General features: G+C 56.7%; 16 protein-coding genes, 3 long non-coding RNA genes and 1 pseudogene across 51 annotated transcripts; 6 read left to right on the top strand and 14 right to left on the bottom strand.

Annotated features, from left to right (window-relative positions):
* The first annotated feature begins 4,174 nt into the window (after window positions 1-4,174).
* AAAS (aladin WD repeat nucleoporin) lies at window positions 4,175-14,852 on the top strand. 5 transcript variants are annotated; one of them, XM_002711015.5, is made up of 16 exons: window positions 4,175-4,813; window positions 5,405-5,532; window positions 9,734-9,789; window positions 10,280-10,371; window positions 10,480-10,526; window positions 10,748-10,846; window positions 11,070-11,213; window positions 12,984-13,104; window positions 13,314-13,438; window positions 13,539-13,599; window positions 13,739-13,829; window positions 13,946-14,039; window positions 14,123-14,190; window positions 14,276-14,357; window positions 14,437-14,521; window positions 14,608-14,852. In XM_002711015.5, exons 1-16 carry the CDS (start codon window positions 4,691-4,693, stop codon window positions 14,830-14,832), a joined length of 1,641 nt encoding a protein of 546 aa, XP_002711061.1. In that variant the 5' UTR covers window positions 4,175-4,690; the 3' UTR covers window positions 14,833-14,852. The 5 variants fall into 5 exon arrangements, 4 of the variants coding, with proteins under 4 accessions (XP_002711061.1, XP_008254733.1, XP_051701510.1 ...); XR_016216765.1 differs by having other exon boundaries at window positions 4,533-4,813; window positions 13,006-13,104; XM_008256511.5 differs by lacking the exon at window positions 9,734-9,789 and having other exon boundaries at window positions 4,527-4,813.
* A 192-nt stretch (window positions 14,853-15,044) lies between these two features.
* Window positions 15,045-20,852, bottom strand: MYG1 (MYG1 exonuclease). Of its 2 annotated transcripts, XM_002711127.5 has the most exons (7): window positions 20,552-20,852; window positions 20,311-20,423; window positions 18,019-18,178; window positions 15,907-16,059; window positions 15,652-15,774; window positions 15,389-15,570; window positions 15,045-15,262 (listed from the first exon to the last, which is right to left on the bottom strand). In XM_002711127.5, exons 1-7 carry the CDS (start codon window positions 20,756-20,758, stop codon window positions 15,064-15,066), a joined length of 1,137 nt encoding a protein of 378 aa, XP_002711173.3. In that variant the 5' UTR covers window positions 20,759-20,852; the 3' UTR covers window positions 15,045-15,063. The 2 variants fall into 2 exon arrangements, with proteins under 2 accessions (XP_002711173.3, XP_089164541.1); XM_089308415.1 differs by lacking the exon at window positions 18,019-18,178 and having other exon boundaries at window positions 20,552-20,807.
* Window positions 20,853-21,003: 151 nt separating this feature from the next.
* On the bottom strand, window positions 21,004-24,717 carry PFDN5 (prefoldin subunit 5). The gene is made up of 6 exons (XM_002711014.6): window positions 24,638-24,717; window positions 24,357-24,459; window positions 24,164-24,195; window positions 21,875-21,949; window positions 21,688-21,793; window positions 21,004-21,194 (listed from the first exon to the last, which is right to left on the bottom strand). Exons 1-6 carry the CDS (start codon window positions 24,707-24,709, stop codon window positions 21,118-21,120), a joined length of 465 nt encoding a protein of 154 aa, XP_002711060.1. The 5' UTR covers window positions 24,710-24,717; the 3' UTR covers window positions 21,004-21,117.
* Window positions 24,718-26,306: 1,589 nt separating this feature from the next.
* Window positions 26,307-49,064, bottom strand: ESPL1 (extra spindle pole bodies like 1, separase). 2 transcript variants are annotated; one of them, XM_008256509.5, is made up of 31 exons: window positions 48,931-49,064; window positions 48,503-48,595; window positions 46,663-47,724; window positions 46,174-46,278; window positions 45,924-46,044; window positions 43,719-43,855; window positions 42,315-42,508; window positions 41,616-41,855; window positions 41,268-41,412; window positions 41,038-41,176; window positions 40,720-40,859; window positions 39,640-39,774; window positions 37,375-37,494; window positions 36,753-36,924; window positions 36,289-36,417; window positions 36,009-36,165; window positions 34,756-34,865; window positions 31,881-32,869; window positions 31,159-31,492; window positions 30,808-30,969; window positions 30,286-30,499; window positions 29,995-30,185; window positions 29,526-29,653; window positions 29,287-29,409; window positions 28,221-28,376; window positions 27,973-28,143; window positions 27,755-27,859; window positions 27,475-27,590; window positions 27,229-27,312; window positions 26,933-27,097; window positions 26,307-26,674 (listed from the first exon to the last, which is right to left on the bottom strand). In XM_008256509.5, exons 2-31 carry the CDS (start codon window positions 48,581-48,583, stop codon window positions 26,473-26,475), a joined length of 6,327 nt encoding a protein of 2,108 aa, XP_008254731.3. In that variant the 5' UTR covers window positions 48,584-48,595; window positions 48,931-49,064; the 3' UTR covers window positions 26,307-26,472. The 2 variants fall into 2 exon arrangements, with proteins under 2 accessions (XP_008254731.3, XP_089164540.1); XM_089308414.1 differs by having other exon boundaries at window positions 26,933-27,089.
* A 9,615-nt stretch (window positions 49,065-58,679) lies between these two features.
* On the bottom strand, window positions 58,680-60,884 carry SLC61A1 (solute carrier family 61 member 1). 2 transcript variants are annotated; one of them, XM_008256508.5, is made up of 2 exons: window positions 60,798-60,884; window positions 58,680-60,249 (listed from the first exon to the last, which is right to left on the bottom strand). In XM_008256508.5, the coding sequence occupies exon 2, from the start codon at window positions 60,229-60,231 to the stop codon at window positions 58,879-58,881; it is 1,353 nt and encodes a 450-aa protein (XP_008254730.1). In that variant the 5' UTR covers window positions 60,232-60,249; window positions 60,798-60,884; the 3' UTR covers window positions 58,680-58,878. The 2 variants fall into 2 exon arrangements, with proteins under 2 accessions (XP_008254730.1, XP_089164538.1); XM_089308412.1 differs by lacking the exon at window positions 60,798-60,884 and adding an exon at window positions 60,653-60,751.
* A 7,226-nt stretch (window positions 60,885-68,110) lies between these two features.
* On the bottom strand, window positions 68,111-68,575 carry LOC127491183 (uncharacterized). The gene has a single exon (XM_051846600.3). It carries the CDS (start codon window positions 68,573-68,575, stop codon window positions 68,111-68,113), a length of 465 nt encoding a protein of 154 aa, XP_051702560.2.
* Window positions 68,576-72,395: 3,820 nt separating this feature from the next.
* LOC138844355 (uncharacterized) lies at window positions 72,396-74,839 on the bottom strand. The gene is made up of 2 exons (XR_011380056.2): window positions 74,675-74,839; window positions 72,396-72,633 (listed from the first exon to the last, which is right to left on the bottom strand). It is a non-coding gene; the product is annotated as an uncharacterized LOC138844355 (long non-coding RNA).
* Window positions 74,840-78,017: 3,178 nt separating this feature from the next.
* On the top strand, window positions 78,018-98,936 carry RARG (retinoic acid receptor gamma). 6 transcript variants are annotated; one of them, XM_070052286.2, is made up of 10 exons: window positions 78,018-78,274; window positions 78,961-79,026; window positions 82,091-82,416; window positions 92,508-92,656; window positions 92,870-93,011; window positions 93,571-93,731; window positions 93,863-94,039; window positions 94,387-94,591; window positions 94,942-95,100; window positions 97,665-98,936. In XM_070052286.2, exons 3-10 carry the CDS (start codon window positions 82,233-82,235, stop codon window positions 97,862-97,864), a joined length of 1,377 nt encoding a protein of 458 aa, XP_069908387.1. In that variant the 5' UTR covers window positions 78,018-78,274; window positions 78,961-79,026; window positions 82,091-82,232; the 3' UTR covers window positions 97,865-98,936. The 6 variants fall into 6 exon arrangements, with proteins under 6 accessions (XP_069908387.1, XP_069908390.1, XP_069908388.1 ...); XM_070052289.2 differs by having other exon boundaries at window positions 78,035-78,274; window positions 78,964-79,026; XM_070052287.2 differs by having other exon boundaries at window positions 78,192-78,331.
* Window positions 98,937-101,074: 2,138 nt separating this feature from the next.
* On the top strand, window positions 101,075-118,647 carry ITGB7 (integrin subunit beta 7). Of its 3 annotated transcripts, none has more exons than XM_002711126.6 (15): window positions 101,075-101,158; window positions 108,496-108,699; window positions 109,971-110,172; window positions 110,262-110,432; window positions 111,666-111,907; window positions 112,135-112,293; window positions 112,576-112,671; window positions 112,804-112,893; window positions 115,508-115,654; window positions 115,939-116,132; window positions 116,402-116,625; window positions 116,793-117,012; window positions 117,126-117,334; window positions 117,583-117,743; window positions 117,911-118,647. In XM_002711126.6, the coding sequence occupies exons 2-15, from the start codon at window positions 108,499-108,501 to the stop codon at window positions 117,989-117,991; spliced, it is 2,397 nt and encodes a 798-aa protein (XP_002711172.3). In that variant the 5' UTR covers window positions 101,075-101,158; window positions 108,496-108,498; the 3' UTR covers window positions 117,992-118,647. The 3 variants fall into 3 exon arrangements, with proteins under 3 accessions (XP_002711172.3, XP_008254727.3, XP_089164535.1); XM_089308409.1 differs by lacking the exon at window positions 101,075-101,158 and adding an exon at window positions 104,711-104,728; XM_008256505.5 differs by lacking the exon at window positions 115,508-115,654.
* Window positions 118,648-118,828: 181 nt separating this feature from the next.
* On the bottom strand, window positions 118,829-126,344 carry ZNF740 (zinc finger protein 740). The gene is made up of 6 exons (XM_051845548.3): window positions 126,054-126,344; window positions 123,846-123,995; window positions 123,496-123,585; window positions 122,970-123,093; window positions 122,576-122,694; window positions 118,829-121,740 (listed from the first exon to the last, which is right to left on the bottom strand). Exons 1-6 carry the CDS (start codon window positions 126,060-126,062, stop codon window positions 121,651-121,653), a joined length of 582 nt encoding a protein of 193 aa, XP_051701508.2. The 5' UTR covers window positions 126,063-126,344; the 3' UTR covers window positions 118,829-121,650.
* A 286-nt stretch (window positions 126,345-126,630) lies between these two features.
* Window positions 126,631-154,344, top strand: CSAD (cysteine sulfinic acid decarboxylase). 5 transcript variants are annotated; one of them, XM_051845545.3, is made up of 15 exons: window positions 126,631-126,795; window positions 142,618-142,754; window positions 142,947-143,073; window positions 143,165-143,255; window positions 143,471-143,577; window positions 143,955-144,070; window positions 144,395-144,474; window positions 144,622-144,676; window positions 151,778-151,894; window positions 151,990-152,054; window positions 152,278-152,359; window positions 152,773-152,972; window positions 153,095-153,146; window positions 153,267-153,356; window positions 153,845-154,344. In XM_051845545.3, the coding sequence occupies exons 2-15, from the start codon at window positions 142,629-142,631 to the stop codon at window positions 154,016-154,018; spliced, it is 1,482 nt and encodes a 493-aa protein (XP_051701505.3). In that variant the 5' UTR covers window positions 126,631-126,795; window positions 142,618-142,628; the 3' UTR covers window positions 154,019-154,344. The 5 variants fall into 5 exon arrangements, 3 of the variants coding, with proteins under 3 accessions (XP_051701505.3, XP_017197373.4, XP_089164537.1); XM_017341884.4 differs by lacking the exon at window positions 126,631-126,795 and adding an exon at window positions 127,118-127,250; XR_016216763.1 differs by lacking the exon at window positions 152,278-152,359 and having other exon boundaries at window positions 126,658-126,795.
* LOC100349653 (multifunctional methyltransferase subunit TRM112-like protein) lies at window positions 139,595-149,264 on the bottom strand. The gene is made up of 3 exons (XM_051845549.3): window positions 149,235-149,264; window positions 142,514-142,727; window positions 139,595-140,003 (listed from the first exon to the last, which is right to left on the bottom strand). Exons 1-3 carry the CDS (start codon window positions 149,262-149,264, stop codon window positions 139,705-139,707), a joined length of 543 nt encoding a protein of 180 aa, XP_051701509.2. The 3' UTR covers window positions 139,595-139,704.
* A 5,703-nt stretch (window positions 154,345-160,047) lies between the features above and the next one.
* Window positions 160,048-160,678, bottom strand: LOC127491017 (small ribosomal subunit protein uS8 pseudogene; annotated as a pseudogene).
* Window positions 160,679-161,665: 987 nt separating this feature from the next.
* Window positions 161,666-173,107, bottom strand: SOAT2 (sterol O-acyltransferase 2). 2 transcript variants are annotated; one of them, XM_008256501.5, is made up of 15 exons: window positions 172,897-173,107; window positions 172,087-172,142; window positions 170,588-170,724; window positions 170,320-170,379; window positions 169,929-170,036; window positions 166,953-167,229; window positions 166,650-166,719; window positions 165,837-165,921; window positions 165,354-165,399; window positions 165,041-165,170; window positions 164,096-164,193; window positions 163,653-163,751; window positions 163,126-163,261; window positions 162,584-162,729; window positions 161,666-162,474 (listed from the first exon to the last, which is right to left on the bottom strand). In XM_008256501.5, exons 1-15 carry the CDS (start codon window positions 172,970-172,972, stop codon window positions 162,424-162,426), a joined length of 1,575 nt encoding a protein of 524 aa, XP_008254723.1. In that variant the 5' UTR covers window positions 172,973-173,107; the 3' UTR covers window positions 161,666-162,423. The 2 variants fall into 2 exon arrangements, with proteins under 2 accessions (XP_008254723.1, XP_051701503.2); XM_051845543.3 differs by lacking the exons at window positions 172,087-172,142; window positions 172,897-173,107 and adding an exon at window positions 170,891-171,046.
* An 831-nt stretch (window positions 173,108-173,938) lies between these two features.
* On the bottom strand, window positions 173,939-177,550 carry IGFBP6 (insulin like growth factor binding protein 6). The gene is made up of 4 exons (XM_002711012.6): window positions 177,138-177,550; window positions 175,011-175,111; window positions 174,672-174,791; window positions 173,939-174,253 (listed from the first exon to the last, which is right to left on the bottom strand). Exons 1-4 carry the CDS (start codon window positions 177,463-177,465, stop codon window positions 174,131-174,133), a joined length of 672 nt encoding a protein of 223 aa, XP_002711058.1. The 5' UTR covers window positions 177,466-177,550; the 3' UTR covers window positions 173,939-174,130.
* Window positions 177,551-177,789: 239 nt separating this feature from the next.
* On the top strand, window positions 177,790-189,115 carry LOC149123474 (uncharacterized). The gene is made up of 2 exons (XR_016216761.1): window positions 177,790-177,849; window positions 187,875-189,115. It is a non-coding gene; the product is annotated as an uncharacterized LOC149123474 (long non-coding RNA).
* Window positions 182,304-193,150, bottom strand: LOC108176645 (uncharacterized). 4 transcript variants are annotated; one of them, XR_016216759.1, is made up of 4 exons: window positions 193,030-193,150; window positions 188,983-189,047; window positions 182,484-182,499; window positions 182,304-182,440 (listed from the first exon to the last, which is right to left on the bottom strand). It is a non-coding gene; the product is annotated as an uncharacterized LOC108176645 (long non-coding RNA). The 4 variants fall into 4 exon arrangements; XR_016216758.1 differs by lacking the exon at window positions 193,030-193,150 and adding an exon at window positions 191,698-191,836; XR_016216760.1 differs by lacking the exons at window positions 182,304-182,440; window positions 182,484-182,499; window positions 193,030-193,150 and adding exons at window positions 188,533-188,672; window positions 191,933-192,070.
* SPRYD3 (SPRY domain containing 3) lies at window positions 192,108-206,662 on the top strand. Of its 3 annotated transcripts, none has more exons than XM_051845540.3 (12): window positions 192,108-192,179; window positions 193,589-193,735; window positions 194,900-194,975; window positions 195,388-195,512; window positions 195,811-195,946; window positions 197,761-197,946; window positions 203,755-203,904; window positions 204,263-204,320; window positions 204,802-204,921; window positions 205,009-205,181; window positions 205,438-205,545; window positions 206,129-206,662. In XM_051845540.3, exons 1-12 carry the CDS (start codon window positions 192,157-192,159, stop codon window positions 206,327-206,329), a joined length of 1,503 nt encoding a protein of 500 aa, XP_051701500.2. In that variant the 5' UTR covers window positions 192,108-192,156; the 3' UTR covers window positions 206,330-206,662. The 3 variants fall into 3 exon arrangements, with proteins under 3 accessions (XP_051701500.2, XP_002711055.1, XP_051701501.2); XM_051845541.3 differs by lacking the exon at window positions 192,108-192,179 and adding an exon at window positions 193,247-193,414; XM_002711009.6 differs by lacking the exon at window positions 206,129-206,662 and having other exon boundaries at window positions 205,438-205,786.
* Window positions 206,663-206,860: 198 nt separating this feature from the next.
* Window positions 206,861-223,946, bottom strand: TNS2 (tensin 2). Of its 4 annotated transcripts, XM_051845536.3 has the most exons (30): window positions 223,919-223,946; window positions 223,277-223,455; window positions 217,511-217,619; window positions 217,051-217,088; window positions 216,142-216,180; window positions 215,828-215,866; window positions 215,666-215,715; window positions 215,364-215,535; window positions 214,884-214,934; window positions 214,508-214,630; window positions 214,346-214,410; window positions 213,576-213,659; window positions 213,122-213,234; window positions 212,973-213,033; window positions 212,648-212,723; window positions 212,345-212,474; window positions 212,193-212,258; window positions 211,973-212,086; window positions 210,607-211,824; window positions 210,347-210,497; window positions 209,688-210,271; window positions 209,506-209,595; window positions 209,051-209,176; window positions 208,785-208,877; window positions 208,614-208,691; window positions 208,404-208,481; window positions 207,881-208,049; window positions 207,733-207,801; window positions 207,600-207,629; window positions 206,861-207,454 (listed from the first exon to the last, which is right to left on the bottom strand). In XM_051845536.3, the coding sequence occupies exons 2-30, from the start codon at window positions 223,355-223,357 to the stop codon at window positions 207,316-207,318; spliced, it is 4,236 nt and encodes a 1,411-aa protein (XP_051701496.2). In that variant the 5' UTR covers window positions 223,358-223,455; window positions 223,919-223,946; the 3' UTR covers window positions 206,861-207,315. The 4 variants fall into 4 exon arrangements, with proteins under 4 accessions (XP_051701496.2, XP_069908380.1, XP_051701497.2 ...); XM_070052279.2 differs by lacking the exons at window positions 223,277-223,455; window positions 223,919-223,946 and adding an exon at window positions 221,458-222,063; XM_051845537.3 differs by lacking the exons at window positions 223,277-223,455; window positions 223,919-223,946 and adding an exon at window positions 219,023-219,230.
* Window positions 223,947-224,601: 655 nt separating this feature from the next.
* Window positions 224,602-252,657, bottom strand: EIF4B (eukaryotic translation initiation factor 4B). Of its 6 annotated transcripts, none has more exons than XR_016216756.1 (15): window positions 246,190-246,343; window positions 244,783-244,920; window positions 243,441-243,649; window positions 242,966-243,082; window positions 241,433-241,487; window positions 239,844-239,978; window positions 237,050-237,187; window positions 236,784-236,957; window positions 232,837-233,065; window positions 230,393-230,654; window positions 228,915-229,128; window positions 228,342-228,397; window positions 227,814-227,901; window positions 226,818-226,890; window positions 224,602-226,543 (listed from the first exon to the last, which is right to left on the bottom strand). XR_016216756.1 is itself a non-coding variant. In XM_089308406.1 (15 exons), exons 1-15 carry the CDS (start codon window positions 252,326-252,328, stop codon window positions 226,463-226,465), a joined length of 1,836 nt encoding a protein of 611 aa, XP_089164532.1. In that variant the 5' UTR covers window positions 252,329-252,657; the 3' UTR covers window positions 224,602-226,462. The 6 variants fall into 6 exon arrangements, 5 of the variants coding, with proteins under 5 accessions (XP_089164532.1, XP_008254721.2, XP_089164533.1 ...); XM_089308406.1 differs by lacking the exon at window positions 246,190-246,343 and adding an exon at window positions 252,316-252,657 and having other exon boundaries at window positions 227,814-227,904; window positions 230,542-230,654; XM_008256499.5 differs by lacking the exon at window positions 246,190-246,343 and adding an exon at window positions 252,316-252,657 and having other exon boundaries at window positions 230,542-230,654.
* Window positions 252,658-266,804: the final 14,147 nt, after the last annotated feature.

Here is a 266,804-nt window from a genome sequence, read left to right as displayed (position 1 = left end):
GTAGCGGGTAACGCCGATGCCTGCAGTGCCGGCATCCCATATGGGTACCAGTTCGAGTCCTGGCTGCTCCTCTTCGGATCCAGCTTGCTGCCATGGACTGGGAAAGCAGTCTGAGAGCTGGTGGGCCAAGCCCTCCCGCGCAGTCTGGTTTTTCGATCGTCCAGCGCGGTTTCTTCCGGGGCCCTCTGCACCGGCCAGGACAGCGACGCAAGTCCTTGTGCCTCTGCACCCTGGAAGAAGCTCCTGGCTCCTGGCTATGGATAAACTCAGCTCTGGCCACCATAGCAGCCATCTGGGGAGTGAACCAGCAGATGGAAGACCTCTCTCTCTCTCTCTGTGCCTTTAAATATACATATATATACGATTTATTTATTTACTTGAAAAGGCAGAGTTACAGCGTGAGAGGGAGAGAGATCTTCCATCTGCTGGTCCACTCCCCAAATGGCCACAATGGCTGGGACTGGGTCAGGTTGAAGCCAGGAGCTCCATCTTGGTCTTCCACATAGGTGAAAGGACCCAGGCAGTGCTGTCTTCCCAGGTGCATTAGCAGGGAGTTGGATTGGAAGTGGAGCAGCTGGGACTTGAACTGGCAGAGTCTTATTTCTTAAAATGCAATCTATGCAGTATCAGGTGTTTTTTTTTTTTTTTTTTTTTTTTTTTTTTTTTTTAGATCTATGTATTTATTTGAAAGGCAGAGTTACAGGGAGGAAGGGAGGGAGGGAAAGAGGGAAGAAGAGTGACAGAGAGACAGAGAGAGAGAAGGCTTCCCTCTGATGGTTCACTCCCCAAATGGCCGCAACGGCTGGAGCTGGGCTGATCTGAAGCCAGGAGCAGGAGCTTCTTCCATGTCTCCCAGGGGCCCAAGGACTTGGGCCATCTTCTACTGCTTTCCCAGGCCATAGCAGAGAGCTGGATCAGAAGTGGAACATCCTGGATTTGAACTGGTGCCCATATGGGATGCCGGCACTGCAGGTGGCAGCTTTTACCTGCTACGCCACAGTGCTGACCCCAGTATCAGTTCTGAGTTCCTTGGAAATACATGCTCTGAACTCCATTGGAGAATCTGCACTTTTTTTTGGGAGGCAGAGGGAGCGCTCCCATCCACTGCTTCACTCCCCAAATGCCCAGAACAGCCAGGCCAGGGCTGGGCCAGCAGGAGCCAGAAACTCAATCCAGGTTTCCATATGGATGGCAGGAACCCAATTAGTTGAGCTATCACCACTGCCTTCTGGGGTCTGCATGGGTGAGCAGCTGGAGTCAGGAGCTGGGCACGTGTCTGAACTGGCTAACTGCTTGTTCCAGAATATGCAGTTTAACAAGAGCTCCAGTGGTTCAGATGTCCACTCTCCCAGGTGAGGTGCATTTTCTTTTCTTTTTAAGATTTATTTATTTGAGGCTGGCACCGCGGCTCACTTGGCTAATCCTGTGGCGCCGGCACCCCGAGTTCTAGTCCCTGTTGGGGTGTCGCATTCTGTCCCAGTTTCTCCTTTTCCAGTCCAGCTGCCTGGGAAGGCAGTGTACCTGCATGGGAGACCAGGAGGAAGCACCTGGCTCCTGGCTTCAGATTGGCACAGCGTGCTGGCCGTGGCGGCCATTTGGGGGGTGAACCAACAGAAAAGGAAGACCTTTCTCTCTGTCTCTCTCTCTCTCTCTCTCTCACTGTCTAACTCTGCCTGTCAAAAAAAAAAAAAAGATTTATTTATTTGAAAGTCAGAGTTAGAGAGAGAGAAAGAGAAATCAATCCACTGGCTCACTCCCTACATGGCAGCAAAAGCCAGAGCTGGGCCAAGCTGAAGCCAGGAGCTTCTTCTGGGTTTTCCACATGGGTGACAGAGGTCCAAACACTTGGGCCATCTTCTGCTGCTTTCTCAGGCCATTAGCAAGGAACTGGATCAGAAGTGGAGCAGCCAGGACACTGAACTGGCACCCATAGAGGGTGCTGGTGCTGCAGGTGGCAGCTTTGCACTCCCCCAGTGATGTGCAATTTTTTAAAAAAGATTTATTTATTTATATGAACGTCAGAGTTACACAGAGAGAGAAGGAGAGGCAGAGAGAGAGAGAGAGAGAGAGAGAGTTCTTTCATCCACTGGTTCACTCCCCAATTGACCTCAACAGCCAGAGCTTTGCCAATCCAAAGCCAGGAGCCAGGAGCATCTTCCGCGTCTCCTATGCAGGTGCGGGGGCCCAAGGACTTGGGCCATCTTCTATTGCTTTCCCAGGCCACAGCAGAGTGCTGGATTAGAAGTGGAGCAGCTGGGACTCGAACCTGTGCCTACATGGGATGACGGCACTGTAGGCGGTGGCTTTAACCGCTACGCCACAGTGCCAGTCCCAGTGAGGTGCCTTCTGCAGCACTTTGCTTTCTGACTGGGGCTGGCTCTTCTTGAGGGGAACTTGTCAGGAGGCCGGAGGGAGAGATCCAAAGTCCAAGAATGCTAGAACGAATGTGCCCTAGATTCTTCACTGAGATGGGCAGATCTTCTGAGTGGGGACTACACCTCACTTGAGGGGTCTCCACAATATTCACGGGATATGGATATTGTGAAAGAATTATGCATGGGTTTTTAAATGCTTTGCATAAAAATAAACATTTTTCATTCCCATTTTTCCTTGAACTTTTTGAAGTACCCTCATACATCCCCAAATAGCTTATTAACATTTATTACATGTATGAACCAGTGCTCAGTGGTCATTTGGTTGATGGCAGAGTTATGGCTAATAACCTCTGACATCCACTTGCATTGTATACTTTTTTTAAATACTGTTTTTCTCTTTTTAAAATATTTATTTATTTATTTGGAAGGCGGAGTTACAGAGAGGCAGAGGCAGAGAGAGAGAGCGAAAAGTCTTCTGTCCAGTCGGTTCACTCCCTAGAGGTTGCAATGGCTGGAGCTGTGCCAATCCAAAGTCAGGAGCCAGGAGCTTCTTCTGGGTCTCCCATGTGGGTGCAGGGGCCCAAGCACTTGGGCCATCTTCTGCTGCCTTCCCAGGCAAATTAGCAGGGAGCTGGATCAGAAGTGGACCAGCCAGGTCTCAAACCAGTGCCCATATGGGATGCCAGCACTGTGGGTGGCGGCTTTACCCACTACGTCACAGCACTGTATAACTTAAAAAATTCATTTTTATTCATATAAAAACAGATTTCACCTATTTCATTTACAATCCTAAGAATATAATAACCATACTTCCCTCCCTCCTACAATTTTTTAAAAATTTTATTTATTTACTTGAAAGGCAGAGTAACAGAGAAAGTGGGAGAGGGAGACAGAGAGAGATCTTCCATCTGCTGGTTCACTTTTCAAATGGCTTCAATGGCAAGGCAGAGGCCAAGAGCCTAAAACTTCATCCAGGTCTCCTACATGGGTGGCAGGGACCCAAGTACTTGAGCCATCCTCTGCTGCCTTCCCGAATGCAAATGAACTAGCAGCGAGCTGGACTGGAAGTGGAACAGCCCAGAACCTGAAGCTGCTTTGCCAAATGCCAGTCCTCCCAATCTCACCAAAAACAAAAAAGATGTGTTTAATCCATTTGACAGCAGAGTGACAGAAAGAGAGACAGAGACAGAGACTTTCCATTCACTGGTTTACTCCCCAGATGGCTGCAATGGGCCAGGCTGAAGCCAGGAGCCAAGACCTCCACCCAGGTTTCCTACTCCAGCGCTTGCGGCACTGCAGGGAGCTGGATTGGAAGCAGAGGAGCTGGGACTTGAACCAGGCCCTCCCACATGGGGTGTGGACATCCAAGCAGCAGCGTAATCCCGGGCTCCACAACCCTCACTTTTCTTCCTGAGTCAGATCGCTTGAGTTGAGTAATCCAGGAACAATCTGTGTGCCCGACGTCCCGAGGTTGCGGTAAATAAGCCCCTAAAAACGTTACTGCCTTCCACCTGTCTCCGAGACCCCTTCCAGGCCGCCTAGGTCCCCTAGGTCCCAGCGAGGGCAGCGCTGGCCTTCCCGAGGTCCCCCCTCTGACTTTCTTCCTCCTGGAGGCGTCTCCCGCGGCGTTCCAGCCTGCTCTCTCTGACACAGCCTGTGTTTTCCTTGGGTCCAGCCACAGCCCTGGGAGGGCTTAATTAGGTACTTTCCTGAACCTGGCTTATTTTGGGCTTTCCGAGCTCTGAGAAAGTGAGTGGGAGACGGTGTTGGGGAATTCGGAGTTGGAAAAAAACAGTAGTCTCAAAGCATTTAAAACACACACACACACACACACACACACACACACACACACACACACACACACACACACACACACACACACACACACACACACACACACACACACACACACACACACACACACACACACACACACACACACACACACACACACACACACACACACACACACACACACACACACACACACACACACACACACACACACACACACACACACACATCTATCCAGCCCTTAAGCCAGGGTTGGCCTTGCGGACGTGTCCGCGCTACTCCCCCTCCTGCCGCTAGGAGGCGCGCGAGGACCCTCCGGAAGTCCGTTCTGAGACCGCGCACGCGTCCTTCTTCCTCGTTGCTCTTCGCTTCACTTCCGTTTAGCTTCGCGGCGCCGTTTGTCCTGTCCTGCTACCCGTCCGCATACGAATCTAGCCCGGGAACTGAGTCAGAGAGCAGCGCGGTGTCCGCGGCCACCAGCCGGGCGCTTGCCCGCTGCACGCGTCCTCGGGATTGGCAAGATGTGCTCCTTGGGGTTATTCCCTCCGCCGCCGCCTATGGGCCAAGTCACCCTATATGAGCACAATAACGAGCTGGTGACGGGCAGCAGCTACGAGAGCCCGCCTCCCGACTTCCGGGGCCAGGTGGCTTGGGCGAGGAGGGAGGGGACCTGAGGCATGGGGGCGGGGTCAGTGAGAACTGGGGAAGGGTCGCCGCGTGGTGAGGGCGGGGTGGCAGAGACTGGGCTACTAGAAGCGCCTGGGAGGCTGGACGGGCTGGGATGTGTCTTAGGGTCGGGGTTAAGGGATGCTGAGTAGCAGGGGGCAGACCTGGAGGGGGTGGGGAGAGTGCAAGCGAATCTAGGGACTGAGATGGCTATTAAAAAGTTGGAAGTAAAAAAAAAAAAAAAAGTTGGAAGTAGTGTCCGGGAGAACTGGGAAGACCCAGCTTTGCCCTCCCGCCGTGTTCCTGGGGCGTTATTGACGTTAGGCCAGAGGCTGCGTCAGTGTGAACCGGTTGCATCGGAGCAACCGTGGGAAACGGTGTCCTGGTTCTACAGATCAAGGAGCTGTTTGCTTCCCGTTCTCTTAAGTGTTAAGATTGTGGAAGTGGGAGGCGGTTTGGAGCCTCTTAGCCGTAACCCACACCCCACCCCCCAGCTCGCATCCCCCCGTGGGCTGAGGATCTGGGGGTGCCTCTGACTCAGCCACACCCCTCACTTCTTTGGCCTGTAGTGGATCAATCTTCCCGTCCTACATCTGACCAAGGACCCCCTAAAGACTCCTGGGAGGCTAGACCATGGCACGAGGACTGCCTTCATCCATCACCGGGAGCAAGTGTGGAAAAGATGCATCAACGCGTGGTGAGGTCACGGCCGCGGGTCCGGGGGGCACCGTGGTCACCACACCCTGCCTCGGGCTGCTCTACAGGAGGCTGCTTTATTCAGGCCCTCTCCATCACACGGCACAGTGAGCAGTCAGGTCTCACTGTGGAACCCAAGCCTGTGGCACGTCAGTTCCATTTGCTCTCCAATGGCTCCCCTGGTTTTCTGGTTGGATCTTTTTTTTTTTTTTTTTTTTTTTTTTTTTAAGATTTATTTATCTATGTGAAAGCAGAGTTACAGAGAGACAGAGAGAGGTCTTCCATCCACTGGTTCACTCTCCAGATGGCCCCATCAGCTTTGCTGATTGGAAGCCAGGAGCTTCCTCTGGGTCACCCACGTGGATGCAGGGGCCCAAGGCCTTGGGCCATCTTCTGCTTTCCCAGGCCATAGCAGAGAGCTGGATCGGAAGTGGAGCAGCCGGGACTGGAACTGGTGCCCAGATGGGATGCCGGCACTGCAGGTGGTGGTTTTACCCGCTACGCCACAGCGCTGGCCCCTTCTGGTTGGATCTTGTGGACCAGCTCCCCTCCCCTACCTACCTGGTGCTGGTGCCACTTCTGAGCTGTTGTGTGAAGCCCTGCAGAGTTAGCTCTAAGGTGGCACTGAGTCATCTCACTCATTATGCACCTGCAGCAGTGGAGCCGCGCTGCCGAGTTGTCTTCTGGCTCTGCCACTTTGAGCTCTGTGACCTCGGGCAAGCCACTTAATTGCTGTGTCCCCCGGTTTCCTTGTCTGTGAAATGGAGCCTGGCTTCTTACTGCAATGATTGCTTGAATTGACAGGTGCAACACACTTAGTACCTAGGTTTGTGGGTTTGCTGTTGTTACTGTTACCTGGGAGATGAATTCCTAGGTATGATCACTTGTAATTTCATGAGCTAGTGCCAAATAGTCTTCTAACGAAGTTGTACACATGCGCATGTATGGGCCCACCAGCAACGTAAGACGGTGTTTCTCTGCTCACGTCCTATCGGCCTGTGATGCTCAGTGTCTCAGCACAGTTTAATTTGCGTGTCTCTTTGTGGGAGTGAGGCGGAACAGGAGGTCACTGGCTGCAGATTCCTCCCGTCTCACCTTTGACCTTTTTTTTTTGGTTTTTTTTTTTTTTTGACAGGCAGAGTTAGACAGTGAGAGAGAGAGACAGGTCTTCCTTCTGTTGGTTCAGCCCACAATGGCTGCTACGGCCGGCGCTGCGCCGATCCAAAGCCAGAAGCCAGGCGCCTTCCCCCCGGTTTCCAATGCGGGTGCAGGGCCCAACCACCTGGTCCATCCTCCACTGCCCTCCTGGGCCACAGCAGAGAGCTGGACTGGAAGAGGAGCAACCGGGACAGCACCGGCGCCCCAACCGGGAACCGGGACTAGACCCCGGGGTGCCGGCGCCGCAGGCGGAGGATTGGCCTAGTGAGCCGCGGCGCCGCCTCACCTTTCTAACTGCATCTTTGCAGCTTTCTCAATGGCTCCTCTTTCTGATGGCCCTGAAGTGTTAGCATTCCCAGGGTTGGATTTCCAGCTGATCACACCAAACCCGGGCGTGCACTCGTGCTTGGGCCCTCCTCCACTGCTTTCCCAGGTGCATTAGCAGGGAGCTGGATCGGAAGTGGAGCAGCCAAGACTCGAACCAGCGCCCATACGGGATACTGATGTCCCAGGTGGTGGCTTAACCCGCTGCGCTACAGCGCTGGTCCCCTTGGCGTTCACTTGTTTGCCACCGCTTGGCTGTTCCACTGACATCACACATTCTGCATGTTCCCACGTAGTCTTCATTTCTTTCTCCAAACCTGCTTCTTCCTGGGGGTTTTCAAGGAACAGTTGTATCACTCGCTGAGGAGCAAGTCTGAGTCCCGCAGACGAGTGACGCCTGCTGCTTGCTCTCTGGGACGCGCTCTCCACGCCTCTGTCCTCTCACCTGAAAACACTATGGTAACAACATGTCTAGAATAGGGTGGGGCTGTGCCTGAGTCAGGTCAGGGAAGCACCTAGCCCAGCGCCTGGCTGTAAGCTGTTCGATGATACAGTTCCTACCTGGGGTTTCTCTGCATGTTCGCATTCCCATGGTGACAGCTAATTAGTCTTCAGATCTTGTCCCTTCTGCTTCCTGAATCTCCAGCTGTCTCCCTGTTTCCATGCCCGCTGGTTCAGGACACTTGTGTGCATTTTTTTTCTGCATTCCTCAAGTAGCCTCTTCACTGATGCCTTTTTCTCTGTTCTTACCCTCTAACCTGTAGCCAGACTGATTTTTTTTAAAGATGTATTTATCTATTTGAAAGGCAGAGTTACAGAGAGGCAGAGGCAGAGGCAGAGAGAGGTCTTCCATCTGATGGTTCACTCCACACATGGCCACAACAGTCAGAGCTGTGCCAATCTGAAGCCAGGAGCCAGGAGCTTCCTCCGGGTCTGCCACACAGGTGCAGGGTCCCAAGGACTTGGGCCATCTTCTACTGCTTTCCCAGGCCATAGCAGAGAGCTGGATTGGATGTGGGGCAGCCAGGACTTGAACCAGCGCCCATATAGGATACCGGCACTGCAGGAGGCAGCTTTAGCCTCTGTGCCACGGCACCAGCCCCCAGACTGATTTTTCTGAAATGCTAATGTGACTACCTTATTCCTTTGCTTAAAACCCTTCCAAGAGAGTAGGCACTGTGCCTCAGAGGGCTAAGCCACAGCTTGGGATGCACGCGTCATCCCATATGGGTACTGGTTTGAGTCCTAGCTACGTTCTTCCAACCCAGCTCCCTGCCGATGCGCCTGGAAAGGCAGTAGAAGGTGACCCAAGAGCTTGGGTCCCTGCACCCCTGTGGGAGTCTTGGATGGAGTTCTGGGCTCTTGGCTTTCACCTGGCTATGGTGGGCATTTAGGGAGGGAACTAGTGGAGAGAATCTCTCTCTTTCTCTCTCTTTCTTTCAAGTAGATAAATATTAAAGAACTCTTAAAAAAACAGCAAGCCCTTCTGCAGCTGTCTGTTGGCTGCCGCAGAGCAAGTCCTGGCTTCCTGACCTGACCTGACCTGATCACAAAGCTCCCAAGGGCCTGTGAGCCTCACGCAGCTCGCCTGGGAGTGGGCAGGGTGCTCAGGAGATCAGCAAGACAAGTAAACGGAGTAGTAGTGTATAAGGCACCTAGTGTAACAGCTGGCTCGTGAAATGGGAACACCTTTTATTATTTGTTTTTAAAGATTTATTTATTTTGAAAGTCAGAATTAGAGAAACACACACACACACACACACACAGATCTTCTGTCCACTGGTTCCTTTTCCAGATGGCCACAATGGCCAGTGCTGGGACAGGCCAAAGCCAGGTGTTTGATCTGTGTTTCCCATGTGGGTAGCAGGGGCCCAAGCACTTGGGCCATCTTCTGCTTTTCCCAGGAGCATTAGCAGGGAGCTGGATCAGAAGTGGAGCAGCCGGGACCTGAACTGGTGCCCATATGGGATGCCGGCACTGCAGACAGTGGCTTAACCTGCTGCGCCATGATGCCAGGCATCATGATGAAAGGCAGAGTTAGAGAGAGAGCACAAGCGCTTCCATCTACTGGTTCACTCCCCAAATGGTTGCAAAGGCAGGGGCTGGGCCAGGCTGAACAAGGAGCCAGGAGCTTCTTCTCGGTCTCCCAAATGGGTGCAGGGGCCTAAGGACTTGAGCCAGCCTCTGCTGCTTTCTCAGGTGCACTAGCAGGAAGCTGGATTGGAAATGGAGCTCCTGGGACTCCAGCCAGCACCTGTATGGGATGCCAGCACTGCAGGTGGCAGCTGAACCCATTGCAACGCAGTGCTGGCCCCAGTACCTTTATATTTTTTTATTTTTTTAAAGATTTATTTATGCAGAGGCAGTTCACCCCCAAAATGCTGCAATGACTGGACCTGCATGGATCTGAAGCCAGGAGCCAGGAGCTTCTTCCAGTCTCCCACATGGGTGCAGGGGCCCAGGGACTTGGGCCATTTTCTACTGCTTTCCCAGGCCATAGCAGAGAGCTGGATCAGAAGTGGAGCAGTTGGGACTCAAACTGGTGCCCATATGAGATGCTGGTGGCGGCTGGTGGTGGCTTTACCTGCTACGCCACAGCACTGGCCCCAGCACCTTATTTCTAATGCATGTTTATGAATGAATGAATGAATGAATGGCAGTTGTAAAGAAGGGCTGACGGGACCGGGGTGATCTCACTCACAGCTCCCTCTCCCTGCCAGGCGCGACGTGGGCCTTTTTGGGGTGTTGAATGAAATTGCAAACTCAGAGGAAGAGGGTGAGGTTTTGTGTGGTGCTCCCTGGCTTTGCCCTTGTTTATTTCCTCTCTCCATTCTTGAACCTCACCCCGGCACCCCCGGCCCAGCCTTGAACCTCACCCCGGCACCCCCGGCTCAGTCCTAAACCTCACCCCGGCACCCCCGGCCCAGCCCTGAACCTCACCCCAGCACCCCCGGCCCAGCCTTGAACCTCACCCCAGCCCCCCCCTCCGGCCCAGCCTTGAACCTCATCCTGGCACCCCCGGCCCAGCCTTGAACCTCACCCCAGTCCCCCTCTCCGGCCCAGCCTTGAACCTCACCCCAGCACCCAGCGGCTTTCCCTTTAGCCCTGTTTTCCCCTCCTCCTCACCCAGGGCTCCCTGAGGGCGGAGTCCAGAGCACTTGCTGGGCAGGGGGCTGTGGGGGTGCTCGGCCGCGCTCCCACCTAAGGGGGTGCCCGCCGCTGGCGCTGTGAGTGGCGCGGTCACAGCTGCTTCCTCCCCCCCGCAGTGTTCGAGTGGGTGAAGACGGCATCCAGCTGGGCCCTGGCGCTCTGCCGCTGGGCCTCTTCCCTCCACGGGTCCCTGTTCCCCCACCTGTCTGTAAGTGCCCGCCCCGCCCTGCCCCGCCCACTCATCCCGGGCTTGGGTGGGAAGGTGGGGGAGGGTGGCAGCGGCCCAGCGCGTCCTCCGTCTGCTCTGTTCTTGCAGCTCAGGAGTGAAGATCTGATTGCCGAATTTGCCCAGGTCACAAACTGGTGAGTGCGCAGGCCCTTGGAACTTCTCGTGGGGAGAGGGAGGTCGGGGCACAGACTCCTCCTGCTGCATTCTGGCTGCTCCACGCGGTTCACTCCTGCCCCCCTCCCCCCAGAACGAATAAAAGTAGGAAAAACCCTGTCCCCTCATGTGAAGGGATCAGCTTTGGGGCTGGGGTGGGGGCGGGGCAAGTTCCGAGTCTTCACGCTCCCCCATGGCCCAGGTCCAGCTGCTGCTTGCGGGTTTTTGCGTGGCACCCACACACCAACAAGTTTGCCGTGGCCCTGCTGGACGACTCGATTCGTGTGTACAATGCCAACAGGTGTGTGCGGGGGGAGGGCGTGCACCTGCCCAGCTGTGGCCCCGGGGAGGGGGGCCTGCAGTCCCTGAGCCTGGTCCCCATGGCTGCTTCCAGAACGGGGGTCCAGGAAGCCCTGTAGGTGGATTTGTCCCCCTTCTAGCTCTCCAGCGGGGGGGGGGGTGTCGGTTTCTCTTCCATGACCATACTTGGGTCTCCTGAGCTGTAGCGTCCCTTTTTAACTCAGCACTATAGTCCCCTCCCTGAAGCACCGGCTGCAGCGGAACGTGGCAGCCCTCGCCTGGAAGCCCCTCAGTGCCTCTGTGCTGGCCGTGGCCTGCCAGAGCTGCATCCTCATCTGGACGCTGGACCCTACCTCCTTGTCTACCCGGTGAGCCCCGCCCACCCAGCACCGGGGCCTGAGGGTGCTAGCCTCGCCAGGGAGCAGTGGAGGGTGGTGAGGGTCCGGAAGGGTGTCCTTGGTCCTCACCGCTTGTCTCAGGGCTGTCAGGGAAGCAGATCTGAGGCCAGGCTGGGCTGCTGGGAGAGCTCCAGTGAGGGGGAAGGGATGGGCGGGGGCTCCTGGGACCCTGGTGTGGAAGGCAGACCGGGGCACGGAATGACACGGGTGAGGGCAGAGACCAGAGAACCGGGAGAATCCCCAGGAGAGACTGGAAGTGCAGTGGCCGTGTGGCCTCTGGGGACTGAGCCAGGGGATGCAGGAGCTCTCGCTTTGCGTCTTTTCTCTCTAACTGTGGCTTTCAAATGAAGAAAAAAAAAAAAAAAGACAGCCTTGGCAACTGCAGCTAGTTGCTTCCTTCCGTTGGTTCATCCCCGAAATGGTTGCTACGGCCAGGAGCCAGGTGCTTTTCCTGGTCTCCCATGGAGTGCAGGACCCAAGCACTTGGGCCATCCTCCACTGCCTTTTCAGGCCACAGCAGAGAGCTGGCCTGGAAGAGGGGCAACCGGGACAGAATCCGGCGCCCCAACCGGGACTAGAACCCAGGGTGCCGGGCGGAGGATTGGCCTAGTGAGCCATGGAGCCGGCCGACTTTTTTTCTTTTTAAAAGATTTATTTATTTATTTGAGTTGCAGAGAGGCAGAAGCAGAAAGAGAGGGGGTCTTCCATCCGCTGGTTCACTCCCTAAATGGCCACAATGACTGGAGCTGCACTGATCCAAAGCCAGGAGCCAGGAGCTTCTTCTGGCTCTTCCACATGGGTGCAGGGGCCCAAGGGCTTGGGCCATCTTCTGCTGCTTTCCCAGGCCATAGCAGAGAGCTGGATCGGAAGTGGAGCAACCAGGACTCGAACCAGTGCCCATATGGGATGCCGGCACTGTAGGCAGTGGCTTAACCTGCTATGTGACAGCCACGGCCCCAGTTTGTTGACATTTTACAGAACAATCTGTTCTATATACATAATGGCATACAGCTACGGGAAATTATTTTTATAGAATTAAAAATTTTATTATAATGTCCATTTGTGCAGGCATGACCAAATAAACTCCAGTTCATATACCCAGGGAAATACAGCGGAGCCACTGAAAAGGAGAGGGACCTCTGTGAACTGACCTGATGAAATTTGCTATAAAAGTGCCAGGCATTGTTGTCCGTTCAGCCGCCCAGGGCCTTGCAGGTGCCAGGGGCCATTACAGTTAGGTGGGAAGTGGAGGTGGTGTTCAACGATGTGGCTCTGGAAACCTAAAGCTAAGGAAGCTACAGTGGGCACCCATGGGTGGCCCCCAGCCCAGTGGGGGCAGGTCTGTCGCGTGTTCATCCTATGCTTAACACACAGGGTGGGCAGGGCAGAGAGGCTGAGCTGGGGACACCAGCTAACTGCTGAGAGAGGAGAGTGCAGGAGGCTGGGCCTGCCCGGCTGGGCAGAGGGCTGGCTGCTCCCCAGGGAGGCGCCTCTGAGCTCCGCTGCCCCCCGGGCCTGTGGCTGGTGCTGCACCTCAACCGGCCCCGGAGGACCCGCTGAGGGTGGCTATCTTTCCTGCTTTTTTGTTAACTTCTTATAACTTATTCCCATGATCCTTACTGCTCCTTGCTAACCTGGGTTTGCGCTCACTGGAGCCATGGGGTGGAGAGGCTTTAGGCTCCAGTGGAAGCTGCAGGCCTTTCCTGTCCTCTGATTCGACGTGTCCGTCGTCCCTGACAGACCGTCTTCCGGCTGCGCCCAGGTGCTGTCTCACCCCGGGCACACGCCTGTCACCAGCCTGGCCTGGGCCCCCAGCGGGGGGCGGCTGCTCTCTGCTTCCCCTGTGGACGCCGCCATCCTGGTGAGTCAGTCCCTGCTTCCTTTGCCTGCTGGAGGACGGTGTGGGGGAGGGGCGGGGTCCTTGTCCCTTCAGCTCTGAACCCATCCAGAGGCCGGCTGGGCACACACGCCCGTGTCCGCGCGTCTCCCAGCCCCTCCCGGTCCTGTGCACCCTAGAGCGCAGGCTCCCTGCTGAGGGTGCTGGTTTTCCCCACCCGCCGCCGCCCCCAGGTGTGGGATGTCTCCACAGAGACCTGCGTCCCCCTTCCCTGGTTTCGAGGCGGTGGGGTTACCTACCTGCTCTGGTCCCCCGACGGCAGCAAGGTCCTGGCAACCACGCCCTCAGCTGTCTTCCGGTGAGTGGGAGAAGGGCATCGGGGGAGCCTCAGCCCTGGGGTCAGGCCAGGCCTCGCAGTGCCGAGCCCCTGAGCTGTCCTTTGCCTCTCTCTGACTCAGAGTGTGGGAGGCCCAGATGTGGACTTGTGAGAGGTGGCCCACCCTCTCGGGGCGCTGTCAGGTAAGCAGGAGGGGGCTCAGGGGAGCCGGTCCGGTGGCGGGCTGGGGAGGGCAACACCACGGGGTCTGACTCCCCCTCCTGCCCCCCCCCCACCTCTACTGTTCCCCGGGCCTCCCCCTCTCCACCTCCCTGCCCCCAGACTGGTTGCTGGAGCCCCGACGGAAACCGCCTGCTGTTCACCGTCCTGGGGGAGCCGCTCATTTACTCCCTGTCCTTCCCAGAACACGGTGGTGAGTCAGGGCTGGGGGGCAGAGGGAGGCAGCCCCTGCTGGGAGGGCTAAAGGGAAAGGGAGACCTCCCAGGTGCCCATGCCAAGCCGGCGGGGGTGCTGTGCTCCTGCCCGCAGGCGAGGGAAAGGGCGGCGTCGGAGGTGCCAAATCCGCAGCCATAGTGGCAGATCTCTCTGAGACGACCATCCAGACCCCTGCGGGGGAGCAGAGGTGCGTGCGTGGCACGGGGACCAGCGGTGAGAGGAAGGCGGGCGGGAGCCCCGAGCTTCCCTAATGCCTGTCCTGGCCCGCAGGCTCGGCGGAGAGGCCCACTCCATGGTCTGGGACCCCAGCGGGGAGCGTCTGGCTGTGCTCATGAAAGGTAGGTGGCGAGGAGGCAGCTCGGGCCGCCCTCTGCGGGACTTGGCCTCCAGGGCTTCCCCTACCCCCGGCTCCATTTCCTTCAGGAAACCCTCGGGTGCAGGACGGCACACCAGTCATTCTCCTTTTTCGCACGCGAAACAGCCCCGTGTTTGAGCTGCTGCCCTGGTAAGTGCCAGCAGGCCCGCGGGTCCCAGCCTCCCTGGGACTCGCGGCCCATGCACGGCCCCTCTGCTTCCCTCCCCAGCGGCATCATCCAGGGGGAGCCGGGCGCCCAGGCGCAGCTCATCGCCTTCCACCCTTCCTTCAGCAAAGGGGCCCTGCTCAGCGTGGTGAGTGCCCTGGGTGGGCGGGCCACAGACGCGGGGCTGCAGCCGCCTTGTGGTGCCGGCTAAGGTTCCTTCTCAATACTCCGCAGTGCTGGTCCACAGGCCGGATCGCCCACATCCCCCTCTACTTCGTCAACGCTCAGTTCCCGCGCTTCAGCCCAGTGCTCGGCAGGGCCCAGGAGCCCCCCGCTGGAGGCGGACGCGCCGTTCACGACGTGGCCCTCTTTACGGAGACCTCCCCAACCTCTGCCCCTTGGGACCCTCTCCCGGGGCCGCCACCTGCTCGGACCCACTCCCCTCAACTCCACCTGTAACGATAAAACTTTTCCACTCAGTCGCCAGGCTGTCTTTCCCAGGGAGTTGCATGGGGTGGGGGGTGGGGCGTGGACTTTAAGAGCCTGCTGTCACTTGTGACTCTGGGCGAATTATTTAACCCCTGGAACTCGAGTCAGAAAGCAGAGCGGAGTGGTGGGCGTGAGGAAGACCTAGCATGCACAGTGTAGGGTAGTGATCGGTCAAGGCTGGGTCCATATGAGATTTAAGTTTTATTTGACTGGGGGACTCGTGGGAGGCACAGGTGCTGGGCGCTGGGCCAGGGTGGCACGGGCCATGCTCAAGGCGCCCTCTCGGGTGCGGTGCCCACCAATGAAGCCACTGGCGTGGACGAAGATGCAGCCAGGGATCCCGCTGACTTGGTCCAGGGTCTCGTCCCGAAGTCCCCGCCACGGCTCTGGCAGGGGCAGCCTGCGAGTGGGCAGAGAGAGGGAGCAGGTGAGAGCGCACGGAGGCCAGGGGGACCACAGGGGTGCATAGCAGAGGTCCAGGCTGGGACAGGCCTGACGGTCTGCCAGGGGTCCCCTGGGGCCTCACCGGCTTTGGAATGAGTGGGGCTCCTTGGGCACACACTGTACGCGCCACTGTCCCGCCTGGTCAGTGTAGATGACAAAGGCGATGGCTACTGGTGGGCACAGCGTGGACTCCAGGTGGTAGAGATGTTCCTTCCAGGGGCATCCGCCTTTGGCCAGTTCCACTATCTCCCCACTGGGGTCCACCTGCAAGGAAGCTGGGGCGTGGGCTCCTGCCGACCACAGCTGTGGGTCCGTGAGTCACGGTGTTTCTCCCCAGGCGTGTACCTGGAGTCGCTGGGCCAGGGCCTCTTCCACCAGGGCCCGGGCAGGCAGCCAGCTGTGCTGGTAGAAGTCCAGCCGCTGCAGGAACTCCTCCCGGACCAGATCCATGGCACGCTGGAACCCTGCCTGGAACGGTGGGAACCGCAGCGGAGGCGCCAGCCCCAGCTCCGAGCCTCGCGGGGGCTCAGGCGCCAGGGCTCCCATCCCACTCCAGGGCCTTGCCCGGCTCGGGCTCTCTGCCCTGGGGACCCTCCTTACCTCCGTGTCTTGGTTGGGCTGGTTCCAGGTGGGATTCAGCCGAGCCACCCGGGCACTCAGGGTAGTGGTCAGTGCGTATCGGGGCTCCCCCTCATCCCACTGCGCAATCCCATTGTCCACCGCGTCCACCTCCTCCACGAAGTTCTCATACATCTATGGCGGCAGCAGGGGAAGGGCTCGTGAAGATGACACAGGAAGCCTGTGTGAGGCCGCCTAGGTTTCCGGGGTGGCTACAGTGGGTCACGAAGCCTCCTGCTGGCATCTCCGGGGAGGAAGCTGCGGAGTCTGGGGCCAGAGAGCTCAAGGTGCTGGGACAGGAATCGAGACGGCCTAGTGTTCAGTCCACTGCACCACGCCCAGGCCGAGGGCGGCGGAGGAGGCAGGCAGTGGCTGCCGGCTCCCACAGGGCAGGTCACAAGTTCTGGAGGGGTTTGGTGGGCGCGGATCCCCGCGACTGAGGGAGGCAAGGTCACTACTTGGGGGGCCCTGCGAATGAAGTGCAGAAGGCTCTGGTCAAGACAAACTCTGGGCCAGCGCCGCAGCTCACTAGGCTAATCCTCCGCCTTGCGGCGCCAGCACACCGGATTCTAGTCCCGGCCGGGGCACTGGATTCTGTCCCAGTTGCCCCTCTTCCAGGCCAGCTCTCTGCTGTGGACTGGGAGTGCAGCGGAGGATGGCCCAAGTCCTTGGGCCCTGCACCCCATCGGAGACCAGGATAAGTACCTGGCTCCTGCCATCAGATCAGCGCGGTGCGCCGGCCGCAGCGGCCATTGGAGGGTGAACCAACGGCAAAGGAAGACCTTTCTCTCTCTCTCTCTCTCACTGTCCACTCTGCCTGTCCAAAAAAAAAAAACAAAAACAACAAAACTCTGCAGGAGAAAGGACGCTAGACTGGACGTCCAGAGCCGGGGGCACTGCTGTGGCTCCTGCTCTTACTTATGAACAGATCTTCCAATTACGGGCGTGTTCCCTAAATGGGCTGGGCCAGGTTGAAGCCAGGAGCCACAAACTCCATCCAGGTCTTCCATGTGGGTGACAGGGGCCCAAGCACTTGGGCCATCATCCACTGCCTTCCCAGGTGCGTTAGCAGGGAGCTGGATCAGAAGGGCACAGCCAGGACTCGAACCAGCACTCCGACATGGGATTCTGCCCTCGCAAGTGGCAGCTTAAGCTGCTGTGCTACAGTGCTGGCCCTGCTGCATTCCTGGGCCTTAAGAAAAGATAAATTATTCCAAGAGTTTTAGATGTGTTTTATGCACGCCTGCCCCACAAGATAGGCCTACGTCCACCCCACATAGTGTCCGCGGAGGGGGCGAGGAGCTCCTCCGGGCACGGCGCCTGTGTCCAGACCCCAGCCTGATGCTTGGCTAACACATGGCGCAAGGGTGTGGGCCTTGTGGCACTGCGGGTTACATCCTGCATCCCACAGTGGTGTGCCGGTTTTTCAGTCTTAGCTACCCTACACTTCCGATCCTGCTTCCTGCCCATGTGCCTGGGAGGTACCTGAGCCCCAGGAGATCTTGCTCCTGGCTTTGGCCTGGCCCAGCCCTGGCTGTTGTGAGCATTTCGGAAGTGAACCTGCAGACGGAAGATCTCTCTCTACCTTTCCAACAACCAAGTAAACCTTTTAAACACAAAACTTGACTCTGGTTGGCTAGAAGCCCCGTGGCAGTCTCCGGCACTGTGAACGCTGGGTAGCTGGAAACTAACTTCACCTGTTCCCGTGTCTTGGCTTTTGGAGCACACGAAGGCTGTGTCACACGAGGCAACAGGTGGGGAAGCGGAGGCCTGAGCAGGGTCAGGGAGCCCCACCTGCGGGCACACTGGTGGAACCTGAAGCTACTCTGGCAATCAAAGCCTTCAGGGCAGCCACAGCCTCTGGGTTGGATGTTTCCATCTTTTTCAGGTGTCAAGGAAGAAAAAAAAAAAAAACAACCCAGCAACAAAACCCCAGGAAGTGCTGCTTGCTGGCTTCCACAGCCTTTCTCTGTGTTATGCATCCACTCCCAGCCCCCAGGAAGCAGGTGGAGCCCGTCCCCTTCCCTGTGGCCAGTGAGGTGAGCCTGACTGCAGCGGGGCGAGTGCCGGGCCGCATCTGTCTCGGGTCCACACCTTGTCATAGAGGACGCCCACCACGTCGTTGTCCTCAGTGGTGCCCAGCAGCTGGGCCAGCAGCTTGTGCCCGAAGTGCAGGTAGACGAGGCCCGCGCTGCTCAGCTTGGTCTGCCAGGGCTTCCCGGGGCACAGGGAGCTCATGGTCTCCGTGAAAGACCTGAGGGGCACAGGGAGGCGGGCAGAAGTGGAGCAGATGCCCGCCAGGGGTGGGGACTGGTGCAGGAGCTGGGAGGAAGCCCGTCTGCGAAGGCTTGGGTCTCCTCAGGGGCCAGCTGGCTTCATCTCCAGTCACGCATTCATTCCACAGTGGTCTATTCGACACGAACTGCGTGCCAGGAGACAGTGAGGCTAAAAACCAAGACCCTGACCTGGCCTTCAGGGTCCCGAGCGAGTGAGCGAGCGAGCGAGCACTCTGGCTACAACTGAACAGGAGCAGGGAGGGGAGCGCCTGCGGGACAGTCCCCAAGGCTGGGTTAGCGGGTTTACTGGACAGAGGGGCGCAGGAACAAGCATTCCAGGTGAGGGAGTGACGTGGACGGTGGCTGAGAGACCAGTCCCTCGTGGCGCTTGGGGGTAGCGAGGAACTGGCCAGAGAGGAAGCCGGGCAGCGGGTCAGGCTGCGCTTGGGATGCAGCACACAGCACAAGCACTGAGTCCCTGCCTCCCACGCAGAGCTCCTGGCTCCTGGCTTCAGCCTGGCCCAGCCCAGGCAGCTGAAGGAATTTGGAGAGTGAACCAGCAGGTGGAAGATCTGTGTCTGTTGCTTTGCTTTTCAGATGAAAAACAAACAAGCATTAAAATAAAAAACCGCAGGAGGGCAGGTAGGGCCAGACCATGGCAGGCCTTGGGTGCAGTGTTCTGGACTTTTCCCGTGGACGCGGGGGAGCTGCTGGAGGGGCGGTAAGTGGGCAGGTGTGTGCCAGAGCTCGGCTGGTGTGGAGGTGACTGCAGTGACACGGGTGGGACCCAGGCAGCCACGACACGCACAGCAGTGGACAGGGAAAGGGTGCGACAGACGCTAGGGGAGAAGCCAGGCCAGGCATTTCTAAATACCAGTCCAGCTTCCAATCACCCGGGGAGCTCACTGATGCCTGTTTAATGAGTTCTGTTACTAAAGACTGAGTCAATGCAAAATAATATTCACCAGGTACAAAATACAAAACGGTACAACAACTGGTGAGACAAAGTTGGGAAAGAGGCAAAACCGCATGCCCCGTTGATGCACAGCTGTGTGAACCTACACGGCAGCACGGGTACGCAGGTGGGCAGCTGTGCGGACTAAGGGTGCTGCCTGGAATGCCCACACCCTGTATCGGAGACCCGGGGTTCAAGTCGGCTCCACTTCCCACCCAGCGTCCTGCTCACACGCACCCTGGAAGGCAGCAGGTGACGGGTGACGGCTTGCCTACTGGGTCCCTGCCAGCCACCTGGGAGACCCTGGCTTCAGCCTGACTCAGTCCTGGCTGCTGTGAGCACCTGAGGAGGGAACCTGTGGTTCCGGGAAGGCCTCTGTCTTTCAAAGAAAAATAAAACAACAAAACCCAAACAACCCCAAGGGTGTGACGAACACAAACTTCAGGCATCTCTTGCTGCTGGGGACAGGGAAGGCGGTCACAGGGATGGAGGTGGAGGTCACGGTAACGTCTCAGCTCTCAGGTTGTGAGGCCGGCTTGTGGGTGTTCATGTTCCGTTAGATATCCTAGGAGCGCTGTACAAACACCAGTGAACCTCTAACACACAAGCAAGACCACGTGCGGGAGACAAGCGGGCAGGACGGGCAGGGGCGACCCCGGGCCGCTCCCAGGTCGGGGCAGGTCCAGCGGCGGCTGGCAGAGTGGCCTGCAGGAGCAAGGGTGGGCCGAAGACGGGCTATTCTGAGCCGCAGCTAAGAAGTGGGCGCGCCTGAACAGCAAAGAGCAGAGACTTAGAATACCTTCACGGGCCCTCAGGGACAACCACTCTTTAATTCTTAGAAAGCTTTAATTAGCTTTTAACAGGTTCAATATGGTTCGCAGACACAATTTCAAGAATGTGATATTGCCTACCCCTACCCCGTTCGTTTTATTTCAAGACACAGACAGGGACAGACCGACCTCCCACACGGGTGGCAGGGACCCCGAGCACTCCCGGAATGGCCCGTGGGTGTCCAAGCAGCGCCGTGCCCGCCGCCAGCCCCCTGCCCCTGGACTCTCAGGACGGCGGCGGCGGCTCGGCTGAACCCGAGCTTTAGGCTGGAGCGAAGGAAAAAGAGACCGGAAAAAGTAACCGCAGGAACGCCCATGAGCCCACCTCTGGTGATGATCGTATCGGTGTCTCTGCGGGTCGTACTCGCCACCCACGTCCACCACGATGTCACACGAGGCCAGCTTTTCGGGGTCGCGCGTCCGCACGATCTCCGCATCCTGTGGAGAGCACAGCGGTGAGGGGGCGGCCGGGGGTCGCACGGGCACGGGGGGGCGCTGGGTCTCCGGCTCGGCTGCCTGGGCTCCTAGAAGGGGCGGGTCCCAGGGTCGGTGTCGCGGCCCCGCACCTGGTACTCCGGGAGCAGGCGAAGCAAGGCGCACGCCAGTGCCTCGTCGCAGTGGAAGGTGCCGTTGTGCGTTCCGATCCGGGGCGGCGCCATGAAGCTGCGACGCGGGCGCTTGGGGGCCGAGACGGACTCCGAGCTCAGCATGCGGCGCCCGGCTCGCAGGGGCGGCAGCAGCGGGAAGAAACCACGCAGAAGACGGCGGCTCATGCAGCTCCCCGCGCCGGCGGGGGGGGCGGGGACAGCCGACCCGGAAGAGGAAGCGCCCACGCGGTTCCGCTTCCGCTCGCCAGCTGTTCCCACGAGCCCGCAGCTCCCCGCCGCGCCTGGGGCGCAGCCTCGCAGGTGAACCGCTCGCGCCTACTCGACGGGCTCTGGGGAGCGGCCCACCTCACTACCGCCCCCTCCCATCGCACCACCGGCCCCTCGCTTAATGCAAGAACAGCTCAACATTCTGCCATGGCAGCACATTTATTAACATTAAACATAAACATAAGCCCCTCCCCCACCTCGCCCCCAGCCAGGCCCCAGAGTCCTGGGCCCCGAGGCACCGCTTGTGCAGGAAGCGCTCAGGCCTTGGCCGTGGCCTGGGCTGCCCCCAGAGCTGTGAGCTGCTGGATCTTCTGGCCCATCATTTCCATGACAGCTGTGGGGAGAAGGCGGGAGTCGGGTGCGGCTGGGGGACCGACTACGGTCGCAGTCATGCGACCTCGGACCCCGCGGCCGTTGTGGGGGCGCGCACTCAACATTTGAGTCCACCACGTGTGGGTCAGTGCGCCGGTCACTGGGGTGACAATGGACACTATCGATGCATGCGGATAACCAGAAAGTTCTCGTGTGGCAAGGCCGCCCCAGTCAGCACAGCTGTCAGTCCTGGCTGGGAGTGAGGAGACCCCGGTCCCAGGGACAAAGCCCTACCCCACTCCAGGGAGTTTGGTTGATCTGCAGTGGGTGACCCTGCTAGGCAGCCAGGGTTTCAGTTGCCTGCATCTGCTTCTTCGGGCTGTGTGTTCCTTTACCTACACCTCACTCCACCTCCCAGCAGTACCCAAGCCGCGACGGGACGGCCTTCCGACGCGGGGATCTGGGCAGAGGGGGCGCCGCGGCTGTCCACACCGCCAGGGCTGGGCGGGGCTTACCCTGCTTCATGGCGTGCTTCTCCTGCAGAGCCGGCTGGATCTTCTCCATCTGCTTGGTGAGGAAGTCTATCTTCCTCTTGAAGAAGTCTTTGGCGTCCTCAGCTGTCTGCAAGACCAGAGGGGAACGAGGGGCTAACCGGAGACCCTAGACCACATTCTGCATCTTCCCCAACCTCGCCCCACTCACCTTCTCCACGTAGTAGCCAGTGCCCACGTCGATGAGCACGTGCTCCACGTCGTGCAGCTTGCCAGGGACGTACATCTGCGAGGCAAGGGTTAAGGGGAACCAGCCCAGCATGAGCCCCGAGTCCCTGTGGGCCAGCTGCTTGGCCTCCTACGGCTTCTTTCTTTCTTTTTTAATTAATTTATTTGAAAGGCAGAGTTACAGAGAGATCTATTCACTCCTCAAGTGGCCGCAACTAGCTGGCTGGAGCTTCTTCTGGGTCTGCAGGGGCCCAAACACTTGGGCCATCTGCTGCTGCTTACCCAGGCGCATCAGCAGGGAGCTGGATCAGAAGTCGGCCAGGACTGGCGCTGTGGTGTAGTGGGGCTAAGCCTCCACCTGCAGAGCCAGCATCCATATGGGTGCTGGTTCAAGTCTCAGCTGCTCCTCTTCCAATCCAGCTCTCTACTGTGGTCTGGGAAAGCAGTAGAGGATGGCCCAAGTGCTTGGGCCCCTGTACCCACGTGGGAGACCTGGAAGAAGCTCCTGGCTTCAGGTTGGCGCTGCTCTGGCTGTTGCAGCCATTGTGGAGTGAACCAGTGGATGGAAGGGCTTTCCAGTCTCTGTCTCTCACTCCCTCTGTCTGTAACTCTGCCTCTCAAATAAATAAATGTCTTTTTTTTTTCTAAAGAAGTGGAGCAGCCAGGACTTGAACCAACAAAGGCGGGTGCTGCAGGCCGTGGGTTAATTTGTTGCACCACAGTGCTGGCCCTGACCGTCTTTTTTTTAAAACAAACCACAAGGGGTAAGGACTGAGTAATCTGGAGGCCTTAGAAATATGCCTGAAAGCCAGTGCTACGGCCCACTAAGCTAATCCTCCGCCTGCAGCGCCGGCACCCCAGGTTCTAGTCCCGGTTGGGGCACCGGATTCTGTCCCGGTTGCTCCTCTTCCAGGCCAGCTCTCTGCTGTGGCCCGGGAAGGCAGTGGAGGATGGCCCAAGTGATTGGGCCCTGCACCCACATGGGAGACCGGGAGGAAGTACCCAGCTCCTGGCTTCGGATCGGCGCAGTGTGCCGGCCATAGTGGCCATTTGGGGGATGACCCAACGGAAAAAGGAAGACCTTTGTCTCTCTAACTCTGTCAAAAAAAAAAAAAAAAAAAAAAAAAAAAAAAAAAAAGGAAAGAAAGAAAAGAAAAGAAAAGAGAAAAGAAAAGAAAAGAAAAGAAAAGAAAAGAAAAGAAAAGAAAAGAAAAGAAAAGAAAAGAAAAGAAAAGAAAAGAAAAGAAAAGAAAAGAAAAGAAAAGAAAAGAAAAGAAAAGAATGCCTGAAGCCCCCAAAAGGCAGCCGCAAAGATGCTGGCTCCTTTTGGAGAAAGCTGGCTTGTGCTGGAACTCTAGCCCCGACTCCATCTCCCGCCCTCCAAGCGATTGTTGTAACTCCTCCCAAGGACTCCTCGGCAAAGACTGGATTTGGTGATGGTCTCCCCCTGCCTGGAGTGGACCCCGTGAAGAGCCAGCCTCATGTCCCCTCATCGTCCCCCATCACGAAGTGGCTCATGCCCATTCACTGCTACACCGCCGTTCCTGTGCCCTTTCCCAAATGCCAGCTATGCACCGCAGGTTCGCCACTGCCAGAACCTGCTCATTCCAGGTCAACCCCCAGCAGGTGAGCCTAACCCAGGCTCCTTCCAGCAGCTGAGGAATGGGCCACGGGGAAAGTGAAATTTAGGGTTAATGAACAGAGCCAACCTCCCTGTTTAATACTAGCAAAAGAAGATCAGCTTTTTCTTCATATTCATGGCCTCTAACAGCATGGGGGGGGGGGGGGACCACAACTCTACATACCATATCCCTTGGCACTCAGAAGGCATGAGCTGGATGTCGACCTGAGGCTACGAAGTGTGTACAACAAGAGCCCTCTCAAAATCACTGGGGGGAGGGGGTAGCCAGTAAAGCCGCTGCCTGCAGTGCCGCTTCCCATGTGGGCGCAGGTTTGAGTCCCAGCTGCTCCACTTCCAATCCAGCTCTCTGCTGTGGCCTGGGAAAGCAGTGGAAGATGGCCAAAGTCCTTGGGCCCCTGCACCCGTGTGGGAGACCCGGAAGAAGCTCCTGGCTTCGGATCGGCACAGCACTGGCCATTGCGGCCAATTGGGCAATTAACCAACGGATGGAAGGCCACTCTCTCTCTGCCTCTCTGTAACTCTGCCTTTCAAATTAAAAAAAAAAAAAAAAAAAAAAATCAAGGGGGAGTTCTACGGTGTCCTCCCCGCCCCCGGGAGGCGGCGCGGTAGCAATCCCAGTGGAAAGGATACGGAACTTGTCAGTGGGACGAGCAGTTCTTTCCCTGTGAAAGCAATGAAGACAAACAGCGTGGGCAGGCTGGCAGCCGTAAAGGGAGTTCAGAGCCCGGCAGCATGCACAGGGCGCGTGCAGCGGCGCTCAGCGCGCAGCGCCCGGTCCTCTCGCCGCCGCGGTCCCCGCGTTGCCCGCTCCTACGCCGCATACCCTCGTTGCTCTTGTTCAGCACGTTCAGACAGTCCTTGGCTTCCACGTACTTGGTCTGTACCACCTTGAGCTGGGCGATGGACGTGGACAAGAACTCCACCTCCTACACGGGACGGGAAAGCAGGGCCGGCTGAGGACCCGGGGCCCGAGAGGGGCGGACCCTGGGAGCCGGGGAAGGGAAACGGCTCAAACTGGAAAGGAACGGGGTGGGGGGCGAGAGGCTGCGTGTGGCCGACGGGATGTGGAGCGCGCGAAAGGTACTGCTCGGGCTCCATCCCCACCTGATCCAGCTGGTTCTTGAGCATTTCTAGCTGCGGCAGGTTCAGCTCCGTGATGTTGATCGACTGCGCCATGTTGGGACGGAGGAGTAGCCGAGAGGAAGCCGGCCGCGTGAGCGACGCTCTAGCCGTCTCCTGCGCGTCTCTATGGCCGTGCCCGGCGGCCTCGCTGCGCCGGACGTCTCTATGACCCGCAAGGGAGGGAGGCGCTGGAGCCGCTCAGGTGCACCTTGTGTTGAGAGTCACGGGATAGTCTAAGCCTAGTGCAATAAAGTTGTAGCAAGCCATGACGCCTGTCCTCCAGGAAGTTGAAAATCCTGAAGTGCTCAGGACACAGCCACAATCCTGTAAGGCAGCGTGTAAATCTAGTGACCGACAGCTGTGTGCGTGGTGGGGGGCAGCTGGTCGGGCCCCTTGTCCCTTGTCACAGAGGAGCATCATGAAAATGCTGCTTGGAGCAGACGCAGGGGAGAGTCTGGAAGTGGAGAGGATTAAAAAGCCACAGTCTGAACGTCACACAATAAATGTTTTGTGAACTGTGAAAAAAAAAAAAAAAAAAAAAAGCCAGTCAGCCAACAAGCATAGCACAAGGTGTACTCCGTAGCATGTGTTACCTGCGCTAGCTAGATGGAGCCTGGAACGCCATCCTGGTCGGCCGCATTGGGTGCTGGGGCCCAGGTACTTCAGTTATCATCTGCTGCCTTCAGGAAGCTGCATTGGAAATGTAGAGTAGCTGGGACTCAAACCAGGTGCTGTGCTATGAACACATCTTGTTTCCTTGGAACCCAGAACCTACATGGGTTATTTCCTGGGGTTCTGGCTTACATGTGGGTGTGTGCCCTGGGAGGCCAAGGTCTATGTGTTGTTTCCTAGGATGCCCGGAATTCCTGATGGGAATTGAATCCAGGCACTCCAAGGTGGGATACACCCACCTGAGCTGCTAGGGCAAATGTGGCATAGCAGGTTAGGCAGCCGCCTACTATGACAGCATCCCAAATGGGTGCTAGTTTGAGTTCCGGCTGCTCCACTTCTGATCCAGCTCCCTGCTAATGTGCCTGGGAAAGCAGTGGGAGATGGGAAGATAGCCTGAGTCCTCAGGCCCTTGTGTGGGAGACCCAGATTAAGCTCCTAGCTTTGGCCTGGCCAGCCCTGGCCATTGTGGTCACTTGGGGAGCAAACCAGCAGATGAGATCTCTCGCTCTCCTCTTTCAAATAAATTAAAACATTTTTTTTTTTAAAGACCTATTTGAGAGGTAGAGACACAGAGAAAGGTCTTCCATCTGGTTCACTCCCAAAATGGCTGCAACAGCTGGAGCTGTGTCGATCCAAAGCCAGGAGCTTCTTCCAGGTTTTCCAATGGGTGCAGGGGCCCAAGGACTTGGGCCATCTTCTGCTTTCCCAGGCCATAGCAGACAGCTGGATCAGAAGTGGAGCAGCCGGGACTCGAACCGGTGCCCATATGGGATGCAGACACCACAGGCAGAGGCTTAACCTACTATACCACAATGATGGCCCCGAAATTAAAAAATCTTAAAAACCTGTCCCTCATGATAGCCCTTTTCTTCAGCTCTGAGGCCCAGCCAGGCCTTTCTTCCCAAGTTGTCCCATTTTACAGGGTGGGAAAAGGACAGCTGTCTTCTCTTTAGCTATTCTCGGATAAACGACACACAACTGAGTTTAAATAATATCTTTATTACACAAGGTTAAATTGAAGGGAAATAGTTCATATAAAACACTGGGGAAAATCACTGTAAAATATTTCTCTGGAAGGTTGAGCCTAAGTGCAGAGCTGGAACCGTCACAGACGGCTTCTCCCAGCGAGTCAGGGCTGCGAGCTGTTACCGTAGGGAGACAGGCAGGCCGTAGGCTACAGGCGCGGCCCCGATGAGATACTTGAGTCGGGGAGCCTGGCGGGCCTGGCTGACGTAGTAGAGTAGGGGGGCCCCGGGGCCTGCTCCCAGCCAGCCCTGCAACAGAGCCTCCGTGTAGCGGTCGATGTCGCGGTCTGTCACATCCCAGAGATTACCCAGGAACAAGGGGCTGGGAAAAAGAAGAAAGACAAAGTGAGGGCTCTCAGGCAACACACAGGGAAGCCTGACAGATGGTGATGGGTGGGCGGAGAGTGCTGAACCCTTGGCCTCCGTTCCAGGAGGGGGACAGCAGTGGGTAAGGGTTAAAGGCCCAGACATGCTGGGGAACTAGGAGGGGAGGAAGGCGGCACACCAAAGGGTTCAGGTTCGCCCTAGGAAAGAAGCAGGAGTCTCGGCGCCCTGGTGCGGCCTTGCCCCCGAGCCTCACCAGCCAGCCATGATGTACTTGAGCACGATGCCAGCCCCCTCCAGGTTTCCGTGCACAGCCAGGGCTGCGCTGCTGCAGCCGAACAGCAGGGCCACCGCCCGGCAGCTCAGCCGCAGGACAGCCTGCCCGTCCAGGAAGCGGGCCCCGGCCCCGTGACCTGCGTAGCTAAGGCAGAAGGAAGTGAGCTGAGCCCTGACCTGGCAGGACCAGGCCCCTGCCTGTGTTTCCAGAGGCTCTGAAGTCTCAAGGCGACCCCGTCCTTGGGGCCACCCTCCCCCTCCACGCCCAGCACTCACATGTACAGGTCATGCTCTGTCAGGGCTCTCTGCACCTGTTCGGGGCTCGGCACCTCCCCGACGACCCCTCTCCAGCCCACTTCACTGCAGAGAAAGGGCAGGAGTGAGGACGGGGAGCTGCACACAGCAGCCAGGTGGCGGAGGGGCAGGGGGCAGAGTGGACTGCGCCTTGGCTGCGTCAGGGGGGTGTGGAGAAGGCAGGTCACCCCTGTATGTCACCCCCCCTTCCTGCCCTCTCCCCCTGACCTGCTAAAATTGGCTCGAAACTGCTCCTCTGTGCTGGACAGGTTGTTGTGAGGGTTCAGGACATAGAAGGTGCTTCGAGGATCCACCCCATGGCTCAGCACGGATGAGGCCCCGGACTGGGGAGGAGACACTGGTGATTGGGACCTTGGTCTCACCAGGAAGCCCAGACCCCAACAAACCCACGCCCCTTTCCATGTCTGTCCCACTCCCGAGCCCCTCGGGTCTCCCGGTCTCCTCAGGTGCCCCCCGCCAAGCCCCCAGGGCCCGCCCTGAAGCCCACCTCTTTGATGATGGAGTAGCTCAGCAGGAAGCGGAAGGAGGGCAGCCGGGTGACCGGCAGGGCCCGGAGGCAGGGCATGCTCTCCCACGGCAGCTTCTGCAGGTCCTGCACAAAAAGCACTTGGAGGTTACCGTCCCCGGCCAGGCGCACCCAGCAGTAGGAGGGACACAGCGGGAGACGGCATAACCAGCAGACGCTGCCCCCTGCCCGGCTCCCACCTTGTCTAGCACCAACACAAGGTGCCTGCTGCTCGGGACAGTCTGGCCCTGTAGACGTCCTACGGCCGCACTCAGGAGCTCCCGGGCTCGCTCCGGCTGGGTTGGGCACAGCCCAGCGGCCAGAGCCTGAACGTCCTGTGGGGTGAGGGTGCCGGCCCCGCTGAGCAGGACCTGCAGGGGAACAGCGGTTAGCAGGCGCCGGATTCCCCTGTGTCCGCTGCTCCCTGTTCCCTGCTCTCTGCACTCACTTTCAGCAGAGTGGGGTCCGGGTATTTCCAGCCACACTCCTGCAGTGGCTCCAGCAGGAGGGCGGCCTCCTGGGCGAGGCTGGGCCCCTCCGCGACCGGCAGCAGCAGCCCCCTCCAGCAGCCCAGCACGGCCTTCTCGAGGGAAGCGATGAGAGCCTGCGTGGGGGAGGCATTTGGGAGATGAGGAGCCGGTTTCTCATGCTCATCTTTGTGCCATTTGCTGAGACTCCTGGAGAATCAAGGCTGTTTAGCGCACATAAATAAATAAATTTTGATATATACAACAGCCCCAAACTTGAAAGGGCTCTAGCCATGCAAAGTTTAGATACACACAAGGGGCCGGCCTGTGGCCCAGTGGCTGCAGCCACCACCCACAATCTTGGCTCCCAAGGTTGGGTGCCGTTTGCGTCCCAGCTGCTCCATTTCCAATCCAGCTCCCTGCTAGTGGCCTGAGGGGCAGCGGAGGATGGGCCAGGTGCTTGGGCCTTTGCTACCCACACTGGGGACCCCGATGGAGATCCTAGCTTCTGGCTTTGACCTGGCCTGGCCCTGCCTGGTGATTGCGGCCATCTGGGGAGTGAACCAGTGGATAGAAGATCTCTCTTTTGGTTTCTTCCCCTCTCTCTAGCTCTCATTTTTGAATAAATAAATAAATCTTTGGGCGGGGTGGGGGGAGATACACATAAGAAAAAGCTTAAGTGTCAGCTTCCTGGCTTTAGCCTTCACTGCCCACTGTTTGTGTCTTTGTCTGAAAGGCAGACAGCGATCTCCTATCCAGTGGTTCACTCCCCAAATCACCCTATGGCCAGGGCTAGGCCAGGCTGAAGCCAGGAGCCAGGCGCTTCATTCAGGACACCCAAGTAGGCGGCAGGGACTCAAGTACTTGAGCCATCGGCTGCTGTCTCCTAGGGTGCGCATAAGCAGGAAGCTGGCCTGGAAGTGGAGCTGGGACTAGAACCCAGGCACTGGAGCATGGGATGCGGGCATCTGAAAATGTGCCCCAGGACCTCCCCAGGAGGCCTGTGTTTGTGGAAGGACCTCTGTCCAGAAGTCCCAGGGCACATACCTCCATCCGCTGGTCCAGCTCCAGCCGCCCCGTCCACCACTCCCGCTTGTCCGTGCAGCTGCTGTTCTCTTTCTGCTCCTTCTGGATCGCGTCGAACTCTTTCAGGGCTGAACTCAGAGGAAGCTTTGGGAGGCGGGGCTGTGAGAGCTCCGCTTTGCCGCGGGACAGCCCCCTCTCCATCCCCAGGCCCGGCACACGAGCAGCGAGACGAGGGGCCTGGCCCGGCCCAGGAGTCCTACCTTGCAGTGGGCGGTGGGGATCTGCATGGTGACTGGGGGGATGTCCTTTTCCAACCGGGTCAGCAGGAGGGTATCGCCCACAGTTCCAGGCTGGAGTGTGGCCAGGGCCAACACACACACCGTCACCCCTGCCACAGAACACAGTCATTCCAGTCGTTCCAAGATAGCCCCTTCCCTGTCTGCTCCACTCAGCCCCGTCCCTCACTCAAGGCCACTCTGGAGCCTTCCCTGGCCACTGGGGTTCAAGGCGCTCTGCCTTGCCTGAACAGCTCTGTGTGCTCCTCACAGCAACCCCCACAGAGCCCCGCCCACAGAGGCGCTCAGATCGCCTGCTGACCCATTTCATGCTTGCGTGGGCAGCCCCCTGACAACACCACTCACACCTCAAGGCAGACACTGAACTGGCTGCTAACTCTATACAAAGTCAGAAGCCGAGAGACAGAGTGCGGCCAGCAGCTGGCCACCGTACCACTGGGGAGCAGTGCCAGGCGCTCCCGAAAGTGCTCCTTCTCCGGCTGAGGGAAGTGGCTGGAGCCTGAAGGCTTGAAGGAGAAGAGGCGCTGGACGCGGCCCAGGGGGGCGTCTCCAGGCCTCTCCTGGAGGCTCAGGCCCTGTAGCTGCTCCGCTACTTCCAGGGCTCCCCGATGCTTCTGGGCCTTGCTGCAGTAACACAGGTGAGGGTCAGCCCCCCTCCACCGTGTGGACCCCCTCCCCACCACAGGCTGCCCCAGCACGAGCCTTTGGGATGGCGGGCACTCACCTGAGCTGTCTGTGGAGGTGGGTGAGCAGCTGGTGGCGACAGGTGATGGAGACAGACTCAGCAACAAGGCAGGCAGTGGCATAGGGGTCCCGGTGCCCCAAGCACAAGGCCAGGAAGCGGCAGAGGTGGGCATAAAGCCCACTGGGAGGGCAGTGACTGATCCCACGGAATGCGACGCTCAGGGAGTCACACAGGGAGTCCAGGGCGGAGAGACCTAGAAGGTCAGGACACTGGCTGCAGGTGAATCCCCAGTCTCCTCTGCCACCACTCACGCACAGCAAGTGCCAGGTGGGCCGCACAGGCTGCAGCTCCCTGTACCTTCCCCGAAGCCCACTCTACTGGGAAGGAAACAGACTCTCAGAGCTCAAGTGACTTGCACACAGCTGGTAGACAGCGCCGGGATTCAAACCCAGGTTCAAGGGCTACCGGATCCAGGGGGGGAGCCAAAGCCGGAACCACAGGCAGGACAGACACAGGCTCAGGCCCTTCCATCCGAGCAAACCTCAACCGTCAGTCACTTACCAATGGCTACAGGGCCTGAGGGCTGTCGGATCCGGGGACCAAGTTCCTTTGCGCTCTCCTTGTCCGGGCACAGGACGGGCAGCTCCTCCTTGTTGGAGTCTCGCCTTAGCACCTCACATTCCCCGATGGCTGCATCAGGCCTTGGGGCCTGTGCCTTCTCACCTGGGGAGAATGTAAATATTCAGTCTCCACCTCCCGCCAGCCCCTGCTGTTCTCCCTTCTACAGCTGGGTCCCTCGGGGCCAACAAAGCACCTTCTCTCTGTACCCCTGGGTGCCAGTCACTCCTCGGCCTCGGCTCCAGGGCGAGCCCCGGAACACACACCTTCTGCCTCTGGCCCTCGCCGCCCTACCTGAGGCCGAGTCTTCCCCGTCGGAGCCCCGCAGGATCTCGAAGCTCAGTTCCAAGGTGTGGTCAGCCAGCTCCTCCTCAGGAATGGTCCTCATGACCTCGGGGCCCTGCTCCTCATGCGGTCTCAAGGCCGCTTTCTTGGCCCTCCGGGTCCTGCCACTCAGACCAGGGGCACTATCTGGGGCAAGCAGGGCATTCGTCTTCGAGCCCGGGCCCTTCCGAGCCTGGCCCCGGCCCCTGCCCCGGGAAGAGGTGCCCCGTCTCTTAGGCTCTTCTGCCAGCTGTGCCTCGGCAGAGACAGGGTCTTCCAAGTCACTGTCATCGCTGAAGTTCACCTGAGACGGCAGGGAGAGGGAGAGGGCGAGGGGCCTTCAGGGACAGGATGCCTTAGGACAGCAGGTGGTGCTGTAGGAGCACAGGCAGCGCTGGCCGTCACAGAGAACTGAACAATCAGCTCCCCGCTTTGCACCTGCCACTGTCCAGCAGGGCAGTGCCAGTGGGGTGGGAGGAGCGACAGGAGGTGGGGAGGCAGGGTGAAAGGAAGAGGGGCTGCAGAACTAAGGAAGCTGCCTTCCGTCTGAAACAGAGACGTGCACTTGTCTTGCTGTGGGAGACGTGAACATCCTGTGGATGGCAAGGACTGTGGCCCCCCGGGGCACCTGCTCTGCAGAGCCCTCTCTTCCAGAAACATCCCCCCCCCCCCCCAGCCAAGTCCCACCTCACCTTGAGGCGCGTCTGCACTCTCCGTTGTACCCTGGGGGCCTGGGGAACTTCGGGCTTGCTCTCTGTATGGTGGACTTCCTCAAACACAGTGAAAGGAACCCGGGGGCCAGCTGGCCGGACCCGGCCTGGAGGCTTAGGTGTACAGGGTGCTCCTCCACTTTCCAGGCCTTTCTGAGCGGCATTATGGAGGGGCACGGGAGCAGGGGCTGACTGCTGGCGCCCCCGTCCAGAATGTTTGTGGCTCTGAGTCTTAGAAGGCTCTGAGCCCGGGGGACTTTTAGCTAAGGGTGGCTGCCAGCCCCAGGAGTTTGCAAAAAGCTGGGTAGTGCAGCAGTTGAGACCGGCTAGCTTTGCAAGGGCCTGAATCAGGAGCAGGTTGGCTCGCCAGGGCTCCAGCTGGTGTATCCGCACTGCCACAAACTTCAGCCCCAACTCGAACACCTTCCCCAGACTTTTGCTCGACAGCTGCTTCAGGCCCTCCAGTGCCAGCTGTGTGTAGGCCTGAGCCAAGATCTCATCCGAGAGGCTGGGGACGGGGGACGGGGGCGCTTTCTGATTCAAGGCGGCTTGGAGCGCGCGGCTGAGGCGCTCGGAGGCCGCAGGGCAGCCCTTCAGTACCAGCTGCAGCAGATCCACACCCTGGGCCTGATGGCCCGCAGCCAGCCTCACCCCTGCTGTGACCAACACCCAGCGCAGACAGACCGCTGAGAGCACAGGGCTGGCGCAGAGCAGGCAGTCACAGGCAGCGCCGTGGGAGAGGAAGCCGGGGCTGGGCTGGGGCTTGGTCTTCAGAACCGGTGAGGAGTTGGCAGAAGGCGCAACGGGGCCCGGCTCCTTGGCGACCGTGGCCACCAGCTCGAGCGCAGGGCCTCTGAGGAAGAGCTCCTCCTCCAAGGGCACTGGAGCACGGGGTGCCCGGGCCTGCTGCTTCCCTTTCTGCAGGTGGATCTTCTTCGTGGGGTCTGGGTGCTGGGCCACCCCCCCAAACTCTGCGGAGAGAACAAGCAGTGCAGATGGTAGCAAGCGCTTCCTGGAGCCTTCAGCTACCTCAGGGGCTGACGCCACACACCCAAGCAGACGATGACAAGTTCATGGCTGGGGGGAGGGGTGCAGAGGGCAGCCCTTGGCCTGGTGGTTAAGACACCAGTTAGGATACCTGCAGCCCACACCAGAGTGCGGGGTCTGATACCTGGCTCCAGCTCCTGACTCCGTTTCTGGCTAATGCAGACCCTGGGAGGCAGCAGTGATGGCTCAAGTCATGGGGCTCCTGCCACCCACATGGGAGACCTGGACTGGTTTCCTGGCTCCTGCTTTAGCCTAGGCCAGTTCTGGATGTTGCAAGCATTTGGGGACTAAACCGGCACATGGAAGCTCTGTGTGTGTATGTGTGTGGGGTATCTTTCTCTCAAATAATTTTTTTAAAAGATTTATTTATTTGAAAGCCAGCGATACACAGAGAGAGGAGAGGCAGAGAGAGAGAGATGTCTTCTATCCTCTGGTTCACTCTCCAATTGGCTGCAACAGCCGGAGCTGCGCTGATCCGAAGCCAGGAGCCAGGAACTTCCTCCGGGTCTCCCACATAGGTACTGGGGCCCAAGGCCATCTTCTATTGCTTTCCCAGGCCTTAGCAGAGAGCTGGATCAAACCAGCACCCACATAGGATGCTGGCACTGCAGATGATGGCTTTATCTGCTGCGCCACAGCACTGGCCCCTCAAATAAATAATTTTTAAAAGCTTGTGGAAGGGCTGGTGTAGTGGGCTAAGCTGCCACCTATTGTGCCAGCATCCCATATGGGTGCCGGTTCTAGTCCCAGCTGCTCCTCTTCCAGATCCAGCTCTCTGCTATGGCCTGGGAAAACAGCAGAATGGCCCAAGTGCTTTGGCCCCTGCACCCACCTGAAAGAAGCTCCTGGCTCCTGGCTCCTGACTATGGACTAGCCCAGCTCTGGCTGTAGCAGCCAACTGGGGAGTGAACCAGCAGATGGAAGACCTCTCTTTCTCTTTCTGTCTGTAACTCTGCCTCTCAAATAAATAACTAAAAATCTTTAAAAAAAAAAAATGGATTTAAAAAGTAAGTTTACAGGCTGGCATTGTGGTACAGCAGCAGGTTAAGCTACTGCTTGTGATGCCAGTATTCCAAATCAGAGCACTGGTTCAAGTCCTGGCTGCTCCACTTCTGATTTAGCTCCCTGCTAATGCACCTGGGCAGGCAGTGGAAGATGGACCAAGTGTTTGTGCCCCTGCACCCATGTGGGAGACCCAGATCAAGTGTCAGGCTCCTAGCTTCAGAACTGGCAGTTGCAGCCATCTGGGGAGTGAACCAGGGGAAGGAATATCTCTCTCTCCCTGTCTCTATCGCTCTGCCTTTCAAATAAATAAATCAGTATTTTTAAAAAGAATTGTTTTGGTGCAAAAAAAAAATTGTCATTCATGCATTTATTTTCATAACATGCCTTTCCCAGGGATTTCTTAAGATTTTTATTTATTTGAAAGAGGAGCTGGCGCTGTGGCATAATGGGTAAAGCTGCCGCCTGTGATGCTGGCATCCCATATGGGCACTGGTTCAAGTCCCAGCTGCTCCTCTTTCAATCCAGCTCCGTGCTAATGTGCCTGGGAAAGCAATGGAAGATGGCCCAAGTCCTTGGGCCCCTGCATCAACATGGGAGACACAGAAGCAGCTTCTGGCTCCTGGCTTTGGCCTGTCCTAGCCTCAGCCACTGTGGCCATCTGGGGAGTGAACCAGCAGAGGGAAGGTCTGTCTCTATAACTGAGCGGATGGAAGATCTCTATCTCTGTAACTGTGCCTTTCAAATAAATAATTCATAAAAAAAAGGAGCCCCCACACAGCTGCATTGCCCTCACACTGCGGCTCACCTGTGCAGGACTCGAGCAGGAAGAGCACCTGCTGCAGGTCCGACTGACAGAGGTCGACGTCACTGCGGGCCAGCTCCAGCTCGGCCTTCAGCACCAGGAACAGGGCACACCTTGGCGGGAGAGAGCCATCAGTGGAGCCCTCTGCTTGCCTGCCCCTTCCCCAACCAGCCACCTCTTCCCTCGACTCCAAAAGGCCTTCACTCCCGAAACCAACGTAAAGGCTCCCTGGGATCCTCCGCACTTCTCTCAGCCCTGCACTTCAGGACAGGGTTTCCTGAACTGCGGAACTCAAGAGGATCCCTGGGGCCGGCCCGTGGCACAGTTGGTTAGGCCACCACTTGCCACTCGGGCAGCCCACATCAGAGCACTGGCAGGAGTCCTGGTTGCTCCACCTCCGATCTAGCTTCCTGCTAATGCTCCTGGGAAGGCAGTGGAAAATGGCCCAAGTCCTTGGGCCCTGCACCCATGAGGGAGACCAGAATGGAGTTCCAGGCTCTTGGCTTTGGCCTGGCCTAGCCCAACTCTGGTGTTTTTGGCGTTTGGAAAGTAAACCAGTGGATAGAAACATCTCTCTCAATTCTGTCTATCCCTCTCTCTCTGTTGCTGCGTCTTTCAAATAAGTGAATCTTGAAAAAAAGAAAGGAAGGGGCCAGCGCTGCAGCTCAATAGACTAATCCTCCACCTAGCGGCGCCGGCACACCGGGTTCTAGTCCCAGTCAGGGTGCCGGATTCTGTCCCGGTTGCCCCTCTTCCAGGCCAGCTCTCTGCTGTGGCCAGGGAGTGCAGTGGAGGATGGCCCAAGTACTTGGGCCCTGCACCCCATGGGAGACCAGGAGAAACACCTGGCTTCTGCCTTTGGATCAGCGCGGTACACCGGCCGTGGCGGCCATTGGAGGGTGAACCAACAGCAAAGGAAGACCTTTCTCTCTGTCTCTCTCTCTCACTATCCACTCTGCCTGTCAAAAAAAAAAAAAAAAAAAAAAAAAAAGAAGGAAGGAAGAAAAAGGACCCCATGGGCAAACAGGTTCAGGGAAACACACGGGTGCCCTGTTGGTTTACAATGCACACGAACACCCTGAGGAACAGAAGAATGCTACAGGAAGTGAAGACAGCTCGCCTGGATTGACTCTGCCCTTATTTAGCTACACGAGGCCTTCTCCCACCAGCCCCTCTTAATGAGCAATCTTCAGAATCATTTGGAAATCCGTGGCCAAGGACACCTGCTGCTCAGGGCCGGAATCCCCTGCACTCACTGGCGTGGTATCTGCAGCTTTGTGGTGAGTTTCAGGGCCTCCAGGCAGAAGGCCTTAGCTTCATTCACACTCCCCAGGCGGCCCAGGCGGCAGACCAGCTTCTCCGAGCAGCTTAGCACCTCCGCGAGGACCTGCCACTTCTGTACCAGATTCTCCCCTGCAGCAAGGTGGAAGGAGAAGACCACCGTCGCTCATCGCCCGCATCCTCTGGAGATGCGACTGTCGGCCCCTACCCCAGCTGCCCACTCCTGCAGGGCACCGCTGCCCTCCTCAGTCTCACCGTAGTCCAGGAACGCTGTCTCCACGGCTCCTTTCTGAACGGAGAGCACGTCGCTGCCCAGCAGCAGCAGGACAATGCTCCGGAGCAGTTTGTGGGAGTCCATGAGCGCCGTCTCGGGCGTCTGCCAGCCTGCAGTGGGCGGGGCGGAGCGGAGAGAGGATGATGCAGCTAGGACGCTGCCACCTTCAGCTACGGGGACAGGCAGAGCACGCTGCCGCTCTCTTCATTCTGCCCCGAGGCACAGAGCTGATCAACGGCAGCGCTCTCCCTCTGCGATGCCATGGGGTCGCAGGATCCTTTTCAGTCCAGTATTCCAAGCAGTCAGTAATTCACCCACCAATAGCAGGTGACCCCAGGCCTACTCCACGCAGGTGCAAGGGAGGCCAGTCCACACAGATGGCAGCAGCGGAGCAAGGCACACTACTCCCACAGCCTAAGGAGGGCGGTCCACCCTGTCCTCTCACCTTGGGCCCAGAGCTGCTCCCGCAGGGTGTCGGAGAGGCTGTTGGAGGAGAGGCTGAGGTAGACAGCCACCAGCTGCAGGGACTGGGCACGCAGCAAGTACCACGCCTTGGATGACTTCTGGAGGGCGGGATTCCCAAGGACGGACAGCAGCAGGGAGATGCCCTCAGTCACCTGGGAGAGCGAGCGAGAAAGCAAGCAAGTGAGCTGCAGAGTGCCAGGTGAGCCTTTCAGAGCCGCAGCAAGCTCGGGGGAGCATCTGGCCCAACCACCTGCTTGGGGATCGGTAACAATCACACGGGGGAGCTCAGGCCTGAGTGGCCAGGAGGCGCGGCCAGGGACACAGCTAGTTTAGAGAAAACACAGGCCTTTAGGATCCCACTGGGTTTCTAGCCTGGGTCTCCAATGCCTTCCCAGTTTCCGGTCACAGGGCAGACGTTCCCCCATGGCCCTGAGGAAACTGGAAAAGAATCTACTGCGGCCAGGCTGGGAAACATCACTGTCTCTCAGGGTATGGACATCCTGCCTGGAGCCATGGAAACCTCAGCAACCAGATGTGGTCCAGAAACTCCTGACACCTTTCTACCACCCAGGCCCTTCAGGGGTTAGGAAAGTGGGAGATACCTCCTGGCGAGCCCAGGAGAGCTGGCTGCGCAGCACAGCACAGGTCAGGGAGAGGAGCAGGTGCGTGTCGCTGCTTGGATCCAGGTGCTTCAGGCTTGACTCTGCCTCTTCCAGGTACAGCTAAGGAAGCAATCAGAGGCGCGGTGAGCAAACTGGGAGGAAAGGCAGCCAGACTCAGACATCCCCAAGTAAAGTACACAACTAACATCAAATTACTTCCAACACAAGGGTACTCCAAAAGTTTGCGGGAGAATGCAATGACAAGATAAGTTTTGGGGGGCTGGTTGGGGTCCTGGCTACTCCACTTTCTATCCAACTCCCTGCAGATGCACCAGGGAAAGCAGAAAATGGCCCAAGTGCTTGGGCCTCTGCCACCTACACAGGACACCTGGCCCCTGGCTTTGGCCTGGCCCAGCCCGGCTGCTGTGGCCATTTGGGTAGTGAACCAGCAGGTGGATGATCTCCGTCTGGGATCAAGTCTCGCCTCTGCTTCTGGTCCAGCTTCCTGCCAATGTGCCTGGAAAGGCAGCAAATGATGACCCAAGTACCTGGACCTCTGCCACCCACGTGGGAGACCCGGATTCCTGGCTCCTGGCTTCAGCCTGGCCCAGCCCTGGCTATTGTGGCCTCTTGGGGAGTGAGCCAACAGATGGGAAATCTCTCTGCCTACCTTTCTCTGTCACGTTGCTTTTCAAATAAATGTTTATTTTTTAAAAAGGTAAGTTTATTTTGGTGTAGAGTTTTAGAATCCATTCCAATTTTTCCACAATAAAAAGTTTCCATGGACTCTTTTTTTCTTTCTGAGAAGCAGAGATTACACACAGAGAAAGTGTACTCTCATCCACTGGTTCCCTCCTCAAGGCCCACAACAGCTAGGACTGCGCCAGGCCAAGACCAGGAGCCAACAACCCAATCCAGGTCTCTCACATGGGTGGCAGGGACCCAGTTACTTGAGCCATCACCATTGCTTCCTAGAGTCTGCATTGGCAGGGAGCTGAAGTGAGAAGCCAGAGTCCAGCATCAAACCCAGTTTGGGAGGTGGGCATGTCTCTTCCCCGAACTTTCTGAAGACTAGGAGCTACTCACTCACTCGCTGACATGTTCACCTATCACGAGGAAGACAAAGCGGAATAGAGCAGGCACGACCTCACATCCGGCAGCTTGCACGCGTGGGGACAGAGGACGTGAACGTACCAGTGACCCAATACCATGAGCGCTCTCCAGGGCCATGGGGACCCAACGCTGAGCAGAGGATTCTACGCTCGAAGAGGGAGCAGAAAATGAAGGAGGCGGCAACTGAGCTAAGCCTTGAAAACAAAGGTTTGCTAGAAGACAAACAGGGCGGAGGGGAACCAGGAAGCACACTGAGGATGGGGGACAAAGACCACCAGCAGATGCACACACAGGGAATTCCAAGTAACGGGTGGCACCAGTTCACGGGAGGAAAAGCAGGAAGGGTGCCCACCAGACCATGAAGGCTGTGCAACCCAGAGTCTGGACGGTGTTCTTTTCTTTCTTTCTTTTTTTTTTTTTTTTTTGATAGGCAGAGTGGACAGTGAGAGAGAGAGAAAGGTCTCCCTTTCCTGTTGGTTCACCCCCCAATGGCTGCTGCAGCCGGCGCACCACGCCAATCCGAAGCCAGGAGCCAGGTGCTTCTCCTGGTCTTCCATGTGGGTGCAGGGGCCAAGGACTTGGGCCATCCTCCACTGCACTCCCTGGCCACAGCAGAGAGCTGGCCTGGAAGAGGAGCAACCGGGACTGGAAGAGGAGAATCCAGCGCCCCAACCGGGACTAGAACCCGGTGTGCCGGCGCCGCAGGTGGAGGATTAGCCTAGTGAGCTGCAGCGCCAGCCAGGACGGAGTTCTTAGTGGGAAAGGGGTAAGATCAGACCTGCGCCTTCCGGGGAAGGTGGTCAAAACATGAGTCAGGAAAAGGAAGAAACAGGAGGCAAGAACAACTAGGAGATCCGCAACAGTCTACATGAGCCACAGCTTCCGCTGGCGGAGACAGTCAGCTGGGCCCCGGGACTTGCAGTACATTCTTGGGGCCGAATCTCTGAGACCTAAACAGCGCTTTTTGCAGGAAGGAGAAAGACACCTCCTCCTTCCGGTCCCCCCGCTGCTCCACACTTTGCAGTGCTGCAGTGGACGTGACGGCAGACGGCAGCCAAGCTGCTCTTCAGTCTCCCGCCTTCTCGGAGCAAAGAGGGGCTTCTAGAGCCATGTGCCCCTGCAAACCCCAGGCTCAGCCGACTGGGCACTCACCTGGGCATAGCTAGGGCAGCCGAGGGTCAGGAGGAGCTGGGCGAGGTGGCAGGAGGAGCCAGTCGCCTTCGCGTGGTCCCCCAGTGTCACACAGGCGATCCGCAGAAGCAGGAGGGCCTCGAGAGCCTGCAGGGGCTGCCCAGGCAGAAGCAACGTGTTCACCCGGCTCCTGCGAGAGCCTCCACTCCACCCCTGCTTCCCGGTGCTTCTGGAACCATGGACTGTGGTCCAACCTCAGGGTCTGGATGGGAGCACCCATCAGCCACCCTCAGGGAGCCTGCAAGCCACCATGCTGACTCCTGTCTTCAAGCCTACATGCCAGTCATTGGCAACAACTAAGATATCCCGAGTGATTACCACGAACCACACACCAAGTGAGGTTTACTGCAGCAACCCCACTCATCTTCATGCAACTCTAATCCCACTTTCATGGCACGAGAAACTAAGACCCATGGGGGTTACACTGTTGTGTGAATTCACACAACAGCCACATGACAGAGGCAAGATGCAAGTGGAGGCTAAGGAACCTTCCCAGGCCGCCTGGACTGGAAAGACGGCTTTGAGGCTCCCAGCTACAAAAGACCTTTATGTACGATTTGTTTTTTCAGTTTTCTCGTGTGGGGTCCACAGAAGAGTTTCTAGGAGTAATATCACATGTGAAAATGTAAAACTGGCATCTATGTGTTTCTGGGTACATAGGTTGCAAATGATTGGATAATTAGCATTTGTGTGGGCATAGCTAGGACAGCCGAGGGTCAGGAGGAGCTGGGCGAGGTGGCACAAAACATCTGCATCACGGCACAGAACACTAACCATGCCATGAGGAAGTATTACTCCTCCCTTTACTTGAGGTAAGGACACTTGGGCTCAGAAGGCTAAGAAGGAGCGTGCGGTCACACACTAGCAAATGGTGGCTTGGATTCAGGTTCAGGGAGACTGGAGACAGAGCTGACGCTCTGACGTCTGGTGTCTGGGCTGTGTGGCTTCTCTTCTGCAGGTTCACAGGCCAGAAGAGGTGAGGGAGCTGGGGGTGCGGGCTGGCCCTGTTTGCCTGGGCCTCCCTGAGCACCTGCCCCTTACCTTCGCCACCAGTTGATACAGGGCCACGAGGATGTGCAGCGAGGCCGCGGTCTGCTGGAGACACCGCACGGCGGGGGCCTGCCCCTTTGTGAGCACCTCCTTCCACAGGGCCAGGGCTTGGTCCAGGCACTTGGACTGCGCTATGAAGTTGGAAGAAAAGGACCACTTGCTCAGCTAGGGCTGTTTGGAGGGAACTCGGCTTTCTCCGTAACACCTTCTGCCCTCTCTGCCACCCTCCCACCCTAGAGGCCAGGCTGTCCCACACTGGGGAATCCCTGGAATCCCTGCTCTGCTCCCAGGAGGTCACACCACCCTCACCGGCATCTGCGACCAGGTTGAAGGCGATGTTACTGTAGAGAAAACGGTCTTCCTGGAGCTTCTCTTCGTAGTTCAGGTCGTTGACTTCGAATTCCTCCAGGTTGTTGGGGGCCTGGGCTCTCCGATCCCGCTCAATGCCCTGGGTGGGGAGAGCAGGGTGAAAAGCAGGGTTGGGAGCGACTTTCCAGAAGCCTGCGCTCAGCTGTGCTCGCCCACAGCACCACACTCACTTCCTGCATCTTGGCCTCCAGGGTACAAATGTAGAGCCACAGCAAGGCCTGCGCTTTATCGTCCAGGAGCCGAGCCTCGTCCTGGGCATCGGGCCGCACAGCCTCCAGGAGCTGCAGGGCTTCCTGGATGGCATCCAGGGCTGAACTGTAGGGAGAAGATGCACTCATGCCAGACCTGCTACTCAGACCAGGCCCCAGGAAGAGCCTGCATCCGGACAGCAGCGCCGGCCGCACCCTTTGACTGAGACCCCAGAATGAAAATGAAAGAGGTAGTCAGGGAAACTGGCTGCACAAAGGGTGGGGGTGGGGGCGAGGGAGAGGAGCCAGGGTCCCCCAACTGCTCCTCACCAGTTGGTCTGCTGGGCAAAGTCGTGGTAGCAGAGCACCTGAGCCAGCTCCACGAGGTGGGTGGCTCGTGCCCAGGCCCCAGCCGGCGTCTCATCGGGGCTCAGCTCCAGCAGGTCACAGATGATGTTGAAGCGCTCCTGCCCAGTGTCGGCCCGCACCGCCTTGTAAGCCTGCAGCTCCTCCCTCAGCAGGAGGGCCAGGGGCTCCGGGCCCCAGCCGCTCAGGCTGTCTCGCAGAGTCCTAAGAGAAGGCAGCTCAGCATCAGCAGGGAGCTCAGCGAGGTCTAGGTCACCCACGTGGTCCTGGGCTGGCCACTGCGAGCCGCCGCCCAGCTCCTGCCCCTGCCTGTGAGATGGGCCTCTGCTCCCAGCACCCTCCAGCTGCTGGCTTTCTCCAGCCCGCTCCTTAGCCTGTTCCCACCTCGGGCCTCGTATTTATTATTCCCTCTGCAAGGAATTCTCTCCCAGAGACCTTCACCACCCTTGGGCTCCCCTCACACATCATTTCTTCAGAAAGGCCTTCCCCTCTTAAGAACACTGCCTGTCGCCACCACACTCCCAATACCTGGCACGGTGGTTGGCAACAGCAAAGAGTGAAGGTATCACCGACCTCTCCAGATGTCAGGATGGAAAGAAGGACCACAGGTATCAAACCCCCCCATCCAGGGGAAATCCAGTCATGCTCCTCCCTGCAACTCACTTAAGCTGCAGCTCCTTGTCTCCGGCCCTGGCCGCGTCCATCTTGACCCGAACCCAGAAAGTGACTGGCTCAGTCATGTGTTCAGAGCTGCAGGGCTGCAGGGCTGCCAGCCACAAGGTCACCATCTTGCAGCCCTGGGCCTGTTTACCCAGTTTCTTCAAACTCTCCACATGCAGCCGGAAGCACCTGTGCAACTGACCACAGAAAGGGAATGGGACAAACCAGAGAGGAGGCAGTGAGTATGTGAGGTGAGAGGTCACGTGCATCACGGGTACCCACACCGCATGGTTGGGGCCAGCAAGTGGTCCCCTTGTCCCCATCCGTCCCCCAGCCCAAGGCAGAAGACACCTAGGAACTAAACACCTTGGGTGCCTCGATCTTGGAGGGCCTCTCCATCGCACACTCCCCTCCCGGTCACCATCCATGGCCTTGAGGACTCGCTCCTCCTCCGGTCATCCTCCTCTCAGCAGACGGCACTGCCTTTCCCTGGGACTGAGATGGGGGCCATCCCTGACACTCCTCTCTCCCTCCGTCCCAGCCAGTCGCTGACCAGGTCAGTCCTCGACTTCTCACACCACTGACCTCTCTCCAGCCCTCGAGCAAGTGTCCTGGCCCCGCCTACCCTTTCCTCTTGGGCCACTATGGCAGCCTCAGTACCAGGCTTGTCCCTGGCACCCTGCTCACCAGTAATGCCGGGGAAGTCCAAGATGCCCAGCTGAGGCCCATGTCACATCTCCCAGCCTTTCAGAGGCTCCTCCCTCCCTCACTCGGGATGAAACCCAAGGCCCTCTCAGGCTCATCTTGCTTGCCAACCCAGTTGGCCAGCGTTTCACAGGTAGCTTTGCTTAAGATGCTTGGTCTCACCCTAGTTGCACAAAGGATCCCCTGGGGCAGGTTTTAAAGTATTCAGATATGGGGCCAGCATTGTGGCACAGCACATAAGGCCACCAGCCTGCAATGCTGGCGTCCCCTATGGGTGCCAGTTTGCATTCCAGCTGCTCCACTTCTTATCCAGTTCCCCGCTGATGCGCCTGGGAAAGCCACGGAAGATGGCCCAAATCCTTGGGCCCCTGCCACCCAAGTGGGATACCCAGAAGAAGCTCCTGGCTCCTGGTTTCAGCCTGGCCCAGACCTAGCTTTGCAGGCATCTGGGGAGTGAACCACTGATGGAAGACCTCTCTCTCTCTCTCTCTACCTCTACCTCTATCTCTCCTCTCTAACTCTTTCAAATAAATCTTTAAAAAAAGTCAATCTAAAGAAAAATATTAAGTAACAGTACAGGTGACAGAAACGCTGGCCCAGGTACTGATGCCAACACAACTGCTAACACGCTACTCCAAGGTGGGGTCCCGGCCAGGTTCAAGCTCATTTCACCTCCCTGCTGCCCTCTGCATTCCCTCCTACCTTTTCAGGAGGCACGTTGGGATAAGTGCCTGGCTTTGCCAGGCCCAGGCGCTGACACAGTGGCTCCGAGATGGCACAGGCCTCAGAGTAGAGCTTGTGACAGTAGAAGCTGTAGGCCAGGTTACTGGTGTCTGAGGCTGCAGGGAACAAGAAGGAACCATAGGAACGGGTCCTCCCACCCTCTCTGGCTGAGCAGCACAGAGAAGCTCAACCTGTGGTCCACTCAGTGGATTACACGAGCTCTGAGTCAGCCAATTCCCTCCACTCCAGGGAGGCGAGCCCCCCCCCCCCCCCCGCCCCCAGGCACCTGTTTCATAAAGGCTGGCGCTGCACTCCCAGGTAGAGCCCATCTCTCCTCACATGCCAGTCTGTCTGCACAGTGCTGCACAGGTCGCCATTTGAGGCAAATGCTCTGACCTCTTTTCCTTAATGCCAGGGAACCCACATTAGCCTCCTGGATGTTTCTCCAACATTCCAGCCAGGGCCTGCATGCGCTGTTCTTTCCCCACTATCAACACGGCTAAGCTCCTCGTGTCACTCCCCTGACCACCCCACACAAAACGACACCTGGCTCTGCTCCCCCCACTTCCCAACATGCTGAGAACCCACCGATTCCGGAGTCTATTGTTTACCATCTTCCCCCCAGACCTGAATGTGGCTCTGGAACAGGACGGATCTGTGTTTATTGACACATCCAACACTCAAAACACCGCCCGGCACACAGCGGGTACTCGGCAGATATTTGTTAAATGAGTGAATTCCTTCCAATAACCCATTCACACAGCTTTCTGGCTAGCAATGCCGATGGCTGGGGAAAACAGTCGCTCTTCAGGACTCTGTGGCAAGAATTCTCATACTCATAATTTCTGTGACTCCTCATACTTTCATCTATGGCCTGGTTCAACCACTGAGAACATAAAAATTCTCCAGAGCCTTCGCATGACTAAACTCCTGGGGAGCATGTGATATAAATCAAAGGGCCATAGTTTTTGCACAAAAATAGGCAAAGCTATTAGGATAGTGGTTGCTGGAGGCAAAGGCACACAGGGAGGGGTTCTGGGATATAAGCGATGTGCACATGTTGGTTACAAAGTGTGTTCACTTTGTGAAACTCCATCAAGCTGTATGCTTAGGATCCATGCACTTTTTGCGTGTGTATCTCAACATAAAAGGGTGGGAAACGGTATTCACGGATGCTGGCTTATATAGACATGAAACATCTCTGGAGGACATTTAAGAAATGAACACTGGTTGCCTTGGGAGAAGGAATTTGGGTGACTAGGAGGAGGGGTGGAAGACTTTTCCCTGTGGGCTTTTTGCATAATTTAAATTTTGATTCACATAAATGCTTTTACCTGGCTTTTAAATTTTTAAGTTGTAAACATTCTTTCAAATTTAAATATATAAGGGGCTGTCGTTAGGGAAGCTGCCACCTGCAGTGCCAGCATCCACCCTGGAGTGCTGGTTTGAGTCCCAGCTGCCATTTGGGAAGTGAACCAGTGGATGGAAGATCTCTCTCCCCCTCTCACTGTCCGCTTCAAATGAATGTATGAGTCTTTTAAAAATACATAAATATATTGAAAAATCATGAAGCTGCGTGTTGGGTAGAAACATTTCCATGAAATAAATACCAATTCAGATTTCAAAGTCAATGAGAAGAATGTGCTTGGCACAGTGGTTAATATACCACTTGGGACACCTGCACCCCACACAGGAGCACCTGGGTTTGAGTTCCGGCTCCGCTTCTGATTCCAGCTTCCTGCTAACACACACCCTAGGAGGCGGCACACAATAGCCCAGATACTTGGTCCCTGATGCCCATGTGTGACATCTGGATTGAGGTAGCAGATTTGGCTTAGACTTGGCCCAGCACTGGCTGTTGTGGGAATCTGGGGAACAAACCAGCGTATACAAGATCTCTGTCTCTCTCAGCCTTCAATTAAATAAAAATTTTGAGAAATCAGTAGCATTAAAAAAAAACAAGTTAGTAGTGCCTGCTATTGTAAGTGAGCCTCATCACTTCTCAACTGCTGTGAAACACACAGTGAATGACACGGAGAAGCATCTCTTCCACTGCCTCCATAAGCCACCTGGAGCCCACAGCGTCAGAACCAGCCAGCAAGTGCTGAACACCTGCCTAGTGAGTGACGACCCCCCCCCCCCCCCCCCCGCCAAGAACCCTGCACCTGGGCCCCGGCCACTAACCAGTCATCCCCACGTAGTCAGACAGCTCTTGGCCTGACAGCCCCTCTAAGGCTTCCAGCATCCAGACGACGAGAGATCTGCAGCTCTCCACGAGCTGGGCCAGCTCAGCCAAGTCAGCCTCCTGGAGAGACAAGAGGGCCTTGAGGATGAAAGGAGGTGGTCGTGCTGGGTTGCAGCTTTCCTCCACCCCTCCCCATGCACAAAGCCAGAGCAACCCCAGAGCCCTGGGGGCAGGACCCCATCCTGGTACCTGACAGCCTTGGGCGAAGTCGTAGACCACCACAGTGTAGAGGTGAAGGCCCTGAAAGTGCGTCTGAAGCAAGGACTGCTGCTGCTTGGGGGAGTCCCTACACACCTGAGGGAGGGAGGAACGGGGAGGCTGCTCGGAGGCGCACAGAGTGAGCTCCAAGCGTAAGACTGGTCCCTGCCACCATGTGGATGGAATTCTTGGCTTCAGGCTTTGGCCTGGCCCAGACCTGGCTGTTGAAGCTGGGAGTGAACCACCAGATGGAAGAGGAATCCCACCCTCTATTCCTCTGTACTGTGTTTGAATAAATTAAAAAAAAAAAAAAAAGGACCTGCTGCTCTCAGGGTGAATTAGGGCGTTGCTGGCCGACCAGGCATGGTCTAGGAAGCAACTTACCAAGGAGAAGCCAGGCTCTGAGGCTGTGCCAAAGACCCCAGACCAAAGCTGAGTCCCTAGGACTACACCCAGCCCACCGCCAGGCCCGTAACTCACATCACCATCCCGCAGCTGCCGGATAAGGGAGCGGTACTCTCCAAGAAAAGCAAATAAGCTCAGAAGAGCATTGGCTCCGTAGCGCCTCTTGGTGCCTCGCTCCAGGCCCGACAGAAAGAACTGACAGCTCTCGTACAGGGCGCGCAGCGGGGGCGACGGGGTCTGCAGACTGTTCCTCAGGACGGCGGACGCGTTGGTCAGAAGCGCGGCCGCTGCCTGGGGCCCCTCCTCCCCAGCCCGCAGCAGCTGGATCCCCAGCTGGCACAGCTGGAGACTGGGAGCCAGACTGGTGCTCCTGAGGTAACCCTGAGCCTTCGCCACCGCACCGGCAGCCTTGTCATGGTGGCGGCTCCAGCAGAGGCGCCGGCAGTGTTCCAAGGTGAGCTCCAAGAGGCAGAGGGCCCTCTGGGGAGAGAGAGGACCAGGAGAGGCCTGTTGCTCACCCACCAAGGATCTGATCACATGCCTGGAGAGCAGCTCACCCAGGAACTCCGCATCCGCCTCGTTCAGACCATGTCCACTGGCATCAAAGAGCTGATGGGCAGCAACTACTCGGCAGGCTGTGGCCGAGGCGAAGTGAGGAACCTCACAAGGAGTACTTCCATCCTCCAAGAGCGCCAGGAAGCTCAAGGCTCTTAGCCGAGCGGAAACCGCAGCCTGCCGTGCCAGCAGGCCTTCCGCTCCCTTCCAAAGCAGAGAGAAGCTGCCTCGAGCCACGGCCTCATAGTCTTGGGGTGCAGCTTGGCGGGAACACTGCATCAAGCAGGCATGGAGGGGCTGGGAGAGACGGAGCGTGGCCTCCGGGTTTCCCTGTGCAGCAACGTTCCGCAGTAAGATGTAAAGAATTCGTTCCAGGTAGAGGGGAGGGCGCTGGGGGGTCGATGCCACGTAGCCATCACAAGCTAGCTCTGCCAGCGCCAGCAGGCTCTCCAGGTGCCCAGGGCAAGTCAGCTTGGCCGTCAGCTGCTGGTTGCAAGCCCTTAGGATGGCATCACAAACTTGTCTCCTCTCAGCATCTGATCGACAGCTTGGAAAACCAGCTGGAGGCTTGGACAGGAACTCCTAAAAGGAGAAACACGCATGGGGCTTGAGGAGAAGAGGCAAGGAAAGAAACCAGAAATAGAGTTGCTTTAGAGGGTCTCCTATGTATTTCTCTCTTCAAAATAAGGCAAAGCGTGGTGGTGTAGTGGGTTAAGCCACAGCCTGCACTACTGGCACCCCATACGGACACTGGTTTGGTTCTGGGTCAGTCCCAGCTGCTCCACTTCCCATCCAGCTCCCTACTAATGCGCTGGGGAAAGCAGCAGAGGATGGCCCAAGTGCTTGGGATCCTGCACCCATGTGGGAGACCCGGAAGAAGCTTCGGGTCTTGGCTTCAGCCTGGCCCAGCCCCAGCCGTTGTGGCCACTTGGGAGTGAACCGGTGGATGGAAAACCTCTGTCTCTCTCTGTCTCTCCCTCTCTCTCTCTAACTCTGCCTTTCAAAGAAATAAATCTTAGGAAAAAAAAAAAAAAAAGGCAAAGCGACAGGTGGGCATTGGTCCAGAGGCTGTGCCATTGGCTAAGACAGACACACATCAGAGAGCCTGGGCTCTCCAGCTTCCTGCTGATGGACACCCTGGGAGGTGGTGTGATGGCCTAGTCATAGAGTGCCTGCCACTCACGCAGGAGATCTGCAGTGTATTCCCAGTCGCCAGCGTCCCGCCACCCAGCCCAGTCTCTCCATCCACCCGCCTAACAACAACACAGTTCAGAAATAGCGATCAATAAAGGCAAAACACGAGTCTAACAGGCCGGCTCTGAAGGCCAGGCGTGTGTCTCGGGGCAGTCGGCTCGCGCACCTTCAAGTCAGGCAGCAACTCCGCAGCTCCCTTCTGGCTGCTCAGCAGGGCCCCGAAGTCGGCTCCTTTGAGGCTCCTCATGGCTCCGGAGAGCTAGGGAAAAGACGGCAGGTAACCAGAGAAGGCAGGAAGAGTCATGGTGGAGCGGGCGGCGAGGACCGGCGAGGCGCTCCGAGGCCCGTGGGACAAGGAGGCGGAGAATCTCATCAGAAGTCCTCTCGCGAAAAAACCCAGCCGGGACGCAGGGCGCTCGCCGCCAACTCTCGTCTCCGCTCTTCCCCCTCCACACCGATCCCGCTCCTCGCTAGCCCACCGGCCCACAGTCCCACCCGGACGCCTCCGCCAAGCTCTTCGGCGCTCCCTGCGCCGGCCTGAGGCCTCCCGACCCTCCGCCTCTGCCGCAGGCCAGCGCCGCGGACCCCACTCACCTCGGCCCGTACGCACAGCTCGCCAGTCTCCCCGGGCCCCACCGCCTCACAAGCCTCCCTCCGGCTCAGGCCAGGACTTAACGCGGCGGTCTGAGCGCTCCGCCAAGATCCAAAGGAAACCTTCGTTTTCCGCGCCAGCCCCTCCTTTCAAATATCGCCGGTGGCCAATCAGCAAGGGCTACGTAACGTCGCGGTCCGCGCGGGGCGCTGGGAGTTGTAGTCTCGGCCGCGCCGCTCGTCACGTGACGCCGCCGCCGTGTTGGTGGTGGGGGCGGTCTGCGCGCCAGGTGGTAGGGCCTCTTGGGGGCGCGGGTTCCCTCATTTTCCACCAGAGTTGAGTTCCTTAGTAACCCGTCGCTTAGTCGCTCTCGGGAAAGCCAGCCCCTTGCCTCCTCCCATCCGTCTTCTGGCCTCAGGCAAGAGTTGAAATTTAAGAGAAGAGGATTAGACTAGACAACAAAACGGACTTGGAAATTCATGCCGCGTTGGTTACTAGGGGGAAAAAAGGATGCCGCCTTCTGCGGGATTATTAAAGGCGCAGTTCTTCGGGGACCCTGAGAGCAGTACCAAGACAAGCTGCAGTTCTCCGCCTTCCAGCTTTGCCCTTTCCGTCCCTTGTAGTACGGGGAAGACAGGTCTAGTGCCCCGTGATGGGGGGTGAGGGGTCCCGGGGTGGGTTAGAGGTAGCGAGTAGCTAGACGAAATAAGAAAATGCACTTGCTAGGGTCTCTGGTACTCTTGCCCAGCGAGGACTGACCACTTCCCCAAACATACCCATTCAACTGGCTCTATTCTTTCCTTTCTCCACCAAAAAAAAAAAAAAAAAAAAAAAAAAACCAAAGGGGTCTCCCACTTAGCTTTGTCCTGATGAACCCTACTGGGTGACCCTCCATCATCATGGAGGTCTTAGGAGCTGAGGACCTAGCAGGGAAGACTAATGTTTAATGTCTGTGTTTTGAGAAGCAGAGAGACAGAGACAGCAAGATCCCATCTGCTAGTTCACTCCCCAAATGCTTGCAATGGATGGACCTGGGCTGGGCCAAAGTGGAGAGCCAGGAACTCAATCCAGGTCTCCCATGGGTGCAGGAGCCCAGCCACTTGAGCCATCACTGTGGCCTCCCCAATATCCTCATTAGCAGGAGCTGAAGTCAGGAATCCAAGTCAGGCTTTTTTATTTTTTATTTATTTATTTATTTTTGACAGGCAGAGTGGACAGTGAGAGAGAGACAAAGGTCTTCCTTTGCCGTTGGTTCACCCTCCAATGGCCGCCGCGGCCGGCACGCTGCAGCCGGCGCACCGCGCTGATCCGATGGCAGGAGCCAGGAGCCAGGTACTTATCCTGGTCTCCCATGGGGTGCAGGGGTTGGGCCATCCTCCACTGCACTCCCTGGCCACAGCAGAGAGCTGGCCTGGAAGAGGGGCAACCGGGACAGAATCCAGCGCCCCGACCGGGACTAGAACCCGGTGTGCCGGCACCGCAAGGTGGAGGATTAGCCTATTGAGCCGTGGCGCCGGCATCAGGCTTTCTTTAAAAAAAAAAAAAAAAATTATTTGAAAGGCAGAGTAACACAGACACATTGACACACACGCAGATAGAGAGAGAATCTTCCATCCACTGGTTCACTCCCTAGATGCCCACAACAGCCAGGGCTGGACTAGGCCAAAGCTAGGAGCCAGGAACTACATGTGGGTCTCCCTTTTAAGAGAGAAACAAAAGAGATAAAACAATGCTATCTCCAAAGAATCTCAAGAGGCTTGCACGCCAGTTCAATCCAGCTCCCTGCTAATGAGACTGGGAAAACAGTGAAAGATGCCCTGAGGGGGCACAGTAGTGTATTGGGTAAAGCCACTGCCTGAAGTGCAGGCCTTCTATATGGTCACCAGTGGTACGAGTCCCAGCTGCTCCTCTTCCGATCCAGCTCTCTGCTATGGCCTGGGAAAGCAGTAGAAAGTGGCCCAAGTCCTTGGGCCCCTGCACCCACGTGGGAGACCTGGAAGAAGCTCCTGATTTCGGATCAGCGCAGCTTCGGCCGTTGTGGCCATCTGGGGAGTGAACCACCAGATGGAAGACCTCTTTATTTCTCTCTGCCTCTCCTCTCTGTGTAACTCTGACTTTCAAATAAATAAATCTTAAAAAAAAAAAAAAAAAAAGACATGTCGTTAGAGCAGGTGTTGTGGCGCCGCTGGTTAGGCCACTGCCTCATCCTGCAGCGCCTGGTCCACGTCCCGGCTTCTCCAGGCTTCCCTTATGGCTTCCCGAGAATACACCTGGGTGGCAGCAGGTGACGGCCCAAGTACTTGGGTTCCTCCCACCCACATGGGAGACCCAGCTTCAGCCTGGCCCAGACACAGCTGTTGTGGCCATCTGGGGAGTGAATCGGTGGATGGAAGACCTCTCTCTCTGCTTCTCAAATAAATAAATATTAATAAGTAAAAACAAGTTGCAGAAAAGCATGAATAGTATGATACAATTTTTATTTTAAAAATTAAGTGTGGTGGACTAGATCCCAAACATTTACCTGTGGTAATCTAATGAGTGGGACTGTAGGGTCCTGTCATTTGTTTACATTTTATACAGCCACTTTGATCACTGGCACAATGCATATACAGTAAGTATTGGTCCCAGGAGATCATATTGCCCTGTTACAACATAGCTCCATCATGTTTACACAATGATGACATCACCGTCACATTTCTCAGAACTTGTCACTAAGGTACAGATGTATTTACATATAGTAATTTTATGTTAATATATGTATTTCAATATAACATAGTAACATATATGCACATTAAAATATGTATATCTGTACTTGCATTTGACTATTTTGCAATGAGATCATATAACTTTATTATAAAAAAAGAAACCTTGAAGCAAATGTGAAATTTTTTTTAAAAAAGATTTATTTATTTATTTGAAAGGCAGAGTTACACAGAGAGAGGAGAGGCAGAGAAAGAGAGGTCTTCCATCTGATGGTTCACTCCCCAGATGACTGCAACAGCCAGAGCTGTGCTGATCTGAAGCCAGGAGCCAGGAGCTCCTACCAGGTCTCCCACGTGGATGCAGGGGCCCAAGGACTTGGGCCATCTTCCACTGCTTACCCGGGCCACAGCAGAGAGCTGGACAGGAAGCAGAGCAGCCGAGTCTCGAACCGGCGCCCATATGGGATGCTGGCGCTTCAGGCCAGGGCGTTAACCCACTGCGCCACAGTGCTGGCCCCCAAATGTGAAATTTTTAAAAGCATTTTTATTTATCTGTTTTTGTAATTTGAAAAGCAGAAAGAGAAAAAGAAACAAAGAGGGAGCTTCCAGGCGCTCTTCATTCCCCAAATACCTGCAGTAGCCAGACTGGGCCACACTGAAGCCAGGAGCCAGGAACTCCATCTGGGTCTCCCGAATGAGTGGCAGGGATCCCACTGATTACATCATCACCTGCTACCTCCCAGGGTGCACGTTACAGGAAGCTGAATGGAGAGTGGACGATTCAAACCTAGCATTTCAATATGAGATATGGCTGTCCCAAGTGGCAGCTTAACATCTGTATCATATGTCCAACCCATGAATTTGTCTTTTTTAAAATAAATAAACTTTTTAAAAAGAGATTTTATTTATTTATTTGAGAGGTAGAGTTACAGACAGGGAGAGGGAAAGACAGAAAAGTCTTCCATCCACTTGGCTCACTCCCCAAATAGCCACAATGGCTGGAGCTGAGCTGATCTGAAGCCAGGAGCCAGGAGCTTCTTCCAGGTCTCCCATGTGGTGCAGGAGCCCAGACACTTGGGCCATCTTCTACTGCTTTCCCAGGCCATAGCAAAGAACTGGACTGGAATAGGAGCAGCCAGGACGCAAACTGGTGGCCATATGGGATGATGCCCTGCAGATGGAGGCTTAACCCTCTATGCCACAGCACTGGCCCCTGTCTCTTGTTATTTCAAAATTTTTATTCTTTTTTTATTTTTAAAGGTTTTCATTTTTAAAGGTTCATTTATTTACTTGAGAGGCAGAGTCACAGAGAGAGAGAGAGAAGTAGAGACAGAGAGAGAAATCCTCCAACCACTGGTTCATTCCCCAAATGGCTACAATGGCCAAAACTGAGCCCATCCAAAGCCAGGAGCCAGGAACTACCTCTGGGTCTCCCATGTGGGTGCAGGAGCCCAAGCCCTTGGGTCATCTTCCACTGCTTTCCCAGACCACAGCAGACAGCTGGATCGAAAGAGGAGCAGCCAGCACTCGAACTGACGGCCACATGGGCTGCCAACGCTACACTACAGTGCTGGCCCCTTATTTATTCTTTTGAGAGACAGAGATCTCCCATCCATGGGTTTCTTCTCCTATGCCCACAAGACTGAGCCAAGGCCAAAGGCAGAAACCAAGAATTCAATGCAGGTGGCAGGAATCCAATCACTTGAGCCATCACCACTGCATCTTCAGGGTGTGTATCAGCAGGAAGTTGGAGTCTGGGGCTGGAGGTAGGTATTGAACCCAGGCACTCTTTTTTTAATTTTTTTTTAAATTTTTTTTTCTGACAGGCAGAGTGGACAGTGAGAGAGAGAGACAGAGAGAAAGGTCTTCCTTTGCCGTTGGTTCACCCTCCAATGGCTGCCGCGGCTGGCGCGCTGCGGCCGGCGCACCGCGCTGATCCGATGGCAGGAGCCAGGAGCCAGGTGCTTTTCCTGGTCTCCCATGGGGTGCAGGGCCCAAGCACTTGGGCCATCCTCCACTGCACTCCCTGGCCACAGCAGAGAGCTGGCCTGGAAGAGGGGTAACCGGGACAGAATCCGGCGCCCCGACCGGGACTAGAACCCGGTGTGCCGGCACCGCTAGGCGGAGGATTAGCCTAGTGAGCCGCGGCGCCGGCCATGAACCCGGGCATTCTGATAAGGCAGAGGGGCCGTCTTAACTGGCATCTTTACTGCTAGGCTAAATGTCTGTCCCTGAAGGATTTTGGATCAGATTTGATCCAAGCCTGACAAACTTCTGTTCTATATTCCTGTCCTGTAGTTCTGTGGGGAAGTGGTGGGAAAGAATAAAAAGAGACAGGAGGACCACAGGATTGGGATTAGGGAAGCAGCAACAGGGAGTGGAACCTAGACCCAACTGCTATGGATCACATACTCCTGTTTCCAGCTGGATGGAAATGCAGACAGGCAGGAGGCTCCTAGTGAAAGATGGTGGTGTGTATCCAGGCTGACCCTAAGGTGACCTTCCCACTTGAGGAAGAGGAAATGAGTTCAAGTGGAACATACAACACCCAATTCAGCTGCTCACACATCCCAGAGTACAAGGGCTCTTGGATGGCTGCTGGAGCCGTCCATCTGGGTCAGGATCAAGGATAAACACTGCTGGGAATCCCCCAACCACTAGGATGTGTTGGAAACTTACCCACATCATGACAGCCGCGTCCACTCATTCTCACACCCAAGTCCAGATAGGCTCGGCTGCACTGGAAAAGTTTGATTCTGTGGGCCAAGGACTGTTCTGAGCACTTGATTACAGTTATGCATTTCAGTCTGGTGAGAGTTGTACGGCGAGAAACTGGATTGTCTTCCCCATTTTATGGATAAAGAGCCTGAGGCACAGAGCAGTGAAGCCACACTGGAACCAGGCAGCCAGGCCCCATCCGTGCTCGTAACTACATCACGGTGCTAGAAGAGCGTCAAGAGATGCATTCCACAGGCCATGTGCACCTGCTGAGCCAATCCTACATTTAATACCCTTATGTGGACCACGTGGCCAAGGCTAAATTGATCCCACTCTTGCCTTTCTCCAGAGAAACAGCTTGGGTGGGCAGGAGGGTAAAGGTCCATGGGACACAGACAGTGCACATCACAGAGAGATCCCATTTTCCCGCTTGGACACTCACTTCCTTTCTTTATGTGGATTTTCCTCTTTACACCAGTGGCTGGCATTAAACTGCCACCTGCAATGCTGGCATCCCCTAAGAGCACCAGTTCAAGTTCAGGCCACTCCAGTTCTGATCCAGCTCCCTGCTGATGTACCTGGGAAGGCAGCAGAGGACGGCCCAGTTGCTGGGACCCCTGCCACCCATAAGGGAGACCTGGATGGAATTCCAGACTCCTGGATTCAGCCTGGCCCAGCCCAGGCTGTTGCAGCCATTTGGGCAGTGAACCAGTGAATGGAAGATCTCTATTTCTCTCTGGAACTCTGCCTCTCAAATAAATAAATCTTTTTTAAAAATAAAACGTTTAAGGCTTTATAAACAATCCAGCTCTCAACTCACCGTGAGTCTGATAGGAAAGACCCCTCCTCACTCCACCATCTGCCACCAACCCCTTTGAAGGCAGCTCTTCAGAACAAAGTTAAAGGAACCTCATTAGTCCACCTCCTCTAACCACTACTTCCTTATCACTTAGGAATGGAAGGCCCCCTAAGGGTTCCAACAATAATCACTATCATCCAAAAGAACAAATCAGGGACCAGACTCTTGATTCTACTGGGAAGTCTAACAGACTTCCCAAAAGCAGCACATGCTCTCAATTATTTGAGAGCTTGACACACGTGTGCACGCACGCACACACACACACACACACACACACACACCACTACTATCCCACCCACTGGATCACTCCCTAAATGTGTGCAAAGGCCAGGGCTCAGCCAGGCAGATGCCTGGGAACTCCATCCAGGTCTCCCAAGTGGGTGGCAGGGACCCAACTACTTGAGCCACCACCTGCTGCTTCCTAGGTTCTGCATTAGTGGAAGGCTAGAATTTTTTTTTTTTTTTTTTTTTTTTGACAGGCAGAGTGGACAGTGAGAGAGAGAGACAGAGAGAAAGGTCTTCCTTTGCCGTTGGTTCACCCTCCAATGGCCGCCGCGGCCAGCGCGCTGCGGCCGGCGCACCGCGCTGATCTGATGGCAGGAGCCAGGAGCCAGGTGCTTTTTCCTGGTCTCCCATGGGGTGCAGGGCCCAAGCACCTGGGCCATCCTCCACTGCACTCCCTGGCCACAGCAGAGAGCTGGCCTGGAAGAGGGGCAACCGGGACAGAATCTGGTGCCCCGACCGGGACTAGAACCCGGTGTGCCGGCGCCGCTAGGCGGAGGATTAGCCTAGTGAGCCGCGGCGCCGGCCCGGAAGGCTAGAATTTTAGGAGCCAAGGCTACAATTCAAACCCGGGAACTCCAATAGAGGATGTGGGCACCAAAACTACTAGGCCAACTGCCCACCAAAATGAATGACTGGAAAAGCCAGGTGTGGGCTAGCCTATCTCCTTTCCAGATGTGTGCTGAGCACAGCCATGGACAAAGCACACTTATGTGTATAAAACAGACAACGGGGAGTATGACCGTTTCCTGCCCTTAAGAAGATCTCAGGATGATAGGAAGAGATGGAAAGTAAACAAATAACTATAAAGGGGCCAGTGTTGTGACATGGTGGGTCAGGCTGCCATTTATGACACTAGCATCTCATATCTGAGCACCAGATCTGGTCCCCGCTGCTCTGCTTCCGATCCAGCTCCCTGCTAATGTGCACCCTAGAAGACAGTAGACGATGGCCCAAGTACGTGGGCCCCTGCTACCCACATGGAGACTAGAATGGAATTTCTGGCTCCTGGCTTCAGCCTGGTTTTGCCCCGGCTGTTGCGGACATTAGGGGGAGTGAACCAGTGGATGGAAGATCTCTGTCTCTAGGTAACTCTCTCAAATAAATAAATCTTGAAACAAAAACCAACAAAGTTATAAAATGTATCTGAGAGGCCAGAATTGTGGTGCCGCAGGTTAAGCTGCTGCTTGAGACCCCAGCATCCCATACCAAAGCACCAGCTGGGAGTCCTGGCTACTCCGCTTCTGATCCAGCTCCCTGCTGATGCACCAGCAGAGGCAGCTGAAGATGGCCCAAGTGTGTGGGCCCCCACAACTCAAGCAGGAGATGCAGGTAAGAGTTCCAGACTCAGGGTGGTGCTGTGGTGTAGTGGGTGAGACCGCTGCCTTCAGTGCTGGCGTCCATGTGGGTGCTGGTTCAGGTCCCAGCGGCTCCACTTCCAATTCAGCTCTCTGCTGTGGCCTGGGAAAGCAGTGGAAGACAGCCCAAGTCTTGGGCCCCTGCACCCTTGTGGGAGACCCGGAAGCAGCTCCTGGCTCCTGGCTCTGGATTGGCCCAGCTCTGGCCATTACAGCCAACTGGGGAGTGAACCAGCAGATGGAAGACCTCTCTCTCTCTCTCTGTCTCTCTTTTTCTCTGTGTAACTCTTTCAAGTAAATAAATAAATAAATTAAAAAAAAAAAAAAAGGGTTCCAGACTCGTGGCTTTGGCCTGGTCCAGCCCTGGCTGTTGTAGCTATTCGAGAAATCAACCAGTGGATGGAAGATCTCTCTCTCTCTGCCTTTCAAATAAATAAGTAAATAAATCTTTACAATATTTATGAGTCCAGCTCAACAGGGCAGAAACAGGAAGTAGGGTTACTACAAAAGACTTTTTTTTTAATGTTTATTTTCATCTACATGAAAGGCAAAGTGAAAAAAGGGACAGAGGAAGATCTTCCATTCACGGGTTCACTCCCCAAATGCCCACCAGGGCTAGTTCAAGCTGGAGCCAGGAGCTCCATCCGGGTCTCCCGTCTGGGTGGCAAGGGCCCAAGCACTCAAGCCATCATCCGCAGCTTTAGCCAGCATGCATTAGCAGGAACAGAGGTGCCAGACTTGACCAGCACTCCAATGTGGGATACATGGCTTCCCAAGCAGCAGCTTAACCCGCTGAGCTGCACTTCAGTACCTGCCCCCAGACTCCTGTCTTTAGTCTTAAATAATGGGGGGGGGGGGGTGCTGGCAAGTAAGGGGAGAAGATACCGGTTTCCTGTACTTAGCCTCTACCTCTAGCCCCTGCAGCCTGGGTAGGAAACTGTGTTTGCTCTGCTCCGAGCAGGGACCCTCAGCCTCACCCCACATTCCTGGAGCACCAGCTGACGCTCTCTCTCCACACAGGTCAGGACCTGCCGGTCTTGGAACATCTTGCATCCTCCTGTCTGGGAAGCAGTCTGAGACCCAGGAAAAGCTCATCAGCCCCTTTCCAGAACAGGTGGGTCCCCTTGCCCATCTCAAGTGCATTCCAGGACACACCCTTGAGCCTATCCTCTCTCCATCCCCACCCTTCTCAGAGCTGGCTCTGCTTCCCCCTAGAAGCCTGGGGTTTTGGTGGGAGGAGCAAAGGCAGATACAATCAGAGGTGAGGCAGGGAGGAGCCCACAGAACTGGCATTCCCAGTGGTACTGTTTCCTGCCCTGATGGCTCCCTCACCCTCACTCAGCCTGGGTGGGGAAGTCAGGTGGAGACAAGGTGTCCTGGTCCCTTAGCCATTCACCTCTCTTTCCCCCTTAGCAGCCCTTCATTTGGGTTTCGCGCAGGGACACAGGACCTGGTGGGCCCTGGTGATGCTGAACAAGTGGGACAGAAGGCAGGCATGTGCTGGTGCTGAGTTGTAAGCCTGTTCCTCCAAGAAGGGACTCGGGGATTTGCCCCACGGGAGGGCACAGCAGCGGCCCAAGGCCCTGGAATGATTGCTCAGTGGCCTGGCACATAGGGCATCTACCAGTCCCTCCATTAGCCTGGACGTGGAAGACTAAAGCCGCAGGTCCTTCCCACACGGTTCTGCTGAGAAATTCCACAGCTCTCACTCTGGAGAGGGTCAGAGAGAGAAACTTTTTGCTGGTAGTCCTGTCTCTCAAAGCCTCCAGCTGCTCACTCACCAGAGACTACTGAAGTGGGTACAGGTGAGGGGAGGTGAATACGATCCGTGATCAGCTAAAAATGTTTATTTTAAATGGGAAGGGGAAAGGGAGCAACACAGAGGCAACTTGTGGCACCCTCTTTCCAGTCCACCACCCCCAGGTTCTCCCCAGCCCAAAGCACTGTCAGGAGTGAGTTTCAGCAAGATCGTGCAACCCTAGAGAGGCGGGGGTCAAGAGTCCACCCCAGGCCCCTCGTCGCGGACCAGGGCTAGAGTTCAGGGGCATAGGGCTCCCCAGAGGGTGAGGGCACTCGCAGCTCGGCGTCATGCCGTACCACGGTGAAGAGTCCCACCACGGCCAGCAGAGCCATCACCATGACGGCAGAGCAGATGCTGAACATGTTCCGGGTGCCTGTCTTCCGATCGCTGTCATGGAGGACGAGGAGCCCCAGGCAGGCCAGTAAGTGCAGGGGCACCCGGAACCAGTTGAGGACGCCAGCCTGCTCTGTTTCGGGGATCACCTTTCTCCGCAGGAAACTCATGCTGGGAAAGTAGAGCCCGCACGCCAACTCAATGAGCAGAAAGGCTATGAAGGACTCCACTGGACTCTCCTGGCCCGGGCTGGTGGAGAACGTTAACATGAAGAGAGAGAAGACGACGATGAGAACAGCAAGGGACAGCAGGTGCATGGGCTGCAGGTGGTACCTCTTGGAGGTGGCGATGCGGTACAGGGAAGAGCCAAGGAGGCTGGCTGCCATGAAGCTGGAGAAGACAATGCCCAGTGGGGCCCCGTGTGGGTCCAGCACGGGCGTCCAGAGGAAGACAAAGATGAAAATGACACTCTCAAACAGGGCTTGTATGGTGCCCAGCAGCAGCACGCGGCGGTCCGACAAGAGGCAGCGCAGGCCTCCAGCACAAGTCCTTGAGAAGGCTCGCTGCCGGTCATAGTTCTCTCCCCAGCTGCGGAGGGCCAAGGAGCCAGCCAGGGCCAGGAGAGGGATGGCAGCCACGAAGGGAGCCACGGGTCCCAGCCCCATCCAGCTAGCCACAGCCTCGGCTGCCACGCCTGCCGCTACAGCCAGCACGTGGTTCCAGAAGGCAGCTCGGGCAAAGGTGGCTGGGATCCACTCAGCGGGGAAGTCATGGTGCTCCACGTGCTCATGGATGTACCAGGCCTCGAAGGCCGAGAAGAGCAGGGCTGTGGAGAGCCCTCCGAGGGCTCGGCCCACCAACAGCACAAAGTAGTCCTGAGACAGTTTGGTTAAGCAGCACAGAGAGTAAGTGAGGGAGAAGAGCACACAAGACTTCTTGCGACCCAGCCAGTCCACGAGGGAGGAAGCCACCAGGCCAAAGAGGACTGTGGAGGCAAGGCCACAGACATAGAGGATGGCGATCTGACCCTCCAGGAAGTGGTAATGCTGATAGAGTTTATAGAGGTAGGGGGCCTGCAGCCAGTCGGCCGCCAGGGCCAGGAAGTAGACCTGATAGAAATCCAGTTGGAACTGAAGGAAAGAGGGGTTGCTGCAGGCCCGTCCAGGGGGCTTGGCCCGGCATCTCGACAGCTCCAGCCCCAGGCAGGAGGCCAGGAGACCCACAAAAACCAGGTAGGCAGTCACGAGCATGGTGGGCCCCCGGACGACCTGGAGAGAGGGGAGGGAGGGTCAGAGACAAGTCCATTGCCAGGGAAGCTCCATCAAGGGTGTCTAAAGCAGAACGAAGGCAGCCCCACCCACCCACCCCCCTGCCAACTCCACTCCCCAAGACCGGAGGGACCAGTTGGGTGGGTGGGAGGAGTGGCTCCGCCACGGCTGTCTCCTAGGACACTGTGCGGCAGGGAGGGCGAGGCACGAGTATGCACCCCACCCTTGCCTGGCACAGCAAAGGGGGAGTCTCTTCCCGAATCTGGTCCCGCAAATTCTAAAGGGGCTCCCGGCCTCTTCCACAGCAACTTCTGCACACGTCCCTCCATTCGCTCCCATGCTCGCTGGGGGAAGCCCGTGTCTGCCCTCAATGCCTCCGGATCCGACCGAGCATCCCTCCCACCTGCGCGGGCCTCTCGAGTTGCTTCAGGGTCACGCGCGTGCAGCTCGGGTTTCCCCCTCCTCTGGGTCAGGGCACCCCCTTGCGCCCCCTAGCCTCAGCCCAGCACCGCCACACCCGCTCGCGCCGCGCCCAGATCCCGTCTCACCTGCTGCCCCGGTCTGCGGGGACGCTCCGGACACGTCCGGCTCCAGGCCGCCCGGCCGCCCGCCCCGCTGTGGCTCCGGCTCGGCTCGGGCTCCTGCAGCGCTCCCGCCCCTCACAGCCCGCTTCCGGGAGCCGGGCAGGGCTCTGGCGGCCGCCATGATGGCCCCGTCACGTGACGGGGGCGCGCCGCGGACGCCACGCCCCGCCTTCCCGCCGGCTCCCAGGAGTCGGCGCAGCAGTCGGAGTTCCGCGGCCGGGGCGCGGAAGGGGGCGGTAGAGGCGGCGGCTGGGGCTGCCCTCCGGTGACACCTGCTTCTCCTATTCGTGGATGCGTGCCAGGCCACCCTGAAATCAAGGCTCATTTTCTCTCTTTTCTTCCGTGCCGGGCTCGGGAAAGGTGCCTGCAGTCCCGCAGAGCGAGGGGCCGGAGCTCCCCTCCAAGGGACAGCGCTGTCCCGGGTAGAGACGGACTCCTCGGCTTGCCTCCTCTCGCAATGTAGCGACCTCCAGGCAAGAAGTCAGTACTCTTCAGACACCTGAGGGAGGCGGTGCGCTGTAAAGAACTTGGCTGCTGACAGGCCTAAGGCTCCCTGTCCCACTGCTGCCACCGGCTGCGTGGCCTCGGGCAAGCCACCCAACTTCTCAGGGTCCCAGTTTCTTTGTCTGAAGACATAGGACGGCAGTGCCCAAATAAAGAAGGCTAAAGTTTAGTGGTGGCAGAGGGTCAGGAACTTGGGCTGAACGCCCACCTCGTCCCCTTAGGAGCCGTTCCGTGTGTCCAGCCTCAGGACCCTGCACTAGCCTCCCATCTCACTAAGAGTAAAAGCCAAAACCTGTGGGTGCATGCGTTGTGGCGCAGCGGGTTAAGCTGCCACCTGCGACGCCGGCATCCCACATGAGTCCCAGCTGCTCCGCTTCTGATCCCGCTCCCTACTGATGCTCCTGGGAAGGCAGCAGAAGATGGCCCGAGTCCTTGGGCCCCTGGTGCCCACGTGGGAGAGGAGACTAGGATGGTGTTCCAGGCTCTGGGCTCCTGGCTTCCACCTGACCCAGAACCTGGTCATTACAGCCACTTTGTGGAGTGAACCAGTGGTTGGACAGTCTCTCTGTGTGCCCCTCTCTAATTCTGCTTTTCAAATACATAAAAAAAATTTTTTTTTTCAAGCAGGCCAAAATCTGTATAGTGACCTACAAGCCGCTAATTCTGTGCCCCATCCCCTACTTCCCTCCTACAGGCTAACACCAGAGGCTTTGCACACAGTCCCCTGCAAGGTTCTTCTCCAAGATATTGCCACCGTGCTCTCCCTCACCTCCTCCAGTTCTCTGTTCAAATGTCACCTTATCAGAGACTCACCTTATCGGAGATGCCTTCTTTGACCATGCTGTTTACAATAGCAATGGGACCCCCTCCACCACAACAATGCACCTGCTTTCCTTTCAACTCTGCCTTCTCCCTTGGTGCTTTTGTGGCGCAGCACTTGACACCATCTGAAACACTATATATTTTACTTGTGAGTTTATTTACTATCTCTTCTCCTTAACAGATTTTTATCTGTTTTGTTCACCTGTGTCCCCAATTTTTAAAACTGACTGTCATTGGTATGTAGCAAACATGCCATAAGTATTCTACGTATAAATGAACAGTTCGTGTAAATCGCTGTGAAAAAAAATACTGGCCCATATTATCGGTCAGCACTCATCATATCGCTATTTATCGAGGCTCTGTTTTGTTTTTAATCCAACAGGCAAAAAGAGAAGGAGAGAGAGAGATCTCCTATTGTCTGGTTTACTCCCCAGATGCCTGCAGTGGTTGGGGCTGGACTGGTTGGAAGCTGGGTGCTGGGAACTCAATCTAGCTCTCCCACAGAGAGTGGGGACTCAATTACTTGAGCCATCGCTTGTTGCCTCCAATGGTCTGCATTAGCAGAAAGTGGAATATGGTACCAGGAATTTAACCTGATGTGGGATGCGGATCCTAACCTGAACCTTTAAAAAAATACATATTTGGGGCAGGCGCCATGGTTCAGTAGGTTAATCCTCGGCCTGCGGCACCAGCATCCCATATGGGCACTGGTTCGAGACCCAGCTGCTCCACTTTTGATCCAGCTCTCTGCTGTGGCCTGGGAGAGCAGTGCAAGATGGCCCAAGTCCTTGGGCCCCTGCACCCACGTGGGAGACCAGGAAATTCCTGACTCCTGGCTTTGGATCAGCGCAGCTCTGGCCATTGCAGCCATTTGGGGAGTGAACCAATGGAAGGAAGACCTCTCTCTATATCTCTCCCTCTCACTGTCTGTAACTCTAGCTCTCAAATAAATAAATAAAATCATAAAATCTATCTATCTATATATATATTCATTTGTTTGAAAGGCAGAGTGACAGAGAGAGGTATATCTTCCATCTGCTGGTTCACTCCTCAAATGGCCACCATAGCCAGATATGGGCTAGGCTGAATCCAGGAATTCCATTTGGGTCCTCACTTGGGTGTCAGGGGCCCAAGTACTTGAGGCATCATCTACTACCTTCCCAGGTACATTAGCAGGAAGCTGGATTGGAAGCAGAGTAGTGAGGACTCGAACTGGGACTCCAATATGGGATGCTGACATCACAGTGGTAGCTTAACCCACTGTGCAGCAACGCCAACCCTCCATTCAGAATCTTTTTAAAAAAGATTTATTTATTTAATTGAAAGGCAGAGGCAGAGAGAGAGAGAGAGGTTTTCCATCTGCTGGTTCACTCCCCAAATGACTGCAACAGCCGGAGCTGGGCTGATCCGAAGCCAGGAGCCAGGAGCTCCTACCAGGTCTCCCACACGGGTGCAAGGACCCAAGGACTTGGGCCATCTTCTGCTTTCCCAGGCCATAGCAGAGAGCTGGATTGGAAGTAGAGCAGCTGGGGCTCGAACAATATGGGATGCTGGCACTGCAGGCGTGAAAAAGATTTATTTATTTGTTTGAAAGGTAGAGTTACATGGCCGGCACCACAGCTCACTTGGTTAATCCTCCACCTGTGGCGCCGGCACCCGGGGGTCTAGTCCCAGTTGGGGCGCTGGATTCTGTCCCGGTTGCTCCTCTTCCACAGCTCTCTGCTGTGGCCTGAAAAGGCAGTGGAGGATGGCCCAAGTGCTTGGGCCCTGCACCCGCATGGGAGACCAGGAGGAAGCACCTGGCTCCTGGCTTCGGACCAGCGCAGTGAGCCAGCCGTAGTGGCCATTTGTGGGGTGAACCAATGGAAGGAAGACCTTTCTCTCCGTCTCTGTTTCTCTCACTGTCTAACTCTGCCTGTCAAAAAAAAAAAAAAAAAAAAAAAAAGGTAGAGTTACAGAGAGAGGGAGGGACAGAGAGGTCTTCCATCCTCTGGTTTACTCCCCAAATGGCCACATCAGCCAGCACTGGGCCAGGCTGAAGCCAGGAACCAAGAGCTCCATCCAGATCTACTACATGGGTACAGGGCCCAAGTACTTGGGACATCTTCTGCTCTGTTCCCAGGGGCATTAGCAGGGAGCTGAATCGGAAGTAGAGCAGCCAGGACTCCCATCAGTACCCATATGGGACGCCGGCAGGCAGGCAGTGGTTTAGCTTCCGTAATTGGAATCTTAACCCAAATGCCTGCCCCCCTAGGCTCATCTGCTGTAGATGAATTACCTCATTTAACCTCGTAGCCACCACCAGGCAGGTACTGTGACTCCTCGAGCTGGAGAGGCCAAGCACCATGTCCAGAGTCAATGGTAAGAGACAGAAGCAGATCTTTCCACTTTCATGCTCATGTGTTTGCTGAGATACGGGTGCACCTGCCTGCACAGATGACTAGTGAATGTGACTTCTGTATCCTACAGCTTGGAAAGTATAGGATAGGAATGTCTGGGGAGCCAGCGCTGTGGTATAGTGGGTTAAGCCACCGCCTGCAGTGCTGGCATCCCAAATGGGCGCCCGTTCAAGACCCGGCTGCCTCCACTTCCAATCCAGCTCTCTGCTGTGGCCTGGGAAAGCAGTGGAAGATGGCCCAAGTCCTTGGGCCCCAGCACCCATGTGGGAGACCCAGAAGAAGCTCCTGGCTCCTGGCTTTGGAATGGTGTCGCTCTGGCCATTGCAGCCATCTGGGGAGTGAACCAGCCGATGGAAGACCTCTCTCTCTCTCTCTCTCTCTCTCTCTCTCTCTGTATAACTCTGCCTTTCAAATAAATAAACATATCTTTTTTTTTTTTAAAAAAGGAATGTCTGGGATTACATTTTAGGATAAAGCCAACAGCTGATTTATATCCTATGAGTTCCAGAGCGCCTTCATCCCTACCTCGCAAACTACTGGAGAGTAGGAAGCAGTAATGATTCCTATATTTTCATCCAGAAACACTGAGATTCAAAAACCACGATTTCCTCGAGGTCGCTTAGTGTGTGAGGGGCGTGGAGATCCTGAGTGCCCTCCACCCCAGGCCTGGACTTCAGCCCCTTGAACTGAGAACAGCGAGTCTGTGAGATCGTGAGAGTCTTATCTTTGGGCATGAAGATCTTCCTGGATAATGGCAGCGGGTGGGACTGGATGATCTAACATTGCTTGCCTTCTTTCTCAGAGGTGGAGACCAGCTGTCTGTCATCAGAGTGTTACACATTGCTAAGAGTCACCTGACAGAAGCCAAAAGTAAGCTTACAAAAAAAAAGGTAGGCTTACAATATTTTGTATTGTCTTTGTTGATTGAGGGACCTCTTCAGAAATGGGTGCTTTTTCCCTGAAGGTGGGACATTAGCCAGCAGAGGATGGGAGGGGGATCAAGGGTGGTGGGGTCAGAAGCTGTCCCTAGGCCAGGCTGTTGCACACGCATTTCTTGGAAATAAGGACTTTCTTATATATCATCTCAGAGCCCTCTGGACATCTAACAAAATTAGCACTGCTTGCTTGGCATTGTAAATATCCAACCCCAAATAAAATGTCCCCACTGTCTTGAGATGTCTTGTTACAGTTGGGTTATGCGGAGGAGGAACCCAGCGCACTATGCGTTCCAGGCAGTGACTGTCTTTTTAAAGATCCCTTTCACTTTTACCTCCTAGCCATTGACTAGTTGAAGCAATGAGTCGGTTTCCTGTGCCCTGTCCCAGAGTCTGGATGTGTCTGCTTAGGGCCTTATTCTGTCATGTAGTGTGTTCCTCTGCCCGCTGTCTGTTCCTTTAAGTGGAAGCTAGCACTCGAAGTTTGATTAGATTCAGTCTTGTTTGGTTGTTTTTGGTTAGTTTCATTGGTGGAGCTGCTGCTCTGGGTTGCACCGGGAGGGAGAGTGTCTGGTTGTGTCACTCCCGGTGATGGCAGGATTCGTCAACCATCTTCCTTGCCTTCCACGCATTGGTGATTCTTGCTTTGATCACTTATTTCATCAGGAGTTGCAAAATGGTTATTTTTTGACTCCATAATCTTTCCACATATGTTGGTATTCTTTTGTAAATACGAACTAGTCTCCACCACTTAGAGCAACTTGGCTATCCTGAAACGCAGTCTATCTCTGAGATAGGAGGAGAGGTTAGCTTAAATGATTAATTATTTTTAACTAACAATTTTCAGAATATGAAGTTGGGAGAAGCATCATTTAAAAAAAAAAAAAAAAGATTTGGGGGCCGGTGTCGTATGGCAGTTGGTTTAGTTGCTGCCAATGACACCAGCATCCCATATTAGAGATCTGAGCCCTGGCTGCTCCACTTCTGATCTAGCTCCCTGCTAATGTGCCTGGGAAGGCAGTGCAAGATGGCCCAAGTGCTTGTGGGAGACCAGGATGGAGTTACTGGCTCCTTGGCTGTGGCCTGCCCCAGCCCTGGTTGTTGCAGCCATTTGGGGAGTGAACCAGAGGATGGAAGACCTTTCTCTATATATGTTTCTCTCTCTCTCTGCCTTTCAAATAAATAGATATTAAAAAAAAAAAAAGTTGAGGCTTAGAGCTGAACAAGAATGGATGGCCTGGAAAGGGGAGGCTGTTCCAGGAGCCATCTCTCCCCCTCATTGGTGCCAAGACTGTAGTCGTACAGACACTGGAGAGCTCAGTGTCCCAGCCCTTCACACCAGTGGGACAGGCCTGTGTATAGCTGTGGTGTGCAGACAGCTGCAGAACCCAGAGAACACACCAAGGGGAGATAGACATGGGGAGACAGGGGGCGGGGAGAGAGCCAGCCAGATACAGGGAGGCAGAGTGAGAGGTAGGAAGTCAAAAAGCACCTAGCTATAGAAGACAGGAAGAGAAACAGAAACAGAAAAGGAAATCGAAAAGGAAGGGAACAGAATGGGAAAGCCCAGAAGTAGAATAGGACAAAAGCAGAGGAATGTGGACTGGATGAGAAGGCGAGGGTTGAGACTAGGCAGGGGGAGACAGAAAGACATTTGTGCTAAGCTGGCTTTCAATTAGATGACGCGGAGGAAGAGAGGAGTTGAGGACTGGAGAGTGGGGACACAGATGTATTGTGACACAAGCAAGGTAAAGGCAGAAAGTCCCAGCGACAGAGGGAGGGAGTGAGATAGAGAAACGAGGACAAGAAATAGGCATGGGAAGAAAACAAACAAAGGGTCTTAGAAAAGGAGGCTAAGGAAAAGATGGAAGCAGGTTAGCAGAAGAGCCGAAGAGAGAACCAGTGACAGGTGGAGGGGAGCATAGGGACTGAGCAGAGGAGCAGGTCCCGACAGACACCTGGGTGTCTGTCACTTCCCATCCTGGTGGCTTTTCCTGTCTCCCAGTCCTACCCACAGGGGTGGGACACCTCCTCCTAGCTACCTAGGGAATGGGCTCATTGGGAACCCACACTAAGGGCTCCCAGCTTCCCTCGTCCCCATGCCAGATAAGCATGAATGTCTCAGATGGGATTATCGCTGTGAGATTGAGGTCATGAGGCTGAGTGAGCTCTCGGAGATTTGCAAGGTACCTGGCTAGAAGGCTCCTGGCTAGGAGCAAAGGACCACGAAAGATGACCAGGATAGTCCAAGGTGGGAGGAGCCTCTGCCTCCCCTGGAGGAAGACCCCATCTTAACCCACGCAAACTGGGCGGGGGGTGAGCAAAGCAGGGTCTCCCGCGGAGGCTTAGGGGGTGGGGGAAGGGATGGCCAGTTGCTCACCTTCAGCCACTGTCAAGGAGGCTCTGAGAAGAACACTTCCTGTTGCAGAAGTTGCAAAGAGGAGGTTCTGGAACCAGCAGGAGCATGCTCAGAAATGCACTTCAAAACAGATGCCAGGGTGGGGCCGCTCGGAGTGGTCTGCCCGCCTCTACCTGCCTGCTGATTCCCGTCTCAGCTCCCCGGCTGCGGAAGTGCTCCCGGAGTCCGAGGGACAATCTCTCCAGGGTGGCCGTCTGTCTAGATTATGAGACAGCACCCCTGAGAAGTGCGTGGGCCCCTGCAGCAGCCGCTGGGGCCTGGAGGCCCCCAGGCAGGCACTTGGCCTCCACTGCAGCCCAAGCGGGGGTTCCGCCAGGCAGCTGGGCCCTGGGAACAAGGATAAAGGGGACATGGGGAGACGTGGCAGCAAGTCAGGGGTGGGCCCGAGCACGGGATGCAGGCGGTGTGGGGGCACGCGGGAGGACAGGCAGGGCAGGGAGGGCAAGAGCAGGTGCAGGGTGGGCCAGGGATGCCAGGACAGGGACAGGCAGTGCAGGAGCAGATGGGAGGGGGGCAGCCGGGACAAGGGCCAGCATAGGCAGAGGGGGCACAGGGCAGACAAGGAGAGGCAGCCGGTGGGCCATGCCCAGGGGGTGTAGGGGGCTGTTGGTGTGCAGCCTTCTTGTTCCGAGGCCCCAAGCGCAGGCCCAGAGAGAAGTCCATTCAGCTGCAGGAGTGCCGGGCTGGGGGCTGGGTGAAGGGGAGGGCAGGGTGGAGTAGGACGCCACAGGCAGACAGCTTGGAGAGGTGGCGGGGGTGGGGGTGGGGGGGCAGGATTAAACCTAAGACTCGCTGAGCCTTGCTGAGCCTTTTGGAGCTCAGATCTCATCCAGCCCTCCCCTTGCAGGCCTGCCCAGCGACACTCCCCTGCGTCGACCCCTGCCCTGAAAACTCTCCGGCCAAGCCAGACCTGAGGGCTTTCTTCCGACAGGGCTGTGTGCACATGCCTCCTGCTCTTTGCTCCTGCTATTCCTTTACTTGGAGTGCCCTCCTCTCTTCTCTGCCTGTTCAGCATCCAGCATCTCTGAAGTCTTCCCATGATTCCTCCACAAAGCATTTCTTGCGCTGTAGGCCCTGGCACCTCCCCCAAATCCTTCCAACCTGGTCGCCAAAGCTGCAGCTCAGGCCCCCGAAGGGCTCCCGGAGGGGACTCAGAGGCAGAAGACACTGAGTGACGGGTGTAGCCGGGAGCTGGCAGGGAAATTAGGATCCTTGGGTGCTGCAAACTTTTCAGCAGTGGGGGTGGGGTACTTCAAAGAATTCGTGGAAAACAGAATTAAAAGGTAAGTCTATTCCGTGCAAAAATTTTTGAGATGCATATTTCCAAGGGGTCTTCAAAAAACTCATGGAAATGTGTATGACAAAGAAATAAGTTTTCAAAAAAATTTTTTTGCATCAAAATAAGACTTACCTTTTCATTTCATTTCCTGATAAGCCTTCTGAGGTACCCTCATGGTCTGTCCAGTCCTGGCGGAGGAGGCAGCACTGCCTGATACTGAATGGAATCCACACGACTGGGTTATGGAGACAGCAAGGCCAAGAAAAGGATAAGAAATGCTGGCAATTGAGATCTAAAATTTGGTGAACACAGCGCAGGTGTTTAGCCTAGCAGATAAGACACCAGTTAAGACACCCATGCCCCACATCAGCAGGTACCTGGGTTCAATGCCTGCCTCTGGGCTCCTGCTCACGCACACTCCAGGAGGCAGTGGCTTAAATGATTGGGTTCCTGTCACTCAGCGAGAGACATGGATTGAGCCCTGGCCCAGCCCTGGCTCCATCATGCATTTGGGAAGGGAACTGGCCAGTGGGAGTGCTCTCTCTGTGTCTCTCAAGGTGTTTTAAAAATGTGGTGAACAGAGAAGGAAGTAAGAAAGTGAGGGAGCAAGCTGTGGGAATGTTCTGTGGAAGAACATTCCAGAGAGCAGGAACAAAAAGTGTCATGAGCAGGAGAGTCACAGCATAAGAGCAGTTCAGTGAGCGAAGCGGAGTCGCATACACAGTGTCTCCTTTGCCAAGGGACTGGATTTTTTTTTTTTTTTTTTTTTTTTGGAAAGGCAGAGTGACAGAGAGAGAGAGAGAGAGAGATCTTCCATACACTGGTTTATTCCCCAAATGGCCACAACAGCCAGGTCTGGACCAAGCTGAAGCCAAGAACCAGGAACTCTCTCTGGGTGGCAGGGATCCAAGCACTTGGGCTATCATCTTCTGCTGCTTTCCCAGGTGCATCAGCAGGTGCTGCATCCCAGGTGCTGTTTGGAAATGGAGCAGCTGGGACTTGAACCTGTGCTCCAATATGAAATGCCAGTGTCAGAAGCAACAGCTTAACCCACTGTACCACAATGTTGGTGGCCCCAGGGACTTGGATCTTATTCTGAGTTAAAAAAAAAAAAAAAAAAAAAAGGAAAATCATTGAGGGATTCAGGCAAGAAAATATGAGTTTCTGTACCCACGCCTGTTCCTAGTTACCTGTGTAATTGGTACAACCATTTTGGAAAACAGTTTGACATTATCTGATAAAGCTAAGCCTGCATTTACAGTTTGACCCTTAGCTCTAGATCATACAAAAACTCTTGCTTGGGGGTAGGCGTTGTGGTGCAGTGGGTTAAGCTGCCACTTGGGACAGCCCTATCCCATATCAGAGTGCCACTTGGAGTCCTGGCTGCTCTGCTTCTAATCCAGCTTCCTACTAATGCACACCCAGTTCTTGGGCCCCTACCACCCACATGGGAGGCCAGGGTGGAAGATCTTTGTGTGTGTGTGTGTCTGTCTGTCTCGCCTTACCTTTTTTTTTTTTTTTAAAGATTTATTTATTTATTTATTTGACAGTAGTTACAGACAGTGAGAAAGAGACAGAGAAAAAGGTCTTCCTTCTGTTGGTTCACCCCCCAAATGACTGCCAGGGCCAGCATGCTGCGCTGATCCGAAGCCAGAAGCCAGGCACTTCCTCCTGGTCTCCCATGCCGGTGCAGGAGCCCAAGTACTTGGGCCATCCTCCACTGCACTCCTGGGCCACAGCAGAGAGCTGGACTGGAAGAAGAGCAACCGGGACTAGAACCCAGTGCTCATATGGGATGCTGGCGCCGCAGGCGGAGAATTAGCCAAGTGAGCCACGGCGCCAGGCCCTCGCCTTACCTTTTAATTAAAACAGATGAAAATAAATAAAATTTTTTTATAAAGAAATAACTCTTTGGTGGTATGTGTTGGGAAACGTGTACGTGTGTAGCCACATCATTTATGTTAATTCAAAACAACTCAAATGTCTACCAAAAGTAGATATTAAAAATGTGATAATCATACAATGAAAACTATGTAACAAGAAAAAGATAGCTAGTATTGGAGTAGGTATTTGGCCTTAAGACGCTGGTTAAGACCCCTACGTCATATACTGGAGTGCCCCGGGTTCAATTCCCGGCTCCAGCTCCTGACTCCTGCTAATGCAGACCCTGGGAGGCAGCAGTGATGGCCCAAGTGATGGGGTCCCTGCCAGCCACATGGGGGGCCTGGGTTGAGTTCCTGGCTCCCAGCTTTGGCCTTCACCCAGCCCTGGCCACTGCAGGCATTTGGGAAGAGAGCCAGTGGATAGAAGCTCTCCTGCTCTAGCTCTAAAACAAACAAACACACAACAGGTAGGTGCAGTAACAACTTGGATATGTCAGATTTGTCTCCCAAATAGGAAGTTGAGCAAAATCAATGAGACACAAACAAGTAATAGAGAATCATTCCATTTATATAAACCTCAAAAACTGGCAAAATTGAGCAATATTGCTTAGGGGATACACACATAGATGCTAAAACTGTAAAGAAAAATATGGAGTGGCAGGCATTGGATGTAGCCCTTAGATACCACTTGAAACATTCATATCCCATATCAGAGTACCTGGGTTCAAGTCCTGGCTCCACTTCTTTTTTTTTTCTTAATGACTTATTTATTATTTGAAAGGCAGCGTTACAGACAGAAGGAGAGACAGAAATATCTTCCACCTGCTGGTTCATTCCCCAAATGGCTACAGTGACCAGGGCTGGGCCAGGCTGAAGCCAGGATCCAGGAGCTTCTTCTGGGTCTCCCACATGGGTGCAAGGGCTCAAGTACTTGAGCCAGTCTTCCACTTCTTTTCCCAGGAGCATTAGCAAGGAGCTGGATTGGAAATGGCACAGTGGGGACTGCACTGATGCCCTTTCGGGATGGTGACATCGCAGGCAGCGACTTAATGTGCTGTGCCACAACACCAGCCCCCTGGCTCCACTTCTGATTCCACCTTCCTACTAATGTGTGTCTTGGAAGACGGCAGGTGATAGGTCAAGTGGTTGGGTCCGTCCCACCCAGACCTGGATTGAATTCCAGACTCCTTGCTTGGCCAGGCCCAGCCCCAGCCATTGAAGGTATTTGGAAGCTCTCTCTCTCTTTCTGCCTCTCTACCTGTCAAATAAATGTAAATAAATAAACAAACAAAACCTACTAGAGAAAACCAAGGCGTTGCCTTGTTGTTTTTTTTTTATTTTTTATTTATTTGTTTGAGAGGTAGAGTTACAGACAGTGAGGGGGAGAGACAGAAAGAAAGGTCTTCCATCCACTGGTTCACTCCCCAAATGGCCGCAACAGCTAGAGCTGTGTCAATCTGAAGCCAGGAGCCAGGAGCTTCTTCCAGGTCTCCCACGTGGGTGCAGGTGCCCAAGGACTTGGGCCATCTTCTATTGCTTTCCCAGGCCATAGCAGAAAGCTGGATTGGAAGAGGAACAGCCAGGACTTGAACCAGTGCCCATATGGGATGCTGGCACTGCAGTCCAAAGCTTTAACCCACTGCGCCATAGAGCCAGTCCCTGTTTATAGTATCTTTTTTTTAAGATTTATTTATTTGTTTATTTGAAAGTCAGAGTTACACACACACACACACAGAGAGAGAGAGAGAGAGAGAGAGAGAGAGAGAGAGAAAGAGAGAGAGAGAGAGAGAGAGAGAGAGAGAGAGAGAGGTCTTCCATCTGCTGATTCACTCCCCAGTTGGCCATCAGAACTGTGCCGATCTGAAGCCATGAGCCAGGAGCTTCTGGGTCTCCCATGCGAGTGCAGGGCCCAAGGACTTGGGCCATCTTCTACTGCTTTCCCAGGCCACAGCAGAGAGCTGGATTGGAAGTGGAGCAGCTGGGACACAAACCAGTGTCCATATGGGATGCCAGCACTGCAGGCGGCGGCTTTACCCACTACACCACAGTGCCGGCCCCTATAGTATCTTTTATACACGCTGTAAAGAAGGAAGTCAAAGTACCTCTTCTTTCTCTGCTTCTTTCTCTGCTCCAGGCCCCCTGTTCAGACCCCTATGCTGATGTCCAAACACCCATGTTTCTCATCACACCTTGAAGACAGTGCCTGGCACCTGTCAGATGCCGAGTTCTGGGTTGGCTTGAGCTGAGTTTCCCAAGTCTCTCATCCCATGGAGAGGTGGGCAGCTACTGCAGAAGGGGAGGATGGCTGTTGTACTGAAGAAAGCTCAGGACCACCAAAACCTGAGTTCCCATCTGCTGCTTCCTAGCTGTGTGGTAGTGGGTGGGTCCCTCAACCTCTCTGGTTCCCAGCTCCCTCCTCTGTAAAGGGGGTTGGTGAGTGCCAGCTCTCTGGACTTCCCCATGGTGTGAGTTGAATGAGGTAAGGTGCATACCTAGCAGAATGCCTGCCATACGGTAGGTACTCAATAAAGCTCTCCCAGAACCCCCTACCCTGGCCCCTTATTTTCTTTTTCAAAGGAGTCTACCAGAGGGGGCAGCCAGTCATCAAGGATGGCCTAAAAGGGTGGGCGCACATCCTTGGGGCCCCTCTGGGCCTGGGGCAGAGGTATACTTTGGTCAAAGTCTGGCAGACGGGAAGACCCAACTGAAACTGAACAGAACCTAGGCAGCTGGTGAGAGTTGGCAGTGGAGGCAGGACACCCGGGTTCTGGGAGTTTCCACCTGGGGGAAGTCCCAGGTGTGGGGGTGGGGGTGCCAGGCTGGCCCCAGGGGATGTGGGCACAGGGAGAAAAGTGGGTCAGAGCAGGGCTGGAACTTAACCCCACTGGTCCCATGACCTCCTTGGCAGCTCCAGGGAAGGTACAGCCACAAAGAAGCCTGCTTCCTTCTCCAAAGGGCCCTCAATTTCTTTTCTTCAGAAAGGAAAAATCTTGGAACTTTGTGTCTGGGCAGGAGGAAGGTCCCCCAGGGTGGGGAGAGAAAGTCCCCAGCCCATGGAAGGAGGTTCATGCAAAACAGACAGCTAACCCCACACCCCCACAGTGGCTGGCACACACCTGGAACCGGCAGCCAGTGCACACTCCAGGTAACCGTGGAGGCAGGCGGGCTTGCTCCAGGGAGTGGGACAGGTCAGGGCTGGATCGGGGCAGGGGGAGGGGAGGGCATGAGGCAGAGCAGGCGCAGAGCAGAGGGCTTTTCTGTCTGGTGAGGCCCCAACTCTGGGCCAACTCAGAAATCCCTCGCTCCCGAGGATTTGCCGAGCCAGGCTTTGCTTTCTGGGAGTATAATCTCAAGCCTGAGCCTGTGACGCCTCTTTGCTCTCTGTCTGGAGGAGGTGATGACGAGGGAATGGGTGAAATCACTCCAAGGTAGCCAGCAGGGATCCCAGTGTCTGCTCTGGCCATTAGGAAGTGTGCACATCGCTCCCTCCCTGTGGCACACTGGAGTCCAGCTGGGGTGCAGCAATGGAGGCCCCTCTTCTTTCTGGAGGAGCAGGGCGGTTCAGAGCCAGGACCACAATCCCAGGGCCTTTGCACATACCTTTCTGGGCCTTCCCTTCTCTCCACTTTCCGCATCCACCAAGCTGGGGAAATTCCTTTTCACCTTCCGTCCTCACAGTACCTGGTGCTCCTCCGCACAGATAATCCTCCTTGCAGTGTTGTGAGTTGTCTGGTGCACATCTGACCGCTTCATCAGACCATGAGCCTGCAAGGACAGAGCATTTCCTGGGCATAGCAGACTGCTGGGCACACAGTGGGTACTTTATAAAAAATGTGTTGGATTAATGGATCGCGCATCTATCCAAGGAAGAGATTCCTAGAGCTAGTTGGGGCTAGTCCTCAAATCCAGTGTCTCCAAAACCAAGGCCTTATTCTCTTTGGAGATCTGGGCAGCACTCGGGCAGGCTGGTGAAGACCTTCCACACACAAACTCACTTACCAGGGGCCAACAGGCTGGCAAGCAGCAGAGGAGGCCCTGTTCAAGGGGTGGCATTGAGCAAGCAGGGCTGGCACCAGCCTTGGCACACGGCGGGGCCGAGGGGGAGGAGGGGGGGAGCAGGAGAAGAGGGGAAGGGAGAGGACACGTGCTGAACAAAACATGTTTTCATCGCACTCTCCCTGGATGCCCCTGGTCTCCAAGCCCCGACAGCACTTCCATGCCTTAATGATGTCCTTGGGGGTTATACCATAGCTTCCCCCACCCCCCACAGACATCTGCCAGCTACCTCTGAGCTCGCTCAGCACAGGACACCCTTGGCAGCAGGAGACTGGGCACGGGAAAATGATGATGAATTCGGTGCCCCGATGATGCCAGTGGGGAGGGGGCAAGGGTGCAAAATTAGGGGTGGAGCAACATAGCCAAGTCCGAGTTGGGGCAGGTGGGCTAGAAGTCTGTATGCATCGTTTCCTTCGCCTTCTCAGCTCTCTGTTTGCCCCTGCTCTGCAATGAGGGGAGCAAAGGAAGCCTGGTCTTAGGGCCCCCAAGATACATTTTCTCTAAGTTGCCAGGGCGACAGAGTGGAGCAGCCACAAACAGTAAAGCCTGGAAACCAGGCTGACCCAAGGGAAAGAGAAAGCAGGAGGGTGCCCGCCACCAGTTTCCAGAGTAGGAAGCCCTCTTCCCAAACCCCCTCCTGGAATCCCGCCAGATAGCTGGCTCCACTGCAAGATGAGGCGTGGGGGTGGGAGGAGGGCCAAGTCCTGGGCCACCCCCACCCCCATCTGCTACAGTGAGCTGATCTTAGGGTTTGGGTCCTGGGGAGAGGCAGAGGCAGTGCCCAGGAGTAAGGCCTGCGTCGGGTGAGTCTTCTTGGGCACTGCCCCGGCTTCAGTCCTTGGATGGGGACGTGGAGGCCTCCAGATGGGAGGAGCTCCAGCTAGTTCAACGGATGGATGGACAAATGCCTGCCAGAGACAAAGATACAGGCAGACAGACAGAGCAACCAAGACAAAGCAGGGGGCAGAGACGGATGGGATTCTGCACCCTTGGAGGCCACCCTGAGTGTCTTGTCCCCTGTTCTAGCTTCCCAGTGCTCATCTGCTCCTCCAGCGGTCCCGGGACCAGTCCTTCCAAAGAAGGAGAGGGAAGAGCTTAGAGAGGTGAGCGTCACGGGGTGGTGGCTGGGTCTGTGTCAGAACGCTCTGCCAGGGAGGGAGCCGTGCCCTCCCTGGTTCAGGAGGACAGGAGACTCATTCAGTGTAAACCAACTACAGATGTGCCGGGAGGGAGGAGGAGGAGGGGAGAATTAGGGCCACATTCCCAAACCGCAGCTGGGCCCGCCCTCTTTCCGCCAGCAGCCACCAGGGCAGGGCAAGAGGGGTTAACTTCGAAGCTTCTTGGCAGGAGCCCTGCCACCCCAGCCCAGGACGCCTGGGTCCAGCTCCCCAACAGACACCCCTCCCACATGGCTGAGAGCTGCTCTCCTGGGAACCGGGCAGAGTCAACAGCAGCCAGGCCACCAGGGGACAGGACCCTGGGGGTAGCTTTCCCAGCTCTTCTCACCCCTGCAGTGAGGGGGAAGGCTTGTCTGCACCCCTGCTGACACCCCTTCTCCTCCTCTCCCCTTCTCCTTCATCTGACTCTGGTTACCCAAAGTGCCCTTTCTGGGGTGGGGGGGGGCACCTGGCCCCCAGTGTGGCAGCGAGGACAGTCATTCCAGTACGGAAAATGTGACGCCACCCGGGAGCCTGTGCTCCAGGTGCTGGCCACCCTGGGAGTGTTGCTGGGTAAGGTCCTCCGGAGTGTGTGTCTCCAGGCTAGCAGCCTGGACATGCCTCTCTCTAAAGCTTCCCTTCTCCCCCTCCTCACTTCCAAGCCCAATCCCCCCCCCGGGGGGGCATGTTCGGGGGTCCCATTCACAGAGCTCAGACTAAAGACCCTCCTGTCTCTTGCTGTGTTTGCGACATCGCTGGGGGCTCGCACGCTAGGGCTGAGGGTCTGTGTCAGTCGTGTTGCAGTCAGACAATGTCCCTAGCAGACACCACACACACACACACACACACACACGCACACACACACACGTCGACATTCGTGGCGTATCTAACAGCCGGGCAGGCAGCAGGCAGGCCAGTGCTGGCTAAGGCAGACACACACCCTCTGCCTGGGCTTTCTCCCTCACACCCAGCCCAAGGCTCCTCCCACTCCCAGCCACAGTTCCTCCCACCCTCCTCCCCGCCCTCACCCCCTCCACATCCAATCTTAAAGGTGGGGATGGCGCCGGTGGCCTGGGACCCAGCGTCCGAACTCCTGGAGCTTACTCTGGGGAGGGTGGGAGGGAGGTGCTCTGGGGTCCTAGGCCTCAGCACCCCCTACAACTCCCGCTGCTTCAGCCAGTTTGCTCCTGGGGCTGCAGGGGGCTGTCTGGGGTAGGCTAGGGAAGGGCCAGGCTTCTCTGATCTCGGGGGAAGGCTAGGCTGAGGGTAAGGACAGTGACATCTGCCCTGGCACACTGCTGCCCCATCACCCCACCCGTGGGAGGACCTCATCCAACCTCATCTGGGAGGTACCAGACTCTGGCCTGGGACAACCACAGCCTGACGGGAGACAACTCCACCAGTGCCCCCAAAATGGCAGGAAAGGGGAAAGTGCCAGAGAGAAAGGGCTGGCATCACGGCTCCGGGACGCTGACCTCCTCTGCCAGCCTTGCCCGGCCTCCCCGGGGATGGAGCCACCGAAGCTGAGCAAATGGGAGGGGCAGAGACCCAGGCGTCCGGGCCGCCCCGCCCAGCCCCCCCTCCCCCCCAGCCTCCCGCCCCCCCAGCCCCAGGGCACCGAGGAGGGAGCCGGGCAGGGGCAGGCGGCAGGGGAGGGAGGAGCGAGGGCGGGAGGGGGAGGAGGGAGCTGGGCAGGGAGGGAGGTGGGGGGGTGGGGAGGGAGAAAAAGAAAGAAAATATTTTCCGTGTCCCCGCCTGCAGAGTCAGTGTGCGGTTTGGGAGAAAATGTGTCGGATATTTTGGGGCGGTCACGTGGGCGGGCGGGCTCCGAGAGGCCCCGAGACAGTCCCAGCCTAGAGCCGTGCCCCCCCACCCCGGAGCCCCCCATTGCCGCGAGCCCCTGACACTGCGACGCGCCATCCCCGAGACCGCCCGACGCCGGGACCTCGGGGCTCCGCGGCCTGCCTTCCCCTCCCTCCTCCTCCAGGTGAGTCAGGCGGGGAAGCAGGCTCACCGCCCGCGGACGCCCGGGTCCTCCGGCGAGGTACGCTGGGGAGGGTGCGCTGGGGAGCGGCGCGGGGCCGTTCCCTCCCCCCGGGGCCGGGCAGGCCGTCCGCGGGGCTTGTGGGGGTCAGCCCTGATGTGGGAAGATTCTAAACCGGCTGGGCACGGGCTGGGTGCCTGCGCTTGGTTGCAGTGCGTAGTGGGGAGAGCTTCGGAGGACTCTTTTGCTACGGGGCATCTGTTCTACTTTTGTGCCCGGAGCCCGAGGCAGAACGGCTCCCTTCTGCGGGGCTCCCTTCTGCGGGGAGACATCTCCCACCCCAATCTCCCCTGCCCCCTGGGGGCTCTGAGGGGCTGAGGATTCGCTGGTCTCGGCAGGTCCAACTTTCTTCTGCTCAGTAGAAGGGCAAGAAAAGGGTCCCCAGGCCAGTGCCCGGGTCCAGCATCGCAGAGGGGCAGGGCAGGGATGTGAAGTCTTGCTCTGCCAGCTCAGGGTCCCTCTCTGAGATGCCCCACCCCTCACTATGTCTTCCTCCAGCCCAAGTGGGGGGCTCTCCGGGAGTGTTTTTGAGGGGAGCCCAGATGGAACAAAGGAAGAGCAAGAAGACCCGGTCGGGGACCCCAGAGTCCTAGTCTGGAGTCCCACTGACACTGCCTCTCTATCCTCAGCAGTTACAGCCTGGCCCCCTCAACCTGACCCAGTATGTAGCAGGGCATCTCTGCAGGTGGCCAGAGGTAAGACTCTACCGGGGATGGTGCTGGTGGAGGAGAGGGGAGGAGGGGTCCCTGGGGCTAGAAGGTTGGATGACGACTGTCCTCCCCACCCCCACCCCTTTAAGGGCTCGTGCCCTGGGCTGCTGGGGTCCAAGTCCTCAAGCCTGAGGTGTGAACCCTTTGAGGTCACTCCTCAGATGTGGGGTTGGGGACCACAGCCAGTGTCCCATATCCTCGAGGCAAGTGGAGGGGGAGATGGGGAGGGGAGTGCAGGCAGGGTGCCCGGCACTCCAGAAACCCAAAGAGTCCCATGTAGAGGCACACACTGTGGCTTAGCACCGCGTAGGTAGCACAGGGCACGCCCCCCCACCCGGCACACCCCCACCCCTGGCTCAGAAAGCCACCTAACTGGCACCTCCAGTTCCCCCTCTGCCCCACCCTGCCCGTGCCCTCCGATGCCCACACACATTCCACTGGCATTGCCTGCCTGCCTCCTGGGCACTGCCCCTCCCTGGGGCCAGTGGGGTGGAGGGAGGGCACCTGGGGGATGAGAGGTGGAGGCTGTGGGGTCTGGACTCCCCCAAGGGGGCGGGAGGGGGGGCACGAAGCCAGGGAGACCCAGCCCACTGCTGTTCCCTTCTGAGGAGCAGGCTGGGGGCCCAGGCAGGAGAGCAGGGGATGCCTGGGTTCCCCGCCCAGGCTGGCGCTGGGGTCATGGAAAAAGGTGGTCGTGTTTATACAGAGGGGAGGGGGGCAGCGGGCGGAGAGCGGCCGACAAGAGCAGCTTTGTTCCAGGCTGTGGAGCGGGCAGGGCAGCGGGGAGACGCCCCCTTCATCCGGCAGCCCCCTTCATCCGTGCCCTCTCCTCCACTCTACCTTGGCTCTAAGAGAGGCAGCTTTGTCAGAGCCCCTTCCCCACCTCCACCGCGGGCTCGGGCCGGCATCCCTGGGGTGGTGCTGGGAGGAGAGATGCCTTCCGGAGAACTTCTCTGAGGCATCTGGGGGTCTAGTTGGGGATTCCCTTGGATTCTGCTCTGTCTTCAGTTCTTGGTGCCTCCCTCTACCCTGGATTTAAGACCCTCCCCTTCTCTTCCCAGCCAAGGAAGAGAAACCGGGGCTCAGCACTGGGAAGAATCCCTGTTCTCTTTGTCCCAACAGTGGGGGAGGGCCGGGGGGGCTTGGGCTGTCTCTTCTCCCGTCACAGCATCATTCCTTGTTGAGGACCAGGAATCTGGGCATCTCTCCCTGGGGCTGCCTCTCCCTTGAAGCCCTCCTGACTGCCCTCAGGTCTCCCAGCTGCAGGTGAGAAGCAAGACAAGGAGCCCAAGAGTCCAGTTCCCATCTGAGCAGAGTCTGAGAAGACCAGGGGGTCCTCTACTAGCTTCTCACCCTTGGCATTGGAGGGGTTAATCCACCTGGAATGTGGCCCAGCCTGTTGAGCTATGGCCCAGGGGCCCAAGGGGCCCAGGACTCCTGGCTCCACCTGGGCTTAACCAGGGATGAGGGCTTCATGGAATAGGGGAAGCAAAGGGAGAGGGCCTCTGGGGACTGAGAGCTGAGACTTTTAGGGCCTGGGCAGACACTGGGCTGGAGTTTGAGGGTGCTGGGGCCTGGGTGGTACCTGGTGAGAGGCAGGGGCTGCTTCTTGCATCAGGCCTAAGGGAAGGGGGGTGGCATTGGGGTCTGAGTTCCTGTGCCCTTCATGACCACAATTTCTCATAACTGACCCTCAGGGGGCTTGAAGGCCAAGGTAGAAAGTTAGAGAGGCAGCAACACCACCACCACCACCACCAACAACAACAAAAGGCAGAGGCACACAGAGAGGACCGAGGCTGGGAGTATGTACTGCTGGAAAGAGGGGCAGGTGTAAACCCCTACCTACCGACCTCTGGGCCCCCCTGCCCAGGGAGCCCTCTGCCCTTCTTCCCGGCGGAGGTACCCAGGTCACAGACTCCCTACTCAGGTGGGTGGGTCTGGGGCTTGGCTTCATCAGAGCTCCAGGAGAGGAACCACCTGCCTGCCCTGCCGTGCCCGTCCCCTCTCCCTCCCTTTTCTCCCCTGGGCTCAGGCTAAACATGTCTGGGAGAAGCCTACTTTTGAGGGAGGAGAGGAAGCAAGAGAGAGCTTCCCATAAGCGGGGGATCCAGAGGTGAGGCACAAAGCAAGCAGAGGAGTAAAGGAGCTCCCTGATACCAGACCTGGGAGGGGAGCAGGGGGCCAGGGCGTCCTCAGATTCAAAGAGGCTGCCAGCGATGTTGGGACAGGGTGAGGAATAATTGCAGGCAGAAAGAACTGGGAGGGGAGACAGGAAGCCAGAGAACTGAGAAAGATAGTGAAGGAAATGCTAATTAAAAGAGAGGTGTGGAGGATGAGCAGGTACAGAGGCAAGGGAGACCTGCACATAGCATTAGGATGTGCTGTGTATCATCCTGAACACCTTACATATGTGAAACCAATACTCATGACAACCTTGTGAGCTGAGAGAGAGAGAGAGAGAGAGAGAGAGAGAGAGAGCTTAAGAGACACACCCGACACACCCAGGTCCCATCAGCAGCAAGTGGCAGGGGGGATATCGATTCAGGAGTTTGGCTCCAGGTCTGTGCCCATCATCACTGCACACTTGGGGCACTGCTCCACAGATCTGTTAACTTTCTCCAGGGTGGTAGAGAGTTCGAATCTTGGCTCTCCACCACCTATGGCCATGTGACCTTAAGGCAGTTACGTAGCCTTAGTTTTCTCATCTGTGAAATGGGGTTATAACTCCTTCTTCATAGGACTAAAGGTTAAAGCAAACGTCTAGCCTGGCTATGGTGGTTTATAGTTACTTTTCAGTCTAAAAGGCCTCTCATGAAGGAGGGAGAGGGGAGACAGAGAGATCCTTAGCACATCATTCAGCAGTTTAACTTTCCCTGGAGCCAGTCTGGAGTCTCTCAGAGCTTGTGTAAGCGCCTGCCTTGCTCTGTCTTCCACACCACCAGTGCCCTGCACCTGGGGAGTGTTAACCCGCGCAGCACAGAGGCCATGGGCTCGGGACCTCAGAGTGGTCATTCACTCAAATCTCCTTTCCCTCTCTCTCTCTCTCTAGGACCCTTGGAGACCCAGTGGGCAGGCCAGGCAGGGCGGGCACGGAGCCTCCCAGGCCGGGGCAGTGGGCATGGGCAGGGGCTGTGGCTGAAGACCTCCCCCGCCCACTGCAGACCCCAGGGGACTCCCACACCGCAGCTGCCATGGCCACCAATAAGGAGCGACTCTTTACAGCTGGTGCCCTGGGGCCTGGATCTGGCTACCCGGGGGCAGGCTTCCCCTTCGCCTTTCCAGGGGCACTCAGGGGGTCTCCGCCATTCGAGATGCTGAGCCCTAGCTACCGGGGCCTGGGCCAGCCTGACCTTCCCAAGGAGATGGCCTCTCTGTGTGAGTCTCAGGGACCTTGGGGGATAAGGGCAAATGGAAACAGGAGGGCATTTGGAGGGTGGACGAGTTGCAAGATTGGTCCTCCAGTGAGGCAGAGGGTTTGGGGGGCTTGGGGCAGGGGGAGGTTTGGAGCTGGGCTAACTGGAAGTGTTTGCAAAAGGAGCATCTTGCCCCTACAGGATGGAGAAGTAGCAGGCCCCTCACTGGGAAGGCTGCACCTGCCTCCCACATCAGCCAGCTAGCAGAGGGGGACCAGCCTTGGGTGTACAGCTCCGCAGTGGGAGGGTGGGGGGAGCCAGGCTGGACAGGAGAGGTGTCTGGGAGACCAGTCAGCTGCTCTGTGAGCAAGAGGTGAGATCGTTCTGAATTAGGGGGAATCTGTAAAAGAGGAAATAAATTGGGTACCAGGTACCCAAGGGATGCGTTGGGGTCAGGAGACTCTCGGCCTTGGTTCTGGGTCAGGCGGAAACAGACACAGAGAAGGTGGCTCTTGTACCATAAGTAATCGGGGGTGGGGTGGGGTGTGTTTCCAGAAACATCCTCTCCTCCAGCCACGTGTGCGCTGGCCTCCTCCCCCACCTCCAGGCCTGGCATTGTGCCTATGTGCTGTGCAGATCCCTACTTGTCCCCCAGGCCTGCTGTCTTTGGGTTAAGCCTCTGGGTGCTGACAGCAGGCAAGGCTTGGGCCTCTCCTGCTCCCTCAGGACTCCCCTCATCCCATCTGGTAGTTTGTCCCTCCTGGCTGGGCTGTGACTGGTGGGCGTGCCTGGCACCCACAAGCTTCGGGGTGGGGTGGGGTGGGGGGTGGGCAGGGCACCGGGCTCTGTGAGGTGAAGGCTCAGCAGTGTATGCTGGTGAAGAAATGGCCTCAAGTGGAGAGAAGGGAAAAATGGTTGAAAGGGAGAGAGATGGAGGTGGGAGAAAGGCGACAGGGCCATCAGGAGGGGGTACTTGGATGTGAAAGTGAAAGGAGTGACTAGACTGTGCTGGCAGTTCCCCTGAGCTCCTGTGGAGAAAGGGTGTGTGTGTGTGTGTGTGTGTGTGTGTGTACAGACCTTATGCACTGTGTCCCTGGGACTCCACTGGTCTTAGGATTCCAGTGTGTGCAGCAACAAAGAATCAGTGTGAGGAGGTACTTAAGGGGCTGCCGAAGGTGTGCCGGCGGCGCGGCGCGTCTGGACTCCAACCGGGGTTATTTGAGTGGCGTGCAGGTGAACGAGAGCACAAAGCCCCCTTTCTGGAAACTCCAGCTGGGCTGCCTCCCTACCTCATTTTCACCCCATGAATCTGTCCCAGGGCCCTGGGGACGTGGGAAGGAACCACCCCTCCCCGCATGAATGTCTTCTGTGCAGCCGTGCCCTTCAGTTCTTGGGACTTGATTTCCCCAGGAGCTGGAAGAGGGAGAGGTTGGGAGTGGGGAGAATGCTGAGAGCCAGGAGCCAGTCCCCAGTGCCCTGGCCGCACTTGAGATCAAGGTCAGGGTTCAAAGGGAGGTCAAGGTAGGGAAAGGGTCAGGCTGGGCTCCCAACCCCAAAGGCTGCCCTGGAGGAGGGCTGGACAGGGAGAAATCTGAGGGAGGGGCCAGACCCAGGGCTGGTAGCTGGGGAGGGTGTGGCTAACAGCAGGGGACAGGCCTGGGCAGGGAGGTGGCAGGCAGGTTGGGGGAGGAAGGGAAGGCTGGGTGCAGACAGCTTGCATGGGTGTGGGGCGTGCAGCACCTGGTGGTCCTTGAGGGGAGAGGAAGGGACCCTGGAGTGAAGGGAGAGAGGGTCTCCCATTTCTCTGGCCTGCTCTCGCTCTTTGGCCCATGTAACAGAGCAGGATTAGTGGCCTGCACGTGATGGCATAGCCACGGTCACCTTGAGTCTGTCGCTCTCCTCTCCCTCTCTCTCCTATACTGCACACCACCCCTCTCATAGAATAAGAGCGAGACAGTGGTCTGTATGGGACTCTGCAGCTTCTCCCTGGGGCGGGGCCCCCAGCACCTTGGGGACACCCTTGCTTCGGCTCTTGAGGCTCTCTCCAGGCCTCACTGGGCGAGGCAGGCACCTCAGAACCTCACAGTGGAGGAGGGGCGGGGTGAGGGGAGCATTAGCTGCAGAGGCAAGCTCAGGCCTGTGTGTATGGAAATCAGAGGGGTGTATGTGTGAGGGTGTGCGCTCACACGCACCCTGCATGCGTGTGCTCGAACCCCCGGCGTCTGCGTCCCTGTGGAGCAAACGCTCGTACGTTTGGTTTATATTCGCTTGATCAAGTCTGCAGGGAACAGGGTGTTATGGGAAGGAAGGGAAGCCTTGCCCTCTTCCTCCTCTGGAAGAGAGATTGCTGTATCCCAACACCTGGCTCAGTTTGTCCTCTGAACCTGGCGACAGCTGCCCTGGCCCTGGGTAAGGCCTGTGTCCTCCAGGAGGAGGCAAGGAGCTCCAGCTCGACCACGCGAAGTCACTTGGAGAAACTGAGAGCAGGCTGGCATAGGGAGAAAGGGTCCCACTTGACAGACACGGAACAAGAGGGACGCAGGGCCCTGACACAGGATGAGTGCAGCTAGACAGGCTGAGAGGTGCAGACTGAGACGCTGGGAGTCGCAGGGGAGAAGGAGCGGGCGGGCAAGGTGTCGGGCAGGCGGGCGGCAAGGCCTCCTCCAGGAAAAAAAACCCAGTCGACTGCCTCCTTCCCCTCCCCTCCCCGGTCTCTCCTCCTCCGGCTCCGGCTCCAGCTCCAGGCCGACACAAATGGGGCTTTGATTGCAACAGGAAACCTCTCCGGCGGGGGGAGCCGAGCGAGCCGCCGCCGCTGGGGCCCAGCCTGCACCCCCCCTCTCCTGGCCCCCTACCCGGTCCCAGCCCCCAACCTACCCAGTGCTCCTCACATCCCTGCTTTGGGCCCCTGTCCCGCCTTCACACCTCCTGGTCCCCCCTCCCACCCCCACAGCTCTTTGGCTGCCCCCTCCTCCGGAGACCCCTCCCCTGGCCCTTCAGGTGGGACCCTTCTGGGCGGGGCCTGCCCTGCTTTGAAATGCCCCCTCTTTGGGGGTTTTTGGAGGGAGGGTTTTGGAAGAAAAGGAGAATTTAGCATGAGGAATTCAGAGCTGGTTATCCCGCAGCCCTGTCCAGAAGGTGGCAGGAGGGGGAAAGAAAGGATGTATAAGGAGTTAGCTGCCCCCCCACCCCCCCACCCAGTCCTGGCTGGCTGAAGTCACTCTTGCCAGGCTGGTAGGGGCCCTGAGGGGGGAACCATGCAAGAATTTGGGTGCCAGTAGCCTCCTTGCTAGGGGAAAGGGGACATTCCACCGCCTCTAGGACCCGGGCCGTAGTGGGGCCGTAGTGGGGCTCTCGCTGGGAGGGGGTGCGCCCTGGTGGTGGGGATCACAGGCAGCAGCCTCTGTCCTGCTCCCACAAGGCTGGCTGGCGGGGGAACATCTGGTTCCCATGAAATGCTACAAGGCTAATGGGTCTAATTGTTGCAATAAGGGCTGGGGGGAATTTGGGGGAAAAAGAGGGGGCATTAGAGCCCCCCAATCCCGGACCCTCTCCCCAAAGGCTACTGTATCTGTCTAGAATCCGATGGGGTGTGGATAGAAAGGGTGGGTCTGACACCCTGAGGCCCAGTCCTAAGCCACCCTCTCCCTGCAGAGTAGATACAGAAGAGGCCATGAGGAGTGGGGTGCATCTGGCAGAGAGAAGGGGGGCTCTGGAGGACTCGTGGCTTCCTGGAGCCCTCCCCCCACTCCTCCTGTGCCCTCCTCCCAACCCCCCTCTCCGTGGCCTGGCCACTTCTGGTTCTAATTACCAACCAGGCAGGCCTGACTTAATTGGGACCTTTCAGATTTCGGAGGGGGAGGGGGAGGCCTGACAGCCTCAAGTTGACTAATCAGGGCCCTTCCTCCTCGTTTTGGGGGTACTCCTCATTTTGCACTTCACTCATTCCCCCTCCCAGATTCCTTTTTTGGGGGGTGGTTGGATTCAGAAGTGGGATTTGGGGCACGCGGGGGGCGGCTCGCATGGGGAGGGAGAGTACAGTTTGCCATCTCTGCTTCAAGCCCCCTAGTCAGCCCTGCCACCCCGAGCCTCCCATTCGCAGTTCAGCCCCCACTTCCCCCAGCTCTGCGCCCTCGGCCCCTGGCAGCCACCCGGGCCCCTCCCCTGCGCTCGCCCCCCTCGCTTGCCCTGGCTCCCCCTTCCTTGCTCTTGACTCTCCAGTCAGGCGCCCCACTCCTGCGGCACTCCAGTGTACCCCCCGCCCGCGACAGCGGATTCTTAGAAAAGCGCACCCCACCCTGGCTCAGCCGCAGCCGCCAGGCGGGGGAAGGGGTCGGGCCGGGCGCCGCTCCCGCTCCCCCGGCGCTCCCCGTGTGAGCCGCGCTGACAGAGCCGGCTGGGCCGGCCCGCCGGGCGGCCGGGCGGCCCGCGGGCGGGGCGCGGGGGAGGGGGCGGTTTCCGGGAGTCGCCGCCGCTGGCGCTGTCCCGGGGCCAGGGTCCCCGATTCGGCCAGGCCCGGCACAGGCAAACTCCTGACGTGGCCAAGCCCCCGCCCACCCCACCCCCCTTCTCCGCCGAGCGAGGGCGCCCAGGCCCGGAAGGGGCAACTGAGGGAACCAAGAGTGAGGCAGCCCTTGGAGAGCTGGGGACACCCAGTGTGGCACGGCCGGGGAAGGGGGGGCAGGTCGTGTCTGTGGCGGGGGGCATGTCACGAGCCTGAGGCCAGCTTTGAGAGGGGGGCACTTGGCACGCCGGGGAGTTTGGGGGAGGGGAGCTGTTCCTCGGGGGCAGCTCCGTCTGAGGCGCGGGTGGCACCGCAGGGCGGCTTGGGGTCAGTTCTGCGTTCCGCGCCCGCAGCGGGGCCCAAGGAAAGCGCGCCGGGAAGAGGCAGGCGAGGCAGCAGGGAGTGTCAGTCGCGGGATGGGGCTTCGGGGACCCGAGGGAGTCGGCCGGGACGCGGCGGAGGAGGGACCGCTCGAGGCTAGGAGGGGCAGCCTCTCCGTTCGCTGGAACGGGCGGGGGGACTCCGCCGCGGCGCTGGCGACGGCCTGGGCGGGGTGGGGCGGGGCCGGGTCAGGAGGAGGTGAGCGCGCCCGGCCACCCGCCCCGAGGGGGGTTCCCGGAGAGTTCATGGCGGGAGCGCGCTCTGGCCCTCGGACCGGGGGTGGGGAGAACGGGAAGGAAGGAGGAGGCAGCGCGCGCCGAGCCGCAGGAATGCACTGTTCGGCCCCCAAAGCGCGAGCGCGGGTGCGCGCGCGCAGAGCCGGGGCGGAGCCAGGCCTGGGAATGAGGGGGTGGAGGTGGCGCAGGTTCCCCGGCTCTGAAGCGCTGCCGCGCGCGGGGGACCTCCGCGTTCCCCTCTCCCCCAGTCATCCTTGACGCCCCTGCCTGTACCGACTTGCGTGAGAAAGGCAGAGTCGAAAGGGAGGGAGAAAACTCCGAAAGGAAATGCGTGTGCTTGGTTCCTCCACTCCTTCCCCCAACCCCGACTTGGGGACGCGCCTAAGTGCAAATGCGTGCCGAGCCTCCGGGGCTGCGGGGAGAGAGCGCTTGCTAGCATTCTCCAGAACCAGGTGTGTTTGCACCAGCGTGTGTGCACCCATGAATTTCTGCGCGTGCGGACACGCATGTGCACTGTTGCATATTTGCAATGCGTGGTGCCTGCCAAGATAAATGCATGCACGGATGTGTGTCTAAGCAAGCGCGCGCGCCGCGAAGCGAGTGTGTGTGTATGTGTGTGCGCTCCACTCCCAGCTCTGCTCATCTTGGTGCCCGGCCCCCTTTGCTCTCCAAGCCCCACCCCCCACCCCAGGCTTTGCTTTTACAAAAGGTCTCCCCAGTGCTAGCTGCCCAGGCGCCCAGAGTGAGCCGGACCGAGGCTGAAGCGGCAACCCCGGCTTCGCGCCCCGCCCAGTCCCTTTCCCCTGCTGGGGTTCCCCCTCTTCCCCGCCCACCCCTTACCCCCCATGCAGCCCAGCGCCCTATGCTAGCCCTCCCCCTCCCCCCCTCCAGGAGCGGGGCGCCGCCGGGGGAGGAGGGGGAATCGGCTGCGGGTCCTTGGTGTTCTGGCACCCAGCTGCCCTCCAAGCCGGGTCGCGATGTACGACTGCATGGAAGCGTTTGCCCCGGGTCCGCGACGGCTGTACGGGGCGGCCGGGCCCGGGGCCGGCTTGCTGCGCAGAGCCACCGGCAGCTCCTGTTTCGCCGGACTTGAGTCTTTTGCCTGGCCACAACCCGCCAGTCTGCAATGTAGGTACCCGAGCCCGGGGGTGGGGGTGGGGAGGAGGGTGGGGGCAGGGGAGTAGGAAGGCTTGGGGCTCAGTTTTTCGGTGTGTGGACGGTGGAAACGGGTTGCAAACGGAGATTCTGGCCCCCCCTCTATGTGAGGTTGCTGGCCCTTTAAACGTGGGGGCCTCCGCGTCTCCTTTGCGTGTGTGTGTGCGCGCGCGTGCAGTAGTGTTTGGAGCGTGTGTGGTTTTTATGGTGGGTGTTTAGGCGGAACGTGCAGTTGATACCACTGCAGGATATCTGGGGTGTGCCCCGAGGTCCCCAGCCTTGGAAGGATATGGCACCCGGGACCGTGGGTGGTGTTTGTGAAGTCCATGTGGGAAGCTGGGCGAGGGGGAAAAAATAGCATTTGCAGAACGGGTGACTCGGCGGAGTGTGCAGCGCCTTGCTTAGGTGGCGGGGCCGTGGGAGCAGGGGTCTGTCCAGGCAGCCTTGGCAGGTCCTCCTGGCTCCGTGTGGGGATGTTTGTGGCGTGTGAGTCTGGGAGGGCGTGTGCCCCTGCGTGGCTGCGGGGGCGGCTTTGGAAAGTGCTCTGTCCCACAGTGCATCCTGTGTATTCTCTTTCAGGGGTGCCAGGGGGGGTTGTGTGCCCAGAAGGGAGGAGGCTGGACTCTCCCTCCCTTCCCCCTACCCCATTTAAAGACTAATTTAGAAACGCGGCTAGGGTTGTACTGGGAAGTCAACTTTCTCTATGGCTCCAGCATACAACTTGAGCAGGAAGGGAAAAGTTTGACACAGTCTGTGTGTGTAGTGGTGGGGGGGTAGCCTAGAGTTGACAGCGGCGGGGACAGGCAGAGTACTGGGTTCCCAAAGAGCCATCTTCCCCATCTGAAATGGGAGATGCCAGGCCTGGGGCCCGGGAACCCCTCTCCAGAGCGGTAATAAAAAACTGAGGACTGAGAGGCAGTAAAAATGAAGTCCAGATGAGAGGCGGCTTTGAAGCCTGGGCCGCGGAGCCTGGCGGGGGTGGGGTGTGCGCAGGGGCGGGGGTGGGATGTGGGGTGTGGGAGCCTGGAGCGCCCCTGAAACTTACCCGGGGCTGGGACTGCTCGCAACCCCGGGCGCAGACGGTTGGAGTCCGGGGGCTCGGGAGCTCGCTGGGAAGGGGCGGGCGGCGGGCCCTGGGGGAGTGCGCGCCGCGGGTCACCGGGCCCCCGCCAACGCGCCTCGCTCCTTGGCACTCGGCAGAGCTGTTTACAAGTTGAGATTTTTTTTTTTCCTTTTCGGTCTTTTGGTTCTAGGGCAGAGCTGCTCAGATTTAACAACTGGGAAACTGGAAGGGGGAGGGGGCAGACTGGAGACGGCACTTTGGGGTGGGGTGAGGCGAGAATTAAAGTGTGCCATTTAAACGGCAGAGAAAGCAGGGAGGGATTGCTTTGAACCAAATTCCTGTGAATTCTTAGCCTTCCTCTTATTGCCCAAGAGGATGGGGAACTGGGCTATGTTGGGAGGGGTGTGTGCTGAGGTGGAATCTTCCAAGAAGACTTTTGGGGGGCGGGGCAGGGACCCTGAGCCTTCTCAGGTCCCATGGATCTGGGTGGCAGGATGTTTGGGCCTCCACAGTTCTGCTGAACGCCCCCAAGCCAGCCCAAGCCCGGCCCCGCACACTGCCCCCCGGGATGAGTGGGTAGGGAGGCGATCCAGGCCATGTCTGCATGCTGGCGGCCGTGGGTCCCGGTGCTGGGCTGTTTGGCAGGAGAGGTGTTCTGATGTAGACGCGTAGCCTGGTGCTGAGTGGTGCGTGCCGGCTTTGTGTCACCTCCATGGTGCGTCCCAGCCTGGCCCCGGGAGTTGTTGACTTGTGTGTGAGTGTGTGGGTTTCCAAGGAGGTGCGTGTGCTAGGTTGTGAGTCCAGGCTGCTGCGCTCTGGGCCTCGCAGCTGGGAGCGTTTACAGCCGGTTATAAAGAGTTTGTTTGAAGCTCCGCTCAGCCTGGCCAGGAATTTCCTCAATTTCAGCAATTTGGGCTTTAAAAGGAGAAAAACCCCGAGTCCACCCCCTCCTCCCCAGCAGGGGCCCTTGTCTGGCCCGGGAGCAGCACCTTGGTGGCGGGGATGGGCTGCCTTGTAGACCCGGCCTCCGAGCCGCTGGGCTGTGCGGGTTCAGGGGTGCGGGTGCGCCCGAGGGGTGTTGAGTGGGTGACGGGAAGAGCTGCCTTCGGGCCGGTCTCCCTGCAACCCCCAGTCTTATAATTGGCTGGCACTGCCCCGTGCCAGTCTGACCGCACCCAGGCGCTTGCGCAAGAGAGGAAATGAGGCGGCTCTCTGCGGGCAGGGAGGGCGTCGGCGCGGGAGCGAGCACCACCCCACGCACAGGCCCGCGGGCAGGGGCACGCCGGGGTGGACCTGAGGTGCCCTCAGAGGTCCTGGAAGGCATTCGGGCCCTCCCCACATGCCCCCTGCCCCCAGTCTTGAATAGACTTCAGGCATCCCTCTTTTCTCTCTCCCTGTTCCGTAGGGAGTCTCTCCAGCAGGATTCTTATGCTAATGGAGTGTGTGTGTGTATGTGGGTGTGTGTGTGTGTCAGTATTGGGGGCTGGGGAGGGCTTCCCTCCTGTGGGTGGGTGGAGCCAGCTTGGAACCCCAGCATCCTATCCCGGGCTCTCCTTCGAGCTCCCCAGGCACCAGGCGGGGGGGGGGGGGGGGGGGCGCAGACTTCAGGTCACGTGGGCTGCGGAAGGTTATTAGGAAGAAGGTGTTGCTGAGGTTGGTTTGGGGGCTGCTGCCTAGCGAAGGGCTTGAGCTTGCCAGGTTTGAGGAGGTCCGGCAGATTGAATACTGGCAGATTTTTCTTGGCTCTGAGGACCGCCCCCCCACACCCACTCCCCCACAAGATTCAGTCAGCCACATCAGGGCAGCCGAGTGGGTGGACACCATGTCTGAGCTGCTGCAGGGTGGGCATTTTCCCAGAGAGTTCAGAAGCAAAGACAGAGGCTCTGAGAGGGTCCCGAGCCCCTCCCCCACCAGCCCTGTTTACCTAGTAACGCCTGACTTTTCCAGCTTGTACTACACCCCCAGCGGCTTCTAGACCTGGGAATTCGCGCAAACACCTCCGCCTCCCCTTCCTCAGCACCCTCAGTGGGCAGGGTGGCCCTGGGCCGGTCACACGGGGTGCTCACTAGGTCTCAGCATCCCTGGATGGGAAGTAAAACTGGTGCAAGTCCTCTGTCTGACCGTCCCAAGTCCCTGTGCCCCTTGGCTGTGCTGTCTAAGGGGATTTCTGGGGAGAGGACTTTGGTCATTAATGGGGGGAGCAGGTTTGGCATGAGAGGAAAAAGCTTGAAAAATGATCTACCGTGTGCTACTGGAGAGAAAGTGAGGTCCTGTTCTAGCTCCTGACTGTCCCAGCAGGTCATCCAGCCAGGCGCCAGCTACAGGTGGGTGACCTGTAATTGCCTGCCCGCCCCGCATCTGGGGGAAGGGTGGGTCGGGGACACTGCCTGACAGGGAGTGACTTCAAGAGGCCAGAGCTGCAGGGCCTGAACCCTTGCGCCCACCCACTTGGTAGTTAGGGGAAACTGAGGCCCAAGGGGAACTTGGCCTGGAATTTGGGGAACTGAGCAGAGCTGGCATTCTTGCGGATGAGCCGGCCTGAGTGGGGGGGTTGTGGGCCAGGGTCACAAGAAGCTGCGCTCTTGGTGGCTGCTTGGGGGGTTTCTGTAAGTGTTGATGGGGTGGGAGGGGGTCGTGCATGGTCCTTGGGACCAGCGTGCTGTGGTGGTAGCAGGTGGCTGTGAGCGTGAGCCAGAGGCGGGTCCGTGGGAGTCCTTCTGTCTGACACTCACATCGCTGCTCCCCCCCCCCCGCCCTGCCCCCCCCCCCCGCAGCGGTGGAAACGCAAAGCACCAGCTCAGAGGAGATGGTGCCCAGCTCACCCTCGCCCCCTCCGCCCCCTCGGGTCTACAAGCCCTGCTTTGTGTGCAGCGACAAGTCCTCTGGCTACCACTACGGGGTCAGCTCTTGTGAGGGCTGCAAGGTACGTGCACTTGGTGGGGATGGGTGGGCTTTGAAGGGTGGGGGGGGCGGTCCAGAGCTACCACCTGGGGGGTGGGGGGATCAGAGACCAGGGACACAGATGCTGTGTGTGAATGGTTGCCAGGGCGGCGCTCTTGCACATGGGTGCTTGATAGGTGGTGTGGGGCCTGGGGCTTGCTGCCAGGGTGACACTCCCCACTTCCCCCAACTCCAGGGCTTCTTCCGCCGTAGCATCCAGAAAAACATGGTGTACACGTGTCACCGTGACAAGAACTGCATCATCAACAAGGTGACCCGGAACCGCTGCCAGTACTGCCGGCTGCAGAAGTGCTTCGAAGTGGGCATGTCCAAGGAAGGTGGGCGCAGCTCCCTGGCCTGCTCCTGCGCTGTGGTGACCACCCTCTCGCGCTGGTCTATTTCATTTAGTTGCATTTACCCAGGAGACACCGCCTGGCCCTTTCTCCCTTTCCTGTGAATGGGGATTAAGGTTCCCCATTCCCCCTGTTCCTTGTGTGGGGAAGGGGGCTTTCCTCTCCCTTCTCCTGCTCCCAGGACTGAGCCTAAGGATGGATCTAGGGTGGCCCCTCCTCTCCATCCCCCCACCCCCATTGTGCTGCCAAGGCTATAAGTGGATATCCTGCCGCCTGCATATCCTGCCCCCCCCTTTCCCAGCTCACACAGGGTGACAGGAAGGGCAGGATGGAGCCGAAATGCCTAGGGAGAGAGCAGGGGCTGTGGGCCCTGGGTGGGGCTGGGGACAGGCAGCCCGGGAGTAGGAGCTAAAGGAAGAGAGAGAGGGAAACTGAGGTACTCACGGGGGCCAGGGAATCGGATACTCACATGAGAGTGACAGGGAACAGCATCCCGAGGCAGGCACCGAGGGTCCTCACCCTCTCCTCTTCCTCCACCCCCAAGCTGTGCGCAACGACCGGAACAAGAAAAAGAAAGAGGTGAAGGAAGAAGGCTCACCCGACAGCTATGAGCTGAGCCCCCAGTTAGAGGAACTCATCAGCAAGGTCAGCAAAGCCCACCAGGAGACCTTCCCCTCGCTCTGCCAGCTGGGCAAGTACACCACGGTGAGGATGGGCACGCGCCTGGGGCCGGCCGCCGGATAAGGCCGCTGCTGTCAGAGACCCCACAGCCCCCAGGGGCGGGCCTTAGCTTGCATCCTAACCTCCCCCCGCCCCCCCGCCCCCCCGCCCCCCAGAACTCCAGCGCAGACCACCGGGTGCAGCTGGACCTGGGGCTGTGGGACAAGTTCAGTGAGTTGGCCACCAAGTGCATCATCAAGATCGTGGAGTTTGCCAAGCGGCTGCCCGGCTTCACTGGGCTCAGCATCGCCGACCAGATCACTCTGCTCAAGGCCGCCTGCCTGGACATCCTGGTAGGTCAGGCCCTGGGGGTCCTGTCCCCGCCTCGCTCTCCTAGGAGGCCTTCAGCAATTTTTGGTCCATGAAAAGGTTCCCTTACTCCTCTTCCAGGCCTCCCAGGCTTTCCCCGCATCTTTATCCAAGCTCTTTTTGTCCCAGCCCGTGCCCCTGTGACCTAGTCCTAGACTCCTGGGCGCCCCATGTCCTCCTGACTTGCCAGGATGGTCCTTACCCAGGCCTCTGCTCCTCCTGGCTTCCTGCCTGTGCCAACTTCGGGACGCTCTTTCCCTCTGTTCCTGACCCTTGTACCAGCCCCTTTCTGGAGCCGGCCATCACCCTGCCTCCCCACCAACCCCTGCAGATGCTGCGGATCTGCACGAGGTACACTCCGGAGCAGGACACCATGACCTTCTCCGACGGGCTCACCCTGAACCGCACCCAGATGCACAACGCAGGCTTCGGGCCCCTCACAGACCTCGTGTTTGCCTTTGCCGGGCAGCTCCTGCCGCTGGAGATGGACGACACGGAGACGGGGCTGCTCAGTGCCATCTGCCTCATCTGTGGAGGTGCGAGGGCGCCCCCTGGCGTCCACTCGGGCTGCTTTTTCTTTCCACTCCGCACGCCGGCATCCTCAGACCTGCGCTGCATGGGCTTCCTAGCGGGTTTAGAACCTAGGACAAAAACAGAGGAGCAGAGCCTGGGGAAGCTGAGAAGACCCTAGATAGATGCTGGTGCTGGGGTGGGTATCTGACTGCAGTGATTTTCCGCTTGCTGGTGGGGACTTACAGGGCTTAGAGCAGGGCAGATGGGTTCAGAGACAACAGGGCAGGATGAGCTGGGGGTCGGGCGGCTGTCACTGTGTCTTCCTTGCCTCTCGCCTCCTCCCCTCTTCACTCCCCGGTGCCTGTCCCCACAGATCGCATGGACCTGGAGGAGCCTGAAAAAGTGGACAAGCTGCAGGAGCCGCTGCTGGAGGCCCTGAGGCTGTACGCCCGGCGCCGGCGGCCCAGCCAGCCCTACATGTTCCCGAGGATGCTCATGAAAATCACCGACCTGCGGGGCATCAGCACCAAGGGTTAGTCACGAGGGAGCTTCCTCCTCCGTCTTCCCAGAGCCGCTGGCCTCCCAGGTCAGACCTGCAGGCAGGCAGCAGCAAGAACCTGGTGACTAAGAACCTGTGCTGGGATCCTGTCTCTGCTACATAAAACCAAGGAGACGTGGAGGGGGGGCCGATTCCTTGGCTTTTTCTGTCTGGTGGTTCTGTTTGTGAACTAGGCTGCGCTCACCCTATCTCACAGAGTTACTGTGAGGCTGAATCCACAGGGTGCGTACAACTGTGCTGAGTTTAGAGGCCGGCGCCGTGGCTCACTTGGTTAATCCTCCGTCTGAGGCGCCGGCATCCCATATGGGTGCCGGGTTCTAGTCCCGGTTGCTCCTCTTCCAGTCCAGCTCTCTGCTGTGACCCGGGAAGGCAGTGGAGGCAAGTGCTTGGGCCCCTGCACCCACATGGGAGACCAGGAAGAAGCACCTGGCTCCTGGCTTTGGATTGGTGTAGCTCCAGCCGTAACGGCCATTTGGGGAATGAACCAACGGAAGGAAGACCTTTCTCTGTCTCTTTCCCTCACTGTCTAACTCTGCCTGTCAAATTAAAAAAAAAAACAAAAAAACAAAAAACTGTGCTGAGTTTAACACCCAGTTCTGCAACTGGTAGCCACATTTTAAAAAACTATTTACTTACTTATCTGTTTGAAAGGCAGAGTTAGAGCTTCCATCCACTGCTTCACACCCCAAATGCCCACAGTAGCCAGGGCTGGGGGCCAGGAGCTGGGAACTCCTTTTTTTTTTTTTTAACATTTATTTATTTATTTGAAATTCAGAGTTACAGAGAGAGAGAGAGGCAGAGGCAGAGAGAGAGAGGTCTTCCATCCTATGGTTCACTCCCCAAATGGCCACAACGGCTGGAGCTGTGCTGATCCGAAGCCAAGAGCTTTCTCCCGGTCTCCTACGTGGGTGCAGGGGCCCAAGGACTTAGGCCATCTTCTACTGCTTTCCCAGGTCATAGCAGAGAGCTGGATCAGAAATGGAGCAGCCGGGACTCTAACTGTTGCCCATATAGGATGCCAGCGCCTCAGGCCAGGTGTTAACCTGCTGCGCCACAGCGCCAACCCCCCCCCCCCTTTTTTTTAAGATTTATTTGAGGCCGGCGCTGCGGCTCAATAGGCTAATCCTCTGCCTGCGGCACCAGCACACCGGGTTCTAGTCCCGGTTGGGGCGCCAGATTCTGTCCCGGTTGCCCCTCTTCCAGGCCAGCTCTCTGCTATGGCCTGGGAGTGCAGTGGAGGATGACCCAAGTCCTTGGGCTCTGCACCCGCAGGGGAGACCAGGAGAAGCACCTGGCTCCTGCCTTCGGATCAGCGCGGTGTGCCAGCCGCAGCAGCCATTGGAGGGTGAACCAATGGTAAAAGGAAGACCTTTCTCTCTGTCTCTTTCTCACTGTCCACTCTGCCTGTCAAAAAAAAAAAAAAAAAAAAGATTTATTTGAAAGATAGAATTACAGAGAAAGAGAGGCAGAGAGAGAGAGAGAGAGAGAGAGAGGTCTTCCATCCGCTGCTTCACTTCCCAAATGGCCACAATGGCTGGGGCTGAGCTGAGCCGAAGCCAGGAGCCAGGAGCTTCTTCAGGTCTCCCACGTGGGTTCAGGGGTCCAAGGACTTGGGCCATCTTCTACTGCTTTCCCAGGCCATAGCAGAGAGCTGGATGGGAAGTGGAGCAGCCGGTGCCCATGTAGGATGCCGGCACTGCAGACTGGGGCTTTAACCTACTGTGCCACAGTGCTGGCCCCAGGCACTGTGCGGGATAGAGCAGATGTCGCCACGTGTGCTGATCTAGAAGTCAGCCCCAGAACACAGGAAGTCTATCAGCTGCTGTTGGGAATGTTACTAAGAACAGGCCCAGAAGCGCTTGGCAGGCTGTGCACCCGAGAGTGGGGTGCCTGGGGAGCGGGAGGAAGGCACACACGGTAGCATCTTTGAGAGACCAGCCTGGGTCCACGGGATCAATGGACAGCAGGCTGGGCAGCAGGCCACGTGGGGGTTCCTGGCAGAGTAGTGGCATCCAAGAGCCCTCAAGCTGGGTCAGAGAGGTAGCCGGGCGGGAGCCGCACGGGGGATTCAGACAGTGGTTCAGAAAGGCTGGGGAGTTCGCTTCAGGGGCCAGAGGGCTTTGTCCCCCGAGCTGCTGCTGCTGCTGCTGCTGCTTTTTTTTTTTTTTTCTTAAGATTTATTTATTTAGTTGAAAGGCAGAGTTACAGAGAGAGAGAGAGGGAAGGAGAGAGAGAGAAAGAAGAGAGGTCTTCCATCTGCTGGTTCACTCCCCAGATGGCCACAATGGCTGGAGCTGGTCCGATCCAAAGCCAGGAGCCAGGAGCTTCTTCTGGGTCTCTCACATGGGTGCAGGGGCCCAAGGACTTGGGCCATCTTCTACTGCTTTCCCAGGCCATAGCAGAGAGCTGGATCGGAAGTGGAGCAGCCGGGACTCGAACCGGCGCCCATGTGGGATGCCGGCACTGCAGGTGGAGGCTTGGCTTTCTATGCCACAGCACCGGGCCCACCCCTGAGCCTCTTTGTCTCTCCATTGTAGGAGCAGAAAGGGCCATTACCCTGAAGATGGAGATTCCAGGCCCGATGCCCCCCCTGATCCGAGAGATGCTGGAGAACCCCGAAATGTTTGAGGACGACTCCTCGCAGCCTGACTCCCACCCGAAGGCCTCGAGCGAGGATGAGGCTCCTGGGGGCCAGGGCAAGCGGGGTCGAAGTCCCCAGCCGGACCAGGGCCCCTGACCTCCCCAACCGTGGGGTTGGGCTCCAGGCAGCGGCCTGACCATCTCCCAGGCACCACCAGTGACCGGGGGAGGACCTGCTCTGCCCTTTTCCACCCCTTCCAAAGAGCTCCTTGTTTTTGCCAAAGTTTCCAGGGGTGCCTCTGTTCACCCCTTCCCGCTCGAAGCGGCTCCGTCTCCAGCCCTGGGGGGCCTGCCCTGCTCCCACCAGGAGAGAGGCCGGAGGGGTGAGCCTGGGTATGGACTCTAACGGTCTCAGCACTGCCCCTCTGATACCAGGGTCCCAGGCTATCCAGGCAGGAGGAGGATTCTCTCCTTCCACAACCCTTCTACTGCCAGGTGCTCGGGCCTCTGGGAGCAAACAGGAACACTAGAGACCAAAAGCGAAAGGGCTGAACCCGCCCTCTTGCTCCTACCCTTGGTGCCTCATGCTGGCTGACGCACCTGCCGGGTGCACGCCGCCCTCTGTGCCCAGGTCCGGGTGTGTGGAGGGGCAGGCTGGCCCTGCATTTCGGGGTCTGGGCCAGCAGGTGAAAGGGACAGATTCCGGTGCCTTCTGCACCTCTGCTGGGTGCAGCGTTGACCGGGTACCCTCCGTTACAAGCCCCTCTCGTGGCCCTGTCATGTGCCTTGGGCTCCTCCTGCCTGCCATCTCAGCTCTCAGGCAGGGACCCTCCTACACTACACAGGGGCCAGGGGATCCCTCTCCCCAGTGCCTTTTACCCTTGATCCCCAGGGCAGCTTGGCCCAGGGAGGGGGGATGCTGCTTAGCTGACCCCGCCCTGTCCCAGAGGAAGCCTCTATTTATTTATTAGCTTTTGTTTACACCCTGGAATCGACCCCTTCCTCCAGGGGTCTTGGGAGGGGGAGCCCAGGGCCTCTGAGATCCCTCCCTTCTTCCTCCAAGCCCCAGTTTGTATTTAGCTGCCAAGTAAGATTCCCACGGGCTCCCCCTTTTTCTCTGGGGGGTCAGGGTGCTGTCCCCTCCCTTCTGTTTACATCTCCCCTCCACCCTGCTCTACTGCATATCGCTGAGTTTTCTATTTTTGCAAAATAAAGTGATGGAAACTCAAGGATGTGGCTAACCTCGGAGGCAGGCGGAAGGCTGGAGCGACCTGGGGAGGCTGAGCTGCTCAGATGTTGGGCCCAGCAGAGAAAAGAGGATGAGACTGGGGGGCTGGGGGTAGGGTGGGGTGGGAGGACCTCCTGCAGCCACCAGGTGTGGGCTCTTCAGCTGCATCCTGGGGACCCCTGTCGAGGGCATGAATGGGCTTCCAGTCTGCCCACCTCCTGGATTTGTAAATGTGCATGTTGGCCCTTTAAGTTTCCTTTGGCTCTCTTGGGGGTCCCTGGCCCCTGAAGACCAGCCCAGCTTGCATCTGAGCTGCAGTGTTTCTGAGTTATTCCAACCTCCCTGACCCGCAGTGGCCCTTCTGCAAGGTGTTGGGCACCTGCCCCTTGTGCTTTGGGGTCCCCTCGGGGCCTGTGACTCCCTCGCAGCCCAACCTGCTGTCCCTGGCCTTCCTCACCTGTGCCTGTAAGGAAAGAGGTTGAGGATGTGGGATGTGGGAGGAGAGAAGAGGAGAAGCGGAAGAAGAAAGTGAAAGAAGACCTGGGGGAAACCACAGAGCCCCTGGGAGGGGAGGAGGTCACTGTCACGGCAACTGCAGGGTGGGGGAGGGGCCTCTCTGTCCCATGGCCAGGGGCCAGCTGAAGCCCCCTCACCCCACCCCGCCAGGGAGGGAGCTCCACCTGATGTTTGTGGAGCACCTGCTATGAAACACACACCTCGCTGGAATGGGGGCATCTTGGTAAGGAGAAAATGCAAACACAGACTGTCCCCATCCAGACCCCTCTCAAAACCGCTCGTGGTCAGTGTGGGCTGTCTGCAGGCCTCACCGTGCTTGGGCTCCTCCCCCTGTCCCCAGCCCCCGAGCCTGGCCCTGTGCCTCTCCAAGCCGTTAGCTGTCTGACCTGTGAGCTTCCCAAGGCCTCTCCAGTACTTATCCCTACTGATGTCTTGTTTCGAACTCATTTATTGGCAGGGTATGTATATAGGGATAGTGCTGCTATCTGCCTGCCCGATCTCCAAACATTCGAGGGCTGGGACTGGGCCAGGCCCAAGCCAAGAACCAGGAATTCAGGTCTCCCGTGTGGGTGGCAGAGACTTGGAGCCATCCCCGCTGCCCCCCGGGGTCTGCATTGGCAGGAGCCACCGTCAGGAATCCGGTATTGAACCCATATACTGATATGAGATGAGGGCATCTTACATCTTAAGCACTGGGCTGAACGCCCGTCCCCCACCCCCAGCCCAAGTCCTCAGTGTGTGAATGCCAGGTTCCCTTGTAAGTGATTGCCGTGAATTATCTCACTTAACTGTCTCGGCAGCCCTATGGGTCCTACCTGGCTGGTGTGAGAGCAGCCCAGGAAGGTTAAGGACCTAAGCTCACCTCCTTGTTACTTTGTTACTTCCTAGTAAGTAGAGCCAGCAAGTTGTTGTTGTTGTTGTTGTTGTTGTTGTTTTTAATATTTATTTATTTGAAAGCCAGAGGGAGAGCACGTCCAGCAGCTGATTCACTCCCCAGATGGCCCGGGGACAGGAACTGCATGAGGGTGGGCAGGGACCCAAACAGTTGGGCCACAGGTGTATTGGCAGGGAGCTGGATCGGAAGCGGAGCAGTGGGGACTTGAAGCGGCCCCCCCCCACTGCACCACAACGTCAGCCCCTGGAGTCAGGACTGAAACGCTGGTTGGCTCCAGGGACCGTGGAGCTAAGCGCACTGTGATATAGTGGGCCCTGGGACTTCACAACAAACAATAGGCTCCTGCTTCCCCTCTGGGAGGTACCTAACTGCTTCCCCACTCCTCCTGTTCCTGTGTGAGCAAGTGTGGAGGGCAGCTTTGGAGGCAGGGGCTGACCACCACTTGCCTGCCAGCGGTGTGATCTTGGGTAGAGGTCTTCACTGCTTGCCTCTAAGCCTCCCTCTCTTGCATCAGAGTGCTGTCACCTCTCTCATGAGGTGGCCGGAAGGATTGGTTGCAACCTGAGCTGTGGGCACACGACAGGTGCTCAGCAGATGAGCTTCCGACTGGGCCCCTTTGTCATCCACGCTCCAGCCCTCCCCCCATCTTCTCCACTTTGCAGATCTGTCACCCCCACCACCCCCAAGTTTCCCCCACCCCAGGGCGTGTCACTTCCTCCTCTGAAGCCTCCCTGCTCAGTACACAAAGGCTGTCACTGTGGCCAGAGGAAGCCCTGCTCTTGAACGCACTCCACCCCGTGAAGCAAGCACCTGTGAGTACCAGGGCACCCACCCGCCTGCCTCCTCTAAGGAGCCCAGGCCTGCCTGGGGGGAAGGCTTGGGCCTGGGTGCTCAGGATCCTGTCTAGACTTGAAACTGGCTCACGCCTCCTTTCTGCACTGCTAATGTTCCCTGTCCCTGTTCCCTGTCGTTTCGCAACCCTCCCGGCCAGTCTATCTTGCTTCAGTTTCCCTGGGCAGGGAGGGGGTACTGGGGGGAGGGAAAGGAGGCGGTGATGTATGAGGCTTGCCCTTGACTGTGCCATGTGCCAAAGGTTCTGCCAGGTTAGGCCTTCCCAGCCTCAGCCTTTGCTGCCGCCTGGCTGCCTCATGCCATGTCCATGTCCTCCCGATCAGTCCGGTGGGGGGCGGGGCATGGAGTCCTTACTCCCAGGAGACAGTGGCCCAGGGTCTCAGCTCCATGCTGAGACCTGGAGTGGGCAGCAGAGCCTCCTGGTTTCTCAGCTGCTAGGCACAAATACGGTGCGTCTTGGGGTGGAATTGAATCCGCGAGAATGGGCCAACCGTTTGGTCCCAGGGATCAAGATTCCTAAGAAGAGAGAGAGATGAGATTTGGTAGAGCCCATTGGGGTCGCTGGGGAGGAGACAAAAAAATTTTTTTAATTATTTATTTGAGAGAGAGAGAGCGAGCTCCCATCTGCAGCTTCACTCCCCAAATGTCTGCAATGGCCAAGGCTGGTCTGGAGTGTAACTGAGGGCTGGGAGCTCCTTCTAGGTCTCCGCTGTGGGTGCCAGGAATCCAGTCACTCGAGTCATCACTGCTGCCTCCCAGAGGCTGCACTGGCAGGAAGCTGGAGTCCCCCATTTGGGACACAACATTTTCACTGGTGTCTTAGCCACCAGGCTAACAGCCCAGCCAGGAGGAGACACAACTTCTGTTGTCGACGGAGTCTGGAATGGAGCAGAGGAAAGCATCCATGAACCCGGAGGCCTCAGCCGTCTCCAACCCTTCTCTTGCCTCCAGTTCACTGTGTGTGACCTTGGGTTTACCGCTCTGGGATTTAGGGGTTCCATTTGTAAAAAGAGGGTCGGGGTAGATGACGCTGCCATTCTATAGTTAGGGTTCGGGGGAAAAGGGAAGTAAAACAAAGAACTGAACAAGTGGAGAGGAGAAAAAGAGCAGAGAGATACAAGGGAAGGGATGAGGGGGCTGAGAAGAAGCAGGTGGCGCGGGTGTGTCCCCAGGGCAGGGTGGGGGCAAGTTGGGAGGAGGGTGGGAAGGGGCTGACCAGGAAGTCCCAGGGCCCCCTTTACGGGATATATATGGGGCAGCAGGGAACCCACCGCAAGAGGTGAGTCAGAACCAGACTCTGAGCAGCAGCAACCGTATCTTCAGTCTCCCTGGCCACAAGCACGCAGAGCAGGGCTGTGGTTACGCTAAGGCTGAGCCCCGAGCCAGCCCCGAGCCCAGGGGCGGAGGCTCTGCTATATGCTGTGCCTGAGTCTCGCAGGTGGTGGGGAGACTCGGCGCCCCACCCGTTCCCGGTGCAGAGCATCTGGCGCTGAGGCTAGGCTCAGGCTGCGGAGGGTGCTGAGCGAGCCGGCCTTGCTTCTACCCTGTTGGCGGGAGTGGGTAGGGGTACATTCTGAAGGGGTGTGTGTTGGCCGTGCCCACCGCTCTCACACGTGGCTCCCACCTCTTGACCCTGCACATCCCCTTCCAGGGACTCACCCTACAGAGACACTTGTGCAGGTGTGAAAAGTCAGCACACTGACTTTTCCATGCAGGTGTATTCATAATAGCACATGGTTAGTTAGGAGCAATTACATGCTCAGGCTGCAGTGGCTGGAACTGGGCCAGGCTGAAACCAGGAACCTGGAATGGCATCTGGGTCTCCCACATCGGTGGCAGCAGCCAAAGCACCTGGGGCAGCATCTGCAGCTTCCCCAGGCGCCTTAGCAGGGACCTGGGTTGGAAGCGGAGCAGCTGGGACCCAGCTGGCGCTAGTGTAGGATGCCAGCACCATAGGCGGTAGCTCAACCTGCAACGCTGGCTCCTTATTTAACTCTCTGATTTTTTTTTTAAGATTTATTTATTTTGGCCGGCGCCGCGGCTCACTAGGCTAATCCTCCGCCTAGCGGCGCCGGCACACCGGGTTCTAGTCCCGGTTGGGGCGCCGGATTCTGTCCCGGTTGCCCCTCTTCCAGGCCAGCTCTCTGCTGTGGCCAGGGAGTGCAGTGGAGGATGGCCCAGGTGCTTGGGCCCTGCACCCCATGGGAGACCAGGAAAAGCACCTGGCTCCTGGCTCCTGCCATCGGATCAGCGCGGTGCGCCGGCCGCAGTGCGCTGGCCGCGGCGGCCATTGGAGGGTGAACCAACGGCAAAGGAAGACCTTTCTCTCTCTCTCTCTCTCTCTCACTGTCCACTCTGCCTGTCAAAAAAAAAAAAAAAAGATTTATTTATTTTACTTGAAAGTCACAGTTACACAGAGAGAAGGAGAGGGAGAGAGAGACAGAGAGAGAGGTCATCCATCTGCTGGTTCACTCCCCAGATGGCCACAACAGCCAGAGCTGTGCCGATCTGGAGCCAGGAGCCAGGAGCTTCTTCCAGGTCTCCCACGTGGGTGCAGGGGCCCAAGGACTTGGACCATCTTCCACTGCTTTTCCAGGCCATAGCAGAGAGCTGGATCGGAAGTGGAGCAGCTGGGTCTCTAACTGGCGCCCACATGGGATGCCAGCACTGCAGGCGGCAGCTCTACCAGCTCGCCACAGCGCAGTCCTCGACTTCATTGCTTTTTATGGCCAAATAATGTTCCGTTGCTGGAGAGACCACCTTTTGTTTACTCACTGATCTGTTGACAGGCAATGGATTGTTTCCCACCTTTTAGCTAATATGAACAGTGTTGCCGTGAGCATTTGTGGATGACTTTGCATTTGAACACCTGTCTGAAATTCTTTATGGGATGCACCAGGTGTGGAATGGCCAGCATATAGCGGGGATTCTATGTCTAATTTAGGGAGGAGCCAAGCTGTTTTCTACAGTGGTTCTATCAGCCAGGGCTGGGCCAGTCCTGCATCCCCACCTGTAACGGAATGAGGATCCTAACTTCTCTCCATCTTCCTCCACGCTTGTTACTTTTCTTTCTTTTCTTTCTTTCTTTCTTTCTTTCTTTCTTTCTTTCTTTCTTTCTTTCTTTCTTTCTTTGATAGTCAATCTAGTGGGCGTGAACCCATGTCTCCTTGTGGTTTTGATTTGCATTTCCCCGATGACTATTGATGTAGAGCATCTTTCTGCCCTTTTTTTTTTTTTTTTTTTTTTGACAGGTAGAGTTATAGACAGTGAAAGACAGAGAGAAAGGTCTTCCTTCCGTTGGTTTACTCCCCTAATGGCCGCTACGGCCGGCACTGCGCCGATCCAAAGCCAGGAGCCAGGTGCTTCCTCCCGGTCTCCCATGTGGGTGCAGGGACCCAAGCGCCTGGGCCATCCTCCACTGGGCCACAGCAGAGAGCTGGACTGGAAAAGGAGCAACCGGGACTAGTACCCGGTTCCCCAATTGGGACTAGAATCCGAGGTGCTGGCACCGCAGGCGGAGGATTAGCCAGGTGAGCCACGGCGCTGGCCATCTTTCTGCTTTTTAAAGCTTTATTTATTTATTTGAAAGGCAGAGTCACAGGGAGACAGGGAGAGACTGAGAGACACAGAGGGGGAGGTGTCTTCCATCCATTGGTTCACTCTCCTAATGGCTACAACAGCCAGGGCTGGGCCAGTCCAAAGACAGGAGCCAGGAGTTTCCTCTGGGTCTCCCATTTGGGTGGCAGGGACCTAATTACTTGAGCCATCACTGCTGCCTCCCAGAACCTGCGTGAGCAGGAAGCTGGAATCAGAAGCGGAGCTAGGACTCAAACACAGGCACTCATATAAGACACCAGTGTCCCAAGAGGCTTCACGGCCACTGCACCGAATGTCCACCCTTGAGCATTTTTTACCTGCTGCTTGGACATCTCTGCATCTTCTTCAAAGAAATGTCTACTTGGGTGTTTTGCTCATTTTTGGATTGGGTTGTCTTTTTTATATTTTTTTTTTCTAAAGGCATTGATTTTCCATGAACTACTGTTTTCATTCACAGTCATTCATGTAAGTTGAGGATATAGAAATGTCCTTTTTTTTTTTTTAAGATTCATTTTGTTTATTTGAAAGACAGAGTTACAGAAAGAGGTAGAGACAGACAGAGAGAGAGGTCTTCCATCCGCTGGTTCACACCTCAATTGGCCGCAATGGCTGGAGCTGTGTCAATCCGAAGCCAGGAGCCAGGAGCTTCTTCCGGGTCTCCTAAGTGGGTGCTGAGGCCCAAGGACTTGGGCCATCTTCTACTGCTTTCCCAGGCCATAGCAGAGAGCTGGATAGGAAGAGAAGCAGCCGTATTAGAACCAGTGCCCATATGGGATGCCGGCGCTTTAGGCCAGGGCTTTAACCTGTTGCGCCACAGTGCCGGCCCCGTCTTTTGTATATTTTATGGGTACTTACCAGATAGATGATTCGCAAATATTTTCTCCCACTCTGCGGGCTGTTTCTTCACCATCTTGGTAGCATTCCTTGATTCACAAAAGTATCAACTTGTCTGGGCCGATGTTGTGACTCAGCAGGTTAAGCCGCCACCTGCAGTGCCGGCATCTCATATGGGCACTGGTTCGAGTCCCAGCTGCTCCACTTCCGATCCAGCTTCCTGCTAATGGGCCTAGGAAAGCAGCAAAGGATGGCCCCCTGTTGCCCACATGGGAGAGCTGGATAGAGCTCCTGGTTTTGACCTGGTCCAGCCTCAGTACCTGTAGTCATTTGGGGGAGTGAACTAGTGGATAGAAGATCTATCTTCCCCCATCTCCCTGTAACTCTGCCTTTCAAATAAAATACACTAAATTTTTAAAAAGTATCACATTTTCATAAAGATCCAATTCACTTATTTTTGCTTTTGTTGCCCATGCCTTTGGCGTTATAACTAAGAATCCACTGCCAATTCCAACATCATCAAGATATACTTTAATTTTTTCGAAGAGTTTATAGTTTCAATGGTTATATTTGGCTCTTTGATGATCCCTATTCAGTTCATTTTTGTATGCAGTGGGATCTGCAGTGGGATCCAGCATTCTTGCAAGTGGATAGCCAGTCATCCCAGCACCATTTGTTGAAGACTTTTCTTTTCACATTGAATAGTTCAGCACTTCTGTTGAAAATCAATTAACTGGGGCAGGTGCTGTGGCTATGCCACCTGCGCTGCCGGCATCCCATGTGGGCAATGGGTTCTAGTCCCGGTTGCTCCTCTTCTAGTCCAGCTCTCTGCTGTGGCTCAGGAGGGTGGTGGAGGATGGTCTGGGTGCTTGGGCCCCTGCACCCATATGGGAGACCAGGAGGAGGCACCTGGCTCCTGGCTTCAGATTGGTGCAGTGCTGGCCGCGGCAGCCATTTGGGGGGTGAACCAACGGAGGGAAGACCTCTCTCTCTCTGTCTATAACTCTACCTGTCAAATAAAAAAAAATCAATTGACCATAGATAGATGGCCTCTGAATTCTGCTTCATTGATCTACATGTCCATTCTTATGCCAGTGTCACACTGTCTCAATTACTATAGCTCTGTCATAAGTTTCGAATCTGGAAAGTGTGAGTCCTCCAACTTTGTTCTTTTTCAAGATTTTTGGGCTATTTGGGGGCCCCGTGTAATTTTATAATTTTAAGATCACCTTGATTTCTGCAAATAGCATCCATTAAGATTTAATTTCAGTGGGGTGGGTGTTTATCCTGGCAGTGAGACGCCTGCATCTGACATCGTGGTGCGTGAATTCTGTGCCTGGGATTGGCTCCTGAGTCCAACTTCCTGCTAATGCAGACCCCAGGAAAGCAGCGGTGATGGCTCAAGTAATATGGGGACCTGGAGCGCTCCCAGATCCTGGCTCCTGGCTCCAGTTGTGTCCCAGCCCTGTCAGGTGTTGCAGGTATTTGGGGTGTGAAGCAGCAGGTGGGAGTGCGCTCTCTCTCTAGCTCCCTCTCTCTCTTGCTCTCTGTTGCTCACATAAATAAATAAAAATACCTAACTTTTGATTTTTGAAGCACGGTCATATATTACCTTTTCAATTTTAATTAATATGTTTTTTCTTTAAAGATTTATTTATTTGAAAGGTAGAGTTAGAGAGATAAAGGAGAGACTGAGACAGAGAGAGAGAGCTCTTCCATCCGCTGGTTCACTCAATGGCTGGGGCTGGCCTAGGCTGAAGCCAGGAGCCAGGAGTCTCTTCCAGGTCTCCCACATGGGTGTAGGGGCCCAAGGACTTGGGCCGTCCTCTACTGCTTTCCCAGGCCGCAGCAGAGAGCTGGACTGGAAGTGCAGCAGCCAGGACTAGAACAGGGCATATGGGATGCTGGTGCTGCAGGTGGCGATTTAACTTGCTATGCCACAGCACCGACCCCAATTAATATGATTTTTTTTAAAAAAAGGCTTTATTTTATTTTTATTTATTTGAAAGGCAGGGAGAGAGAGAGAGAGAGAGAGATCTTCCACCTGCTGGTTCCTGGCTGGGCCAGGACGAAGCCAGGAGCCAGGAACTCCCTCAGGGGTTCCCATGTCGGTGGCAGGGACCCAAGTAGTTGCCTCCTGGGGCGTGCCTCAGCAGGAATCTGGACTGGAAGCAGAGGTGGGCCTGGATCCCAGACACAGAAGCGTGGACGTGGTTGCCCCCAGCAGCAGAGCCCGCCGCGAAGCTTTGAAAACCCAGGAATCTGCCTCGTTTTCCTCGAGCTCATTTCCTTCGTCCAAAGTACAGGGAAGAAAATCGATGCCAACCCTGGCCTACCTTCCTGCCCTTTCCTAGACTTTCAGGAAGTTCTTGGTGTGGTCTATTCTTCATGGTCACCCAAATGCAGCGGCGACTCGCACCCCTTGTCCACCCCGCCCACTGACTCTCCACCTTGATCCTGAACTTGGGACTATGAAAGCTGCAGGGGCTACCGGATTCCTTACTCAGCTCTTTCACTTGACTCGCCCCACTGTCAGTGAGTGACTGAGCTAGGACCAGAATCCCCCGAGCTTTGTCTATGGTTGTGCCCCCACTGCGGCGAGCAGATGTGGGTGCAGCCCTCCATGGCTCCAGGGCCCAGCCCCACTGTGCACACACAGGTCTCCTCTGGGGCCTCTGCCTTAGCCTGCCTGCCACTGTGAAGAAACTGCTGGATACACGGGGAAGCACGGGAAGTGAAACCATGAGAGGAGCTACAAATTTGGGGCAGCCTTTGGAGAGTTACAACCAGAAGCTAAGTTTAGAAGCCTGAGGGCTTGGGGTCCTCCCTGAGGTTCCACGCGTGCCCTTTTCCTATCCGATTGCAGGCCATGGTGGCTTTGCCAATGGTCCTTGTCTGCCTGCTGGCCCTGGGCAGGGGTGAGAGTGAGCTGGACGCCAAGATCCCATCCGCAGGGGAAGCCTCAGAATGGGGAGACCCTGACTCGGCCGTGCCGGGCTCCTGCCAGCCAGCCCCCTCCTGCCAGAAGTGCATCGTCTCCCACCCCAGCTGTGCGTGGTGCAAGCAACTGGTAAATATAGGCCGGCAGCCTTTGAAACCTGTGTGTGTGCTGTGTTCCCCACGGTGGGGATGCTGGGGCAGTTCTCCCCTGTCTCTTCTTCTTCTTCTTATTTATTTATTTATTTGAGAGATAGAGTTACAGAGAGTGATAGGGAGACACAGATCTTCCATTTCTGGTTCCCTCCCCAAATGGCCACAACAGGTGATCCGAAGGAGCCAGGAGCTTCTTCCAGGTCTCCCAGGGCCCAAGCACTTGGGCCATCTTCCACTGTTTTCCCAGGTGCATTAGCATTGGAAGTGGAGCAGCCGGGACTCGAACCGGCACCCATATGGGATGCTGGCACTGCAGGCGGCAGCTTAACCCAGTGCTGATCTCATCACAAAGGCCACTCGTGATCTCATCTAAACCTAATGCTAATGCCCCTGACCCTCGGGCCCCATCTTAGACACCATCACAGGGAGGGGGAAAGGTTTCATTCATCGCGCCGGGGGGGGGGGGGGGGGGGCTGGTGGGGCCCGGGTCAGGGCCAGAGTTCAGGGCAGAGGAGAAACTGCATGGAGGAGGAGGTCCTGCTGTCCCAGCACCTGTGGGGGGTGGGAAGGGGCTGCAGGCCCGGGGGGGGGTGGGTGGGGGGCTTGAGCTGCCCCTGGAGGATCACAGGAGGCTGCTCTTTGCCTTGAAGAGGCAGAGCTGGGAGACGGACTGGGGACCGGGGCAGAACTGGCTGTCTCCCAGAAAGATGGCGAGTTAGATCAGCTCAGTTCCTGACGGCAAAGCTCCAGCAGCGTTACTCCGGGCGTAATGGAAGAACAGACTCCAACCTGCGCAAGGCGGGAGGCAGAGGGTCCAGGCTCCTGGGACAGGCCGGCCTATTCCTGGGGAACAGGGGCTGGCGCCACATCGCCTGCCCTCAGCTGAAAAGCCACTTTAACCATTTCCTTCCCCTGCGGCCTCCCAGCCCGTCCCAAGGTAGCAGACGCAGTGGTGGGGAGAGGCGTCTCCTCTTCCGTCCCCATCCTCCCTGGACCCCCCATCTCAGCACACAGGGCCGGCTCCCCGCCCCCCACCCCTTGTAAGTGGTAGTGAGCTCACGTCCCGAGTTCGAACAGGAAGTGTGTGGCTCTAGCGGGTGGGGAAAGGGGGAGGGGAGATAAAGGCAGGGGGCGGGCGGGCGGGGGGCTGCTATAGGAAGTGGGGTTCCGTTAAGGAAGAAAGGACGGGAGTTCAAGGGTAGCTGTGGAGACCGGCAGGGGCCCCCACGAACCTCCCTTGCCGGGCAGAACTTCACCGCCTCGGGGGAAGCAGACGCACGGCGCTGCGCGCGGCGGGAGGAGCTGCTGGCGCGGGGCTGCCCGCCGCACGAGCTGGAGGAGCCCCGCGGCCGGCAGGAGGTGCTGCAGGACCGGCCGCTCAACCAGGGCGCCCGCGGCGAGGGGGCCACGCAGCTGGCGCCGCAACGGGTGCGGCTCACGCTGCGGCTGGGTGAGTGAGGGCCGGGCTCTGGGGCAGAGGCCTGCGCCGGGCCTCGGTGCGCTCCGCTGACCTGCGCACCGCCCTGTCCCTGTCCCCAGGGGAGCCCCAGAAGCTCCACGTCCGCTTCCTCCGTGCCAAGGGCTACCCGGTGGACCTGTACTACCTTATGGACCTGAGCTACTCCATGAAAGACGACCTGGAGCGCGTGCGCCAGCTTGGCCACCGTCTGCTGGTCCAGCTGCAGAACGTCACTCAGTCGGTGCGCATTGGTAAGCGGAGCCTTGCACCTGCCAACATCCCTAGGCTCCCCAGGGCTCCATCCGACCCTCTCCCAAAGTTTATTTATTTTTTTTTAAATTAAGATTTACTTATTTATTTGAGAGGGAGAGAGAGAGAGGGAGACAGAGAGAGTCTTCCTACCCGCTGTATCACTCCCCCAAATGCCCACAACAGCTGGGGCTAGGCCAGGTGGAAGCCAGGAGCCAGGCACTCCATCAAGGTCTCCAGCATCCAGAGACTCCTGCACTTGGTCGTCCCCCGCTGCCTCCCAGGGAGCTGGGCTGAAAGTGGGGCAGCAGGGATGCCATACCAGACACTCTGATAAGGGATGCCAGCTCCCAGGCAGCTGGCCTTAGTCCACTGCGCCAAAATGCCTGCCCCCTCCTAGTTTTTTTTTTTTTTTTTTTTTTTTTTTAAGTTTTATTAATTCATTTGAAAGGCAGAGTTACAAAGAGGCGGCGGGTGTGTGTGTGTGTGTGTGTGTGTGTGTGTGTGGTTTACTTCCCAAATGGCCCCAGTGGCCAGGTCTGAGCTGATCTGAAGTCAGGAGCCAGGAGCTTCTTCCTGGTCTCCCATGTGGGTGCAGGGGCCCAAGGACTCGGGCCATCTTCTACTGCTTTCCCAGGCTGTAGCAGAGAGCTGGATGAGAAGTGGGGCAGCTGGCGCCCCATATGGGATGCTGGCACTGCAGGCGGCGGCTTTACCCACTATGCCAGGCCACAGATTCTGAACATCTCTCCCCCAAAGACACCACACCTCTAGGCCCAGAGCTGGAAGGGCTGTAGGAGACTCCCCCATTGTACAGGAGGGCTAACTGAGGGCCAGAGCACGGAGCCACCGTGTGCAGACGGCTGCTGGGACCCCCAACTTGCGCACTGGGCTAGATGTCATTGTCCCTGGCTGAGTGGACCCAGCTCCTCTGTGTTCAACAGCCCGTCCTTTGCCTCGTGCTGCTACTGCACCCACATCCTGGCCCTCTCCCCCATGCCCCAGGAAGTCCCTGTCTGCTCCATGGGGTCCTCGCAATCCCCTTCACGCCCCCCCCCAACTCTCTGGGCCCGTGGTGGCCTCATCCCTCTGCCCTCCCAGGTACTCCTCTGGGAGTACCTGTCACCCCACCATACAGCCCTTGCCCCAAGGGCCTCCGCAGTGGGCCCTCCGTCCCTCTGCTGCACAGGGGCTGTGGGCTCAGCCACCCACCCCCTCCCCGCCTCTCCTCCCAGGCTTTGGTTCCTTTGTGGACAAGACGGTGCTGCCCTTTGTGAGCACGGTGCCTGCTAAGCTGCGCCACCCCTGCCCCAGCCGGCTCGAGCGCTGCCAGCCGCCTTTCAGCTTTCACCACGTGCTGTCCCTGACCGGGGACGCTCAGGCCTTCGAGCGGGAGGTCGGGCGCCAGAGCGTGTCAGGCAACCTGGACTCGCCCGAAGGCGGCTTTGACGCCATTCTACAGGCTGCGCTCTGCCAGGTGAGGAGGCGGGGCCCAGCCTGCCTGCCGCTGTGGGTTGTGAGGCACTGCACTTTGCATGTTGATTTTAACAGTTACCTGGTGGGCGGGAGAGAAGGATTTCCGGGCAGCAGCGGCCCTGTGATGGGGGCTGGAGAGAGCAGGGAGGAGCAGGCAGCTGGAGGATAAACCCTGGGGTGGCCCAAGGACCACGCACAGGGCCCAGTGTCACCTCCGCCACACCCCAGGAGCAGATTGGCTGGAGAAATGTGTCCCGGCTGCTGGTGTTCACTTCTGACGACACATTCCACACAGCCGGGGACGGGAAGCTGGGCGGCATCTTCATGCCCAGTGACGGGCACTGCCACTTGGACAGCGATGGCCTGTACAGGCGCAGCCCGGAGTTTGTGAGTCCCTGCTGCCACCTCGCCTGTCCCATCAGAGCCATACCTCCTTGTCCTCCACCCCCACCCCGGGGTGGGGGGCAGGGCACTCACTGGTGACCTCCTGTCCCTGTGACCCCCGCTTCTTAGACAGCAGACTTGTGTGTCCCCACTCCCTCCCTGCCCCTTACTCTTTGCCAAGCTTCTGAGGCGCCCCCAGCAGATGGCCCCCTGGGTTGCTGGGTTCCCTGGGTGGAGGGCACCTTGCATGTGATGGTGCTCACCTTGCACCTGTCCCTGCCCCAGGACTACCCCTCAGTGGGTCAGGTGGCCCAAGCCCTGTCTGCAGCCAACATCCAGCCTATTTTTGCCGTCACCAGTGCCACACTGCCCGTCTACAAGGTGAGCGCTGTCTGGAGGCCAACCTGTTTTCTGCCTGATGGTGCCCTCCTTCCAGACCCCTCCCCCCCAGGAGCCTATTTTCCTATAGCAGTGACCCCTCTCCCCCGTTTCCTTCACCTTCTTGTAACCCAGGAGCTGAGTAAGCTGATCCCCAAGTCGGCGGTGGGGGAGCTGAGTGAGGATTCCAGCAATGTGGTGCAGCTCATCATGAATGCTTACAACGTGAGTGTGTGAAGCTTGAGGGTGGGCTCAGGGCACAGGGGTGCCCCCCGGGATGGGGGGCAGCGGCACTAAGAGGGGACAGACACCTCATGGTCTGACATGCCGCAGCGCGTGCCTACAGTTTGCTGCCGATGGGTCACCCCCTTGATCTCACATTCGTGACCTTTCAGGGTCTGACTTGTAGGAGCATGGCGCCCTGCGCTGGCCAAGGCAGCAAAGCAACATTCATGGAGCTTTTATTTCGTGCTAACCACTGTCCCGTGTGCACTCACTGTTTGCTATCTCGTTGAAGCCATCCAAACTCCTGCTTTGTAACGGTCATCATCTCTGTGTTACGGACAAGGAAACAGGCTCAGTCCCTCACCCCCTCACCCCTCACAGAGAGATGAAATGGAAGGGCTGGCATTGGTCTCTAGTGTTTGTGCTTGAAAAAAATGTGACATCAAAAGCCTGATGTTGCTAAGTTTACAAACAATTCAAGTAGAAGGAACTGTGAACTTTTTTTTTTTTTTAGAGATTTATTTATTTATCCAAAAGGGAGAAAGGCAGAGCTACAGACAGAGCAAGAGAAAAATGGAGAGAGAGATCTGTCTTCCATCTGCTGGTTCACCCCCCACCCCAAACTGGCTACAATGGCCAGTGGTGAGCCAGGTTGAAGCCACGAGCCAGGAGCTTCTTCTGGGTCTCCCACGTGGGTGCAGGGGCCCAAGCCCTTGGGCCATCTTCTGCTGCTTTCCCAGGCACACTTGCAGGGAGCTGGTTCGGAAATGGAGCAACTGGGACTCAAACTGGTGCCCGGATGGGATGCCAGCACCATAGATAGTGGCTTTACCCGCTGAGTCACAGTTCTGTCCCCCCCCGCCTATAAAAACTCTTAAGTGTTTTATTGAGTTTAAGACTTGTGGCACAGCGGGTTAGAGCCCTGGCCTGCAGTGCTGGCACCCCATATGGGCACCAGTTCAAATCCTGGCTGTTCCACTTCTGATCCAGCTCCCTGCTAATGTGCCTGGGAAAGCAGTGGGAGATGGCCAAAGTCCTTGAGCACCTGCACCCATATGGGAGACCTGGAAGTATCTTCTGGCTCCTGGCTTTGGATCAGCTCAGTTCCTGCCTTTGCAGCCATTTGAGAGTAAGCCAGCAGATGGAAGAACTCTCTCTCTGTTTCTGTTTCTCTCTCTGTAACTCTTTCAAATAAATAAATAAATCTTAAAAAAAAAACTTACCTCTCCAACTAGACTGTAAGCTGCTTTTGCTTTTAAGATTTCTTTATTTGAAAGAAGAATGATACAGAGAGAGAAAGAGAGAGGGAGAGAATCTTTCATCTACTCGTTCACTTTTTTTTTTTTTTAAGATTTTTTTATTTATTTGAGAGGTAGAGTTACAGAGAGGAGAGACAAAGGTCTTCCATCTCCTGGTTCACTCCCCAAATGGCCAGAATGGCTGGACCTGGGCCAATCTGAAGCCAGGAGGCAGGGGCTTCTTTTGGGTCTCCCATGTGGGTGCAGGGGCCCAAGGACTTGGGTCATCTTCTACTGCTTTCCCAGGACACAGCAGACAGCTGGATTGAAGAGAAGCAGCTGGGACATGAACCGGTGCCCACATGGAATGCTGGCACCACAGGAGGAGGCTTTACCTGCTATACCACAGTGCCAGCCCCTGGTTCACTTCTTAAACGGCCTCAATGCCCTGGGCTATTTCAGGCCAAAGCCAGGAGCCCACATGGATGGCAGGGCCCAAGTATGTGTGCCATCTTCTGCTACCTTCCCAGAGAGCTGGTTGAAAGTGGAGCAGTTGGGGCCAGCGCCGTGGCTCAATAGGCTAATCCTCCGCCTTACGGCACCGGCACACCAGGTTCTGGTCCCGGTTGCCCCTCTTCCAGGCCAGCTCTCTGCTGTGGTCCTGGAGTGCAGTGGAGGATGGCCCAAGTCCTTGGGCGCTGCACCCGCATGGGAGACCAGGAAAAGCACCTGGCTCCTGGCTTTGGATCAGCGTGATGCGCCGGCCGCAGCCCACCGGCCGCGGCGGCCATTGGAGGGTGAACCAATGGCAAAAGGAAGACCTTTGTCTCTCTATTCTCTCTCTCTCTCACTGTCCACTCTGCCTGTCAAAAATAAAAAAAAAATAAATAAAAAAAGAAAGTGGAGCAGCCGGGACTCAAAGTGGTGCTCTGATATGGGATGCCGGTGTTGCAGGTAGCAGCTCCACTCACTGCGTCACAAAACTAACCCCAAGTTTCTTGAGGACAAGGACCACACCCCAAACATGGCAAGGAAACCTGAGACACGGTCAGATTCCCTAGGACAGAACTCATGCAATGAACCTGCCCTGTAGACCTGTGCACGCACATGGATCTGGGGTTCGACAGATAACTGCTTGCACTGTTGGTTACAACACCGGGGCGGCCCCTGCCCTGCACACGTCTGCTGGCAGGTGCATTGTGGTGTGTTAGAGGCCTGGTGAGCACTGCCTCCACAAACACCTATGGACTAGGTGGAATGGAAGAGGCGCTGGAACACGGCAGGCAGCGCTATGGCAGAATTGGGACCAGCGGGGCAGGGCGTTAGGTTGGGGCTGGGGTCCCCACTTCAAGCTGTTGCTCCCTCTCTTCTGGCAGAGCCTGTCATCCACTGTGACCCTGGAGCACTCGTCCCTCCCTCCTGGAGTCCACATCTCTTATGAATCCCAGTGTGGGAGTTCCAAGGAGAGGGAGGGCGAGGCTGGGCACCGAGGGCAGTGCAACGACGTCCAAATCAACCAGATGGTGAGAGCCAGCCAGGCTGGGCACCGGGGAGGTGTGGGGAGTGGGCGTGGAATGCAGGCAGGAAAAGACGGGGAGCAGGCACTGAGAACAGGGTGGGAGCGTGGGGTCGCCAGCCCCCCATCCGTCCTGAGCTTTAATGCATGGCTCCTTCAAAGTGGGTATCCAGGGCATGGTGTTAGCAGACTAGTCCTTGGCCTACAAAGGGGTTGGGTTCTGGGCGGTTAGTGGGCCTGGGGTGAGTGCGTGTGTGACGTGGCCTGAACTCCTGCCCACCCTGCCTTCAGGTGAATTTCTGGGTTACCTTGCAAGCTACTGCCTGCCTCCAGGAGCCCCACCTGCTGAGGCTCCGGGCCCTCGGCTTCTCGGAGGAGCTGACTGTGGAGCTGCACACGCTGTGTGACTGTAACTGCAGCGACACCCAGCCCCAGGCTCCACACTGCAGCCATGGCCAGGGGGACCTGCAATGCGGGGTGTGCCGGTGAGGGCCTCCTCTTCCCTTCACCACCCGGCTCTCCACCCCCCACCTCCAGGGACCAACCCTGGCTCCCATCCTCCCCCTGGAGTCATATGTCACGCCCTGGAGCTGTGCAGATCCGCCCAGGCATCTCTTTCTTGCCCCTTGGCGCTCACTGTACTAACTCCTCTCCCGCACTCTCTTGAGAACTTGGGTTTGGAAGATCGCGCAAGAGATGGGCAGGGACGGTTAAGCCCTCTAAGCCGCCTCTTTCCTCCACCTTCGCCTCCCAGGTGCGCAGCCGGCCGCCTGGGCCGGCTCTGTGAGTGCTCGGAGGCTGAGCTCTCGTCTCTTGATCTGGAAGCTGGGTGCCGGGCCCCCAATGGGACAGGGCCCCTGTGCAGCGGGAAGGGACAGTGCCAGTGTGGGCGCTGCAGCTGCAGTGGACAGAGCTCCGGGCGTCTGTGCGAGTGTGACGATGCCAGCTGTGAGCGGCATGAGGGCATCCTCTGTGGAGGTAACTGGAGCCTTGAGATGGGCAGGGGCAGCGTGGTCTCCCCCAGGGGCATTCAGACTCTGGGTGTCACACCACTGAGCCAAGCAAGTTTGGAGGCTGGAGAGGGACGGGGTGCATGGCCTGCGTAGGGGAGTGCATCTGTCACCCTGCCTGTGCCTCTACCCCAGGTTTTGGCCGCTGTCAGTGTGGCGTGTGTTACTGCCATGCCAACCGCACGGGCAGAGCGTGTGAGTGCAGCAGGGACACGGACAACTGTGTTGGTCCTGAGGGAGGACTCTGCAGTGGGCACGGTCACTGCAAATGCAACCGTTGCCAGTGCTTGGACGGCTACTACGGCGCTCTGTGTGACCAATGCCCAGGCTGCAAGACACCGTGTGAGAGACACAGGTGAGGCCCAGGGGCTTGCATCTTGGGAGTGGAAGGGGGGCTGACAGAGCCTGCTGAACCCCTCCTGCCTGCCCGCCCGCGGTGAACGTTAATGCATTGGCCTCCACGGACAGGGACTGTGCGGAGTGCGGGGCCTTCGGGACTGGTCCCCTGGCCTCCAACTGCAGCACGGCTTGTGCCCATGCCAATGTGACGCTGGCTTTGGCTCCCATCTTGGACGATGGCTGGTGCAAAGACAGGACCCTGGACAACCAGTTGTTCTTCTTCCTGGTGGAGCACGAGGCTGGGGGCAGCGTCGTGCTTCGAGTGAGCCCCCTAGAGGGTAAGTGGGCAAAGGGGTTGTGCACCTGGCAAGTGGAGCCCCGCGTTCATCAGGTGGGGTCTCGTTCATCAGGTGGGGGCTCAGGCTTCTGGCCGCAAGTGCAAGGGCAGGGCGGGATGGGGGAAGCCAGTGGAGCAGGCCCAGGCCCTGGGCAGTGAGGACAAGCGCAGGCCCTGCTGTTTCCTCTGCTTTCAGTGGGACATGGCCCGGCCAGGGAGGCTGGTTCATCTGTCCTGTTTTTCTCACAGGGGGCGCGGACCACACAAAGACCATCGTGCTGGGCTGCGTAGGGGGCATCGTGGCGGTGGGACTGGTGCTGGTCCTGGCTTATCGGCTGTTGGTGGAGATCTATGACCGCCGGGAGTTCAATCGCTTCGAGAAGGAGCGGCAGCAACTCAACTGGAATCAGGTGAGGCGGCGGCCCGCTACCTGGGCTGCAGTGCCCGGGTGGGTCCTTCTCCCTCTCCACCCCCACGAGCTCCTAGGATCCTGCTCCTGTTCCAGGGTGGCCTCCTAGGACTAGGTGAGGGGCAAGGGCACCTGGACTTGCCCTCACCCCTGGGCCTCTCCCCTCAGGACAACAACCCTCTCTACAGAAGTGCCGTCACGACCACCATCAACCCGCGCTTCCAGGAGCCCGAGAGGCCTCTTCTCTGAGGCAGCAGCCAGGTAGGGGCCAACGCGCCCCGTCAGCGGCTGCCGCCTGGATTCCCTGCCTCGCACTCTACAGTACAGAGACTCATCTCACACCACAGCCGTCACCTGCCCTCTGCGCCAGAGGCCAAAGTGGGCCACTCCTCTTGCCACCTGAGGGCAGGCTGGTTCTCAAACTGGACCCTGGGGGGAACACCGGGTACACTGCCTGGCAAACAGCCGAGCGCCAACTCAGCCCAGGGGCAGGCTCCGAGCGCTCAGGTGGTGCAGGCCCGTGGAGGCCACAGACCACACTGGGGAGCTGGTGGCTCACCCGGTTCTGTCCTGCTGTGAACGCTACCTTGGCCGGCTTTCCCTTCCACACGGTCCTCTGCAGAGCGGGGAATCTTACCGGTGGCTTATACGGGCTGCTGTTGTGGTGCGAAGGGTCAGCTGTTGCTTGCCCCACTGCTCCACTTCCAATCCAGTGCCCTGCTGATACCTGGGAAAGCAGCAGCGAATGGCCCGAGTCCTTGGGCCCCCGCCACCCACGTGGGAGACCTGGAAGACGCTCCTGGCTTTGGTCTGGCCCAGTCCTGGCTGTGTGGCCATTTGATAGTGAAGATCCCATTCTGTCTCCCTTGTCACCCTACCTTTCAAAGTAAAATCGTTTACAAAAATGGTTTATAGAGTGCTGGAAGTTGTGGGGCAGTTACCTTCAGGTGGGGAGGGGGACATTCAAACCACTCTGCCTCCAGGGAAGAACACTGCCCACAGGATACTAAGTCTTCCCGAGCAGGAGATAGGACGTAGAAAAGCCCCACTTCCTTTTTATTTAAATACCCTAAATATATCACAACGGAACATACACTGCACTTTAATGGTAAAAAGATACAAGTTTATAACATCTTATAAAAACTACCATTTAAAAGTGATCTTGTTCATCTGATATTTCCCTCCCCAATAGCAAAATAAGTATATTAAAAAAAAAGGGGGGGGGGTAGGAGGGGCTATGGAAGGGGGACGCCCCCGGGCGGCAGCAGAGGCAGAGCATCTGGGGAGGGGGACAGTCAAGGTGGGCTCTGCTCACCTATCCTCCAGTGTCAAGCCATGGGGCACAGTCAGTAGCTAAGTGATGACGAGAGGCTGCGGGGGTGGCTGGAGGGGAGGGGTGCTGGCAGGGCGTGGGGCAGTAGCCCACCCAGGGACTGGCACCACTTTCTCCCAGGTCCCATTCCACATCCTGGTGTGAGAGCTGCCCTGCCTCCACCTACCCTCACCCCAAACATACCTGAGGCATCTTTCCAGTGCTAGGCTCACCCCAGCCAAGGGGCAAGGGGAGGCACTGGGCCCAGGAGCCTGTGCTGCCATCTTGGTCTGGGTTTCCTGGGGTGTGAGTGGGGCTCCTGGGCCCCAGGCACTCCTCTGCTCCTCTCTCCCATATTTGCTGCCCCAGGACATTTGCATGCCAGCAACAAAACTGCCCTCCTGCTGTGAGGCTCCCCCACTCCCAAGCCAGGGCGGAGGAGCTCTGGCACAGCCATGTGCAGGCACAAGTCCCCTCCCTCCTACCCACCCAGTCGGGCAGGGAGCCAAGGCCTGCAGGGGCCAGGGCACATTCTGATCGAGCACACCTATGCACACATGGGGTCATAGGTCACCCCCATGTTGCTCCTCACACCCCTCCCCCCCAAACAGTGGCACTCCAAGTGGCAGGGAGTGAGACCTCCTATTTTCAAAAGCACTTTTGGAGGGCAATTTCTAAATGCAGCCTTCCTAGGAGTGGCAGAAAAACCTAACAGGGAGAGAGAGATGCCCTGGGTGCAGGGCCCACAACGCAGGCCTGAGCTGGGCCCAGAACACACTGCCCAGCGCCTCCCCAAGGAGGAAGTCTAAAGGGCGCCTCATCTCCTTTTCCCCTGACACTCGCACCTCAGAGGGTGCAGCCCTCCTGGAATAGGTAGCAGCCAGGTGTCGGGGCCACTGCGCCCTTGCCCCCCATGCATGCAGGAGGCTGCTGCACATGGCCTACGCCCCCAGCCTGCGTGCAGCTTCTCTCAGTCTCCACGATTCTGTCTAAGACAGCCCTCCCCACACAGGTCAGGGCAGGCCACAGTGGTCAACCAAACTCCAGAACCTCCCGTAAGGATCCTTTCTTTAGCAGGAACAAAGAGGGTTTTTAATTTCACCTTAAAAATGTCACGTTCGCAAGCCGTGGTTTGGGTGAGGACCACCCTACCACCAGCCTGCGCAATCAACCTTAATAAACCCCTCCAAAACAAAGTCCCTCAGCTCCTGCTGGGACATCAAGCACCCTTCAGATGTGGAGGGGGGGAGGGGGCTCAGTCAGCCCCTAAGCTGAGGGCCAGAGAAGGGTCTGGCTCAGTAGCAGGCCTTCTCCTCCAAGCACACAAACACAAGCACTCACAAAACTACACACTGACGCACACCTGATCGCTTTTTTCGGGGTGCACAGCATGCTGGTGCTGGGGCAGAGGAGCCGAGCACAGCTGAGAAGGCGGCCCCCATGAGGCTCCACGCCCAGCACTCCTTGGCCCACTCGCCGTCCAGAGGGAAGCCCCATCCTGCTCTTTGGGACCGAAGGCCAGACCCCTCTCTCCTACCTGAACACAGTGATGGGACTTGGGCATTCAACCGTCACATCGGGGGACACCGAACTCCTCTGTTTCTCCGACAGCTGTTAGCCGATGCGGGACCGGGCTCAGGTCTCCCCCAGGAGGGCCCAAGGACAGAGAACCCACTCTGACATCCTGCTCAACCTGTCTGGCTGCAGGACTCAACGGCAGCGAGGTAGCCACATATTTTCTCCAAGACCACTTGCCCAAAGAGAGAGGGGAAGGGCATCCCGGGCCTTTCTCTCCCAAGTTTCCTCCAAAAGGCACTTGAGCTGACCCCTGGGGTACTCCCAGTGTGGCACGGGCTGTCACAGCACCCACGGGCACAGCTCCAGCTCTTCCCTGGAGGACGGAAGAGGTGCCATACATGGTTTTTGGATCCGGCCTGAGTCTGCTCCTCCTACTGTTCTTCCTCTCACCTCTACAGTGTATAAGAAGGCCAAAGTGAGCTCAGTTGCCATCCCTGAACCTATTCCCCCTCACCAAGGTGAGGCGCAGGGCCGCGGACACCGAGGAGCTACTGCAGCTAACTGAAGACTGAATTCTGGGGAGGGCTGCACCAGCCACAGTCCCTGCCCTGGGCCAGGACTCCACGCCTCCAGGCTGCCTGCACACACAGTTCACCTGCTGAAACTGCTTTGAGATCAACAGAAACAAGAACAGAACACACACACACACACACACACACACCCTCCCCCAGTCTTTTCCACGCCAGCTGCCAGCTGCAGTCCACGGCTGTGGGAGCCACGCTTCATTCTTGGTCCTGTACCTCGAGTCCCCACTGCTGACTGCAGTCAAGGGTCCAGGGACTGGCTCTGCCACCCAGGAATGCTGCAGGAACTTCCCCGAGATACGCGGAGTCTCAGATTAGTTACAGAGCTGACGCTCTGGGGCCACTGTGCCCTGATCCACGCTTCTGGTCTCCTGGGTCCACGTCTTCAGGAGGGGACAGGTTCAGATCGGGTGGTGGTGGGACCATCAGACCAGAGGGGGTGCACTCGTCAGCAGATTCTTCTGCTCACTCCCACCACCCAGGGCCCCTTGCGCCTAGAGAGAGAACTGCCCGTCGGAAGTCTTGGACTGGCACCCTTGGCACATCCGTTTGTGTCTGAGTAATCGATCTGTCCGAGAAAAACACTGAGAAGAAAGCGAGGGTTAAGCATCTGAGAAGAGAAACTGGACTCCCCGTGAGCTGGCTCCTCCCCGACGGGGGCACAGGTCAGAGTCCACGTCCCCCAGTACGTGCACAGATGGCACGAATGCACTGCGGTTGAGCGCGGGCTCTGGAGCCAGAGTGCCGGCTCAGTATGACCTTTGGCAAGTTACCCAGCCTCTACACTTCTCCGCACGAGACTACAGGCAGCTCCTCAGCCTGGCTGGAATCTGATGAGTCCCTATCCCCAGGCAGGTACAGGGCCTGGGGCTGAGGACGGCGCAGCATCAGAGGGTGAAGCTTCAGCCCTCTGGGAGCTCTCGTCCGGGGTTTGCAGAGTTAACGCCAGTGTGGAGCAATGCCTGGGATCCAGCACAGCACCAGGAAGTGTTTGCTTTTATCGTTCCCCATCTCTTGCTCTCGTCTGGTCCTGGCACTTACATTCTCAGCAGAGCAGATTCAGACCCCAGGGCAACGATTTTATCTCTTCCTGCAGAGTCCACGACTCTGAAGCTGGACCGGATCCTGGCTCTGCCTCTGACCTGCTCTGTCCTTGGGAGACAAGGACAACACAGTGTCCGCACGGAGCTAGTGCAATGGGCCCATCAAGCATCTGTCAAACACGTTCTCACTGCGCCTGGCAGTCAGTGCTCGAGAAACGCGACTATGACTATTTTTATAATCCTCTAGGGGTCCTCTCCTGTGAGCAGCTGCCTGGAGCCGGGGCTGGACCTTCCCCCCGGGGCTAACACTGTGAGGAACGCCTGGTGGTCCGGAGAGCAGGCAGCAGGCAGGCCCTGGTGCACGTGCGAGCCTTACCTGGTGACACCGCTCACACTGGTACGGCTTCTCGCCACTGTGCACGCGCTTGTGGCGCTCCAGATGGTACTTCTGGATGAAGCGCATATCACAGACGTCACACTCGAACGGCTTCTCACCTGGCCCCGGTGGGGAGAGAAGTGGACATCAGGCGTCACACACGCAGCAACTGCGCTCCAGGGACTTTTACTCGTAGCCATGTGCAGACCCCGAGGCTACCATAAACGGGGAGGGGACTCCCAAGCTGCTGGTCTCAGCGACCCCAGGCCCTGAGCCACGCGATTCTCTTCCTCATCCCTCCATCTCCAGCATCTCCCCTTCACGAAATGCCACCGAGCTCCCCAGACACAGAGCGCGCGCTCCCCCACTCCCCGTGCCCGCAGCAGGAACGCACCAGTGTGAATGAGGATGTGCCTCTTGAGGTGGTAACTGCTCCGGAAGGCGCCAAAGCAGTGTTCGCAAGTGAAATTCTTGGGAATCTTTACTTGGAAAGAACCATTCTGCTCCACTACCACCACCTGCGGGCACCAGAGCCAGGTCAGCAGGTTCTCCCTCTGTCCCCCTCTAGCCAATGGACAAAGCAGCTTTCTAATGCTGTCTAGAGCTGCCACCATCTTCCACACTCCTGATAGTTAAGGGAGCCTCTGGGAAGGAAATGGAGTGGGTAAGCTCTGCTTTGGGTTGGGCACTGTGGCGTGGCAGGCTAAGCCATGGGGGCAGCGTGGGTGGGGCCTACACTCTCACACTCAGCTCTCGGGTCTGGCCTGAGCCGAAGTCTCTCCAACCTACGCCAAGGGTGCTTCGGTGAGGGCAGAGGTGGCCGCGAGACGAGACTGGGGGGAGCAGCAGTGAGGGGCCACGGCATCCTCGGGGACCTCTGGGCAATCGGTGCCAGTCCAGGGGACAACCCCATTACCTGCCTTTTTAACAGTCTTTTTCGAATGGGAGGCCTCAGCCAAGCTGTCGTCGTCTTTGCGGTTCCGGGACTTCTCGCTGTCTTTCCGATGGCCCTTCAAAGACAAATCAAACCCAAACTCACAGTCCACACAGGCCACCCGACGGGAGCCCACGCTTGCTGAGGGCTTGTCAATGAGGGCAAGGCGCAGGCCCCAAAGGTTTGGGGAAAGCAGCACCCACGTCCTCTCCCTGCACCTGAATCTTGAGAGGTCTCAGGTACAGCAGCGTCTCCCTCAGCTTTCTAAAGCACCCCCACGCGCTCGGCCCCCTCTCCCCGCTTCCCCGGCTTGCTGGCACACGGCCTGCGCTGTACCTGACTGGAGCACCTCAGCACGTCGGGGCTGCCTGCGCGCTCGCCGTTCTCGGCCTGCTTGCTGGCAATCTGGCTCAGCAGCATCTTCTTGCTGGCCGCGGTGGGAACCAGACTCACGCCTGCCAAGCCTTCACAAGCCAGGAGACTCGCCTGGGTGGAAAGGAGAGGAGGTGTCAGACTGCCTGGCAGGGGCCGCCACCCTCTCCAGATCCCCCTCGCTCGCCCGGCCACAAACTGCTTCTCTGGGGGCTGGTCCTCCATGCTGCCCAGCCTTGCGTCCTACAGGGTCCCCTCCCCTGCCTCACTGGCAACTACGCACTCATTCCGCTGTCCTTCGGCATCTGAACACACATCAAGTGACTAACCGAGCACCACTGCCACGGCTGTCAGAAGCAGAGCCCAGGGCCAGGCTGCGTGCGGGGCTTGCTGTCACCTTCAAGGTCTCTCTGCGCCTTGCAGTGAGTGGGTATGGGGGCTCTGTCCAGCTGACACAGTGACCTGGGAGAGCCCCAGGGGATCCCTGTCTGTCCTCACTCAACAGCCCTCAGCCTCAGAGCCCTCTTCTGATGGGCAGATCCTGCTGCTGCCGGCTGTGCATTCTATCGTGATTCCACTGATCAACATGAGACCATTTTTCTCCTTAGATCTTAAATTCCCCAAGTGTCCTCAGTTATAGCAGATACAGAAACTAAACCACCTAGAAGGATCCCAGTGTTGGATATATGATTTCTCCTGATCCCTACCCCCCAGACCACTGACACCTGTGCATCTATGTCCACATTTCTCTGTATTCCCTAACTCGGGCAAGTAAGGTTTAAACAAATAACCTGGTTTCGCTGTTGAATTTTCCAAATTGTTTAGCCGGCCTTAGAGAACACACTTTTCTTTACCGAAGAGAAGCCTGTTACAAACAGCTGCTCAGTAACCCCCCAAATTTATGAAGAAATTCCTTCTGGATGCTCGGCACACCTGGGCCGCTTCTGCCCCTTGCAGGGACTCCGTGGGGTCCAAGGTGCAGAGCGATGCGCCTCGGCTCTGCTGTGAGCCCTGAGCAGCCTCGGGCGGGGGTCTCCACCTTCCATAGCCTCAGCTTCCCTGAGAAGCCACCTGTCCTGGTGACCGTCCTTGCAGGGTTACCAGGCATGACTGCTCGGCAGTGCCCACCCCGGTAAGCGCTCTGACAGGGCATGAGCGCGCAGCACACTGTGAGGTGGGCACGGGAGGGAGCGGAGGCAGTGGAAGGCTCCTCTGTGCACGCCGGAGCAGCTGGAGGAAAGCCTGCTTTAACTGCGATCCTGGCTCCTGTTCCATCCTGGAACACTTCCGCAGGCCGACCCCTGGGAGGAAGCTGGGGAGAGCCTTGGAGCCTCTCTGCCCAGACACCTGAAGCAGCCTGTCTGGTCCCTCTCTCTCCACCTCCACACCCATAGGCGCTCTGCTGCCTGGCACTCTTCAGGGAGTCCCCAATCCCTGTGGAGTGAAGTCTACTTCCTTTGCAAGGCCTAAGATGCTCTTGGGTCACACTCGGCTTAGTTCTCCAGGAAGCAGCCCCTCCACACTCCCATTCTCCAATCTCCCCAGCTAGCCCCACCTAATCCTTCTACTGCTAACCCCCAAACTGAGCACCCCGGCCTCACAGGCCTCGTACACTCCCGCCCACCGTCTCCCTCATCTAGGCGCCCTTCTCCGCTCGCTTCACTGGCAAAACCCCGCACCTCCTTCAAGCTTCCTCTGTGATGCGTCTGCCTAGGCCGGCCGGCTAGGCCCTACGCATGGTGCTGTCACCACACAAACACAAACCAGCCTGTCTCTGCGTCCCTTTCCCCCACCCCAGCTAGCCTGGAAGCTTGCTGGGGACAAGGACTGTTGTATTCCTAGCACAATGCCTTGCGTGTCACAGCAGCCTCAACAGATTCCTGCTAGAAAAACAACACACGGCATCCACTAGACCACTCACTCCCTTACGCCCCTGGGCACTTCATGTACCAAGCGTCAAGGGAGTGTGGCTTCAGGAAGGTTCCTGTGATGCAACAAAGCCGACCTCCTCCATCTGACTGGAAGCCCCCTGCAGGCAGGGGCTGTGGCCTGTCTCCTCTCCTTCCTCTAGGTCTCCCCCGGGGGTGTTTAATACAGAGCTTGGCTCACTGGGGTTGGCCACTACATGGACTAAGGCAGCCTTCAAGAGTAAAACTGTGGAGGAGATTTTACCTGAGCCATGCTGAATTCTCACTTAACACAACCACAGTCCAGGCGCTCCTCGGGACCCTGCCGGCTGCAGAACTGTCACCAAATCCGCGTGACAGCTCCCTCGGGCCCCTTCAGCCCTGCTGCCATATTGAACTGCCAGCGTCTTCAAACCGAACTCCGGGTGTCCGCCCAAGCAGGGAGCAGAGGTGTTCCAAGAACCCCTGGTCTATTGTGTGCAGAGACAGAGGGTCTGCCAGCCCTGGTCTGCCAGTTGAGTTCTCCCGCTGAACTTCTCCCAACTGCTCCGGAAACCTGAAACCAGACAGGGAGATGGGGCCCGTTGAGTGCGACAATCCTCCGGCCCCGGAACGTGTGAAACAAACGCTCAGCTTCTCCGCCGGGCGCTTCCTGGGAAGCTCGCACAGAGGACAAGAGGGTTCAACTTTTCTAGGTCAGAAGGAGACGCTGGTCTCTGGGGCGAGGAGGGGCGGTCACGGCACCCAAAGTGACTGGGGCCTCCTAACAGAGGGACTCTGCCAACAGGGCAACTGCCTGGATGTACCAACTTAGGAATGGAAGGAGGGGGCGGAGGCCCTTCGGGGCCTTTTTGCCAAGTGGGCACGCCCGCAAACCTTGCACTCTGCAGAGGCGGCCGGACTGGGCTGGAGGAAGGCTCGGCGGGGGCCCTCGCCGGGGCGCTGGACGACGGGCGGAAACCCACGGCAGTGCCTACACGTGCGCCTTCCCCGCGTCTTGCCCTAAGGTACGGAGGGGGCCGCGGACGTGGAGGGCGGCCCGGCAGAGCCCGGCGGAGCCCGGCGCGACGCGACGCGCGCTCACCCTCCCGCCAGCCCGCCCGCCGCACACCCCGGGAGCCCAGGGCCCCGGGAGCGCCGACGGCGCGCGTGCTCGCGCCCGCGTCCCCCTCCGAGCGAGCCCCTTCTCCCGGGCCGGGCGCGCGCGCGCGAGGGCCCTTCCCTTCCCCCGGGAGCCCCCTCCCTCCGCCACGCGCCCCTCCTCCCTTCCCCTCCCCCTTCCCGCGCGGCGCCCCACGGCCTGCGAGCTGCCGAAGCGCTGCCGTCTGTCTTGGCGACGCGGCGCCCCCCGACGCGCGCTCCTACCTGCCGGGCGCGGGGCTCCCGCCGCCTCCCGTGCCTCCGCCAGGCCCCAGCACACCCTGCCAAGCCCGCGGCCGCCGCTGCCCCCGCCGGGACCGAGGCAAGTTTACAAACACCAACCCGGGGCGCGTTTCCCCGGAAGCACTTCCCCCTCCCCCTCGCCCTCGCCGCCGAGCGGCCACATCCACTTCCGGGCTCCGGAGCCCGGACAGGCGGGGTGGGGGATGGCCTCGGAGGGGGTGAGGCTGGGGACGTACGGAGGGGTGCAGCTGGCGAGGGGGCGGGGCCGGCGCGCGGGAGGATGGGAGGAGGCAGGCCCGGGCGGCGCGTGCGCCGTGGCGCGGGGGCGATGCCTCAGCCGCCATCTTGACTGAGGGCAGGGACGTTGGGAGATAAGTAGAACCCGGAATAGTTCGAACCCGATCTTTCCGTCGGGCTGGTATTGGGGTCAGCTGGGGGAGGAGCGATTTTCTTTGCTCACTTCTGCCCTGTTAGCGCCGACCGTAACCTGAAAACGGGTGTCTTCTCAGAGGCCTGCCTTGCAACACTGGCCCGAGGCGCTGCTTGCCGAAGGCACGGCCCGGTGGCCTGGATGAGGCCCTGGGACTCCCCTCAGGGAGGGAGACCTGGTCTCGCAGGCTGGCCCCGGGGCCGGGCTGCAGTAGGAGATGGAACCTTGGGCCGGTCTTTACATTCCGCCCCCAGCCTGAGCCACTGGGCAGGGCTCTGCTGTCGGTGGGAGAGGAAGCCTCGGTTCCCGTTTAGGCCGGGTTTCTGCGGTCGGTGCATCAGGGACTTAGTGGCGATGCCAAAGGGAAAACGGCGAGGATTCCTAGCCTCGTCCTGGGCACACATTTCATTTCCTTCCGCTCTTCGATTTTACTCGTGGGAAGCAAGTTCCCTGTGAGCTTAGGATCATCAAAACACCGACATAAAATGGAAACAAAGTCACCAGAAATAAGCTTTCATTTTTCTTTTTTAAGATTGATTGATTTTGAAAGTTACAGAGAGAGGAAGAGACACAGAGAGGTCTTCCATCCGCTGATTCACTCCCCAGATGGCCACAGCGCCGAGAGCTGCGCCCAACCGAAGCCAGGAGCCAGGAGCTGCTTCCGTGTCTCCCCCGCGGTTGCAGGGGCCTAATTGGGTCAACCTCTGCTGCTTTCCCAGGCCATAGCAGAGAGCTGGATGGGAAGAGGAGCAGTCAGGAGTCGAACCGGCACCCACATGGGATGCCAGCGGTGCAGGCGGAGGCCTTACCCGGCACGCCACAACGCCAGTTCCAGGTTTTTAATTCTTAAAAAAAAAAATAGTTCATACTTACTTTTACAAATCCACACAATACAAAAATACAGAAGGAAGAAAATGGTTAGTCTCCCTGTCTGCTGTCCTCTGGTACTTCTCAAAGGAAGCGTTCTTGTCAGTTTGGTGTAACAGATACCTCCAGAATTTGCCCTGTGTCCCACACAAGTGTTTCTTCCCTTTAGTATGTATTTATTGAGCTCGTACAACATGTCTCCCAGTATATGTTCGACATCTGAGACAGTTCCTGTTTTAAGAACTGCTGTGGCCGGCGCCGCGGCTCACTAGGCTAATCCTCTGCCTAGCGGCTCCGGCACACCGGGTTCTAGTCCTGGTCGGGGTGCTGGATTCTGTCCCAGTTGCCCCTCTTCCAGGCCAGCTCTCTGCTGTGGCCAGGGAGTGCAGTGGAGGATGGCCCAAGTGCTTGGGCCCTGCACCCCATGAGAGACCAGGAGAAGCACCTGGCTCCTGGCTTCGGATCAGTGCGGTGCGCCGGCCGCAGCGGCCATTGAGGGGTGAACCAACGCCAAAGGAAGACCCTTCTCTCTGTCTTTCTCTCTCACTGTCCACTCTGCCTGTCCAAAAAAAAAAAAAAAAAAAAAAAAAAAAGAACTGCTGTATAGTATTCCACCTTGGGTTTGTGCTTTGCTTTGTCCAGTTCCGTCGTGGTAAATATTTAAGTTCCAGTCTTTTTGCCTCGTGAGTGTTACCCCTTTGCACTTGTAGATAGATTTGTAGATAGGATGGGTGGCTTTAAAATTTTAATAGATTCTGTGAAATTGAGTTCCAAAGTTTGTAACAACTCAGAGGCTCATTCAAAACCACATGTGAGTCTCTCTCTTTTTTTTTTTTTTTTTTTTTTGACAGGCAGAGTGGACAGTGAGAGAGGAGAGAGACAGAGAGAAAGGTCTTCCTTTGCTGTTGGTTCACCCTCTAATGGCCGCAACGGCCTGCGCACCGCGCTGATCTGAAGCCAGGAGCCAGGTGCTTCTCCTGGTCTCCCATGGGGTGCAGGGCCCAAGCACTTGGGCCATCCTCCACTGCACTCCCTGGCCACAGCAGAGAGCTGGCCTGGAAGAGGGGCAACCGGGACAGAATCTGGCACCCCAACCGGGACTAGAACCCGGTGTGCCGGTGCCACAGGCAGAGGATTAGCCTAGTGAGCCGCAACGCTGGCCCACATGTGAGTCTTCCCATTTTTTACATCCTTGGCAATACTGGGTACCATGAATTTTCTTACATAGTTACTGGTGAAAAATAGTATTTCCTTGTTTTAACTTGCATGGTATTCATACTGAAGTTAAGCCTGTCATTGCTTTTTTTTTTTTTAATATTTTTTTATTTATTTGAAAGACAGAGTTAGAGAAAAAGAGAGAGAGAAGTCTTCCATTTGCTTGGTTCACTCCCCAAGTAGCTGCAATGGCCGGAGCTGAGCCAATCCGAAGCCAGGAGCTTCTTCTTGGTGTCCCACACAGGTGCAGGAGCCCAAGGACTTGGGCCATCTTCTACTGCTTTCCCAGGCCATAGCAGAGAGCTGGATCGGAAGTGGAGCAGCTGGAACTTGAACCAGTGCCCATACTGGATGTTGGCACTGCAGGCCAGGTCTTTAACCCACTGTGCCACAGCGCCGGCCCTCTCATTGCTTTTTAACCATTTAAGTTGCTTTTGTAAATTGTCCGCTCATAGCATTTACTCATTGAAAAAGTAGATCATTTGTCATTTTTGATTGTTAGAAATCTTCTTTATTTTTTGTCATCAGTCATTTAAGATATTTTCTCTTTGTTTACATTTGTTTTTCAACCTTTTTTGAGAGCAAAAATCATACTGTCTTGGAAAATAGTTAAAACATTCCCATCAAAGGTAGGAACAAGTCAGGAATGTTTACCATTAAAACTAATGTTCTTTTCTATGTCAGTTAAAAATAAAATAAAGCTTATAAAAATGCTAGTATCCCACTAGAGTTCTTGGCCATTCAAAACTGTCATCATTTTCATATGATTTATTCATTTACAAAGATAAATGATTACAACATATTAAAACTGGAAAGTTTGCCAACATGACCAATGTAAAATTAATGAGCGAGGGGCCGGCGCTGTGACGTAGCAGGTAAAGCCACCGCCTGCAGTGCCGACATCCCATATGGGTGCTGGTTTGAGTCCCGGCTGCTCCACTTCCAATCCAGCTCTCTGCTGTGGCCTGGGAAAGCAGTGTAAGATGGCCCAAGTCCTTGGGCCCCTGCACCCATGTGGGAGACCCAGAAGAAGCTCCTGGTTCCTGGCTTTGGATGGGCCCAGCTTTGGCTGTTGTGGCCATTTGGGTAGTGAACCAGTAATTAGAAGATCTCTCTCCCTTTCTGCCTCTGAAACTTTGCCTTTCAAATAAATAAATCTTTAAAAAGCACAAATTATATAAAGTATAAAGACGATATGAATAATACTCATTCACAATAGAAATATTACATTTCTAGATAAAAAATTAGTGGAAAACTGCTATATATTCAGAAAACCATAGTATTTTAGTGAAAGACAAAAAGGTCTTTTTTTTTTTTTTTTTTTTTGACAGGCAGAGTGGACAGTGAGAGAGAGAGACAGAGAGAAAGGTCTTCCTTTGCTGTTGGTTCACCCTCTAATGGCCGCAACAGCCTGCACACCGCGCTGATCCAAAGCCAGGAGCCAGGTGCTTCTCCTGGTCTCCCATGGGGTGCAGGGCCCAAGCACTTGGGCCATCCTCCACTGCACTCCCTGGCCACAGCAGAGAGCTGGCCTGGAAGAGGGGCAACCGGGACAGAATCCGGTGCCCCGACTGGGACTAGAACCCGGTGTGCCGGCGCCACTAGGTGGAGGATTAGCCTAGTGAGCTGCGGTGCCGGCCAAAAAGGTCTTGATTAAATAGTGAGCTCTATCATGTCCAGGCACAGGAAGACTTGATACGGTAGAGACAACCAAGTTTTCTATAGATTAAGTTAAATTCTTTTTTTAAAAAAGATTTATTTATATATATTTGAAAGTCAGAGTTACACAGAGAGGAGAGGCAGAGAGAGAGAGAGAGAGAGAGGTCTTCATCTGGTGGTACTCCCCAATTGGCCCCAAAGGCCGGGACTGCACCGATCCGAAGCCAGGAGCCAGAAGCCTCTTCCAGGTCTCCCACGCGGGTGCAGGGACCCAAGGACTTGGGCCATCTTCCACTGCTTTCCCAGGCCATAGCAGAGAGCTGGATTGAAGTGGAGCAGCTGGGACTTGAACCAGCGTCCATATGGGATGCCAGCACTGCAGGCGGCAGCTGTACCTGCTACACCACAGTGCTGGCCCCAGTTTAGTCTTTATCTTAGCTTGTTTGTGTATATGGTGGGTGGTGAGAAATGCCCAACTCAAATGGCAGTCCTGATTGTGGGGGAGGTACTACTAGCCTAGGAGTTAAAAATCAGCACACAAGCTGCTCCCAGTCACCTCGTCGTCCTGGACAGGTGAGTTCACCGGGACCAGCTGGAGCCTGTGTTGGAAGGGAGAATGCATAGGTACAGTTCAGGCTGAGAGGGGTGGAAAGGGGTGCGGGGTGGGCAAGCTTGGGGAACAGCAGGTTCTCGGTGCCTAGACATGCAGTGAGTGGAATGCGTGTCATTTTTCAGTACTGCAAACGCTTGATGGAATCGGCACTTTTTTTTTAAATGCCTTTGTGCAGGGTGGTGAAGTAGAGTGCGAAAGTGAGAAACTAATGATTTTTCGGGTGGGCAGGGGTGCCTGTTTGGTGTGTGGCACTTCACTCACTCAGTGGGGGTGAGCTTTGGGTCTCTGCACGGCGTGGAAGCCCAGAGAACCCTGCGTGTGCATAAGGAGGGGGTGAAGTCCCTGGGGGTTGTAGGCAGGTGGATAACAGGCCAGTGTCCGTGTCCCCCCAGGCCCCCCACCCTAACTGCCTCTTGCGTCGGGCCCACCCCAGCACCTGGTAAAATAGTAAAGTCGCAGTGTTCCGCCCTTGCTGGCCGCCCTGGGCCTGCTGAGCGGGGGTTACACCGTCTGGCCATCCTGCCTCTGCCTTTCCCCGCTCCAGGTGGCTGTCGTGGGGCTGGTCAGCATGCCAGGCTCCCCTGTAGGCCGCAGCCTGCAGAGCAGCTGCCGCAGCTGGGGCCGTGCCAGCCCGGCTACAAGGAGAAGCCGCTCAGGCAACGTTTTGCTGAACAAGCTGAACTCGTTCCCCTCTCGGGGAACCGGTGGGGGTTGCGTAATGGAGGCGAGCAGCGCGGGGGCCGGCTCCCTTGTCTGCTGGCCGCCTGGTTAGACCTTTGATGAGAGCGGACAGAGGAGTTGGGAAATTGCACAATGTGTGAGGGACATTCCTGGAGCCCAGTGATTTCTGGATTTTGGAATCCTTGTGGTCCCTTAATTCCTCTTCTGTCATTTTTTTGGGGAGGGTTGTTATTTAAAAATAACTTTTATTTTATTTTAAAGATTTATTTATCTATTTAAGAGTTATACAGAGAGAGGAGAGACAGAGGGAAGGAGGGAGAGAGAGAGAGAGAGAGAGAGAGAGAGGTCTTCTGGGTCTCCCACATGGGTGCAGGAGCCCAAGGACTTGGGCCATCTTCCACTGCTTTCCCAGGCCATAGCAGAGAACTGGATCGGAAGTGGAGCAGCCGGGACTTGAACTGGTGCCCATATGGGATGGCGGCACTGCAGGTGGTGTTTTCAACCACTATGTCACAGCAGCAACCCCAGCAGGCTAATTTTTAGGTTGGTCATTTTGTATGGTCCATGAATGATGTTATAAGTGCCCAGATGGCCCTTGACAGAAAAAAAGATTCCCCATCCCTGCTTTAAAGTATGAACTTTATAGTATGCAAGTGTTCTCTCCAAAAACTGTCAGTTTTAAACAATGCCTATAGATACACACACATGGTGTCATCTTTCTGAACTGTCTCAAAAGTTATAGACACCTTGTTGCTTTACATTCAGCATTTTCCCCTCAAAATTAGAACAATTATCAAATTTAACACTGAAAAAATACTAACATTTATGATACCATTTGTAGTCAGGTAATATAGTATTTCTTTCCTTCTTTCTTGATATTTATTTATTTGAAAGGCAGAGTTTCAGACAGAGAGAGGAAAAGAAAGAGAAAGAGAGCGCGTATTTGGCGGTTCACTACCCAAGTGGCTGCAACTGCTGGGGCTGGGCAAGCCAGAAGCCAGGAGCCTGCAACTCCATCCAGGTCTCCCACATGGATGGTAGGGGTCCAAGCACTTGGGCCATCCTCTGCTGCTTCCCCAGACCATATTATTGGCAGGGAGCTGGATCAGAAGTGGAACAGCTGGGACTCGAACTGGTGTCCGGATGGGATGCTGGCGCTGCAGGTGCTGGCTTTCCCCTCTGCACCACAGCGCCGGCCCCAGATGACGTTCTCCATAGCTGGTTTTTCCTTCCCTGTCCAAGAGCCCATCTCAGACCACATGGTCCTTCTGCTTCCTTCAGTCTGCAGCAGACCGCCGGCCTTTCTCTGATTTCCCACAAACAGAAATGGCCGAGTACAGGCTCGGCATTCCGTGCAGCGACCTCAGTTCACGTGTGCGGCTCGCCTCACGGTTAGATTTGGGTTATGCGCGCTTTTGGCAGACATCACCTACGTGACGCTGTTTCTCAGGACCTGGCATCAGGAGGCTCCTGATTTCATTCTGCCCCCTGCTTCCCTGTGACGCTACCTTTGCTCACCTGGATCAGGTGGTATCTCACAGGTCCCTCCACTGGAAACTTATCATTTGCCTTTTAAAGTATCTTTTTTTTTTTTTTTTTTTTTTTTTTTTATTTGACAGGCAGAGTTAGACAGAGAAAGAGAGACAGAGAGAAAGGTCTTCCTTCCATTGGTTCACCCCCCAAATGGCCGCCACGGCCGGCGCGCTGCGCAGATCTGAAGCCAGGAGCCAGGTGTTTCTTCCTGTTCTCCCATGCGGGTGCAGGGCCCAAGCACTTGGGCCATCCTCTACTGCCTTCCTGGACCACAGCAGAGAGCTGGACTGCAAGAGGAACAAATGGGACAGAATCCGGCACCCCAACCGGGACTAGAGCCGGGGTGCCGGTGCCACAGGTGGAGGATTAGCCAAGTGAGCCATGGCACCGGCCCTTAAGTATCTTTTTTTTTTTGAAAAAAAAATTTATTTATTTATTTGAAAGAGTTATACACATAGAGAAGGAGAGGCAGAGAGAGAGAGAGAGAGAGAGAGAGAGAGAGAAAGAGAGGTCTTCCATTCACTGGTTCACTCCCCAATTGGCCACAATGACTGGAACTGTGCTGATCTGAAGCCAGGAGCCAGGAGCTTCTTCCGGGTCTCCCATGTGGGTGTAGGGACCAAGGACTTGGGCCATCTTCCACTGCTTTCCCAGGCCACAGCAGACAGCTGGATTGGAAGAGGAGCAGCTGGGACTCGAACAGGTGTCCATATGGGATGCTGGCACTGCAGGCAGCGGCTTTACCCATTGTGCCACAGCGCCGGCCCCTTAAAGTATCTTAACAGTTATTTATTTATTTATTTATTGGCAAGGGAGATACAGAGAGAGACACACAGAGAGAAAGAGCTCCCATTCGCTGGTTCACCACCCAGATGCCCACAACAGCTGGGGCTGGGCTGGGCTGAAACTGGGAGGTGGGAGTTCAGTGTAGGTCTCCCCAAGTGGGTGGCAGGGACCCAACTACTTGAGCCACCACCTGCTGCTCCCCAGGGTGCACATGAGCAGGAAGCTGGAATGGAACTGGGAGCAGAGCTGGGACTCAGACCCAGGCTCTCCAGGTTGGAATGTGGGAGTCCAGAGTGGCAGCTTAACCCACTGTGCCGTAGGCCCACCCCCTTAAAGTGTGTATTCATCTAATTTAAACATCTGTTTATTTACTTGAGAGTCAGAGTGACAGAGGGTGAGAAAGGGTGAGAGACAGAGACGGAGACATAGATTTTCTGTCCACTGGTTCATTCCCCCGGTGCTGCAGCTGCTGGGGCTGGTGCAGGCAGAAGCCAGGAGACAGGAACTCCATCGGGGTCTCCTGTGGGGAGCAAACCGGACTAGACTGAGTTGCTGGAATTAGGACTTATTCTATGCATCTGCTCTCCCACAATATGGCGCTGGGAGAGAAGTAAACAGCTTCCGCACAGCTGCCTCCAGTTCAACCAATTAACTGTAGGACTTGCTCCTGATTGGAGAGCAGCGTACTCGGCGTGTGGGCAGCCGAGTTGGGATTGGCGGAGGAGGACTATAAAGGAGGAGAGAGACGGCATGCACCGGGAACATCTATGGGGAACATCTAAGGGAACCCGTGCAGCCCCCGAGAGAACCGGCCGGCGGTGTGCCGCTCCCCTGCGGAAGTGGGGAATGCGGCCAGGGGGAACTGCCCTTCCACGGAGGTGGAAGGGATAGTAGCCAACCCGGGAAGAACCAGCAGCAAACCCGGGGAGGGCCGAGCAGACGAAAGAACAGCGCAGGGTCCTGTGTTGCTCCTCCACGAAGAGGGGGAGCGACAGTCTCCCATGTGGGTGCAGGGACCCAAGTCCTTGGGCCATCACCTTCTGCTTCCCAGGTACATTGACAGGAAGCTGGACCAGAGTGGAGTAGCCGGACTCAAATCGGCAGTCTGATACGGATGCTGGCATTGCAAGGGGCGGCCTGACCCACTGCACCACAATGCCAGTCCCTTAAAGCATTTTTTAGGAATAGATTTATTTTTATTTATTTATTTGAAAGGCAGAGTGACAGAGAGAGAAGGAGACAGACAGATAGCAGACAACGACACACCCCTATCTTCCTTTCTCTGGTTCACTCCTCAAATGTCCGCACAGCCAGGAAGCGGGAACGCCATCTGGGGAGCAGGGACTTGGGCCTTGATTTGCTACTTTCCCAGGTGCGGTAGCAGGAAGTGGGATGGGATGTGGGGGAGCTGGACATGAGCCAGCGTTTTGATGGGGTGGCTTAACCCACGGAGTCACAGCACATTCATCCCAGTAGTTTTATAAAGAAAAGCATTACATCATAGTCCAGGCCAAAAAAAAAAAAAAAAGTTTTATCCAGGTTTTAGTGTTGTGTTGAAGGAGAGAGAAATAGGTAACAGCCTTTGCAAGTTAAATTAAAAGTTAAAAATACCGGGCCAGCGCTGTGGCTCACTTGGCTAATCCTCTGCCTGCGGTGCTGGCACCCTGGGTTCTAGTCCCGATTGGGGTGCTGGATTCTGTCCCCATTGCTCCTCTTCCAGGCCAGCTCTCTGCTGTGGCCCAGGAGGGCAGTGGAGGATGGCCCAAGTGCTTGGGCCCTGCAACCGCATGGGAGACCAGGAGAAGCACCTGGCTCCTGGCTTCAGATCGGCGTGGTGCGCTGGCCGTAGCGGCCATTTGGGGGATGAACCAACGGAAGGAAGACCTTTCTCTCTGTCTCTGAAAAAGAAAAAAGAAAGTTAAAAAATTGAATCAAAGGCAAAAAGGGGCAGGCCTTGCGCACAGTGGGTTAAGTGCCTCTTAGGGACATCTGCGTGGCATAGGACAGGGCCTGGCCTGGAGTCCTGGTACGGTACCAGCTTCCTGGTACGGAGCACCCCGGGAGGCAGTAGGTGATGCCCGTCCACGTGGGAGACCTGGAGCGGGCTTGTGGCTCTTGGCTTCAACCTGGCCCAGCACTGGCTATTGCAGGCATCTGGGGGAGTGAACTAGCAGACTTCTCTTTCTCTCCATCACTTTGCCTTTTGAATAAATAAATTGAAAAAAAAATTAAAAATGAAAAGGCCCTGGAACGCTGAAGAATTGTAGCTCTTCAAGGAGGGTGAGGGAGGAGGGGGTTGGGCATAGCAGGTGCACACGTGTCCCTCATAGGAGTCCCTGGTGCCAATACCCACCTCCAGATTCCAGCTTGCTGCTAATGCACACCCTGGGAGGCTGTGGGGATGGTTCAAGTCTTTGGGTTCCCACCACCCACGTGGGAGGCTTGGATTGAGTCCCAAGCTCCTGGCTCCAGCCTGGCCCAGCGCTGGCAGTTTTGGGCATTTGTAGAGTAAACCAGTAGATAGGAGATCTGTGTCTGTTTCTGTCTCTCTGCCTCATATTCAAAGTAAATAAATAAGAAGGTGCAAGGAGGAGAGAGGGAACCTTTAGACCCGTGGTTCAGAGTGGGGGCGAGGCTGGTACTGTAAGTGAGTGGGGTGGGCCAGTGCAGAACGAGGGGCAACCGAAGCCACCCGGCTTCGGGAGCCTGCACCTAGTGTCTATTAAGGGGTGTTCAGGCGCTCACCTGTTGCTCTGCGCCCCGCAGTGCCCTCTAGTGGGAGGAGTGCGCAGCGTCCCTCGCCGCCGCCCCAGGGCTTGGCTGTGCCACTTGCCAGGGCGGAGCAGCTGTTTGAAGAGTCCCTGTGTGGTTTTTTCTGCTTTTTTGTTCTTTTTGCTACGTGATGAGAACATCGTGTCCCAGATAGGGACTGTGCTTTCGGCCTGGGACTCGGAGTAAGAGCGCACAAATCAGAGCTGCAGCCACGCTGCCACTGTAAATCCTGGAGAGTTAAAGCTCTGGTGGTGGTGTAAGCCAGTACGGCTTTCATTTGAAAGGCAGAGAGACAGAGACAGGCAGAGGTCTCCCACCTGCTGGTTTACTCTGCAAATGCCTGCAACAGCTGGGGCCAGGCCAGGCTGAAGCCAGGAGCCTGGAGCTCCATCTGAGTCTCCCATGTGGGTGGCAGGGACCCAGGTGCTTGGGCCATTGTTGCTGCCTCCCACGGTGCACATGGGCAGGGATCTGGAGCCAGAAGCGGAGCCAGAACTCTAACCCACACAGTCTGATATGATAATCACAGGCATCCCAGCTGGTGCTTTAACCACCATGCCAAATCTCTGCCAGCCCCCGTGGGATTTTGAAGCTGTTTATCACCACAAATACCTAACTACTACAGGTGTCCAACTAAATTAAGAGGAGAGTGAGATACTTTTTCTAAAAATTAATTAATTAATTTGAAAGGCAGAGTTATAGAGGGGATGGGGGAGAGAGAGAGAGGTCTTCCATCCACTGGTTCACTCCCCAAATGGCTACCATGGCTGGAGCTGCACCGATCCAAAACCAGGAGCCAGGAGCTTCTTCTGGGTCTCCCACGCAAGTGCGGAGGCCCAAGGGCTTGGGCCATCTTCTGCTGCTTTCCCAGGCCACAGCAGAGAGCTGGATTGAAAGTGGAGCAGCCGGGACTTGAACTGGTGCCCATATGGGATGCTGGCACTGCAGGCGGCAGCTTTACCCGCTGTGCCACAGTGCCGGCCCCTCCTCTTGTTTTTTTGAGGCTTGTTTCTGGCTCCCTGCTTTTCTGTGCTGCCACCAAATGTCTGTTTCAGGTTGTCTGTTCTTACCTCTCTGGTTCATATCAGGGGCTCTCATCAAGTTTCTGGTCATTTTTGGCCATCTGCTCACATTTACGAGAGAGGCACTAAGGTGTGTTGCAGGGTCCATGCTCCTGGACCAGCGGGCATCCCCGACGGGTGTTGGGCAAGGAATGGCCCCAGAGCGTCAGAGCCTCGCTCAGGACTCCACAGTTCAGATTCTGCAGCGAGGAATCCCAGGCTCCCGGCCATGGCCAGCCTACCCCAGTCACTAACTGTGAGTGCCGACTGGGGAAAGGGGCTGCTTGGAGCCAGGGACTTCTTCTAATTCACCCCAAGGGTGGCAGGGCCCAAGTACTGGTCCATCTTCTGCTTTTCCAGGTGCATCAGCAGGGAGCCGGGTTGGACGCGGTGCAGCCGGGATTCGAGCTGGCCCTCAGCTGGGATGCCAGCGTTGCAGGGGGTGGCTTAACCTACTGCACTGCAACACTGACCCCGACGGATGTAATTTTCGTGGGGGTTTCAGGAAAGATGGGTGGTAAGCGTCGGTGTTGAATCTGCTGTGTGAGACTGACATGTGTGTGAAGATCACGGAGTTGGAAGGTTTTACCGTTTGCACTGGCAGAATCCAGTGGGTCTGGTGGCTTTGATGGAGCGACAGAGGGCAGGGGCGCAGACATGCTGGCAGGAGAGTGGTTAAAACACGGGACCATGCAGCCTGGGTCGGATAACTGAAGGCAGTGTAGGTCCGAGGGAGTTGATGGCTAGAGGGGTTTAGGGACTAGACGTCAAAAAAAAAAAAAAATATATATATATATATATATATACACACTACGGAGCGCAAACCACCGCATGTGCAGTGTGTCACTGGGGGAGGGGGCCGTATCTACCCAGAGGATGGCGGTGAAGCCACGCGCGGTCGGGGCGGGGGCGGCGGTCAGCTCTCGGTCTCCTCGTCGCTCAGCAGCATGTTGGGGATCCCGCGGCTGATGGGGAACAGCCGTCCGGATTCCGGGCACTGCAGCGTGCCCTCCAACACCTCCACCTCCAGCAGCACATGGTGCATCTTGTGCAGAAATGCCTCGTCGCACTCGTAGCCCTCAACCTGCTCCTTGGGCACCTCCGCCTGGTGCAGGGTGTTGGCCGCCTCCAGGAGCGCCGCCCACTCCACTTTGGGGATCATCCACGCCACGAAGGGGGGTTTAACTCCACAGGGTTGATGTGCACCTCGGTGGCCTGCGGGGCAGAGAGCATCAGTCGGGCAGGGGCGGGAGCCGCGCACAGGGGCCGGAGGCCGCCCCTGCCCATACCTGCAGGCGCAGGGGGAAGCCGTGGGGACCCCAAGTTGTGCCATTTTTAAACAAGCCCTACGTGGTCATACCGGCATCTTCTCAGCCAGGGGCTAGTGACTGGCTATGCACGTTTCTTTGCTTATCGTTCTAAAGATTTATTTATTTAATAGGCAGAGAGATGGACAGAGCTCCTATGCACTGGTTCACTCCCCAGATGCCTACAACAGCCAGGGCTGGGCCAGGGTTTAAACCAGCACCTGGAAAGTCAATCCAGGTCCCCCAGGACTCAGTCACTTGAGCTGCCTCCCAGGGTCTGCAGGAAGCTGGAGGCAGGAGCTAGAGCCCGGTAGAGAAACCGGACACTCTTATGTAGGACGTAGGCTTTTTTTTTTTTTTTTTTTTTGACAGGCAGAGTGGACAGTGAGAGAGAGAGACAGAGAGAAAGGTCTTCCTTTTCCATTGGTTCACCCTCCAATGGCCGCTGCGGCCTGCGCACTGCGCTGATCTGAAGCCAGGAGCCAGGTGTTTCTCCTGGTCTTCAGGTGCAGGGCCCAAGCACTTGGGCCATCCTCCACTGCACTCCCTGGCCACAGCAGAGAGCTGGCCTGGAAGAGGGGCAACCGGGAGAGAATCCGGTGCCCTGACCGGGACTAGAACCCTGGGGTGCCAGTGCCGCAGGCAGAGGATTAGCCTATTGAGCCTTAGCGCAGGCCAGGATGTGGGCATTTTAACCACCCGGCTAAACACTCACTCCCTGCTGGCAGCTTTTTTTTTTTTTTAATTTATTTATCTATTTATTTGAAAGTCAGTTACACTTGGAGAGGCAGAGAGAAAGGGGGGGGGTCTTCCATCCTCTGGTTTGCTCCCCAGTTGGCAGCAACAGGTGGAGCTGCGCCGATCTGAAGCCAGGAGACAGGAGCTTCTTCCGGGTCTCTCACATGGGTGCAGGGTCCCAAGGACTTGGGCCATCTTCTACTGCTTTCCCAGGCCACAGCAGAGAGCTGGATCGGAAGTGGAGCATCCAGGACTTGAACCAACACCCACATGGATGCTGGCACTGCAGGCGGCAGCCTCACCTACTATGCTACAGTGCTGGCCCCACTGCTTGCTTTATAAAGAGAAGAAGTGCAGTGAGGGCTCCTCCCAAGAGACTCCTGTGTGGGGAGCAGGGCAGAGAGCCTCCCCCAGAGTGCTCACCTCCAGAGACCCCAGGGAGTCAGGCGTACTGAGCAAGGGCTTCTCCCAGGGGGCTCTGGGGAGTGCGTCTCTAGCCGGAGTCTCCCCCTTTCATCCCTTGTCCCTCCCCTACCCCCAGGAGAAGGTCCCCAGGCTTCCTTGCTCAGGTCTTCTCCGGGAAGACCTCTCTCTGTCCCAGTGTGGGCCTCACCCTTCTCTCTTGAATTCTGAGGACACTCAGAGTCAGACCCACGTGGGTCTATGTCCTCCCCGTCGGGTCCCAGGCTCCTCCATCCCCGGCACCAGGTGGCCCACAGATGTCTCTGGCCGGGGAGGCGCAGGGCGACACCCGCCTCACCAGGTGCCTTGCTGATTCCGCCTCCTCCCTGCAGCTCTCACAGGGGCCTTGGGACATCAGGCCTGTTCTGGAAGGACTCTGGGGGTCGGACCTGGCCTCCCAGGTGCACATAAGCCACTTGGTCTCCGCAGGTCTCTGGACATCTCCAGGGTCATCTGCATCCGTTCCCTGAGTCTCCCCTCCGGACATCCCTGCACCCCACTCTGGGCCCCGGTGTGTTCAGGGGGAGTCCCCACCTCCGTGCTGGCTGTGTGCCCCCTTCAGACCCCGAGGTTCAAGTGCTGCGGGCTTTTGCCTCTCTTCCTATTCCCCCCTTCTTCCGTCAGCTAACGATTGTTTGGGGAATGGAACCCGCTATCCCTCTCCTAGACCTGTGCCGGGTCTCTTTAGGGCAAGGGTCAGGGGAGTCATGTCACGGCCACGTGACTGCTGCTGGCACCTCACTCCCCCTGCCCCCCTGCTGTTCTGGAAACTCGTTGCGGACCTTGCCTCCCACTCACTTGAACAGAGAGACCTAGGCAGCAAGGTACCAGGCTCATCTCTGCCGTGGTGGACAGCGGCCACTGATGGCGGCATTCACCACTTTGTTCTCACCCGCCTGTTCCCACCAGCTTCCTCCCTGGATGCATTTCTTTGCCTTTATTAACAAAATATTAATTTTGTTTATTTGAAAGGTAGAATTAGAGAGAAAGGAAGGGAAGGAGTGAGAGAGAGAGAGGGAGGGAATTTTCCATCTGCTGGTTTACTCCCCGGGTGGCTGCAGAAGCCAGGAGCCAGGAGCTTCCCCTGGGTCTCCCACATGGGTGCAGGGACCCAAGGACTTGGGCCATCTTCCACTCTTTCCCATGCACATTGGCAGGGAGCTGGATCGGAATCGGAGCACCCGGGATTTGAACCTGTGCCTACTTCCTCCTCCTTACCTGTGCCCTGGAAGCTGGGACTGAGCTGGGGTGGAGCCTCCAGCTGGTCCGGACCAGGTTGAGTGCGCTGGCCAAGCAGAGAATGACCGCCGCTCTGCTCACAGATTTTATCCTGATGGCTGACTCGAAGCCGCTGCCCTGCGCGGATGGGGACCCCGTGGCCATGGAGGCCCTGCTCCGGGAGGTGTTCTCGATTGTGGTGGATGAGGCCGTCCTGAAAGGGACCAGCGCCTCTGAGAAGGTGGGTGCTTCTGTCTCCCTTCCCAAACCTGGCTCAGCACTTCCCTTTTTAAATGAGGCTCCTCCTCAAAGTTCTCACGGTCTCCTGTGCGCCCCCGGGGGGTCTCCATCCTGGGCTGTGTCTGCCTGGCATGAGGTGGGTGTCAGTGTACTTGTGTCCGGGGCTTCCGTCGTCCCTGGCTTCTCCTCCCAGGTCTGCGAGTGGAAGGAGCCTGAGGAGCTGAAGCAGCTGCTGGATTTGGAGCTCCGGGGCCAGGGGGAGCGGCGGGAGCAGCTGCTGGAGCGCTGCCGCGCGGTGATCCGCTACAGCGTGAAGACCGGTGGGCCCTGGCTCCCGGCGGGAGGGCACGTGGGGAAGGGATCGGCACCCATGCCGCAGCCACGCTGAGCTGCTGCTTCCCGCTCCCCCAGGTCACCCTCGGTTCTTCAACCAGCTCTTCTCAGGCTTGGATCCGCACGCTCTGGCCGGGCGTATCATCACCGAGAGCCTCAATACCAGCCAGTGAGCCACCCCTCCCACCTGGCGAGGACTTGGGCTTGCTGGAGAGGTGCCCGGCTTTTGCCTCCCCCTCCCACCCCTCCCCAGCCCGGGCCCCTGTTCTGCAGGCTTTCACCTGCTTCCTTGCTGTGCGGCATCCACTCGTTCCTCTCTTTGGAGCCCACCACCTGCTTTCCTGACTCCCCGGTGGCTTGACTCAGCGTTTGCTCTGCTGCCAGGTACACGTATGAAATCGCCCCCGTGTTTGTGCTGATGGAAGAGGAGGTGCTGAGCAAGCTGCGGGCCCTGGTGGGCTGGACCTCCGGGGACGGGGTCTTCTGCCCCGGTATGTGAGAGGGGGGCAGGGCTCCTTAAGCGCACCCCCCCCCCCCCGCCTTCTCCTGTAGGAAGTAGCTGGTGGAGAGGGTGGGGGTGGTCCCTCTGTGTTTTCTCTCCAGCTGGGCGCTGGCCAGGCGGGGGAGGAGGCCATCCAGTGCCCCTGTTTGCCCACAGGGGTCACTGCGAGGTTGCTTGATGGGGGGTGGGGGTGGCCCAGGGTGTGTATGTGCTGGGGGAGAGTTGGGGGGAGCTGTTGATCCTGGGGCTGGAGTCTTGTGCCGCTCGTGGAACCCTGGGCCCACTTCTTTGACAAGTTCCTCTAGGGGCAAAAGGTCAGGGGAGGCGGGCACCTTTCTTGACCCACTCCCTCCGCCCCCGCGGCAGGTGGCTCCATCTCCAACATGTACGCCCTGAACCTGGCCCGCTATCACCGCTACCCGGAGTGCAAACAGAGGGGCCTCCGGGCGCTGCCGCCCCTGGCCCTCTTCGCGTCGGAGGAGGTGGGGAAGAGGCGCGCCCAACGCTGGGCTCTGGGTCCAGGGCCCCTCCTGCCCCACCTCATCCCCAGGCCCCTGTTTTCTTCTAATCAAGGGCCTCGGGCCTTCTGCGTGTGGGTGGGGAGCGCGTGGGTGGGGCGCACACCTATGCTGCCTAGCAGCCTGGGCAGCACCCGGGAGCTTGGCCCCGCCGCGCCAGACCCAGCGCCCAGCCAACAGCTGTGGGCGCAGACATTGGAGAGGCCCCAGGCTTTCCCACACCGGAGACTCTCGCCCACTGGCCGCCCGCCCACGCCGTGCTAACCTGCCCTCTGCCGCTCTCTGCAGTGCCACTACTCCATCAAGAAAGGAGCCGCTTTCCTGGGACTTGGCACCGACAGCGTCCGAGTGGTCAAGGCTGATGAGAGGTGAAGGTCCCTCTGCCCACAGGACTGCCGGGCCGCGCCGCCCCCGCAGAACCATTGCCGCCGCCGGCCCGCCCAGGGCCCCCTGTCCGGGGAAGACCTGCCTGAGCCCCTCACCCTGCTCTCTGCCCGCTGCCTTTTCTTTTTCAGAGGGAAGATGGTCCCCGAGGATCTGGAGAGGCAGATCCGCCTGGCCGAGGCCGAGGTGAGCCGAGAGGGGCGCGGGGTCCGCAGGACGGCCCCTCTGCCCCTGCCACGGGCACCTTCACCCTCCTTTTATGTCCCCACGCCCGTCAGCCACGGGGCAACGCTAGGCTGCTCTCAAGGACCCTGCCGAGGCGGGTGGGGTTCTGGGAGGCAGGACTCCGGGGAGGGTGCAGGGGGGACCCCCAAGGGCAGTGTGGACGCGCCTTGTGTGGGTGGGGTGGAGGATGTGGGCTGGGAGTAGGGAAGAGGGTGGCTACCTTCCTCCACTTGGGGGGGGGGTGTGCAAGCTGCTGCCGCTGCCGTGGAGCTCCAGCCTTGCATAGCCGTACAGTTTCAGTTTTTAAAAAGATGTGTTTATTTATTTGAAAGCGTTACACAGAGAGAGGAAGAGAGAGAGAGATAGAGAGAGAGAGAGAGAGAGAGAGAGAGAGGTCTTCCATCTGCTGGTGCAGTCCCCAAGTGGCTGCAGGTGCAGGGGCTGGGCTAGGCAGGAGCCAGGAGCTTCTCCCACATGAGTGCAGGGGCCCAAGCACTTGGGCCAGCCTCAGCTGCTTTCCCAGGTGCATCGGCAGGGAGCTGGATTGGAAGTGGAGCGGTGGGACTTAAACTGGTGCTCCGATCAGGATGTGGGCGTTGCAAGCAGAGGCTTAATCGCTGCACTGCAGCACCCATTCCCCAACTCCAGTGCAGTTTTTAATGTATCTAGTCACGGATTCAGCCTTCCAGTGCTCAGAGTTTATGCTATAAATCAGCACCACCAGTGTGTAAAATTCTGTGCCAGAGAATTCTGTTTCCTGGAGCCAAGTGTAACTTTTTTTCCCCCCAATGTTCTTAAGTAGACAAAAGAAATTATCATCTGTGTGTCTCAGTTTCTTCCTCTGCAAAACGGGCATGCTATAGAACCAACCACAGGGCTGTTTGAAAGATTACGCGAATTAGTTTATGTAAAGCACTTCACAGCGCCAGGCTGGTGGATGCACCGTGTAAATATTAGCTGCCCTTGTTATTTACTATAACTGAGTACCCTGTAGCCACTTGAAACAAGGTAGGAATACACACACACACACACACACACACAAGCCATTGTGAAAATACTTACGGGGGCGGGGCAAAAAATAAGCTACTTGTGTATTAAAGGTGTATTGCAGCCGGCGCTGCGGCTCACTAGGCTAATCCTCCGCCTAGTGGCGCCGGCACACCGGGTTCTAGTCCCGGTCGGGGCGCCGGATTCTGTCCCAGTTGCCCCTCTTCCAGGCCAGCTCTCTGCTGTGGCCCGGGAGTGCAGTGGAGGATGGCCCAAGTCCTTGGGCCCTGTACCCCATGGGAGACCAGGATAGGTACCTGGCTCCTGCCATCGTATCAGCGCGGTGCACCGGCTGCGGCGGCCATTGGAGGGTGAACCAACGGCAAAGGAAGACCTTTCTCTCTCTCTCTCTCTCACTGTCCACTCTGCCTGTAAAAAAAAAAAAAAAAAAAAAAAAAAAAAAAAAAAAAAAGGTGTATTGCAAGTTGTAGTATAGACTGGGCACTGTGATGCATTTTTATTATGTAGCACACTGATTACTTTTATATATTTATATATACATATGTAAATGTATAAATCTGGGTAGCAGTATGGACTGCGATTAGAACAGCAGGGTTTCACTCTCTAATTTTTTTTTTTATTTTTTTTATTTTTTTTTTTTTGACAGGCAGAGTGGACAGTGAGAGAGAGAGAGACAGAGAGAAAGGTCTTCCTTTGCCATTGGTTCACCCTCCAATGGCCGCCGAGGCCGGCGCGCTGCGGCCGGCGCACCGCGCTGATCCGATGGCAGGAGCCAGGAGCCAGGTGCTTTTCCTGGTCTCCCATGGGGTGCAGGGCCCAAGCACCTGGGCCATCCTCCACTGCACTCCCTGGCCACAGCAGAGGGCTGGCCTGGAAGAGGGGCAACCGGGACAGAATCCGGCGCCCCAACCGGGACTAGAACCCGGTGTGCCGGCGCCGCAAGGCGGAGGATTAGCCTAGTGAGCCGCGGCGCCGGCCTCACTCTCTAATTTTGTAAACTTTGTGTTTTGGTAATAGCTTTATTGAGGTATAACTCACATGACACGTGGCCCACCCACGTAGAGCATACGGTTTTTAGCATCTTCATGGAGTCGGGCAGCTGTGTGTGCAGTCAGTGTTGGAATATCGTCATCAGCCCCAAAGCGACCTCATCCTCTTGAGCCCCCACTCTCCAGTTCTCCCAGAAGCGCCCCGTTCCAGGCAGCCCGCCTTCTGCTCTGGGCCCCATGGGTTGGCCCGTCCTGCACTCTGGAATCACGCTGTAGGTGACGAGCTGCCCTTGTGTCTCGTTGTGGCTTCAAGGCTCAGCTGTGCAGCAAGGGCCAGTGCTTTGTTCCTTGATGTGCAACATGCAGGCTTGTGTTCCATGGAACGGGTGCACTGCATTTGACGCCTCCATTCATCATGTTGATGGACATCTGGGTGGTTTGCGTCTTTCGGCTGTTAGGAGTAACGCTGCTTAAGCACGCTTGCTGTTGTGCGGGCTGTGTTGTTCATTCCTCTGTGTTGTTACGTGTGAGTAAGATTGCTGGCTCAAATGATAACTCCTGTTTATTTGAAAGTCAGAGTTACAGAGAGGTCTTCCATCCACTGGTTCACTCCCCAGGTAACCCCAGCGGCCAGGGCTGGGCCAGGCCAAAGCTGGAGCTGGGAACTCCATCTGGGTCTTGCATGTGGGTGGCAGGGGCCCAAGCACTTGAGGCATCTTTCCGCTGCTTTCCCAGGCACATCAGCAGGGAGCTGGATCGGAAGTGGAGCAGCCAGGACTAGAACCGGCACCCATATGGGATGCCGGCGTCCCAGGCAGTGGCGTAACCCGCTGCACCCCAGTGTCAGACAACTCTAATCTTTGGGAGAACTGCTGCCTGGCTGTTTCCTAAAGGGGCTGCACCTGTTTAATCCCACCAACAGCTTCGGAGGGCTCCAGCTGCTGCACACTTGCTTTGGTCTCCCTTTGATTGCAGCCACTTAATGGGCGCCCGCTGTAGCTGTGGCTGTGGCTGTGGCTGTGGCTGACGGCCTTGAGGATCTGATCACGTGTTTCCCGGGCCTCTGTGTGTCTTCCTTGAAGGCAGATCCGTTCAGATCCTTCGCCCAGTGCGGGGAGACACATTCATTAGTGTGGCAGCTGCAGCGGGGCCTGAGGATGGGGTACTGGTGCTCTCTGGGGGCACAGCACGGGAGAACTGACCTAGCTGGGAGGTGCAGCAGTCGGGGATGGCTTCCCTCAGGAGTGACAGTTGTGACAGTTGAGCTGGGACTGAAAGGGAAAATGGATTTAGCCAGGTGGCGGGTGGGTGGGGGGAGAAGGACTTGCTAAGCCTGCCGAGCGGCCCTGGGATTGAGGCCTGGTAGCCTTTGCCTGGAGTGGGCCCACTCCCCACCTGCTCCTCCCGGGGTCCTTGCTTCCGAGGCTACTGCTGCCTCCCCCCTTTGACTCCCCGTCACCCAGGGCTGGGTGCAGGGATGTGGAGCTGTTCTGCAGCACTTTGCTTTGTGACAATGACCAGAGGGCATTACTGCAGCTATCGAGAGGGGACCAAGGATTCTAAACGTTCTGCAGTGGGCAGGCGTAGCTGCACACTGTCCCGCCCAGAGTGCTGTTAGGGTCCCTGTTGAGAGGCTCCTGCCCATTCTTCTTCTTTGTGTGTGTGTGCGTGTGTGTGTGTAACATGACATTTTACCATCTTAGCCGCGTTTACACATACGGGTCAGCAGTGCCAAGTTTTTTCATAGTGTTTGTGCCGCTGGTCCCAGAACTCTTTTCATGTTGCAAAACTGAAACTCTGCACCCACTGAACCAAGCTGTCCGCTATCCCAGCCCCAGCCCCTGGCCACTGCCATTCTCCTTGGTGTCTATGAATTTGACTCCCCTACATATCCCGAGTAACTGGAATCCTGCAGTGTCTGTCCGTCTGTGACTGGCTTATTTCACGTTTCCGCTGTATGCATAGACTGCATTTTGCTTATACATCCACCCATCAGGAGATACTGTGAATGGAGCTGTTGGGAGCAGGTGTGTATCAGTGTCTCTTTGAGACCCTGTATTGATCCATTCTTCATCACTCTAACCAAATACCTGAATCTGTGTAACCTTATGAAGAAAAGAGGTTTATTCTGGTTCACCGTTCTGAGGGACAGGGAGTGCATGTGCGTCTCTTCCTGCCTCTCCCACTTCAGTCACGGTGGTTCTGTTCCAGGCCCTTACCTGAATCACCTCACAAAGACCCCGCCTCCAAACACCCAAGTGGGGTGAAGCTTCTGCCCTCCTATTACCTGGCAGTGGGATGAACTTTGAACCCCTGAGCCCTGGGGTGGGGTGGGGGACTCACTCAAATGATATGCAAAGATATGCAAGCCATAGCACCTTCCCTGCTTTCAGATTCTGGGGAGAGTTTATAAGCAGAGGTGGAATCGCTGGAGCAGGGATAACTCTGCTTTTGACTGTGTGGGCACTGTCGCTTCCTTTCTCCGGCAGTGCGGGACGATTCTAACTTCCCTCCATCCTCACCCAGATCCTCTGCATCTCCACCTCCTCCATCGTTTGAGTGTTTGAGAGTCACCACAGCTTTTATTTCCTTTTCCCTGCATCCGGTCAGGTACTCATCAGCCACTTGTGTGTGGTCTTTGGAGAAATGTCTACTCAGATCCTCGGCTCATGTCTTTTTTTTTTTTTTTTTTAATTGGGTTGTCTTTTCGGTGAGTTCTTCATATATTCTAGATCCAAGTCCCTTATCGGATATATGATTTGTAAATATCTTCTTCCATTTTGTAGACTGTCTTTCCATTTTATTGGCGGTGCCCTTGGAAGAGCAAATGTTTTAGATTTTGATGAAATCCAATTTATATATTTGTCTCGGGTTGCTTGTATGTTTGGTGTCTCCTCTAATGTAACGCAAGCTCACAGAGGCCCTCCTCCATTTTCTTCCAGGAGTTTTACAGGTTTGTGGTTCGTTGAGTTCACTCTGGGGTATGGTGTTGCGTCATTCTTTTGCGTGTGCATATCCAGTTGGCCCAGGACCGTTTGTTGAAAATGCTGTTCTTCCTCCGATGAGCTGACTTGGTGTCCTTGTTGAGAGTCAGCTGAGTGTGAGGATTTATTTCTGCATCCTGAGTTGTGTCCTGTTCACCTACACGTCTGTCCTAGAACATTGTCTTCACGGCTGTAGCCTTGTAGCAAGTTTTGGGCTTGGCATGTGTAAGACCTCCGTTGCTATTATTTATTTTAAGGATTTATTTGAAAGGCAGAGTGACGGGGTGGGGGGGGGGAGGGAGAGAGAGAGAGAATCTTCTATCTACTGGTTCACCCCCCAAGTGGCTACAACAGCTGAGGCTGGCCCAGGTCAAAGTCAGGAACCAGGACCCCCACCCGGGTTCCCTGCGAGGGTTGCAGGTGCCCATCCTCCGCCGCCTTCCCACGCACATCAGCAGGGAGCTGGGCTGGAAGTAAAGCAGCGGGGACTGGCGCTTTTATGGGATGCTGGCATATCAGGGGCAGCTTAGCCCACTGTACCACAACACTAGCCCCAAACCTCCATTAAAAAAAAAATCTGTATTTAGTTTTAAAGGCAGAATGACAGCGAGTAGGAGACACGGAAGCCAAGGACTCCATCCAGGTCTCTCATGTGGGTGGCGGAATCCAAGATTCTCTGACCTCCCAGGCATGTAAGCAGGAAGCTGAGTCAGAGCCAGGACCCAGCTGGCTCCTGACATGGGGTGCAGGCGTCCCAAGTGGCAGCTCACCCTGTTGTGCTCCAGGCCTTGCTCAAGGCCTCCAGGGTTGCCCTTTCCAGGATGGTTTTGCCTCAGCTGGGTCTCAGGAATTTCCATGTGGATTCAGGATCAGCTGGTCAGTTTCTCCCAGGATGGTGGCTGGGATTTTGCTAGGGACTGAGTTCCACCCCAGGCAGTGTCTCTCCCTTCATTTAGGGCTTCTTGAATTCCTTTCCAGTGTTTTTGTAGTTTTCAGAGTATATGTTGCACTTCTTTTGTTAAACTCATTCCTGAGTGGGTTTTTTTTTTTATGTTCTCAAAAGTGAAACTATTTTCTTCATTTCAGTTTGATTGTTCATTGCTCATATACAGAAATATAGTTGTTTTGTTGTATATTCTGGTTTTTGGAAGTCAGTGAACTAGTTTCAGGTTTTTTTTTTTTAATTTATGTATTTATTTGAAAGACAGAGGGAGAGAGAGAGAGAAAGGTTTTCCATCTGCTGGTTCACTCCCCAAATGGCTGCAATGGCTGGAGTGGTGCCAATCCAAAGCCAGGAGCCAGGCGCTTCCTCTAGATCTCCCATGCAAGCCAACTTGGGCCAACCTCTACTGCTTTCCCAGGCCATAGCAGAGAGCTGGATTGGAAGTGGAACAGCTGGGACTCAAACCAGCGCCCATATGGGATGTTGGCATTGCAGGCGGCGGCTTTGCCTGCTGCGCCAAAACACTTGCCCCTTAAAAGCGTTTTTATTCATTTAGTTCATTTATTTGAGAGACAGAGAGGAGCCGATAGAGCTCTCATCTGCTGGTTCACTTTCTGAGTGCTGCAACAGCTTGGGCTGGGCCAGGCTGAAATGAGTTGGGAACTCAGTACTGGTGTCCCATGTGGGTGGCAGGGACCCAGACACTGAGGCCATCACCTGCTGCCCCCCGCCCCCGCATTAGCAGGAGTCTGGGACTGGCACCCAGGCACTCCCGTCTGGGAGGCTGGCATCCCAAGGGCAACTTGACCACTCGGGCAAACGCCTGCCCCTCCAGGTAGGGTTTTTTTTTTTTCTTTTAAAGAGATTTATCTATTTTGAAAGAGAAAGAACTTCCATCCACTGGTTCACTCCCCAAAATGGCCACAACAGCCAGAGCTGGACCAGGCCAAAGCAGGAGCTTCATACACATGGATTCAGGGGCCCATAGGCTTGGGCCGTCTTCCACTGCTTTCCCAGGTCATCAGCAGGGAGCTGGACCGGAAATGGAGCAGCCGGGACAGGAAACAGCATTGTCACGGGTGGCGGGAGTTTCTGGAATGACTCTGTGGCCTTTTCTCCCTCTACATTCTCACAACAGGGAGCGGTGCCATTCCTGGTCAGCGCCACGTCTGGCACGACCGTGCTGGGGGCCTTCGACCCGCTGGAGGCCATCGCTGACGTGTGCCAGCATCACGGGCTGTGGCTGCACGTGGATGTGAGCGGGACACGGGCCTGGGGCTGGGGCTGGGGCTGGGGCTGGGGCTGGGCCGAATCCAGGCCGAGGCCCATGTTGTACCTCCTGCTGCACAGGCCGCCTGGGGCGGGAGCATGCTGCTGTCACAGACACACAAGCATCTCCTGGATGGGATCAGCAGGTGCGCGGGGGGGCCCCCTCTCCCCGGACCCCACCCTTCAGAGAACAGGATGAGGCTGGGGGGCAGGGGGAAGAGGGCTGGGGGGAGGGGTCTAGAGCCATGGCGCCTTAGAGCTGGGAGGTCAGACATGGAATTCTGGGGCTGGGAGCCTGGCAAGAGAGGAGAGGCTCCGACCGCACCTCAAGGGGGCGCCACTGACCCAGATTTGCTCTGCATCGCCCAGGGCTGACTCCGTGACCTGGAACCCCCACAAGCTCCTGGGAGCCGGCCTGCAGTGCAGTGCCCTCCTGCTCCGGGACACCTCGGTGGGTGGGCCCCAGCCCCCAGCCCCCAGCCCCCAGCCCTGGCCCACCTCTCTCTGCAGCTGCCTTCCTCCCTGTCCCACCATAGAGGGCTCCAGGTCTTACTTCTTATTACCCTCTGCCTCGCAATCTGTGCAGCCACCCCAGCCCCCTCTGCTGGGCCCCTAGCTACCCCCCCAACCCTTCCTGTCTTCCCATCTTCATGCAAAGGGCAAGACTTCTGGCTTGAAGCTGCAGACAGATCTCGGGCAGAGTTTGACCAGCAGTCTAGGTGCTGGGGGGTGGGGTGGGGGTGGGATGGGTGGGGAGCCAGAGAAGGGCTGGGGCAGCAGGCAGCTGTGGCCGCGGTGCTGCCTGGTCCCAGGGCCCAGTGGCCGGGGCGGGCTCTAACCAGGTACCTGACCGCCCCCACACAGAACCTGCTCAAGCGCTGCCACAGCTCCCAGGCCAGCTACCTTTTCCAGCAGGACAAGTTCTACGACGTGGCCCTGGACACGGGGGACAAAGTGGTGCAGTGCGGCCGCCACGTGGACTGCCTGAAGCTGTGGCTCATGTGGAAAGCACAGGGTGGGCAGGGCCTGGAGCTGCGAGTGGACCGTGCCTTCGCCCTGGCCCGGTAGGTGGGGGTGGTCCCTGGCTCCCCTCTGCCCGCCCCATCTGCGGCTCTCGGGTTGGCTACCTGTGTCTCTGCCTTTCCCCCTCCCTGGCCAGTGGGTCATTCTCGCCCTCTGTCCGCAGGTACCTGTTGGAGGAGGTGAAGAAGCGGGAAGGGTTTGAGCTGGTCATGGAGGTACGAGCTGGGTGCAGGGGCCTCTGCGCACCCCAAACCCCGCTGGGGAAGCCGGGCAGCGAAAGGAAAGACGTCCCCATGCCCTCCTCGCCCACACCTTCCCCTTCCTTGTTCCCGCAGCCTGAGTTCCTCAACGTCTGTTTCTGGTTCGTGCCGCCCAGCCTGCGGGGCCAGCAGAGGAGCCCAGATTACAGCCAGAGGCTGGCCCAGGTGCGTGCTCACCTGCCGGCCGCGCCCTGCGCCGGTGCCCGCTCACGCTGCTGCGCCCAGGGGAGCAGTGCGACCCCTGGGCTGGGCGCGCAAGCCCGGGACGGGGCAGGGAGGCAGAGAGATCACGCCAAAGCTTTGTCACGGGCGCTGGGGACAAGACAACCAGGGGAGGCCCCCGATGCAGGGATCTCCGGGTAGATGGGTGCGCGCTGCCGCAGGCGGTGTGGAAGGATGAGGAGTGGGTTCTCATCCTCACAGAGTTGCAGCGACCAACTGTTCAAAACCAGCACCGCCCGGGGTGGGGGTGGGGGTGGGGGTGGGGGTGGGAGAGGTGAGGGAGTCTGGCCCCGAGTGCCGCCCAGGGTGGGGTTGGGGGGTTGGGAAGAGGCGAGGGGGGGAGTTGGGGTGGGGAAGGTGTGGGGTCCGGCCCCAAGCGCTTCCCCGGGGTTGGGGGTGCGCCCCTCACCTGGCCCGCGCCGCCCCTGCAGGTGGCGCCCGCACTCAAGGAGCGCATGGTGAAAGAGGGCTCCATGATGATCGGCTACCAGCCGCACGGGGCCCGGGTCAACTTCTTCCGCGTGGTGGTAGCCAACCCCGCGCTCACCCGCGCCGACGTGGACTTCCTGCTGGACGAGCTGGAGCGGCTGGGCCGGGACCTGTGAGCCTCCAGGATGCCCCTGGGATGCAGTGCCACTCTTTCATTAAGATTACGTTTATAGAGAGATTTTTATTAATATGAAAAAGTAACTTTAACATAATATGTCAGGAAAGCTGGTTGTAAGACTTTCTAGTAAATTCTGAGCTCTATTGAAGAATGCATAGGAAAAGAAAAGATGATGAGTGAGATGTGCCAAAATGATAGCGGTTTTCCATAGGAAGTACAAATAGGAAATTTAAAAATCTATTCCTTTGTTGTCTCCCCTTTTATTATGTAGCTAATATAAATCGCCTTGGTAGTAGGAAAATAATAAAGTTAAAATTACAATTACATTTTGGTATGTTTTGAAGTTTGTTACTTTTAGACCAGTGATGCAGGATTTTTTTCTTTCTTTCTTTCTAAAAGGCTGTGGTGCAGCGGGTTGAGCTGGCACGGGGCACGCATCCCTTGCTGGAGGGCCGGTTCAAATCCCGGCTCCTCCGCTTCTGATCCAACTCTCTGCCCATGTGCTGGGAAGGCGGTGGGTTGGGTTCCTGGGAAGGCAAAGTGCTCGGGCCCCTGCCGCCCCCGTGGGAGATCCAGATGAGCTCCAAGCCTGGCCCAGATGTGGCTTTGTGGTCATTTGGAGAATGAACCTTTCTCTCTGTCTCTCGCTGTAGCTCTCAAATAAATAAATCTTTCTTTAAAAAGGTAGGTGTAAGACTAAATTCAAGAATAATTTTTTTTCACCAAAGGAATCTTTTGTGGGGAAGAAAAAACCAAACATGGACTCATTGTAAAATCAACTGTACTTTCATGATAATGAAAACAAAATGGGCATGAACTGTGCCTGGGTGCACCCACGCTGTTGGGAAAAACCTCACACACACAGAGATTGCTCCCTGTCACTTAAACAACCAATAACCGACAACAGATCTAAAAAGACTGCCAGCAAGGACGAGCTGGCATCAGCCCCTGCTGGGCCCTGCTGTGTCTGCGCCCCTTCTGTCTCTGGCAGGCGGAAGCATCCACTCACCACTAAGAACCCTGGCTCTGGTGCCTCCCGGTCACTCTCTGGGAAGGAGGGATTTAGCCACCAGAATTGCCAAGGACAATCAGCATGGCTACAAGAACCTTTTGGGTTTTTATTTTTGTTTTTTAAATTATTTATTTGAGAGGTAGAGTTAGAGACATGAAGAGAGGTCTTCCATCCAATGGTTCACTCCCAAGATGGTCACAATGGCTGGAGCTGGGCTGATCTGAAGCCAGGAGCCAGGAGCTTCATCCGGGTCTCCCACGTGGGCGCAGGGACCCAGGGACTTGGGCATCTTTTACTACTTTCCATGCCATAGCAGGGAGTTGGATCAGAGGTGGAGCAGCTGGGACTTGAACCAGCGCCCACATGGGATGCCGGTGCCATAGGCAGAGGCTTAACCCACTACACCACAGCGCCGGCCCCCCTTTTGTTATTTCCAGCTCCTCAAGATGTGTATTAAAACAGTATGGTGGGCCGGCGCCGCGGCTCACTAGGCTAATCCTCCGCCTTGCGGTGCCAGCACACCGGGTTCTAGTCCCAGTCAGGGGGCCGGGTTCTGTCCTGGTTGCCCCTCTTCCAGGCCAGCTCTCTGCTGTGGCCCGGGAGTGCAGTGGAGGATGGCCCAAGTGCTTGGGCCCTGCACCCACATGGGAGACCAGGATAAGTACCTGGCTCCTGCCATTGGATCAGTGCGGTGCGCCGGCGGCCATTGGAGGGTGAACCAACGGCAAAGGAAGACCTTTCTCTCTGTCTCTCTCTCTCACTGTCCACTCTGCCTGTCAAAAACAAAACAAAACAAAACAAAATAAAACAAACAAACAAAAAAACACAGTATGGTGGTCATGTGAAAGTCAGCCCAAGGGGCTGTCGCTCTAAGTGGGAAAAGCCACCACCTGCAGTGCCAGCATCCCATATGGACGCTGGTTCGAGTCCTGGCTGCTCCTCTTCCAATCCAGCTCTCTGCTATGGCCTGGGAAAGCAGTAGAAGATGGCCCAAGTCCTTGGGCTCCTGCACCCATGTGGGAGACCTGGAAGAAGCTCCTGGCTCCTGGCTCCTGGCTTTGGATCAGTGCAGCTCCAGCTGGTGCAGCCATCTGGGGAGTGAACCAGTAGATGGAAGATCTCTCTTCTCTCTCTCTCTCTCTCTGCCTCTCTGGAATTCTGCCTTTCAAACAAATAAATAAATCTTGAAAAAAAAGAAAAAGCCCAAGTTGTTTGAAGAGGCAAATGCAGAGCTGCAGACAGGGGCAGGGGAGTGGCCGGTGCACAGGCCCCGGGCTCGGACGGTTTGGCGGTTTGGCGGAGCAGAGGCCCTGTCTTCACAAATTCCTCCCAAGTCTCTAAGCTTTGTTATTCTCCATATAAATCACCCGCCCGCTTGAAAGTAGTGCATCTGCAAGTGCCGCCCTCAGATTGACGGCATCAGCCCGCCCTGGAAACTTGTTCAAAGTGAACATTCAGGCCACCTCGGGCTGTGGGGGCTGGCAGTCTAGGGGGACAAACTGGAGATGGCGCCTGGGCACGGTCAGGTTCACTAACTGCCCCTTTAAGCCATTTCTGTTCCTTTCCACTTCCGTCTCTGAACACCTGCCTCTCCTCGGCTGTGTGGCTGCTGGGGCCGGTGCACGGGGGGCCTCAGCTTCAGGCTTGGATTTAGGGCTAGCTGGAAGAAGGCCCGGGCTGGAGGCCTGGACGAGAGTGAGTCAGTGCCTCCTGGGCCGAGGTTATTAGAGCTGTTTGCCCACTGGAAGGCTCGGGAACCCCTTTGAAAGAGATACGCGGCGAAACCAACGACCAGGACCACCTACGGAGGTTCAGGTGAGGAACGAGAAGCAAAGCCAAACTAAAACACCAAGACCCCTTACCACTTGCTGAAACTTAAACAGTCCCGCCCCCCCCCCGCCCCCATCAGCGTACTGCATTGAAAGAGACAAGGGCCCCGCCAAGACTCACTGCAGTGGCTTGGAAGGACAAGCGGAAAATTATTTCAAAGCGCAGCACAAATCACATGAAGGGATGGAAATAATGAGACTTGGAGAACAGAGCCAGTCGTCCCAACGTTAAAATATCGTGGTTGCAAAAGGGGGCAAGGGACCAGACGGAGGAGAAGCAGCAATCGAGGAAGAGAAGGAGGAGGTTTGCCTGAGTTGCAGGCAGATCTGAGCTTGCACACGGACAGGGCATAGAAAGCCCCAAGAGCAGGTGTACCTGGAGGCGCAGAACTCCCGGATGCCAAGGTGACGGAAAAACATTTTCGAGGTTCAGACAGGAAGAGCGAGTCATTCACAAGGGAAATTGCATCAGCCCGGCACGGGGCTCGTCGGGGGCAACGCTGGGAGCTACACGTGGGGAACACACAGGAAGGGGTGGCTGCACCAGGGTCTCGTACCCGGCTCCCAGAGCACTCCGTGTTGGGGTAGAAAGCACCATGTGAGGGGCTGAAGGACTCAGAGGGTCACCGTCCCCTTCCTCGCCTGAGGGAAATCCTGAGGGTGCAGAGGGAGGAAGGCGAACAGAACAAAGAGCAAGTGCTGAGTGGCAAACCTGGCGCCCATGTTTCTGCAGCCTGCGAAACCTCTGCTGCAGCCGTCTCTGAACCCTGGGGTCCCTGTGGGCCCCACAGATGCTCAAGTCCCTGATGGCAAATGCCGTGTCCACTTCACATAAGCTAGGCACATGCTCCATTGTACTTTATTTTTTTTATTTAAAAATTTATTTTATTTATTTGAAAGGCAGAGTTACAGAAAGAGGTAGAGAGAGAGAGAGAGAGAGAGAGAGAGAGAGGTCTTCCATCCACTGGTTCACTCCCCAAATAGCCACAACAGCCGGAGCTGTGCTGATCCAAAGCCAGGAGCCAGGAGCTTCCTCCAAGTCTCCCACATGAGTGCAGGGGCCCAAGGACTTGGGCCATCTTCTACTGCTTTCCCAGGCCATAGCAGAGAGCTGGATTGGAAGAGGAGCAGCCGGGACTCGAACCAGTGCCCATATGGGATGCTGGCACTGCAGGCGGTGGGTGGCTTTACCAGCTACGCCACAGCACTGGCCCCTAGATTACTTCTGATACCCAACACAATGTAACTGTCACATAAAGAGCTTTTCTATTGTTTAAATAGGGAATAGTGAAAAGAAAGAAAATTTGTACAGCTTAAGCACAGGCACAATTTTTTTCCCTAAATATTTTCCGTCTGTACTTTGTTGAATTCTTGGTAGAGAACCCGCAGATTTGGGGGGGAATGATTGTACTATCTGAGCAAAACCTAGGAGCTGGAAGCAGAGTGAGAAAGGCAAGTAAAGATATTCTAAAGGTCTCTCTTACTGATAGGAGGAGCAGGAAGCGAAACATCCGAAGGGAAGACATGGTTGTCATTCTTTCAGACAATGGAGATGACACAATCTTACTATTAGTGCCAGGAACAGTACGGTAGAACCTTCTGGAACACCGAGGGGCTAGGGGAAGTGAAACAAGCAGCAGCTTGACCAGAACAGACAAAGAACATACAGAGAGTATAAGAAAGGGAATCGAATGTACCGCTCGCTCCACGTGTGTGTGGACCGTAATGAACCCAAAAGAAAACGTCAAAGGAGGAAGAAGCGGTGGGCATTTGGCTCAGAAGGCCAAGCCGCTGCTCGGGACAAGAGCACCCCGCATGGGAGCACTGGTTTGAGTCCCAGCTACTCTGCTTCTGATCCGGCTCCCTGTACCAGGGAAAGCAGCAGGTATTTGGGTCCCTGCCACTCAACCCACACGGGTGACCAGGGTGGAGCTCCTGGCTTCTGGCTCCCGGTTTCCAGCTGTGGTTGCTGCAGCCATCTGGGGAGTGAACCAGCGGATTGAAGGTCCCCCCCGCCCCGGCTCTCCTCCCTCTCTCTGTCTCTCCTCTCTCCCTCTCTCTCTCCCTCTCTCTGGCTCTCCCTCTCTCTTTGTAACCCTGCCTTTCACATAAATAAATAAATCTTTAAAAGAAAAAGCAATTTGCCTCTGAGTTTTCTAAAATAATAATAAATTAAAAATATTTGCCAAAGCTTTCTTTCTAAAAAAAAAAAACTCAAATAGGTTGGCTTTATTAAGCTCCTCCCTGTACACATTTATCTGCTAATGAAAATTGAAACAGCACGTCAAGATTTCATTATCTTGCAGCTCAAACATTTGGAAGCCAGAATATCTAACTATCTGCTCTAATTATTGTGCTGCAGCTGAAATACCCGATGTTTTCTTTACACCCTTCCCCATGAGTCACTCTGTGCATCAGTTCCTGGGCTGGGCTTCATGTCATTGAAAACACACAGGTCTTCTAAGGCACGTGAGAATACTTGAAACTTATGGTGCTTCTTTGGGTCAAATAAAAAAGAACTGAGGTATATTGGAAGTCGTTTAAATACACTCCAACCACAATTCTATAAATTATGGGGATCAAGGTAGGAAGAGGGGGGCCGGCGCTGTGGCTCAGCGGGTTAACGCCCTGGTTCTAGTCCAGGCTGCTCCTCTTCCAATCCAGCTCTCTGCTATGGCCTGGGAAAGCAGTAGAAGATGGCTCAAGTCCTTGGGCCCCTGCAATCTATGTGAGAGACCAGGAAGAAGCTCCTGGCTCCTGGCTTTTGATCGGCGCAGCTCCGGCCTTTGTGGCCAATTGGGGAATGAACCAGCAGATGGAAGACCTCTCTTTCTCTCTCTCTCTCTCTCTCTCTCTCTCTCTCTCTGCCTCTCCTTCTCTCTGTGTAACTCTGACTTTCAAGTAAAATAAAATTAATCTTAAAAAAAAGTTCCCTCAGGAAAACCCACAAAGACATAAATATATTTGAATATATGAGGATGATCATCTTAGAATTATCTATAAGAAAGTGCTGGAAATAATTAATACACATGAATGTATCATGTAATTAATTAAATTACATATCCATGCAATTTGATACCATGCCATCATTAAAAAGATGAAATTATTTATTTATTCATACAATGTTTATTGACCTGAAAAAATGTTTTACGCATATTATTCAAATGCAAACAAGTAGGGGCTGGCATTGTTAGGCAGTGGTGCATTGGGCTGCTGGCATCCTATGCTGGAGTGCTGGTTTGAGTCCTGGTTGCTCCACTTCTTACTTTTTCCATATTTTTTTTTCTCTAGAGGCTTTCATTTGTACGCATATATTACATCCCTAGAAAAAAATCCCAGGATTTTCCTCCTGTGTGTTTTCGTCTTACCTCTTCTTGGTCCATGACGCCTGCTGGGGTTGTCAGTACAGTAAGAAACCAACCTGGTAGAATGGAAGCCAGTTGTTCTGCATTTTTCTAGATCTTTCTGTTGCACACCAGATCTGGAGCTGATCACCCCATGCTTGCTTTACCTGCCTGTGAAGTTCACAACAATTTTCCCCACTCTGTGATCATCAGTGATCTCGAATTGGCCAATGTGGGCTTCGTCATCGCAGTTAGGAACTTGACCATGATGTTGGAGCATGGCCTAATGAGACCTGGCGGCTACCTCTCTTTTAGCCACTGTCAATGCTCTTGAGGGCTTCGGCCAGCACATTCATGCACCCCGGTACGGCTCAGCCAATGAGGGAAAGTCCAGGGGCCGCAAACTCAGCCAGGGCCACTGTCTCTCCCAGCAGTCATAGCTCCGGCTCGCCAGCAGTGTGGCCTACACCCCATGTGCCAGAGTCGCCAAGTGCAGACTGTGGAGTGCCTGGGGCATGGCTCTCCGGGCTACTCCATTTCCAATCCAGTTCTCTGCTAATGTGCCACCAGGGAAGGCAGCAAAAGATGGTCAAATAATATTTTTCTAAAATGCAAAAAAAAAAAAAAAAAGTGCCCCCTGTTTCTCTTAGGGCACTTGATTTTTTTTTTTTTTTTGGTCCTCAGTCCTCCAGGGGCTAATGCCCACCTCCCCCTACCCAGACGTCTCCCCAGAATTGGGTCAGGTAGAGGATCTGTGGGGAGCAGAGCCCACACAGACTGGCTTCTGGAATGGCTATAAACCTAATTATTTTGGTCTCTTGTCCTTTTACACTCAGGGCACTCCTAATTTTTTATTTTTAGTTTTTTTTTGCAAGGCAGAGAGAGACAGATGGGGGGGGGAGAGAGAGAGAGAGAGAGAATCTCCCATCTGCTGATTCACTCCCAAGTGCCCACAATAGCCAGGGCCAGGCTGGGCTGAAAGCAGGAGTGGGGAATTCAGTCCAGGTCTCCCACGTGGGTGGTAGGAACTTGACTGCCTGAGCCATCCCCCATGCCCTCCCCGGGGGTGTGTGTGTGTGTGTGTGTGTGTGCATCAGCAGGAAGCTGGAATCGGAGGCAGAGCTGGGACTGGAAAACAGGCACTCCGATGTGCAATGTGGGCTTAGCAGATGTACCAAATGCCCACGCAGGAGTCTCCTAACTTTAGTGTCCATTCTATAGCCCTGGCAACTGTGAACTTCCCAGAGTTGCCTCGAATCTGTGCAGGAGGATCCTCTCCTGGGGGTGCGAGGCGGGGAGCCGGGAAGGAGTTCAAGTGGGAAAGAGGTGTGGGCAGGTTCCAGGGAGCGGCAGTGGCACAGAGAAGGTGACACTGGATGTTGGCCCAGATTCTCAGCCCCTCCCACCGCAGAGTCTTGCCTCTTGCAAACACAGCTACCAACAGCGCCCATCACAGAGTGTTTTTTTTTTTTTTTAGATTTATTTATTTATTTATTTGAAAAGTAGAGTTACAGAGAGGCAGAGGCAGGCAGAGAGAGAGAGGTCTTCCATCTGCTGGTTCACTCCCCAGATGGCCACAACAGCCAGAGCTATACCAATCAGAGGCCAGGAGCCAGGAACTTCTTCCGAGTCTCCCATGTGGGTGCAGGGGCCTAAGGACTTGGGTCATCTTCCCCTGCTTTCCCAGGCCATATCAGAGAGCTGGATCAGAAGTGGAGGAGCCAGGACTAGAACCAGCGCCCATATGGGATGCCAGCACTACAGGCTGGGGCTTTAACCTGCTGCGCCGCAGCACCGGCCCCAGAGCGGGTCTTAACAAATGAGTGCATAAAAAGGAAGAGGGTGAGTTTATTGTTGCACTGGGAGATGTACAAACTGAAGCTCTGAGCCCTTCTCAGACTTTGGGGGCCTGGTCTCTCTGGGTGACCCCCACCCTCCCTAAATCTGTAAGGCCCCTCAAGCCTCCCACTAATGGGGTTCCTGTGAGCAGCCCATGGGGATGCGGGCCCGGGGGTCACCCCCATGCCGAGTCTGTGCTCAGGCCCACAGGGGTGCACAGACTCCCAAAACCTGAAGTTCCTGGCTGGGGTCTTGCATGCAGGCCCCCCCTACCCTGATTCAAAGCCAAGTTTACAAGTGCAGAGAGGAGCCCTGGTCCCCGGCGTGGCAGGCTGGGACGAGCTTGGTGGTATCATCTGTGGTAAGGGCATCCTGATCTTCACGCGTGGCAGGACCAAGAGCGAGGCGTCACCAGCCCCCAGAAGCTTGTCTGGACCAGAGGAGAGGGGAATGGGGAATGACCCACCGTGTGGATCTAAGACGTGGAGCCCATCGCCCCCCAGCCGGGGCCTGGCTGCTGGGAGGGGGCGGGGTCTCACCTGGGGCAGGGGGCAGTGCCGCTGTGCGTACCACTCCTGGCAGTACAGGCTGACCTGGATTCCCTGGCCCAGGAACAGCAGAGTCCACATCAGCACGTTCCACGCTGGGCCCGTGTGCTGGTCATTCATTGTGAAGTTCAGCAGCCCTGGCATGGGGCGGGGCGGGGGGGGGGCGTCACCCTAGCTCCAGGTAGCCAGGTCCGACTCCCCTCCCACCGCGGGGTTGCTGGGAAGGGCTAAACTGGAAGCCCCCTGCTGGGGACGACCTTGAACCCTGATGCAGAAACCCATGGAGGCCTTAAGTGGCTCTCGTGGAATCTAGACCCCCGGAGTCCACGGGTCAGGACCCAGGTCCCCTGCTGAAGCCCCCAGCCTCCCTTCATCTTCCTCTCTCTGAGCGGCTGCCCACATGCTCCGCCCCTACTTGCAACCCTCCCCCGCCTCCCCGCCTCCCTGAAGGTCCTGGCTGTGCAGGACCAGGACGGAGGCCTCCCCACCCCCTCTAGCTGGCTCCCCTTGGGCGGCACAGAGAGCAAGCTCACCTCCAATGACGAGGAAGAGCATGAACATCACAGGGTAGAAGAACCCCAGGACGAAGCAGAAGATGTATTCGTGGACCATGGCAGAGACCAGGAACACGCCCAGCATGGCTGCGCCTCGGGCCCGGCCACCAAGGAGCTGGCGGGACGAGGGGCAGAGTGAGGAGTGAGCCACTGCACTGAGACCCTCCATGAGAAGCCCCTGGCTTAAGGATGCCAAGAGGGAGCATGGTGCAGCGGGGCCGGAAGAGCAGACATCCGTCTTAACTTGAGTGCGCCTGCTGGCCCACGGGGCCACGGCTGCAATGGTTGAGTGCGGGCATCATAATACTTACTTGTCCGAGTTTTACTGTGAGGAGCAAGCGGAAGTCCTGGGCAAGGGAAAAGTGCTATAGGCATGCTCCTTGGAAGATTAAGGACCAATGGAATCAGAGATACAGCCGCAAGGGAGGCAGAAGCCGAGGGAGGGAGGGAGGGAGGGAGAGAGGGAGGGGAGGGCCCAGGGAGAGCTGTCCCGAGGGGAGCCGTACCCACAGCCCGTCCTGGTACACGTAGCCGTACAGCCAGTCGTGCACCACCACGTTCCAGGTGCGGTAGTAGTTGGAGAAAGACGTGGAGTTCCACCAGTCCTGGGAAAGGAGCAGGGGAGCGTCCCCCACCAGCTCCACCCCGCACCCTGCCCCAGGGTCTTTCCTCCCCTGACAGCAGGCACTCGCCCACCCAGTGCCCCTCCCGGACCCGGGGGACCCTGCCCTCCCTGCGCGGCCCCTCTCAGGAGAAGGACACAGAAGCACTTGGCCCTGGCTTCAGGGGGCGGCGGCGTAGCCACGCCTAGACACCGGCACCTCTCACCGTGGGAGGTCAGCAGCCGTGGAGGTGACACCCAACACGGCCCCCATCTTCCCTCTCCCCCCTCCCCTACCCCGGGGCCCTCCCTGCCTCCAGCTCCAATTGGCCCAGGCCCAGGCCCCACCCGGTAGAACATCCTGTCTCCAAATCGCAGCATCTCAGCGAAGGCGTTGAGCCAGCAGTGGAGGAAGGCAAAGAAAATGAGGAACAGCATGAAGATGCCTGGCAGGCGGGGAGAAGGGGCTGCGGTCAGAGTGGCCGGGCCTGGGCCTCCGCCCCGCCCCAGCAGCCCTGGTCTGGGCTCTCAGGGGGCCCCTGCAGAGCAACCAGGGGCCCAGCTCTCACCAATTTGTCATTGAGAAATTCACTAACTCATCTGTTTGCTCATGCACATTTACTTGGCTGGATGTTGGGAACACAGCAGTTCACAGAGTGGCCGAAGCCAGAGACACACACCCACAGAAACGGAGACAGAGCCACGGCCAAGCAGGTGTCCAGGTCAAAGGTCACGGGAGTTAAGCATGGTGGCCACGCGTGTGGACGGAGCAAGGGAGGGGTGAGTCATCCTAACTGGCTGAACAAGGAAGGCTTCTCAGAGGAGGGAGCGCTTCACCACGGGGCCACCAAGAAGGAACACGGCTGGAGCATGGAGAAATGGCATTTCGAGCTGTGGGGCCAGTGTGAGCACAGGCCTGGGGTCATGGAAGCACACGTCTTTCAGGGGACGGCTGGGTGTGTGGACAGACGAGAAATAGACTGGTGCTGCGTGGGAAGGGGCCTTGAGCGCCGGACTCAGGGCTCAGATCTCCAGACGCCCCAGCAATGGGGACTCCCTGGAGCTTCTGAAACAGGGTAGGGAATGGTGAAGTCAGCCAGGGCAGCGGTGTCTGGGGACAGACGGCAGAGGAGGGACGAGGGTGGCAGAGACAGTGATGAAGAGGCTGAACTGAGACCACGGCAGTTAGCCCGGAGGCGGAGACAGCAGAAGGCATTGTTGAGACCCCTGCAAGGTGCCCAGGGGGGATCTAGCCAGGGCCCAGGTGGCTGCAGCGCCCCCTGGTGGGCTCACCTGGCAACGTGGCGTGCAGGATGGAGAGCACCAGTGTCCGGGTGCTGAAGGGCTCTCGGCTCATGTTGGCAAAAACGGGGACACAGAGACGGCTCAGGATGAAGCAGGCATAGAGGACGCAGCCCAGAGCCTGCAGAGCGAGGTGGGGGTGCGCGGTGGTGAGAGCCCCCACCCCCCACCCCTGGCAGCTGCCTCTTCACTCTGCAGTTGGACCTCCGACCCAGCACCTGCCTCTTCCCTGAGCCGCCAGCCCTCGCCTCCCTCACTCCCGCGGGCGCCCCTGCTCCGCCACCCTTCTCCCGCATCATCTGACCTGCGCCAAGTTCTTGGCCACATAATTCCACCTGATGCTGGGTGTCCTGCAGCAGCAAGGAGAAGGGTATGTTTCTCAACCCTGCTCAGGAGGGACCCCAACTTCGGGGAACTTCTCCCTGCAGCTTGCTCAAGTGGCTGGGGCCTGGGAGGATGATCTGGGGAGCCCGGGGTCTCCAGCACCTTGGGCTGCTCCACAGCCGAAGTGGCAGGTCCGTTTCTACTTGAGTATCTACCAAGGCAACCAACTGGGGTGCACAGGACTTTCAGTACTAACTCGGGACAATCCCAGGGGAATAAGGACCACCAGTGGCCTTAGTCACTGGAGTGTCATCATGGACTGGGCAAGGAGAAGGGGTAGCCTGCCTGCCATGTATCCCCCAGCCCCGGGCAAGTGGCTGGTGCCTGGGCTCCATGGAGAGCAGAGTGGGAGGCGAGGCCCTTGTGGGGCCCTGGCATTTGGGGAAGGGGTACAGGGTCTCACCTGGGGTACGTGTCCCTGTAGATGAGTGTGGGACAGAAGAGGAAGTAGAGGTAGCTGGAGAAACTGGGGGCCTGGGTCCCCTCACCTGGGGAGGAAGCAGGAGGTGGATCAGTGAGGGGCAGGGCAGAGGGCACAGGTGAGCAGGCTGTAGGGGGTAGAGATGGACTGTGGCACGGGTGGTTAAAGTCCCAGCCTGAGGCGCCAGCATCCCATGTGGGCACCAGTTCGAATCCCGGCTGCTCCACTTCCAATCTAGCTCTCTGCTATGGCCTGGGAAAGCAGAAAAAGATGGCCCAAGTCCTTGGAACCCTGCACCTATGTGGGAGACCCAGAAGAAGCTCCTGGCTCCTGGCTTCAGATTGGCTCAGCTCTGGCCATTGTGGCCATCTAGGGAGTGAACCAGCAGATGGAATACTTCTCTCTCTCTGTCTCTAACTCTCTCTGTAACTCTCTTTCAAATAAAGAAGTTACTAAATAAAGAAAAACAAGGGTTGAATGGTGGGGGAGGTGGGGCAGGAGTTGAAGCTGCTCTCTGGCGCCCCCTGTTGGCTTCCAGGCATCCCGTTTTCTGGCCCAGGAGGTGTGTGGCCAAGCTGCGTTTGACACCGGGAATTCCAGGTCCCCTTCTCCTTTCCCTTCTCTCCTGACTTCCTGGGTCTTTCCAGGCTGAGTGGGAAACAGGAAAGCATGGGAAGCGAGGCTGGGCAAGGTGGGCCCAGGCAGGCAGTGCTATGCCACGGCCACTGCACCTGCTGGCTTCCTTCCGCTAGCCTGGAGGGCCGAGTTCACTACAGGGCCGGATAAGGGCCTCACCTCCTCTGGATGAAAGGATTCCAGGCACAGACTCTCGCAGGAAGGAGTAGGTTTTCATCAGGAACCGGACCTGAGGTGGCAGGGAACGGGGCCAGGTCGCTGTGTGGCTCTGCGCAAAGCACTCAACCTCTCTGCTCTCTCTGGTTGGCTGCCCTCAACAGCCTAACACCGAGGGGCCAGGCGAGGCCAGGGTGGAATCCTCATGCGACCCACCCCTGGGGGTGCTCTTTTTCCTGGCAGGAGGAGCCCCCCCCTAGCCCCGCGCCCTTGGAATGAGCACCCCCTCTTCCCGGGCCGCCTCACCTGCTCAAAGACCAGGATGCAGCGGGAGGCGGGCGGCAGCTGGTGCTGCACAGCCACGTGCACTGGGAGTGCGCACAGCAAGGTGGCGTGGGCGGCCAGCATCGCGCAGCCCAGGCCGGCCCCCAGCGCCCATGCGCGGCTGGAACTTGGCCATGCCCACAGCCGCAGGGCCTGGTAGGGCACCAGCAGGGTGGACAGGAACATGGGGACCCATGTCACCAGCGCCAGGGGCAGCTGCCCAAAGCTGAAGATCAGTAGGTCCAATTCCAGCACCAGCCTGGGGTGGGGGGAAAGAGATAAAGTTGACAAAGGCGCGCGGGCCCTGGACCCCTTCCTATTCTCACGGGAGGGGTTGGAATGTGATGACCTTCAGAGTCCTCTGAGGAGGACTCAGCACCCTGGACGCCACAAGTGGTGTGGGTTTTGTTGGTTTAAGATTTATTTATTTGAAAGGCCGAGCCACAGAGAGAGGGGAGAGGGAGGGAGAGATCTTCTGTCTGCTGGTTCACTCCCCACGTGGCCTCAACAGCCAAGTCTGGGCCAGGCCAAAGCCAGGAGCCAGGAACTCCATCCACTTGCCCACACGGATGGCAGGGACCCACGTACTTGGGCTAGCACCTGCTGTTGTCCCAGGCATGGGAGCAGAGAGCTGGATCCTCAGACATGGAGCATCAGGGACTGGAACTGGCCCTCTGCTATGTGATACAGTGTTGCATGCGGCGCCTCCCCTGCCTTGCTACAGGCCAATGCCTGCCCCCTGGGAGTGTTCAGCTAGGAGGTGTGTAGAGTGTAACTTCCATTTCCTTTAGCATTGATCCTTTAGAGTACTGCTACTTGTAGACTTGAGCTACTAGAGTGCAGGTTGTTCAGTGTCTTGTTTGCCAAGGTGAAAACGTGGGAACAAGAAGTTAGCTTAAGATGGCATCCCACATCAGCGTGCCCAGGTTCTGCTCCAGGCTCCGACTCCAGCTTCCTGCTAATGCGTACCAGGAGGCAGCAGTGACCGCTCAAGTACCTGAGTCCCTGCCACCAGGTAGGAGACTTGGGTTGCCTTTCTGGCTCCCAGCTTGGGCTTTGCCCCAGCGCCAGCCATTGCAAGCATTTGTGAAACTAGCAAATGGAATCTCTCTCTCTCTCTCTCTCTCAAATAAATCAAGTTATTTTTTTAATCCCTTAAGATGAACAAAAAAGGACAAAACGAAGAGAATCTGGCACTTCTGTCCTCTGCAGTCATTAACATGAATGGGCTGACGTGGAAAGATCCCAAGGTAGACGCTTAGGGAGTAGAAACCCATTGTGTGGCCGGTGCCGTGGTGCAGTAGGTTAATCCTCCGCCTGAAGCATTGGTATCCCATATGGGCGCTGGTTTGAGACCCAGCTACTCCACTTCTGATCCAGCTCTCTGCTATGGCCTGGGAAGGCAGAAGATGGCCCAAGTCCTTGGGCCCCTGCACCTGCGTGGGAGACCTGGAAGAAGCTCTTGGCTCCTGGCTTTGAATTGGTGCAGCTCCAGTCACTGCAGCCATCTGGGGAGTGAACCACCGGATGGAAGACCTCTCTCTCTCTCTCTCTTTCTCTCCTTCTCTTTCTGTGTAACTCTGACTTTCAAATAAATAAATAAATCTTTTTTAAAAAGTGTATTTGGACATTTTACTGAGATCTTGTCCTTGTAATCCTTGTGCAATTAACAATAAAAATTTTGCCAAGAGGAAATGCTATTTATTGCTGTGCCTGTAGCTCTAAGCCCCGGTTGGGGTGAAGTGGGGAGACCTACAGAACACCCCCCAGGGTGCACAGCCCTCTGAGGCTCAGCCTCGCAGTGGGGGGTGCTCTGTGCAGATCAGATCCTGTGTGTCTTCCCCACAAGGCTTGGGAGGGTGTCTGCCTCCTCGGATCTCTGGTCCCGGGCCCCCAGGGCTGGTATTCAGCTGGCGCCCAATGCATGCTTCTCAGGGAGTGTGTGCAGTTGTGCCTGTGCACATACACTCCAACGTCTGCCTCAGGACTAGGTCCCCAGTGAGAAGTGTTTGAGAGGGGGCGTGGTATCCACAGAAAGGCTGGCCCTGGGAAGACAGGCCTTGGAGCCTTTTTTTTTTTTTTGACAGGCAGAGTGGACAGTGAGAGAGAGAGACAGAGAGAAAGGTCTTCCTTTGCCGTTGGTTCACCCTCCAATGGCCGCCGTGGCCAGCGCGCTGCGGCTGGCGCACCGCGCTGATCCGATGGCAGGAGCCAGGAGCCAAGTGCTTTTCCTGGTCTCCCATGGGGTGCAGGGCCCAAGCACTTGGGCCATCCTCCACTGCACTCCCTGGCCACAGCAGAGAGCTGGCCTGGAAGAGGGGCAACCGGGACAGAATCCGGCGCCCCAACCGGGACTAGAACCCAGTGTGCCGGCGCCGCTAGGCGGAGGATTAGCCTAGTGAGCCGCGGCGCCGGCCAAGGCCTTGGAGCCTTCTAAGGCTGGGGAGGGGAGAGTGCCCAGGGATGCTTTAGGAGGGAAGATCGCTGAGGGCAATGTTCAATAATGAAAGGGGCAGGGCTGGCACTGTGGCACAGTGGGTTAAAGCCCTGGCCTATGGCACTGGCATGCCATATGGGTACCGGTTTGAATTGCAGCTGCTCCACTTCCAATCCAGCTCCCTGCTAATGCACCTGGGAAAGCAGTAGAAGATGGCCCAAGTGCTTAGGCCCCTGTACCCATGTGGCAGAGCTGGAAGAAGCTCCTGGCTCCTGGCTTTGGATCAGCTCAGCTCCGGCCATTGAGGCCATTTGGGGAGTGAACCAGCAGATGAAAGACCTCTCCCCACCCCCGTAACTCTTTCAAATAAATAAGATAAATATTTTTAAAATAATAATGATGATGATGAAAGGGGCAACCTGTGCCCTCTTGAGTCAAGGGTGGGTAGAACACTAAGAACCCAGCGGCTCCGATCTGATCCGTGCACCTGCCCCAGGTTGGGGAGGAGGGGGCGGGGCTACCTGTCATCATCGGTGAAGTCGATGGCCAGGGCGCTGATGATGAAGACACACAGGCCGGCGATGAACATGTGGTAGATGGTGCGGAAGTGCTGCACCTCCATCAGCTCGCTGGAGAGACAGCGTGGGAGGGGCCTCAGGCACTGTGTACGTGCACGCAGGCAGGGGGCGCTGTGGTCCAGAACTGTCTGCTCAGTGCTGTGATGTAGCTGAGGCTTCTCACCCCAGAGTCTCCCTCAACCTCGCTCGTGGCAAATGGGGGAATCTGGACCATAGCAGCTCTCTCACGTCCTCCCCACAAACCACCAGAGCTGGGGGGTGCGGTAGGAAGCCAGGTATCCTGGATCCCACCCCTCTGCATCCCTCTCGTCCCCCGTGCGTGCCCCTGACTTACTCAAGCAAGGACTTGCGGGTGATGAAAACTTTCCTTTTGCCTGGCGGTGGCTCCCGTGCCCTGAATTGAGATGGTTGTTCAGGGTCAAGGGCCCCAAGGAAGACGGCAGTGGGCAGAGGACAGGAGGGTTAGGAGGACCAGATGAGGACGACGGACGGGGGAAGACGGAAGCCATGGTCATTGCCAAGACCGGTGAAGGATGCAGGTTCACGGCTCGCACTGAGGAGCCGACTGCAGCCGTCCCAGCCCCCCCACGCCTCAGACTCACCTGCTCAAGGAGTGTGGGGGAGCCGAGGGCAGAGGTTTGCCTTGCAGCGGGTGCGACTGTACAGCCTCCCACATGGCCCGATCCAGCAGTTCCCGCAGCTGTCCCTCTGCTTGTTCCAGTAATCGCCTCTTCACAGCCTACAGGACAGAGCCAGGGCGCGACCTCGGTCCCTCCAGCCACTCAGCCATCATTCCACTTATCAAGCACTCACTGAGCCTCACCCTGGGCCAAGCACAGTGCTGACAGAGGTAGCGACAGGAAGAATACACGTGGCTGCTGCCCAGAGGGGCCCCACGCACTGACCCCTTCCTGGCTCCGTGGGCAGCAGTGAGGATCAAGAATGACAGCAGGGGAGCCGGCGCTGTGGTGCAGTGCGTTAAGCTGCTGCCTGTGATGCTGGCATCCCATATGGGCGCTGGTTCGAGTCCTGGCTGCTCCACCTCTGATCCAGCTCCCTGCTAAAGTGCCTGGGAAAGCAGCAGAAGATGGCCCAAGTGCTTGGGCCCCCCACCACTCATTTAGGGGACCAGGGTGGAGTTCCAGGCTTCTGGTTTAGGCTTGGCCCATCTGCTGGCCATGGCAGGCATTTGGGGAGATTGACGATCTCCCCTTTCCCGGCTGCCCTGATCTCTCCCTGTCTCTCTACAGAGACAGAAGGAGAAATAAATTTTCCATATGCTGGTTCGTTCCCCCAAATAGCTGCAATGGCCGGGGTTGGGCTAGGTGGAAGCCAGGAGCCAGGAGCATCACCTGGGTCTCCCACATGGGTGCAGAGGCCCAGGCACTTGGGCCATCCTCCGCTGTTTCCCCAGGCACATACGCAGGGAGCTGGATTGGAAGTGGAGCAGCCGGTACTTGAACTGGCGCCCATATGGGATGCCAGTGCTGCAGGCTGTGGCTTCACTCACTGCACCACAGCACTGGCCCCAAGATATAAATATCTTTAAAAAAAAAAAAAAAAAAGACAGCAAGCAGGGGGCAGGTGTTTGGCCCAGCAGGGAAGATACGAGAGCCCATTTCAGAGGGGCTGATTCCTGCCTCAAGCTCCTGACTGGTTTCCTGCTAATGCAGACCCTAGGGGGCAGTGGTGACTGAAAGTGTGGGGTCCCTGCCACCCATGAGCAGGACCTGGCTATGGCCCAGCCCTGTCCCAGCCACTGCGGACATTTGGGGTGTGAACCAGTGGATGAGCACTGTTTCTCTCTCTCTCTCTCTCTCTCTCTCTCTCAAATTAATTAAAAAAATTTTTTTAAAGAAAAAGAATGGCAGCAGGAGCAGCACTCTGGCTCCCTGAATTCCCGATCGCTCAATCCTCTCGCTCCTACCCCTGACCGCTAACCCCGCTAACAGGAGTCTCTCTCCCATCCTCACCCTGGGCACCTGCACTTGGAGCCCCGCATTCCCCGACCTTTGAACTCAGGGACCAGTCGTCTGTATCACCAAGCCAGTCCTCACCCCACCTCCCGCCACCCCAGGACCTGGCCTCCGACGTCCCCCACCTCCATATGTTGCATCCATTGCGCCAAGTCTGGGGCTCTGTGCGTCTCAGTGTCTCCTAGAGGGAGGGGTCGAAGGGCACACTCAAAGGGGAGGAGTCAGCATCCTGTGCCTGCTGCAGGCCTAGGAGCATCTTTTTTTTTTTTTTTTTTTTTTTTTTTTTTTTTTTGACAAGCAGAGTGGACAGTGAGAGAGAGACAGAGAGAAAGGTCTTCCTTTGCCGTTGGTTCACCCTCCAATGGCCCCCGCGGCCGGCTGATCCCATGGCAGGAGCCAGGTACTTATCCTGATCTCCCATGGGGTGCAGGGCCCAAGCACTTGGGCCATCCTCCACTGCACTCCCTGGCCACAGCAGAGAGCTGGCCTGGAAGAGAGGGAACCGGGACAGAATCTGGCGCCCCGACCGGGACTAGAACCCGGTGTGCCGGCGCCGCAAGGCGGAGGATTAGCCTAGTGAGCCACGGCGCCAGCCTGGAGCATCTTCTATCCAGGAAGTGCTTCTGCCCCCAGCCACCCACATCTGGTAACACGGGTGGGGCAGGTGGGAAGCGAAGATATTTTTGCAGTGGTTGACAGGCCTGTGGCAAGCAGGGGGCTGGTGCCATTTCTGTCACCAGGACGCTCAGGGCATGGGAAGTTGCTGACCTCGCTCTGCGGTTAAGGGGTCGGCAGGAGAAGGCAAGGCCGTAGCTTGGGGGATCCCATTTTCTCCTCCAAACCCCAGCTCGGTGGTGTGGGGAGAGGACAGCAGGAGGGGCGGAAGCCAGGCTACACGGCATCCCTACCCCAGCGCACCAGAACTTTCTGCTCACCTTGCCCAGGGGGGTGCTCCTCCTGCTCCCCGCACAGGCCTCCCCTTCTCCGCACGTGGGCTCCACCTGGCTCCATGGTGTGGCTCTCCAGTCTTGAGGGGACAGCCGGCTGCTGTGCCCGCTGCTCCCTGGCTCAGCACGCCCTGCTCCGTGCTTGTCCCCGCTCGGCTCCCGGCTGTCAGCTCCAAGGACTAAAGTCCTTTTAGGAGGAGGGGGCCTCTGGGAACGTGATAGGTTATCTAAGAGCAGCGCTTCTGCAGGGCCAGCCTCATCCCTCCAGCTCCCCAACCACCAGCTGGCCGGCCGCCGCCCGGCTTCAAGCCGGGAGGGGGACTTTGCCTCTCCCAGGGCTTATCGCCTGTGGCACTGCTGGCCTTCCAGGCTGTCAACCGGCAGGCTGAAGGTCGGGCAGGACTCAGAGACATCCTTGTGGCCCAGGCATTCAGCTGCCTTGGAGCACGGGATCAGGTGTGCGACTGTGGATGCTGGGTGCCAGGGCTCGGCCACATCTGCTGGGGTCAGCGGGCAGGCAGAGAGGAGCGAAAAACAGAGCAGAACTGGGCACACAGGCCGCGCCTGGCATTGTCACACCCACACAACGGCCATTGTCACGTACTGGCCGAGTGATTTCCAGGCGAGTGACTCAATGTCTTTAAGGCACGGTTTTCCTCCTCTGAGACACGGGGAGAGAAAAGAATCCTCCGACCTCACAAGGTGGGTGTACGCACACCATGAGGTGGAGGCCACATAACAGTACGAGCGCTGAGAGCGCCCCTTTGCTGGGTTCCTGCGGGGGGTTAACTATTAATCCTTCTCATCTTCTAGTGTCCAAAGTTCAGTGCTGGGAACAAGGTCACCACCTCTGGCGGAGGCCTCCCTTCCCCCCAACTCCCAGTGGAGAGCTGGCTGAGGCTTGAGAGCTGGAAGCACCTGCCAATGGCTACATCCAGCCTTCCAAGTCCAGAGGGAAGGGCAAGACGAAAGGCCCGGAAGAGGGCCCAGGGGCTCCAGAGCTGTGAGAGGTGCACACAGAGACACAGGCTAGAGACCCCACACACAGCTTTATTGATACCCCAGGCCAATACCGGGAGGGCCCCCAAGTTGGGCTGGGGGAGGGGCGGGGCAACATGGCAGGACCTGAAGCTGAGCCCCAGTGGCTCATCACTCCACAAACAACCCAAGACTGACAGCCCCGTGCTCCTGCCACAGGCCTTGCAGCTCCCCCACCCCAGCCTCAGCCACTGCTCCCAGAGGGGCAGGAGATGCTTCCATTGCCATCTGGAGTTCCAGGCAGGGGCTGGCCCATCCGGTCCACACACCAGCAGGGACCTCGGCGCTGTCCCTGGGAGGAGCGGCACTAGAGAGAGAAGAGGCACACAGGTCAGGGAGCAAGGCTTCCAGCAGGGCGGCTGCTGGGCCTGACTCGGGAACACCTGGGAGGTGCCCCCTGCTGGCCCACTGAGTTGAGCCCCTTCTGCTAGGCAGGTGCACAGGAGTGCTCAAAACGCCACTCCCAAACTGTCAGCACCAGCGTTACCAGGGGCTGTGCTGGCAAATGTGAGTTTGCAGGCTCAAAGCACATCCAAGTCCCCCTAAGAGCCGCAGAGCTGAGCCACCGAGCTGGGCCACGCCCTAGGGACTTCACAGCCTCTGCTGTAATGCCTGGCTTATGTTTGTGCGGGTCCCCAAGGTGGGAGATCCGTAAAGGCAGAGGCAGGGGCTACTTTGTCAGTCCCCGGCCCTCCCTCCCTGGTGGGAATCTTGTGTTGGCTCACCTGCCGCCGGCGGTAGAAGCCTCGGTGGTCACAATTAGGCACGTAGAGGGGCTGAGTCCCGCGGAAAATCTCTGTCTGGAGTTGCTGCAGCACCGTGTCCAGGTGTCGGCGGCAGGGGCCCTGCGGGGGGGGGGGGGGAGGCGGGCAGGCAGGTGGACAGTGGGTCAGAGCAGTCCTGGCCCAGCCTCACAGCACGGCTGGACTCCCAGGAGTGATGCTGGACGCTTCTCTAAGCCCAGAGCCGGGAGGGGGGAAGGGAGGGGGACGCTGTCACATGGAAGTCTCCAGGGGTCCCCCAGTCTTGCTGCTCCCCCCCTCCATCCCCAGCCCCAAACGTACCATCTCGGTGTCTTGGGCGCCTCCAGAATTGGTCCCTGGATGGCGCTGTTGGTCTCTGCGGTTCATATCCTGCTTGGGCTTACTCTCTTTGGGATGTTCCTCTACAGCCACGGGAGGAAGGAGAGAAGAGAGCCCAGGTCAGAGAAGAGCTTGCCCACCTCCACCGGCTCACATGGGAGGAGAAGGCTTAGCAGCAGGAGCAAAAGCGAGGGGGCTAGAACCTGCCTCCCCCTTCCCCTTGGCCTGGATCTGGTCTCTCTGCCTGGCAAACAGTCACATTACCATTTCTGCCAATATTCCCCCAGAGTGATTCTAAGGCTTTCACTAACGGGGGCCGGTGCTGTGGCTTAGCAGGTAAAGCTGCCACTTGCACTGCCAGCATCCCATATGGGGGTCAGTTCAAGTCCTGGCTGCTCCACTTCCCATCCAGCTCTCTGCTATGGCCTGGGAAAGCAGTGGAAGATGGCCCAAGTCCTTGGGCCCCTGCACGCCTGTGGGAGACCCAGAAGAAGCTCCTGGCTCCTGGCTTCAGATCAGCACAGCTACAGCCTTTGGCGGCCATTTGGGGAGAGAACCAGCAGATGGAAGACCTCTCTCTCTCTTTCTGCCTCTCTGTACCTCTGCCTTTCAAATAAATAAATGTAAAAACAAAAACAAAAAAACCTTTCACTGAGGCAAGAAGATGATTATTCCACCCATAGCCAGAAGGGGGTGCCCCAAGTCAGGGAGATGGGGCAGAGAAGCAAATGGCATAGAAGGGGTCATCAGGGACCCAAGTGGAATGTGTGGCCCGGCTCTGAACTCCGTGACTCAACCCACCCCTCCCAGTGCTGAGACGTGGTTCCTTTTGGGGACCTCTCCCTGCTGGGCCCCTGTGGCTCAGCCCTGCTCCACCCCAGGGGTCCCAGGAGCATTTGTTTGCCAGGATGAGCTGAGCATGGGTTGCAAAGGTGCAGGGGGTGAGGCGGCTCCTGGCTCCTGGCTCCTGGCCCCTGGAGAAAGCTTCTAGGGGTGCTGGGGTGAGCTGAGCACTGGGGAGGAGTGAGGGAAAAGTTGGAGCCAGGAAAAGGCAGGGAGGGGAGTGGGCGCTGCTTAGAACTTGCCCCAGTCGTAAAATGAAAGATCGTATCTCCTGAAGGGACTCTGGCTCCCTCTCCAAGCCAGAGGCAAACTCCCATCTGCCCACAGCTTGCAACCCAGGAGCCGTTTCCCCAGAGACCCCCATCTGATACTTCTTGCTCGGGGTACCCCTCCCTCTGAGGACCATGCCCCCCCACCCCACCCCGTGCCCTCCACTGATCAGCCTTCTCCCGCCCGACCCAACCATGCCTTCCGGGAGGCCCCTAGACGCCTGGTCTCAAGCATTTGGGAGGGAAAGAAACTCCCAAGTGAATTTCCCATCCCTTGCCATGGAAGAAACCCGAGGAACTCTGCTGCTTCTGGGCGGGGGTGGGAGGTGGTTTGCATTTCCTGCCATTCCCACCTCCCTGCTGCCCCCACCTTTGAGGTGCTGACTCACTCCTGTCCCAGCTCCCAAAGAGCCCACCTTCTATTCTTTTGGGGGCAGGTGGGCAGGCGGATGGGAGCAGTTTTAAGTCATAACCCTGATCCGACAGACTCACTCTTTCCCTATCTCTTTGTCCATCTCCCAGGCCCTCCAGGGCTGCCTCCCTGTCTCTAGTCCGGTTTATTGCAACTCTGGACCGGGCATCTTCCGTTTTAGACCTCAAGTTCCTGTGCTTCCAACAGTGGCATTAAAAGAGGAGTCACCGTCACCGTGTGCAGAATGTAGGAGTCTGCGGATCGCGTCCCTCCTACTTGGGCATCTTGGGATGGGGGAGCTAGGCCAGCAGGGGTGCAGGGGACGACCCTGAAACCCTACATGCCCCAAGGAAAAATAGGAGGAGCAAAAACAAAACCCAAAAAACTCCAAACGTTGCGAGCCCAGATATCTCCCAGCTCTTCCCCGGGTTCCCTGGCCACACCCAGGCTTCCAGCGGCTCCCCACGCTTGCCCCGTCCTCTCCCCGAAATGTGTAGGACCGGAGTGGAGGAGGCGACCCCCGGCTGGGACCGCACTTCCCCAGGACCCCCGCGGGGGCGGGGCGGGGGCGGGGCGCGCACTCACCCGAGGGCGCGCGGGCTTCGCGGCAGCTGCCCCGGCCCAGCAGCAGCGCCCGCAGAGGCGCCTCGTCGTCCTTGGGCGGCAGGCACTGCAGTCCGGGGGCGCAGTAAGGAGTGTAGACCCCGCAGTGCTGCCCCTCTTTCCTGAGACAGCCTCGGGCTTCCGTACAGCGCTCCGCAGGCGGGGCCCCATCCTCCTCCACGCAGCCCTCCGGACAAGCCGCCTGCGCCCCCTGCCCGCAACCCCGGCACCTCGCCAAGGCCCCTCCTGGGCGGGCGGCGAGCTGTAGAGTTAGCAACAGCAGCAGCGGCAGCAGCCCGGGGGCGGTCATGGTCAGGATTTTTGCCCCGTCCACTCCTCCCAGAGCGGTCGCAAAGCGGCTGCTGGCCGCTGCCACCCCTCCGCCTTAAGTAGCCGCCGGCCGGGGGCCGGGCCCTTTAAGAGCCAGGTGAAGGAGGGGGGAGGCAGAGGCATTCCCTAAACTGGGAGGGACCCGAGAGGCTCCCCCCGACCTGGGTCCTCCTCTCCGCCCCCCCCCCCCCAGTTTCCGTTTACTTCCCGAATTGCTCTGATTTTTCTTGCTCTGTTCCTGGGAACCTCGCCCAGAATTTGGGAGCTGAACAGCTGGCAGGAGGGGCTGGAGGGCGGAGAGGGTGGGAGAAGGGGAGGCCGGGTGTGGGATGAGGGCAGAGCCTGAAGTCGAATTAGCGAGCCGGTAGGCAGATGCGGGCGTGATGCGGGGCGAGGGGAGCACGAGAGGGTGCGGCAGATGCGGGGCGCAAGGAGAGACGGATGCGGTGGGCGGTGGGGTTTTGGGATAGCCCGCTGTGGATGCCAGATAGCAGGCTGGGGCTTGCGGAGGAAGTGGGGGGGGGGGTGAAGGCAGCCGGGACACCCTGGGGTAAGGTGATCGGAGTTGTAGGGGGAGAAGAGGTGACCCAGGCAGGGTAGGGATAGCGTGGGGGGAGGAATCCACCTGGCACAGGCTGTGGAAACCCGGAGCAGTGGGCTGGGTAAAGTGGGGTCTGGTAGCGTGGGAGGGGGCTGCAGTGCAAAGGTGAGGCTTGGCCAATACCTGGGAGAGGGGAAGGGGGGAGTTGTGGGGGGCAAAAGCTAGAGGAACTGACATTCCTGATGTTCCTGGGGTCTGCCTGCCCCTCTGTTCCTCTTCTTTCCCAGAGACTTCTCCCCCCCACCCCGCCCCTGCAGCCATTTCTGGGGTCTGTCCTGCTGTGCTGTGTGGGGCCAGAGGGGGCTCCGCAGAGGCACGGAACTGGGCACTTCTGCCTGATGTCACCCCTTGCTGCCCAAGGCAGGGCCGCCCCGGTCCCCAGCTCTAGCAGCTCCGTGCATTGCTACAGGGAGGCAAACGGACATTTCTTTTGCATACCGCCCCCCCCACCCCGCCCGCCCACACCCGCCAGCTATGGCCAGTTATGTAACGGCCATCTCATTCTTTCCTAAAACAAGGGCTTGGGGTAGTGACTAAGTTTAACTTCTGGGCCCCCGAGCAGTGTTTCTCTGTCACCCAGAGATACTGGCTCAGTTCAGACAGACAGGAAAAGGAGGTGGCAGCTGACCCCAGGGTGGGGAGCTTGGTGCTGTTCCTCAAAGCTTGGTTCCCTGTCAGCGGAGCCCAATCAAAATGATGAGGACAAGGTTTGAGGGTAAGGGAAAGGAGAAGGTGCACTCTGTGGACAGATGAGGGGGCAGCAGGCGTCCACCTCAAGAACTAGCCCCTGCTGCTGAATGAGGGTGGTCTGGGGCTTTTTTTCCCCCTCAGATTTCTTTATTTGAAAGTCGCAGTTACAGAGAGAGAGAAAGAGAGTGAGAGAGATCCTCCATTCGTTGGTTCACGCAGATGCCCGCAAAGGTCATGGCTGGGCCAGGCTGAGGCCAGGAGCCAGGAGCTCCCTCGCACGCGGGTGGCAGGGGTCCAAGCACGTGGGCCATCTTCGCTGCTTCTCTCAGGCGGTTAGCAGGGAGCTGCATGGGAAGGGGAGCGGCCAGCACAAGAACTGGGGCTGTGCCCACTCTACCACGATGCTGGCCCCAGCCTTGAGGCTATTAGGGAGGCTTCAAGTGATGTGGGAGAACTAGGAGGGACGATTAGACAGGGAGAGGTAAGCTGGAAGTTCTGCCAGCCCTGCACTGTATCTCTGTCTACCCCTTCTCTGTCAAGGCCCACTTTCCATCAGACACCTGTTTCTTACCTGGGACCAGGAAGGAGAGACACCATGATGGCCACGTGGAAGTTAGGTGTGCCTGGCTCCCTGCTCCGGGCATGTGGGTGTGGCTACTGATAGCCTGCTGGGGCTTCCTATTTCCTATGACCCTGCTCTGGCTCCCTCCCAGCAGGAGTCCCCTTTGAGATCAGGATGAACTTTGAATGCTGGTTGCCTAGCTCCAACACTGAAATCTGATATTGCTCTGGTTAAGAAACTCCAATCATGAGCCAAATATCTCCTGGGGCTCACAGGGAGCCTTAGGCTTGGTGATGAGCCCTAGGCGTGGTGGCAGAACCCCCCCCCCGAAAGTAATCAGGGTGCTGGGGCAGTTGTATCTCAGACATGGGAGGAGACCTCAGGTCCGGGGGCTGAGGTGGAGACCTACAGGGGGTACAGAAAGAAGACCTCGGGTCACCAGATCTCACCTAATGCTGGGGTTCAGCAGGAGTGCCTGAATGTGCTTCGTCTCCTCAGGCTACAGAGAGACTTTCTGCACCCATTCCCTGGACCCTTTTTTTCTTTCTTCTTCTTCTTTTTTTTTTTTTTTTTTTTTTTTGACAGGCAAAGTGGACAGTGAGAGAGACAGAGAGAAAGGTCTTCCTTTTCCGTTGGTTCACCCCCCAATGGCCGCTGCGGGCGGCACACTGCGCTGATCTGAAGCCAGGAGCCAGGTGCTTCTCCTGGTCTCCCATGCGAATGCAGGGCCCAAGTACTTGGACCATCTTCCACTGCCTTCCCGGGCCACAGCAGAGATGTGGACTGGAAGAGGAGCAACCTGGACAGAATCCAGCGCCCTGAACAGGACTAGAACCCGGGTGCCGGTGCCGCAGGCGGAGGATTAGCCTATTGAGCCATGGTGCCAGCATTTTTTTTTGAAAGATTTATTTTATTTATTTGAAAGACAGAGTTACAGAGAGAGGTAGAGACAGAGAGAGAGGTCTTCCATCCGTTGGTTCACCCCCAGATGGCCACAACGGCCTGAGCTGCACCGATCCGAAACCAGGAGCCAGGAGCTTCTTCCAGGTCTCCCATGCAGGTGCAGGGGCCCAAGGACTTGGGCCATCTTCCACTGCTATCCCAGGCCACAGCAGAGAGCTGGATTGGAAGAGGAGCAGCCGAGACTAGAACCGGCGCCCATATGGGATGCCAGTGCTTCAGGCCAGGGCGTTGACCTGCTGCGCCACAGCACCGGCTCCCCCTGGACTCTTAATAATTGGGAAACTGTGTTTTTAAAAGATTTATTTATTTATTTGAAAGTCAAAGTTACACACAGAGAGAAGGAGAGGCAGAAAGAGAGAGAGGTCTTCCATCCGTTAGTTCACTCCCCAATTGGCTGCAACAGCCAGAGCTGAGCTGATCTGAAGCCAGGAGCCAGGAGCTTCTCCAGGTCTCCCATGCATGTGCAGAGGCCCAAGGACTTGGACCATCTTCCACTGCTTTCCCAGTAGAGCTGGATCAGAAGTGCAGCAGCTGAGACTCAAACTGTCGCCCATATGGGATGCTGGCACTGCAGGCAGTGGCTTTACCCACTATGCCACAGTGCTGGCCCCTTTGGAAAATCTTAAAACTAGATGGTTATAACTAAGAATCTTGCTGTCCTTTGCAACACTGTCTGGCCAAAATAAAAACTGGAGAATGCAGAAACCTGGTTGTTCAATGGGCCTTTCAACTTGAATACTTTCTCACAACTCAGTGTCTGCAGGAGGCAGCAGAAAGGGTCAGGGATTTCTTACGTACAGCCTTTAAGGTGCTGTATCAACACTTCACTCACAAAAGGAGCTGCAGGCTCTGTCTTGGCCCTGCTGTCTTGAAGACAAGGGAGCAGCAGATAGATACAGTGGATGAGCCACTACTGGGTGGTCCTGTACCACCCCAAGCTCGGCATGTCCCGATACTGGGAGTGTCTCCAGGGGGTACCAGATCCTCCCCTGCACTCTTAGAATGTGATTCTTCTGTCCCTCCAATTATCCCATGACACTCACCCTTTAAACCTCCGGTCCCCCTGGAGGACAGCCCAATTGGAGTCACAGTGGGGGCCCCCTAGTGGCCAAATGTGAGCATGCTCTGTTCTCTGAGAGGCATGGTAACCGAGATATTGAGCCAAAGTACATGTCCCTTTCTCCACACCTTAATTAAGTCATTGTAAGCAAAAGCTAGGGAGGTTTATCAGAGGATCCTGCCAAATTCTCTGGGAAGTTTCAGGCCCTAATTCTGATCTTTGACCTGACCCGGGCCGGCCTCCACATTGTTATATACTTGTTGAATGGCACATCTGGGCTAAAACTGGACTGATTCAGTGCTGATTCTCTGGTGGTTCAGCAGCCTGAGCACTGTAGGGGCTTCAGCAGTTCTCACAGCTGCACTCGACTGGCATTCTCAGAGGGGTCAGCCCTGCATGGTGGCACAGATGAGCAAATACAAGGTGAAACCCACAAACGGCGGTTACATCGGGGAGGTGGCACAGGATAAGGATGAGAACGCAAGACTGAATTTGTTATTAGGGAGTTTCAGAAACGGACCCCGGGCTCCCACAAGCCAGATGGTAGCGATGGTATCCTGCTCCGGTGTAAAGGCCCATGGGAAAATGTTTCAGATGCGGGAACCTGGGATGCTGGTGCAAGCAGCATCCTACCCAAAGGACCCAGCTGGTCCATGCCTGCAGTGAAACAGAGACGGTCATTGGAAACGGGACCGTGCTCAGCTCTGAAGGGAGGAGACTCCCAGTTCTCTCGTGGCTTTGTTTGAAGACTGTTGGGACTTGGGGACCCAGGGAGCTCCCACAACCCAAATGAGCATCTCGTGCCGGGAGCCCTGGGTGATGACGGACACTATAGGTGATTAATAGGGGGGCCACTTACTCAGGAGTGAACTCCTGTGGAGGAGATCTGTCCTCAAAGGGTTGTGCTGTCATGGGAGTTGATGGTAGGACTTGTTCTCAGAAACTTCCTTTGCCTTCCGTCTGTCAATAGAAGTTGTTCTTGTCTCCCACCCCTTTTTTTCCTGAATGCCCAACTCCTTTGCTTGGCAGGGGTTTGCTGTGATCCCTGGGTGCTTCTCTCAGGTTAATGTCTCTCAAGCCTACGTTGTTTGTTGTGATGTTAGCACCACGACAAGCCCCAGCCTGGATGGCCTTCCTGCTGAAATAAAAAAATCGTGTCGATCTTCAAGTCTGGGCTCAGGGATTATCTGTACAGGCCACAAATGCTGACCCCATCACAGTCCTCTTAAGGGACAAGACAACATTTCCTCACTGACATCAGTACCCTCCTGAAAGCCAGAAGCTAGGTGGGGACTCTGACCCTTGATTGATAAATTTCTCTATCATGGAGTCCCAGGTCCATGTCAGTCTCCCTGAAATGCCCCCAGTCTAACTGTTTTAAAGCCAAATGAGAAATCCAGAATGTCAGGCAGGCGCTGTGACACAGTGGGTAAAGCCACCGCCTGCAGTGCTGGTACCTCATATGACTACTGGTTCAAGTACCGGCTGTTCCTTGATCCAGCTCTCTGCTATGGCCTGGGAAAGCAGTGGAAGATGGTCCAACTCCTTGGGCCCCTACCCCTGCGTGGGAGACCTGGAAGAAGCTCCTGGCTCCTGGCTTCAGATCAGCTCAGCTCTGGCCGTTGCGGCCATTTGGGGAGTGAATCAGCGAATGGAAGATTTCTCTTTCTCTCTCTGCCTCTGCCTCTCTGTAACTCTGCCTTTCACATAAAATAAGTAAATCTTTTTAAAAAATAAATATAGAACGTTTCAGGACCTCAGGGCTATTAATGAGGCAGTTATTCTACTTCACCCTACTCTGCCAAATCCTTACACCATATTAACAATATACCTGAGGGCACTACATGATACACCATCCTAGACCTAAAGGCTGCCACCCTCTGCATCTGTTAAGCCCGTAATCCCAGTACCAGTTTGCCTTTGAATGGACTGATGCATCCTCAAATGGAATCCATCAGTATCCTTGGACAGCCCTTCCTCAGGCTTGCATGGAGAGTCCTCATATGTTTGGCAGTGCTCTTGCAAAGGAATTCAGAGCACTGCAATTAAAGACTGGGGCCATTATATAATGTGTGGTGATATTCTCATTCTCAGTCCCTCCAAGGAAGCCTCAGATGGAAATTCCATCTAGGTCTTAAACTTTTTAGAGAAACAGGAGCCAAAGTTTTCCCCACCAGAGCTCAGATTTCTAAACACGAGGTAACCTTCCTGGGACATGTTGTGATCCAAAGAACGTGTGCTCCTTAAGTGAAAAGAGACCATATTACGTATGGGGCCACCACAGACAAAGGAACAGCTATGGACAAGCCTGGGAGTGGCAGATTTTTGTAGGATTTGGATTCCACGATGTGGGTTAATAGCCAAACCGTTATATGAGGCTTTAAAAGGTCCTGGCACAGACCCGCTTAATTGGATAGGAGAACAACAGGAGGCTTTCCAAAGGATTAAAGAGATATTAACAGAGGCTCTGATACTAGGAATCCCTAATTTAGACAGACCATTTACTCTGATTGTAGCAGAGAAACAGGGAGGAGCTCTGGGTCTGCTCACTAAGAAACCGAGTTCACTTTTATGATTACTGGCCTACTTTTCTAACATTTTTTTTTTTTTATTTGAAAGGCAGAGTTATAGAGCCAGAGCCAGAGACAGTAAGGGATTTTCTATCCACTAGTTCACTCCTCAAATGGCTGCAACAGCTGGGGCTGGGCCAGGCCAAATCCAGGAGCCTAGAACTCCATCTGGTCTCCCATGTAGGTAGCAGGGTCCCAAAAGCTTGGGCCAACTTCTGATTTTCCAGGTGCATTATCAGGGAGCTGGATAGGAAGTAGAGCAGCTGAGACCTGAGTTGGTGCCCATATGGGGTGCTGGCGTCACAGGCAGCAGCTTAACTCACTGCAAGTGGCCCATTTTTCTAAGCAACTAGATTTAAGCAAGCTGACTTTAGGCCAACCCACGAAGTTCAAACTCCACACCAGATGCCAGGTGCTCTAGAGGTTAAAGGACACCAGTGACTAATAGGAGATGACTTACTGAGTTTCAGGCTCTTTCTTTTTGAAGTCCTCAATCCAGCTGCTCTCCTGACATTTGAAGTTACTTAAAAGTTTAGCTCACAGGGCTGGCACTGTGGTGCAGTGGGTGAAACCACCAGCTGCAGGGCCGGCATCCTGTGCTAGCCTTGGGCATTGGTTCGAGTCCTGGCTCCTCCACTTCTGATCCAGCTCCCTGCTAATGCACCTGGGAAGGCAGATGGCCCCTGCACTCGTATGGGAGACTCAGTTGAAGCTCCTGGCTCCTGACTTCAGATCAGCCCAGCTCTGGCCATTGCAGCCATTTGGGGAGTGAACTGGCAGATGGAAATGCTCTCGCTCTCTCACTCTCTCTCTCTCCCTCTCTCTCTCTCTCTCTCTCTCTCTGTGGGTGTGGCTGTCTACCACTTCCTCTCTGAAACTCTGCCTTTCAAATAATTAAGTAAATCTTAAAAAAATTAGCTCACTTTTATATAGAGACCACAGGACAAGTCTGTGCCAGCAGGCCTCATCTATGAGCTGAATCTCTGGAGAACGCAGGTGTTGAATGGCTCACTGACTACAACTGCAGTAGGTTCATGAGGGAAGGAGTTAGAAGGCAGGATGTGCCCCACTCGATCTTACTCAGATGATGGCAGCTCAGGCATCGCCGTCTAACACTTCCACTCGAAAGGCTGAACTTATGGCATTAACCAGATGCTTACATCAGGAAAAGGCTAAAATTCCTATTTACACAGACCCCACATATGCTTTCCTTGTGTTACAGGCACACACACCAATTTGGAAAGAAGGAGGCCCACTGACTGCAAAGGACTCCCCCATTAACCACGGGGAAGAGATTTCAGCTCTCCTCCATGGAATTCTGGAGCCCCGGAAGTGACTGTTGCCCACTGCAGGAGACAAAATACCCGTACAGCCACACAGCCAAGGGATATGCTAACAGGACAGCAGAGAAGGCTGCTGCTCAGAGGTTTTGGACGCCTCTAAGATCTCAGCCTATAAAGACAACTAGAGATTCCCCCCTGTGCAATGCCGAAAGATCATAAGGTCATCCTCCCAGCGACAAATGATTAAGGAAACACATAACCCACCTTGGAAGATTAACTCTAATGCAGGCAGTTTCGCAGGTGTTTGGAGGGGAAGGACTACATAATTTTTTTTTTTTTTTTTTTTTTTTTTTTGGACAGGCAGAGTGGATAGTGAGAGAGAGAGACAGAGAGAAAGGTCTTCCTTTGCTGTTGGTTCACCCTCCAATGGCCGCCGCGGCCGGCGCACTGAGGCCGGCGCATCACGCCTATCTGAAGGCAGGAGCCAGGTGTTTCTCCTGGTCTCCCATGGGGTGCAGGGCCCAAGGACTTGGGCCATCCTCCACTGCACTCCCTGGCCACAGCAGAGAGCTGGCCTGGAAGAGGGGCAACCGGGACAGAATCCGGTGCCCTGGACTACATAATGTTACAAGGGAAGTAACTCAGTCCTGGGTGCTTTGTTTACAAAATAATCCTAGAGAGTAGACCACCCGCCTTACTCAGTCCCATCCAAAGGAGAGGAAACGGAAGACTTTACTAACACGCTCACGGCAATGGGCACGGATATCTATTAGTCTTTACTGATACTTCCATGGGATGGCTAGAGGCTTTCCCCACTGGAACAGAAAAGGCACAAGAAGTGTCTAAAACCCTGCTACAGGAAATCATTCCTCACCGTGGCCTCCCAAAGTCACTCTGAGGTGACAACAGACCCCCATCACTTGTCACTTCCGTGCTTCTTGGAGACCCTTGGGTCGTCTCAAAAAGGCTAACCATAGCCTGACAAGGACTGCAGCTAAGCTTTGCCGAGAGACCCCAGTGTCACGGCTGAAGTTATGGCCATTGCCCTCTGCAGTGAGGATGGCACCCGTGGCTACTCTAAGGCTTAGCCCTCTTGAAGTGTTATATGGAAGACACTGTCTCACCACTGAAATCCTCTTGATTCAGACTCAAGGTCAGGTAAAGTGTATTTTCAATCTAGGCCTGGCTCAAGAGTCTCTAATAGAATATGGTGAAAAATCCTCCCAGTGCGGGATTTCAAAAGTTGCTAACAGCTGATCTCCCCATGAGATCTAGTTTTGTTAACAACTTGGAAGGTGGGGCCGGCGCTGTGGTGTAGCAGATAAAGCTGCCGCCTGCAGTGCTGGCATCCCATATGGGCGCCGGTTCGAGACCCAGCTGCTCCACTTCCGATCCAGCTCTCTGCTATGGCCTGGGAAAGCAGTAGAGGATGGGCCGAGAGCTTGGGCCCCTGGTACCCAAGTGGGAGACCAGGAAGAAGCTCCTGGCTCCTGCCTGGTCTAGCCTTTGCCATTGCGGCCATTTGGAGAGTGAACCAGTGGATAGAAGAGTGATCTCTCTCTCTCTCTCTCTCTCTCTCTGTAGCTCTGCCTTTCAAATAAATTTTTAAAAAGTCTAAATCAATCAATCAGTCAATCAATCAAGGTTTTTCATTAAAGCCAGCAAAGAAACAAAAACAACGCTCAACACATCTAAATCCAAACTCATGCTCTCGACCCACAAACCATTCCTCAGTCGTCCTGGGTTTGGCAGAGCTCTCATCACTCCCCAAATCTCCCACTTACCCCCCACTTTTTCCTCTTTGCTCATGAAGTGACTCAGTCCTGTTGGGTAACCCCTCCTAGTGGCTCCCCAAGTGGGCTTAGTATTTTTTTTCTTTTAATTTCTAAGCCCATCCTGACGATGTCTGTTATTGTCGCCTACCAGGACCGTGGGGATCTTTTCCCACGCACTGCCTGGTGTTCAGGTACTGTCCACCCAGGCTGTTCTTTCTGAAATGAAAACACAGCACAGAAATCCACTGCTCAGAAATCTTCAGACTCCAATGTCAAGTCCAAATCCTCGGTTTGGAAGCCACTACTTCTACAACCCCTATTTTTTTTTTTTTTTAAGATTTATTTATTTATTTGAAACAGTTACAGAGAGAGAGAGAGAGAGGCAGAGAGAAAGAGGTCTTCCATCTGCTGGGTCACTCCCCAATTGACTGCAACGGCTGAAGCTGCACCGATCTGAAGCCAGGAGCTTCTTTCAGGTCTCCCACGTGGGTGCAGGGGCCCAAGGACTTAGACCATTCTTTTCCTGCTTTCCCAGGCCACAGTAGAGAGCTGGATTGGAAGTGGAGCAGCTGGGACTTGAACCAGTGCCCACAGGGGATGTTGGCACTGCAGGCGGTGGCTTTACCTGCTACGCCACAGCGCCGGCCCCTCTACAACACTTATTATTACTTTATGAGAGCCACCCTTCCTGCTTGATCAAATACGTTCTTTGAGGTCACACTTGTGAACTTTTACTCAGAACCAACCCATCAGCTTCCTCTTCTTTTCTAACCACTTATTCTCTATTTTTTCTGTCTGATTTTTTATTTAAAAAAAAAATGTTAAAACAAAAGTGCAATACTCATTCCATCAGCGTGATGGGATCCTTCTGCAATTTTGTTGTAGGAAGCGAAGTCACTGATTTCAGAATGCTGATGGCCATCTATCAGCGAAACGATCAGTTCTCACACACTTTCAGTAGCTGCAGCCATTGCCTGGACTGTCTGTAGAAATTCTGAAACCGTGGAGCGGTCACTTCAAAGGACCTGTTTTCTACTCAGTCCGAATGATCTGCTGCCGGTGGCTTTCCTACAACTTAAGGACACTCTAGAGATCTGCAGCTGTGAGCTCACAGCTCTGCCAAGTTTCCACTGAAAATCTATAAGCCAGTGGGTGAGCATGGCTCACCAGCCGCCTCTTTGGGAAGTGTCCCAGGCTCGCCTTATTCTCTATTTTTTATTATCAGGCTCTGGGTGAAATTGAGTATCTACGCATCTGGATCCCCAGGAACACACAGTCTGTGGTGAAAACAGACAGGTAAATCAGCACCGGCACTATAAAGGAGAAGAGGGGTCAGGGCCAGATGAACACGGAGGAGAGACTTTGCCTGGAAGACTCACAGAAGGCTTCGTGGAGGAGCAGGCATTTTCAGTGGAGGGGATTTGGGGGATGGCTTCTGGAGAACACAGCGGATCTCTAAGTTACGTGGCTGTTCCTCACGACCGTCTTCACACCTTGTAGAGTTCCTCTTGTAGTTCGAGCAGCTTTTTGCATACTATGTCTTGTCAGGACAGGGACCACGTCCACTGGTTCCCCTCTGCAAAATGCAGGTAGCAACGCCAACTTCACAGGTTGCCAGGGCTATGTGTATTGGGAATTCTTCGTGTGACGTATGCAGCCGTCACTCAATCAATGGTCGTTTTCCTGAAATGAATGAATGAGCGAAGTGCCTTGCTCAGTTTCTAGCTCACACTAAAGTACTCGGTTATTTGGTGAATGAAAACTGTGCTATCCACAGCTGGAGCCCTCTGTCTTGGGAGGTCTCAGTGCGCAGGACCAGAGAAAGGCAGCGGGGTGGGTGGGATATGGTGTGGGAGAGCGAACCAGGCAGACGAGGGCTCGCCAATCCCAGGCAGGGGCATTCAGATGCAGCCAAGTTCAGTGGATGCATATTTATTTTTTGCATAATTCTCATGATGCTCCATAACCATCTCCCCTCCACAGGGAGACTTACCCAGATGGATTGACTTGCTACAGGCCATGTAGCTGGATGATGGGATCCAGTGTCTCCAAAGTTCTCTGCAACACAAAACATTCATGATGTAGAAAAACACCCAAAGGTTCGCATAAAGCTAAATGCAGATTTATTTGCTAAATGCTCAAGTCATATACAGTTTCTAGTCAGAGAGAAGTTGTTTTAATGTACTAAGAGGAAAGGTTGCCTTGTGTTGGGGGTGAGGTAGGGATTATATTATTCTACTTTTAAAGATTTATTTGTTAATTCTAAAGGCAAAGAATGAGAGAGAGAGAGAGAGAGTGAGAGAGAGAGAGATCGTCCATCTGCTGGTTCATTCCCCCAGTGGCTGCAATAGCCAGGGAGGACCCTTTGTCCACTCAGTGTAGTAAAAAAGCAAATAATGAAACAGAACCTGAGCATCAGCCCTAGAAACTTTATTCAGATGTCAAAGAATGGAGACATGGGAGCCTAACTTCTCAGACTGCTGACAGTTAAGGAGTCTTAGATACAAGGAGAGAAAGAATTGGAGTGTAACATGCTAAAGAATGGGAGGAGTATTCATTTTGGGGGAAGGTAGGTGGAGATGTCATGGAATAGGAGTGCATGGCTTCTTAAACTATTTTATGGACTCTTCTGGCTATTGGCAGGACAGCTGTCACCCATCACAGCCCTGGTGGGTGTGTCAGCCTGGGAATGAATTACCCTGAAGGCAGCCATGTTGGGTCTGGCTGGCCCTGGCTGGTTTAGCCCCAGGAGGAGCCTCTGATCCCAAGGCATCTTGTTCTCAAAGAGAAACAATGTTAGGGAGGGGCAGAAGCTCAGCTGCACAAAGCAGGCGGTGCTCTAGCTAACAGTTTCTCAGCAAGTTAAGCATGGGTCTACCCCATGATCCAGCCATTCACTCCCAGGGGCATAGCCAGGAGAAAATGGAATCTATGTCCTTACAAAGATCCACACATGGAAACAACCACCTGTCCAGCGACAGATGGCGGGATAAACAAACTGTGATTTATCTAAACAATAATAGTCAGCAATAACAAGGAATAAACTACTGACACAAGCAACAGCATGGAAGAATCTCAAGATGAGGGAATCAGACATGCTCTCTCCAAAAGAAGAGCATTTACAGTGTAACTTCTCTTACAGGAAATTTCAGAAGACACAAACTAAGCTAGTGTCAAGCAGCAGGTTAGCGATTTCCTGGGGTGGCAGAGAGGGAGGGAGGGACTGATGACAAAGGAACAGAAGGAGACCTTTGTGACTGATGATATGGTCGCTATCTTGATGATGTGGGATAAGGGAGCTAGCTGGGCTGGACGTCACAGACCACAGGCCCTGCCCCGGGTAATTCTATCCTACTTGTCTGTGAGAACATCCCCTTTTCCTAGGGTGCTTAGTTTCATCCGGTACTTGAGGGAAAGTCTCCGTGTAAACAGGTATATTAAAGGGCAGGCACTGTGGTATAGCAGGTAAAGCCGCCACCTGCAGTGCCAGCATCCCACCGGTTCGAGTCCCGGCTATTCCACTTCCAATCCAGCTCTCTGCTATGGCCTAGGAAAGCAGTGGAAGATGGTCCAGGTGCTTGGGCCTCTGCACCTGCATGGGAGACCCAGAAGAAGCTCCTGGCTCCTGGTTTTGGATCAGCACAGCTCTGGCCATTGAGGCCAACTGGGGAGTGAACCAGCGGATGGAAGACCTCTCTCCCTCTCTCTCTCTCTGCTTCTCCTTCTCTCTCTGCGTAACTCTGACTTTCAAGTAAATAAATTAAAAAAAAAAAAAAAAGACTAAAGGAGGTGCTGAGCTGCCCCCTCAGCTTCCCTTCCCCCACCCCCTTTTCTCTCTGGCCCACTCCACTCCTCAATTACGCCCACACGCATGTGTGCATTGTCTCACCTTTTTCTTTTTTTCTTTTTTCTTTTTCTTTCTTTCTTTCTTTCTTTTTTTTTTTTTTTTTGACAGAGTGGACAGTGAGAGAGACAGAGAAAGGTCTTCCTTTGCCGTTGGTTCACCCTCCAATGGCTGCCATATGCCATCTATGTGCCTGTGCTTAGAATGCTTCTTTAGGTAACAGGCAAGGACCTGGAACCGGAATCCAGACCCCACCTGCCCCCACATCACAGGTGGTGGTCAGGTCATATTTTCAGGGGTGTATATATAACTTATCAGCCGGTGCACCTCAAACGCGCAGGCCCTGAGGAAGCCAGGGAAGGCGCTTTCAGCAAAGGCCAGCCCCGTACCTAGCACTGGACGAGGAGAAAACCCTGCGGGAGACCCCTTCCTCTGCCCACTCCATCCCAGGCCCAAGCTAGCCGCTGAGTTTCTAGAAAGGAGACGGGGCGTGGGTTGTAGCACTGGGAGCCGCCCAGGCCGGTCCCTCCCCGGCTGATTTGGGGGTGAGCTGCAGAGTTGAGGCCGGAGGTATTTTTATAGCCCAGGAAGAGGGGGTGGAACGCCCAGGAGGGGTGCGGGATGAGCTGGTGACCATCCAGGGGCTGGCAGGGAGACGCAGGCTGCAGTAGGTCACAACACCAAGCCTTTGCCCTCTGGGTCACAGAATCGGGGCTCTCAGAGGTCCAGCTGTTTCCCGTTGACTCCCATCCCGCACCGTTTATGGTACCGCTCCCTAGTCCCCCTTTCCCACCAAAGCCGTGGTGCGCCCCTCCTGGAATGGAATGTCCTTCCCAGAACGAACGAACGGTGAGGCAGGCGCACCTCCGGCTCCTCCGCTGCAAAAAGCATCGTGTGTATTCCACAAGGCGAAGTGGGCTCAAAGGGAATAAAGCTTTTGGCATCACATCGGGCACGGAACGAGCGCTCAAGAAACACTCGCAACGCCCGCGCGAGCGTGGCCGCCGCCCCGCCACCGCCTCCCGGACGCCCAGAGCACCCGGCGCGACGTTCGCGCCGCCACGTCGCCTCCTCCCACCCTCCACACACCCGCGTTTACCAGGCGAGACCCCGCGCTAGGTACCCGGCTCACCGGGCCGCGCCCCACCCCCGGCCTGAGCCCTACGATTGGCTGCTGCAGGTGCTCGTCTTGAGAGGCCGCTGCAGATTGGCTGAAGTCAGTGAGGGGGGGCGGGCCTCGGGAGAGCGTAGGAAGGGCGGGGACCCGGATGTGTGTGGTGGCGGCGGCCGAAGAGCTTGTGTGCGGAGCTGAGAGGCCTATGGATGAGGAGGACGCGGCGGCCCCGGTAGGCGGGGACCGGGGGGCGGGGTCCCGGAGGCCTCGGGTCTCCCCCCTCCGCCCCGAGTCCGAGGCAGGGGGCGGGGGTCCTGGGCGGGGGTTCCGGGATCAGGGGCGGGGCCTTGAGCTCTGGTTCCTGGGTGTCTTCCCACGGGCGGTGGCCAGCCTTGGCTCGGTGCAGGGCCTGAGGAGACTGGGCGTAGTCACCGGGACGCCCGGGGACCCCCTTGTCCCCCCACCCACCCCGGGCTTGTCTGAATGACCAGGCCGGCCTAGCGCGGCTGTCAGTCGTCGGTGCCAGAGCTATGGCGTTCTGGGCCGCCCCCACCCACCTGGGCTGGACTCCCGGCTGAGTGCCCAGGGTGGCACAGGAGTCTCAGGGCTGCCCCATGGGTGCCTGCCCGTGGGCTACGTGGTGGCTTGTAGCTACTGCATTAGAGTCCTCATATGTGCCTTGGGATGGAACAGAATGCAGCCCAGTGGAAGCTTACGAAGCACCTACTGTGTGCAGGGTCTGGGTGGACCCCTTGTCCCAGCGTTTGGGGGGTGAGGAGGGCAGAGTGCTTCACGTTTTTCTCACGTTTGGCTGCCAGGATAAATGTCCGCATTCACTCCTGTGTTGGCGCTGCTGGTTGTGTGGACATGGGGATGGGTCATCCCGCTCCTGTCCGCCTGGCAGAGGCCATCTTAGTGCACGAGGCCATCTTAGGGGACGCCACCTGATTGGCCACTACCGGCCTTGGTCCTGCTGGGATGGGTTCTCTTAGGATGTGGTCAGCTTAAGGTCATGTCATTTCCTTGTTTTGAATCTTCCAGAGACGTCTCATTCCCCTTGGAATAGAATCCAGACTGCTTACCGTTGTCTGCAGGGCCTTGGCTAGGCTCCAGGCTCCTGTCTCATCTCATACACTTCTCCCTCCCGTTCCTGACGGCCGGCTGCCCTGACCCTCTGTTCCTTTGACCTGTGCCCTGGCTGGCTGTCTTCCTGGAAGGCTGTTGCTTAGGCTTGTCACGCGCCTGCCTCTTTTCCCACTCGGATGTCCCCTCTTCGGAGAGCCCAGCTTTGCACTCTGTCCACTCCCTCCATGATCACAACACACTGGGTTTTGTTCCTCCGCTGTCAGAATCGTGATAACTGGTGTCTGTCTGTCGGGCCTCCCGCCTACACGTACTAGAATGGAAGCCCCATGGGCGTGAGAATCCCATTCATCTGTTGGCAGCTCTACTCATAGCACCTGCCTGGTAGGAGCTCCCTGCGTGTTTTAGGAACAGAAGGATGAGGATGGGGATTGTTGAGAACGTGAGCAGATGGCTTCAATTCCTGCACCAAATGAGCCACATTCTGGGTCAAGCAGGCTAAGTAAAGGCTTTGCTCAGGGCCCTGTTTCTCCCTTACTCTCTTCCTCGCCCTGCCAGGTTTGTTCTCATGAACAAGATGGATGACCTGAACCTGCACTACCGGTTTCTGAATTGGCGCCGGCGGATCCGGGAGATTCGAGAGGTCCGGGCTTTCCGGTACCAGGAGAGGTTCAAACACATTCTTGTGGATGGAGACACGCTGAGGTGCGCCTAGGGGAACTGTTCTAGGTGTTAGAGATGAGCGGGGCTTTGGTGGAGGGAGGGAGGGAGTCGTCTACTGTAGTGTCTACACTGCAGTGGGAGGGGAGGGTGTGCCTGGTTCTAGAAGCTGTGAAGTCATGTGGGCCACTTCATTCTGCATCCCCCTCTGCCTCCCCACAGGGGTGCTGTGTCCTGCACTGCAAGGGTCTGTCCTGGCTGGGCTTTGGGACTGGTCATGTCTGCTTTAGGGGGCTGCCAGGGTCTCAGCCCCCACCTCCCTTGTCTTTGGTCTCTGTGTGTTCGCTTTCGCTTTCCTGGCTTGAGCCCCTTCCCCAACTCCTTCTGTGCCTGATTCTGTCACAAGCGGGAAGGACGAAGTGTTCTTTAGCCTGGTGGCAAGAGAGCTGAGGAGGACTCTGGGGACTACAAAGTGTCTTCCAGCCTGCAAAGACTTTGGCACAGAGGACCAGCTGTTCTCTGTTTCGCTGAGAACAGAGCCAGAGAAAAAAGGCAGAGGCTGCAGGGTGAGGGATTGAGATGGTTTGTTTATTTGATAAGCTGGCGGGGTGGGGGGGAGACAGACAGACAGACAGATAGAGATCTCCCATCTGCTCCCCACAATGTCTTGGACTAAGCCAGGCTGAAGCTGGGAGCCAGGAATTCAGTCCAGTCTCCCATGTGGGTGGCAGGAAGCTAACTATCTAAGCCTTCACTTTCGCCTCCCAGCGTGCGCATCAGCAGGGAACTGGAATCGGGAGCAGAGCCGGGACTCAAATGCAGATAGGTCTGATCTGGGATGCAGGTGCGCAACCTGTGGCTTAACTTCTAGACCAGATAGCTGCTGCGGGATTGTGGTTGGACAGGGTGATGAGAACCCTAAAAGGCAACTAAGTGGAGCTGCACATTCTTTTCCCTATGAAAATGGAGAAACCAGGCTTGTGTGGGCCTGGTGTGGGTTGGACCCTGGCTGGAGGCAGTGGAAGCAGAGGGGTTACCTTAAGTGTTTTGTTACAGTGTCGGCACAGATGTCCTGAAGTGAGGCCTAATGGATTCTCCTCTGTGCTGGTCCTCGTGGGGGGTTGGGGTGGTGGTTGGGGGGGGGCTGAGGTCCCCTCCCTCACTCCTGCATTGGGCTGCTAATGGAAATCCCCCTCATTCTTCCTTCAGTTACCATGGAAACTCTGGTGAAGTTGGCTGCTATGTGGCTTCCCGACCCTTGACCAAGGACAGCAATTATTTTGAGGTGATGAGGGCGGGGGGTGGGCAGAGCAAGGCATGCGATCAGGGTGAGATCACTAAGCGGCAAGGAGGTTCTCCACGAGATTCATGACCTTGACCTGGTTCTCCCGGGCCGCCTTCCTGGCTAGGAGAAGGGTCCTGGCCCTCTGCCCTCTTTCCCGTCACCAAGTGGACTTCACAGGAGCCCAGATTTTGACCCAAGTCCTTCTCCACCTCCTAACCTGAACCCAGCTCCTGTTTGCTGTCCTTGGAAACGGGTTCCTGAGTAGCGTGATGACGCAGGCTCCCGCGCTGCGCCGTCACAGCTCTGTGTCAGTGGTTCCCACGTCATTTGTCTGTTTGAGCTCAGTCCCTTCTGATCTCTAACATCCCTCCCCACCCCCGCCAGCTGAGTGTGCCCCATGGGTTTCCTGCAGGTATCTATTGTGGACAGCGGCGTCCGGGGCACCATTGCTGTGGGGCTGGTCCCTCAGTACTACAGCCTGGATCACCAGCCTGGCTGGCTGCCGGACTCTGTGGCCTACCACGCTGATGACGGCAAGTGAGTCTCCTCCTGCTGAGCCTGCGGATTTGGGTGTCTAAGGATCACGTTGGGGAAGCTTTGGCTGCTCCTTCCCCTGCGTTGGGGTGTTCTCATGGGCTTTTCTGACCAAGTCATGGGGGTTGTCAGGCAGCTGCGCGTCCAGATTTTCAAGCTTAAAGGGGAACGGGGACTCTCCCAGGGCTTAAGCGGAGTGGCTACTGTCACAGGGTGACCAGGAGCAGGGAGACAAGGCCGCAGCTGCCAATGTGGGGGAGGAGAGGGAGGCCAGGCCGTGTCTCTGCACCTCTGTCCACAGGCTGTACAATGGCCGGGCCAAGGGCCGCCAGTTTGGGTCAAAGTGCAACTCCGGGGACCGGATTGGCTGCGGCATTGAGCCTGTGTCCTTTGACGTGCAGACTGCCCAGATCTTCTTCACCAAAAACGGGAAGCGGGTGAGTGGGCTCAAGGGGCCTTGAAGCCGCCCAAGGGTCTGCTGGCTGGGCCTTGCCCGGGGACCCGTGTGCTTAATCCCCATCTCCTGCACGCCCACCTCAGACCCTCCTGAAGTGCCCTGTGTGCAGAAGATACTTCCCTTTCCTGGGGCAAGATGGGATGTTACCCAGGTGGCTGGCGTGGAGGTGCAGGGAGGGTGAGCAGGCGTTGTGGGCGCCGGAATTGGGTGATCTGGGGAAAGATTCTGAGCAGGAAGAAAAGTAGACCAGATGGCCTGACTGCAAACGCTGGGGTCCCCTTTGGGTTTTTGACTTGAATACTTCTGGGACTATGGCATTTCTTCCTTTCTCTCTGTTTCTCGCTGTTTGTTTATTTGAAAGGCAGAGACACAGAGAAAGAGACAGACAGTCTAGAGAGAAAAATCTTCCATCCCCTGGCTCACTTCCCAAATGCCACAACAGCCAGGGCTGGGTCAGGCCGAAGCCAGGAGCCTGGAGCTCGTCCTGACCTCCGTGTGGGTGCAGGGGCCTCCTAGGGTGTGCGTTGGCAAGAGGCGGAGCTCAGGTTCAGACCCCGGCGCTCTGCGGGGTGCGGTATCCCAAGTGGTCTCACCCTCTGTGCCAAACATCCACCCCTTCTGTGTTTTGCTTTGCTTGTTGTACTTCTTCCCTGTTGAGAGAGGCTGGTAGGGGTGAAGGACGTGTCAAGAGCAAGTAGACGAGAGGGACCCAGCCCTCTTCCTCTTGTCCAACTCTGTCTCAGACAGTTTCTCTCTGCGGCCTTGGCTGAGACGTCCTACCCCGAGTGTCTGCCGCAGCGCTCTCCTGCTTCAGTCCACGCTCCGAGGCCCGAGAGGATTTGGCAGCAAGTCGACAGACACTTCTGCTTGGCCAGGAGTACCTGGCATGTTTTTAGACTTTTTTGTACCTTTGGTTTTTATTTTATTTTTTATTATTTATTTTTTGACAAGCAGAGTTAGACAGTGAGAGAGAGACAGAGAGAAAGGTCTTCCTTTCCATTGGTTCACCCCCCAAATGGCTGCTACGGCCAGTGCTGCGCCAATCCGAAGCCAGGAGCCTGGTGCTTCCTCCTGGTCTCCCATGCGGGTATAGGGCCCGAGGACTTGGGCCATCCTCCACTGCACTCCCTGGCCACAGCAGAGAGCTGGCCTGGAAGAGGAGCAACCAGGACAGAATCCAGCACCCCAACCAGGACTAGAACCCGGGGTGCCGGTGCCGCAGGTGGAGGATTAGCCAAGTGAGCCGTGGCGCCGGCCCCTTTGGTTTTAACATCTTATCACTCTATATGATTCTTTATTGGTTGTACCATCTTAAAAAAAATACCCTTGTGGAGAGTTGACATGGTGGCACAGTGGGTGAAGCCACTGCTTGCGACACCTGCATCCCGTATCAGAGCACAGATTCGAATCCCGGCTGCTCCACTTCCCATCCAGCTCCCTGCTAATGTGCTTGGCAAAGCAGCGGAAGATGGTCCTAGTGCTTGGGCTCCTCCCGGCCATGTGAGGGGTCTAGATGGAGCTCCAGGCTCTTGGCTTAGAGCTTGGCCCAGTCCTAGCCCTTGCGGCCATTTGGGGAGTGAACCAGCAGGTGGGAGAGCCTGCCTTCTCTCTCTCTCTCTCTCTCTCTCTCCCTCTCTCTCTCTCCCTCTCTCTCTCCCTCCCTCCCTCCCTCCCTCCCTCTGACACTCTTTCAAATACATAAATAAATCTTCAAAAACCCAAACACCCTGGTGAGAGTCAGATGAGCCGTGGAGAAGTGAGCCAGGTGGCAGCTGTCTCCTTCCTCCGCTGCAGGTGGGGTCCACCATCATGCCCATGTCTCCGGATGGGCTGTTCCCAGCAGTGGGCATGCACTCCTTGGGAGAGGAGGTGCGGCTGCACCTCAACGTCGAGCTGGGCCGCGAGGACGATGGCGTCATGGTGGTGGACAGCTACGAGGATGAGTGGGGCCGGCTACATGATGTGCGAGTCTGCGGAACCGTAAGTGTGGCTGGGGCGGGCACTGGGGAAGGGGCTAGGTGGGTGCTGGGGGCGGGGCAGGCGCTAGCCCTACCTTTGGCATCCCACGCCCTCTGTCACCCTGCACACCTGCCTTCAAGGGGCTGAGGTGTGACTGGCCCAGGCTTCCTGTTCACACGGTGCATGGGGTGGGTGTGGTCTCAAGTCCCACACACGTGGGGAGAGCTCTGTAAGATCTTGCTTGAGCATCGTTGTCAGCCCCTCCGTCTGCCCTCTGCATCTTCCAGAGGTTGAGAATGGAGGCTGGTGGAGGGTCTCTGAGATTCCCGGAGCCTCCAAGCTCGCTTCCTGCGCCTTCTCCATGCACCTGCTCTGGTCTCTCCTGGAGTTGAAGAAGCCTTGGGACGCGCTTGGACCCAGAGAGAGGGGAATTCCTCCTAGCTTCCTCCTGCGTCTCCTGCTGTGTGGGGAGAGACTGGGCATTGAGTCCGGGGTCTGGGCCACTCAGGCCTCCCACCTTGAATTGTCCCCCTGCTGCCCCTTCGCCCAGGCCTGGCCTTTTGTTCCACCCTCTGGCCTAAGCACCCCAACCCAGGCTGCTTTGTCACCTCAGCAGGACAGGAGCAGTCGGGGGCGGGAGTGGATTCTGAGCAAGGTCTCCCCCTTGTGGAGTTCAGGGTAGTCCAACCCTGGAGGAGTGGCCCTGGGCTGAGCCAGGAGGCCTCGGGCGCCCGGCCCTCCACTCTCCCCTCTCTTCTCTCTTTCCCCCTCCACCATCATTTTGATGACATCCACAGAGTCGAAGTTGGGACTGAGCCAGGACTGTGGTCCGGCTCTCATCCCTGACCTCTCCACAACAGGGTTTTCTTGGCATCTTTCCCGTCCTGGACCTGTCTGCACTCCGCTCCTGGCTCCTCCCAGGCAGTCTTTTCTGAGTGACGCGGAATCCCACAGATATTTATAAATAGCCTTCCTTCCTCCCCACCCTCCCCCAGCGGCCTTAGGCCACTCACTCCAGGATTTTTTTCTGAGGCCTAAGCTGAACTGTTGCATTTGGCTCTTCTCTCAGCTCCTCAGCCCAGCCCGGGATAGCTGGCAGGGTGGGCACACTGCTCCCTGGGTCCTTGCTGCCCCGGGGAGCAGAGGCAGACGTGGGCAGGAGCCTCCTGAGGACGTGTGCCTTCTCGCCTTCCAGACAGGGGTGACTTACCAGTTTCCTCCATTATCCCTGCTTGTCTCCTGGCTGCCTCCCTCCCGGCTCTTCTTCCCGTTACTGTGTTTCTGACTCAACCGCTGAGAGCCGTGTTGTCCCAGAGGAACCTGGGAGAGATTTGGGCCACGCTCATGGCTGCCTCTTCTGAAGGCGTCTGGTGTAGCCGTTCCCCCTTGCCCTTTTCTGCCTGTGTGTCTGGGGCATGTGATCTCTGCTGCCCTCAGAGCTGGGTTCTCCCGTGCTCTCCGTCCTGTGCCCTTTGGAGCGAGGAGCTCTGGGCGAGGCTTTGATGCCCCCTTGCCCAGAATCCCTCACTGGGAGACTTGGCATGGCAGTTGGGGTGGTTTTTTGATGTGCAACTCCTAGACACAAGGTGCTCCTGGCCCCTGTCCTGGGCGCGTGACAGCCCCACAGATGCCCACACATTCCCAAATATCCTCTCGTTTGGCTGTGCGTGAGAAAACAGCCCCAGAGATGAGAGGAGAGGCTTGTTCAGATGTCAGATGGTGAGTCAGTAGCACAAGCAGGCCCAGCTGCTCATTATATGACCCCTGAACCCTGCCTTTCCCAGTGTAATTGAGATGGTTCCCAACTTGTAATGTTTTGACTTAGAAATTTTTTTTTTTTAGCTTTATGGTGGCGCAGAAGCGACTTGCTGTTGGTAGAAGCTGTGCTTTGATCTTTCCCTGGGCTGGCGCCGTGCAGGACACCCCTGCCCTGCAATGCCGAGCATGGTGGCTCACAGCCAGCCCAGCCCCGTGACCGCAGGGCCAAGCAAGCCGCTCTCACGGGGCTCTGTGCAGCGTGGCTAGGGCGCTAGGGAGGTTAGGTGGAGTCCGTCCATGCTCAGCTAATGGGCGTTTGCAACTTCCTGGGAGTTGTTCGGTAGGTAACCCTGTCGTACGTGCAGGAGCGGCTGTGCCTGCTGTGGAGGGTGGGGGCAGCCAGTACAGTGGGCTAGACTGGTTCTGTCTATTCCCTGCTCTTCTGCGGGAAGTCAGCTCCCTTCCCATGCGTCCTCGCGGTGGACTGGAGTTCTCAGTGAGAGCCCACTGCCCCGGGAGACTGCTTTCTCAGCTCTCTAGCCAAGGCCCTTCTGTGAGGGCTCCCTTGGCCGCCTTGGCGTGCTCCACGCTCTGAGTCCTTTCTCTCAGTGTTGGGGTCTCAAGGGTCCTCTTCTCCCTTTTCATTGGTTCTCACAAACAAGAGCGATTCACTTCCTGGCTCTTTTTTTTTTTTTTTTCTGCCACTGTTTCATTATGAAAAATTTCAAATATACAGAAAATAAAATAAAGCAAAAATAGTGCAGTGAACACTTGTATGCCCATTCCCCAGATTCAACAATTGTTTATACTTAGTGGCGTTGTTTGATCTGAGTATCTGTACACAGACAGATGTGGCTCTTTTAAAAAAAAAATATTTATTTTATTTATTTGAAAGAGGGAGAGAGAGAGAGAGAGAGAGAGAGAGAGTTCTTCCATCCGCTGGTTCACTGCCCAAATGGCCACAATGGCCAGAGCTGTGCTGATTCAAAGTCAGGAGCCAGGAGCTTCTTCCAGGTCTCCCACGGGGCTGCAGGAGCCCAAGGACTTGAGCCATCTTCTACTGCTCTCCCAGGCCATAGCAGAGAGCTGGATCGGAAGAGGAGCAGCCAGGTCCTGAACTGGCGCCCATATGGGATGCCTGTGCTTCTGGCCAGGGCTTTAACCCCCTGTGCCACAGCGCCAGCCTCAGATGTGGCTCTTTCTTGAGTGAAATTCTTTGTCTCTTGTGGCCTCCGTTTCCCCCCTAAAGCGTGCCCCCACAGGCCCCTGTGGGAGTTGGAGCATTGCTGTGGCATGTACTCAGGGATGGGAGTGCGGCCCCTCGCCCACCCCTGCCTGCGGGCCTCACGCTGTGAGGTAACGTGTAGAGGGTGGGGGGCAGCTGGTACAGTGGGATTAGACTTGTTCTCTCTTTGTTCCCTGTTCCTAGCTCTCTGACAACTCCTTGGTGACGGGACAACAGCTCCGTACACAGAGGGGGTGAATGAGGCCCTACCCCCCCAGGGGTCCTCCCAGACCCAGCCCAGAGGGAGGCCGTGTTGGGGCCTGAGCTGGCTGGTGGCGAGTGAGTGCTAGGTTCCTGTTTCAGCTGCTTCTGGGCCCCGTGGGCTCTGGCCCCTCCCTGGGTCTCTGCTGGGAAGGGGAGGCGAGGCTGTGAGGTGGCTGCTGCTAGGAGGCAGGTGTGGAGTGCAGGCGGCCTCGTGGGACCAGCAGCCTCCAGCCCGTGTCGTGCCCACTCGCTCGGCCTTTCCAGCACGGGTGGTGTGTACGTGTGTTTCAGAGGCTGCAGAGGATGTGAGGCCCCCAAGGAGAGGGTTCTCACCAAAGATGCAAAAGAACATTCCTGATGATTGGGTGGTGGTCAGCGGGGAGGTGGCCTGGGGTGCGGTCACCTGTCCTTTGTGGCCTGAGTGGCTGTTCTGGTTGGAGGGAAGAGTAGAGGTGAGAGGTCACTTTCTTCTTGGTGGTTGGGGTTTCCAGTGTGCCCGCCTACTGGGTGTCCAGCTCCCTGCTAAGCACTTGATCTTCACGGAGTCTCTCACCGCGTTGTGGAAATGCAGGTGGTGTTAGCCCCATTCTATTGATGACAAAACCGGAGCTTGAAGAGGTGACTGTGTCTTGCCGAAGATTCGTGGCTACTGAGTAATGGAGTTAGGATTGAAACCCAGTGTGTTGAATTCTCGTTCTCACTAAGGCATCTGAGCACAGACACGGACCAGCACCAGGATCACAGCAGTCCAAGTCCTAGGTTCCTAGGGACTAGCTGGGGTCTGTTAGGGAGCCCCACTTTCCCACCTCCGCCCCTCTGCCCTGAAAAGGCTCGTCAGATGACGTCGGGTGGCTTCCACCATGAGGGGTGGCGCTTCCTGTCTCAGGGAGGGCACACCATGCAGGGACCTGGCCATCCGGGATGTCAGCCGGCCGTCTGACCGCTGCAGGTGGGAGTGGGAGTGGGCCTCGAGGCCCATGCCAGTGCCAGTGGTCCTGGTTGTGACCTCAGGACGCACCCCATGTCCCCCGAAGCTTAGTCAAGCTGCAGCATCTGCTCTCTTCAGGGCCGGGGCCGAGGGAATCATTGGGCGGATTTTTCCCAAGGATCAGGATCTGGACTGGCCGGCTTTTGGCTCTGGAGCTGGAGAACACTGTGTTTCCTACGTGGAGGCCAGTTGGATAGAGTGGGTCAAGGGCAGCTGTGGGGTCCCCCACCCAGTTCTGCAATACTGGGTGGAGAGGGTGGGCTGGGGGCTGCTTTGGCTGGGTGGAGTATAGACCAGTTCCTGTGTGTTGAGCCACACCCCTCCCAGCTTGCTGGGGAAGGAAGCCAGGCTAAGAATGCACAGGGGCTGGGAGCAGGATTCACAGGGGGCTGGGTGTGCAGTTAGGTGGTCTCCCCGCGTCTCTGGCTGTTCCCTGGTCTGCCCACATTCTCTTGGGAGAAGAGGGGTGGATAGACTTCAGGGATCCAGGGCGGGAGAGGGCACCAGGTCCCTGTGCTCCGCTCAGAAGAGGGGGAGAGGTACGGGGCCGGTCTCTGCTAAGACCCGCGCGGGCTTCTGTGCTGGCACAGGCAGGAATCCTTGTGGGTGAGAGGGCAGGGCCAGGGCTTGTCAGGGTGGAGGAGGCCCCCAGGGAGCAATTTTTTTTAGGGTTGCCAGGGTGGAAGGATAGATGAGGGGTGGTTTTTAGGTAATTAAAAGGGGATTAAGGGCTCCCAGGTGATGATGAGGGTGGAAGAAAGAGGGGATAGGGTTGAGTCATAGCCCCACTGTTACCATGACAACTGATAAATAAATCCTCCCAGACTGGGGGTTGCTACTTCGTCATGCCCAGGCAGGGCCGGTGTGGGACATGTGCCCTGTCCCAGCTGCACGCAGCTACTGTGTCTGGGGACACGGAGCCTGCCTCTGTCCTCACTTTGGCCTTCTGTCCATTTGGCACTTGAAGGAGCAGAGTTGACCATCTCGGTTCCTGGGCTCCCTGCAGCACCTCTCCAACCCAACACCGAAGCAGTCTCTTCAAAGTCAAGTCAAACAAAGACCTTGAGAAATTCACTCAGTCCCATCCCAAGCAGAACTGGCTTCTCAGCTCGCCCCTTTCCCCAAACATCCGGGGTCGGCCCCCACCCTGTGCCTCCTCCCTCTCCCCAGTAGGCCCCCTGAGAAAGTCACCCCGTTTCCTCTCAGCCCCTTCTCCACTCCTTTCCCTACAAGGCCAGCCAGGTGATTCGAGGAAGTGCATTTCACATGGGGTCCCGCTGGCCTGGTTCCCAGCCAGGAAGCCCTGCTGTCCAGCTGCCACTCGGCTCTCCACTGACTCCCAGCAAGCGGGGTGGATCTCAGGCCCAGGAGGAGTGCAGGAGGGCGTTCAGTGAGGGACTCCTCGTGCCATGCTGTCCCCTGCGCCCCCACACCCCGTCCCTGTTCTTCCACACCTGCCTGGAACTTGGAGGCCACATTGTGCCTCTAGGGTCCTTTCTGTTGTTGTTAGACCTGGGAACCAGTACCCACACTGCCTTGGGACCAGGTTTCCAGGTGGGTGTTAGCCTGACCCCACCCGGCTCTTTCCCCACAGCTGCTGGAGTACTTGGGGAAGGGCAAGAGCATCGTGGATGTGGGGCTGGCCCAGGCCCGGCACCCCCTGAGCACCCGCAGCCACTACTTTGAGGTGGAGATCGTGGACCCTGGAGAGAAATGCTACATCGCCTTGGGGCTGGCCCGGAAGGTGGGCACAAGTGCTGGGTGACTGGGCACGTGGGGCTATTGGCACAGGCCCAAGAAGCTCTGGGGGAGTCCGGGGGGACCTTAGGCTGAGACAGAACATGGCTGTGTGCATCTGCTGTGTCAGACTAGAGCCCACGTGAGCGAGGATCTGAGAGAGCATCACCACGTGCACAGAGGCCTGGCTCAGGGTGGGCGCCCCGAGCCCTCTCCTTACCTCCCCAGGATGCGAGAGGCTGGGGGCCGGGGAGCAGCTGTCTGGGTGGGCGTCTATTCCAAAAACATGGGTGATCCGGCTGCCGCCCTGTCCTGTCCTTTGTTGTGCGTGATTCCATGGGTTTCCTCCTCTCTGCTCACTGCAGGACTACCCCAAGAACAGGCACCCCGGCTGGAGCCGAGGCTCTGTGGCTTATCATGCAGGTGAGTGGAGGACATGCAGCTGAGGGAGTGGACTGGAGGGGCTCCCAGTGGCCTGGCCCTGGCTGCCAGTGCTTTCTCCTCATCTGTGTTTCCTCTCCCAGCCCGGAAAGCCGGGGTAGCAGATCGTGGTGGGAGATTGGGCCGAGCTGGACATTTCAGGCCCCCCTGGGCCCCTCCTGCAGATCTGCAGGGTCCTGGTTTCCTTTTCTTTCTCCTTTTTGGCCTGTTGGGTGCCTTCAGGGCTTCCGCCTCTCCCTCCCCTCTCTGCCAGCAGCTCCCCAGCAGGTTTCCCCTTGTGCTGAGGGACCTCGTGTCCCTGCTCTTGTCACTGGGCGCCCCCTCCCCACGTCTGTCTCCATCCTCGTTTCCTGTTGGGTGCTCCCTTCCACTGAGCCCGCACCGTGGGTGGGGAGGTGACCGCTGCCAGTCGGGGTGGCTCTGGGCTCCCTCAAGCACAGGTCTTGTCCTCTCCCTGTGACAGATGACGGGAAGATCTTCCATGGCAGTGGCATGGGGGACCCCTTCGGGCCACGCTGTTACAAGGGGGACATCATGGGCTGTGGCATCATGTTCCCCCGGGACTACATCCTGGACAGTGAAGGTCAGTGGGGTGCGGCGGGGCGGGGTGGCCAGTGGCTGCCAGTGGCTGCCCAGCATGAACGGGAGCTGAGGTTTCCTGGTTTCCCAGGGGACAGTGATGACAGCTGTGACACAGTGATTCTGTCTCCAACTGCCCGGGCTGTCCGGAACGTCCGGAACGTCATGTACCTGCACCAGGAAGGGGAGGAGGAAGAGGAGGAAGAGGAAGAGGAAGACGATGGGGAAGAGATAGAGCAAGAGCATGAGGGCAAGAAGGTGGTGGTGAGTGGGGGAGGCTGTGGCGCGGGGCTGGGCAGGGTGGGAGAAGGAGGGTCTGCGTGCTCCATCTGCTGAGGTGGGGGGGCCGAGGTTTTCCAGCCCTGGACGCCCTCTTGTGGCCTCTGCTCTTACTACCCTCTGTGCCTCGGCAAGGCCGTGCTGGGTTGTAGGAAGTGGTTGGAGCTCAGGACTGTGTAGCTCCAACACCAGAAGAGGCCATAGCCCGCCTCCTCCATTCTTCCCCCACCTCCACCCCCAGGTCTTCTTCACCCGGAATGGCAAGATCATTGGCAAGAAGGATGCTGTGGTGCCGTCGGGAGGCTTCTTCCCCACAATTGGGATGCTAAGCTGTGGGGAGAAGGTCAAGGTAGACCTGCACCCCTTGAGCGGCTAGGCCCTCTCCCTCTACTCACTCTGCGGGGCCGGGCACCTAAGGGTTTGCTCGCCCACCAGGCCCCGGGCCGCTGCAGGGTCTGTCTGCCCTTACCAGTGCAGGCCCCTGTCCAGCTCCTCTGCCCACGTTTCTGACCTGGTGCCTCCCTTATTGTCAGTCCCTGTCCTGAGTCCCTGGTTGGCCAGGAATGGGCCCAAAGAATGGTGTTGCTGTAGGAGGGGTCCCACCTGCTTGGGTCCCCTTTCCCTCACTGGCCCCATGGGAATGAGCGGGCGGGTGCCCAGTCTCAGCTGCTATGTGGGCGTGGCACTTTGCAGCGGGTGGAGCAGAAGCCCCGCCCCCGACTCGCCATGGTGTTTCTCGAAGAATTCTCTGTTCTGTTTTCTGTCCTCATCATGTGGACCAGCTGCTGCTGTCACCCCCCTGGCTGGGCTGGGGGGGGGCCTCTTGGGCCACCTTGCTCCTTTCATTGGCTACTGCCCTGAGACTCCCCTTGGGTCTCCTCCGTTCTTTCCCCCAGAGAGCTGGCTTTCTCTCCCTTCCTCTTCCCGTTCAGGCACCGTGGGCCCGCACAGAGCCCGAGTCTCTGCCCCCCCACCTGCATACACACAGATGGTCACCCATCCCACATCTCAGAGGGAGGGGCCAGGGGGCCCTCAACATCTTCTCCTCACCCGGGGCACCCTCGGCCCCAGCTCCCTGGATGGTGCCTGAGGCTCTGGGCTCATCTCTCCGCGGGGTCAGGAGGAGACCCTAGGGCCCCTCAGCCCCATCCGCACCCGGCTCTGTCCCCATGCCCGCTTGCTGCTTGTGCCAGTTGCCTGTCTGCTTCAGTGTTTGATTCTAGCACTCACTTGTGTCCCCCAGCCTCAGAGCTCCTTCTGCCCCCTGGGCCCCTCCCTGTAACGTGACTTCTCCCTGGAGGAGGGCCTTGGGAGCCTCGGGCCTCGGTTTGCACAGAGTGGGTCGGGCTGTGGGGTGGTGGGGGAGCTGCCCCCTTGGCCCTGGTTTCAGGCCCTGCACTATGATGTGTGAAATGTATGTACAGACCAGAGATGTTTACACAGCCAGTAAAGATGGAGTTTCCATAGTCGTCCTTCACAGTGTGCAGGCCTAGAATGGCTGGAGGGAGGGGCAGCTGGGGCAGTGTGTCCGCAGGGCGGACGGGAACCCGTGGTAGCCAGGGCTAAGGAGCCTGTAGGAGGATGTTGCTGGGACTGGCCGTGGACGCACAGGCATGTCCCTGAGAGACCCTGGGAATAAGGCACGACTCCAGCTCCAACCAAAGTATATAGAAATTCTGTATTCTTAGACAAAAATAGACTCTCTTTTTCCCCGTTCCTGTGATCCCACTGTGGTGTCTGCTCAGAGGGGGCAGAGCGGGGAATGACTTGCCCCCACACTCCACCCTCTCCCTGCCGCGCTGGGCCCTGCAGCTGGGTGGAGCCGGCAGGGCCCGAGTCCCCTCCGGGGCTGGTGTCCTCCTGCAGCCGGGGCTGTCCTGCTCCCCGTCACACGCCCGTCTCTGCCATCTGCTCACGTGCAAGGTCATCTCGTGGGCCCATCCACTTAGCTTAGCAGGCTGGGGGGAGGGGGAGAGCAGGGTCCCAGGTGAAGGCCCACTCCCGGTTCCCAGGGGAGGGTGCTGGTTCCTGGGCCCCCTGGTCCAGGCCGGGGGAAGTGAGGGCTGCAGGATGCTGGGAGGGCGCAGTGTGCACGTGGGCGGGGCACGCGTGGCCTTCTTCACTTCCTCTGGCCCAGTAGAACTTTGGTGATGAAGGTGACGATGGCGCCTGCGGGCTGGTCTGGGTCCAGCTCTGCGAAGACGTGACACACATTCTCCCAGGGGCTTCCTGGCTTCTTGGCCACAAAACCAAAGATCCTGGTGGGGGAGGGGGCGAAGCCATGGTGGGAGGGGCATCAGCTTGCCCTCCATGAGGGAATGTAGCTGGCGGGGGTAGGGGTGGGGTCGTCTGGCTCCACTGCCAGCCTTGGGAAGGAGGGGACGGCGCCCAAGGAAGGCTTACTTGGAGGTGGTCCCGTCGGGGTTGGTCCATCTGCAAAGGAGGAGAACCATGAAGGAGCAGCGGGAGGGGGAGCTGGGGGTGGGGCCTGTGGGAGCACAAGGCAGTGGGGGGTTGGGTGTGGAGCGAGGGTCACCTCCGGTCCTGAGGGTCAGTGCTGGAGAACGTGATGCTATTCACCGGGTAATGGCGGCGAAAGAAGAGCCTGCAAGGGGGAGGGGCGCTAGTCACACAGGGACGCCAGGGCCCCCAGAGCCCCCAGGGGCACGGGCACATGGACTCACTTCCTCTGGTTGTCCGTCAGTGTGATGCCCTGGGCTGAAACCTTGAAGTGGACCACGGCTGGCGTTGGGCGTGGGCTGCAGCTCAGAGCTGCCGAGCTGGCCCGGGCCACAGCTTGGGGGCCCGTCAGTGACTCGGTGCCCACCGAGGTCAGGTAGAGCACGCTGCAGGCTGCAGGGGCACAGGCTGTGTCAGGGAGGGAGCGCTGACGCTGCCAGCCCCCAGCCAGCCCTGGCATTCTCCCCAGCTAGTGCTGTCAGGTCGCATTGTGATCACTTAGGCGACTTGTCAGAACGATTGCATGAAACCCTCAGATGTACAGGTCAGAAATGCTGAAAAGCGGCCTGGGGTTCTGTATGCTAACCAGGCCCCTCCCCTTGGTCTCCCCTGAGACTGGAGAGCCTTGACCCAGGCCCCCTTCACGGGTGAAGTGCACCTGCCACAGCTCATCTGCCTCAAAGCCTACCAGGCCCTGTACCTGCAGCAGCCCAGCGGTGCTCAGGGGGAGGGAACGGGGGTCTCTACCTGCGCCCTGACGCAGGAGGTCTGCCGCCGTGCTCATGTTGGTGGGCACTGGGACCTCTGGGGTCTCTTCTAGAGGATCTGGGAGGAAACGAGGGCCAACAGGGGAGGTGAGCAGGCAAACGTGTTCCCCGGGAACAGAGGGCTCTAGCAGCTTCCCCAGGGGAGGCTTCAGGGTGGGGGGCACCGGGGAGGGGGTCCGCAGACACCCACCTTTGCTGGGGATGCGCAGGCAGCAGGGCAGGGAGATGGGGGAGATGGAGTGCTGGGAGACCAGGGCGGAGAGGCTGCCTGTGGGCAGGAGGCGAGAAGAGTCCCCAAGGGCCCGGCACCCTCTTGCCAGCCCTTGGCCTCCCTAAGCCAGCCCTGGCCCCTGCATCTCACCGAAGTAGGGCTCAGTGGGACAGCCCTTGATCTTCACCCCTTTGGGCCCAGTCTCGATGAGGAAATGGCGGACCAGCTGTTCCAAGGGGTCCCCTGGGAGGAGAGACGAGAGGAAAGTGAGGCTGTAGCCACACATTCAGCATCCCCCACTTCTCCTGAGCAGCACAGCCCCATCTTCCTGTCCACCCACCACTCCCCGCCATTGCCTTGCCTCGGGCACAGCCCCTCCCCCCAAGCCCCCCCCCCCCAGCTTCGGGCTTGTGTACCTTTCCAGGGCTGAGCGCTGGGTGGGGGGGTGGCCACCTTAAGGGCCAGCCCGTAAGCTCCTTGGAATGAATGACTGTCCCTGATCAGGAAGGCCCCAGGGTCCTTGTCCTTTAGCAGGGCGATGGCTGCAGGCAGGAGGAGAGGCAGGGCTGGGTTTCCACAGCGGCTGGCTCAGCCCTGCGCCGGCCGCCAAACTCCTCTGCTAGCGGGCGGGCACCCAGGCCTATCTTGCCCGGACTGCAGCCCAGTGGGCTGCCGGGAGTCTGGGGATGGAACTTGAGAGTGTTTGCAGGGTTTTGGATGATGTTGAGTCTTAACTTCCTTGGGTCCAAATCCCAGAATCACCGGCTCTGGAGCCAGGAGCAGGAGCCCAGGCATGGCCAGCTAGAATGGTTCTGAGAACCCAAGACAGAAACCCCGGCGGTGGGGTGGGAGGGGCAGGCTGGCGGCTCACCTTGGTCACGGGACAGGTGTGGCTTGTACCAGAACTTGGATGTGTCCTGGACGAACTTGACGTTGCTTTGGCTCTCCTGCATTGGTGGCTCTAGACCAGGGAGGCACTGGAGTTAGACCCCAGGGCTCCCTTCTCTGGGGGAAAGTTCTGGAGGAGGCCCCACCCTCTGGAGGCCTTGGTACCTGGGGGTTGAGGGGCACTGTCCGGGAGCAGGGGTGCGAAAGTGACATGGTGACTGGTGCCCCTGGCTGGCGGCGACGCCTGCTCTAGGCCCCAGGGTCCTGGCTGCTGCCCAGGCCCTGGCACATGGCGTTTCTCAGGAAGCGGGGGCTGGGTGGAGCTGCTGGTGTCATAGGATGCAGCCAGGGGGAAGGCAGGCGTGGGTGAGCTCTGGGGTGGCTCTGGGCTGGCCACAAGCCAGGGCATCTGGGTAGGCACAGGGGTGAGGGGGGACCCATCTGGGCTGTCTGGGGGACCTCGAGGGCCCTGCCAGGTGGCGTGGCGGAGGCCGGGCAGCGTAGTGGGCACAGGGCCCCGAGGACTGGCACCGGCCGCATGGCTCCCTGGGCTCCTCTCCTGAGGCCAGTTGCTGGGTGAGCTGGGCGGGGAGGCCGCTGTGAAGGGGCTTGGGGCCAGAGGCTCAGGCCCACTTCTCGCTGGCATCTCAGCAGCCTTGTCAGCACCTCCCTGGGAAACGGGGGGCTCGCCAGGACTCAGTCTCTGCGCGGGTGCCGAGGTGGGGGACCTGGCGTCCTGTCGCCGGGTGCTGTGGGGAGAAAGGCAGCCGGTGAGCTGAGCGCCCTCCAAGCCTGTCTGGGCAGCCCCGGCCCCCGCTGCCTACCTCTCCTTGCCCTGCACCGGGCTGCTGGTATGCAGGGGCGTGGAGGGACCAGATAGCTCTGAAGACGCGCTGCACTGGGGATCCTGGGGGGACGGCGGCAGTGTGCTGTGCCCGCTGGGGCCCTCCCTCCAGGACGTGGGCTCAGGCGACTCTGCCAAGGGCATTGGGTGGCCGTGAGCAGGAAGGGCATTCTAGTCTGGCATAGTATTTTTCTCACTGCCTTCCCAGACCCCAGCACTACCCACCCCAGCGCCCCTCACCTGCAGATGCCAAGGGTCCTGTTGAAGCCAAGTGTCCAGGCAGTGGGTACTTGTCCCCTCCCTCCTCTACGGGGATCTCATAGCTCAGCTTCCTGGACTGTGGGTAGGGTGGGCTGCCCGGTGAAATGGAGCCGGCCCTTGGGGAGTGGGTACCCGGGCTGGAATACCCTCTGGCCTCTCCTGGAGGCTCACAGCTGTGAGGCACCCGCCCGTAGGCTGGGCAGTAGCTGGGAACTGCGCCTCCGTAGCCGTAGGTCACCAGGGCGGGGTACCCGGGATGGCCGTAGCGACCCTCGGGGCACACAGCGTAGGAGCAGCCCTCATGTCCTTCCTCGCTTGCCTTGGGTGGCTTCAGGCAGCTGTAGTCGGGCATCAGGGCATGGTGGTGGTGGCCGCATGCGGGTACCAGCAGGGGCAGCGGGTGCCCGGGCCGCACTGGGTGCAGGAGGGGCTTCCCTGCCTCGCTCGCCCACCCCTCGCCAGCTTCCCTCTCCAGCCGCAGTCCGTACAGGGCCGCCGTGGGCAGCGCCACCTTCTCCTCACAGGCCGGGCAGGTGCAGAGGGCGGGCAGCCCGGGGTCCTCCAGGATGACCACTTCCCGGTAGCCTGGGGCGCGGTAGCCGAATTCACCGGGGGCCGCTTTCCCCAGCTCGGCGGTGGCGTAGGGGTACGGACCCTCGGACAGCGAGCGGCACAGGCGCCGCTTCTCCACTGCGGCTTCCGCGTAGCCCTGGGCCGGCCCCTCGCATCCCCCGTAGGGCAGCCGCCGCCTCTCCAGGGTGCCCTCTGGCCGGTAGAAGCCCCCGTTGGGGACCCCGCAGGGCTCCCGGTAGCCCTGGCGACAGGAGCAATGGCGGCTGAGGCCAGGCCTCGGGCCTGGGTACATCCCCAGGTGGGGGCCGCCGCCCCCGGGGGGCTGCTCTTCATCGTCCAGGATAGCCGTCTCCCGCCCCGCGCCCCGGCCCGCACTGGCCATGCCACAGCCTCCCAGGAGGCGATCCAGCTCCTGCCGCTCGGCAGCCGTCGGGGGTGGCCGGCCAGGGGACTCGGCCGCGGGCTCGGTGGTCAGCGTTGAGGAATGGCCTGAGTCACTGCTGACCGAGAGCAGGGGGGGTGCGGGTGGCTCTGGGGAGGGTGCAGGCGGCGTCTGGCGGGGGGCCCGCTGCACCTGGGCGTAAGGACTGCCGTCCACGGGGCCCCGGGTGTGGACCAGGGAGCCTGAGTGGGAAGAGGATCGGGGTGGGGGGGAAGGGAGGGGAAGGAGAGAGTTAGTGCAGGCGACTCCAGCTGAGTGTCTCCTAGGAGGGGGGAGGAAGGCTTGCGCCTGCGCGGGGCCCTCGCACCACCCGCAGGCCTGCGCACTCACCATCTACGCTATCCTCATGGTGCTGGTTGAAGTTCTCGTAGGAGTCCCAGCGCACGGCGGGCTCAGCCGTGTTGTAGTCCACAGAGACCGAGGGGTCGTTCCGTGGGGTGCTGCCTGTGGAAAGGCCCGCCTGGATGTCTGGGAGCCCGGGAGAGCCAGGCCCCCGCCTCCCGCACGCCCCCCACTCCCATCCCCACCCCGCACTCCCCTCCCCCTTTACCTTTGATCTTCTCGGGGCTGGAGGAGAAGACAAACTCCACGGAGGCTTGGAAGGGGAACCTCTCGTCTGTGGGGAGCAGGGGGTGAGGATCCAGGCCCTGGCCCGCTCCACCCTCTCGCACCTGCCGCGGCTCTGGCCGCCCCTTCACTCACCCGCCCAGGCCTCGTCCAGCTGGTCCTTGGGGAAGCTGAGCCGCGGGCCGTGGATGGTGCAGGTGTGGAACTGGACTCGGAAGACCAGGCTGCGGTCGGTGCCCCGGCCGCTCCTGTGATAGCAAGTGACCTGGGGGAGGGGAGGCCAGGGGTCAGGCGCCCTCTGGCGGCCAGACCGCGGCTTCTGCCCTTCTGCCACCTCCAGGGGACCCGCGCAGCTGGCAGGACTCGCCCCCACCCCCACCCCACCCCCATCCTCAACCGGGGATCCCGGGGGTCTCTGCTTGCTGCTGGGACCCTCACCATGACGTCGCCTTTGAGAAGGAGGGCTGGCTCCAGGCTGATGCAGATCTGCGGAGGCCCAGGGCCTGCAATGTGGCTGCGGACAAGGGAGAAGGCAGAGCCGAGTCAGAGGCAGCAGGGAGCTGGGGAGCTCAGATTCTACCCCGGGCCTCAGCTTTCCCCATCTGTGAAATGGATTCCACGGGGGTATTGCCTTCCAAGTGCAGTGGCTGGAGCTGGAAGCCCAGGTGTCTGGAGAGGCTCTTGGAGCAGGAACCCACTGACAGGGGGCAGCAGAGGCGCTGGCCGTGTAGGAGGCAGGGGGCCTGGGGGGCGGAGCACTCACTAGACTCCCGACGTGTAGACGAGCTGCATGGACTGGTAGATCTTGAGGAAGGGCTGGAAGCCTGGGGGCACACAGGAGGAGGCATGTAAGAGGTCCTGAGTGGAGGGGGTGGGGACTCTTCTCCAGGGGTCCCTCGCGGGCGGACTCACCTGTGCCGGGTTCGAAGGCTGGCAGCATGGGCACCAGCACGTGGTGCAGGAATAGGGGGCTGCTGTTCATCCGGATGGAGCCGGACAGCAGCCCGCTGAAGTAGCTGATATACCTGGGGGGGAGGGTGGGGGACAAAGACCACCTAAGCCCTTCCTCCGGAGGTCCCTGCTGCCACCCCCCCCCCCCACCAGGCTCGCCTTTCTCCTTAGCGCATCCCTCCCAGCTTCCAGGGCCCCAGGAAGTTCTGTATCGCCAGCCTGGGTCCCTGTTGCTGGCCTAAAAGTGGTGCACCTGCCTGGCAAGCTGTTAACCAGATCTCTGCCTCTCGCTCCCGCGCCCCTGCCTCCTACCCCACTAGGGTGTAAGCAGCTGCTTGTCCGTGCCGAGCTCCCGTGGCCTTGGCGGCCGTGGTAGGGGCTGCCCCGCCGGCCCATCCCCACCCAGGCTGCTCACCGGCGCTGGGAGGGCTGCAGCTCTGTGGTCACCTTGTCCTCACAGAATTTCCGCATGGTGAGAGTAGCCAGTGCCTGGTCTGCCCTGGGGACAGCGGGGTCGGTGTGGGCTTTTAGGGGCTGCCCTGCATCCTGGCCTCAAGCCCCAGGGGACAGAGGAGAGCTGGGGATGCCCCCACCCAAAGTCTAGAGGCAGCCCAGTGTGGTGGGCAATAGAGCCAGGAGCCCCATGCAACAGTCACTCCGCTGCGCCTCAGGCAGTTGTACCCAGCACTTCAGTCTCCTTGTCTGTAAAATGGGCTGATGAGACCACACCATGGGTTGCATTGTATCCCCCCTCCCCGCCAGAAGATAGGTACCTCAGGATGTGACTTTATTTGGAAATGGGATCATTGCAGACGTAATTAGTTAAGAGGAGATCATTGGAGTCCTTATAAGAAGAGAAGAAACAGAGAGACAGACACACAGGGAGGGGGAGTAGCCTTTGACGGATGCAGGAAGGGTTTCTACCCAGAGTCCCAGAGGGAGCATACCCCTGCAGGCACCTCGGGCTGGGCGCCCAGCCTTGGGCACCGCGAGCCCATCCATCTCTATTGGTCTAAGCTGGCCGGTTGGTGGCCAGCACAGGGCATCTGCTGGGGCCTGGGGTCCCGCACAGGCAAGAAAAGGAAGGTGGAAATGACGCGTTTTGAGTAGTAGGCTCTCCGGATAGAGGTGGGCTCCCGGGCAGAGGCGTTCAGAAGACAGGGCTGGTAGGAGAGGGGAGCTCACCCTGCCGAGATCTTGCTGTAGTGCATGTAGGCAGACACGATGACCCCGAGCTTGCCCTTGCTCCCCTGGGAGAGAGGGACAGGAAGGCTGGGCTGGAGGGCCTGCTGGGGCTCCAGGTGGGGGCAGGGCACCCATCCCTGGGAGCCCCAGGTGGCCGCCCACCTTGCAGTACAGCACGACCACGTGCTGTGCGTCAGCGCTGAGCCAGGTCTCCATGGCTTTGCAGATGGAGCAGAGCTTGTCCAGGGGTGGGGCGTGCAGCTCGGGCCAGCCGAAGTCCTGGACCTGGGGGTGGGGTGGGGTGCAGTGTGTGTGCACACAGAGACGGGGTGGGGTGTGGGGGTACAGTGTGTGCACACGGAGATGGGCGGGTAGGGGTGTGGGAAGGGACCAGGTCGGAGGCTCTTGTGCAGTGCAGCCACCCCTACACTGGTCTGATGGCTGCCGCACCACGTTGTGGGGGTGTGTCCAGTAACAAGCCCAGCGCTGCCCTGGGGCTGGCAGGCCCATGGGGGCGGTGCAGGACGTTTCCGCCTACCTTGGGGTTCAGGCGGGTTAGATCATGCCTTTTCTCTGAGAGGTTGAAGAGCTGAAACAAAAGGGGACACTTTAGACAGCCAGCAGGGCATAGAGCACGGGGGCCTGGGAGCCCGTCCTGGGAGGCAGCAGAGGTGGCCCAAGTCCCTGGGATCCCAGCCACCCACAAGGGAGATGGGGGGGAGGCGGGGGGAGAAGGAGCTACTGGCTCCTGGCTTTAGGGGAGTGAGCAGGTGGATGGAAGATCTCTCTGTCATTCTGCTTTTCAAATAAATAACTAAAATCCTCAAAATAAATTAGTAAATAAATAAATAAAATAAGGTTTTGAAGTCCTGGCCTGGGTGGGTGGGTGTCGGCCCTCCAGGCCCCGCCCCTACCACTTTGGCTCCGCCCTCCGGAGGCCTCGCCTCCGCTGGTTGGACGTCGGTGAGCAGCCTCCTAGCCCTCTCATTGGCTGACCCCGGAAGGCCCCGCCCCTCACCAGGTACTTGTCGCGGTGCTTGGATTGCAGCACGTGGGCCAGCTCGCGCAGGTGGCCCCGGTGTCGCTGCTCGTCCGGCCGCGCAGGAAAGGCGGCGGCCAGTATGCGCTCCGTCACATAGGTGAGGTCCAGGTCCCAGCGCCGCTCCATGAGAGGGTCCAGGCTGAAGCTCCTGGGGGGGAGGGGCGGGGCAGGCGGAGGTGACTGACGTGCTGAGAGGGTGCCTAGGGGGGACTGGGTGCAGAGGGTGGACAACTCCGTGGGGGTCATTGCCCCGGGCCACCTCGGGGGTCCTCACCCACCTGGGCAGAGTGTTGCGCTGCTTCGAGTGGTTCAGAGATTTGGTGGATCCCTGCAGGACGAGAAGCTGTGACTGGACACCTCGCTGGGCGACCCCCACTCCGGAGTTCCCGCCTGACCCCCAGGGCTGCTGGCTTCCAGCCCCCTCCTCCTGCGTCCCTTACCAGGTGTTCGATGCGCCGGACGGGGGCCGTGTTTCGCCGCTAGAGGGAGACAGGGAGCGGTTAGCACCGAGGCAAGGACTAGTCTGGGCCTGGGGACAGTGGGCGGGCTGGGCTGTACTGGGCCAGGGGAATCCCAGCAAGAGCACGCGAACAGAAGAGGGCTCGGACATTTTCCCCCTCGCCTCCACCATGACCAACAGCCCACAGCACTGGGTTGGAGGCAAAGCCCTGGGGGCTGGTGGGCCTCTGGACAACACAGCCAGGTCTCTTGCCACACCACCCCCCTCCCCAGAACCCCGCCCCAGAGCACTCACCAGCTCCGCGGGAGGCAAGGCCTGGCAAGATGAAGTCACCTGGGATGTGGGAGCGGATAGTGAGATTCTGGAGAGATGGGCTCCCGGTCTGACTACGGCCGGGCCCGGGGCTCCCGCAGGAAGGTTGGAGGGCCGGGAGCTCCGGCTGAGGTGCCTCTATTTAAGCGCGCCTCCCCTCTGCTCTCTCAGTCCCTCACCCCGGGCCCCCCACTTGTTACTCTTGGCTCCCAGCCCCTCGCCCACACAGACCCCCATTCATCCAGTGGCAGGGCGGGAGTTCTATATAGAGCCACGCAGGCAGGCCACGGCCAGGGGGTGGACACTGGCCTCTTTCACCGGGAGACCCCGCCCCTGGGCACATGGCTTCCCCGACCAGCAACCAGCTCCAAGGCTGGCAGCCAGGACCCTCACCCCCACCCCTGCACCTCAGCAGGAGGACCAGGAAAGCGGCTCAGAGCTGTCTTGGGGCCCTGGTGGACAGTGGGTGCTTTCCAAAGCTTGTACCTAGAAGGCCCAGTGTCTTCAGGGCCACGGGACAAGACCCACCCAGCCATCCTGAGGCCCCTGCCCAATGTCCGCTGCCCAGTCTCTGAAACTCTGCCCCTCCCCGGTACCCCCCCCCCCACCTTCCTCCTCCTCATTCTCCTCTTCCCCACCCCCATCCTCTCGCCAGCTGCAGCCTGGGCACAGCACCAAGACAAACGCAGTCTTGCTGTCCACCCGCCTGGGCCAGGCCCCTGGGGGGTGTGTGGGGGGGTGGAGTACGGTGGTTCTTAAAGGGCCCAGTGCAGCACCCCTCCCATCCAGGAGGGAGTCCCCAGGGATGGGGGGTGCAGCTGGCAAAGCCTGTTTGGGAGGAGGAAAGGATCCCAGTCCCCCAGCGCCTGTCAGGTGGAGCCAGGCACCTACCTTTGGTTCACATTTCCTGTGTGTTGCCACTTTGCAGACTATAGAGGGGTGGGAGAAGTTGGGTTAGCAGCGGCCTATTAGGGCAGAGGGAGGGTGGCCCTCCTCCCTGTCCCCGACCCTGTGGCTCCCCAGAATCCAGCTGGAGTTGGGGAGCAGGCTCAGAGTTCCAGGGAAGAGCCTCACGCTGGGGCTCCACTGCGCAGGCCAGGGTTGGGGCCGCCAGGGGGCAGTGTTCTGGGATGTGTGGGATGGGGAGGACCGGAGCCCCCCGCCCCAGCCCCCCACCCAGTCCCAGCCAGGATGGGAAGATGGTAGAGTACTGGGCTTCCAGGGCTGGGGTTGGAGGGGCATGTGTCGGGAGGAGCCGGCTGTCAGAAGGGGAGTGGTGTGTGCGGGGCGTGGGGGATTGGGAGACCTGCACCCTGTAGCTGGGCCCCATGTTCAGGGTTCAGTGCCTCACCTCTGCACGAGACGCCCGTCCCATCGATGGTCACCTTACACACGGCACACACTGGAGGTTTCTTCCGGAAAACCTTCTCCCGGAAGCTGTGTGGCTCGGCTTTCCTAGGCTGGGGGTGGAGGGGCAGGCAGACTGAGGCCTGAGTACCCGGCGGGCCCATGCCTAGGACTGGCCGAGTGATACGATGAGAGCCACACTGGCTCCCGCCTTCCTCCCTTCCAGGCTCTGATGCCCTTGCCCGCTAGTGGGGCCTGCGTCCCACAGGGCTTGGAATCCGACCCCTTGCGTCACCTTTGCTGGGTCAGCTCCTCCCCACTCAGGTCCCTCACGTGGCCCTTGTGTGTGACGCCCTGGTGGCCGCTGCCACTCGGAACCCCGGGGCTCCCCTCCGGGTGTGGCAGGCACATTCCCTGACTGTCCCTTCCACCTTGCCCCCCCGCAGCTGGAGGCCTGTGTGCGGCAAGCAGGCGTCCAGGCACGCATTCAGCAGGCCAATCACGCGACCCCGGCAGGAGTGGCCCCGGCCAGGCCTCCTGCCCTGGCTCCTGCTGTCCCCACGCTTTGGGCAGCTGACAAGCCTCCCTCCCCAAGGAAGGCAGAACAACATGTTTACTCATTGTGCACTGAGGCGGCAGACAGCAATTGTGGAAGGGGGGGTAGCGCTGGAGGGAGGCGTGACCCCGGGGAAACGGCTGGCTGCCTCCTCCCTCTGCAGTGAGCCCTGCGTCACTCGGAGGTTCAAGTGTAAGAGGAGGGAGTGGCCCAGATGCCCTGGCCGGCCCCACCCTGCCAGCAGCACAGGAGCAGGGACCCTGGGACGCCCCTTAGGGCCCAGGCCTGGCCCAGTCCCGTGTCCTCCCATCCTGTGTCTGCGGACAGTTTGTCTCCCGCCTCCTCCCCCACTCCCCGCACCAGGTCGGAGTATTATCTCCTGTTCTGAGCGACCACTTTTGGGGGAAGGAGGTGACGGGGCCCCAGGCAGCGATCTGGACTCTTGCCTGTCCATGAACGCTCCTGACCTGGACCCCTGGGAGCCGTGGGTGCTCTCTGGCATCAGCAGCAAATACAGTGATGCTGAGAAACATGCAGCCAGTTCCCAAAGCCCTCCTGAGCCCCGGCGTCTCTTCCCTCCCTCCCTTTGCCACTACCGTAGCTCCCCCGTCCCTGGCCACCTCCCTGGGGCCCAGTCCTGGGCTGACCACTTAGCTCTGCCCCCAGAGCTCCGGGCCAGCGCCCCGTGAGGTCCTACGCTGAAGTATACCTGGGGCTCAGGTCTGGGGGCCCGGGCCGGCCAGGGCTAGAGCAGAGAGCGGGAAGAGAGGAGCCAAAGCGGACAGCGGGATCCAGTCTACTGCAGCTGACACTGCAAAGGGCAGTGTGAGGAGGGGCACGCGGGGCAGGGCCAGGGGGCTGAGAAATCAGGGAGAGAGCTTCGAGGGGCACGAATCCCAGCCCCTTCCCCCTCCGCCCACACCTCCACCCACCCACGGCCCAGCCCGCGGGCCCTCCTACCCTGCTGGTGGCCCGGCTGCTATCCCTCCTCCCGAGGGCTCTGAGCAGCCTCTCCACAGGGCCGCTGGGCTTCATGCTGTCCCACTAGCTGGGGTGCTGGCTGGCCGGCCTGGGGGGCCCTGAACAATGCTGGGGCCTGGCCTGGGGCTTCCGCAGCTTCCCCTGGGCGGCGGGCAGGCTGTGTGGCGGTGTGAGGAGAAGCCCAGCCCTGGAAGTGGAGGGAAGTGCCGGCGGGAAGGGGGCAGGTCGCAGCTCCAGGAAGTGGGGGGGGGGAGGATGTGGGGGAGGCCAGGAGATCAGATTCCCAGGATCTGTCCCGCTGGGAGCGTCAGCCCAGGACCTGGTGCTCCCCTGCTTGGGCTCAGGGCTGGGGAGCTGGCCCCGGGATCCCCCGGCCCAGGCACCCTGATCTGGGAAGGGAGCCCGCCCTCAGGGATCGGCCCCCCGCTGGGGCAGGGCGGGGTGGGAATTTAGGTCTCTGGGCAGGGCTCAAGGGCCAGTGGGGAACAGTGTGTCCTGGCCAGCCTCCCAGCCTGCACTCTCCTGGGACTTCCGGTGGGGAGGGAGGGCAGCTGGGAGCCAGCACCCTGCTGGCTGAGGATCCTGAGTGGATGCCGCCCGGCTCCCTCCTGGTCTCAGCTGTGCTGGTTAGGATGTGAGAAAGAGAAGCAAGGGCCGGCTGCCCTCACTCTCCACCCCCCCCACCCCCCACATTGGCCAGGCCCACCTGAGCCAGCTGCTCACCAGCCCCCCATCCACACCGTCTCCCCGCTCCAGCCCAACCGCAACTCCCAAGCCCCTGCAAGCCAGGCCTTCAGCCCAGGGACCCTGCCCCATCCCCACGGGGCATCCTGAGGACTGGGCAGGGCGCCCCCTCCCAATACAGTCCAGCCTGCTCCAGGGCCTCCTGCCTCCCTGCTGGGAACATGGCCAACTTCCTGCCCCAGAAGTCTAGAGGAGGAGGTGGTGATGCGGGCTCGGAGTGGAGGGAGTCATCTTCCTAGCACACAAGGGGTTAATGCCCCCCCAGAGTGGGGGGCGGTCCTCAGCCCTGGATGAAGCCCCAAGCCCCTTGGACTTGTGGGTAGCTGTCACCCGAAAGAAGGGGCGACTGGGCCCCCTCCTCGGCATTTGCACACCCTGGCATCTCCCATGGGGGCCCTGGCCTGGCCTCCTCCTCCCTCATGCCCGTCCAGATGGAAGGCTCTGGATACTTTGCGGGACACTTCTGAGGACCTGCCCGGGCCTGGGTCCGGCCCGGGCCTCTACCTGGGAGCTCTAACCTTCCAGGACAGACTATCCATTCCCCCATGCCCACCGTGGCCCCCTGGAGGTACCTGGCCAGAAGGTGGCACCTGTGTGGCCAGGCCTGGGCCCCTCCCCCTGGCTGTACCACAAGCCATTCCAAGGTCCTGGCCCTGTGGGCACTTGGGCCTGGTCTGGCATCCAAGCCGTTAGGGGCAGAAGGTGCCCTGAGCAGGGCGGGGTGGGGTACAGTGGGTGGGATTTCTGCCTGTCCTTTGCTCCTGTGGCCTGTGGCCCTGGCCCGGCCCCCTCCACAGGCCCCCAAGTCCCTCACTTGGAACAGGGCCTCTGATACCAGTGGTCTGTCTCTGCACCCAGGCCCTGCAAGACACTCCACCAGGGGCACTGCCAGCATCTGCCCTGAGCAGGGCCCCCAGGGGAGCCGGGCCAAGGTCCCTAGGAGCCACAGCTTGTTGCGGGGAGGGGGGAGGTGGGGGGGCCGGCCCTCGCCCACCTCCTGCCTGGTACAGTCCGAAGCTTGTCTGCCTCTCCCCGGCCGGGCCCCCAGCTCCCTCCCAAACCCAGGGTTTGTTTGGAGAAACCCCTCCACCCACACCCCCCTTCCTGGAAATAGCTGTGGTTGGATGCGAGACTGGGAGCCCGCCCGCCCCGGGTGCAGGCGTGAGGCCCAGGCAAGGAGCGCCGGAGCAGGCGGCGTGGCCGGGTGTGCCCGGAGCATCTGGTGGAGTGAGGGCAGAGGCGCGCGTTGGCCGACGAGCGGGCCACTCCTGGGCCCGCTCTCGGCCTGTGTCCCAGAGCAGGCAAGGGGGGACGCGCGCGCACACACGCGCAGCCAAGCCGGCCCGAGCGCGGCTGCTGCTCGCCCCCGCCCAGCTCGCGGGCCTGTGTGTGCCGGGACCACGGCGCCTCGTGCGGCGGGCGCGCCACAGAGTGCGGGCCGCGTGTGCGCCAGGACGCGGGAAGGCGTGGCGGCGAGGGCCCGCGGCGGCCTGCCCCGCCCCCTGGTCACCTTCACGGCCTCCGAGCGTCCCCTCCGCGGTCCGGGGCGCGGGGCCCAGCCCGCCGCGCGCCCCGCACCCCCTCGCCCCCTGGCGCCCGCCCTCGGCACTGCCCGCACGGCTGTGACGCAGACGCCGCCGCCGCCCGCCCCGCGCGCCGCGGCCACTCACCTGCGGGGGGCGCCCGGCGGCGCGGGGGCGCGGCGGGGCGGGGCAGCAGCAGGGGGAGCCCCCGGGCCAGCCCATCGCGGCCGGGTCCGCGCCGAGCGGGATGCGGAGGCGGCGGCGGCGGGCGCGCCGCGCTCGGCTGGGCTCCCTCCGGCTCCCGCCGCGCCCCGCGCCCGCGGCCGCTCTCTCCTCCCCCGCTCCCGCCCGCCCCGGCTCCAATCCCCACGTCCCGCCCGCTCCCCGCCCCTCGTCCTCCTCCTCTCTCCCTCTTCTCCTCCCCATCTTCTCCCGCGAACCCACACTCACAAAGAGCTGAGAGGCGAGGACGCAGGGCCCGGCGGAGAGGCCGGGTCAGGGAGCGAGTCGGGGACAGGAGGAGCCGAGCGGTGGGGAGAGGGGTTGGGAGAAGCCCGGGGACGGGGAGTCCAGCGGCGCGACCCGGGCAGGCAGGCAGATGCCGAAGGAAGGGTGCACGTGGGTCCAGCAGGCACTGGAAGCGAGGGCTCACAGCCTGTCGGCCCCGCCACGCCACAGCAGTGCGTGGGATTGGGCCTGGCCCTGAGGGTCGGCACCAGCATCGTTGAAGACCCCTGATGCTGCTGGTGTCCCGAGTCCCTGGACACCTTGCCCCGAGTGAGCTAGTCTCCCTAAGAGGCTCCCAGCCCAGGATGTCCGCATGGGGTTCAAGCCCCTCCCATCCCTTGCCCCGCTCTCTGGGGGCAATCCCACCCCCCAGGTATGGCTGCGAAGGGCTTCACGTGTCCGTCACTGTCTTCAGTGTCTGGATGCTACCTAGTACGGGCTAGGAGCTTCCTGGAAGGGAGCTAAGGGACCCCCGAGGACTGGAGGGGAAGGTGGGGGGAGGGGGCTCCGTCCTAGAGCCCTGAGCCGGTTGTCACTCCAAGGCCCCAGTTCTTTAGCAGTGAGCACTCCCGGACACACGCTGGCCCTCCCTCACCTCACCGCCCCCCCCCCCCCGCGCCCCAGATTTTCCATGATGAAAACAGGGGGGCGGGGAGAGGATTCTGAGAAGCCGGTGCCCAGGGCGGAAGGCCCAGTGCCTGCCCACTACTGACTCTTGGGGCCCCTCTGGGCTCATCCTGTCTTTGGCCAAGGCCGGGGAGCCTGGTTCTGATTAGGAGGGGCGGGGCACTGCTTTCTACTCTGGCAGCGGGAAGAGGCCCCAGGAGACAGGCAGAGCCGGCTGGGGGCTGGGGAGCCTCCATCTTGCTCCTGGCAGAGGTTAGGGCAGTGCTGGGTGCCACGGGGGTCTGGAAGGGCGGAGTGGAGGCTGGGGGTGGGGGAGGACCTGAGAGAAGCTGGCCTTAGGGAAGGCTCCGGGAGCGCAGAGGCTGCTGAGTCAAGGAAAGGGCCTGCGGTCATTCTGTGACCTCCAGCGAGGCACCTGAACTAGGAGATTGGTCATTTCTTTGGAGCCTGCAGCTCCTTGCGGTCACTGGCCAGGTGCTGGGCTGCATGCAGTGGGGCCGGCTCTCTTCCCTAAAGGTAGGAAGTGGCCTGGCTCCCGAGGGGGGTGGGGCCACAGCCTCCCATTCAGCTGCTGCCGGTGGGTGGGGGGTGGTGGCGGTGGTGGCAGGGCAAAGAGGAACTTGTGAGGGTCCCAGGATTTGGGAGAGGCTCAGGGGATGGGCAGCTGAGCTCTGTGCTCACACGGGGGTCTGCCTGCCCGAGCCAGCCAGGCGTCCTGAGAAGCAGCCAGAGCCTCGGGGAGCCCAGCAGAGCGAGGGGAGGGGAGGAGGAAGGGAAAGCCTGGCAGAGGCTGAGAGGCGGAGCGGACCTCCCTCCACGCAAGCCGGCTTACCTTGAGCAGGCAGAGGGCGGCCCATCTTGCCGCTGACGGGGGCACCTCCTCCTCCTTCTCCGTGGTCTGGGGCGACCCCATAGCCGTAACAGTGCACTCAGATCTCAGGGGTGGAAGACCACCCGGAGGGCTCCGGTGCTGGGAACCAGGCAGAGCAGGGAGAAAGGCGGCTCTCCTGGCTGAGGACAGAGGGTGCTTTGTCCGTCCCAGAGGTCGCTACAGCTGGGCGGGGAGCAGTGGTCTCTTCCAAACTTTTTTGGGGGGAGGTGGAGGGAGGGCAAGTCCGCGGCTCTGGTGGCCCTGGGGGCTATGGCGGTTGCTGAGAAACGATCTGACAAATAATGCTTCCCAGGAGCAGATGTGCAGCCCCCCCACTTCCTGAGAAACCAGATGCGGAGCTCTGGGGGGTGCCGCCCTCAGCTCCAGCTGGAACCCTCAGGGGCCTGAGACCCGAGCGTAGCCCTGTTCCGGGAATAGACAGCGTGGACCAGGACACCCAGGCCAAGCAGCCCAAGGCAGACCCAAGTGGCTGGCAGAGAGGGCTGGGGGTCCGGGCCCCATCCCTGCAGCCGGGCTCCTGGGAGGGGCCCCGCATCTCTGAGGCCGGGCCAGAGCTGAGCTTTTCCTTGAGAGTATACTTACACAGGGAGTTCCTCTCTCAGCATAGCTTTCTCCACTTCCCATCTGCAGGAGTGGCTTTGGGCAAAGGCCTGGAGGGGACAGAGGGGGAGCCTATGGCCGCTGCGGGCAGCCTGGGCAGCTCTCCCCCACATGAAGGCTTTCCTGTCATCTTGGCAGATGAAACTCTAGCTACCCAGAGTTCAGCTGGGAAAGCAGCTGCTGCAGCTGACCCAGAACGTGACCTTGCTAACAGCTCCCAGTCCCCAACAGTGCAGACTGAAGTCCCCTGGGCTTCCTTGTGCTCCACCTCCGCATGACCTTAGGGCTCATCCACCACTGTCCTAACCCCCTGCCTGCCTTCCAACAATGCCCAGCTTGTCTTTGGCCATTTGGAAAATCCCCACGGCTCCAGGTCCTCCATCAGCACTCTCAAGGAGCTGCGGGCAGGAGGCAAGGCCTCAGGGCCCAGGGCCCTCTCCTCCCAGTGCTGGGCAAATTACAGAGGGCTTCTGAGCCCCATGAGCGATGCAAGTTAACACCAGGGGGAGCTGGGATGCAAATTCCCAGACCTTGTAGGCAGTGGAACCCCAGCCTCGGATCTTGCACTTGGGAGGGGGGAGGGGGAGGGGGGAAAGGCCACCCCGCCCATCTGTGGGGGAGGCAGGCGCGAAGCACTGTGTGTCAAATCAATCTCACCATTAAAATGAACTTTAAAGATCAGATTTATTTGGAGAAAACAAAAACCCCACAACCCAAAGGATGGGATTTTACATCTCAAGACATCTCCCAGGTATTAAGTCTACAGATTACAAATCATTTTCATAGAAGATATTTTTGTACAAATTTTACATGTATTCAGGGGCGGGACATAAATCAATCCCTGTTCCGATCTTAACAGGAGGGCAAGGCAGGGGCGTGGGAAAGAACAGCTTTTTTGGATCCGACTATCTGGAAGGAGCAGACACGAAGGGGGCGACTGTCTTTCCATTACCTACGAGCAGTGGGTCCAAGACCCTTTCAGCTTTGGGCATCTCATGAAAAGCCCACTTCCCAGCTACTAGCCTGCCCACGCCAATTATTTGAAGGTAATTCACTTCGCTTGGTCATCTTTAGTCCACTGAGCAAATGACCCATCGCGCCCCCTGCTGCAGCGCGCTTCAACCAGCAGCCCTGCCCAGCCGGCTCGCACCAGGACTGATGGGGGAAGGGCTTGCCAATGACACACCAAGACACCAGTTCTCTGTGGGTACCATCTACTGAGCGGACCCTACACAAAGGCGCACATACAAGCAGACAAGCTACTTTGTTGCCAGAGAAACCAAGACCTTGCTAAAGAGTTCTCTCCATTATTCATTCTTTTAAGGGAAGCTTAAAAAGAAACAAACAAAAAAACCCAAAGCAAAACTCCCCACACGTTAATCTCGGCCACATTATAAACCCAAGCGCGTGGGACTCAGCAGAGAAGGAAACTGGTTACAGAAACCAAAAACCCCAATCAAGGCTGCAAGAAAGGCTCCTCATTTCCCGGTCCCTACCCATCCGTCCTTCCTGCTCTGCAGCCAGCACCGCCAGTCCCGGGACACTGATCTGCCGGGCTCGGAGCAGCAGGAGCAGGCGTGGCCGAGGGAGGAGTGAGTCCCGAGCTTCGGGCCTCAGAGACTGGGCGGGGGGGGGGGCAAAGCAGTGATTCTCGTTCCCCAGCCCCAGAGGCCGGGTGCGCAGGTGCCTGACTGCGACAGAGACTGCTTTTTCGGGAGGTCTAAGTAGCGCAAAGAACCTAAGACCAGACTCTGAATTTAAAGCTTTTGGGTTAACAGAACGTGGCTGTATCTCAGCGTTCAGAGAGCACAGTGTTTGGAAAGAGTAGCCCGGGACTTCCCGCCACCCCCAGCGCTTCCTGCGCCAGGAAGTCGCCACTCTCACTGGAGGCCACACCAGGCCCCTCAGCACCTCCCAAAACTCTGCCTCAAACCACGATTCTCCTACTGATTTGGTCCCCAAGCAGTCCTGCTCTCTAGTGGCCTGTAGACTCTCAGCTACCCCCCTGGGGGGTAAAAATAAAGATAATCCTCCTAGGCTGGCCCCAGGAACTCAGAATTCAAGAGGAGGAGGGGCGGGCAGCCTCCTGGAGACTAAATCTACCTTTGCCAGGTGAACAATCTACTCCGGTAATGTCTGTGTATTCATATATGCCACAACAGGAAAGGAAAGGCAGAAATCTCACGCGCTTCCCTGACCCTCCCCTAGCGCCCAGTCGCTGCCATTGCCATTTTTGCTAAGTGGAGGCCCCCGGGCACCAGTCACGCAGGCAACCGCATAGCCTCATAAAAACCCAGCCCAACTTCTGTTCAAGCGTGCTCGCGCTCCGGCCACAGTGGCGCTCCTCCGGCCACGTCAACACGTTAAAGGCTGCAGCAGCATGCAAAAGAATTTCATCTCGTTAAAAAAAAAGTTAAGAAAGGTCTCCAGGAGATGGTGAGTTTTATTGTGTCTTGCTGGATAGAGGTTTGATTTGCTCTTGAGTGTCCCGGGGTGGAGGTGAGGAGCGCGCGGGGCATGAGGGGGCTACTCAGCGTCGTCCTCCCCCTCGTTCTCATCTTCACCGTCCACGGAGAGAGCAGCGTACTTGCTTGCAGAACTGAACTTCTGTAACGGACGAGTGACAAGGCAATGAAGGCGCTGCACGTGCAGAACAAAAACCCACGGCACGGGACACTGCCACTTTCCCGGGCGGGGCGGCCATCCGGACCGCATCTGCGTGCTCACTGGAGCACGCGGGTGGAGAGATGGCAACAGGGCAGGAGCTCTTTTATCTCCACCGGCGCCGCAGTGCCTCGTTTCCGGCACCTGCAGCCCACACGTACGGGAGTTCAAGGGCAAAAGCAGCTAAGAGCGGCTGAAGGCCACGTCTGACACTTACGGAGGCTGGACTTTCTTCACGTTTCTTTGGCTCAGGTGCAGATCTGGCATCTTGTTCCTTTTTGCCATCTTTCCTGTGGAGATGGAGGGGTAGAAGCACGTGTCCAGGAGCTGACCCCTACTTTACACCTTCCCTCACCCCCGTGCTCACACACAGGGTGGGGCACCCACAGGCGCTGCCAGTTAGCAGTCCTTGCAACTTGTCTGACATGTCTGCTGAGTGACTTCAGCGCGCCACAGTGACAGCTCTGGCAGTTTTCAGAACACCAAAACTCCTCTCTCTAACTTTCACCACGTTTGGGGCCGGCACTGTGACATAATGGGTTAAGCCGCCACCTGCAGTGCCAGAATTCCCGTATGTGTGGTTCGAGTTTGGGCTGCACCACTTCTGATCCAGCTCCCTGCTAATGCACCTGGGAAATCAGTGCAGGATGGCCCAAATGCTAGGGCCCCTGCACCCATGTGGGAGACCCGGAAGAAGCTCCTGGCTCCTGGTTTTAGACTGGCTCAGCTCCAGCCATTGCAGCCAAATGGGGAGAGAACCAGTAGATGGAAAATCTAACTCTGCCTTTCAAATAAACAAATCTTAAAATAAAAAAACCTTTTATCTTTTTTTCCTCTACCAAGTATTTATCTACATTTTATTGGAAATGAAGAGAGAGACGGAGACTGATAAACAGATTTATCTTCCATCTGCTGGTTTGCTTCCTAAACGCCTGAAACAGCTGAGGCGAGGCCAGGCCAGGCCAAAGCCCCGAGGCCAGCACTCAACCCGGACCCCCAACGTGGGTGGCACAAATCCAAGCATTTGAGCCATTACTGCCGCCTCCCAGGGTGCACATTAGCAGGATGCTGGACCAGAAGCAGAGCCTGGACTTGAACCCAGGCCCTCTGACATGGTCTGATGCGACATCTGAACCAGCGTCCAGCATCCGCCCCGACAAGCAGAGCCTCGCTCACAGGACGCGCGCTCTAGCCGGGGAGAGAGCAGGCTTACCTGTCCGACTCCTTCCAGTGCTCTCTGCTCCCGCCCTCTCCTGGACCGCGGCCTCTGGGTCCACTCATCCCATCTACTTTGCTCTCATCTGCTTGGGCAGGAACACAAAACCAGTCAGAGCAGCCCAAGAGCCACCCCTCCCAGGAAAGCTGTGCTCTACACCCCAGGGCGTCGTCCTGCGCCCTGCACATCACTCACCCCCCAGCCAAGGTCCGCTAGACGGCTCCCCACTGTCAACACAAGCTGGACTTAGGGCTCTGACGCCCCGTGGTGACCTTGACTCTGCTAGCGGTGACGTTTCTAATCTGGACTGAACACACGCATTTCCTTCCGATGACTCCCCCTCCTTTCCAGTGCTCTACCGGGAAACGGCAGGGCTTCGCGAGCTCTACAGAGGGGCCGCTCCTGCCCTCTAGAGGCGAGCCAGAGTAGGGATCAAAGGAGCTTTCACCCTGGCAGCGGGAGTCTGAGGCCCAGCTTTCCTGACGCCCCGCCCCGTAGATCCACCTCTGCCGAGGACGGGCTCACCTTTCCTTCCTGGTCCCTCCTCGGCTGGCTGGGCGGGGGCTGCTTTCCCGCCACCACTGGAAGGGAAACACGCAGCTGTGTAAGTTATTTCAGAGTGGGAACGCCTCAGACATTCAGAACCATTTCTAAAATGTAGTAAGCGCTACCAGAAACAGGCTACATTAACATACGGGTGTTAGAATTCAGGAAAGACAGAGACGGAAGCAATCATTTGAACGTAAGTGCTGTGTGCTTTAGAATCATGGCAGCCGTGCCAGGGCAGTGCGAGGCTTGGAGGTTCGAGCCTCAGAAGCGAGGTGGCTCCAGGTACATGCTGCCATGCGGCAGAGCTGGGCAGAGCCTGGTTTACAGTGCCCGCCACGCCCATCGTAGCTAACGTCAAGTCATCCAAGGGATGCCAACCAGCTACCCAAAAGCAGAAAACCGAGCACTGGCTCTCCGAGCCAGCTCCAGCACACAACTAACTGTAACGGAGAGAGTGAGGCCGGCGCGTCGCGACACCGGCCGCACCCCGCAGGCATTTTCCATCACGAGATCCCATATTCAGACTCTGCGGCTTGCGAGCTGACTCACCTGGTCGGGGACTGCTGCTCTGTGTCTGAGCTCTGGGACCGAGCAGGAGGGTTAGAACTTCGCTTCACCCAAGCATTCTCCTTTGGTGGAGGGGCTGGCATTACCTTTAGAGGCTGATCGGGTTTGGGAGGCTTAGAAGTTGGAGAGTGACAGTCCTCCTCCTTACTGAGGGTCTCGTTGTCTAGAGACTTCTCACTCTCTCTCCTCCGCGCATCTGTGGGGGCAGAGTGGAGGTCAGCGTGGAGGCTGTGGGGGTGGCACAACCTGCACAAGCCCCTGTCCCCCATGTCAGCGGCATGGAAAACGCTCCACAGCTGAGTTTAGCAGCTCCCGTCGTCATGAAAGACACCAACCGGGTGCCCGGTGGATGGATCCCTGCAGCAGTGTCAAACAGCGTCTTCACCAAAGCGCCTACCGGTGTGCAGAGAACACGGGAAAACACCCGGGGGCAGCGCGCAGCCATGTGCCAGGGCGTTGGCGGCTCCCAACTCCAGTTCTCACTGCTCGGCCCACTCGGGCTCAGCACTCTCACACACACACTAGGACGTGGCCACGCGCACACACTCATGAAAACCGATGTGCACTTATTTTTTTAAAAGGGCACCAAAAGTTTCCTTAAAGCCCAGAACCTGTTTGTCATGATCTTTCCACGTTTGTAAGCGCCAGCTCTACAGACGTAGTTACAGGATCAGCTCAACACTCTCGAACACTTTCCCTTTGCTACAAAGTCCCTAGGTACCACATGCAGTTCTGTGTTTTGTTTTTTTTTTTTGACAGGCAGAGTTAGACAGAGAGAGAGAGAGACAGAGAGAAAAGTCTTCCTCCCGTTGGTTCACCCTCCAATGGCCGCTAAAGCTGGCGCGCTGCGGCCGGCACACCACGCTGATCCGAAGCCAGGAGCCAGGTGCTTCTCCTGGTCTCTCATGCGGGTGCAGGGCCCAAGCACTTGGTCCATCCCCCACTGCACTCCCGGGCCACAGCAGAGAGCTGGCCTGGAAGAGGGGCAACCGGGACAGAATCTGGCGCCCCGACTGGGACTAGAACCTGGGGTGCCGGCACCGCAGGCGGGGGATTAGCCTAGTGAGCCGCAGCGCCGGCTCCACATGCAGTACCTGCAAACTCCAGCAAACTACAATACCTGGAGGAATCTCCAAATTGCTTCAGCCTTGAGCTGTGTTTTGAAACGCTTAAGTACCAAACAGTTCAGAGACAGGAAAGGAGGGTTAAAGACTGGATCTTGGTAAGGGAAGGGGGAGCAGCACTGAACCAGCCAGGTCTCCAACACTACAGGTACACGTGACCCACCAGACACCAGTGAGGAAGGAAGACACACACACCATGACCAAAGGCTGGTCCAGGGGCAGCTCACCCAGCACTCCAGGCCCAGGGACTGCTCAGGGTCACAAAACTGCTGACACAAAGACCGACGATGACGGGACAAGGTAAACGGTCAAGTAGGCTCCAAACCCATCGTTTACCTCTATCCTGGTGCCCATTCCTCAGATTTCCCAGCAGGAGATGCTAAACTCCCATCAGTCCATGCTAACCCAAACAGAGTGCCCGCCGATCTAGCACTGCCAGACCGCTGTGTGACTTGGGGACAGGCAGTGGCAGTGACGATACCCACCCTGGTCTGACTTACTTCTGCCAGAAGCGGCTGCAGTCCCAGTCTGCGATGACTCACTTCCTGTCCTTGACCGCTCGCGTTCCTGAGTTTCTTCACTTCGCCAGCTTGGGTGTCTGCACAGAAGTGACGGCACAAAACACATCATTATGTCCTGTCAAACAAGGTCACCCTGGACCCGTGCTGAGCCTCGAGAACCATCACCCATCATCATCAGACGATACTTGCTCTATCCATGGGTGCGTGTGTGTGCATGCAGGCACGGGTTCTGTTCCCTCACATGATTTGAGAGTCACAGATACTCAGACACAGCTTGGGCTCTAAATCCCGCAAGAATCAGTTATTTTTATTTATTTATTTATTTTGACAGGCAGAGTTAGACAGTGAGAGAGAGACAGAGAGAAAGGACTTCCTTCCGTTGGTTCACCCCCCAAATGGCTGTTATGGCTGGCGTGCAGCGCTGATCCGAAGCCAGGAGCCAGGTGCTTCTCCTGGTCTCCCATGGGGTGCAGGGCCCAAGCACTTGGGCCATCCTCCACTGCACTCCCAAGCCACAGCAGAGAGCTGGACTGGAAGAGGAACGACTGGGACAGAATCCAGTGCCCCAACCGGGACTAGAACCCGGTGTGCCGGCGCCGCAGGCGGAGGGTTAGCCTATTGAGCCACGGCGCCGGCCAAGAATCAGTTATTAAAGAGCATCCTCCTCCAGGGCTGGCGCTTGGTGGAGTGCTTCCGACGCAGCCTGGGAGGCCTGCGTTCTGTACTGGAAGCCTGTGCTGGAGTCCTGGCTCCGCTTGATTCCAGCTTCCTCCTACGTCTACCCGGGGGGGGGGGGGGGGGGGGGCGGGGCGGGGGAAGACGTGGTGGCTCAAGTGGCTGGGTCTCTGCATTAATGCAGGAGGCTTGATCAATGTCCCCGCTCCCAGCTTTGATCAACTGATGGGAGATCTCTCTGCCTTTCAAATACATTTAAGAAAATATTCTCTCACACAATCTATGCTGCACTTCTCTACTGTTAATCCTGTAAGCCATTTGTAACTAGCCTGGTTCTTCAGAACCATCAACTTACTTCTTAAAACTTATTTATTTACTTTGAAAGGCAGAGGACAGAGACAGAGAAGCAATGATGTTCCATCTGCCAGTCCACTTCCTGGATGCTGTGACGGCTGGGGCGCAACAGGTGCCAAACCACGAGCTAGGAATCCAGTCTGGGTCTCCCACGTGGGTGGCAGGAGCCTAATCCTTGAGCCACTTAACTCAGGCACTTTCACGTGGCGTGGCACCCCAAATGGCACCTTCATCACTATGCCAGATGTCCAGCCCCAGAACATTAGAATTTTTTTTTTTTTTGGCCAGGCAGAGTGGACAGTGAGAGAAACAGAGAGAAAGGTCTTCCTTTTGCCGTTGGTTCACCCTCCAATGGCTGCCGCAGCCGGCGCACCACGCTGATCCGATGGCAGGATCCAGGTACTTCTCCTGGTCTCCCATGGGGTGCAGGGCCCAAGCACCTGGGCCATCCTCCACTGCACTCCCTGGCCACAGAAGAGAGCTGGCCTGGAAGAGGGGCAACCAGGACAGAATCCGGCGCCCCGACTGGGACTAGAACCCGGTGTGCCGGCGCCGCAAGGCGGAGGATTAGCCTAGTGAGCCGCGGCGCCGGCCACATTAGAATTTTTTAAAGAGTCTTTATGCTAGTAAATACGTGACTTTTTAATACTAAGTAAATAAAAATAAATGATGATTTATTTGAAAGGCAGAAGAGAGGGAGAGAGAAAAAGATCTTTCATTTGCTGGTTCACTCCCCAAATAGCAGCAACAGCCAGGTATGGGCCAGGCTGAATGCAAGGGCAGGAACTTCACCGGTGGTGGCAGGGGCCCAGGTCCTTGGCCCCCCCACCCCCACTGCTTTCTGAGACCCATCAACAGGGAGCTGGACTGGAAGCGGAGTGGCCGTGTTTGAACGGGCACTGCTGATCTGGGATGCGGGCACTGCCAACGGCAACGGCCAGCCACACAGTGCCCGCTCCAACACTCTCCGTAGGGGCCCCCGCAGCACACACACAGTAATGCTGCGGAAGTATAAGTCGCGAGAAGCAGCGCGCCCATGACTTGCACACTCCTGTCTGGGGTAGTTATCTAGCCCAGCAGGAGGCCTTCTGAAAGCTGTGAGGGATAAGGGAACCGCTCCACTGCTCAACTGCCCCTCCCTTCAGACTGCCCCAGCCCCAGCCCCAGCCGCAGCCCCAGCCCCACGACACCCCCCAGTGCCGCGGGGGGAAGCCTGGACTGAAGACTCGCCTCTCCCGGGGCCGCCGCTCCAGCTTGGGCTCGTCCAGCTGGCGCTGCAGTTTCTCCTGCTCCTTCTGCAGCCGCTCCTCGACTTCTCTCTCTCTAGCAGCTGTGTCGACAGGCTTTGCCCCTCCAAAGATAGAAGCTGCCCGACTGGACTGCGAGGTGCCAGCAGAGGAGTCGTCTTCCTTAGGTGTACTCCGAGGCTTCAGGTTCAGTTTGGGTCTCTGGGGAGGACCTGTGTTAAATGAAACTCTAGGTAACGGTTCTCCTCATCAGCAGGGTCCCAGATGCAGCTCCATGACATGCTACACGGGATCCAGGTGAGAGGCCCAGCCAATCAGCAAGCAGGGGAGGCACCAGGTAGCGTAGGACAGGCAGCTGGCCCAGACTGCCACTGGAGACACCTGCATCCCCCAGCCATCCTACTTCCTGCGAATGTGCGCTCTGGGAGGCACAGGTGATGGCCCAAGGACTTGGTCCCTGCACCCATGTGGGAGACCTGGATGGAGCTCCTGGCTCTTGGCTTTGGCCTGCCCCAGCCTGACTACTGCGGGCATTTGGGGATAGAAGCACTTTTGTTCTCTCTCCCTTTCAAATAAAAATGTAAATAAATTAATCTTAAAAATACCTGGTTGGAAGGTGGGTACCTTCAGTACACTAACAACCTGCAAGGAAAGACTAGTTCCTACACTCCTGTCTGTGTGTAATGCTCATATAAATCTGACAGGTGATTAACAGGTCAAAGCCTCCAACACTAAACACATGAACGTAAACCTAAGGGAGCCTAATACTTCTTCCTTGATCTGACATGTCAGAAAACTCTGAAGATACAGCCAGGTGTTCCAAGGAAACTGTACTTGAAAGCCATTGTAAAAAAACAAAGCCTTGTTTCTCCTAAGTATCTCAGACGTACAGAACACAGAGGGAGCAGAGCAGGCCGACATGCTCCGTAAAATGACTCTGGAAAGAGCCAGGCTCTCCTGACAGGGCGCTGAGTGTGCTCACGACATCCATGTGACCTGCAGCACACTGCTTAGCAAGACACGTGCTTCATGTACAGACTCTAAACTGACAACTTATACAGCTTCTGAGACACACGGCTAATATGCTTAACTTTGTGAAGCGACACTATCTTCACTTAAAAAAAAAAAAAGTTTGAATTTACTTGAAAGGCAGAATGAGAGAGATCAAGTTTCTACCTGCTGGTTCATGCCTCAAAATGCCTGCAACAGCCAGGGGCAAGGAACTCACCCAGGTCTCCCACGTGGGTGTCAGAGGCCAAGCACTCAAGTCACCATCTGCTGCCCTCCAGGACACATGGAACTAGGAAGCTGCATCGATGCCAAGGCAAGACCTGATCCCAGAACTCTGCAACTGGATGCAGGCAGCAAGTGGCAGCTTGACTCACTGCCCAACACCTGCCTGCACCTATTTCTACTTTTAAAAATAAAGCTGGGGCTCACCAGGAGTCGTTGCCTTGAGGTTCATAGCTGATCTTCGCTAGACCAAAGAATAAAGTCTGTATTACTGCAGCTCCACTGCTTCCTTCCGGACAGAACACCACATCCCCTTCTTCAGTCAATACCCTTTCACCCAACAAATAATTTAAGCACCCACATGTCAGATACTGTGCAAAGGCCAGATACATGATGCCAGGCTTCCCCCCGCTGACAGGGAGTTCAATTAGTCAGAGGGCCCAAGTGACAAGAACATGGGATGCCGGGACTGCGGGGGAGCCCATGAAGGCGCTGAGTGCTAACACCAGGGTATCCGAGGAAAGAGCAGGAGACAACGCTGAAGGAGCCAACTGCAGACCAACAGTGAAAGCTGGGCCGCGCACACGAGCAAGACTGACAGGAGGGCTAATGGAATTCCATCTTGTCCAGAAAGACATCTGTGACCGCTGTGAAGACTGGCGCAGGGCAGGGAAAGCCCGTGGAGAAAACTGCGAGTCATGTGGGTGCAGCAATGGGGCCTAATCAGAGGGGCGGCACGGGCCGGGGCAAAGACAGACACTGCTTGGGTTGCCTGTATCCCATATCGGAAGGCCTGGGTTTCTTCCCAGCTCTGCTTCCTGCTACTGGGAATCCTGGAGGCAGCAGAGACGGTTCTAGTAGTTAGATCCCGCCCCAGCACCAGCCCCAGCCCTGATGTCGTAGGAATCTGATGAGTTCACCAGTGGACGGAAGAACAATCCAGATGGCATCACACCAGACAGTGGCAGTGACTTGAGATGAGGGGACAGATCTTGGAGCAGGACCAACAGCAGGACAAAGCTGGGTGTAAGGCTACTGGGGAGCAAGGATCTGATGAAGAGAAGGTCAGGAGTCACATGTCTCCTCCTGCTGAAGCAGCTCACACAGATTCACACAACGGAACAATCCATGCATGGGCATGCAGTGTGGTGTCAGTGCAGAGTACATGTTCACTAAGTGTCAGCTAGTATTTGTATTTTTAGGCCTCCAGCTTGAAGAAATACATTAACAGCTGTGTTTTTAAGAATTAATTTAGGGGCCGGCATAATGGTGTAGTAGGTTAAGCCTCCGCCTGCGGCCCCAACATCCCATCTGGGCACCAGTTGGGAATTCCAGCTGCTCCACTTCCGATCCACCTCCTGCTGATGGCCCAAGAGCCTGGGCTCCTGCACCCTTGTGAAGACCCGGAAGAAGCTCCTGGCTCCAGATTGGCCCAGCTTCAGCCGTTTCGGCCATTTGGGGAGTGAACCGGGAGATGGAAGACCTCTGTCTCTCCCTCTCTGTAACTCTGCCTCTGAAATAAATTAACAAATCTAAAAAAAAAATGTTTTAAGAATGAATTTAAAACAAAAAAAACAAACGGGAGCTCTTGTGGTTTGTGTTTTGTCAGATGGGGAATTAGACGACTCCATGCAGTGGATTTCCACCTGGCTCTGACGAACTCTGTCCTCGCCTGTACTTCCTGCCTGGCCGTCCAGGTCTACTTTCCCTCTTCCAGAAAAGTCCCAGGAGAGGACGGATGGAGAGCCCTCGGCACGAAAGCTGAGACGGGATGGTGAACACGGAAGGCAGAAAAATGTGGGGCCAAATACCCTAACTTTTTTGACGCCATGACCTCAGTTAGGATGACACGATGGTCATTCATTCACAACCTGCGACAAGTCAGACTGGCAACACAACACATCTTGTAGGCTGTATTTTAGAACAGACGCACCAAAGTCTCCCCTGTACTGTGGTGTAATGGCAGTGGAAATCAGTAATGCTTGTTTTTTTTTTTTTTTTTTTTTTTTTTAATTTTTTGACAGGCAGAGTAGAGTGGGCAGTGAGAGAGAGAGACAGAGAGAAAGGTCTTCCGTTGCCGTTGGTTCACCCTCCAATGGCTGCCATGGCCGGCGCGCTGCGGCCGGCACACCGCGCTGATCCGATGGCAGGAGCCAGGTGCTTCTCCTGGTCTCCCATGGGGTGCAGGGCCCAAGCACTTGGGCCATCCTCCACTGCACTCCCTGGCCACAGCAGAGAGCTGGCCTGGAAGAGGGGCAACTGGGAAAGAATCTGGCGCCCCGACCGGGACTAGAACCTGGTGTGCCGGCGCCGCTAGACGGAGGATTAGCCTAGTGAGCTGCGGCGCCGGCCAGTAATGCTTGCTTTTTAACCTCTCAGTGTCCATCGCTGGTCACAAGATTATGGTAATCTGAATGTGAATTCTTTTTTGAAAAAATGGGGCGCTAAGCCACCAATGCGAAGGGTCATTCTAAGTGGGATCATAACGACCCTTTGAGTGGAGGCCTCCATGCTGCGGCAGGTGAGTGGGACAGAACTGGATGTGGTTCATCTCCATGAGGCTGTCCATACCCCTGCTGCCCACTTCACAGCGTGGACCCTCGACCCGTGCCCACTCCAGGAGCCAGAAGCAGGCTGCAAAGCTCCCAGTGTGTCCCCAGCGTCTGCTCCATCAGGAAAGCAAGAGAACATGTTTACCTCTGTCCTCCCGCCTGTAGTCGTCCCGGGAGTAATCGTCTCTGGAGCCCCACGGCCGGTCGTCCCGTCTGTCATAGCGGTCTTCGTAGCGGTCCCCGCCTCCCCTGTAGTCGTCATCCCTGCGGTACCCACTACCAAACGCTCTTCTGCCACTGCCTAGCCTGGAGTCATAGCCTGCAAACACACCCCAAGTGGCAACCGTCACACTGGAAGGTAAAAGGGCAACACAGTAATGCTTCAAAGACAGCAATGTGCTTTTTACTCACCCCGATCGTAGTCTCGGCTGCCCCGGTCGTCATAGCGATCCCGACCCCCGTACCGATCCATGTCCCGGCGTGGGCCGTCCCGGTACCCATCCCGGTACCCATCCCGATACCGGTCTGAATCGTAACGATCCCGATACTCTAGAGGAGAGAGACAGGTAACATTGTCCCCTTTTCTCTGACCCCATTAAGAGAAACAAACATGCTCGTGTCTTAGTTTCCACAAAGACAAATCACAGTATTTCCCCAAGGGGAAGAATCTGTGCAGTATGGAATTTTTCTCAGTATTGGACTTCTTCAAAAAATGTCTTGAGTGAAACCAACTTTGCTGGCCAATGACTGGGGATGAGGGATACGAGCGGAAAGAACGTCTACATCCCATAATGGACTTCAGGGGGACAAGAGGCTGTAGGTCAGAAGCAGCCAGCACAGAACCAATCAGGTTACAGCTGGCGCCTCGTCTGCTGGAAGCCAGAAGACCAGTCACCACACTGTGACAGGGACAGAGAAACAGCCAGCCAGCACGTGCCTCCAGACTCCGGAACTGAGCATTTCAGCTCTGACTACCCAAATGGCAGAGATGAAACAAGCATCTAATGTTGCCAATGTTTAAGGGCTTCAGTCAACTCTTGTACTGCTGATCATAATTTAAAATAATACAAACGCTCTCAAAGCCATTTCAGAACTATGCACTACAAGGTTTAGCATCATGCAAACCCTTGGATGGGCACCTCGAATTTTAGGCCTTTATTCTGAGGAAATGATGACACTGGTTCGAGGACACTCACGGTGATGTCGTCTCTAATAGTAACACTGTGGAGCACGCAAGCTAACAAAGCTGACTTAGAAACACGTGTTCTTAGCATGCGCAAGACATATGTGCAAAAAGCATGCTGTAAACTGTGTTTCTCTCCCTCACCGCCCCCCATCACAGGTCCCTAAACTCAGGGGCAAGCTGGAGACTGCCCCCTAGGAAATGGGCAGCTGCTACTCAGCTCCAGCTCACTGCTGCCACACCGTCCGGTTCTCTGAGAAGCACCCGAACTTTTAATTCCGCAGCCTTTTTCTCTCTACAACATAGACCCCGGCACTGTGCACAGCAGAGTCTATAACGGAACACGAACAACCAGCGAGACTCAGTCACGTGTTTCCTATACAGTGTTTCTAGCCTTGTACTTGCTTTCATGCAGAGAATATGGAAACTAAGCAGTGCGCCCTCCCTGAAAAAGCAGATCCGCACGGGCACGCACTTGCTGGGACTTCACAGCAACACCCGGAGGACAGCCCACCCCCAGCCTCCATGCTGTCCCCTCTCTGGGCCTGAACTTGGGACCGGAGTCTCCGCCTGCCGCACGCAGCCTGGCATCTCCAGTTCAGCTCAACCACGAGCTGACTCTGGGCCGCTGTGGATAACGACAACACTCACTCGCTCATTCTTGTTAGCCATGCTGCTTGCTCTAAATTCGAGGTGGCGGGTGAGAAAATAGTCATGTCCCTCGACTCAACAGGACCCCTGGGCTGCCTTTTCTTCCTGGTAACAATAGAATCTCGGCATCAATGCTGCAGGGCAGTGGCTCTGCCAGTCAAAGACTGGGTCGCAAGGTCAGACAGAACCCTGTGAGGCCGCTCTTCCTCCTGCCCTCTGCCCCAGCTCCTCAAGCTTCACTTTCTTAGGTGAAGGGGGGCGCCTACCGCAGAGGGGCTTCATTCATTTTTACTGTTCCCCAACTGCATCTGTACAGCGCTCAAGGGGTCTCCCAAAACCAGAGCGCCTGTGAATTTAAGCTGTCCTTTTTTTCTTACAATTTTTCAAATATACTGACATGTAAATTAGCAATTATAGCAAACCCATCGCTTATGTTTAGTTTATGTCAGTATTTTGCTCTATGTCAGTACTGAGAAGTATGAACGTTACTGATATTTAGAACAGAACCTCCAGCTACAGCCCGGAGGGTTGCACTGCCACACGTATCTTGATGGATGTTATGACCCGCATATCATCCAACATTTTGGTACAATTTTCAAATATCCACATTTATTTACTTGTGGTACCTGCCTCAACTAACAGGTTTTGAATTTTATCGTTGCTGTTGCATGTATGTTATGCTAAGAAGTATTCCATTATATTGGCAAACGACTACTTAAACATTTCTTTGATGAAAACTATCAGGTTTTTCCATTTTTAAAATGATTAGCGTTAAGCTTTTCACGTATTTTTAAGGAAGTTGCATAATTTTCCCCATGGAGGCCTTAGGAACTTTCGCTGGACTTAAGTGTGATGCACCCTCTGTAACGCATCCCCACCCCACCCTCACTGCCCTCTCCTTTTCCTTCTTTTCTCACCTACACGTATCCTGCTTCTTCTCTTCTCGTCTTCCAGCCCCGGCCCCGCCCAGTGCAGTGTCTGGCCCATGGTTGGATAACTTTGTTATTTAAAATAAATTATGTTTTGATTATTCATATATAACAATGTAACTGATGTCTGCATAATGCTCTGCATGCAGCAATCCTGCTAAGCTTACTTAATTTAAGTAGTTTACTTGGTACAACCTTGTGGGTTTCTTTATAAACAACTGTCTACAACACTGGACAACTGCCTGTCCCTTTAAATCTTTGCTAATAAGTTAAAAAACAGGGAAGAACCAGCGAGTTTATCAAACTCCTGCTCTGCACCCATGAACTCCTATGGATGCTGTGTGACCTGCTAACGTGACCATCCAACTACCACATTTATGCCGGGACTGCACAGGCCGGCCCCGGAACACACAGGAAACTCACCCCAGAGAAGCAAACTTACTGTCTCCGAAGCTGTCGTCCCCTCTCCGAGGAGGGTAGTCATCAAAGCTGTCCGTGGCGGGACGGGCCCTCCAGTCCGTGTCTGTTTTGTCAGAGTCCCGATTTCTGTCTCGGCCAAAGGAACGATCGTCCCTGTCTAGAGACAGATTCAAACAAAGAGCAAGTCAGCGTGTGACAGCCACCAAATGTGGCCCACACACACACAGAGCCCCTATACCACACGGCATTTCCCTCCTCATTCCCCAAGAGGCCCCAACAGCCAGGGCTGGGGCAGGCTGCAGGCAGGAGCTGGGAGCTCAGTTCCGGTCTTCCAGAGCCAGGAATCGAACTCCGATCTCCAATACGGGACGTGGGCATCTTCAGCCACGTCTTAACCGTCAAGCTGAACCCCTGCCCTGTGTAATTTCTCTTTTATGTCACACTGTCATTAGGAAGTTGTCCCAGGCCTGTGAGTGCACGCTCCAGTTCAACTGGGAGACTCTCCCATGCTTACTGTTACATTAGTCTCACACTGTGCAGGCCACAAGTCCCTCTTGTGCCCAATGACACTGCGAGGCAGCTAATCTGTTTATCATCTACTTCCGGTTCATTATGTCAATCAGTGCCTATCAGTCCTGACATTACTGCCACCTTGAGCTGGAAACTCTTTGCTGTAGGGGGCTATTCTATTCATTACAGGTTTTTTTTTTCAAAAGTTCTTTTTTAAAAAAATGATCTATTTATTTTTATTTGAAAGTCAGAGTTACACAGAGGGAGGAGAGACAGAGAGAAAGATCTTCCATCTGTTGGTTCATTCCCTACTTGGTCGCAACGGCCAGAGCTACACCGATCCGATCCGAAGCCAGGAACCATGAGCTTCCCCCGGGTCTCCCACGCAGGTGCAGGGGCCCAAGGACTTGGGCCATCTTCTACTGCTTTCCCAGGCCACAGCAGAGAGCTGGACCAGAAGTGGATCAGCTGGGACTTGAACCGGTGCCCATATGGGATGCCGGTGCCTCAGGCCAGGGTGTTAACCTGCTGTGCCAGTGCCGGCCCCCATTACAGGATTAACATCTGGATCCTTCTATCTTTTACACGTCAGTACCACCCTCTTCCAGCTGACAACGTGAAAAACTTTCTACCCCTATCACAAGTTGTGTGAGGCAAAACTGGCTGTAGAACTGCTTCTGTAGATTCAAGAAGAGCCGTACTGTCTGCTAACATGTTCTGGAAGGGGTGGCACTGCAGCACAGCACCATATGCCAGGCCTGTGATGCTGGCACCCTATACCAGAGTGTGAGAGTCGCAGCTGTTCTGCTTCTGATCCAGTTCCCTGCTCATGCACCTGGGAAAGCAGTACGGGACGGCCCAAGTATTGGAGCCCTGCTCCCCCTGTGGGAGACCCGGATGGAGTTCCTTGCTCCTGGCTTTGATCTGGCCAGCTGCAGCTGTTGCACCATTTGGGGAGTGAACCAGCAGATGGAAGATTACCCCCCACCACTCTGCTTTTCAAATAAACCAATCTTTAAATAAAAATTTCCAGGGAAGGACACCCCCACCTCGTTATTCCAGGACTATTTATTCCCAAAGAAGAAATTTCTGTTTCCTTACCTTTATCCTGTGCTTGGTCAGCAACATCCACTCGAATTCTCCTGTTACCTAAAGACTGAGAGCACAGGACCATATTAACCAACCTTTTGCCCTAGTATGCACAAATCCCATGAATGACCTTGAACATCTGGGCATAGCAGAAGCACTAGGGAAGGAAGGTAAGGAAGAACACTGTAATCTAGCTAACGTTCCAACTTGTCAGCTAAAGAATTTTTTTTTTTTTTTTTTTTTTAATAGGCAGAGGGGACAGTGAGAGAGAGAGACAGAGAGAAAGGTCTTCCTTTGCCGTTGGTTCACCCTCCAATGGCTGCCGCGGCTGGCGCGCTGCAGCCGGCGCACCGTGCTGATCCGATGGCAGGAGCCAGGAGCCAGGTGCTTTTCCTGGTCTCCCATGGGGTGCAGGGCCCAAGGACTTGGGCCATCCTCCACTGCACTCCCTGGCCACAGCAGAGAGCTGGCCTGGAAGAGGGGCAACCGGGACAGAATCCAGCGCCCCGACCGGGACTAGAACCCGGTGTGCCGGCACCGCTAGGCGGAGGATTAGCCTAGTGAGCCGCGGTGCCGGCCTAGCTAAAGAATTCTTAATAAAGGCTTGAAAATGGACATAATCCCTCAGGATGAACAAACTTAAGTTGTCCTTAAATGGACAGCAGGTCAATTACCTTACTCATTGTTTTGGTCAAGTGTAATAAATTAACAGCAACCCCCAGACAATCAGCTGTTTGGTGCTATAGCAATCGTTTACAGAGCCCTTAAACTTCTGCATCAGCAAAGTTGCATGAAGCATGCTCTCAGTCTGTAACCTCAGGTTTCTTCACTCGATATAACCTCTGGATAAATCAGTTGCTCCAGGGACACACCGATTTCCATTTCCCCACAGCATTATTGACCTACTGCAAACCCCGGTAAGTCTGCTGGTGATTCTCCTCACTTCACAATACATCCTATAGCTGAAGAACACCCCAAAGTCTAATCAGTCCGTTAACCCAGCAAACACCACGCAACAGCTGCGAGGTATTCCTTTATCATCCAGACTATGTTAACTTATTATCTTAGTGTCTGCACCAGCTACGCGTGATTCAGGGAGACAAAACTTCAGAAACCGCACTGTCAATCTCCTCTAAGCCACGCCCAGGACCACAACAGTAAATGAGCCTCAATGGAGAAATGTTTCCAAACCCTCATAAATTATCAAAGGGCACCATCACAACACCTCCCCGAAAATGAGGTGATACTCTTTAATATCAGATGATTTTTAAAAAGGAGCCGTAAAGCCCAGGCAAAGCTGGAGTGAACGGACGTGACTGTACTTAAACCTGGTGTGTGGTGGGTTTCTTCCAGTGTTCCAGCTAAGCACCTCCCTGCGTTACTGGAGCCTAGTGAACTTGCTGGAGTTGAGTGACTTGCTACATGTAGAGTGTTACTGATACTGTTAAATGACACAGGCTTTTCTCTGTGGATATTATGGAATCTCTGGAATAGCTACTGAGTCAAGGTGGATGATCAGCGTACTCCCACCCGTAGTCTGTTTACCTCTTCATTGAGACTCAGGGCACTGAGCAGGGAATCCAGGTCTTCAAACTCAGCATAACCAAAACCTTTCAGCCTCTCTGGATTGCTGGGTTCACGTGGTAAACGCACGGCACTAATCTGGAGGAGTGAAGAAATCAACAAGTTTCCCCATGTTTTCATCATTCCTTTTAAAAAACCACCTAAGCCATCACTGTCTGAGTTTCTCTGCAGAACACAAGGCCGGAGGTGTCCAGGAGGACCTCCAGCTCAGACCGAGACTTCACTATACACCTGACACACCCTCTGCACCTTCAACCAGGAGAATTTAACCTTTCAAAAAAGGCCAATGTGAACTCAGTGCATTCCTCGTGTTACTGACTTGGCTTCATTCTACAGTACATTTCTGACTTTTCATTTCCCAATGAAGAGCAGCTGCCAAGTCCAGTTAGTCACTACTCTTCATGTCTAGTTGGCTGCCTCAAAGTCCTACACTTACATTTAATCCCCTAAAGAATTCCTTAATGGAGTCTTCTGTTACATCATAGGGCAGGTTCCCTAGAAAAGCAGTGTAGGGTGGCGATTTGGGAAGACGGCTCCGGTCGATATTGGGTTCCCGAGCAGCCCGTGGAGCAGTGGGAAGGATGGAACGGTCAATTGGGGGCGCCCTGTAGACGTCGTCATCGTTGCTGTGCCAAGTGGTGGAAACTAGAAGAGCAGACACAAGTTAGAGGAAGCCTCCCTTAGTATCACCAGAGTAAGAGGGCCCCTCAAACACCCTACCTCGGGACAGACACCCCATGTGGGAGGTTCAGTAGTAAGGGTGGCTTTACAAAGAGAAAATGCTTCTGAGATGTTACAACTGGAATAGCAACAAAAGAAGAGTACTCAGTATCGTCTGCCTGCATGTCAAGGTCTGTAACAGCCTGACCTTTAACAAGATCCTGACACAGGTTCACTCCTCAAGCAGCAAGGAAACAGTGGCTAGTTAGGAACAGTCACCCCGAGCAGGCACTTCATACAATACGCCCCATCTCATCTTTTTAACAATGCTGTGAGGTTGTTCCCCACGCTGCAGAGCAGCGGAGCCATGATTCAAACCTGGGCCCCTCTTACTACGAATGCATCCGATCAGCAGGGACAGCTCTCACCGTCCTGCTGGCTAGGCTGCAGTGTCTTCTTCATGGTTTATCTTCCTCTTTAAAACAAATCTTTCCCTACACTTATGGAAAATTTGACCTTCATGAAATTTCCCGTTTTCCTTATTAAGAGGTAACAAAAGTGTTCTTCCAGTCTGCAATGTTTCTTTTTTTGGGGGTGGGTGACTGGATCTATGTTATACCTGCTAATTAAAACAGCTCTGTCTGTCCCTGGTTGCTCCCCGAATGTAGAGCTTGTCCAATGACACTCCAGTGACGATTCTGCATTTCCCCACCGTCACCATCATTCCCATTCCTTTCCCTCAGGCCTTCTGCATTGGCCCAGGGATACCCAGACGCCATACTAGTAGCTTCTAGGGCTATCCCTCGGCTGAGCACAGTTTATAAATGGCACTGCAGTCACTTATGTGGAATTTAGAAAGATAATCTAGTCTTTACTTTTCTAGGGCAGTAAATGAGGCCTAGCAGGGTAGGATGCTGAGAGAAGCCTGTTAGTGCACAAGCCAGGAACAGCACGGAGCTCTCCTGAATGGCTACCTCGGCCTCTCACACAGAAGACTGCATGAGAGACGTCTGATCCCAGGTTTTATAAAACCAGTAAGTTCCTTTCAAATCAGAACCAGTACGTTGTCTAGAAGGTAATGGAAATTCAAGTTCGATGACAAACAGAAGGAAAATTACCATCTCCTTCCAGGTCGTCCGTTTCATCAGCCCAGCTGACTGGCTTGGGGACGTAGGTGCTTCCTCCACCAGTGCCCCCATCCTCAGCCAGAAAGTCCGTCAGGGAGATAGTCTTCCCCTTCTTATTCTTCTTTTTTGCTGTGTTAAAAAGGCAAGAGAAAAGATTATTCATCACTACTCAGGTAGCACAACAGAACAGTACGAAATACACCGATTTGTTCGCATTTACGTATTTGAGACAGAGCTCCTCTCTACTGGTTTGCCCCTCAAATGCCTGCAACTGCCGAGGTCTGGCTGCGGCCGAAGCCGGGGGCTGGGACTCGCTGCAGGCCTCCCACACGGGAAACAGGAACCCAGCTCAGCCAGCCACTCGAGCCGTCACTGCTGCCTCCCAGGGCCTGCAGTGGCAGGAAGCTGGAGTCAGACTGGTGTCTAATGCAGCATCCTGACCACCAGGCCAAAGGCTGGCGAAGGACTGGATTATGGCAGTTACATGAAGGAACACCTCACAGATATAAATAAGCAGAAAGCACTACGTGACGGCACAGAAGAATTCACCAGCAAACATTCAGAAATCGCAGGACACATGTGTGTAACCACGTGAATGTGTGGAGAAAGGACTAGAAAGATGTTCAACAGTCGTAATGGAGTACAACCGGGGTGGAGCAACCTTCTCCCTTCCGCTATATCTACTATTAATTAATTACTGGAGGTTCTTAATTTCAGAACGGGTCACTAAAATCTAGAAAAGACAAAACTTCTTACCCCATATAAGAGATTATATATGGCACATCTAAGAACTGTGTGACACTTGCAAAATAATCAGTTACAATAAAAACTGTTAACCACTAATTTACAGGAAAAAAACTAAGTCTTTCTCAGAAGAGAGGTTAAAGATCACGACTCCAAAGTTACAGTGAGATCAGATGGCAGAGCTGGTACTGAAACACAGAATTTTTATCCCAAGCCCAGAGCTCCTCCTGTCCCATCGCAGGGAGCCTGGCTTCACGGCCACGCCACAATCCTGGACTTGGCTATTTGGAAGGCACTTGAGTGACACTCACATATCCTAGACCTCTGTGCATTTTAGGAAAAGAATCACCCCCTTTCCCTACCTTAACGGTGCACGTGCAGATCACGACTTCTGAGAGAGCAGCAGCCAGGTAGTTCAGAAAAGGAAAAGGGAGCTACATGGTGTTCCAGAACCGGCCTGACAGCAACCACTACATGACCAAGGCAAAGTAAACAGCCTTGCTGTAACAGGATCAGCTGTGCGGAGTTTATAACGAATTCCTTCTCCACATTCTAATTCTCACCTCCTTTTTAATACATTAATCTGGCTGCAAAAGTACATATAATCACCAATCACATCTAAACTGTTCTACAGATGTCAAAGAGAGCACTTACAGGTCCCGCAGTACAGATGCTGTAGCTTGTATGCGTAGACGAGCAAATCTGGACATGAGGTAAAATATTCAACAGCACATAAGCTTATTTTAGTCTTTTTCATATATTTTAATTCAAAACAGTATCTGGGATTATCATGATGTTAGCTAGAGAGCCTTACCCCCATAGGGCTTAATCCATCATTAGTCAATATCCAAGTATTAACCTACCTTGCTACAGGGAGAACAAAATGGACTTCATGGCCAGGACAAACAGGGAGGTCAAGTTCAACGCAAGAACAATAAGAACGAGTAAAAGGCACCTCTTCCTCCCTTGTTCTATCAACATACACCAACCCAAACAGCAGATCTGGAAGGAACCTAGCCTTTGGTCTCTTTTGGATTAATTCAACTTTGTATATCAAAGTTTCTTAACTCTCAACCCCTTGACTCTTAAGACGCCTCATTTAGTGTCATTTCAAATTTATAAATTCACTTTAATGTTTAATCTCTTGATTGTTATTTAATGTTTTTAAATGTTATTTCAAATTTATAAATACACTAAACAGCATGCCGAAAAAAGAAATGTTAATTTTGTAGTATAATTAAAAAAAAAATTTGTCTCAAAGGCAGTTACAGAGAGGGGAGAGAGACAGAGGATAAAGGGTCTCCCATCTGCTGGTTCACTCTTCCCAATCGGACACCAAGGACCAGGCTGAAGCCAGGAGCCAGACGCCTCTTCCAGGTCTCCTATGTGGCTGCAGGAGCCAAGCACTTGAACAAGTGTCCATCCGTCCATATGGGATTTCTGTTGGTGCAGCAGTGGGGGTGGGGACGTGGGGGCATGTGGCATCTTAATAAGATCGCATTTATTTATTTTTAAAGGCATAGTTGCAGGAGAGAGAGGGAGAAAAGAGCGAGAAATCAAGAGATCGTCCACCTGCTGGTTCACTCCCCAAATGGCTGGAAGAAGAGCCAGGACAGGGCCAGGCCGAAGTCAGGAGCCAGGAGCTGCTTCTGGGTCTCCCACATGGGTGCAGGAGCCCAAGCACTTGGGCCATCTTCTGCTGTTTTCCCAGGTGCATTAACAGGGATCTGGATCGGTAGTGGAGCAGCTGGGACTTGAACTGGCACCGACATGGGATGCTAGCACTGCAGGCGGCGGCTTTACCCGCTGTGCCACAGCACTGACCCTGGTATCTTTCCTCTCCTGATTGTCACCACCCCCACACCCTCCCCAAGCTTCCTGGGTGAGAAATCAATGCTAGATGCGGCCTTCAATCTAACAGCAGCACCGAAGAAGTTGCAATGTGACCAACAGCTTTAGAGGAATTAGGAAGCAGATTATCAGTAGATCTGAAGGGTCAGGGTTTCCGCACTGCATCTTATTCTATTAGCCGAGAAACGATGTTGTCTCAATGTTCAGAACTGCAGTCAGCACGGTGGCATAGCGGTAAGCCACTGTTTGCAATGCTGGCATCCCATATGGATGCCAGTTCGGGACTCAGCTGCTCCATTTCTAATCCAGCTCCTTGCTAATGCATCATTTGGGGACTGAACCAGGGGATGGAAGCTCTCCCTCTAGCTCTGCCTTTAAAAAAAAAATTCAGCATTTGCACAGCTTTTCTCTGGCACAGCTCAATGTTCCAGTGTATCACTCCTTTGCCACAATGATCGAACTGGTCCAATTTCTATATTTCCTTTACCTTACATGAGCTGTTAAATGTTAACAAAGCAAGCACCTCAAAACCAAAATGTGTTGTCATTATTTAAGGCCAAACCCACTGCAAATTCTTTATATACCCATGTGGGTTAAATAAAAGATCTTAGAGAGGGATTTGTTATAAAGGATACAAAAAGGAACACAACCAATCGCCGAATTCTCAAGTCAGGGTTTCTGACATCTGCGAACATTTCAGGCTGGATGACTTTCATTATAGGGGTGTCCTGTGCTCTGTGGGACATCTGGCAGTGTATATGCCCTCTACTTGTTAGGCAGTAGAACCCCTCCTTTCCCCACTGCATCCAGATAGCCAGAAAAGGCGTGTACACATTGCTAATTGGGGGTGGAGGTCTATAAAATTGCCCCTTGGTTGAAAACCCCTGTTTTAAGTGATGTTTTCACTTCAATAAACAGGACAAACGCAGAGGAAATGCTACCCCTACAGTACACTAGCAGAAAACTAGCTACAGTAAACTGAGTGTTTAGACTGCCAGGCTATAACATGCATATAGCTTCCTCAGGGCTGGCACTGTGGTCTCCAGGGTAACTACTTTTTTTATGGGAGCTGGTTCATGTCCTGGCTGCTACTCTCCCCATCCAGCTCCCTGCTAATAGCCTGGCAAGAGCAGCGGAGGATGGCCCAAGTGCTTGGACCCCAGCAGCCTCGTGGGAGACCTGGATGGAGCTCCTGGTTTGAGTATGGCCCAGTCCTGGCTGAGTCACTGGAGTGAACCAGTGGATGGATGAGCTCTTGCTGTCACTCTGCCTTTGAAAACAATGCTTCCACTTACTTTTCTCTTCAGAATGTTTCCCTTGCTACCAGTCCATTGCACTGGTAATGAAAGCACCAAACCAGTCACTGGGAATGATAAGAATCTGCAGGCTGACTGCTAGGTCTTTATTTCCAGAGAAAGGGTATCTTTAAGTACCAAAGCAACAAAACTTAACTTTGTTGCAAAATGCAGTCCCCCCTCTGCAACTGGTCAGTAAGTATCTCTCACTAAAAGCGGAAAGCCTGCAGCTCTTAACATGAACATGAACCTTTGTCAAAAATTAAGTTCCTGAATTTTAGGTCTTGCCAGCCCAATTTCCATTTGTCTCATGAGGTTGTTAACTCCTCTGAATATTTTAGTAACTAAGCAAGCGAAGAGTCACAAACACTTGAACAAGAATGTCCGGAGCAGTGTGATTTGTACCAGCCAAAAGGGAAATAATTCAAATGCCCCTCCAGGCCATGATGAATGGGTAATACAGAATGTAATGTATCCACTCAACGGAATATTACTTGACAATAAAAAATAAATGAGGGCTGATACATCTTACAACATGGATGTACCTTGAAGACATGCAAAAATGGAATTAATAGAACCCTCCTTCTCTGTGCCCAATTATTTCAACACATTTAGGATAATACCACAACACCTTTCCCCACTCTCCAGGGATACACAGTTTGATATTTACACACTACTACAAAATAAGTGCCCAATGCACATTCTGCTCACCTGCAAAATACTTGGAGCCTCAAAGAGAGGAGTTATAAACACATAACTAACTGCACTTTGGGAGTTTCCTTCCAGTAGGACTGCAGTAAAATCTATCACAAATCTAAGATGATTTTAGTGTGCGACCTCTTAAATGTACACACACATCCCTCATCGCTTTCTGTCCGTCATGCAAACAGTGAATTCTAGGCTACTCCTAGGTTAATGTAATGGAAAGCAGGAGGGGCAGGCATTTGGCCCATGTGCCTCTTTGGACTCCCATGTCCTACAGCTGAGCCCCAGCTTTGCTTTCCAACCCCGCTTCCAGCCACCACACCTCCCTGGAGGCAGCGCGGGATGAAGGGCTCAAGCAGCTGGCTCGCTGCCACCCATGTAGGAGACCCAGACTGAGTTCTCGCTCCTGGCCATGGTGGGGCACTTGGGCCATCTTCCATGGCATTCCCAGGTGCATTAGCAGGGAGCTGGATGAGAAATAGAGCAGCCGGGCACCTGTTTGTGTCTTCTTTCAAATAAACAAGCAAGTGAAAGGAAGGCAAATAAGTAAACAAGCTTGCAATTCCAGCCAGGATAACACAGGCCAAAGGGCAGTTCCTCTCTATAATCTAGTCACACCTGAGGAACAAATTAAAAAGAAAGTTATGGAAGACGTACGTGCTGAAAAGCCACAAAATTAATTCAAGTTCTCAAGAACTTTTTGATACACCACCTCATACACACACACACCTACTCACTGTGACACTACTCTGGATTTGAATTTTCAAGAGTTTAGTCTCAGCCCTCTGAATCTGAGCATCCCTACTCTCAGAAAGACAAACAGATGGCGGAGGACAGGATTGGAAGATGGGTTAATTTGCAAAGAATGAATAATGGCAATTCATGAGAGCCAGCACTGCACTCCATGAAGGAAACAGGATGCCAGAGATGGCATTTCCCAATATTCTGAAGATGGAAGGCCTGGGCACAGGCTTGCACGCCTATTTCCAGTTGTAAGACATCTTAAATATTAACCTGTATCAGACACTCCGGTTCCCTACGGGTAAAGGAAGAGCAGACAAACGGCACTTACAGAGGAAGAGACCGGAGGAGCTACTGGGCTCTAAGTCTAATTAAACAGTCACAGGAAAGTGAGCGCTTCGGGTCTCTAACGAGTATTCCTTTAAAGAGGACAACCACAGAATGAAGTGCTCAGGTTCACCGTGTCAAGTTTCCTAGGAATTCAAACTATCTTCACTCAGCAGTCCCCTTAGGCCGGGGCCCGGCACTGCTGCAAAGGACCTGATGGCCCTCAACAGGAGAGGCCCCCAGAGCCGGGCCAAGAACTCGCAGGGAAGGGCAAGGTCCATTTTCAACAACTGGGACATCAACCACTCAAGTCAACACGCTGTGAAAAGGCTCAAGGGGAAAGGAACCTGATGAATCCCTGACCCCGCAGGGTGGCAAATCTACTCCCAAGAGCACCCTACACAGCCACGTGGACGCGGCGCTGACGTTCCCCGCGAGCCTCGGGACCACACCTGGGCTCTCAGGTCGGCAGAGAAGACTCAGGAGTCTCCCAAGATCTTGACCTTGCCCTGCTATCTGCCAACACTGTGACCTTGAACACGTTCCTCAGCTGGGACACACTGCCGTCTCTCCGCATAACCTTACAGAGGATCAAATACGAACGTGGGTCATCTGTGGCGCACCACACCAAGGACAGGTGTTCCTTTCAAAGGCACGACTCAATCCCCTCCACATTTTCCAAAGAACCACAACCCTCAGCTCTCTGGTAGTAACAGAGCCGAACTGCTGGGCGAGAACCAGTGTCCAGGGGGGCAGCAGGCCAACTGTTTTTTTGCAGAATGCCGGGTTACGCCAAGGGGAAGAAACTACACCCCCAAAACAAAAATGAAGGCTCCACAATGTTAGGAAGCCCAGGGCTGCTTTTCTGAATCCCTTGGAAATCCACGCAGACTTGCATGGCCGTTAAGTCTAGACATACACCGACTGCAGCCATTAGCAAGCGTTACTTCTAGTAACACTTTCTAGGAGTTGTGCAGCTACCCTTCAAACAAACAAAAAACCAGGGCTAAACCCTAGCATTGGAGCTACGGAATGGAAGACCCGATTTCCCTGACATACAGCCCGTGAGGGCGTAAATTAACACAAGGCTGGAGGAAAAGCTACGTGCCCGTCCCGGCTTCCTCTCCTCGAACACGTGGGCGCACCACACGGCACTCCCCACCCCCAACCAACCCTAGCAGCTCCAACCGCCAATCCCGACACATGGACCCCTCGCAGGGGGCACAAAGGGGCCGTGGCCGCCCTCGAAAAGGATTCGAGCGTGCAAGTGGAAGCACTTCCCAGGAGCGCCAACACAGCCGCATCCAGGCTCCCCATCTGGGCTGCAGCGCGTGCTCTCCGGGCGCGCCGTCGCCCCTACCGCGCACGCGCGCCGGCGCCAGCCCCCGCCCCTCCGCCGACTCGCGCCGGGGTTCTAACTGCCCCCCCACGCCCCTGCCCCCACTCCCGTCCGCAACGGCCTCGTGCCCGTCGGAGATCTGGTCCGGCGTGCACCCGTCCGCGCGCCAACCGCCTCCACGCGAGCACGGTGCTCCTCGTCCATAGAAAGGCCTCGCGCCTCCCGCGGGCCTCTCTGCGCCGCCTCTTCACTCCAATTCAAGCCAGGGTCCACCATGACTGCCCACTCCAACCTCGCGCAAACAGGGTGAGAAGGGTGGGGGGGGGAGGGGACGGTGTCCTTCCCCTCCCCCCCCGACATCCCGAGGCCATAATCTAACGTGGCTACGCCGCCAGCCTGCCGCAGACCCCAGATCCGAAGGGGACGGGTGCCGCCCGCTCCCCGACATCACGGAATCAGTGGATCAGGCTCGGGGGGTGGTTCCGGAGCCCGGTCCTTAGCCGCGCTCGGCCGCTCACTCACCTGAGGCCGCCATGTTGGGAGAGGGAGAGAGAACGCAAAGGACCCGGATGAGGCAATCACGTGATTAGAGCGGGCGCGTCGGGCTAGGAGACGCGAAACTGGAGGGGGGGGCGGGGAGGTGAGGACGGAGGCAGGAGGCGGGGCGGCGCTGCTGTAGGTTCGTAAAGCAGCGCGAGGAGGTGGCGCGCCGTCCGACGGGAAGACCTGCGCGACATGTGGCCAAAGGGGTGGGGCCTGGGTTGTCGCGAAATCCTCCACGCTTTACGTAGGGCTACGTGCGCTCGCGGGGCAGGCTCGGAGCCCGGGGCGGGGTCTCGCGAGGCGCCGACTTCCGGCCTGCGCGGAAGGCGGGCGTTCGGGGCGGGGCTTCCGGGTGCCGCCCGTTCCGGCCGGAATCGTGGCGCGCTGGAACGCGGAATGGGTGTGCCGGGATGTGTTTTCTGGGAGGGAAGGTTCTGAGTATCTTTAAAAACAAAACAACAACAACAACAAAACTCTTTTTGTAAAGGCAAAGCCAACCGGACGTCCCTTGTGCGGATGATTTTAATTTAGGCTTGTTCGGAAGCTATAAGCAGGCGACAAGCAATTGTCTCCACCTAATCCTCCGATTTAGTGGCTGGGTTCAGACTCAGGCCGTTGAGCTTTCGCAGCCGTGCGAAATCTAAGTGATGCTCCGTTTTATCACGTACTGGAATTTCATCCCGTAAAAGGTTGCTTTGGGCACCAACCGTGAGCCCAGGCTGTGCACACTGGAAACCATGCGCACTCTGCAGGCAATTAAAATAGCTGACGCAAGAAGAGGTGGTCTGGTGCTATTCGGATTGCGCGGGGCAGGCGGGCTGGATTTTGTAAATGACAAGCAGCCCGCTCGGCGGAGACAGAGGAAAGCCGGCGGGGTCCAGGGCTCCAGCGCAGGGCACGTCTTGTGCAGGTGGAGCGATTTACAGACAGGCAGCTGGAGTGTGATAGGGGAGGCGGGGAGTGAAGTTTGGGATGGGGTTTGGGGGCGGGGGGCTTTGTGAACCGGGTTGGGTTGGGCTGGGAAAGCGTGGGCGATTTTCAGCAGGGCGAAAGGATCTTGGTGTAAGTGCTGGTTATATGAGCCTATAGCAGGTATCTGTGCTCTGAGTCAGACTCACACAGCTGTGAATTACCCGGCTGCGGTCATGGATGAGAAAGGCCAGTTGGAAGGTGAGGGCTGCTGCGGCCGCACGCCTTTGCATGGGCTCCAGGCACTCTTAGAAAGAGAACTCCCCAAGTGTTTGCCATAAATAGGGTTGACCTGGATAGCAAAGCCCCGGGTGCAGCTGGTTTGGAGAGGGTGTGTGGGCTCTGTCTTGGCCCCGCTGACGTTTGAGGTGTCTCCACCGTGCTCACGATCACCTGGAGTGTTTGTTAAACGTCGGATTCCGGTTCAGAAGGGCTGGGGGCGGGGGGGGGGGGGGAGGCTCGAGGTTCTGTGTAGCAATTTGGCTCAGTGATGTGGCGTGAAAGCCGAGAATTTTCATGAAGACTGTTGAATTCAAAATTAAGTTGGCCGGTGGAGGCAACAGATTTCGGAAATTTCAGAGAAAAGCCAAATAAAATAAGGATGTATGGGATTGGGAGAGACTTAAAGGTGCAGAGCACCAAAAATGTCCCCTGCTGTGCCAAACACTGGACAAACTAGCTAGTTCCCATAGAGGCCCTGCGAGGTTGGATTCACTAATCTCCTTTTTACATAATGGCCTTGCAACTCAGAAACAGCTGGTACCTGACCCAAGGGCACACAGCCAGCAGGGGCAGTGGCCAAGCCGCAGGTACCGAGCGTCTGTCAGTGAGGTCTGTGGATCAGGTCCACGTTCAATCCAGTTTCCAAGGGGCTTCTTGAAAATAGAACTCCTGGGGCCCGGCGCTGTGGTGTACCCAGTAAAGCCACCGCCTGCAGTGCCGGCATCCCATATGCGCCGGTTCTAGTCCCCACTGCTCCACTTCTGATCCAGCTCTCTGCTATGACCTGGGAAAGCAGTGGAGGATGGCCGAAGTCCTTGGGCACCTGCCCAGAAGCAGCTCCTGGCTTCGGATCAGCTCAGCTGTGGCCAATTGGGGAGTGAACCAGCCGATGGAAGACTTCTCTTTGTCTCTGCCTCTCTTCTCTGTTTAACTCTGAGCTTTAAATAAATCTTAAAAAAAAAAAAGAACTATTTTCCACCTCTCTCTCTCCTTCTCTCTGTCTGTAACTTTACCTCTCAAGTAGATAAAATCCTAAAACAAAACAAAACAAAACTGGGGCCGGCACTGTGGCATAGTTGGCTAAGCCTCTGCCTGCAGGGCAGGCATCCCATTTGGGCACTGGTTTGAGTCCGGCTGCTCTTCTTCCAATCCAGCTCTCTGCTATGCCTGGGAAAGCAGCAGATAGATAGCTCAAGTCCTTGGGCCTCTGCACCCACGTGGGAGATCCAGATGGAATTCCAGGCTCCTGGCTTCAGCCTGGTGCAACCCCAACATTGCGGCCATTTAGGGGAGTGAACCAGTGGGTGGAAGATTTCTGTCTCTGTCACTGTGTCTTTCAAATAAATATTTTAAAAAAAGTAGCACATACGTACAGTGGAATATTATCCAGCCTTAAAAAAGGAGATGCTGCCATTTGAGACAGCACAGGTGCAGGTGGAGGACACGGCACCAGATGTGGAAAGACATTTAACTGCAGGATCTCACTTACAACTGGAATCTTCACGTTGAACTCAGAGTAGAAGTGTGGTTGCCAGGGCCTGGAATGTGGGGGGAATAGGAAAGACGCTGGTGGAAGGGCACAGCTTTGAGCTCTGGCCTGGTCCCTGCAGCCCTGCAGTTACTAACGCTGTGTTGGGGGTGGGCGTTTAGAAGAGTGGTTAGGATGTTGGTTAAGACACCTGCGACCCATGTCAGTAGCTGGCTGCAGCCCTGATCCCAGCTTCCTGCCGGTGCACATCCTGGGAGGCAGTGGGAGTGGCTGCAGTGTTGGGGCCCTGCCACCCACGTGGGAGACCTGGATTGAGTTTCTTGCTCCCAGTTTTGGCTCAGCTCAACCCTGGTCATTGTGGGCGTTTGGGGAGTGAACCAACAGATGGGAGCTCTGTCCCTGTTCATCTCTCCCCCTCCCAAAAATACATAAATAAGCAGCAATTTTTAAAGATTTATTTGAAAGAGTTCCAGAGAGAGGTAGAGACAGAGAGAGAGGTCTTCCATGCGCTGATTCACTCCCCAGATGGCCTCAGTGGCCAGGCCGAGCTGATCCGAAGTCAGGAGACAGGAGCTTCTTCCAGGTCTCCCATGTGGGTGCAGGGGCCCAAACACTTGGGCCACCTGCTGCTGCTTTCCCAGGCCACAGCAGAGCTGGATCGGAAGTGGAGCAGCCGGGACTCGAACCGGCGCCCATATGGGATGATGGAAGCACTTCAAGTCAGGGCTTTAACCCGCTGTGCCACAGCACGGGCCCCATAAATAACAATTTAAAAAACCATGTTGTAAACTTGAGAGTACTAAGAGAGTAGATCTTAAGTATCCTCACTACATAGGTATAAACACACATGTGGTAATTATGTCGCTAATGGACATATTAGCTTGATTGTGGTCTTAATTTTATAATGTATAAATATATTATCAAAGCATCTGATGACATACTATAAATATATACAATTGTTAATTATATCTCAAAAAGTTGGAAGAACAAAACAAACCACTGGTGGCTTCTTTCTTTTTTTTTTTATGAACCTCTTTTTTTTTTTTTTTTTTTTTTTTTTTACAGGCAGAGTGGACAGTTAGAGAGACAGAGAGAAAGGTCTTCCTTTTGCCATTGGTTCACCCTCCAATGGCCGCCGCAGCCAGCGCGCTGTGGCCGGCGCACCGCACTGATCTGAAGGCTGGAGCCAGGTGCTTCTCCTGGTCTCCCATGGGGTGCAGGGCCCAAGCACTTGGGCCATCCTCCACTGCACTCCCTGGCCACAGCAGAGAGCTGGCCTGGAAGAGGGGCAACTGGGACTAGAACCCGGTGTGCCGGCGCTGCAAGGCAGAGGATTAGCCTAGTGAGCCGCGGTGCCGGCCAGCTTCTTTCATAATAAGACACAAAAGATTCCCTTCTTTGTTGTATTTGCAGCCAAGAGATGTTTGGAAACTAAGTTAAAGCAGACGCCAGGGGTGCTTGGCAGTGGTTGAAATGCCAGGAGTACCTGGGTTTGAGCCCTGGCTCTGCTCTTGATTCTAGCTTCCTGCTAATGCTCACCCTTGGGAGGCAGAGGATGATGGCCCCAGTGGTTGGGGCCCTGCCACCCAGGGACAACCTGATTTGAGTTGCTGGCTGCAGAGGGTTTGGAGAATAAACCTGTGGATGCCAGCTTTTTGTCTGTCCTTGTCTACTTCTTAAAAAGTTTGTTTTTTTTTTTTTAAAGATTTATTTATGTATTTGAAAGGGAGAGCTACAGAGAGGCAGAGGCAGAGAGAGAGAGAGAGAGAGAGAGAGAATTCCATCTGCTGGTTCACTCCCCAGATGGCCACAATGGCCGGAGCTGTGCCTATCCGAAGCCAGAAATCAGGAGCTTCTTCCAGGTCTCCCATGTGGGTGCAGAGGCCCAAGCACCTGGGCCATCTTCCACTGCTTTCTCAGGCCATAGCAGAGAGCTGGATCGGAAGTGGAGCAGCCAGGACTTGAACTGACACCCATGTGGGATGCCAGCACTGCAGGCAGCAGCTTTACCCACTATGCCACAGTGCCGCCCCCCCCTTCCACTTTGAAGAACCTCTGAGATACACTTGGGGTAACCAGTTATGCTCTCCCTATCATGAAGTCATCCGGTTAGCAACCTCAATTCCCTGCAGCCAGGTGAGAAACCATGTTGACAGGCTCCAGCGATCCTGACTGGAACATCTCTGGGGGACCATTCCTCTATTGAACATGGAGGGGCTGTGGCAGAATCTAGCATTTCCATGACATTCACAACATCCAAGATACGATAAACAGTGTTCCATGCATCAGGAACATGGACAGGACAACAGAGGCTCAGGTGTTGAAATGATTTGGCAAGGGCTTTAGTGCCATTATTTTAACTGTGCTCATTGAGATCAAGAACACAGGTGAATAGCGGGTGAAAAGGTAGGATGTCTCAGTGGGAACTGGAATCTATAAAAAGAAACTGACCAGAATTCTAGCATTCTAGAACTGGAAGTGCAGCGCAGGGGCTAGGATGCCCACACACCACATCAGAATGCCTGGGTTTGGTTTGTGCCTCTGGCTTGTGACTCCAGCTTCCTGCTACAGTGTAGTCCTTGGGAGACAGCAGGTGATGGCTTAAGAGTTTGGGTTCCTGCCACCAATTTGGGAGACCTGAATTAAGTTCTAAGTTCCTGGCTATGGCCTGGCCCAGTCCCAGCTGTTATGGACATTTGGGAGAATGAACCACAGGGCTGGCGCTGTGGTGTAGCGGGTAAAGGCACCGCCTCCAGTGCTGGCATCCAATATGGGTGTTGGTTCGAGACCTGGCTGCTCCACTTCTGATCCAGTTCTCTGCTATGGCCTGGGAAAGCAGTAGAGGATGGTCTAAGTCCTTGGGCCCCTGCACCCGCATGGGAGACCCAGAAGAAGCTCCTGGCTCCTGGCTTTGGATCTAGCTGTTGCAAGAGAAGGTGAACTTTCTGGAAGACATTTTGCCAAGGCGCCTTGTTGGCTCAGTTTCCTTTTCAGTGTGTTGCTTGTTTATTTTGTCCTCCTAATTAGAAGACAAACCCTAGGATGTGTGTGTGTGTGTGTGTGTGTGTTTAGATTTATTTTATTTATTTGAAAGACAGAGTTACAGAGAGAGAGAGAGAGAGAGATCTTCCATCTGCTGGTTCACTCCCCAGTTGGCCACAACAGCCAGGGCTGGGCCAATCTAAAGCCAGGAGCCAGGAGCTTCTTCCAGGTCTCCCACGCAGGTGCAGAGGCCCAAGCACTTGAGCCATCTTCCACTGCTTTCCCAGGCCAGAGCAGAGAGCTGGATCAGAAGTGGAGCAGCCGGGACTCAAACCAGTGCCCATTTGGGATGCTGGTGTTCCAGGTGGAGCCTTAACCCGCTGCACCATAACGCCAGCCTTAGGATATGTTTTAAGCTTTTTTTTTTTTTTCCTCCTTGTCCAGGGCCTGTGACCGCCAAGCGTTCTCTCTGATGAGGATTTCTGCGTGGTGAGGATGAATGAGGCCTTGTCTTGTGTAAACCTGCCCAGCGAAGGCTCAGCAGCTCCCACTTGCGGGGCTGGAGGAGCTGCCGAGGGCTTTGGCTGCTGATTTGCCATGCAGAACTTGGAAGTGAGGCCTGGCCCTGGTTTGCCCAGCGGGAGACGCTTGGCTGAGGGCAGCGTCCTAAAGTGCTGCCTGTTGGCCAGCGTGGTGGGGGAAGCCACCACGTGCGACATGGGCGTCCTGTACTGCAGTGCCAGAGCAACAAGTCCCAGCTGCTCTTGGGAAAGCCGCAAAAGATGGGCCTTAGTGCTTTGGCCCCTGCCACCACGTGGAAGACCCGGGAGAAGCTCCTGGCTCCTAAATTTGGCCAGGTTCAGCCTGGCTCTTGTGACCATTGAAGAATGAACAAGTGGATGGAAGATTCTCTTTCTCTCTCTCTTTCTCTCTCTCTCTCTAACTCTGGCTTTCACATATATCACATAAATCTTTTTAAAATTAGCTATTTGAGAGAGTGGTACCCGATTCCTTCCCAAAGGCCACCCTTCTGAGTACCCTCGCCTTGGCCATGAGCCTTCAGTAACTTTGAGGAGAGTGTGAACATTGGGCCTATAGCTTTTCACCTTGCCTGTCCCCTCCTCCTCTTGTCTTCTCCAAATCCTCGCCATCAAGAACCCGTCAGTTTATTTTATTTAAATATTTATTTACTTGAGAGGCAGAGTTATAGACAGAGAGGTCTTCCATCTGCTGGTTCACTCCCCAGTTGGCCACAATGGTCGGAGCTGTGCCGATCTGAGGCCAGGAGCCAGGAGCTTCTCCAGGCCTCCCACACAGGTGCAGGGGCCCAAGGACTTGGGTCATCTTCTACTGCTTTCCCAGGCCATAGCAGAGAGCAGGATCAGAAGTGGAGCAACTGGGACTCTAAATGCTGCCCATATGGGATGCTGGCACTGCAGGCGGCAGCTTTACCTGCTACGCCACAGCACCGGCCCCTCAAATCACTTTCCACCTTGCCATCTGGTCTTGTCCTAAATGCTGGTTCCCTCTTTCAGAACCTGGAGCTTCTGGTACCCAGCTCTCTTAGCAAGCTTGGGAGAATTCACTTCACAGTCCTAGCACAGCACTTGGCACAGGTAGCAGCTCTGCATGAGACCATTGGTATTGGCGTGGGCATTTGGGCTAATGACTAAGATGCTTGCATCTCACAACAGTGCACAGGTTCGATTCCTGCCTCCGGCTGTCTGCTGTTGCAGACCCTGGGAAGCCTGGTGATGGCTCAGGTAAGTGGGTTCCTGCCACCTACATAGGCGACCTGGATTGGGCTCCTGGCTCCTAGCTTTTGGCCTTGGCTCAGCCCTGGCTACTGGGGACATTTAGGGAATGAATAAGCAGATGTGTCGCTCCCCCTCTTCGTGGAGGAACGACACTAAACCCTGCCTAGGTTTCCTATCCGAGTCACGGCACCATTATGTCGCTCCCCCTCTTCGCGGAGGAACGACACAGGACCCTGCCTAGGCTTCATATCCGAGTCACGGCACCATTATGTCGCTCCCCCTCTTTGTGGAGGAACGACACAGGACCCTGTGCTGTTCTTTTGTCTGCTCGGCCCTTCCCGGGTTTGCTGCTGGTTCTTCCTGGGTTGGCTACCGACCCTTCCACCTCCGTGGAAGGGCGGTTCCCCCTGCCACTTTCCCCACTTCCGCAGGGGAGCGGCACACCGCCGGCCGGCTCTCTCGGGGGCTGCACAGGTGTTCCTTCAGATAGATGTTCCTGGTGCATGTTGTCTCTCTCCTCCTTTATAGTCCTCTTCCACCAATCCCAACTCTGCTACCCACATGCCGAGTACGCTGCTCTCCTCCAATCAGGAGCAGGTCCTGCTGTTTATTGGTTGAACTGGAGGCAGCTGTGTAGAAGCTGTTTCCTCCTCTCCCAGCGCCATATTGTGGGAGAGCAGATGCATAAAATAAGTCTTAATTTGAGTAACAGTCTAGTCTCAGTTGCTCCCCACACAGATGGGCACTCTCTATTTCTCTCTCTCTCTCTCTCTCTCTCTCTCTCTCTCTCTCTCTCTCTCAAAAACAAATACATTAAAAATAAAGATGGAAGAGAAGCAAACACCTGGGTTAATATGGGGCTGGGATAGGCAGCAGGCAGGGTGCAGGTGACCTGGGGGCAGCCCTCGCAGGACATAGTGAGGAATCTGTTGCTTTCGGGGCTCCTGCGCACAGATGCACAAGGGCTTAGTCTGGGCTGACCTGGAGGGCCCTGTCAGGTGAGCACGCTGGGGCGATACCTATTCCAGCCCAGCAAGCAGCTAAGCTAACCTCTGACCTCAGCAACATCCCTGTGGGTGTCTAGAACAAGCTGATGGGAACGTTGTGATCCAGTGCACAAAGTGTCCCTTCCCAGCAGCTCGCCCTGGGGACTGTCTCCTTTCCAAGTGAATGGTCTTACAAATCTAGGAAGGTTCCAGCAGTCAGGCCATCCATGTAATGTGGGAGGGGCACTTTTCTATTTAGTTTCCATCGCTCTGCATCCCTTGGTGGACAGAACTGTCAAAATCTTAGGAAGGCAGGACCAAGCTTTTAAGCAGCAGGTTCAGGTCCACTTTGTACATAGAATTTTGTTAATTTTGCTATGTTCGGGCCGGCGCCGCGGCTCAATAGGCTAATCCTCCGCCTAGCGGCGCCGGCACACCGGGTTCTAGTCCCGGTCGGGGCGCCGGATTCTGTCCCGGTTGCCCCTCTTCCAGGCCAGCCCTCTGCTGTGGCCAGGGAGTGCAGTGGAGGATGGCCCAGGTGCTTGGGCCCTGCACCCCATGGGAGACCAGGAAAAGCACCTGGCTCCTGGCTCCTGCCATCGGATCAGCGTGGTGCGCCGGCCGCAGCGCGCCGGCCGCGGCGGCCATTGGAGGGTGAACCAACGGCAAAGGAAGACCTTTCTCTCTGTCTCTCTCTCTCACTGTCCACTCTGCCTGTCAAAAAAAAAAATAAATAAAAAAAATAAAAAAATAAAAATAAAAAAATAAAAAAAAAAATTTTTGCTATGTTCCATCAATCTGCTTATGAGGAAAAAAAAATAGCTGATAAACTGCAAAGCAATATACAAATGCTAGCTATTACTGTAAAGGAGGTAAACTCCAGGATAAAAGTACTACTTTGCTTAAAATTGTTTTTAAAAAGTTGAGAGGGAGGGGGAGAGAGAGAGAGCGAGCCCCTAGCTTCTAGGCCACTTGCCAAATGCCCGCAACAGCTGGGACTGGGCTGGAGCCAAAGCTGGGGTCCAAGAACCCCATGCAGGTCTCCCACGTGCGTGGCAGGGACCCAATGACTCGAGCCATCGCAGCTTCCCCTGGAGCCTGCATTAGCGGGAAGCTGGAGTCAGAAGCCGGAGCCAGGTGTTGAACCTGGTGTCTTAACTGCTAGGCTACACCTGTGCTCCGAGCACCTCACTGAAACGAATCCATGAATCCCAACATGTGCTAGGTAGGAAGCGTGAGATGCACTTACGAGCCTGGGGATGTGTGGTGAGGGCCTAGGCGGGTGAGCCGTGGGCGAGAAGTGAATGTGCGTGGGCCGTGCCTGCGGAGGAAGGGAAAAGATGAACTTCCGGGCCCCAGGAGGCAGGTGCAGCTCTGCCTGAGCACAGAGGCGTGGTGGGCGGTTCCCACGAGGTCCTCCCAGCTCACCTGCGACCCTCGGGCCCAGGTACAGTGCAAAAAGCCAAAGTGCTTGTTGTGGTTCAGTGTAAGACAGCAGAAAACCACAAGCAACGTGCATGTCTAACAACTCGGGGATGCATTAAATGAGCTGTGCTGTGTGCGTTCATGGAAGCAATCGTAGTCAGTGCTTAGAAGTGCTGTTATTAGGAGGTGGGTGTTGGGTGTAGTTTTTTTTTTTTTTTTAAAGATTTACTTGAAAGTCGGAGTTACACAGAGAGAGGAGAGGCAGAGAGAGAGAAAGAGAGATTTTCTATCCGCTGGTTCACTCCCCAATTGGCCTTAACTGCTGGAGCTGTGCCAATCCAAAACCAGGCAGGAGCTTCTTCCAGGTCTCCCAGGGGCCCAAGGACTTGGGCCATCTTCTACCGCTTTCCTAGGCCATAGCAGAGAGCTGGATTGGAAGTGGAGCAGCTGGGACTGGAACCAGCACCCACATGGGTGCCAGCATTGCAGGCGGTGGCTTTACCCGCTATGCCACCCAGCCGGCCCCAAGGCGTGGTGTTAAAATGCTGATTAAGACACCTGTGGCTCTTAGGGGAGGGTCTGGGTTTGTGCCCACCTCCAGCTCCTGATTGCAGCTGCCGGCTCATGCACACCTGGGAGGCGGCACGCCAGGAGCTGTGTCCCTGCCACCCATGTGGGAGACCTGGGTGGAGACCGTGGAGCCGTGGCTGGCATTGGGGGAGAGGAACTGGTGAACATGAGTGAGCACTCGCTCTTTCTCCCTCTCTTTGTCTCTGCTTCTCAAATAAACGTAAAGATCCTGGAATCTGTGCAGATGAATGTTTACAGGAACAGATGTTCCCATTCTGTACTTCGTGTGTGCAAAGATCACAAGATGGTGGGTACAGGCCAGTCTGTCTTTTGGGAAACCACACCCAGCATGTGTGTTAGCAGGCTTTGCAGGATGCCCACCGAAGCACGGCCAATGTTCTTCTCCGGCTGGTACTATTCTGGGGCTCTCAACGTTTTCTTGCTTCTGCTCATCTGTGCTTGCTAATTTTCTGCAACATGTCCTGCTCTGTAATAAGGAAAAACAGAGACCAAAGCCTGGTAATAGACTGAGCTGGCCCAAAGAAGCATCCAGCATGAGGGGGGACCATGCTCCCTGCAGCCTAAAGGTGTGCCAGAGGGGCGTCTGGGAAACCTGGGGTAGGGGGCTCAGCGCCTGAGATTCGCTCATGTGGCCAATGGCTCGCGGTCATTCCATGCCTCCAATGTGACCCCCGGCATGAACTTCTGGCACGGATGGGGGTTTGGGGTTGGCTGGGTGGGTTAGGAGGCTGCTTGCGCTCCAAGAAGCCCTGATTCTACCAACTCTGGGAAAGTTGAAGCGGTCGTGAATGGAGCAGCTGCTTATTAACAGATGTGGCCACAGGGCGGTGCTATAAGCCAGGAAATAAGCCAGACAATTGCAGCCCAGCACCGCGGCCCAGGTTTAGCTTGGAACAGTGGTATGTGCACCGCGAAGGCCGCCAGGGGGCAGGGGGCGGTCGGGACTGCTTTCACAGGGCCATCCATCCATCCCCTGTCATTCAAAGCAGCAGTTGGTTGTAAAAGCGTAGCGCCAGGATCAAAACAGAGCAATCCCAGCGGGTGAGGATCTTGGAAGCGGAAGCTCACGGGGAGCGTCCACGGCAGTCTCCAGCCTCACCCTCCAGCCTGTCCCTGCTCCCCCAAGCCTCGCCCTCTCCTTGCCTCGTTCCGTTCCCACGTCCTTGCCCTCACTCACAGAGTACCTCTGGGTACCAGAGCATTTGGCCAGAGCTAAAGGAGACCCCCCGAGGAAGAAGCGGGTGGGCTGGAGCTAAGCGAAGTCTGCGTGGCTTGCGAGTGGTGGGCAGGAGGGGATGGGCAGAGGCGGGGCTGAGAACCAGGCCACCAGCCCCGTGGTCTGGATGGCTCCCTGGCACTGGGGAAGATTGATGGTGTGATGAGATTGGTGTGTGGAGGAAGGCTGAGGGCTTGCTGGTGGCCCTAAGACCTTCTGTCCGGATGGTGCTGTAGCCGCACGGAGGGAGGGCAGGTGCTCTTAGCCTGTACAGGGCATGCGGTTGGGGATGAGGGACTAGTTTGGGACATACAAAGGGACTTCAGAAAGTCGGTGAAGGGGCGGGAGTTTGTGCCCAGCGGGTTCAAGCTCTGCTTGGGTCTAACAGAGTTCCAGGGTTAGAGTCCACCCAGCTTCCTGCCAGTGCGGGCCCTCAAGGCCTGGCAATGGCTCAAGAACTTGAGCCCCTGCCCCTATGTGGGAGGCCCACATAGAGCTCCTGGCTCCAGTCTGGTCCAGCCCTGGCTGTTGTGGCCATCTGGGGAGTGAACCAACAAGTAGAAGATCTGTCCCTCTCTCTCTGTCACACTGCCTTTCATATAAAATAAGTAATTTTTTCAATGCATTGGTGGAAGAAAAGGATTAAAATGTAAGCTTCCCTTGGTGTAAAAAGGCATAGTTTAATGTAATCTGCTGTTTGAGGACCCCTTGTATGCATGGACCTCACAATTTTCTTCCAACAAAATAAGATAATATTTTAATCCATCTTTCCATGGAATAAAAAATGATTTATTTGAAGGGCAGAGTTATATATAGAGAGAGGGAGTGACACAGATCTTTCATTGCTGGTTCATTCTCCAAATGGCCAGAGCAGCCAGGGCTGGCCCAGGCTGAAGTCAGAAGCTTCTTCCGGGTCTCCCATGTGGATGCAGGGACCCAAGCACTTGGACCATCCTCTTCTGCTTTCCCAGGTACATTAGCAGGGAGCTGGATCGGAAGTGGAGCAGCTGGGACTTGAACCGTTGCTCATATGGGATGCTAGCACTGCAGGCAACAGCTTACCCCACAACGCTAGCCCTTCCATGGACTTTTTCATAGTTTGGAATTAGACTTAACTCATTAGCTGCCTGAGGATGAGACAAGACAGAAGGAAGGGTCAAATCTGCTTCCTAGGTTTTGGGCACGGGCATCTGGATGGGTGGTTTGTCACTTAACTAGGATGAGCTGCGAGAGCCCGCGATTACTAATTCCCGGTCGGAGCAGGTTATCTTGGAGATGGAGCTAAAGGGGCGTTCTGAAGAAAGTTCTGGAAGACTTTGGAATGCAGAAGATGCAGTTCGAGCCATTGCAGTGGATGAGATGACTCAGTGACATGGCAGGTGGTAGGGACCCCCGCCCCCCAGCGACATCAGCCTTTCCTGCTCAGTTGAAGGGGGGTGAACTGGGACAAGAGACTGAGGGCCACACCTGGGTACCAGGGGAGGAGGGCATATTCGGGAGGAGGGAGGGGCGCAGCTGCCGGACTCAGGGAGCAGAAGGGACGTCAGGGGACCTCTGGCTGTGTCAGCGTGGCATCTCTGGGAACCCTGGCTTGTGCATCTTCCGTGGAATGCTGGGAGCTAAGGCCAGCCTGGCGTGGGCTGGGGAGGGAGTGGATGCAAGGAGAGAATTCTTGCCAGAAGCCGCCGAATGTGGGAAGGAGCTGAGGGCAAGAGGGCGGTGGGCAGACAGCTTGTTGTTTTCATCTGCATTTTATTTGGAAGGCATAGAGAGAGGGAAGGAAAGAGGGGGGGAAGAGAGATGGGTCTTTCATTTGCTGGTTCACTCTCCAGAGACCCTCAATGGCTGGGGCTATGCCAAACTGGAGCCAGGAACAACACCCGGCCTTCGATTGGCAGAACCAACTACAGCCATCACTGCCGCCTCTCAGGGTGCCGGTTAGCAAGAAGCTGGAACAGACGGTGGAGCTGGCACTGGTCCCAGGCACCCTGATATGGGATGCGGGCTTCCCAAGCGGCCCCAGAGAGCTTGCTTTGAGGCTGGAGCACGTTTGAGTGTTCGTGGAAGGCTCCAGCAGGGTGGGAGTGAGACCCCTGTGGGAGAGAGCCGAGATCTGTGCTGGAGTGTGGTGGAGACGGGGGTGCAGACTCTTCCCAGCTGTTCCTGCCTCATGCATCACCCCTGCCTGCCTTGGTTTACCTTTTAGAGGCCCTCGCGCAAACCTCGCTGCTTCCCCGAGACCTCAGCTAGGCCTCTGAGACTCATTGTGCTGGACGCCTGCGCCTGTTACCTGCTGCTGACCACGCCTGCATCTGCCCCCCCTCCCAGCCCCGAGTGTGTGTGTGTGTGTGTGTGTGTGTGTGTGTGTCTCATCTGTGGTGGTCTGTAGGATGGCCGGATGGGTGAGGGCCCCCGCAGAGGTGGGGCTGGAGGCCAGGGCGGGGTAAGCAGTTCCCGCAGGGGCCCACTTGGGGCTGTCACTGGGGGCTTCTGACTTTCTCCTGGGGCGGGGGATTCCTGACAACTGCCAGATCCCCTGCGTTATCTCTCGGGGAATCCAGCCGCAAGGTTTCAGTGTACACAGAACCAGAAAGCAGGAGCAGAGACCCTCCCCGCCCACCCCCTGCCCTGGGCTGAGTCACTCAGAGAGCCTGGAGGTCAGAGGGCAGGGGGGCAGGCCTGGGTGGGGGTGGGGAGGCGCCTGCCTTACTCCCAGCACGTCCAGGGCCGGCTGGAATGTCCACATCAGATAAGCCCAGGCCCCCTCGCCTGCTCGGCCAGGCTGATACCGCATTCTTTCCCAGCAATTAGCTTCACCAGGCCCCCTTCAG

Source organism: Oryctolagus cuniculus, chromosome 11, assembly GCF_051225735.1.
Source record: "Oryctolagus cuniculus isolate XC-2025 breed Fujian yellow rabbit chromosome 11, ASM5122573v1, whole genome shotgun sequence".
Classification (NCBI taxonomy): Eukaryota; Metazoa; Chordata; class Mammalia; order Lagomorpha; family Leporidae; genus Oryctolagus; species Oryctolagus cuniculus.
This window is presented reverse-complemented; position numbering and strand designations above follow the sequence as displayed.

What these genes read in the sequence shown, in the direction of transcription:
- AAAS (XM_002711015.5), top strand. Translation starts at nt 4,691, where the DNA reads ATGTGCTCCTTGGGGTTATTCCCTCCGCCGCCGCCTATGGGCCAAGTC. An exon ending in CTCCCGACTTCCGGGGCCAG is followed by an intron (nt 4,814 to 5,404) that starts GTGGCTTGGGCG and finishes TTTGGCCTGTAG; the next exon opens with TGGATCAATCTTCCCGTCCT. An exon ending in CCCTGTTCCCCCACCTGTCT is followed by an intron (nt 10,372 to 10,479) that starts GTAAGTGCCCGC and finishes CTGTTCTTGCAG; the next exon opens with CTCAGGAGTGAAGATCTGAT.
- MYG1 (XM_002711127.5), bottom strand. Translation starts at nt 20,758, where the DNA reads ATGAGCCGCCGTCTTCTGCGTGGTTTCTTCCCGCTGCTGCCGCCCCTG. An exon ending in GCCTGCTCCCGGAGTACCAG is followed by an intron (nt 20,424 to 20,551) that starts GTGCGGGGCCGC and finishes TGCTCTCCACAG; the next exon opens with GATGCGGAGATCGTGCGGAC. An exon ending in CGATACGATCATCACCAGAG is followed by an intron (nt 18,179 to 20,310) that starts GTGGGCTCATGG and finishes TGTGCCCCTCAG; the next exon opens with GTCTTTCACGGAGACCATGA.
- PFDN5 (XM_002711014.6), bottom strand. Translation starts at nt 24,709, where the DNA reads ATGGCGCAGTCGATCAACATCACGGAGCTGAACCTGCCGCAGCTAGAA. An exon ending in TCGTCCCACTGACAAGTTCC is followed by an intron (nt 21,950 to 24,163) that starts GTATCCTTTCCA and finishes CTTGCCTCGCAG; the next exon opens with ATGTACGTCCCTGGCAAGCT. An exon ending in GAAGCACGCCATGAAGCAGG is followed by an intron (nt 21,195 to 21,687) that starts GTAAGCCCCGCC and finishes TTCTCCCCACAG; the next exon opens with CTGTCATGGAAATGATGGGC.
- ESPL1 (XM_008256509.5), bottom strand. Translation starts at nt 48,583, where the DNA reads ATGAGGAGCCTCAAAGGAGCCGACTTCGGGGCCCTGCTGAGCAGCCAG. An exon ending in ACTTCGCCCAAGGCTGTCAG is followed by an intron (nt 46,045 to 46,173) that starts GTACCAGGATGG and finishes TTGTCTCTCCAG; the next exon opens with GAGGCTGACTTGGCTGAGCT. An exon ending in TGGAGGCCAAGATGCAGGAA is followed by an intron (nt 41,177 to 41,267) that starts GTGAGTGTGGTG and finishes CTCCCCACCCAG; the next exon opens with GGCATTGAGCGGGATCGGAG.
- SLC61A1 (XM_008256508.5), bottom strand. Translation starts at nt 60,231, where the DNA reads ATGCTCGTGACTGCCTACCTGGTTTTTGTGGGTCTCCTGGCCTCCTGC.
- LOC127491183 (XM_051846600.3), bottom strand. Translation starts at nt 68,575, where the DNA reads ATGGACTTCTCTCTGGGCCTGCGCTTGGGGCCTCGGAACAAGAAGGCT.
- RARG (XM_070052286.2), top strand. Translation starts at nt 82,233, where the DNA reads ATGGCCACCAATAAGGAGCGACTCTTTACAGCTGGTGCCCTGGGGCCT. An exon ending in GCTCTTGTGAGGGCTGCAAG is followed by an intron (nt 92,657 to 92,869) that starts GTACGTGCACTT and finishes CCCCAACTCCAG; the next exon opens with GGCTTCTTCCGCCGTAGCAT. An exon ending in CCGCCTGCCTGGACATCCTG is followed by an intron (nt 94,040 to 94,386) that starts GTAGGTCAGGCC and finishes CAACCCCTGCAG; the next exon opens with ATGCTGCGGATCTGCACGAG.
- ITGB7 (XM_002711126.6), top strand. Translation starts at nt 108,499, where the DNA reads ATGGTGGCTTTGCCAATGGTCCTTGTCTGCCTGCTGGCCCTGGGCAGG. An exon ending in TACAGGCTGCGCTCTGCCAG is followed by an intron (nt 111,908 to 112,134) that starts GTGAGGAGGCGG and finishes GCCACACCCCAG; the next exon opens with GAGCAGATTGGCTGGAGAAA. An exon ending in CTGCAATGCGGGGTGTGCCG is followed by an intron (nt 116,133 to 116,401) that starts GTGAGGGCCTCC and finishes TTCGCCTCCCAG; the next exon opens with GTGCGCAGCCGGCCGCCTGG.
- ZNF740 (XM_051845548.3), bottom strand. An exon ending in CGAAAAAGACTGTTAAAAAG is followed by an intron (nt 123,094 to 123,495) that starts GCAGGTAATGGG and finishes TGGTGCCCGCAG; the next exon opens with GTGGTGGTAGTGGAGCAGAA. An exon ending in AGTGTGAGCGGTGTCACCAG is followed by an intron (nt 121,741 to 122,575) that starts GTAAGGCTCGCA and finishes CTTTCTTCTCAG; the next exon opens with TGTTTTTCTCGGACAGATCG.
- CSAD (XM_089308411.1), top strand. Translation starts at nt 142,596, where the DNA reads ATGACCGCCGCTCTGCTCACAGATTTTATCCTGATGGCTGACTCGAAG. An exon ending in TCCGCCTGGCCGAGGCCGAG is followed by an intron (nt 144,677 to 151,777) that starts GTGAGCCGAGAG and finishes TTCTCACAACAG; the next exon opens with GGAGCGGTGCCATTCCTGGT. An exon ending in ACAGCCAGAGGCTGGCCCAG is followed by an intron (nt 153,357 to 153,844) that starts GTGCGTGCTCAC and finishes CCGCCCCTGCAG; the next exon opens with GTGGCGCCCGCACTCAAGGA.
- LOC100349653 (XM_051845549.3), bottom strand. Translation starts at nt 149,264, where the DNA reads ATGGAGGAGGTGGAGATGCAGAGGATCTGG. An exon ending in TGGAGATGCAGAGGATCTGG is followed by an intron (nt 142,728 to 149,234) that starts GTGAGGATGGAG and finishes GGTCCCTTTCAG; the next exon opens with GACGGCCTCATCCACCACAA. An exon ending in TCCCAGCTTCCAGGGCACAG is followed by an intron (nt 140,004 to 142,513) that starts GTAAGGAGGAGG and finishes TCTGCCCCGCAG; the next exon opens with GCCACCGAGGTGCACATCAA.
- SOAT2 (XM_008256501.5), bottom strand. Translation starts at nt 172,972, where the DNA reads ATGGAGCCAGGTGGAGCCCACGTGCGGAGAAGGGGAGGCCTGTGCGGG. An exon ending in TGGCCAAGAACTTGGCGCAG is followed by an intron (nt 165,171 to 165,353) that starts GTCAGATGATGC and finishes CTCGCTCTGCAG; the next exon opens with GCTCTGGGCTGCGTCCTCTA. An exon ending in GCTCTTCCTCGTCATTGGAG is followed by an intron (nt 162,730 to 163,125) that starts GTGAGCTTGCTC and finishes GCCCCATGCCAG; the next exon opens with GGCTGCTGAACTTCACAATG.
- IGFBP6 (XM_002711012.6), bottom strand. Translation starts at nt 177,465, where the DNA reads ATGACCGCCCCCGGGCTGCTGCCGCTGCTGCTGTTGCTAACTCTACAG. An exon ending in CGAAGCCCGCGCGCCCTCGG is followed by an intron (nt 175,112 to 177,137) that starts GTGAGTGCGCGC and finishes CCGTGGCTGTAG; the next exon opens with AGGAACATCCCAAAGAGAGT. An exon ending in GCTTCTACCGCCGGCGGCAG is followed by an intron (nt 174,254 to 174,671) that starts GTGAGCCAACAC and finishes TTCTCTCTCTAG; the next exon opens with TGCCGCTCCTCCCAGGGACA.
- SPRYD3 (XM_051845540.3), top strand. Translation starts at nt 192,157, where the DNA reads ATGAGGAGGACGCGGCGGCCCCG. An exon ending in AGGAGGACGCGGCGGCCCCG is followed by an intron (nt 192,180 to 193,588) that starts GTAGGCGGGGAC and finishes TCGCCCTGCCAG; the next exon opens with GTTTGTTCTCATGAACAAGA. An exon ending in CCTTGGGGCTGGCCCGGAAG is followed by an intron (nt 203,905 to 204,262) that starts GTGGGCACAAGT and finishes TGCTCACTGCAG; the next exon opens with GACTACCCCAAGAACAGGCA.
- TNS2 (XM_070052279.2), bottom strand. Translation starts at nt 221,736, where the DNA reads ATGGGGAGGAGAAGAGGGAGAGAGGAGGAGGACGAGGGGCGGGGAGCG. An exon ending in ACAGGAAATGTGAACCAAAG is followed by an intron (nt 216,181 to 217,050) that starts GTAGGTGCCTGG and finishes CCCACATCCCAG; the next exon opens with GTGACTTCATCTTGCCAGGC. An exon ending in TAACCCGCCTGAACCCCAAG is followed by an intron (nt 214,631 to 214,883) that starts GTAGGCGGAAAC and finishes CCCCACCCCCAG; the next exon opens with GTCCAGGACTTCGGCTGGCC.
- EIF4B (XM_089308406.1), bottom strand. An exon ending in CACTGGAAGGAGTCGGACAG is followed by an intron (nt 226,891 to 227,813) that starts GTAAGCCTGCTC and finishes CCATCTCCACAG; the next exon opens with GAAAGATGGCAAAAAGGAAC. An exon ending in GTGAAGAAAGTCCAGCCTCC is followed by an intron (nt 226,544 to 226,817) that starts GTAAGTGTCAGA and finishes CGTCCGTTACAG; the next exon opens with AAGTTCAGTTCTGCAAGCAA.